Genomic DNA, 242,514 nt, shown 5'->3' with positions numbered 1-242,514 from the left:
TCTATCCCACAGCAGTGAAACTCTTAATTAACTGAAGCCAATCAAATACAGACAGTGACATTGCACAAAATCATGCCTGTGCTTCTGCAGTTTTGTGTGTGTTGGCGCGCGTGTGTGTGTGTGTGTGTGTGCGTGTGTGCGTGTGTGTGTGTGTGTGTGTGTGTGTGTGTGTGTTATGAGGAAGAGCTGGCTCGAGGCGGAGATCGCTTAATAAGCATTAAGGAGCGGACAGTAGAGGGTTCTTTGCCTTAGCCTGCACAGCACATGAGTTAATCCCCCTTCTGCAGACGGAGCGCTGCTTTGGTTAATTTGATCTCAGGTTTTACGAGGGAAAAAGTATGATACACAGGATGAATTATGCTCCTAAAAACGCACACGTGCTTGTTGGAAATCTCATAAAATCACAAGATCTCATAAAAATAATAACGGATAAGAGGAGGTGCTGGACCGTCAGCCATCCTGGGACTTCCCTCTGTGTCCACTCGGGGGCTAGGGAATGCATTAGGTCGATGAGGGTCCTCATAAGTATAGAAGTGTGAGTATGTGTGTGTATATGTGCCTACGGATACATGTAGGTGTCTATGCGTGAGTGTCTGTGTGTAAACTTATATCTGCCTGTCCTCAGGGGGTAACACACACTGCCATGACACGTCTCTCTGAGGAGTTTCTGTATATTCAAATCTGAAATATGTGTCGCATCACGACCAAAACACAGAACAATGCCTTTATAATTCACATGTTAGTGATACTACAGGGAGACACAAAGGAACAAGAAGCTAAATAATAACATTATGGAAGGTGTAAGCTGGACACTGTTTCACAACAGAGACCTTTCTGTCCTCTCACATGATTGGAACAAAGACACAGACTGGATAAGAAGCATTGCACTGTAAAAAAAAGAACCATATTTCATATCAGCCGGCACACATCTTGAAATTTATCACGGCTCTTATCGGCTCTGGGAAGATGGAAACATATCTGTAACGGTTCATCTCTGTCGTTTAAAATCTCCTTAAATAACCAGATTTGTGGTGGGTATTCCATGACACTGATGATATTCAGAGGGCCCCCCGGGCAAAAATGACTCTGGTTGAGAAACAGTGTGGCGCTGCCCGAGTATCACCAGCGCAGAGCTAATAGATAGCAGGTGAAGGATGAGAAAGAGCAATGTCAACACTGCAATCGGAGCTCCCCTTTGGCAGGACTCCAGACCTGCTTAGCTCTTCAAATCAAGTGGTACTTCAGTGCGCTGCAATGCCAACATGTGCAAGTGGGGAGGGACCACTGAGAGATGTCCAAGCCCATCATCTGGCTTTCAGTCAGCCGTCTCATGTGGAACACATTTCTATGAGAGCAGAATACGTTCAGATATTTAGCATCTGGGTTCTGACTTTGTCACTCCCTGCAAGGATGCAGCGAACTTCAGCAAAGGCTCTGGTGTGACAGTGATAATTTAGACTACAGGTGGATGTTTGGGGGGATGTGGAGCATAAAGGGTGCTACAAAGGGTGCGCTGGGTATTTGCTACAGTGAGTAAAGCACTGCTGTTTGGGTGTAGCACCAAGTCGTCTACTTGAACCAACTTGCAGGCTTCATTTCATCTGTACGATGCCCAAAAATGTTTTACAAAGCATTCAAAAATGTAAGTATTTGTAAAAGGATTTTCTATGCCTCAAAGGTCACCAGGAGGCAACGCTGGGCCATCATATTCCAGGTATCCAAATATCTGAGTTTAAAAAGCTCAAGTTTCAAATGCGAACTCTTGACAGTGTCTCAAAGGCCTCCTACTTTGCAGAGTGAGCCAGCACCACCTGAAAGCAAGACAGAGGACCTGACTGGCCTGGAAATAAACAAGGAAACCCAGGGTATGATTTTCAGATAATAGAAGCTCATCTTGCAGTTGCATAACAGAAGAACTATCTTTGGTAACTTAAATGCAGGAACAAAAGGTTCTTGTGTACAAAGATGTGTCGCCTTTAACATCCAGCTTCAGTTATAATGTGTATACTTACATGACATCTCTGACAAAGTGTTTGTTATGGAGATGACAGCATCAGCAGGTATATCACATGCTGCTATTTATGGGAAAGTTCTGCATAATTCCAGCTTCTGCATGCAGAACAGTGTGTGTGTGTGTGTGTTAACAGGCTGAGAGTGTGAAGCACCGAACAAGCAACATATTGAGGATTTTGTGCGTTGGGACTGAAAGCTAAGCCAATTTTAGACATAACACAATTAAGTCAATGGAAGGACACGAGCAGACAGGAACAGCAGCAATTTTGCCCTAAGTGGTGAAGTGAGGTGAAGACGTATAACAGGTTGGGATTGGGACGCTGTGTGAAACATTAAAAGCAGAATGCAGTCATTTGCAAAGGAACTCACAAAAGTGGCTGCTTTCATGATACTTGGTTATTTTCTGGTTGATCATAGTCGAAGCAGTAAGTCTGTTTGGCTAACCAGGATGTCTGTTGACGCGTTTCTTTACCTGTTGCACCTTTTTTTAGTGACGTTCCAAGATCTGCCCCTATAATGACCAATGGAATCAATGCTACAGATAGCTACAGAAATAATAACCCAAGTATTAAATCATAGTTTTCCTGAGGGTTCTCATAGAGGAAAGGCCTTCAGGATAGTAAATTTCCTAGAAGCAAAGGTACCAAAAGGTGTTCTGGAGGTCACCGAAATGAGAAACAAATAAAATACCTTCTTCTGGTCCAAAGTGACTGACCAACACAATGACCTACAAACATCACAATGCTCCCACTGCCAGCAGGGCAAAACTGCAGTCTTACATCCACTTTCTAAACATCCTGGAGGCCTGAAATGGATTGAATCTGTCACATCATTTGAGCTCCTTTCTGAGGACGATGTCACTGTTTCACTTGTCCTACATTGGTGCCGATGCCCTCCATCTAAGGACAGCGGCATCATCGCCATTAGTGAAAACACAGAAGGACATGTGAACTCGCGTTCGTGGGGACAGTTTTAACTTCAGCTCGGCCGAGGAAATCCAGAACATTTTCATCTGCCTGTGCTCGAGTTACAATGTGTTCCTGTGCTCTCTAATCCACGTGTTTGTCTGGAACATATCCCTCCTCACAAAGCGGACTATTAAGCACAATCAGTCTACTTTGCAGAGAAACCAGAGGTCACACTGATAGGAGATGGAGGGTGAAAGTTGAAAAACAAAACAGAGTTGCTAAATGAGCGCAGAGCATGTGCTTACACAAATGTATAATGCAGCTTAGCGCGACAGATATTTTTAGAAAGATGGCAAATCCTCTATCCCCTCTGTCTGATATCATGCAGGGTTATGCCGCCATTTGATTTAGGTGGATTATTGGATGGGGGTTGACTGTGTGTGTGTGTGTGTGTGTGTGTGTGTGTGTGTGTGTGTGTGTGTGTGCGTGTGTGTGTGTGTGTGTGTGTGTGTGTGTGTGTGTGTGTGTGTGTGTTGTGGAGGCATCCTCTCAGCTCCTGTTTATATTTGCGGGAGAAATATAATGGTATAAAACTCAGCGAGTTTGGAGCACTGCAGAGATCACGCTGTCTAGACTCTGGTAGTGCTATAATGGGATTCAGCCAGATTACTGTGATTACACTTGTAGTTGTAATACGGGGGCTTTCTGGGTAGCCAGAAGGCTTTGGTTTCATTCACTGATGTGCCAGGTTGAATTCCTCAATGGCTCAGACCCGTAAAACATGCAGGAAGGATTTCACCTTTTGTTCTCCTTATAGAGAAATCAGAAAGATGGAGGCATGTGACTGAAGATCACTGCTTTCAATCAGCAGATCATCGGTTTTCCAAGCATGCAAAGTAAACAAATGATAATGTTACAACTACTGTTGATGGGCCTTTATTAAAATATATATTCAAAGTCATCGCGCTGTAGGTGAACAGAGCTGTAAATCCTAAATGTAACCTAACACTCACCAGGATAATGTTACGATCCCATAGATGTATTTTGTGACCACCATCAATTAAATATTTAAGCTTTGTCTTTGTCCGTCAAAGCGGTATGGTGGACGTCTCTAATTTCTGCAATACCCATGAGCCCCAGCTGCAGATGCTACGAAGAAGAAGCCAGTCAGAGGCGCAAATCAGGGCGACAGTGAATTCAGAGCTCTAGAATTCAAAAGTGATTCAAGCTGCAGATTTTGTTTTCAGGTTTCTCAAACGTACCATCTTTAGCCGTTAGCAGCGTACAGTACATAACGGAGCTTTTAAGCTTGGTGATTGGATGGTTTTACATACACCATCTTGAATGGTTGACTTTTTTTGTCGAAGTACAAGATATTTTCTAACACGCTTGTTTATTTTTTGTACTTTTTTTATGCTGATCCAGTCGCAGATTGGATGGTTCATGGGAAAAACTCACAGTGCTAATAGCAGCGACTCCCAGTGGGGAAGGTCATTGTACTCCGCAACTCCATTAAAGGCTCAGTTCACCCAAATTACAAAAACACACAATCTTTCAGAGTTTCAATTTCTTTGGCTGGATTTTGAGATACCTTTCTCTGAGATTTCTTCCATCTTGCCAGTATAATGGAGGTGAATGGAAATGATGTTCTCACTTTGAAGTTGTGTTCACACCATTAAATTTTACCTTTTTAAAACAAAAACTGGAAACTCCCTCGTACAAATGAATGCAGCCCTTCTCCATTCAGTTCATGTGGGAGTGTTGCCCCTGCGATGTTACCTCATCTGACGTGCCCATTGATGTATGGCCCTGCATGGTAGCTAACATTAGCAAACATCAGACAAACATCACTGTTGGTTTTTTTAATGTAGCTCCAAGAAACCATTCACCTCCATTGTATTGGGGTGGAGGGAGAAATCTCAGAAACAGATATCTCAAAACCTGGACAGAGAAATGTATCTGCATGCCTAAATATCGCTAAAGGGAGGTTAGAAATGACTGTGTTTTTGTAATTTAAGTGCGCTGACCCTTTGAGGCTGAAGGAAACACTGAGCCAAAGGTGGCATCAAGCCACTTCCACAGGCACACGTGACGCTCAGGTGAACGACTTCAAGTGGATCCAAAGGTCTTAAGGTTCTTAAATGAGGACATCCAGCTTCCCAAGTCCCTCCTGCATGCCTACTGCACTGTCTGCCGCTGCTGAGACAAGGTAAATGGGGTTAAGACAGTTGAGACGGTCACTTGGGGAATAACATGAAGTCCCAGACAGTGCCCCAGTCGGGCTGATTCACCGTAGAGATGTCTATGACCTACATGTCATGTTGTGGTGCGAGACCTTCTCAGTTTCCTCAGCTATGGCTTCATGCTTTAAGGGGAATAACATGTCTTTGCTTTCCAAAGCAACTGCTTCAGGACTATAAAAGATTTTTTGTTCTCAGGTTTTGTCCTTAAAATACCTTGTTACACACAACAAGGCATATGTGGGCTCAGGTAACGTGATCGGAGGCTTGTGTTTGTGCTTTGTGGATATGTATCAGATACCAATAGGGACGGCTTCGGTCGCTGGAGTCTGATCTCTTTCAACCATCAATCACAACGGGCCCTCAAGATGTTTTTTCCACCTACATTCTTCAAACGTAAAAGTTCTCCAAACAACACTCGTTAAGTAACGTGTCTATACAGGCGTGAAGGCTGGATACCTCAGACAGTGAGTGACATAAAGTGTGGTCATTTGGGACTTTGACTGAGAAGGTTTTGAGTGCGCTCTTGAAGCAAATCCCCTTTGTTACTTGTTCAGATACTGAAAGGTGTTTTTACAGTATGTCTGAGACTGTTGACAACACAATGGCTGTTGTCTTTCATCATCACTCACCTGTCTGAGACCATCACTCACCTGTATGAGAAAGATACTCGCACCCCCACCCCTGTCGCTTGCGAGCTTGTCTAATGGTACATCAAAGCACCTTAACTTAATCACCAAAGCTGCAGTGAAAGACCACAACAAAAGCAAGAAACGGTGGGGAAACTCCCCCACCTCTGACCTTTTCCCTTATGAGACTTCCCATGAGGAATCAAAGCACTCAGATGTGGCACACATGAACCCCTTATGTCAATCCCCAGCCCCCTCCTGCCCCATGAGCTTTGGTTGCATTTAGCTGTAACCACCCCTATGATGGGGCTGCAGCAGGAACCAAGGTGGGGTCAGTTCTGGCAACTGGATCATATCTGAGAGCGAGCAAGTGGATCCTCTGGAGACTGCAGCCTGCAGATTTCAGAGAGAAGTGGGAGGCAGAGACTCTAAGTCCAATTTCCTTGTCTGTCTCGGCGCTCAAGGCTCCCAGACGGTTTGGTCATATGGAAAAAAAACAGCCAGGTCTTTGAGCTGAGAGGAAGCATCAAGCAGCCAGTCATCTAGGTTACTATGTAATTCATCACAGACCGACTATAATAAAAACAGAGGGAGGAAGGCATGTCAGGAAAGAATGGCCTTGATCTCATACATCTGCATAGCGTTTAGGCAACACCATTTGGACAGGTGTCTGAAAGCTCTCAGATGAAGTTCAGACAGTAAAAGTAGTCACTGACAGCCATGCAATGCTCCAAGAATACACTTCAGTGTCACTGGTTTACTATTCTAGGTTTTACTGCTGTATGCAAGACTCCACATCATAAAAAGAAATTAGAGCAGGAAACAGTGGTGGAAAGTAACTGGATACATTAAAGTACTGCACTCGGGTAGTTTTGGGATTTTTTTCCATTTTCTGCTGCATTTACATTTCAGAGGTTAATCTTGTAGAACACAGCTTAAGACTTCATATATTAAATATATATAAATGGATAAAATATGATGCATTTTTATAGATTAAACTACCACAGTATATAAAGTTTTTTCCATTTCCATCTCAACCAGCTGTAACCAGCTACTGACAGGATATGAGTACCTTTACTTAAAGTTTTCTCTGTTTCTCAACCAAAAAAAAAAACTATTTTTACATTGTAGTATCTCTAGTTTTACAGAAGTAAACAATCAACACAGCCTGGATTGAGTCTCTGTTTTATGTCATCATAAATTGAGATACTTTTGGTTTTGGTTCTCGAGCCAAACAATTAATTTTAAGATGTCATTTTGAACAACAGAAACTTGCAGTATGGCTGCTTTTTTGTCTTTATTGAATAGACACCTGGGAAATCCCTAGTTGCACCCAAGCAAACTACATGGTTAGCATCTGGGTAAAGTCCTCGGCCATCAGGACTCTGTGATGCAGTGAAAACCAATCTATTGTTCAATAATGAACAGAATTATTGGTTGCAGGCCTGAAATAAATGCATTGCACCCTTTGGAGCCCATAATGGATGAAGAATCAAGTCAAAGAGGCCGAAGAGTCATACTGCAAAGAGAGAACCGAAAGAGTTACAAAAGGCAAGACTGAACGCAAGCAACGTGGGAGAGAGATTGAGAGATGAGGGACAGTTTATTCCTTTCCCCTCATCTGCTGTCCTTTTATTCTCCGAGGCTCACACCGGCGATGTGTATCTATCTGGCCTGCATGTTTTGGACTGATCCCTCCCCGGGGTTCCTCAAACTGCCCCTCTGTGTTTGGGCAATCTTGAAAGAGAGCTGATAGTATTCAAAGTACCATGACAAGAGAGTGACGCACACGGTCGCTGAGTTTTATCTCGACATCGGCAGCTGGGAGCGCAGCTTCAACACATGCCCGTCGTCTCACGTTTCTGCAGCAGCAATCCCCGATGCAAAACGGGCCATGAAAGCTGCTTCATAGGTCAATGGCTGTGTGATTTATGAGACAGTGAAGTACCACACAACAATACGCTGCACGGTGCACGCTGGAGTCGCCTGAAGAGATGCGTTGAAGGTCTTGAAATTTCATCAGCTGTGTCTTTGTTAAAACCCTCCGCCTTAAGCCACGGATAGACAGAAAGACTAACTATAAATCGCTAACTCTTGCAGAAAGCCTCAAGGACCAGTCAGCTGATAAGTTAATTATGTTAATGTGCCAAAGCGGTTGGTCTAATGTCAAACAGATTGTCCTAGTCAGAGAACAACAGGATGTATGTTGTAATTTAGATCAACCAAGATGCTTTCCTGCATCACTGTCAGGAAAGCTGGCGAATAAACAACCGCAAAAATCGAAATCTAAGGACTCAGCGGATGTCACCAAAATGGCCTTTGGTGAAGATGTATGTCTGTCTCTCCCTGGTTCATATCAGCACCGCAGATCACTGAAGATTGCTGGGAGGTCTTTCGCACACAAGGCAGGTCATTGCTCGACTTGCAGCCGTTTGATTGTTTGTTTGATATGCTCCTCTGCAGTTTAAGTACAGCAATAAAGAAGTTTATCTCTTTAGATATTTCAGTAATGCTGTTGAGGAGGATCAGTAAGACAACCTTTTCTGTGACCAAGAAGGTCGTTGTAGGCCTGTTCAGTAATCTATCCACGACTAAATCACCGTATAATCCACAACGATAAACTGCGTCAGCATACAGAACCAGTGTGTCGATGTGTTTGACCACATCCAAATCGTTTATAGCTGTTCCGACGGTCACACTCGAGGTGAGATACCATGATGGTTCACATATGGAGATGACAACCAAAGAGAGCTCCAGAGAGATGTTAAAAACCCTGCTGACCGTCTTAACGCAGTGGGCCAGTCGCTGTGTGGCCGTACTGGTCTGACTTTGGAAAGGTGTGGAGGGAGAGGGTTTCAGAAGCTTTTAGACCAGAACATCAAGCACTTTGGCCTCATGTTGGACTTCATAGCTCATTTCTGATTTTTATCCATGACCCCTGAGCAGGGTTATCGAGCCTTGGGGATTCGTACTCCAGTGCAGTGTGAGAAGAGTGCAGTGTTTGTGTCTCACTGTCCAGTTTGTGCAGTTAAAATCTGTTTTCTGGAGGACGTCACAGCAGCCCAGGGTTTAAGCAGCAGGGCTTTTTGTTGCACATCATCCCGCTCTTTCTCTCCAGCCACATTTCCTGTGTGGCTCTCAGCTGTATGCAGTACCATCAGTTAGATGCAAAAAAAGCCCAAACAATAATCTCACCACAAGGACATCTGGGGCCACTTGTACTGAAGATTGTTTTCAGTTCGCAGTGATGAAAATGTCGGGCGCCGTGTTTTTGAGAGTGTTTACAATAACTTTTACCTGAGCTTTGAAGTACTTGTGTGACTTTGACTTAATCTTTTTTCTGTTTCTCCCAAAACTGGCCCATAATTCAGCGACTCTGTGTCTTTACTTTCCATTTGAATGATTGAGGACCTCTGAAATAAGGTAGTGTGAGCTGAGGGTTACTGGTGTAAACTCTTGGTATTGATGCATATTAGATCAGGCTTCAGGTCTTTTGATCTCATCTGTCAGTCATCCAGTATTATTGTTATCATAAACTTAAATCGTAATGTTAAAGTATTATCAAAATTCTGTAGTTTCAACAGTTTTCTGCTCCTGGAACAGGATTTAAATTCCAGAACTTATCAGCATTTACTGGTGAAACTGGTGTGGAGTCACCCACACGATCATCTTCATTAGTCGACTCATTTTTTCATTAATGATCTTGTCAAATGAAGAAAGTTTGATCATTTAGCAGATAATTATCCATCATGGGGCCTTTTTGGAGAAAGTGAGGAGGTAATCCCAAGATAAGAGGATCCATTGATATGTTATTTCAAAATAAAGTACGTCTTTTTATTTCATTATTCTCAGATCAGCAGGTTTTTAATGATAATCTTGGTCTGTGGGGATCAAATGGACGGACGAGTCGCCACTCATTAGGAAGGAATATGTCTAATATCTGAGCTTCACACTGTCAATCAGGGATGTCCGACGGCCTGAATAATCACTTTCATGTCAGTGCAAAGAGCAGATAAAATTTTCAGTTCATGGTTAAAAGAGTGGTCATCAAACAGAACCACTAACAAGAACAGATCACTGGTTCCTCCTAGTGTTCATTAATGGTAATGCACCTGACACTTGCACACAACTCTGAGTGAGAATCTAAAGTCAGCACCAACAGTAAAAGCACATTTATTACTTCTTTGAAAAGAAAAAAACACACTGGCTCCAGCTGCAAACCTTTCTCTAATGTGTGATTTTCTTACTCCTCTTTACCGTAACAGCGGGGGAACTTTTTACTGGATCATTTGCAGACATCACAGAACTCCCTCACCGATTCCTCCCCTGAGACAGACTGTTAGTGTGTGATTAGTGGTCGGGGTGTGTGTTGACGTCTGATGCGCTTCCATAGGATCTGCGCCGCACGCTACCATGACTCGGAAAGCCAGACTGGGCCGTGAGTCAGAGAAGAAAGGGCACTTGCGGCCTGCTGTAGTGCCAGCTCACTCAGCCGGCTGTGACTGCTGCGGTGAGCCTTTGGCTGCAGATAGCCTGACAGCTACCGTATCTGCAGCAATCTGCGGCCAGGAGTCTGGACCTCAAGTGACCAGAGCGACGTTCTCATGGTCCTCAGAGGGGAGTTGAAGGAAAGTCCCAGACGAAGTCATATCCGAGAGAAGCGGCCTTGTAATACTTCCTGTAGACGAATGTAAAATTAGGGGTTGAGGCAGCTCAGTTGGCATCCGAAGTCTTAAAACTCGGCAATGACTTGTTCCCACCTGCTGGATTCTTAAAACCTCAAACAATGACAACCTCTTGACCACTTCTCCCAGTTAAACCAACAAAATGGCTGGACCGGATGTTATAGACTGGGCCCTTTGAGGTTGACCATGAGTCACTGAAAGGGGACAACACCCTCCTCCCCCCTCTTTTGGTCCCCTCCCACGGCTTTGAAGTGGTGGCAGATTGTGCACAAACAACATAAACCTCCCTGCGACAAACGCTGTGATTTACCACCCAAGGCAAGGAAATGGCCACTAAGACAGTTCTATTGAGTTTATAGGGCTGTTTTGTAGCTTTCGTACCTCCGGACGGACACTCTTTTGTGATGGCCGCTTTGAGAATGCTGGAAATGAGGATTCCCAAAGCCGAGCCAGAACAAATGCCCGGCCAGGCCCCTGACTGAGGCTTACAAGCTCAGGACAACTTTGTCACAACAAAACTCACACTCTGGCTGCTGTGGTCAGGAGATCCAAAGGCCAAATGTCACTGAATCCAGAGGGTAGATGCTCCGAATTTCAGCATCAGGACTCAAACGTCAGCGGTGGTCCAGCCTGAACAGTGACTGTAACACTGTGTAGCTTGTTGGTTATTGGACATATTTTGTGTTTTGGACATGTTCAGCACAGTTGGGACTGATTTGTGTGTAAATGCAGTGTATGCACAGTACAGAATATTTGCAGTTTGATTTGGGAGTGCGCTAATTATACTGACACTAACTTTGTGTAATACAGATTTGTCACAAACAATCTTTTTGGGATATTTGTAGTACAACAAAGTACATTTTCCTGCCCAGTGATGCAGCGTAACTAAGAACATTTACTCAGATATTATACTTCAGAACAACTTTTGCTTTCCACAAGTACTACATTCCAGAGGAAAATCTTGTGCTTCTTACTCCACTACATGTATTTGATGGCTGTAGCTGCAGCTCCCTGTCCACCAGCTACAAAATGACCTTCTGCTTATACATTAATTACATTATCATTAATTACATAATACTGATAAGAACGTTTTCCTGCATCATGAGTACTTTGATACCTCGAGTGTGTTTTGATAATGTTGTGAGTGTGAATGCAGGACTTTAATTTGCAATGGAGTATTTTTGAGTTGTAGTGGCTGTAGGATGTTTTTCTGCTGTTGTCCCGGCCTTCATGCATGATACTGATTGAAATGTTGGACAGTGAGGAGAGCAGTGAGTTCTTAGTTAAACTGCAATCTAACATGATGTTTAAGGGCTTCCTGATGAAGAACTGGAGGTGTTTCTAATACTTTGCTCACCACATTTACATAAATAAGGGAGGGAGAATATAAGAAACACATTTAAACATAATGTGGTCTCATCTGACACCACTGCAAACTACAGCGTCCGTGAGAAACGTAGTTAAATGACTGACAGAGTCAATGAAGACTGAACATAATTATCTTTGTAAAGGTGGAATTTATGGCCGAACTGTTGTTTTTGAGTGATAGTGACTACCAAACATACATATTTGTGCAGTATTAATAGAATAGCAGTATTTTTCTCTATGTACACAGGTTCACTATACAGTACATGTATATTATAGGTTCATATGTACAGTAAATACAGCCTGCTTGAGGTACAGCTGACAGTAAAAGATAATACGCACACAGTATTGCACAATCTTTACACTGTATCACACAGAAGTATGTGTGATACGCATGAACAGTGAGATGATTCAGTGTTTTCTCACGTCCAAACCAAAGAGTCACCTCAGCCCCAGAAGGTGTCACTCCCAAACTGCCTGACAGGTGATCAGGTCCATCACACCCACGCCGGTGTTTTCAGTTAATCTGGCAGATTAGACCTCCGCTCAGGATGGAGGCGGGTGGAGCTCTGCCGGGATCACATGAATCACCAATGAGAATGATAGAGGTGCGACTTTTCTCAATCGGGCAGAACTAATGGGACGATTAGAAGTTAATCAAACACTATGTTTGCACACAGATCCGTGTGGGTGGACCATGAGTGTTTCACACCTTTACACCAAAGTTTTAATGCTGCTAAAGGCTTCTAAACACAACAATAAACAGGCATGAAGATAAAAGAGTAACTTTTTTAATCCAAAAATCAAACACTTCAAATGTTTCCACTGTGAATATGAACTTGTAACGTAGATGGAGTGTGCCTTCAATGACAAACAAGCTGCAATACTACAAAAGGTCATTAGAGGGCAGCATTTTCTAAGAAATTCATGCCTCCACCAGCGACAGAGACTAAATGTTCTTTTCAGCTGAAGAAGATTTTTCAATCTAATCGAGGAATCAGCAGATTTTTCTCTAAATTTAGCTTTTCTGGGGGTGAAATGCTGAATACTTTCACATCTTCAGGCCTTTAAAAATCCTTCAAATGAAACAATCTGGAAAGAAAAAGTCACTCTTAGGTTGAACTGCTCACAACTAAATATCCAGACTAAAGCCATAACGTGTGCTGACCAATGGACACTCATGGACAGGTTTCACCACCCTGAACCCTCCGAGCGTACCTGGCGGACACAGGGCCGGGCTGCTGCCCTGAGAAAACACTGCACCTCTTTTAAGGCCACAGAGAGTCTGCCTGAATGGACTGTCAGGAGCTCATTGATGGACAGATAAGAGGACAAAGTCGGCACTGTGCTCCAGCAGAGGGCTGCCTCACTCACTTTCCTCATCTATGAGTGAAACTAACCCTGCCTCATCGACGCTAAAGGTAGAGGGTGGTGTGTGTTAAAGCCCACTGAGCTACATTTATGATTTATGACCTTTAGTGTAGATGATTTCACCCACCCAGAATCTGCAGATATTTATCATTTTTAGGCAGAAACGTGCATTAAAATCTCTTTTCACATCACAAATTGTTTAAAAGAAGCAACATTTCAGCCACAGATTTTTGCACTCTTTTGCGTTGAGGCTGGAAAACCTGAGAGGAAGCATCTGGATCAAATAGAAATTCAAAAACTGGCCCTTAAAATGAGGAAGCTTTGATTATAAATGTGTTTATACGTTCATCATATCAAGATGACTCAGCAGCATATAATTCACTGATCAGCAGAGGAACAAAACATCAGTCAGAGCAACATTCATGATAAAGACCCGAGCTGGTGCATCGTATCTGAATTTGTTTTAGATTATCCACTAACACGAGCCACGAGTTCATTTAAACAACATGTACCTCATAAACATGTGGGTAAATAATGAGTCACACCATCGCAGGCTGCAGATGTCATCACAAAGGAACGCATGAGGTAATGTGATCAAACCTATCAAACTTCAAATCATTGGCATCTCTCCTCCTCGCCTGCTCACCTTTCTTCTTCCTCCTCCTCCTCTTCCCTCTGTGATACTCCATCCAGCAGCTACACTGTCCGTGCTTTGCACTTACATTCTTCTCTTCCAATCATAAAAGCCCAACAAGCTCATTAAAATTCCTGCTTGTGAGACCAGACTAGCGGGAGAGAAGGCCAGCGCGCCTGACACTGGCATTCAGCCTCTTTTGAGGACGTGCACAGGGAGCTGCAGAGGTCGCTCATGTGCACAGGCCTGCTTTCAGAGTGGCCACTCAGGCATGATGCAGGCACAGAGGGAGACAATAGGTGGCAGCACCTCGAGCCTCGAACCCAACGAGGCCTGACAGTCCTCCTGTGAGTCAGCCTCTTTTCATCCTCTCCATCTATCCACCTCTTTCTGCCTTGTTTGTAGTTTGAACTGCTGTCATGAAGCAGCCTGTTCACATGTGATTCAGGTGTTTGGAGGAAACGTTCGCAGGCAGCTCGCTCACAGGTGCCAGATCAGACTCTTATTGTGCACGTGCGTGCAAAGAGGCTCGACGTGAGGGTGAGCAAGCAATGGTGAAAGGCTGAATGAACGAGCGTGGAGGCCATGTAGGGATGCAGCCTCATGCTGAGGACCAGTGGAGCTTCAGTTCAGCCCTGTTCACCACCGGCAGAAAGTAATTAAGTACATTCACTCACGCACTGTGCAGTGGTGAGGGTGCTTTTATTTTATTTAACTTTTCCAACTGACACGTGACCAAATTTTAGCTCCACTGCAGGTATCAAATAAAAGATCATATATATATAAAACATAATGAACAGGCCAACAGTGTAAAGTGGTTAAAACTGCAACATTAAAATACTGATTACCCTTGAATGCATCATAACTCATGACGATAATAATAATAATAATACTACAATATATATATATATTAATATCACAGGTGTGAAAGAGGCCGACTTAAACTTAAAGTACAACTTTTTTAAATACAATTATGTGAGTTAAATGACAGAGAAAAAGAAATAATGTTCTTCATATGATAAAATATGAGCTGAAATCTGAATTCATGGAAAGACGCCATGAACTGTCGTTTTACAGCAGGTAGTTGTAATATTGTGTGTTTGATTTCCTTTAGTAAAGACACAGCAGCCTGCAGTGTGTCTGACTTTATTCTGAACATCAGTGAACCAGAAGTCTTCACTTAAGTTCGGCCGTTTTGTCTGTCGTGTAATTCCACGTGGTATTAAAACATTTCAGTGCTATGACACAGACTTGAAAATAATCATATTTCAATGTTTAGTGTAATATTCACAGGCCTGGTCAGCAGGCAAAGAGGACAGCCGCCCTGAAAGCTTCAGTCTCACTGTGATTCAACTGTTTCGTCTTGATGAAGACGTTCAGCTGAGCTCTATTAACTAATCTTGAGGGCTGCACTGTGTCCAAATCTACTTCTCAGACCTTCATGGGTTCACTCATGGGCACATTGTGTGTTGAATACTTCTAAATTAATGTCCTAAATAATTAATTCTAGCATAGGAAACTTTACTTATTGCAGAGAGTGAGAGAAACAGGGTTCATTCTCTCTCTTCTCTTCACTTCCAGTGATTATTTAAGCGCACTGGCACGGACAGGGTTACTTTCGGTGAAATCTACATGAATCACATAATAAATGCTGTTTGTCCGCAGCATATCACTGCCTCCTCCACCGCTGCCCCCGCTGCACTGCTGAATAAAAGGTTCCAGCTAAGATGAAAAAGCCTGGATTGGGATAAACAAAGCATGAATTATGAAGACCGCTTGCTTTCTACTTTTTAAATCAACACGCTTTAACTATAGGGGCTGGATGTATTTGTTGGTAAATGTGAGTTTGATTATCCGTCCACCCACTCAAAGAAAAACTGCTCCTAAAGAAAAAAAAAAAACATTAGTAGCTTCAAAAGCTCTTTTTTTCCAACTGGCAGAAAGCTGCTGGGACGCGGTGAGCGAAGCTTCGCTTTGTGGAGCAGCGCCGCTGCAGCTGACAGAAATGTGAGCGTAAAGTCTGATAACTGCTGTGACTCCGGAGCACATTCTCAACTGTAAATCCCCTGAAAAATCGAACAATAAATGAAACTTTATCTAACTTTTCCCCCCGTCTGCAACTGCTGGATAAAGTTAGCCCGGCCCATCTGCTGCAGCAAATGGCCCAACTCACCAGGGAGCAAGGGGAGTGAGAGAGGAGGAGATGGCGAAGGGGGGAAGGAGAAAGAAGGGGGGTCGGATTGAAAACAGATCAGCAGCCTGAAGATCTCAACACCACCGCATGTCTCTGCTGCAACTGTCGAGTGAAACCGAACCGCCTTCAGTTTCAAACTTTTACGTGAACTCAAGAAAAAAAAAAAAAAGCTTTTACGCATCATGTTAGTTTGCTGAAATGCGCGCAAAGCACGCACACAAGAGCGCACCTCTGGGAGAAGATGGATTGTAAGAGAAAGTTAGAGTCGACTTGTGCTGCGCACTGAATCACTCTCCGGGACGCAGCGGCTGCTAATGCCGTGCAAACTTTGAGTGTCTCCAAACTTTTCTGAACTCGGTTCATGGAGTTTCGCGTCCGGTCCGGAGAGGCTTGTTTGCGCGTCGTGCGTTCAGCGGCGGTGCCAGCTCAGTCCTAGTTTACGGGAATCAGACTGCAGGCAAAGTTTTCCCCGGACAAAAAGAGTGAGTGGAAGGAAGAGCCTCGGTGTCGAAGTGAAAGAGACGGCAGCGAAGGTAAGGAAACTTTGCGGTGATGCTGACAGCGGCGGGTCGGGAGACGTCGCTTGAATTTTGCCTTTTGCTTCAACATGTTCGTCTTTTCCGCTCGTTTATTCGCACTTCAGGGTTGTTAAAAGTATTTTCCTGCTGCTTTGCTCCGCTTTCTCTGCGGCAGATGAGGCTCAGGGCAGCTTCACATCTCATTTGCACTTTGAACTTATCTGACACAGGAATCCAAAAAATTTTTGTCCTGCAACTTGATCCATATGGGAAGAGATGCGATCAGAACGCTCGGCGCCAATCCCTCCGCACAGCTTTCATTAGTTCAACACAAAGTGCTCTAACGGCTGTGTTTTCCACTGAAGCCTCCACACACTGAAGCTCTTTTATGCTTAAACCTATAAAATAATAATTAGAATAAAATAATTTAAATTTAAGTACATTTTCCAACACCAAGAAAACGGCTTTTCATTCTTCTTTTTTTGTAAATCTGGAATGAAAACTATCAAACAATGACACCAGTACAGGTTCCACTAATGCAGCCGCCCACACACTTTCTCACATTTAGAGCACTTCACTTTTTTAATCTCTTAATGCCACAAAGCAAAGAGACAAACATGAGGAGTGCAGTAGCAGCATGGACACATTAGCGCCTGTGACAGGACTGTGGGAGATGTGTACTTATTGTTGAAAGATTCAAAGTTTACTGTTTGCTCTCCAGCCTGAGCAGTCAACAAACACTTGACGCCTTTGTGGGGCCCTCAAGCAGCAATATTTGCTGTTGGCTTTTACCCCTATCTACCAGGCGCAGCTAATGATCTCCAAACTCATGTGTGGACTTATGAGTCCCAGTTTTTTGTTAGTTGTTTTGGCCTACATTTACTGTTTGGTTCTCTTATAATCCGCGTTTTAAAATCAAACGGTTGGATGACAGTTTCTGCACGCTGATGAGAAGCAGCCAGAAAAGCAGGAAAACTGCAGAAGTTTAAGACGAAGAAGAGGAGAAGTTTGAAATTAAAGCAGCACTGGCGATCTTTAATCAGTAAGATTAGTGCATGTGTGTTTTCCGCTTCACATGATGACAACCCCAGTCAGGGCTGAGGCGATTTGCATGAGAAAAAAAGGAAAAAAGTTTTAGTGCATTTGTCCATTGTGAGGAATGAAGAGTTCCAACAGTTAGGGCCTACGGAGAGTGAAAGGAGTAAAGAATGGATGAGCCTATTCAGCTCATTCAGCCTCAGTTCGGGGGCTCCGCTCTGCAGCGTTCAGAGACCCATAGTGGCCATGTCACTTTCATCTCCACAGCCCGGCCCCCGTGTGCTGTTGTATGAACGCTGCTGTAGCCCCCGTTTTCACACATCGCCTCCGTGCACAGGCCCCACTTTATTGATCTGCTTCCTTCTTTGCCTCTTTTCTGGAAGTCTGCAGAAAATTTAATGAACCAAATACTGGAAAAGGAGTGACTGTGGTGTGTGTGTGTGTGTGTGTGTGTGTTGGAGGGGTGTAGGCCAAGGAGGAGGAGGAGAGGGTGGGAGAGGAGGAGGAAAGAGGAGGGGGGTTCGCAGCTTTTTTTGAAAGCAAATACCGATGAAGTCTAGCGTACAGGGACTGAGAGGAGGGTTGGAGGAGAGGGTGAAGAGGGTGAAGTCTGACTGACTCTGAGGAGGGGGGAGGAGAACCCCACCACCCTCCTCCACCACAGCCACCCACTCCTGCTGAGTAAACTCAAAAGTTGAAAACAGAGAGAGAATGCCTTCAACCTCACGCCATCCCACCGCGACCCTCATTTCAGCGAGCTGAGGCGCTGCCCTGCACCGACGCGGCCGCCCTGCCGGCCGTCGCCGCGTCGTGGCCTGGGCCGCGTGAGGTGGGCTGCCCCCGAGGCCTCGCCGGGTCAGCTGAAAAATGTCCTGCTGCTAAACACACAGAAGTTAAGAGTCAGCACTAAATTTTCTACAACATACGACCAACAGAAAGTTTTAGCATTGGTCGTATCATCAGCTTCTTCTTTGGGAGTTATTCTGTTGTTTTGGTTTCATTCACTTCAACATTTCCCAAGTAACAAAACTGTATGTAAACCCCAGAGACTGGATGTCTGAATGGATGGAGGTGGTGGAGAAGCATATGTAGAAAGAGCTTTTTCAATCTGAAGCAAACACAAACTGGAGGTGTGCTGCAGCATCTCATGACATCAGCATCTCTGCCTGTTCTGCTCAGGCTTTACCTGATGAACCACTGCAGGTGCGCCATCGAAGACGCCAGTGTCAAAGTACAGAAACATCAATCTGTCCTGAAAGGCTGCCGCTCTCTTTTCCGCTAAGGAAAACACAATTACGAACAATTCTTCATGAAATCACCTGCAGTTTGAGTGAGATCACGCGTGTGTTGCAGAGCAGGATGTTTGCCATGACCGGACATTTTATTCTGCAGGCAGTCATTACTGCTCCCATCGATAATTTAGCCCATAATAGCGTGGCAGCTAATGATTATTCTATTATAAATTGACAACCACGATTTCCCAGATCTTAGTGTCTTATCAGATGTCAGAAAAAAAATGAAAAATGCTCATAAAAAGTTTCCTGATGTTTTCAGATTTGCTCGTTTGCTCAACCAACGGCCTGAAACGGCAAAATAATTAATCTGAAATGATAGAAAACACAGAAATGTAAGATGTGTTTACATCTGAGGGACGCAGAGAATCTTCTGCATTTTTGATTATGAATGATCAAAGTGTTGTCAATTAATTTTCTTTGTTATTGATCGACTGATTGTTTTAACCCATGATGTGATGTTTTTGTCTGACGGACAGTGAAGCACCCGGAATATTCTTAATATGAGAAAAACTGCATATTAGTCACAACTGAGAATCTCTAAGCAGCAAATGTTTGGTGCTTCTGCTCAATAATTTACAGTAACAAATAATAATTGATGGTAATGAATTTTATTCTGTCATCAGAGAGGCGAGTGGGACTGGCTGTCATGGCGTCCTGGGCTGCGAGGCCCACAGAGGCCTGAAACTCGCTCATGTGCAGGCATGAATTGATGAGACTTTAATGGCCATTTAGAGGCTGTAAAAGGCGGCTACGTGTCGAGCGATGCCACCGCGATCCCTCACAGTCAGCCCGCACTTCAGCTGGAGGGAAAAGTGGGAGAGCGAGCGAGAGATGGCCGCTCACTTTCATGTGTAGAGCTCTTCACTGAACCCTTTGCTGTCGGCGTGAGGACGGCGCAGGACAATCGCCGCTCGCTTTAACGCCGCTCGTTTCGCTCCCCTCCAGGCGTCCCGTTCATTCTCCCTCAAGTGTGTGAGGTTAAAGAGGCTCGCATCATATCTGGGTTAGAGGGAAGAGGAGTTTTGGGAGTGGGGGGGTTGCACATTTCACCCCTCCCGCCTCCCCGTCTTTACACTAGAGCGGCTATGAGTGGGCACTCGAAGGCCAGAACAGAAAGTGAGGTCAGGCTGGATTGTGGCGCTGCCTTCAAAAGAACGCCTCCAAACTGTCGGGCCTCGAAGAACACGTCGTTGAGAAAAGTCACAGAGCCTGATGTGCGTTTAACAAGCCGTTTTAAGGGCCGTATGGTCAAATACCTGACAAGCTCATTACAGCCAGATTGACCTCATCAATCACCGGAGGCGCTCACCTTCATCTGAAGCTGGAACTGCAGCGGAAATAGGTCGTCTCAGGAAAACGGTATTTCCAAGTCGCGCAGCGAGGGCTAACGACCGTCTTCCTATGACTGCGCATCCGTCATTCTGTAACTGCTGAAGAAGAAATAGAAGAGGCCTTAGCCAGCTCCTTTATCTCCGAAAGGGAGGAAAGCTTCAGCAGGCCGGGGTTTGTGTACAGAGCACTCTGTGTGATGCATGATGTGTCATCTCCAGCACAGTGCGGAGATCATCCCGTCACATCCTGGCCAAGCTCCTCACACACTCCTTCACTCGCACACTGACTCATCGGAAACCCAATTTCCCAAAAGCATCTTAGCAGTAACATCATCATTGTCTGCGGGCTTACAAAGGAACAATGGTGGTCGCAGCTCTGGGGTCTTCTGGGGAAACCCTGCCCAGGTCACGGGAGGTCAGTTCATTTGTAGGAGGGGGATGGTGGAGCTAATTTCATTATCTCCACACAAGATAAACTCTGTGGACAATGGAGAGTGATGGGGTGTTTTTTTTATCCCAGCAGCCTGAACCTTTGCTTTTCACGGGAGATGGTTAACCTGCTGTTTGCTTCCATGTTGGAAGGTGGATCTTTCCCATTTTCCTCCAAGCACTGAGTGTTTGTCCTGAAAACACAGTGAAATCACAAGATTAGAGCTTCAATGATTAGTCGATTGGTTGATCAGCCAATCAGCAGGAATTGTTGATCAATTCATCATTTTGAGTATTTAAAAAAATTTGTTCAATTCTCTTTTTGTAGCTTCTCAAATGTGTGTTGTTGCTGGTTTCTTTAGTCTTCACTGATAGCAAATGAAATATCTTTGAGTGTTAAATTGCTGGCCGTACAAAACAAAGATGAGATGAAGATGTCAACTAATTGATTAATCAAGAAAATAATCGATTAATCGATTGTGAAAATATCTGTTAGTTGCAGTTTTTTCTTTTGCTTTTGCTTATGACTAAACGAACATGAGGGTGGAGGAGAAACAGAAGGAGAGAGATGGCAGAAGAGATCGTATTAAAGCACCAACTAATTAATTAGTCAATTGATTAATCAGCAGAAAAAAAAACAGTTTTGACTTTTTTTATCAGGTGAAAACTGAAAACTTTCGTCTCAAATGTGATTATATGATTGATTTTCGTTCTTTTTACAGTTTAATGTCACTGCAGTTTGAACACATTTGCTTCAGTTTCTGTTCAAGTGATCGTCATATGTAGGATTATTATGGGATGGCCAGAAGAAGAGCATTTCAGCCATGCAGAGGGCAGTCAGGTGTGAAATAACATGAACATAACAGAGGTGTGTTCGAGTAATGCAACGCGAAGCTGAGACTGCGCGGGGCTTCTTCAGTGGAAAAGACCTTCAGATTGGCAGAGTTTGTGTTTTTGGTCACTTTCCACCTTAAATGTTGTTAAGTTCTTGTTCTAATGACAAATTGAATGACTCGTTCTGTGTCTGGTGTGGCCGTCCAGGATTGTGAAATGCAGGATTTCAGTCCTGAATCAACACTTCACGTTGATGAAATAGCTCATTTTTAAATTCTTAAAAGCTGATCAGCCGTTGGTGCGTATGACTGTAAGAAGGAGGAGGATCATGACTTCCCTTCACTGTATCATCATCGCTTCCTCCTCAAACACCCAGCAGGCTATCTGTGTGACTGGGAGCTGATAGACTGACGCAGACAATGGCGTATTGTCTGCGGTGTTTGCCACGGGCCCTAATCTGATGCAGAGGCAGAGATCGGGGTCTACGCAGCGTCCGCAGCCATCGTACAGAGAAAGAAAGTGGGATCCGTTTGTGTTTCTAACTCTGGGGTTTGTGCTGGGAGGGAAAGGGTGAGGGGTTTGTAAGTTGTGATTTACACTGCAGGCCCTCCCATAGCTATAAAGTCGACGCCGCCTCGAGGGCAGGGCGGTCGGGCTCCTTTTCTTACGTTTCCATATGACGGCAGATATTAGATCCCAAATCACGCTGACTCCACGCCAGGCCACTGTCTCCTCTCAGATAGAAGCCGGAGACGAGAGACAGAGTCAGAGTGGAGATGGGATATAGAGACATGTGGTTGTCTTTAGCAACAAGCTCAGCAACCTTCCCCTCCTCCCTCACATCATCTCCCCGCTCCTCTCTCGGGCTCTGGCTCTGGGCCAAGATGAGGTTTGCTCGTGTTTTGTAATCAGCTCATCAGAGGGAAAGTGGGATGAAGAGCGCGCTGGTTACGTGCGGGGCCATCTTTGCTCGGCTGCTTCACATGCGAGGCTTCGTGATGGCAGGCTGCTCTCGGAGTGAACTCGCTGGTGTCAACAGGTGGTCGTAGCGTAGCGAAGCATTCCGGAGGGAAAAAAAAAAAAAGGTGAAGACAGCGAAAAATCTACATACATGTCGTCCTTCCTCGCACTGCCGAGAGCTTTTTTAACAGCCAACTGCACAAAGTTCTGTTAAATCAAGTGAATTTTGAAATGGATGCAACACAGCAATTTTACAGTATCTGGTCCTCGTGGTTAGAAGTGGTTATACTGCAGCTCTGTTAGTCCGAACTACATCAGATCACACAGTTTAAGGAGGACTCGACTGACTCAACACATAAAAAATACTCTCAACTGAAGCTGTTTAAACCTACTTTTTGTCCCCTTTTGCCTTCCATGATTGAAGTGTTTTTATAACGGCCAAAGAACTGAAGCAGATACACTCAGCCTGTTAACCAGGTGAACATTTCCCACGCAGGTGTCGATCAAATCTCGATTTTATGGCCACGATGTGACGTTTATCACAAAAGAAACTGAAATGCAGGTCAGTGGTCACACCTGCGTCGTGCCTGGTCACAGAGTTAGCGTCTTGTAGCTAATTGTAGTGTTAGAGGAGACAGAAAGTTGCCTTCCTGACTTTACAGCTTTCAACCTGTCTGAGCAGGCTTATGTCATACTTTCCCAAAAGGTCAATCTTCGCCATCTCCGCTAAAACACAAGGCTTGTGCTTTAAAAGGCATCCACAGCGGAGGCCGAGAGGCTCTGCTGTGCCTCGGTTCAGCGAGGACAGATGGCTGAAATGGTGAGAAAAAGATGCATTTTCAGATTTAGCCGGCTTAGTGCGGTAGCTGCGATTACCACAAGCTCTCACCTGGTTACATGCTCCGACAGCTGCTACTGACAGGTCACGTTCCAGCACTAACACACACATACACACACTGACATCCCCCCGACTTCAAGGGAGGTGCCCCTGCTGTCACCAAAGGCCTGAGATCTGACTCGGACGTAGCGGCAGCTGGCCTGTAAGGGCCGGCGATGTCCAACCACAGACGCAGACTCAACTATCAGCAGCACTTGTACTGGAGAGGAAAATTCACCACAACAATGTGCAAGTTGCACCACAGTGAAACCTGAGCGCAGCAAATGCCAGCTTTGATTGGGCCAACTCTTTACTCACTGGCTTGTATGCATATCCGCTGTGGTTCTGCACACACACACACACACACACAAACAAACACAAAGCCAGTCTTGCTTAAGTAGTCGCTGAGGTTATTGACAGCTGACGCAGTCGAGAGTGAGTGCTAACAACACATTTAGGATGAACGACCGGGTCCAAATGCTTGAAAGAGGAAGCGGCGTGCAATGTGGCACCGGTGACAGCTGTGACTTTAACACACACACACACACATGCACACACACACACACACACACACACACACACACACACACACACACCTCCATGACGTGACTACGGGGTCACTTTAGTGCTAATTCAGCTGTGATGTGTCAGCAATAAAAACATTTCAGTTTTCAGCTCAAGATTGTTTTAATTATCGAGGAATCTGCAGTTTGGATAAGAAATGTTTGAAAATAGTGAAAAATGCAGTTTTCCTGAGAACATATTCAGATTGTTTTTTCAGCTCACATGAACGTGAGATGAGCAGCAGATGCTCACATTTAGCATTTTAGCCACATTAGCAGCATGGCTCCACTTCGGTCCAGACAAAGGTATCTCAATAACTGCTGGATGGATTGTGATTAAACCCAATGATTTTAGAGATCCTCTGAATTTTTATCTCCACGAGGATGACCTTTATGTTTTAGTGAGTCGTCTCCACAGTGTTTGGTTAGATTCGGCACACATTCATTGCCTCACATGACGGAGTGTAATAACTTACGTGATCCCTGACCTTTCCTATCTCACCATCATCTGGTCAATATTTCACTTTGTCCTTTACTTTGAGTTATGAACACACACCTGCAAAACCAATGGCATCCCCCCCAGTTTCTAATATGATTAATGGTCAGTGCTGATTAGCAAATATTAGCATGCTAACACATAAACTAAGATGTGACCACAGTAAACATACCTGGTCAAGTTAGCATTGTTATTGTGAGCGTTGTCCCGTACTAACATTACCATTTAGCTGTCCCTCAGCTGACTTCAAAGATTAACTGTTCGCACGTCTTCCTGTAACCTGCCTGTCTGTAAATCTGTTCATTCGTCAGTTTATTCTTTACCCATGCATCAGCGTCTGCTCAGTCGTTGTCGTTATTTGACTCTCTGAAGACTGAAAACCCAAATCGCATCCATGTAGATTCCTCCCTGCCCAGGACTGTGTGTAGGCCATGAGCTCCACATCTGTTTTCTGTTGGTCGAGGGAGACGAAGAGATCAACCACAGGATATTGCCTTTACTAGCAGGAAAGGTCAGGTTCAGGGGTGGGGTAAGAACTCATCCACGGGGCTTTTCTCTGCTGTTTTAGATGCCTTTTATATTACATCAGTTGTTAGATGCTCATTACTCCGAATCTTCTGCAATCCACTGGATGGTTGGGTTTTGGTAAGGGATTTGGTCCTCATGTGCAGTCTGCAGATTGTAAAGGTTTGGAACAGAGAGGAGATTAATGAAAACCTGGAATGTGGCCGGGAAAATCTTTGTTTAAAAGCCCTAATTTATATGACTGCATGATTAAAAACAGGCCTGACATACAGTATATGAACAATCTTGCTTTGGGTCAATAAGATAAATTATGTTGAATTGAAATTTGAATCACCTTCAGGTTAAATTTCCCTTTACTTTCTAACTTCCCTTAGTTTCCGAGCCAAGTGAAGCACTTAAAAGGCTTGCCCAGAGAAAACCTGAACCCTGGTTTGGAAAGTATATTGCGGCAATCCTCCCCTTACCGCTTGACTGACCTGAATCTATACATGTGTGACAGCCTGTAGTGATGTTGTTTCAACCTCTGAATCAGACTAATGGCTAATGTGTTGCTGTCAAAGCTCTCACGATCTGCCTCGTGACCTTTTAGACCTGCGCGTCAGATCCTTCCAGGGAGACGTTTCTCCAAATACAAGTGATTCACGCATGGAGAATGTGCCCTGTCCCAGTCCAAACTTGTCTACTCGCAGCGGCCTCTGAAGCTTGCCGTCCGTAATCTGTCAACAAAAACATTGTCAGTCTGATATGAAGTTCTTTGTGATGATACCTGCAAATTTTGCCGGATTTTGCCGGATTTTGAGACTTTTTTTTTTTTTTTTTTTTAAAGTAATTTACATCTGAAGGACATAAGTAAAGTTATTGTTCTTTGTTGTTGGCAGATGTTGTTGGTGTTTACACCAATCCCTACAATGAGGGGTCTCTGTTCTTAAGAGGTCTCTCTAAAAGTCTTTAAACCTGCAACAATGGCTTTTTTGGCCACTTGGGGGCAGTGGAAACAAGCTTTAAACACAACATTAGCATATGGCTAACTTTTTAGCATTTACACATCCAGCAGATGCAGAGCAACATTGGCGTTGATGTTGAGTCGTGTTTCCATCTGATTCATTCTTCTTTTAGCTCTTAAGCTGCTAAATGTTCGCTGCTTAAAGTTGCTAACTTGGTCTGCCATTTGGTTCTTGGCAGGTTGTGTTCTGTGGGTTTTGGGAGGCTTTTCACTAAAAACTACTGCTTGCTTTGGAAAATGATGTTATGAGAATAAAGGAAAGCTGCAGACCTCATAAAACCAAAACTATTAGCTGAAAGATGCTAAAACGCTCCTCAGATCTGAGGGGAACTGCACATAGTGACAAACTCGCTGCACTCTGTTTTATGCTAGACTATAAACTTGAATGTACCAGTGCACGAAGGATTACATGCTCTAACATAGGATCTTGGTTTGTAACCAGCTTTGTGTTCCATTGATTTCAGCATGATTAAAGCAGATTTCTTGCAAAATCTTCTGAGCTCTCTTTTGCCTCACCATGACCCAAGGGGTCCGTTAATATGTCCTCTCTTCATCCTGACCCAAAAAAAATCCAAAACTAAAAACGTCTAAATGACGGACATTGGCAGGAATACACTTTCAAATGTGGTAAACCGAAGGTGAAAGTTTCAAAATGTGGTTTAAAAACTAGAGGATGGAATTTGTGAAGCAGTTGCGGTGGGATCGCTGGCTGCTGAAACGCTGACTCGGAGCGGAGTAGCTGGACGGACGGCCAGGAGCTGAACTGAACTGCATGAAAAGCTGGAAAGCTGGGCTGGTTTGTTTCACGTGTAGCTGAGAGCTCAACAGCGTTACTTGATAAATGGCTGGGAGCTAAACTGCACTGCTGGCTTAACTTTACGTGAAGGAGCAGCTGAAGGAGTGTGAATAATAGGAAAGTGATGATAAAGTGTAAGCAGTGAAAGGTGTTGAAATGGGAGTTATAGTACAAGAACTTAGACCGTTAGAGCTCAAGTGAACAGAGAGAGGTGGCATTCAAGTGTCCTAGCTGGACCATCAGCGGATACATAAGACCTGTAAGCACTGCGGACAAGAAGGAGTCAAGTTTTCTGTGTGTGTGTGTGTGTTTGTGTGTGTGTGTGTGTGTGTGTGAGAGTGAGTGTGAGTGTGTCACGTCCACCAACTGCAGTCACTGTAATGGCCGAGTGACTCCTGGCTCAGACTGGTCACATAATAGAGATTAACATGAGAGGAAGGACTCGAACTGGAAGGAATAAATGATGAAACACTTTGTTTTGGCAGAACTGAAGGACTTGAAATGGCAGCTTCAGTTAAAAATGTTTGAACGTTTGCAGGTAACACCTGCGCTGTGCTACTGATGATGTGAGGCTTTGTAGGTGTCAGTCTGGTGGCTGGAAAGCATCGGGGTCAGCGGCGCAGTGGGTGTCACCCCTGTAGGCTCGTATTTTTCTCCATTTTGACATAAAAACAAATACTGTGGCGGCCTGGATTAAAATGAGCTGTGTTGTCCAAGGAAGTGCTTGGTTAGTGAAATGTAGAGAACGTTTGGTACGGTAAATTAAAGGTTCCTCCTGAAGCTGCCGTATAGCACCGGACAGAGCCTGGCCAAGGTGGTTAGCGCTGGCCGTGCGAGGGGAAAAACAGCTGTACTTTGTCTGAATTATGTGAGGAGCTCTCTGGATCCGGACACAGTGAAGGTACAACTGAAGAAGCCTGTGTGGACTCCCTCCCCACCTCCCCCCCCACACACACACACCTGTCCACCTGTAAATTAGATCTGACGGTTCTAACATTCCTCCTCAGTGGATCATCGTGTTTAGCCTTGTGCCAACTTTTGGTGCAGCTGGAGGAAGTTTAAGAGCTGCAGCAGCGCAAAGACTGGGTGACTTTCTACATGTAAGACAGCTTGAAGGACAAGTTTGGACTCTTCAAGTCCGTCTTTAAAACAGTCGTCACTGTGATCATCCTTCCTCTGTTGTGTGAAGGTGTGTCAGTCTGCTAATCCATGGATCTGACGGGAGCAACAGAGCTGAGCGATCACTCTCTGTTGGTTCGTCACAAGAAATCCACATTACACTTAGTTATTTGATCCATTGTCAATACAAGAATATTGATCAGAGCAGATAGAAAAAGTGCTTTTTTTAAATGAGCAAAGGCTGCAGATCTCCCACAGTGTAATCTGGTACAAGTCTGTCTATTTGTTTGGAAATGACGGTTGACCCTTTGTTCATGGTTTCTTGTGATCATCAGCGAGTATAAAAAGTGGTGTAGAAATATTTCCCTCTGAAATCAAGCAGGTAAGAATTAGAAATACTCCAGAAAGGTAAAAGTATCTCCATTGTAAATGCAGAAGCTGAGTTGCTTTCCAGTGACTCTGAAGCATGCTGGAGAAAAATCAGATCACAATACTTTAAGCACTAAAGTGTGGACAAAATCTGAAAAATAACACGTCGACATCTCAAAGATGAAGACATGAAAGTATGGAAAACAAGCAGGTTTTGCCTTTTGATGGTTGTTATGTTGACCTGCATGAGTGTCGCCATCAGAAACCTGAGCAGAGAGGTCTGCAGGTGGCATAGGGGCAGGAGACCTCACCTTTCCATCTCCACTCTGTTTGCCAAGTGAGCAGAGTGTGGGACAGCAGTTGGTGAGCCTTGTGTGCAAATTCACAGTGTGCACCCATGTAAGTGTGTGTGTTCGTGCATGAGTGTGTGTGTGCGCTGCCAGGAAAGAGAGCCTACCAGCATACGGATCGCATTGACTGAAAGATAGGAAGGAAGAAAGTAAGAAGAGCAAAGCCTGGAAATCTTCAGAATGAGAGGGCCTCTTTTGATGTGTGTTTGCATTCCTTTCAGTGTTGGTGAAAGGGGAGCTGTTGAACGGTAGTGGTGGAGAGGAACACTTGAAACTGATCGAGGCGCTAAGAAAAACACACACCAGGTCTCATAACAAAAGTCTGAGATGGAGGGGGCTGAAGGTAAATGAAGAGCCAGAGGAAGAGGAGTTCAAAGAGGAGAGCCGGCAGGGAGACTGTCTCCTTTAAGTCCCAGAAAATCTGCAAATGGAGCAAGATAATTACTGAGCTGGAACGTAGATTCGTTAGCAAAGTGTTTGTTCTGCCTTTTTGTTTCGAGATATGAGCGTTTTCTTAGAGAAAGAACTCCATAAACAAGTGATTCCGCCTTGGAAACAAGTGGAATTATCTGAACCTGTTATGATTTTAAGGCTGACTTTGGCAGAAGAAGAAATAACAGCGACTTTCCGCATTACCTCAGTCTTTTTCCTGTGCCTCGTGTGGTTAAGTGGCATGTCTGGATGGTCCATCAGAGCGAGGGCTGGTGGAGGAAAATCAAGATGTACAATCTCTGCTACAACCTCTGTTAAAATTCACCATCCTGTGCACTAACCCAGCTCAGAAAGCGGACTTATTCTGCTACGCATTTCAACCATGAATTAAATATAACAATTTGATATTCAGCCAGAGCATATGAGCCATCTTCCCTGTTGAATTTATGAAATACAAGACATATTTTCTTGGCATCTGTGTTCACTTCCAGAAGAGTCAACCCGGAAGTCTTGCACTTGGAAAGAAAACAAACACGGATTCTTCACCAAACCTCACTTTGAATGTTTGGGAGATAATTCACTAAAGGAAAAGACATTTCTCAATGGAAAAAAACATCCAGTTTTGTGGCTGTGTGGCAGGAAGCAACGAGAACAAAGCGGCCTCACTGTAAAACTGGTTTCGGATATGGTTAGTCTCGCCTTACCCACGAAAAAAAGCAGCTTTGCATCGACATGAACTAAATAAATCACGTAAAGCAGTAATCTGTAGGATCCTTGTTTTGGGACTCTGCCACCAGGCAGACATTGCTATGGTGTTTTTGCTCTGCGCTTCCCAGAAATCATTTGTAAATCAAACCGTGAAGCCGATCCCGGGGCGTCTTTTCCCTCCAGTTTAGAGGTGGTCTGTTCAACGTCGCTTCCCCGATGCATCCTGACAGAAATGGAAGATTTTTTTTTTTATCTAACTTTTATTTGCAAAATGGAAAATCATTTGATATGCTGGGGGTGTGCTGACTGTGTGTGTATTGGAGTAATCCTGCCCTGCTATCTGAAGTCCCCAGCCTGTGGTCACATGGCACAAGAGGGTGGGGTAAGGAGGGGGGGCTTATCCTGTTCGTGCCACAACGGGCTGCCCAGCCAACCAGAAGATGAGAAAAGAAGTGCACCCTTGTTGTTTGTTCGCCTTTGGCCCCTGCCATCTGTCCACTTGGTTCCTGACACCTGTACCAGCCTGTCAGAGCTGGGCTTCCCTGTCATCGGGGGCAACGCGGGTCTGGCCTGTAGGGAGACACCGGTTGGGGGGGAGTAACGTAGCAGCTCCACAGAATTAAGGAAGAGGTGGGTGAGTCGGGGGGGGGGGATCAGGGTGAAGTTGGGGCCACTTTCTGAGAAGCTCTCAGTTTTTCTTGGACAGTTTTTTGATCTAATAGTCGAGCAAACTGCACCGCTTCATAGATTTTTAGGTAAATGACCTTTACAGGTGCTTGTACCCCAAACCTCTCCTCATCAGAGCGTTGGCTCGAGGTTCAGAGGCAATTGAAAAGCAAATAGTTGGCATGCTGTGAAAGCATGGAAACAGCTATTAATGTGGTGCCAGATGTTCATCAGACAGTGATGTTAAGGGGAGGATCCTCAGTTATTTTTAAGGGGCCGGCTGCTTGGAAGGCACAGTCTGTTGCTGTGAGCGCTGGTGTGTTCATGGGCACATCTTATCTGGGCCAAGAGGGTTCACTACCTAAAAGAGCCTGTTTTCCAGCCAACTGCGAATAAGATAAAAGCCCATGAAAGAGCACATTAAATTCTATCACAAAGGTGATGTCAGAGTGACGGAGTTCTCCGAGACGAGACTCGAGGACGTTTTGGCACCAGAAAAAAAAAGAAACAGATGCAGCCTAAACCTGTTAGTCACCCACCTCTAATCGGCTTACATTGGCTCGGTGACAGGCGACTGGCACCTCCGAAGGGTCACAGACACGGCTGCTAACACACACACCTCACAATAAAGGATGACATGTTGGATATCCACATGGAACCGAAAACAGCACTTCACACGTTCAGCTCGCCGTAACCAGATCGCTGAACGGTTACTTTTTCACCATTTGCATGTTCTCATGCGATATTACACAGGGCGTGTTTTTAATGCGTCCCTTTCATCCTCACAGCCAGAAATCACATTTGTTTCCTTGACTTGAGTGGGATTTAATTTCCGGATTGCTCTTTTCAGGGTGTTGTTTGTGTCCTTTGGGCAACAGTCAAGTCATAAACACTTTTGTTTTATAAGACGAGAGGTTGCAAAATTGTTTCTTTGGTACGTTTGCATAAAGTTTTAATCAACTGACTTCCTGTAGCTGCCAACAGGTGCGAGCAGCGAACTGAAGTGCTTCATTTTGGATGCCCCAAAGCATTCATATGCACACGAAAATGTTTTTCGCTCTCTTTCCCCACACCTGTGAAACATGAAGTCACCCCCGCTGATTGCATCCAGTTGCTCGCTCTTGCCATAACGTCGTCTCAGCGTTCTGTCAAAGCGCACAGACACTTTCTCAGCAGTGTCTGAAAGCAGGTGGAAAAGCGATGACCGCAAGCTCGCTGGAGAGTGTGGAATGACGTCTGCCTCCCAGGCTGAGGCCGGGGCTTGTTTGCTCTCGCCAGAGGATGATCTTGTAGGTCCCACCAAGTCAAACAAGTGGCACGTTGCCAAGTCATCGAGCCATTCACACAGACATGAGGAGGTATTGACACAGTGTGTGCGGCTAAAACCTCAGCGCTAAGAGCCACTCACATTTACAATTGGAACAGAGGAGCACTGTGAACTCATTACATCAAACTGAGAAACCTGTGTGTGTGTTCAGGGCCTGACCTGACATTACTTACACTGACAGAATAAACACATACACACCTATGGAGAAATCACAGTGTAAACTTTGGACTGCACTTCAGGTTTTGGTACTTACTTAGAAAAAAATGGACCATTTCACTCGTGGTGGTCTGGTATTTGGCAAATCACATCTCTGGTTCTTAGAAAGTTTCTATAGTTACCCAGAATCCTGGCATCACCTCTGTTTCTGTCACCTGTGTTTGGGTTCGCTATCCATATTCAAAGATAAATGAGGACCACACTACTTATAATATATCAACAAGGTTCAGTAGTTGATTGGTGGCATACAGAAAACTGCAGCTCACGCAGCATGTCCGTGTGCACACTTGTGTCCATGATTTCCACCTGTTCTTCCTGCATCCTTCCTTCCTCTTTTGCCTTTTTTAACAGCCAATATGAGATGTTTGACCCAGCATTCGTGTCTGTCCTGCTTCTCCAGGTTGTGACAGAAAGTGGAGAGCAGCATGGAGACCTCAGCTCCAACAGCCACTGAGAAGAAGGAGTGTAAGGGTTCAGGTCTGGATGGAAGCAGCTTCTCGGAAATCCCAAAGAAGCCTTCGCCCACCACTTTGACCAGAGGTACAGCTACTTCCCAATGCTCTGTTCTCACTTACCCCCGCAGATATTTGGGACAGGGTGGACATGCAGAAGATATAACGCAAAATATCTGCAGAATAATAGCAAGGTCATTTTGTAAATTGGTGGCAGCACTTCAGCTCTGTTCATTTTAAACGCCTGTAGGATATAGTGCTCTTTTGTTTTTCTGTGGGATCGTGTACTCTGCAGTGCAGTGAGCTGAAACATTATGACTACTCACATAAGCAGCTGGGTGGCACATGAAAAGAGTCAGACCAAGAGATGGGGGTCGCGTGTTTCAGAGATGTCAGAGAATCGGTGATGAAAAAATGTTATAATGAGGTCGAAAGACCTTGTTCTCACCTCCCGAGTGTAAATTTCATGAATTACTAAAAAGGGCTGGCATAGCACTGGACAACATGGTGTATCAGAGGCCCTGGATAAAGGCTGGGAGGAGGGAAGCACCTTTGAAATGCTAAGAAGACGTCGTATGACATTGTGGCGTTAGCTGTATTTCTGCTTAATGATGGGCTTGGTGGCCTGCCACAAGAGGAGCCATGAGCATTAATTGTTTAGGGATGCGGGGTGAGAAAGTAGGACGTTCCAGTGCACCCTCCCTGGCACCTCCACAAAGAGGACACAAGTTTTTCAAACCAGCAAAGAAGAAAATATTGCACTTGCCATGACATGAATTATTCAGTCTTGTACACAGTTATGACCATTGTGTGCCGTGGGCTGTGGAGGTTGAATTTTCATTACCTTGCACCGCTGAAAAAGGTAGCGTGCACCAGTCAGGGGTTATCTGCACTCGTGAGGTAACGCAGGAGGTGCAGGGTGTGCAAGATTCCCACCATAAAGGGGTCATAATTAAAAGATGAGAGCTCATGTTTTCATTAGTGAATGTGTGATGAAAACTCCTCATAACGAGGTTTAAAGACCTTGTTCAGGCCTCTGAAGTACCCAGTGTTATAAATTACTAACGCCTGCTGGTTGAAGCGGCTGCTGGACACTGAAACCCCTCAGGAGGACACGCTGGCATCATTCGAGGGGCCACCGCACAAACTTATCATTCAAGTTGTTTTACTGTTTAATGAAGGGCCTGGTGGCCTGCCATCACAATGCTCACTTTGTCACACGGGAACAGTAAAAGTAGGACGTTAGTGTGTCATTAGATAGTTTCAATGCTCTGCTTTTGTTTTCAATTTGATTATTCCTTCTTTTTACTTGAACCGGTTCTCAGATTAGTATGCATGTGGAAACAAAAATATGGGGCAAATGTGAATAAATCAAGAAACATTCTTCACAAACTAGCTTACTTAAAGGTCCTCTGTCTTTTTTCTTCTATTTGAAATGGAATTGTAAAGTACTCCAAAGCGTGCAGACTGCATGATAATTTTTTAAGATTGCAAACACTACTTCACAGCACAACAGTGTAACTGAAGCAGAGACATCCTGAGAACATCTTGTTCGGCCTAATCCTGTGTGTCAGCTGGCGATGAATCTCATAACTTACTTGATGAGAGCTCACTTTGCTTGTGTTTCATGGAGACATGCCTTGCCCTGTTGAACTTGTCTGGGTCTCTGAGTGCGAAGACATAATGGAAGCATGTCTGGCCGCTAATGAAGAGTGTGATCCAGGGTCTGAGGGGAAGTGGAGGAAAGAGGATGAAGTGCAGGTTGGGTTCAGTCCGTATGATAAGAATCCGGCTTCTTTCTCAGGACCTTGTTAATGGTTTTAAATGGGCACCCACATTTTGTGTGACAGCCTGCATCTGTCTCGCAGCTACAGGACGTGCTTCCACAGGCTCGGCCCTTGCAACCTGACTCTCGGGCCCCTGGGATTTACGAGTCTGTGTCGGCCTGTGCTTTACCATGTCAAAGTAACATGTGTTCAGATTAGGTGCCCACTACCAGGACTGTAAAACATCTCACAGTTTCAAAGGAATACCTGCGATTGACGCCCCCCCACCCCCACCCCCACCCCCCCACTTCACACCAAAAACTAGCATATAGGCTCAGACGTGCTGTATTTCTCTGCTTTCCTTCGGCCTCGACTGAGGAAGAGCGACAGTTTCAAACACAGATCTGACAGCGTGTTGTTTTACGGACCTTGTTATATTCTGAGAAAGTTTGCCAAAGAGAATTTTTCCATCATTCCTCATTTTGGTGTTGACTGTACGAGGTCAGTGGAGCAGACAGGCTCGCTAACACTCTGATTATTTCTGCCTAACAGTGTGTTATATTCATCTTCCTTAAGGTTCAGCCGTAGCTTACGAACTCCCAACAGAGATTGATGTTCTTCAGGATAAGAAACACATTGTCCATAGATAATTATTCACAGCTTTGATATATTCCAATGGAGGTGCCACGAAAATGTGTCCTCGCCTTCGTCAACACTCGCCATCTCACTTGTACTCAAGGAAAAATAGAGCGTTAAATCACCCAACCACCAGTTTTTCCACATGATAATGGATCAGCCACAAGTCGGGCTGGTCACTGTAGCATAGATGGATGAAGAAGAGGAGTCTGGTATAATTAGTCTTGCAGGGAGGAGAGCGTGGCTCTGCGATAAGGAGCCGTGTGTTAATCATGGCCATCGTGGGTAAGTCTTAGATGGAGCTACAGTCTGGAGGGTCTCCGTCGGGGTCTCAGCACTGGCCACAGGGCCTTTCTCTGGAGGGTGCACTGGAGCGGGTCACGGCCCCCCTGGCAGAGAAAAATGTCCCAGAGAAAAATAGACCCCCGCCTCTCCCAGCTCCCTCCCCGTCCACAGGCCTACTCCAAAGGGACAGCCACTAATCTTCCTGAGAAAGAGATTTCTGCCTTTCTTTCTGTGCTCCTAAATGAGGCTCTTACGCTGTGGTTCCACGGGCTGGGTGAGAGGTGGATGAGGGGGGTTGGGGGCTCAGTGGCCAGGGTTATGCAGGGATGACTGCATTCATGCCAGACCCCTGTGCCCCCTTTTGGTTTAACTCCTTGGCCCTCCACCTTAGCTGAAAGAATCAAAGAATTCATCTCTTTATGCCTGAAGTATTCCACTTAGCAAAATAAAGAAAAATGAATTCTTACACTCCTTAACATCCAGACAAGTGAGTTCTTCTTAATTAACCTTGTGGGCTAATTGTGCAGCAGAGTGCAACTTTATGTATGTTTCCTATTTAAAGAAATGCTGTGGGTCGAGTTACGAGGCACGAAAGACACGCCTCCCCTGGCTCCAAACATGTCGCAGATTTCTTTTACCAGCCTGAAGTACATGTTCGTTTCCCCAGTGCCGAGACAGAATCCGCTCTATCAGGTGTCATCTACAGTAACGTTTTGTAACTGCATGTCAATAATGCCTGTTGTGATACTTGAGAAGACCTGAAAGCAACAAGCTTACAGGAAAGCCTATTGACCAAGTCCAGTGTTGTTGGTCTTCCTGTCAGGGTCTATAGCCACACGCTGTCAGGAACCACTGCTGTCCTCCAAGAGCGACTTCAACGGAGACCGATATCGCTTCTGTCCCGGAATGACTTCAAACTTAAAGCTTCATCATTGGCAGAGTCAGCTTACACCGAGATGTTGCGTCCTAACTTGGGACTGGACACGTTCACATATTCCCAATCAGCCTGCTTTTAAAGCTCAGACACTCAAACGGCTGTCGGCGGTACAGTGCTTGCATTAATTCATGTGGCTTTTATAAACAGTTAACTTGGTTGCTTTCCAAGTCGCCCCTCGACTCTCCTCCCAGCTCCCATCTCTGCGTCTCTTCCTCTGTGCATCTTTCTGTCTTATCTGGAGTTTCATTTTGTTCACTGGCTGGATTTAAAGATTAGATATGCTAAGTGAAAGCAGAAGGGGGACATCTTGTTTTTTCATGGGATTTTTGGCCTCGCTGATTGCTGTTTTGAAAGCCAACAACACGGGTTTTTGAGCCCACTAGCACTCGCTGAAGTTGCTGCCTTTATCATCACTCATTACAGGGCGTCCTCATCACCAGTGCTGGCCTACATACTGAGGGCACAGCACTGCAGCGGGAGGCTTGGTGGTTCGCCTCCAGTGATTGCTAGCTATTGTTCACAAGGTTTTTGAAGCTTAATATACTGTACATACATGTATTATCATTACTTTTATTTACATTTTTTTAAAGCTGAATTATACATAAGCTCACTGGATTCTTTTTTATGTTTACTTGAAATAAACAAGCAAAGAAACCCCAAGTTGAATCCAAGCAGTTCAGTTGAATTCTTAACAAGATGAAAGCGCCATGGAGGCTTGTCTTCCTAGTTTTGAAAAGGAATTTCTCAAGACAAATGTTTATTTTAGTGAATGCTTAGAAGACAGTCATAAAGGCAAATATTAAGCAGTCTTGTCTTCAAACTGTATTTTGAGCCAGTCTGCGTGTTGACTGAATGGACGACTTACAGCCTTTGGCAGGTCTCTAATGTGGTTATGAAACATAAATCAGGCTCAAATGAGAGGACATTTCTGATATTGGTTGTTTCTTTGGAACGCTCCGCCTTTGCTTCAAAGCCTCCAGAGTTAAAAAAGCAACGTGGTATGCTTTGGGCAATGTCTGCGAATATAAATCTCTCCGTACCAAAGGCGTCTACACACACAGGGCCTAAAGACAACATGTTACATTCCTCGCCGTTTACAAGCAGTGGGAGAGGAGGTGGAGGAAATATATGGATGCTTTAGGGGATTAACCAACACCCCGTCAACCAGCCTTCTCTCCCCGTCCTTCGAGTCTCTCCCTTCTCCCTGGCTTGTGCTTCCCTTTTTCTTTTTGTGCTTCATCCTCTCTTAAACAGAAAGCTCTTTCCCAGCATGCAGAGTGTAATCCATGCCCCTGCCTCTGAGACACTTCCTGCCTGTTTTGTTTGTTGGACTGATGGGATTCAGCCCAATAAGGTGCCGGGCTTTCTCGTCCTCTTTAAGGTGTCGCCTCAGGCAACCGCTTTCTTTTGACGGGGAGACACCGCATGTTATTAAAGAGCTTGTTGAAAGTCCACGCCGTGCATTTCTGTGCTGTGAACTCTCAATCTCTGACCCGGGGTAACCCTCAGAGTTTAGCCACCAGTCTGCCAGCCTCGGCTACTTTCATCTGCTAATGTAGCCCTAACACTCACAGTTCAAGTGAAGCAAAATAAACGTCCGAGGAGTTTAGACGTGGTAAAACAAAAATGTGTGCTAGCTGTAAACACGGACGGGAGGCGCTTATGTAAACAGGCCTGGTTCCTATGGGTGAGTTGGTCTAGAGGCGGACAGTTTGCGGTCAGGCTCTTCCGGTTCGTATCCCCTCACCCCCTCCCACAGCACCACAACACCCCCCCGCCTCGCCTGCAGACACAGCTGTGGTCTGCCCTCGTAGAAACGCTGCTGGAGGAAAAGAATTAATTACAGCGCTGCACGGAGCAAAAAAGCCCACTCACCCATGATGAGAAGTGCATGTCTGCAGTCGCTCAGGCGTCAGTCCAGAGGATATAAAACAACATACATTTTGAAAAGTTTGCATGTTCCCTGGAGAATGTTTGTGTGTCCTGGTAAAGCCTCAGTAGCACACAGACACAGTTCAGATGTGTCTCGGCCGGTGGACATCAGGTGTCTCTACAATTGATGCCTGCTGTGATTGTGTTGTAGCTGCCCCACAGAACAAGAGGAGGCGATTGATTTTTGCCATCAGTGAAATTCTTCCTGAGGGAGATGCTGCTTCTTGTAATGACAGATCTGAGGTTTCACTGCTGCTGCTTCTCTCAAGCCCCTGCTAGCATTTAGCAATTAGCCCAATCACTGAGAGCTGTGGCCTGCAGTCACATAGAGCCAGACCTGTTCATACGCATCACCTGCCAGCGGGTGAGCTCAGTGAAGTGAACTGGGTCCAAAGTTTTAAATAAAACCGTCGCGGCCAGAAACAATTCCAGACTATCCAGCCCAGTCAGCAGCGGAGGCGGAGGAATCCCATAAACATTTCTGACAAAATAAACTTTTACAATATATTTTCATGGTCACATCTCCAGGAGGGTGAATCTTTCTGCAGACAGAGCGTGCAGCGGTGACACCGGTCATCTTCAGTGGCCTTCCTCCAAGGACAGGATGCAGACGAGTCGCAGTAAACCGTGCAACCAGCAAAATAAGCAGAAGAGGATGCCTGAGTAAATAGAGTGGAAGCAGGTATAACAAACAAAAGCTGCCCACAAATCGTTGGCTCTTGTCCCAAAAACGGGATCAGAGCTGAAAAGCTGAAAGGCTTCCCAAACGAACGTCACGCATTGTTTATTATGGAATTTCTTATTTAGTACTCAGGCACAGGTTTGACCGCATTTCAAAGATTAGAAGCAGCATCTATGACAAAGCTCAGCAAGGAGATTTCGAGGAGCAGCCTCAGGTTTCATCATGTGACCTCTGTGAAAAGGTGTCACATGATAAGTCGACACCAAAGATCAAGCTTGAACGGCGACAGGTTAAAGGAATAGTTTGACATTTGGGTAAATAATGTCAATTTGGTTTCTGTGTGAGAGTCTGATGAGAAAAGCGACATCAGTCTCTGTGTGTGAAGTATGGAGCTAGTGCCAAGAAGCGATTAGCCTAGCTTAGCATAAAGAGTAGAAGCAGGGAGAAGCAGCCAGCCCGGCTCTGCCCAAAGTTTAAAAAATCCACCTACAGAAATGTAGAAATGTAAAAACAACAATTTGTGGTTTTAGGGGGAGTTTTGAGTATTTCTAAGCAAACGACAGCCAGACGCAGTGACTTACGGGAGTCTTTGTTGTCACTGTGAGATTGCCGGGCAGCCGGTGGAGGCAGTGCAGAGAAATGCAGGGCGGACAGGTAAACTGCTGTCAGCGGTCACGAGATGCATGTTTATTAGTGAGCTGTAGAGGTGCTGGTAGGTGTATTTTGAACTATGGAGAGAGTGGAGCTAGCTGCTGCCCCTGCTTCCAGTCTGTACTCAGGCTCTGTGCTTTACATGCAGACATGAGGCTGATGTCAGTCCTCAGAAAGAAAGCTGAAACGTCCAGTAAGATCTTCCCACTCAAACACAACCACTTGTTATCAAACATCCACACTAAGGGCGCCTTATGAAGTCTGTGAAAAGCAGCTGAAATAATAAAATATTGGGAACAAAGTGTGAAAAATTACTAGCTTACTAGATTTTCAAGACCTTTCAGCCTCATCCCACAGTCTTCTTCGGGGAGCTCGGGCGTCTTGCTCTTGTTATCACGTGACCAACACAACAGATTTGAGACTGAGATGTGGTTGCATGCTCTGAGAAGCAAGCGAGTGGACTTTGGGTGAATTTATGTTGACGCAGAATAGAGGAATTCCAACTGCAGGCCGGTTTTCCTGCACAGTTCCTCTTGTGCCAGTCTTTGCTGCAGGATAAAAAACAGATTTTCTGCCAGCCATAAGCATCCATTTGCTACAGTGTCATATTCTTTGTGAGAAAGTGCTTTGGGCCTGCGCTACTATTAGTTACACTGCTCTGTAATCAGAGCAAATCCTGTCATAAGGCCATTGCATGGTTGTCATGGCCCCTCGCAAAAAAAAAGCAAATAAAATGCTGCCATATGGAAAACTGATTTGTAATGTCATTCATCATACAGCTGCAGGAAGTATGCCGGGAGAAACAGGAATAAAGACAGTCGTTCTGTAACAGCTGGGTAGCAACAGATGATTGAATGCTACTCCTGGCAGGGGTTGGCAGGGTAGTTTTTTTTTGGTATGGAAGAACGTCCAAAGCCAGTACGTTTCTAGAAACAGGATGTCTGAGATTTGAATCTTCACTTACCCAAACATCACATTTGTCCTGAAGTGCTTTGGAGGGGAATTTTTAGCTCACATGGCCTCAGCACAATTCAGACCGTGAAGGTGGTGGCAAAAGCACTGCAGAGGAGATAGAAAAACACAGTTAAAGAACTGGTGAGGATGTGTAAAGATGTGTCATGAAAGCAAAGAGAACATGTGAACCGAGTGATAATAGAAACAAGAAGCCTCTTCAGCAGATATTTTGGTCCAGGTGCAGATGAACAAAGCGTTAGACAAGTTAGACTTTCACGCCTGTGGCGTTCAAAGCATCCATTCATTCGTAGATTCAAACAATGAAAACACCCTCAAACCCTTTACTGTCAAATAAACATCCGTAAGTGCTGAATTAAAGTTTTGTTCTATGAAGATATAATTACCCTCCAAGGTTCATCGCTTTGCTTTAGCTTCATTACGTAAGTGGAAGGAGGCGGCAGTCTAATAAACAGTCTAAGAATGAAAAGGGTTGGTTGAATGAAAGCCTGTGTGTGTGTTAGCATAGCGTGTAAGCCTGTTGTGTTTTGTTTGCCAGGTGATTTCCCCAACGGTGTTAGCTAAGCCTGAGAAATTTTGGCTCCGGCTTCAAAGAGCAGCAGGGTCGTCCCCCTTGCAGCAGCGAATACAGACATGTTCACAGCAGACGCGGATCTGCACAGTACTGCAAGCAGACCGTTTGTCAGCTTGACCACCATCATCCTGCGTTTTGAGCGTGTCCAACGATTTGCTGAATGGAGACCGTAGAAATTCCACTTTTCCGCACTTAATGTCCCAAGAAACATTCTCTGGTTTTAGCTGCTCAAATGTCAGAATTTCCTCCTTTTCCTGTTTTTTATCGTTTTAAATCAGTCAAAAACAAACAAGGCGGCGATATGAGGACACCTCGGCTCTGGGAAACGGTGTTGGTGATTTTCAGATTAGATTTCCAGATGGGCATTTTTCAGAACAGATTACTCAATAATGACAACTATAATTAGTTTCAGCCTCACACTGACATTCACACACCTTCACAGTGCACACAGTAACACCCTCGAAGCGTACATCGACACTAAATCTGTATTTATATTTGACACGAGGGGTTTACTGCGGCCTCAGATACCTGCCGCATAGGTTTTCATAGCGCCACCGCAACACTAAATGAATGTATTGTATGTGATCCAACGCTTTGTGATACACAGGCAACAGTAGGAAGATCCTCTGTGTTTCTTACTGAAGCCATAATTACATTGTCATCGTCTACGCCATAGATACACCACAACCCCTTAATGCACGACTGTAAGTCCATCTTAAGTGTAAAAACACATCTTTTTCTGCCGGTTTTGACCTTCCATGCACACTCAGCTCACATTTTTCTATTGCCACATGTTGGCTGTGATGCACAGTTCTGTTGTTTGCTGAAAAAAGGAAGGAAAAGAAAAGGAGATTTAGCAGTCTTCCTATTGGTCGGGCTTTTCAGTGTGGACAGAGAGCTTTATGATAGCAACCTGAAAATCCTAGTGCGGACAGCATCTTCAAATTTAGCTGGCTTACTGTGGATATATAGCCTCACAATCACCTCTTGACCCTGGTGGCTTAATGCAGCCTGTCTCCAGATCGTTGTCTTATCAGAGATTATAAGGTAGGCTTTAAATGTCAAGGTAAGAGATTTAGCTGTGTGGCGTGTTGTGGCATGGTGCTTCTTCAGTAAGCACACAGGCAATTTAATTCCTAGAAGCATATCATAACAGCCATATTTATTTGTCAGCAATGAGAAATGCAAAAAAAAAAAAAAAAAGTGTTGTAGCATGTGCAGCTCAGCTGAAGCTGGTGAGGTGTGTGTTTGTCTGTGCATGCTTTTTGCATGAGTGCAGAGCACATTCTCCGAGTGTTGGCTTTGGCAGAACAGGTCTGAGATGCTTCAGCAATAAAGGTACTGTAAATCCTCTTTATTCAGCAGAGTTGTAGTCTTAGAGAGAATCTGGCCCATCTGAAATTCCCACGGAACAAAGAGGGAGGCGGGGGGGAGGGAGGGGGTGAGTGAGAGGAAGAGAGAGAGAGAGCGGGAGAGGGTACTCAGCTGAAGAGGGGGTATTGTTTACATATCAAGACACTTCCTCTAACTCCCAGGAAAAGCAGTAATTTACCTTGCGAGGTTTTACAGTTTAATTTCTCCATTGTGCAGGGGGATAACCCCTTAATTATAGAGGAGGAAGTAGCCCTAAGCCCCGGACAGAGGGCGAGGGCTCACGGAGAGCCTCCGCGAGGTTTGGACCCCCTCTTCTCCAGCCTCGATCTGGATCTCTCACTCCCTCTTTGCTGTGGCTACTTTGCCTGTTCATTAGCACTTGTGGGGTGTCTGGGTGCTTGCCAATTAGCGCTCCGCTGCAGCTAATATTTCCTTCCGTGAGGCCAGACCGGCTCTACTGGTGGAGACTTATAGGCGTCTGGGCGCAAAGGACGACGGGGGTTGGCACAAGCTGCCAAAACCCTGTGGACCCTTCCCCTCTGCAAACTGAAAATCACTTCATAAAATCTTCCCCACCTTTGGAACGTTTAACGCAAAAGCCATCTCATAACAACTCACATCCCGTGCGGGTGCCTGCACAGTGAGCCGTAAAGACAGACATGAGCAAATATTGACCCAAGTTATAAATGTTCCAAGAGGTATGTTCAGTCAAATAAATGGATACGGCAAAAGTATCCATCAGCAAGTTATTAAGCTGTGTATTCAGTACGAATAAATGTGTTTGGGGTTCACTTCTTTTGAATGCACTTTAATTTGAAGTAACAAGAGCCGAAAACATTCATGGAAGTCCATTTTTTTTCTCCAGACGCTCATATTATTTAGGAAAAACTCTGGTACTAGTTGGGTTTCATGTGGCCATAAACTGAATCTACTCAGGTTTTGAACTCTTCATCACACAAAACAAACAATTTTGAGGATGTCACCTTGGTGAAACTGTGATGGCCATTTTTGGACTTTTTGTGGTCCAGACATTTCACCAAGAAAGCAATCTGTGGATTAGACAATGATGAAAATAAACGTTAGTTACAACCCTAAAACAAATATTGTTCCAGTGTCGAGCAAAGCGGTTCACATCATTGCTTCATGCTTCACACTTTTCCAGCTGTTCCTAATCCATTAAAGCATCTGCACAAATGGGACCATCCCAGGAGATCTGGCATTTTGTTGAATCAGGTCATTCAGAACATGAAGCCATCAAAGTTATTTTTTGTTCTTGTTGCCAAAAAGTGAGGAGAAAAGCTTTATTTAGTGTCTTGTGAGGCATTTTATGTCATTGTTGGAGTACTCAGCCATGCAGGGGAAGCTGTAATACTGCTGTTTTTGCAGGTGTGCATTAAGTTAAGTCAATATTAGGCAGCTTGTGATTTTGTGAAATGAGCCGTGTGTATTTATCTGTGTGTGTGCGTGTGTTTTCCTGACCGGCTAGTGTTTAGCTTCGGCAGCTTGTCATAGCTGTGGAGACAGTGTAATTGCCCCAGATCTCGGCTGTGTGGCAGATGGAGTAACAACAATAATAAAAGGTTTTGGTTTGGGGGACTCACCTCTCCACACACAGGGCAGGCACTCACAGCAGCTCGCAAAACGAGCCCAGTTATGAATATTTATTAATAGTGTCTTGTGGTGCTTTTTATGGTAAAGAGTTTGTGAAAGAGCTTCAGCTTAACTGTTGCCTTTGTTGCACGCTGGTAACTCGATATGTTTTACACACTGGCAGTTTGTGTTGCCCTCATCAGTGTCAGGAGTCTGCAGCGGGAGAAGGAACAGGGGGGTTCTGTGGGCTCGCGTTCAGCAAAGATTGGCTGAGGAATATTTTCCTTCATAAAATAACTCCTGAGCTGGATTTTACCATTCAGAGCTACAAGTTGTGTTCTGATTCAACTTTGGAGAGATTTAATTAAAACACTTTTAGGTCTAGAAGCCTGTGTTTTAACATTTTAAGATATTCTTGAGCCTCATTTTAGTTAAAGATTTCCAAGCATTTAATGCAAATAATTCACTGTTTCTTTCAAAGATGCTAATGTAGCACCATCTTTCTTTTACTCTGTCCTCCACCCATGCTTATATATGTAATATAGACATGGCTCCACCTCTGATCTTTGGGAAGGACCAGCATCTGTATGCTTATTAACCTCTGTCTTTCTCTTTCACTCTCTAACTTTCTCTACCCCTCCTCCTTCCTTCCCTCCTCACTCTACTGCCATACAGTTACTAGCACCATTAGGCTGTCATAACATGGCACATATAACCTGAGGTGATTCCAGGACTGAGTGAACCGAGCGTCCCTGGGGCCAAGGCGCTGCGGCAGCCAAACAGGATTGCTACCTCATGGTCTGGGGTGATGGGTACCACATGTAAGCAGAGGCAACCGCTGGCTCTAATAGGAGCTGACAAGTGGCGGTCTGACAGGGGGAGATCGGATGGCTTGGGCTGGCCTATCGCTTTCGAAACAGAGCTCCGTTTCTATAGGCCCTATGGCACAGTGGTTTGCTTTAAATAGAGTCTTTGTACAGAAGAAACACTTAATCATGGCTGCCCTCCTGCTCCGTCTCTCCGTCATTCTAGACCTACGCTGGCTTCCTAGATGCACATGCTGGAATTCATATGGTCCCTCGTCTCTAACTAATCCTTTTAATTAAAGGGTCCTCTGGAATTTTAGCCTTCTAGTAACTCTACGAGTGGGTCCTGTTATGTTTCTCTTGTGCATGTGTACAAGGACGTGTGTGCACACAGTCCTGCCGATGGTTTCACACTGTTCCACTGATCTACAGGTGGCAGCAACACACCGAGATGTGCAGCATTGCATCAACAAAGACAGGGAAGAAGAAGACTGCAAGCTAGTAAACAATGCAGGATTTAAAAGACTTAAAGAATCTGTGCTGCAAATGTTTTACAGTGTTTGTAAGACCGCAGTGATACACACGATGCGTTTTTGGTGAGTAGTACTGAACATAAAAGCTTGTTTACAAGAAACTCAATGGGGCTGTTTTGGTTAAATTTAGACAGAAATTCTTCTTGGTTAAGGCTCAGGAAAGGGTCAGGGTTAAAACAAACCAAATTTGACTTTTGGTAGGAAATGGGAATGGAACAGCGGTCTCCGGTGTCAAAATCATACACTTTGTTCTCCATCCATCCAGCCCAAACTCTTCCCTGTGAGGTTTTGTTCTGCTACATCAGTATCCTGCTACTTCCTCCTTTGTTCCAGAAAACTGTCATCATTCACATCACCTTAAGAAGTCCTTGTCGGTCACACAAGGCGTTTGAACAAATAACTAATGCTCATCATCATCATCAGTGTTAAAGTTTTCTTTATATCACTGGGGCTGTGGCACACAAACATCCACAGAACTACTCAAATAAATGTTTTTTCTCACCCACTGTGACACCTACAACACCACACAAGAAGGCATGCTATCACCAATCCAGGGGGAATGTGAGAGATTCACAGCTTTTATGGAGCGTCAGCTGGCATTGATGCAGGGAAGTAGGACAGTGTTGTTTCCTGACACGGTGCATCTCATGAAAATGCAGGTCAGTGCTGGTGTGTGGCCTCACATTGAAGACAGTAGAGCGTTATGTACCATGTGTGTCGTATGCATCTTGTGTGCTTCACCCTGAGAACCATAAACTGCTCTTCTTGCTTCTTCAGTCTTTGGGTGGATGATTGAAAACGTCTCACAGCTACCTGAGCCATGCAGGGTGAGCTGCAGTGTTGAGGTGGATTTTGAGAGACGGCTGGAAACCAGTGGTTGCACACTGTTAATACAACCCCTCTCTGAAAATCTACGCTGGAGATCGAAGCCACCAGAATCACAACTGTCTTTACAGCCTTTGCTGGAGTCATGAATCACCCCCCCTCTCCTAAACCACAGCATCCAGTGAACTTCACATGGTGTTTGTTGCAAGCTCTTAATGTGGTGCATTTAAGGAGAAGATTAAGAATAATACAGTGGCAGCATGTGGCACCCTTTCCCCACAGAAAGAACCAGAGTTGGTTGATGAAGATCACGACTGGGCCACATGTGGATCATTATCAAGAGCCAGGCAGGGACTGTTAAAGATTCAACATGCTCTTAGATTGGAGCTTTGAAGCAAAGCGAAGGGAAAATGCTTTCTAATCAAGACCTTACAAAAACAAAAGCCACAATGTCTAAACTCTAAGAAGACCATCTCCAAGCTTAAGGAGCCAGATGGTTTTTGTTTGCTCCTTTCTATTGCATGGAAAACCAAATAATGAAAAAAATTATATGATAAGTCTGTAGCCGTTTGTTTGTTTAGTACATAAAAGCTGAAAAATTCCCTTTGGGGATTCTTTAAGACACAACAACATTTTCTAGGTTTGATGAATGGAATCCAGCTCTGGAAACAGACTGTAAAGACAATTTACAGAGGGTAAATTCTTTTTTCCCCTTTTGAATTGAGTCAAGATAAGTGAACAAGACTTTACCCTGGATTTGCTCTGGAGCCTGGAGTTTGGCACCAGTCCACGCTGTAATTGCTTCACCATGTCGCCCCTCAATTGCGCCGTCACTAAGACTGAGATAGCGTATGGAACTCTCCCATTTTCCAGCGTCTTATTTTAGCCCTCAGAAACGTCAACGTTTGATGAAACCCCACCGCTATCATCATTGTTGTAGTCTGAGTAAGAAATGCTTAACTGACAGTGGCTTCAATTTATTCCCCAAATGTTTCATTTGCCGTGTTGATGGAAGCTCTCCGGCAGTAATTCAGTTTAGAAATGGGCTCAATGACAGAGCACACTTCTTAGTACAAAGGTCTATGGTCAGAATCCTTCAGTATGGGTCACCAAATATGGGTATGTTATAATAATACACTACAGATTTTGTAATTAGAACGTACATATGTTTTAGTTTTGATTGTCTACAGTTTGATGGCGCAGATTCACATTTTTCAACATCTCTGTCACGAATAACGACGGCTTGAAGGCGGACATCAAGGATGTAGTATTACAAATCCATGCAGTAGAAGCAAAGTTATCCAGACTTTCAATCCCTAATATGAGTGAAAACACTGGATCCTGCGTTCAGTACGGTGCAGCTCAGTGGCACATTTATGTCAGACTGTCCCAGTCCAAGTCTTTCAAACACTGTGCCCCCACTTTGTAACGCAGTCATAAATTTGCCATCTTCAAGCCCAAGTTCACATTCTCCACACCTGTCAAAGCTTCTCCAGAGCCACAGAAGAACAACAGTGCCCCTTCAGTGTTCTAGAGAATAAGAGCTGTCCACTCACTGACTCTAAGATCAATCAACCATGAAGCAAAACTTTGCCTGAACTTTCTTTTCACATGCACAAAAATTGTGCTTTCTACAAACGAGGCCCTCCTCCCTGTAATTACAGCTCCGTTGCCTTCTTCTCTTTTAGTTTCAGGTTGCATGGGGACCAGGGATGCAGGGAGTTCAGGCTTTAATCAAAACCTGCATGCTACGTTAGCTACGTTTCAACTACTTGATTGTATCACTGTCATCGCCCTTTCCATCCATCTTTCATTTGCTTTGACCCCCCCGAAGCAGCCTTTAACTTTTTGATCGTATGCCTCGACGTGGCGTTGGATTCTTCTATTTTGACGTTTGCGTGTTTTGACATATCCGCTGAAACATTGTAAGGGTATATCTGTGGAGTTGTAGAGCAAATGAACACAATGCAGTCCAGATGCAGAGGGATTGTGTGTTATGAGTCAGTGGGAATCCGGTGGATTAATGTAAGAGACAGTTTCTTTTTCCTTGTTCCATACGAGCAGTGGAAGCTGACAGGTTAGGTGACATAACCTTTAAGCTCGACATCTTCGGAGGAGTAATTTCACCTGTCACCTTTAATTGTTTAATCACCAAATTAAATCAAAGTCTCTTTGACAGGTAGATCGCCAGTAGCCTTGCTTAGCTTTGATGGAGTACAGTCCACATTCTGTGGGGGGGTTGACGTAGGCATGGTCTGTCGTCATTGTGTCAATGCCACCGTCTACTAATTATCGGAAATTATGACTGTTATTACGACGCCAATTTAATAGTTGAATTGCGGTTTTACAAATCTGTGCTGTCAGGAGAGACACGTCCTTCAAAGAGTCAAACATTTATAGCAAATGGTTGTACCGCTTTGAAGGAGATGGCAGCGTTCTCCACAGCCCCAATTCCAAAACCCGATGAAGGGATGTCACGTATGTCACGACACACATCAGCATCACAATGCAGTAATGCATGTTTATGTGTTCACACGGGTGCAAACGTGTTTATGGGCATAAACTTGACCCACTAAGGTGTTTGTCCAGGCCTGACTGCCCAGCCTCTCTTAAATAAACATTACCCCTTTGCCACCATGGCAGTGTATTTTAAAGGAAGAGAGACATGAAGGCCAGTCCCTCCGCCCTCTGACAATGTTAACTATGCTGTTGAGATCGCTCTGAGGATTGTGTGAACAAAACTTCTCAATGACTTCCGGGCTTTGCTCCAAACAGGGCAGGCATGGCACTCAGAGTGCAATCCTATTAGCAATTACAGTTGGCTTTGGATGCTGCCGCCTGCTTTAAACATCAGATACGCCTCATCATGTGCCAGTCAGGGTGCATTTTTCCATGTTTAGTTAATGAAAATGTGGTTTTGAGCAAGAAGCTCATTAAAGCCCAAATGCTGCAGTCGAGTTGCTCAGTGGTCACCAGTAGAACTCTGTGGTTAAACTGGGCAGATTGTCAGTGCGAATGTGTGTAAATGTCAAAGACAAAGAGCTGAGGGATGAAAAACAACTGGACAGCCAACAAAATGATATCAAAACAATGTTTTAATAGATGAAACTGAAATTCATAGTGCTAAAAGGCTTTCAGATCATATTAGATAAACATAATTAAACCAATTTTAATAAAATTTATAGAAGATAATTATTATGCAGCTCGTAAAGAGCCTTACGAATAAAAGTTACAACAGAAAACTGCAGAGCAGCTTCCGTGTGATTGAGCGCCCTTCCTGACCAGATCCATACCAGTGTTTGTCAGATGAAGGAGATTCCCCCACTGGCTTACCCCGAGGTGACTCAACTCTCTCTGTGTCACACAAGGGAAGCTAATTTTATCTCACAATGCGTGCTGTTTGTCAGCGCAGCTCCAGTGACAAATGATTCCTTATCTGGAGGGCTGTTGTTTGTTGTTGCTGAGTAATGTCCTGGCCACTCGCTCGCGTCTCTGGAGCCTTCAGAGGCTTCAGCTGCCCCGCTGTCAGCTGTCAGGAACCACGTTCGCAGTATATTCGTGTGTGCACGCCTGAGCACGTCGAAGATGCACATTTCCAGTGCGGCTTTGCAGAAGAAGAAACTTTGTTTGATGAGAACACAAACTCAGGTGTAGTTTACCCTGCAGGCTAACATTTCCGAGCTCTCCACCCTCAGCCTGATGGCCTTTTCCATTTGTCTGCATAGAAATCTAATGAAGACCGGCATGTGGACTAACACAGATCAAGCTTCTTTTGTCTTTCAATGTAGCAAATCCCTCTCCTTTCTAAACGGTTTGACCCGGCTGCCAGCGAGGCACTGATGAAAGCGACGTGTGTTACTCATAGGGCCCCTTGTTTATTTGACTTCCATACGTGCATCAAGGCCAAGTAAACACATCAGCTGCCCTCCAGGCTGCTTTCACAGCGCCACCCTTACTGCCTGAGGTAGCTGCAGGGAGGAGGAGAGATCTCGCTGCCAATGAAGGAACCACCGATTAGTCATTTAGCAGTGATACAGCAGAGGGCGAAGCATTTAGTGCAGTTTTATATTCAGAAGAGTAAGCCTTTGCATCATCTGGACAAACTACATATATATAAAATATAAGATTTTGTTCTGCCTGAGGGCCCGTTAGTAAGCAGTCCTAGCACCCCAAAGCAGAGAAAATCATGTTTTGTGACCTGGCAGATCCGTGAGGTCGTGGCCCTAATAATTCATGCCATTGTTGACTCCATGCCCTCTTCCTTTCTTCTGTTTCCTTTCCTTGCTTATCACTGTCTCTCTATTCAATTCTTCCTTCTTGTTAATTGTTTTCCTGTCTGAACCACAAGAGACAGGTAGGTAAACTGACCAATGAGCAGCATGTCCCTGTCCCTGTCCCTGTCCCTGTCCCTGTCCCTCACTCCAACAAAGACAAAGGCCCTGTATATAACAGGTTCATCTGTTCCTGAAGTGCTCAGCTGTCCTAATCCATTGTGAGTGGAAAAAAGCAGCTTTTCTGACCTGTCTTTGCCTATTTTTTATTTGTAGTGCTTTCAATCACTGATTCTGTCTAAAACTTGTAGGACATGTTTGTGCGTAGCTCTTCAACTTTGTGGCCATCAAAGGTTTGAAACCAGCCACAGACTGCACTGTTGAAGTGCTATAAAATGAAACGAGTTCATGAATCAGTCGTGTATCGTGGGTGTGGGGCTCCTGGCTGTGATTGGTAAAGTTGTTGTTTTTGTGTGGCTCTGATATCAGTTTTGACTCAGATGGAAAACCAGTCAGTAAGCAGGAATACATAGTTGGCCAATGCTGTTGGTCTGCACTGTGTTTGCTTTAATCTAGATTTAACGTGCTGAAGAGTTTGCTAAGTGACCGTCAGCCTGCTCGTTAAGTCGGAGGTTTTCAGTGTGTTTCGGTCAGATCCGGGGTGTATCAATGTGGCCGTGTGTCTCAGTATTGCATGGGTTTACTGATATGTGTCAGTTTAAGTCTGCCTTAATACTTTTCCTCAAACTAATCGATGAATTCTGGAGCCTTTCTGAATTCGTTAACCTTAAAGGTGCTTCTGCATCATTTCTGGCTTTGACAATTTCTCCAAAACTGACCGTAACCAAACACAGACATCTCTATAGCATCAAGAAACAGTAAATTCAAGACACCTTTTCAGAAGATATGGTGTTTGTGTTAGCTGATAATACTCTCCAGAGCAGCTTACAGTGGAAGGCCGAGCCGGCCAAGACACACGGCCTTTGTATGAATAGTGGCTCATTCTCACTGAGCGGCCTTTTGAAAATATGAAATATCACATAACAACTGCTATCAACTCCATCTTTTCCTTGTAAAACACAGACCCTAAAGTGAGGGTCACTTCACAAAAAAGAGAGCAGGGCAGCATTTTCAGACTGGGGGGGGGGGCAGTTGGTCGGAGGCCCTCTGACCTGCTTCACAGCTGTTTCTTGTTAGTGCTTTAAAACAAATTCCCAGAGTGAGATGGTTTCCACACTGAATCCTGCCCTGAAGAAAGAGGCCAGACAAGAAGGGGGTTTATAAGACTCCGCTGCAGTGTGTGTGTGTGTGTGTGTGTGTGTGTGTGTGTGTGTGTGTGTGTATAAACAGCTCAGTCTTAACATTTTATCTTATCGGGACAGATGACCTGAGAGCTGAGGGGCCTGCACTTACGGTGCTCTGCCCTGTGTTATGAACGCCACCAACAGTCAGCCGAGTTGGACTTGATTTCTTCAAAATCTGTCTCCAGCTTTAAAAGTATCAGCCCTTAACCGAGCTTCAGTAACACTCAGAGGATGTTTACAGTAATTTAGTGCGAGTCGACCTTTGATTCAACTGTTGCTGAATGTAAACACATGTAAGTACGCCTCATCCTAGATGGTGCGTACAGAGCATGAAACTCTGCTAGGTTCACGGCTTAATGCAGCAATATGGTGGACCAAATGTTTTTAATAGTTTATTCTCACCTGTCAGCAGACTTTTAAAATACCAAGAATTGCTCTGCTTTGTAATGCAAACACAGGTGAAGGGAGAGTGGAGGGATGTCCGCTGTGTCCTGCAGTTAAGTCTGAAACGGGCCACATGTTTTTGGAGCTGCTGTAAACTTTGCTGCTATTAATGTCACTATGAAACTAATGGATATCAGTTGTTTATTTAATAAAAGCTCCACGCTGATGGTTATAAACATTTTTTAGGAGCATTAATTATTTTAAAGGTTCCTCAAGAAGAATTTACCTCTGGCCTTTTTAAACCTTGGTCCATCTGCATCTTATTGGTGTCTTCAGCGTCGGAAAGGGAGAACATGTATCATGCTTTGAGACCACAGACACATCTAACGGATTCAGTGCAGCAGTTTGATGGAGACCAGACCAGGTCCGTACAGGAGATACTCCCCAGCCTCCTGGCCGAGTCTCCCCGGGGGGCGCCTCACCTCAGGGTGACCCCCAGCTGAGACGGCTTTAGATTGATGCACACTGCCTCCTTCTCCCACACATTGTGTGCTGTTTTGGGCATTTCCTCTGCCTTTCCCTTCTTTCCTTTAAAGAAAAAAGCCCTGTTTACAAGTCGGGGAGGGGGAGTGCTGAGCTTGCGCTGAGGATGCCGTCATAGGGCGCTGAGGACGCTCTTTGTGTGAACTGGCAGCTACTCCGTCAGCTGTGTCTGAGAGGTTAAAGGGCTCATGGAAGACAGAGGAAAGCACTGAGTTCCCGCCGTTTGAAGTAATTTGGCTCCATCGGTGCATTTACACTTGCCAGAAACTGTTCAGACCTGAGAGAATGAGTAACAGATTGATGAAGACGCATATAAACTGCATTTTTTTATGTATTTATGTATTAGTTGGAATAGCAGGAAACATGAAAGTGGCACCTCAATAGTCCAGCTATCATTCCACTCAGTGTTTATTTACAGCACAATGGCCACTGCTCAACGGGGACCAAAGTTTAGCCCATTTTTTTCTTTCCTCCTCCTGATTTGACCACCAGCTTATTCTTACCATCGCCGCAACACTAACAAACCCGGTGCATTAATTAGTTGATCAGGCCCACACCTGTGCTCTGAAGGGGCCAGACAATAAATCAAAAGTCTGCACGGGAAGCTGATTATCCTGACACCTCATCAGTCTTCACAGAGAGGCCTGCCACAAGGAGAGGCTCGCTAAGCCAAGCTACCTGTATGCTAACATCACACGCTCCCACATGAAGGATACACCCAGCACCGCTAAACGCCCAACTCTCAGCCAGGTGATGCATGGCGGTCATTAGGCAATGATCCCCAGGTGCTGCTGCTGGACACCAGTGATTATACCAACACTTCCAACTTGAAAACCCTGATTTTTGTCAGTTTAATTGAGCGTGGGTCTCAGTTGGCTGAGATCATAAAATTTAGCTGGTGAGTTTTTGGAAAAAGAACTACAAATGTAGTGGAATTTTTTTGGAGTTGCAAGCATCTGACAAAAGCAAGAGTCTCCTGATGCCTTACTGCTTCCCTTGACACCTATTTTACACTGAATGGACGTTAGTACCACCAGCTAATGGCAACCCAGGTGAGATAAGGTCTTGGTAGCACTCAGTCTTTAGAACAATTAGGAGAGGTGGTGCAGCACCTTGTAGCCCAGGTGATGGATCGTACTGGTGGTGGGTTCGTGGGGTTGACTCTGAGACTAAGGAGTGATTGGCCGAGGCAGGCTTACATTTGACAGAGACTGATCACAGCGGAAAGAGGCCAGCTGGGTCTGAGTAGGATCTGTAAACAGGCCGGGACAGGAACGGAGGCAGCAGAGGCCCGGGCAGCCACACAACAGCCCCTGTGAGACGATACAACACATCTGCAGGGGATGGGGTAGGATGGATCAGGGCACCATGGCAACAAGATGTAAACACAGGCACGAGGCCCTCATAGCAACCCGAGATTTTAATCTCACACTTGCTCATGTGCACACAGTTCATCACAAACCAACCCAAGAAGACCTGGGTATTATTTGAAAGTGTCCAAAGCTGCAGCAGTCAAACTCTCTTTCAGCGTCTTTCAGCTTATTGTTTTGGTTTTTCCCTTGACTTCAGTTTCTCTGCTGTCATTAACCTGGTTTCTGGTAGCAGGAAGCTCTGGTGTACACTACCTTTACAGCACCAAACAGCACAGACAAAGAGCGCAACAAGCTGGTGGACAGTGTGGAGCCAATAGCTAATTTCTCAGAACTTGGTGGAGACCAAAACAAAGCTAAAGTGGTTGTGGTTATTGGACTTAACTACCACCAAATGTCCAGCACACTACCTGAGCTTTGGTACCTCACTAAAAGCAAGACCTGCTGTAAAAGAACTTGTTCATGTACTCACCAGTGGACGTTGGTATATTTGAAATCTAAACACCTGATTTCATAATGTGCTATAAAGAAGTTACAAGCTTCCAGCACCATGTCCTCTTCACGGTGCTCACTCAAAACCTCTGGAAAACAACTGTGTTAGTCTTCCCAGGGAGTGAGTGTTTGATGTGTACATCATAACATACACAGACTTTGCAGGAGTTCACAGGGACTAATGAATTTCCGCTCAAACCATCTCGTGTCATTACGGAGACCATTGGTGTAATCCACTTACCTTCTGCCCAAAATCCCCCTATCAATAAAAAAGGTATCATTTTACCCTCCCTGAGGGCTGTTAAAAGTAAAGAGCCACTCTGTTAAGACTTCCTTTCATAGATGGCAGTGGTTCCGTGCTCTCCTGTAAGCCTCTAATCCCTCTGTCGCCATCACTCGCCCATGTACTGCCCTAGAGGAAGCGACGTCTTGCGAACTAAACCTGCAGGTCTCATGTTGTGTGTGTAGCGCAGGATTCCCGGATTAGGCTAAACATACACTTTTTATTAACCTTGGGCATAACACTTGCCGTAGTGTGTTTTGTGCGTGTGTGTGTTGAAGAAAGGCATTTCTGTCCGACCTCAAAGTTACACGTTTGTGTTTGTCTCAGTCGCTCTTGATGGTTGCTTACTGAGAGCGAACTGCAGAACAAATCAGTGTCTGTGTGTGTAATTGTGAGTGTGTGAGTGTGTATGCATGCACATGAGTATTTGTGCTTAGCCGTTGGCACAGCGTTGTGTAGTTAGGACGCAGGCCAACTTTTTCTGCTGGAATTTCCTGTCTGAATTGAGCACCCCCACCTCTCCTCCTCCTCTGCTCCTCACTGCTCTCTGTCTCTCCCTCTGCTCCTTTCTCTCAAAGCACGACAAAGGCTTTTTTTCCCGAAATTATTCCTGGCCTGGCTTGGCCTCTCAGGGCATTATTATTATCTTTGAGTACTTCCTCGAAGACATGAGCCCACTCCACTCTCCACTTCAGCGTGGTCCTGATCTTGGCCTTCATTTGGACCTAATGAAAGAGTTCTTTTCCTTCTTCTTTCTCTGAGTCATGAGACTCGAAGGGGCCTTTGTTAACACCAAACACCTGGCATTGTCTTTAGTGAGAGATCAAACCGGGTATTTAAGATGCAAAGTAAAAAGGAGGAGATGTGGGGTTCTAACCCTGCTGCTTGGCAGGATGTTTGGCACGTCTGGAGCCTTATTATGGGGGCTAGGGGGCAAAGATCTGTTCAGTCTTAAAACAAACACGTTATGAGAGATCGCAGCAGATATGGTGCCTGAAATTGACCACCAGTTAAAGGTTTCTGTGGGTTGGATTGATTCATGATGTTGGATTATGCCAACACAAAAGCCCCTCGACACACCGTGCACGGTGCACGTCGAGCCCTTGCCGTGTTTTACAAAATGGACCTTTGCTAATAGTTTATATAATTATCTTGACCTTTTCTAGATAACAAGATCTGTGTCCAGTTATTCTAATGATATCAAGCTTTTCCTCAGTTGCTCAGATCCAAAATAGCCCCGCATTGAAAATATGCAAAGGGCTCCGTCAGTGAGGGTGTGTTGTTTCAGGCCAGATGATGAAATACCTTTCAGGAAGTTCAGTTTGTGCAGTAAATCTGTGATTTAGGAGATTTATCAGACTCAAAAACACTGCAGAGCGGTTCATAGCGCTGTAAGACAGGATTTTACAACTCTGCAAAGTTATCACAGTGACCATTTACTCCTCGGTCTCTGAAAGTTGAGACAGTGTTGGTCCTAAAAGTCCTCCGCTCTGTTGTGGATAGACGGCATGAGGCCCGGGGTGGAATACCCTGCATGCAAACACACCCAAAGGAGACCAGAGGTAAATCAAGAAACTGCAGCGTGTGAATCGTCCCAGCCATGTACCTGTCTGTAGCTGTCCCTGCAGCCCAGGAAACAATGCAGCTGTCTGGGTGATGGAAGGGCCTGTTCAGCCCTTATCACCCCCACATCCAGCAGCCCCAAGCTGGGAGGGGGCAGGGGCATCAGCCTCTGGGGCTTCTGCTGGGTTCTATTTATTTTAGTGTGTTTGTGTTTTCACTATTGGACTGAACATTCATTAATGGCAATTTCAACAAAAATCATGGGTTTTTTTCAGATGAATTAACTGCCATGTTTTATAAATACATCACAGTGTGCTCATTACTGAGGAAAAACGTGCTCAAGAAACTACGAATAGAGCCCAGGTTTGACGGTTTAATTGATCAACTCTCTGATCCGCCGAAAAGAAGCTCCTGTGCCGCTCTGACTTCCAGCTCAAGCTGGCAGTCTTTGTCACAGTCCGGCCTCCCGTCCCGTGCCCTTCCCATCCTCTCCACCAGAGATGTGCCAGGCAGCACAAGCAGGGGGCACCTCTCAGACAAAGCCTGAACTTCTGGCTCCACTTGTGAAACAAAGCACAAACTCCTTTTCTCAGCTCTCACTCCCTCTCGCTCATTTACTGGGTGCCTCTTTTGGCTTTGTAGCACACAAGTTGACTCGGAATTGGCCGCCCGTCTCACGCACAAAAGCAAGGGAGGGTCTCTGGCTGAGATCCAGCGGCATAGATCTTGACAGAAACACAGAGCCCTTGGCTGTCTGAGCTCAGAGACGAGGAGACACCAGGCGGATTCATACAGCTCACTTTGGTTTCACTATTCTGTGTGTGCGGTGGAAGGTTTTCACTTTATTTTACCTGGAGGCATCCGGTGATTTGTAAAAATTCAGGGTGTTCATTAATTTTCCTGCTGTGAAAATCGTCCAAAGTACAAATTCCCCCAGAAATGATCCAAGCATGTTTTAAAGATACACTTTAAAATTTAACTGAGATAAACTTTAAAAATCGTGTGTTTTTATGGTTAATATGTTCTTCTTTTACTTTTCTAGACAGACTGAATCTTGTCAGGAAACTGTTTGCTAGTTTGGCAAAAACTTCATGGTCACGAAACAGGAATTAACGAATTGCCCGAAATTCTTCTCTTGATCGACTGATTTCAGTCCTGACGGAGGTGTGTCGGTAAAGCAAGCCGAGTTTTCAAAAGGAAAACAATCATTGTTTGCTAATGCTTGTTCTTTGACAAATTCCACACCAGTCAATGTTTCACAGTTCAGCGCTGCCTTCAGGGAACTCTCTTCTCCCCGTCATGTGTAATCCCATCAGAATTAACTAAGAACAAGACGGTACAACGTCACGATGATTACCTCAATCACAATAACAAAAGGCTCAATCAGGGTTAAGTAGCAGTAATGTCTGTCTTTGTAACCGGCATCACCTAAAAACAACATCCAGCATTCAGCCACAGCCCGCAGGCACAGAGTCCTGTTACGCCTTGTTTTCACAGCGTTTGCTCGAGCGAGTTCGGACCCCTAAGGCACATCTCAAACAGGAAGGTGTTTCAAAAATGCAAACATTGAAAAGAAAATCCTTTGGATGACAAACACAGGACTTTAAATGCAGATTCTACATATCAGAACATGACATATAAAACACCTTCTCCTCCAAAAATAACGTTTTCATGCAGTAAAGCAGAAAGCAAATAATTAATATCTGTTTGCCCTCGTCCGTATTCACCTGTTTTCTTGATAAATCCAGTATCATGTACACTCTCCTCACTCTGTTTCTCATATTCTTAATAATGTTTTTTTTTTATTTCCAAATTATTTCCAGTCACTTCTCCTTTTTTCATTTATTAGTTTCTTTCTCCTCAAAACTGTTAAAATGCCATCAGTGAAACACAACACTTCCTGCACAGATGCTTCACATTAAAAGCCGTCCAGGGGCTGAATGTGCGTAATCGATCCCGTTCTTGGCAGAATTTTAATGTGAAAAATTAGCAGGAAGTGTCAGGTTTCATTGATAGTAGCTTAACAGCGATTGGAAAAACTGCAAAGTGGAATTTATTGGGAATAATAATTTAATGAAGCTGTTGGGGAAGAAACTGAAACAGAGGGTGAACACTGAGCATGTACAGACTGAGTTAGTGCTGTGGAAACGCTCATTTTGCTGCATTATGCTGTCCGTTAAGTCCGGCATGTGCTCGGGACTTAAAGATCCTCAGTATGTTTGCTCATGGCATATTAGCATTAGACTGGTGTGAAAAGACGCACCCATTTCTCCCAGTCCCACTGGTCCTCTCAGATGGAGATAATGATCTGCTCTCACTGAGCTTTGACCTTTAACCTTGGTGGTCTCTGCTCTCAGGTCATGCCAGCTTTACTGGACCGTACAGCCAAAGAATCCTAATGGCGAGCCGGGCTCAACCCGAGGGATCTGCATTTGTCTCTGTCCTCTCCACAGTACAGCACACACACAGCGCACGCAAACACAACTGAGTGTGCTCATTTTAGGTTTCTGTTTTTGGTTTATTTCCCTGCATCAAACATGCAAAACAGGAGAGAATTGGTGGGCCTTCTGTCTGCGATTAGAGCTCTCCTCCTCCTCCAATCGAGACAATAATGTCTCCTTCTCAGCGCTTGTGATGACAGTAATTAATGAAGATCGGCTGTGTTGTCTTAATGAGACTTCCCTCAAGCCATCAGACCATTTATGGCAGGAAATTGTGGATTCGTGCATTCTTTGTTTGACACATAAAAACACATTCATTGTTGTGTAAACTCTGCTTTGGTCTCATCGGATAGAGAGAGCCATTAATGAACACACAGCTCTCAGGGCAAAAGCCACAGACAGTGTACAAGGTTTCAATTACTGCTGGATTACGGGAACTGTAAAATGGTACAGTTGCATCTCATGCTGTGTTGCAGGCTCGAGTCAGGAACCGTTTTCCTTCTTCTACGTTATTTCAGTCCTCCTCTTGTTCGGCCAGCTTTCAGACACGTCTCCTCACTCACTTGATTTGTTTCACTGTGTTCTGTTGCTTATTCGTGACCTCTCTCTGTTCTCTGTGCTCACAGGCGCCCACCACCTCTTCCCCACGTTTCACACGCCCATCCCGATCGACATGAGGCACCACGAGGGGCGATACCATTATGAGCCACACCCACTCCACACCATGCATGGGTGAGTGTCCTTAAACATCAGGAAATAATCATGGTGACATTCACAGATGAGCTGTCCTCAAACATTATCATGACCAAGTGCTGCTGTGCACAAAAGCATCACTGCAGTCAGCCAAGTTTAAAAGCTCTGAGTCAGAGCTCCAAAATCCTAAAATACTACTCATATTTTCACCCTTCAAACTGGTCTGGTTGCTTTTTACATAAGATCCTCTCATCAGCAGCAGACAGACCACTCGTCTGTTGGCGATTACGGCTAAAAAACAAGCAGATTTTATGTTAAACAGTCAGTTATTCCACTTTAAATTTGGTGATAAAGTTGTTATTTACAGGGGTGAACAAATAACATTGGTAAAGCAAAGGTGGCTCACTGTAACTCGTGAAGGTCAGCTGTCACGTTTCATTGCTTTCTATCTCAGAGAATTCAACAACAACTCCCTCCTATTGGTTTCCCTGAGCTTCAGTGACGGAGCCAAGTTCAAATACATCAAAGCCAGACAAGACACACCGAGCAAGACGGAGACAGAGATGAAGAGAGACAAGCCACATTAGCACAATACAACAGACTGTTAACATTTCCTCTCCTATCTCCTCTCCTAACACAGAAATGAGGAGCTCTGCCAAGAAACATGGTCTCTAGTAGAACAGCCTGGCTGAGAGGAAGCAAGGAGAAAGACAATGTTGGAGCATAGATGCTTCACTGAAGTCGAACTGGCAGAGCTAACGCTCACAGTGAAATCCATATGAAAATCATTAGAATTGGCTATCAAAGTAGAGTAATGTCAGAAAATATATCACACATCCACATCACGCAGCAGATTGGTCCAGACAAACAGTCCAGTTGTGTGCTTTGGGTTTCAAAGTATCCTGAGCTGACCTACAAAGAGACACTCGTTTCTTTTCAGACTTTATTAATGTGGCTTCAAAAGTCCGGCCCTCCTAACGTTGTCAGGCCTTCCTCTGCTTATCTAAAATATTCGAATCCAGGAAGGGAACCCAGGAGTAAGATCAATAGAGGTTTTGTGAGAACGGTGCTGTTACATTTAAATTCAGCAAGATCAGGTGATACACAGAGCAGGCAGAGCTATTCATCACCTGCAACGGCGGAGAAGGGGGGGGGGGGCTGCGCACCCAGTTTGTTTTGATTAATGTGACGTGACTCTGACGGAGTGCTCCCACTAATTCATCAAGACCTTGATATAGCTGTCTTTTCCCCAGCATGCGCCAAATTCACCTAATTACTGTGTGTCGTCCCGGCGAAATGGAGCATGGTGCTCGGCGGCAGCACTGTCAGGGCTGTGCTTCCTGTCTGAAGGATCGGGCTAAGTCCACATGGAGCGCCCGTCATCGCTGTTTGCGTGTAACATAATGAGGGCTGCGGGTCATTCTGTCACAGCTGTCATAATGCAGATCCTGCAGTCCTCACTGCTTTATCATTACCTTGCTCCCTGTCTGACAATGCAAGAGAACATTTCCTTTTATGTTTTTTATCAATATATGATGTTCAATTAAATAGAAGAAACTTCCAGCTGTTTGGCATTAGTGGTTTATTCCCTTGCATACAGTAGAAACTGTTGAAGGAGTACTCCAGTGATTTAACATTGCACTCCTGTAACACATTCAGTAGACTCGGTAGATTCGTCCTCGATAAAACCTTCAGCCTACATTACCCACAATGCACCTCGACTGCCCACAGGTCTCAGATTTGGTTGCTAGTAGTGGCTCATGTAGCATCTGGCCTCAGGTGAGGAGCCTAAGACTGAGGTCTCATAAGATCACTTCTTTCTAACTCCGCTGCCCAGATTCTCACTTTCACACTCAACTTAAAAAGTCTAAAAAGCTGACTCAAGTGACATCACATGAGGCAGCTTATGAAAATTTGTGCAGCTCCCTCTGGAGCCACAAAAGGCTTTTTACAACTTTTTCACATTTGCAGTTGTTCAGGCACTGAACAAGTTTACATCTATGCTATTCCAAATGATGGGCTGCGACCCATTTTCTGCCTGATTCCTATTGGTTATACTTGGTAGTAAACGTGAAAAGTGGGTACAATGGCTGCATGAAGTGGGCCCTGTCAGAAAGTGGGATTTAAACATTGATGCTATTTGACAAGCACTTCGCTTGAAATACAGTGGAGCCTTAAAGAAGCAGAAAATCTGCAGGAAAGCCAGAATAGAAATGGGTCCAATGTGCTGGAAATGAGCTAGTTTGTGATGTGTGGCAGCATGTCTAAAGGTAAAAGGGAGTTCAGATGCTGTTACCGTGCTTAAATTGAAACGTCCATTCAAAAGCTGTAACAAACACAGGTGGTTGGACAAAATAGTCTCCTGGGCAATGTGAATCAAAATTTATATACTTTACCCAGGGTTGCAGTGTGAGTACATCATGCATCTTTCAACACGCTTCTAAAGGCTCGATCCAGGGTATAAAAGTAGCAACCTTCTGGCTGTGGTCTCCCTGCCTTTCACGAACTTAGCATTCCAGAGAGGAGAAACGTGCCATATCCGAACTGTTTCTGGAACACATTAGGGAGAGCCTCTTGTGGGATGACAGTAGAACTTGGACTTACAGACAGCACTTATGTGCCGCTGCATATTGTGGAGTCGGGCATCTTCTGTGAGAACCCACAAGCCAGGAAAGCCAGCCACCGTGCCAGCATGTTTGACCGGGTAATTAGCATCCGAAATCCAGCCTTCCGTTCCCAGAACCTCAACGACAACGCAACGGATGAGAAAAACAGATCCCCCGCTCATTCCACAACCCGTATTTATGCTTTTTGGGAAGCAGTCGGGGGGCAAATTGCAGCACTGAAAAGTTGAAATATGCCCAAGGTTTTTGTGTGGCAGAGCTGTGGCCTACACCGCCCCTGTACACAAACAGATGTGGTCCAGCTCACCAGGCAATCAGCCTGTTCAAGGCCCGCAGCCCCACAGCACGGAATGTGTTGATTAAATACAGTTTACAAATCAGCCATTTGGGTTGATGTTGTTTTTTCCCTTCATTGTTTTGGTTTGGTTAACATGGAAAGGGGAAGGGTGGGGGGGATGAGTGGAGGGTGGGGGGTAAGGGGGGACATATTTTGACTGCAGCAGTATGCTCTGACGATTGGTTGTCAGTGGTTTTGACAGACATGTTGTTATCTCGTGTTGTTGTTCGTTGGCTCTGGCTCATCGTCATGGCTAATGTTTGAATGTGGATGCTCCCCTGAGTTACAGCCAGGAATGCGCTGCTGAAAAGACAAGGGACCCATCAGTCAAAAGACTGCCGAGCTGCAAATCAATAGCCTGAAATCTTCACGCTTTATCGCACGGTCTCAACGTAATTTTCTTGCGCTCAAAAAAGACTAAATGGTATGTGACAGCAGCGCAGCCAAATAAAGGATAATTACCCTCTGTATAATCCCATCTCATTTTAGTATATTATCCCATCGTCTGACATAGTTCTACTGGCCCCCTCCTTTGTACACAGCCCCCACTTCTCAGGGAGTACAGTATTAAGTTGTGTTCAAATCCTCAGCATCCTGATCAGGGCCCCAAAAACAACTAAGGCAGGATCTTAGCATGTCCCCTGTGGGGTAGTGTGGTGATTTATCTTGATCGCCGTGGCTGCCCAGAAGTACAGAAGGGAGTGTGTCACATCATAATTCATCCCACCCTGAGCCAGTAGGGAAAATGCCAGAGAGGCAAATTCTAACTTGTTGGTCAGCCAGGAGGGCAGGGAGGCAGCAGACAGACAGAAAGGGAACTTGAAGCTGGAGCGTGGCTTCAACGCCTCACCTCTAAAACAGGTTACATGGGCAGCGTGAAGGTGGATCATTTCAAAAGTCGTCACTTCCACAAACACCAGTTCAAACTTTGTGAGTTCACACTATAGTGAAGCCAGATTGGCTGAATTTATTTGATGCAAAAATACCTTTTATTCTACCGTTAAGGGTGGGATACGCTTGAAGTGAGCTAGTCTTAAGTCTCTTTGAATGGCCACACTTAGATGCAGGGGAAAGTTAAGGTATGATGAATCGAAACAGGGGTAACGCACACTTTGTCCGCAGTTCAAACTCTGCCTTCTGTCTCACCTCTGCACACATGTGGGCCTGATTGATGGATGGTTGATTTCTGAAAGTTGCAAAAATTGACAAATGCTGCCCAAAATCTGATGCGGGGAAGATGTGAAGGCAGGAAATGTCAGACGGTGATTCATGATCCAACAGACTCTTTGTTTGAAGCGTTCTGAGCCCGTTATTCTGTGTAAACCAAAACTTTGTTATTGGTACCATTTGGTTTTGTGGGATGTTGGATTGGTACTGCATTGGCAAGAAAGCGAAAAGAGACTTGAAGGATGAAATATCTACTGCTAATAATGCTGCAATCTGCCCCCGCCAGCAATCTAATGTACATGCAGTCTGGTATGCACTTACTCATAGGGTTACTCATATGCTCAACAAGCTGTACCATGTCCAAATCACTTTTCTCACAGCATAGTTTTAACAATGGAACAACAGATAGCATGTAATCATACAGTGCAGAACACAGAGACAAATAGCAATTACCTCGTTGAAAGCATGTCATCTACTGACTTCCCATCGCTCTATCTATCCCAGTTTCTCCTCGAGTATCATCCTTACCAGAACAAACTCCAGCATTTTTATTTGCTTGTGATGAAGAATTTTGGTTTGCACTGTTGTTACGGTTCCTTTCAGCAGGGTAGCCACCCATAGTGTTGAGGTATGATGGAAGTTTCTTTAAATGGCAGCCACTGATGAAGAGACAAGGCCCTCACAGGCTCAGAGGAGCTTCCCATTCAACCTGAAGCCGGTGGAAAACACACAGACTTCAAGTAACATCTTGTCAGAAAAAGGGTGGATCGACAAGGCTTCAATAATGGTACCTGCCAAACAGGACTATTATTTGTAGCCTCCCGACAGGCAACAGCAGTAAATTTCACCTTATTATGAAGGCCTCAAACACCCTGTTGGTCATGATTTACCGCAGCGAGAGTGATGTGCGTCGACACGCCGGTGTTGATGGGTATAGGTGTAAAGTAGAATGTTGCAAAATGGTTTTGGTCGATGGAGCGTGGAGACGGGCCATGTTGGTTCTAATGGAATTAATTTATTTTCGAAGCAAGTTCACACTTGAAGCTCCGGCTATATTTTTGTTTGTAACGCAATGTGAGATGACTCATATTGTCTTATCCACAAACGATCAGGAGACTAATTTGGAAGCTATTTCTTAATTTGCTTTAACAGATGAGGTTGGGAATGGTCTGTTTTTATTATTCAACAAATATCTTGAGACTATTGCCCATTTGTTCACGGCCTGATTCCTCTGAGCCGTCGAGCTGACATTTTCTCTCATTACTATTAACACACACACACTGGACATATTTTATAAATCTTAAATCTTACATGTGCCATCCTCCTGCAAGAAATGCACCAAATGTGCATTAATCTTATGCAAAGTGTAAAATAATGTCAGTCATATCCGTTAAAAAATTAGAATTATTTGCTATTTTTATGAACCTTCAATGAAAGCTGGCATCCATTATTAAATCAGCATCAATCCAGGGTGGAGGTAGAGATGAAACATGCTGACCAGGCTCCTGCATTACAGTCAGCAGGTGTTTCTAATATTCTGTCCATTCAGGAAACATACTACACTATATTGTGTTATAGCTTCAGGCTTTAGCTGAACACAGGGAATCCCAGTTTGCGATTTCTTTGAGGAGCTTTGAGTCACTCGCTCTGATAAGAAAGAGAGCCAGAACCAGTGCCAGCTTACCCAGGTATCCTTCAGCGACGCGCCCGAGCACTAATCTGAGGAGGCGCTGCCAAACTCTCTGTATGCTGCTTCGAGCGGACGGAGGGAAGCGTGTTTTTGTGTATGGAGCGTCTGTTTCTTCTCACTTCTCCCCTCCTGTCCAGAACAGAGGGCTCTTTATGGTTGTTTGTAGGGGAAGAGTGGGCCTGACGGCAGAAAGTTGGCCCTCAGACAAGGCCAGCAGTCTGCAGGCGCTTACTGGAAATGGAGCGAGGGCCGAGGCTCGGGGTTGGTTGGCTCGGCCTGAGCTGGGCAGGGCCGGCCCGGGAGCAGGTTGGCGTCCGGACAGAGACGGTGAATGAGAGACTGAGCAGGGAAACTCTGAGGGGAGGATGGGGGTTGACGGCGGGTTCTGCTGAGCGTTTTTTCTGGGTCTCAGGCCCACCTTTCACAGCCACAGCCAGTATCTACAGCCTGGACCAGTCACACTCGCTTTATCAAATGATTTGGCGTGCCTGAATTTTTCCTTTCTGGTGTATCAGCACATAAACACATCATTTCAATATTTGAGCTTCTTTGCTGTTCACATACCTGGAGGCATTTTAAATTGAACTTGAGTCTTATTTTGTAGTGTTTTAGTCTGAGAGATACAAAACTTTGGATCCATCACAAGTCCATCGACTATCGTTAAACTGAATAACATTAATGAGCCGTGTTGGCTGCTAGCGTGATCCTGGCATCCTCTTAGATCAACCATTCCTTACGCCCTTTTCTTACACATACACACACATGCTGTGTAGCCAGCATGCTGCCAAAAATCAAAACCACACATATAAACACTTATGTGCTCTCTGCAGCCATCGTGTCAGCTCTAAAGCATTTGCTCCCAGCCCCTCATAAAGCAGCTATTCTGCTCTTTTTACTGCATTGTCGTGGTGGACGCGAGTGTCACTGTGGTCACATTTCCTACAAAAGAAATCGCTCCCGATCATGAGGCGGATTTAAGTGAAGCGAGTAATCTTTGACAGATTCCCGCAGAGAGAGCGCGAAGTCCAGGCATTTAAGTAACGCTAAATATGAGGGCAAAAGGACTGAGCTGACAGTGAAGTGACCTCAAACCTGGGTTCCATTTTGAAAAGAGGCCGCGACGCCGAACATTTTACCCATTTGTTACTCACTGTGTAAGCCCCCCCCCCCCCACTGACAGCATTACAGTGAGTCATTCATCTGGTCATTTCTGCTGAAGGGAGGACATATTTGCCTTCATAGCTTCCCTTAAGGTTTATTAACCTCTTTGTCTTTAGAGACTCACCGAGGACTTACTTTATTTCCATGAGAATGAAATGTTTGCTTTACTTCTTCACAGGGGCTTATGGGGTCTTAGCGCTCTTATGTGCATTTAACTTGATGGAATTCATCATTCACTCGTTGGTTAGTTTTATGTACTCTTGAAATATGAATTATAACCATCGTGCAGTGTTACACATTTTTTTACTGTGCTTATGTATTATTTCTACTATGTTCCATGTTTTGTACTGTGCAATAGTACAAAAACACTGTATTTTATCATCCATATCTGACCAAATGTTCCATCTAAAGGAAACTTTACTTTTCTACACTTTTTGTATATAATGTACATAATATATAGTTGATTTTTATTTTGTTTTCTTTTTTATTGTCCATTTGTTCTTTTTCTACATCTCCTTTATTCTGTAATCTTGTTATTATTGCTGTTTGTAACAATATAATCAATAAAGTTTTATCTTATCTTATGGGTATGCCAGGTGCAGCACTGTAACCTACCTGTCTGTCCAATCAGAACACAGATTCAACTAAAAGTCCACTTAAATTTGAGCCCCCGATTGACAATTTATGGGTTCCCGTTAAAGCACTTCAGCCTTTTCTTTTAGCCGCTGTTCCTCCCACTTAAGTGTCTTTCTGGGGGCTGAATTTCAGGTGCTCTTACCGCACACTGAGGGAGCAACAGGCCGCTTATCGGAGCTGAAGCACACCAGCTCGACATAAGTACTAGTGCCCCTTCAAAGGGTTATACCTCTGCCAGCGGCCAGCAGACATTTTTATCTCGAGTTCAGCCCCGCAGGCTTATTGAGAATTACAACACCCACTCGTCTGTGTTTCTGCAAGAGGAGCCGCCAATTACCTGCCCGAGATGACAAATTTACTACGCAGCCTGATGTGACCGGCAGGCTGCTGCAGAATGCTTTTCTTGCCAAAGGTGGCTAAAAGCAGCTACTTAAGCTTCAGAGCATCCGGTTGCGCTCTCTTATCATACACCATGTGATACCTGATGTGAGAGACCCTGCAGTTTTGCCCACCCAAACAGACAGAAAATGTCTTCCTGGTAGCCGAGCAGTCGAAAGCCCTCGGTCTCGACTTGTCTGTAGCTCCGGGGCTTAATAGGAGAAGGTGAACAAAAGGGGATTATTATGTATTAGCTGTGGGACTCGGGAGGGGAAAGGGTGTAAGTGGATTGAGACTGCAGACACTTTTGTGGAATACCAGAAGTTAAGGCTTGTCTATGAACATACCGATGAAGATCACTCACGAAGATAAGTGAGCACAATGCAAGTAATCAAATTAACACAGGCTGACTCCACGCCCTCCATTTCCCACTGTTTTTGTCTTTCCATGTATTTATGACCCTCATCCCTCCCTCCTCACCACATCTTTCTCCTTCCTTCTCTGACTCTTATCTCCCTCTTTCTTGCATCATTTATTTGACTTTATCTTTTACTCGTCTTCACAGACCTCCAGGACTGACGGGCAGCCCGGTCATCTCAGATATTTCCCTCATCCGTCTATCACCCCACGCGGCGCCTGGGACGGGTGAATCACCGTTCAGCCCTCCACATCCCTACGTCAGCCCCCACATGGAGCATTACCTCCGCTCGGTACACGGCAGCCCCACCCTCTCTATGATCTCAGCGGCCCGAGGACTGAGCCCTGCCGAGGGTAAGAGTCACCCCACGTCCCCGCAGCACACTGATGTGTCTGATACCACAGCAGAGGAAGAAGATACAACACATTTATTAACAAACAAAGGATTGAAACGTCTTTGTTCTACTATGAGAAGCTAATCAAGCTAGCTTCCCTAGTCAGTATTTGTCTGAAGTACTGAACATTTGATCCAGCCTGTCAATGCACAATTGCAGAAGTTTGGCTATTTTAACAACACTGCAAGTCTGCAAACACGTTTTGGCTGTAGATTGTTCAAATACAAATACACACACACACTCAGGCATGTGCTTTCACAGTATTTACCTGTGGCAGGTGGTGGATCCAAATGTGAGAAACCTCTGAAACGCTCATGACTGTAGATGCTCGAACGCCCAGGCACATGTGTTCATCCATAAACACTCATACTTGTTAGGTAACCATCACCATCAGGCATTTGCAAGATGGAAACACTCGGCCTCAGTCCTCTTATGATGTATGCGACACAATATGAGGAATAAACGGTGGAAAATCTTTCAAATGGGGGCTATTCTGCAGCTGCTTGTACCAGTTAACATTAAGGAGGTGAGATTGGAGTTGAGCGAGTTTAGAATTTATGTATCCTGTTCACTATAAACCCGCTCTGTCTGCTTGGCTGCAGCTCTCTGCATACACAGTTTACACAGTTGGCTATTTAACCACGGTGATAATTAGTCTTGCACCTTATATATTCCCCTACATACGGCACTGAAGCACACCTTTCATCAAGCATGTTGAGGTGTTTTGCATGTGTGCGCATGCTGGTGATTTGCTGGTGTATCAGGCACACGCTTGGCGGCACGCGCCACTTTGCTGCTCGTTTGTATATATGTTTGGACAGGAAATACCGTGAAAATTAGCATAGACACAAACAACAGCTATTGAGTTCACTCAGTGACAGACCTGTCGCCGCTGCCCCTGTTCAAACAGCCACAGCCCTGCACCAATAAATCACCATGCATGCACTGCTGGCAAATAATGTCCCCCCACCACCCCCCACCCCCTCCACCTGTCAAGAGAAGCAATGCAGAAGAGATGCTGTCGCTGATAAAGTGGCAGGGAAGTATGGCACCGAATGGAGGGCACTGTGCAGCTCTGCAGAACGTACTGTAAATAAAGTCTGTGGAAGCATAGAGCTCAGTGAGGCATGTGTAAACCTCTGATAGGGATGCCTGGGTGCAAGGCATGTGTTGAAGGCTGTTTGTAAAACCTTAACTGCTCCAGGTATCCTATATAAATTATCATTATCCCCAGTGTTGATGCCATACTGATTTAATTCAGCCAGGATTGCACAGTCTGGCAGAAACTTTACCTGCAGGATTTCTGGAGCATCTCTTGAGCTCAAAGTGTTGTAAAAGGGAAGAACCTCAGAATGAACTGCGATCACTTTGGTGACCCCTGAACGTTACATCTGGCACCATCATCACGCGAAAATTTCAAAAACTACTCACATCCCCATCAGCCTCAGCTGCACTTTGTGCTCAGTGCTAAGTTAATGTTAGCATGCTAACAGGCTTAACTAAGATGCTTAATGTGAGTATACCTGCTAAATATCAGCATGTTAGCATTGCCACTGATAGCAAGTTAGTATATGGCTCAAAGCATCTTGTACATCAGAGCCACTAGCATGACTATAGACCCCTAAACTCCCAGTTTACTGAACACTGCACTGCATTCATTATTGCTATTCATGACTTGTGGAAAATGAGTTAAATGCTTTTGTGAAGTGAATGAGGGAGTGAATGCAGACACAGCCTGAGCTTTTGTCTCACTGCAGCTGAGAAAATTAGGTCTCATGTTCAGAAAACATTATTGCTTTTCACCAGCATAACCTTCTGTCTGGTTTTACTGGGACCACTGGAAGTGTCTTCACTGTCTCTCATCCCTCCATGTCCATAAGGGAGTTCACACACCAGCACTTAGACACAAAATGCAGCTCTGTGGAGGTGGTAACGTGATCTGGCAGCCATGGAGAAACCAAAGGAACATGCCGGAGCTGCTGCTGCCGGAGCACAAACCCGCTGCCTGTGGACTGTTTCTGCAGCCATGCCTAATGGGTTCTGATGGATCCAGATTTTTGTTTTATGTGCGTGCTTATGTGTGTGTGTCTGTGTGCGCAGAGGGTGGGGGAGGCCATGGTTTAGCTCGCCCAGTATCCCACTTGGCCCCCCGCCCAGCGATCCCAACCCCCACTTCTCCTCTGTTTCCACCAGCATGCATATTAATCCAGCACCGGCCCACACCCCTGTCCCCTCCACGCACCCCTGCCCACTGGAGGTGGGTTAGGGGGAGAGCAGGAAATGGAGGAAAGGGAGACGCAGGCGCAGTCAGATGGAGGAGAGAGGAGAGCCAATCCATCGCTCACTCTTATAGTTCCTGACACTTTTAAATGTGGCTTCACCAGGTGCAGGTGTTAACACATTTTACGTCAATATTACCTTTGCACATGCAGCGTTTAAGGCTTCCTCAGCGTTATGAGCGTGTGCGTCCGTGTGCACCTGCACTCTGTGTATGACTTCAGCCTGTCAGACCTAATGCATACACAACACCAGAGGAGTGTAGGAATGTGGTATTCCTCCTCTCTGTAGCCCCCCACCTCCCTCCACCCCCTCCTCTGCTTCCTTTACTCCCCAGAGATATTTTCCCATAACCCAGCAAGCCTCAAAGACATCAGACATCTTTTATCAAAAGCCTCGTGCCCCGGGGCATGCACGCAAGCACAAATCTTAAAATCTGTGGAGCGCGGCACTCGTCTCCTTTGTTTGAGTCCTTCCTGTGGCCTCTCTGTTCTTGCATGTGTTTTTGTCATCCTGTCAGGGGGAATGTCAAATACTGTCACTGAATACATTACTTCATTACAGGAAGATGAATCAAAATGTGTTTTGCTCAGCAGGAACTGCAGTAACCTTGACAGAACTTACCTCCTCATTTATTCATGAAACAGACAATTAGACAACAGAGCTATTTGTCTTTTGTTTTTACAGCAGGAAAAATAAAAACTTGTTCTCCTACATCTCTCATTTGTTCCTTTCATTGGTGCTGCAGTGACCCACGAACACCTGAAGGACCGTGCCCTGTTCAGTCTCCCCCCTCCACCGCCGGGGGCCAACCCCACAGAGTACTACCACCTGATGGCCAGCCAGAGGAGCCCCTACGGTGACCTGCTGATGCAGAGCGGTGCGGCGGCGGCGGCGGCGGCTGCAGCGGCGGCGGCTGCGGGTCATCTACCAGATTACATCAGCCCCGTGGATGGTGAGTGACCGTCTACTGATGTACAAGGGACGCTGTGGAAAACATAAATACAAAAGAATGTGATGAGCCACTGATCCTTTATGACATAAACTCACCTGAAAACAGCACAAAGACGATATATTTGATGTTTAAGCTCATCAACATGTTTCAAACATGTTGGGACAGGAGCGACCAAAGACTGGGAAAGATGTGGAACGCTCCAAAATCACCTGTTTGGAACATTCCACAGGTAAACAGGCTGATTGGTAACAGGTGAGAGGATCATGATTGGGTATGAAAGGGGCATCCTGGAAAGACTCAGTCGTTCACAAGCGAGGATGGACTGAGGTTCACCACTTTGTGAACACATGATTAGATGAAGGAGATTACACTTCGTCGGTTAACAGTTTATTTGCAAATGATCGATCCTGTTTTATTTACATTTTACACGGAGTTCTCCTTCTTCTAAAACATCTCTGGACAACAGGCGCTGGCTTGCAGAGAGTTTTAGCGTAACAGACATGAGCAACATTTATTTTGGCCTTTTCAATAACTTTAGGAGACTCCTGCTCTGCCTGAATGATTTGCATCACTCTTTGCTAATAACACAGAGGGAGAAGAGACAGAAGATTGAAGAGGTTCATTGACCTTGGAGGTTAGCAAATGCAGGTATTTTATCAACCTGGAAGCAGACCAAAAAGAGAACCTGTAATGGAAATCTGACAACCACCAACATGACACGTCAGTGATATTTTCCTGACAAAAATATGATCAAACTCCCGTCGCAGTAACACGAAAGCACATACATGTCTTTCATCCCCGGTAAAAGAGAAACAGCCAAACTTTACAGCCATCTTGCCCTTTGTTCTCAGCACCAGGCATGTTGATACCATCCTCTCATTCTTCCTCTTGAGGCTGTTTCATGGAAGAGCTCCCCACATCAAAGCCAGCGGAGCTTTTCAGACGTATACGTAGCATGGGGGCCACGGCTAGTTGAGGGTGCATTAACACTAAAAGCCCCAAGGCCAGGAGCTCATAAAAACACGTGTTACCTTCCAGTCTCTCATTCTGATGGTGTCTCAGGTGTGTTTGTACTGTTATTAAGAGTAACATCTTACAAAACAAATCCAGGGTAACCGTAAAAGGGCAGCGTGGAGTGAATTTGGCCATGTGAGGTGGAGGAGGAGCTTAACCCTCAGACCTTGTGTCAGGCAGCTCAGGCGGGGATTAACCTCGTGGGCTGCATGCACTGTCCACTTACTGGCATGGACGAGGCAGCTTCACACTGACCCACACGCACACGCACACACACACGCACACACACACACACACACACACACACACACACACAGAAAGTTTAACAGCCAGGCAAATAAGCAGGCAAATGCTCACAAACTCGTACACGTGTTTGCACACATACTCACAGAGAGCAGCCTGTTCTTTCATGCCAGTTAGAACCTCTATCACGATGACGGTCAGGCACCAGAACAGACGTTTGATTTCAGCAGCGAAACGCATCCAAGAAGCCGTCAGCCCTCATGAATGGGGGATAGAAAGCGCACAGAGTGGAAAGCTGTCCGTGAAAGTCCGCCTTTTCGATGCCTGATAATCAAACACTCCCCTTGGCCCCGCTCGGCTCCAGGAGCCCTCGCTCTGTCTTTCATCCCGTCCAGCCACCCACCCAGAAAAAACATCCACCGCTGCAGCGTCACGCTCTCCGGAGACACCGTGTGACACTTCTGCCGCCATCAATAGAAAGAAAACTGGACCAGATATCTGATCGTTTGGCAATTAATCTTTGAAATGACCTCAATCACTTAGCTAAACACAGCGCTGCTGAAAGGGAAGGGTGAGGAAGGTTAGGCCTCCTCCTCCTCCCCCATTTCTTCTCTACCTCCAACCACCTCAGTGACCGCCGCTGTGCTGCCTTGCCCACACTTGTTTGGCGAGGCTGTTTACTCAAATAGCCACAACCCCCACCTCCCTCACCCCCGCCGCCTGCCTCAACGCAGCGTCCACACTCGCTGCCACCATCCCAGCAGCTTTTATTTAGTGTTCTACCACGCTGGGAGTGATGTGGTCAGGTTTGGGCCACTCTTCCAGTCTGGAGGCTCTTCCACTGCGGCCTCCAGACACAGGGCCCATATTGACCAAGGCGGCCAGCTAATGGTCATCGCGGGCAGCCTCGGCCTGAATCAAAGGCCTCATTTACTGCCAGAGCGTGGGAGGAGGAGTAGTGGCAGAGGTGGCAAATATGTGCTTAATCCCTTGCCGTTAGTTTTGGAAGGCAGTGCAGATAAAACGCATATTAAAAATCAATTTATGCACTAATATTCAGCAGACCCACCGCAAAAACTGGGAGCCCTCAGTGAACCCGTAGCATGGCTCCTCACCCGTCTCCCCCTCCTCCCCCTCCTCCCCCGTTTTCCCTCCGGATGAGTGAATTGCGAGGCGTACGGTCGAACCTTGAAACACTGCTGCTGTGAAGATGTGCTCCACTGGAAAAGTCGTGGAAACATGCGTCAGTAAAGGTTTTTAGACGGGGCTGCAGGTCTGACCGTTGACACACACCTCAGCTCAGACAATGAAACACAAAAAAAAAAATGACGCCATGATGTTGTTTGAGCTACAACTACAGACCCGTCACCCACCAATCCAGCAGAATGGTTGTTGGGTTGCTCTTGTTTTACTTCTTGAGGATCCAGAAGCTGCTCGCCGGGTTTTCCTCCCACAGAAAGGCCACATGACAGTATGATGGACAGGGCCGCTACATAAACAGGCTGTAAAGGCTTCGCTGATACGCTTAGCTGCTCCTGTAAGTCCGTGCTGGTGTCTCTGGTTTGTTTTTCACACATTAATCACTGTCCTTATCTGACATGAGTGACGTGCAGACTGACAGCAACAGACTGGGCTAAAACAACAAAAATACATTTTGCTCCAAAGACACACTGTCGAGCAAATATCAGTTTCAACAAGTCGTTAACTGTAGTTTTGTCTTACGGCTGTTTAAAAACTGGCCAGTGGTTTAGTTCTTTCAGTTCTTCTTGAATGCACGAGCTTTGTTTGTATGTAAAAACAAGCTGGACTTCCTTCAGACTTGAAGAATTCTGCATGCACAGAATGACTAATTCCAGGAGGAAACAACTCCATATTTAGGTTTTTGAGATGGTTGGTGTGTCACTTTAGAGTCGTACATGGCTGCAGTGGTTTGGTGGGGGCCAACATCACTGTTTAGGCAGCCAGCACCAATAGCATCATTAGCATTATGGAACACATGGTTGAGCTTGTGAAGCTCAGCTTTTTGTTGAGAGGCCTCACAGTGAGCAGCCTCCTCTGCAGGTGTGTGCACACTGCTCTTCAACCTAAGTAACCTAAGTCTTCAACCTTAATTCTTACATGACTGAAAAGACATTTTTAGCGTTAGCATTGGTACACCACCACCACAGTGAATATAACTAAAGTCGCATTATGGTGCTTCACATTGGGAGGCATTCAGAAGGCTGTTTGTGTGTGAGTGAGCAGGTATGTGACGGCTGGGTGGGCAGAGGAATATCAGAGCGGCTTGTGGGAAAACGCTGAAGCTCCCACGACAAAAGCAGCGGCCAAAGTAAATGTCTGCCGTCCCGAAGAAAAAGATTTCAGTGTTGATGCAGCGGAGGGAGTGAGGGAGATAGATTTGTGTACTGATGTGGTGGTGAGGAGAGAGGGGGTCGGGGGGTGGGGGGCGTTCCCCTCAGACTGCATACACAAACACTTAACTATATGTTGGTTCATGAGCACATGGGTGGAAGTGTGTGCATAAACACACACTGGCAAACACAACGGCGGCTTTGGGCTGGACACTGGGGGCTCATAGAGGATTCAGCACGAGCCCCCTCGCTAATAAAATTCACAGTGTTAGTATTAGTGAGATTTAACAGGGAAAATAAACATTTTCTCACTCTGGCGGGTCCGGGGGGGGCGGAGAGGCTGGCTCATACTGTGGAGGCCCGGGGCCCTGCTGGCACGAACTCAAGCTGAGGTGTGGGGGGGGGGGGGGGGGGGTTGCCCAGCATAGAGCAGATCCCGTTCATCATGGAGGGGGACTCTGCTGAGGCCTGCTTCACCTCAGACAAGGTCAAGGATGGCAAACCAAACATTAATCAGGGGGGGCAACTGCTCAGGACTGCGTTTGTCCCTTCAGTACAAAATGACTTCAAGTTTCTTGAGGCTGTTTTTTGAAAGAAATGTGAAAACCTAAAACCCAGATTCACACCAAAGCCAGTAAACATATATGAGGCATGTGATGCTGTAATTTCCACTGAAGCTGATGATCACCTGTAAAACCGCTCTGATCTCACTCTGCACATTAGCAGTGTCGCTAATTTGACCTTCAAAGACCTCTTGGGTGTTTCCTGCGCTGTAGTCTGCACCACACCTGTAGAGGTTCTAACACCACAAAAGCCCCAGCAGTGCCCCCAACTTCACCTAAATGAGCCATGCATTTAATTCTTTACACACATCAGACCGACCAGCTGCTTGTCAAGAGAGCTTGAAACAGTGGTAACACTGGTCTGACCTGTGCTGATCAACAGCTGTTGTGAATGCATGTTACAGACTGACAGAGGGGTGAAGGAGAAAGTGCTTGTTTGACTGCCGGGAGGAAGTACCTTACAGGCTAAAATCAGGGAAGAAAAGCACACGGATGACATGAAAGACCGTAACACAAGTGGCTGCAGCTTTGCTCTGCAAGATGGAAACTGATAACGTACCTGCGGCTCAGCTTGAACATTAAATATCTCGTCTTTGTGCTGTATTCAAGGAATATAGGTCAAAAAAGGATTTGCACATCATTCCATTCTTTTTTAATAAACGTCTTACACGGTGTGCCAACTGTTTGGAGTCAGGGTTGTCCAGTACATCCCCCCGGCCCAGGTTAGGTATACATGACGTACTTGTGTGCATGCAAAACTAAACTACTTAAACTTAAACAACATGGTTAAAGGAGACATTTCCTGTACAGTAAACCTTTCCAACGCTAAGAATAAAACACCATAAACCCATAAGATCTCACTCACGCTCTGCTTTTACTGCCTCTGCTCAGTCAGAGCAGATGCTAGCGTTGTTTTCCTGTTAACTCGAGCCGTTTGTTCACGTATACGAGGATGTTTTGAGGTTTGCACGTCTCACTACATGTTGAGCTGAGGACTGTTTCCGTATCCAACTCAGACAGCTCATCGCTCAATTGATGGCGTAATCCATTGTCTGTAAACTGTGGAAAAGACCAAAGAAGTGGAAACTGGAAGTGCTTCCACTCATAAATATGCCATGAATACAAATCTGAAGTTGAAAGTTTCTGATTTTATTTAGCTTACCTCTAAAAACGCTCATTAATTTTAGATTATTTTAACTTCTTAAATCCCTTGCAGGGCCTCATATCGACCCTCCATGTGCGCTGGGCCGGGACGACACTGAGAGCTAGCTGCGTCTGAGAATTAGCACAACCCTCCAATTACAGTGTTTTCATTTTCCACAAAACCTTCTCAGATAAAACAGCACAGGCAGATGCTTAAAATAATCACACACACACTCTTGACTCCCATCCTTTTTAATATCCTTTTTTTTTCTTGCCTGTATCGATGCGTACTGCAGCGCCTGTAATTATGACTCTCTATATAAATCCAGATCCCACAATTACAACCAGCCCACGATGCAGTCCCACAGAGCGATGGCACACACATAGACACGCACTCACATACAGCATGTACACATTCACACACATGGCATATTACCACATGCTGCCGCGCCGCCCGGCCTGCGCAACATCTGTTTTCTCACTCCCTGCCGGAACCTGCTCGCCCTTTCAATTATAACTGCCACCTATAAAACACTCCTTTACCAAGTGGTGAGAGTTCTGTGTGTGTGTGTGTGTGTGTGTGTGTGTGTTTGTGACATTTGTTCCAGGTAAAATTAGGTTTGACCAATGACATCCACTGGAACAACACTGAGCTAAACAAAACTAGCCTGTCTGCAGCTCAGCTTTAGTGGGCCGAACATTACAGACGTTCAAGCGTCGTTGCTGCAGGCGTTACGAATTCTTCCGAGCTGAGGTCGATGTGTGGATTGAGGGGGCGGTTTGACGATGGAGGTAGAGGGCGGCGTTTTGGGCACGGTGCCCAGAAGGGTGAAGCAGGCGCCAGGCTACCAGGCCACCAGGCTGCGAGGCCCGTTTCCTGCTTCATGAAGGGGAATATTAATGCACTTATCTCACATTAAATCTGTGGGCAGGGCGACAAGCGCGCCTCAGCGGCACGACCCGTTCGGAGCAACACTGATCAGAATGAGCTCTTCATTCATGACGATCCATGTTCCCTCCACCTCCTTAACGCCATCCTTACTCCTCTCTGCAGTTAAGCAAACATGACACATTTATTTATTAGCCCTAAAGAGGCACATTCCTGACGACCGTTTGTTGTGTTTGCCAGCTCTTTCATACACATCTCTGTCATCTCCACCAGCATTTTTTTTTTCAGGCCCCCAACTACTGTCGTCCGCCGTCTGAAGTTCCCGGGGGCCTTTTAACTAAGTGCATATTCCTCTGCTTTACGACTCGCCACCTCCAAACATAATAGTTTTGTGAGTAAGATCCTGGTTTATGGCTGCAGGTCTGGCGCGGTGATTATGGCGGTGCCTGGATTCATTTGGCTTGAGGCGTTGTGAGTTCTGCCAGCACAGAGTCAGGGATTGGTTTCACATTGACAGCAGTGGAGTTGACAAGCAGCAAATGTGTGCTTAGGTGAGTTGTGATGGGCCTATTATGAGTTTCCTGCCTCTCGCGCCTGTGGTGACGTCTGCTTTAAGACCTAATTACACATGTGCACAGAGTCTCGCAGGCCGGTGCTGCTCTCTGTCCCGTCACACCGCCAGGCAGCACCTGTTGGTCCAAGGTGATCCGTCTCTGTCTGCGTGGGAGCTCCATGCCTCAGCAATCTAAAGGAAAGTCACATGAATGATGGCCACCGGTACGTTTGGAAAAATAAATAGCCTTCTCTTCATGGGAAAAGAGTCTCCCCATCATTTTCCTCTGCTCTTTTACAAGAATAAGAAAATAGTGCAGCGACCAGGTCTAGCGGGAGGCCATGAACCCTACCTTTGTGAGTCAGCCTTGTTCTTTTTTAATGGTATTCTGAGATCAATTTGTTTAAATTGCCTCCATTTAACTTGCCCAAGTACGGCAGTCTGAAAGAGATTGCTATCGCGGTAATTACGGAGAATGATTGGGGGCGATTCATTATGCATAAGAGGATGCGAATTTTAAATAGGGGAGCTGTGTGTGTGTGTGTGTGTGTGTGTGTGTGTGTGTGAGAGAGAGAGAGAGAGAGAGAGAGGGAGATTCAGGAGATAGGGTGTAGCTTAGCATGGCGGTGACCTCCACCAGAACGCTCAGGGCTGAATGTTTCTCCTCACATGGTCCAGGGAAACTGCTGCTTTCTGTTGAGGCCAGGTGGAGATTTAATGGAAGGAATTTACACATAAGTATTCCAACGCGAGCCATGACGGTAGCATCCCGATTCTGCACGTCAGAAGTCGTACACACAAGTAGTTGACTTCTTTTGGCATCGTCCATTGAAGTGGCGACGCGGAGGTGGCTAACATCTACTGTGTCTGTGTCCAGTTTCACGATTCTCCAGCCCACGACTGACACCCCGACTGAGCAGGAAGAGGGCGCTGTCCATCTCCCCGCTGTCAGATGCCAGCATCGACCTGCAGACCATGATCCGCACCTCGCCCAACTCCCTGGTGGCCTACATCAACAACTCCCGCTCCAGCTCGGCGGCCAGCAGCTCCTACGGGCACCTTTCAGTTGGCGGGATCAGGTACTTCATCAGTGCACGTGCACACACACACTTTTGCAGGCATATACACACTTCAACATACACGTTAGTTGAGATAATGTCTGTAACAGGACATTTTGCTTTTTCATGATTCAGTGGTTGAATATTAGCCACTAGAGAAAAGTCTCCATTCATATTTTCCATGAAATAACGTCTTTCCTTCACCCTCCTGCTCAGCCCCTCGTTCAGCTTCCCCCATCACATCAACCCCGTGGCGTACCAGCAGCTGTTGTCCCAGCAGAGGGGTCTCAACGCCTTCGGCCACACGCCTCCTCTCATTCAACCGTCGCCGTCCTCCTTCTCTGCTCGCCAACACCCGCTCACCGCGTCAGCTATGTCCGCCTCCCACAACAGCTCCAGCTCTGAGGCCAACCAGGTAGGAATGGGAGCGTTTGTGAATGTTCCAGGGAATATACGCTCTCAACCCTTCTAACCTTAAATACCCTTTACATGGAAGTGTAGTGCTGTAGTGCTAGTGTTCTTGATTGTTTGAGGGCTAAAATTCAGTGGCACAATATGGAGCTGAAAATGGTGAATTTGGCTGTCGATGCTCTAAATACTGTCAGCTTAGATTTTACCCACAAGTTTGCATAATATGTAAACATGTCATGAGCATGGTGGGAACTAGTGATGGTTCACATCAGCTGATTGTCCATCACAGAGCCAAAATGCGACTTTTGTCCAATATAAAGGATATACTGAATGCACGTTTTGCTTCATGTAGGACTTATTGGCAGTTTCGTACGGGTTGTCAATGAATGAAGTATTTTCTGTAAACTGTCTCAGGGTGGAAATATGCAGGAGGCTCCTTCGCAGTTCCATCTGTCGCCCTTCCTCCTGCCTCCTCGCCCTCTTTATCAGCCCACTGTATACACCGCAGCCACTCGTAATGTAAACTTCCCACTCGGTGAATCACTCCTCGCGCTGCTGTCAGAGCCTCCAGCTCTGTTTCGGCGCAGCGTCTGCTCACACACATCAAGAGTATCCAAGTATCCTGGAGTATATATCTGCGTACGCACACACAAACAAGACACACCCCCATTCACCCGCATACACTAACACACATTCAGCTTCTTTTCAACAGTGATCAGAACCATACTTCCCTCTTGGTTCGCAGCCAACTGAATGAATCATCGAGGCCCCCAGAAATGCTGAACTGCACTGTAACGTCTGGGTGGGATTAGGAGACCCCCCTCCAATACTGGACCGCCTCCAATGAGCCCCAATTTACACACACACACACACACACACACACACACACACACACACACAATAATTTATCAGCTGCTTTGCGTTTTATATCTCCCCTTTCTTTTCAGCTCCATTACAGCTTTAACAGGCCTTGTGCGTCCGTGTCTTTCTGTCGTCTTCAGAATCTGTTGGCAGATCAAAGCCCCCGCCCCCCACAACCCCCGACCCTGCCGCCTTCCCCCTCGGTACCGAGGGTAATAACTCCTCTTCTTTCATATTTCCTTGCGGCTTTGGCGATCATAAAGCAGTCTAAACTGTTTAGTCTCGGCAGCGGGTCCTGGTCTGACTTATGGGCCGCGGTGCCTGGCCCAAACGGGACTCCACACGTCTCTTTGCAGCGGACTATCGAGCCAAAAACAATTGCGTGCTATCTCTGTGACTCCATTATCTGATTCCCCTCCGCCGCTCCCTGTGGTGACTGTGTGGAATCTGGTGGTTTAATAAACTGGACTGACGGGTTGGCTGGTATGTGTTTGGATTAATGGGATGATTCACTGAGATGGATTACGAGCGAGTGGGTTGATGGATCGGTGGATGGCAAAGGGAGGTTAAATGGTTAAAAAACACATCGTTCTGCTTCCTTCATTCGGAAAATCAGACCAGCTGCAGTTAAAAACCCAGTGTCTGTTCTTGTCTGTCCTTCAGAACGCCAGTGGAGACCCAGCAGTGAGCAGCACAGTCAACCCGCTGACCAACAAGAGGTCAAAGGTTAAGACGGAAGCAGAGGGTCCAGTGCCCATCTCTCCGTCCTCTCAGGTAAGAGAATTAAGAAAAACTCTGGATATAAGAGTCTTCTTAGTCTTCTTGGCTGCACTGCCCGTTTCAGACCGTCGCTGCTCTCTTTAAGATCTGCAGTGACCTTCAGAAAACCCTCATCAACTGTATAGATTTTTTTTGGTTTTGCAATTTATCTCTCTCTGCAACAGCTTCAGCTACTTACAGCAGGAAAACAGTGCCCACTTTATCCACAGTTGCTAATTTGGCTCTAACTGATTACTGGTAGTGAATAAACAGCAGCTTTAATTAATGACAAGACACGTGGTCACGCATCGAGATCAAGCAACATTTGGATTAAGAGGCAGATAAGAGGATGCAAAACAGAACAGAATGCTTCTTTAACATATTGACCACAGATTCGGCTAAAAGACGCATTATTCCAGTCATTTATACGCTTCAGTGGATGCACACATCTGTGCTGTTTGTTGGCCCCTTCTGACTAAGTGCTGTCCCCCTTCTCCAGGACCACGGTGGGGGGATCTTGGACCTGAGTGAGGATCTGGATAAAGACGAGTGCAAACAGGAGCCCGAGGCCATTTATGAGACCAACTGCCACTGGGAGGGCTGCAGCAAGGAGTATGACACCCAGGACCAACTCGTTCATGTGAGTGTTACTGAGAACGACCGACCGACAGACTGGTTGCTCTTTTTTTTTTACGCCATTGTCAGCGTTATTCGTCTCTTTGCTTTAGTGAAAGTCAATTCCAAACGGCTGCGTTTTGTTGTGGAACAAGTGAAAAGTTCAAGCTACTCTTCTGCTGCTCATTAAACCCACGCTGATTGAGTCTGCTCAGAAAGCCGTCCAGTAACTGATGCTTTCCTGTTGGGCCGACACGCGCGACGTTAATGAGCCTGCTGGCTCTCGCCAAATTCAAGCCCGAGCCCTGCAGCTGTGCCCCCCCCCCAGTCCCCTCAGCCCAATGACCCCTAACCCCTAACCTCTCACTCCCAGCAACACCCCCAACCCCCGAAGCCCTGAGGGCCGACCATAAATCCATCGTCATGCCAGAACCTCTGGCGTTATGGAACCTCATGCTCCCCGCCTTTTCCAGACCCGCTCTCCTCTTGTTTTCCACTTTCTGACTGTCAGTCATAGTAGAGCGGTGGTAGGAGGGGCATATGTCAGGTCCACATACCCAGAGACCGATGGCAGGCGGTGGTGAACGGGTTGCTGTGGGTTGCTGCATGTCAGGACCAGAGTTACCTAAAGAACTTTTGCCCAACTCCAGCTCCCAAGCCACAGACTCTGTGAGAGCTTGCCAGGATTAGTGAGTAGACTCGCAGAGGATCGGTGGTTTGATCTCGGGTGTGGAGAGACAATGTGAGGCCAACACATTCTAAAATCCTCGCAGGAACAAGGGTTTTTTTTAAAAGGTCTCTGCTTTCTATCAACTTTATAAAAACAATACAGGCGTGTAAAAGTCATTTTCTCTGTAAAAACTCCAGACAGCACATCCAGGCTTCTCTTAATATCAGCAAAAAAAACATGCACACCTGTGGCTTTTTCTGGCCTCTGCTTAACCAGAGTAATCCTGTTTCAAGTTCTGGATTCACAGCAGTGTGTGACCTGAAAATAGAGGCCTCCACTTGTTTCCATCCCTCCACTTTCACCCGAAATAGATCTCAGCAGAATCGTCGACCGCTGAGCTTTTTGCTGGTGGAGAAGTGGCCACATAAGTGGAGCGTTGTGGGCCTGGATGTCCTCAGGAAATGAAGTGGTTCCTCTGGGTGTGTGGATATTTGCATGTGGTGCACGAGAGTTTGTAAGTGTGTCTGTCCAGAGACAGTGTGTGTGCGCGCTATGTCTTTGTCTGCAATGTAAGTCATTTGAGTTCGATTAAACTTGTTGTGTCTGCATCCAGAAGTGCAAATTATTAATCTTAACATAAAAAAGAAATCTTTCAACATGATGACAAGGTGGAATTCATGCTGAAATTACTCTAAGATGTTTAATTTTGCAGCGTAGAAGCATCGTTTCAAAGAGAATTCTCTCTGAGATTCTTCATTAAGGTTTGCAGTTTAATTGATCTGAAATCACTAAACTAGCTAATACAAAATTTAAGCTGAAGTTTAAGCATTACACAGGAAACGCCGTGTCCCCCGCTGACTCCCTGATCCATCAAAAGTAAGAAGAACAGAAGATAAATACTCTTCCTGATCACTTTTACTGGGATCTGAGGAAGTTCCTCTTCCTTGAGAAACACATGGAGACACAAACACACACACGGCCTGAAAAAACAGACAATGCTTTTATAGTTTTTGTCTCCTGTTGACAGATGCATAATAACTGTCAGCCATAATGGATGGCACCGTCATTCACAATGTGTGTGCGCGTGAGAGTGGATGGACGTATGCATGGGCACGTGACAGGGGGAGAATCTTCTGGTGGGAAAAAGACAAGAATTTGCTGACTCGTTTTTAGTAACACACACACACACACACGTTAGGTTTTGTGGGGACATTACATAGACTTACATTCATTTCCTGGAGACTTACCATAACTTTAACCTCAGTCTTCGCCCTAAAATTTACTGATTTACTTTGTGGGGACCTGCATTTTGTCCCCACAACTAAGGCAAGTTCCCACAATGTGACTAGGTACACAGATTTATGTCCCCACAATGTGTAATACACAGACACACACATGCTCACTTGGTTTCCACTCTCCATTCTAGCATTTATCTGGTCGTCTGCGTCACACACGTGTTAGGATACATCGTGGTGATTGACTTGAATTGTCTCCTCAGCACATCAACAACGACCACATCCACGGTGAGAAGAAGGAGTTTGTGTGTCGCTGGGAGGAGTGTTCACGGGAGCAGAAGCCCTTCAAGGCTCAGTACATGCTGGTGGTCCACATGAGGCGTCACACCGGGGAGAAGCCGCATAAATGCACAGTAAGAACCTCGCATCCCTGTGAAGCGCTAACCGTTGACTGTTAGTTACTGACTGAGCAGAGGGTCATGTGACTCACTGACTGACTGACAGTCGTCTGTAGGTAAAGGCGTATTTAGTTTTGCTTTTCAACGAAGGTGGGGGACTTAAGAGAGACTTCTAGTCCAAAACATCCGATCCTACATTTCCCATAATGCAATTAATAGAGTATTTTTCCCAGAACCTCCCTGCTTGTGTGTCCATGTCTTTCAAACACCACCAGTTTGTAAGACATAAGATATAACACAGCTTCACACGGGCTCCTTCAGCTTCATTGATTTTTGTAAATATCTGCTAATTCTGAATGTTGATGCAGTTTCAAACAAGTTGGGACAGAAGCAACAAAAGACTGAGAGCCGTGTTTGAAAAACACCGGTGCATTAAGGGTTAATGGTTAACCGACTACTGGAACCAGAACTTGGATGTTCCTCAGCCACATTAGCAGCCAATCAGTCTGTATCCTCCAACTCTTCCCTTTGCCTCAGATTAAAAACAGGTTCATGTGATTTTCTTTGTGCTGAGCATCAGTGATATTCTCCATGTTGATAAATCATGCGGGTTTTTATTGAAGCCTTCATTTACTGTGTGAAGATCAAATTGAAGGCCTGTTTGCTCGGCTTCAAAGCTTGCTCACAGGCTCTTGTGAATGCATTAAAACAGATGACTTGTGAAAGAGAGAGTTAAGAAAGCTGATTGACAGCGTGGGTGTGTAATTAAAATCTGCAGACAAGCAGAGGGCCATGGGTCCTTATTAACGCTGTATATTCTCTGCACAAATCCCACGTGCATCTGCTCATAACACTCCCCTTCAGTCTCGTCTTTTAAGGGAGAATCTTCTGACTTCTATATCCAATTCCTGAGCAAGTCTAATTTGATTCTCTTTTCATTTCAAAGCCAATTACATTCACAATGACTGCTCAGAAGGAATACCAAATTATAGCTTGTACAGTACAAGTGAATACAAAGGCTAAACACAGACTTTTCTTTGTCTCAACAAAGCACACCAGACAAAGAGCTCCACCGCACCTCACACTTAGTTTAGATATTTCACATAATAGCCCTTTTTACCAAAGTGTAGCACTGCTTTGCTTTTGTGTGGCACGCCACAGTTGGTGGGCACCGGTCCAAGCGTGGATTACATTTAAAAACTGAAACACACAGAGCTTTTTTTTGTCGCCCAGCTGCCGACAAAACAACAGAGCACTCAGGCAGTCGGTCTCACTGTCTGTCTGTCTGTCTCTCTCTACAGTTTGAGGGCTGTTCGAAAGCCTACTCTCGCCTGGAGAACCTCAAGACCCACCTCAGGTCCCACACCGGGGAGAAGCCGTATGTGTGTGAACATGAAGGCTGCAACAAGGCCTTCTCCAACGCCTCAGACCGGGCCAAGCACCAGAACCGCACACACTCTAATGAGGTATTTTCTCTCACACACACACACACACACACACACACACACACACACACACACACACATTGATCAACCGACTCGCTCAGTGGGGTTTCATGCATCTGCGCCTCCGTCAGCCAAATGTTTAGTTTACCCTGAAATGTAATCATTACAATAGGCCTCATGCAAGAACCACGCAAATTACCAGATTTGTACTTGAGTGGCACGTACATGTGATTCTGTGACATAGTAAGCAAACTCGCTCTGTAGCCTTCATGACGTGTAGACCGTGTTAGCGGTGCTGAAGAGTAAGGACCACACCAGCATCTACCTGGACTTCAGTGAACATTTGCAAGTATGTTTACATGCTGTTTAATGGGCTGCAGCTGAGCAGCTAATTAGCTATCTAGCCTGTAAACTGATATTAGCGGTGCACTTTTCCCCAGTGAATGTTTGTTTGTCCAACAAGCTAAGACGTGTTCATGTTTGGAAGTTAGAAAAGGAGACTTCCTTAGCAGAGAGGCTAATGTGGCTTGTTGTTCAGCCTCTGTGACCGTCTGCTCTGTTTCATGCAAGATTTGAGTCAAATTAAATAAAGCTAGGAGCATGAAACCAAAAGCTATTAAAATTTAAATTTCTCCTTTTGTATTAAGACTGGGTTCAGGAGAATGCAGGTAAATGATTTTGTATGCTGGAGCAGACAAAAAAAAAAAAATGCAACTTAATTTCAGTTGGACTTAAACTCTCTCTTTGCAGAAACCATATGTGTGTAAGATCCCGGGCTGTACCAAGCGCTACACGGACCCCAGCTCTCTCAGGAAGCATGTTAAGACGGTCCACGGACCCGAAGCCCACGTCACCAAGAAACAACGAAGCGACGCACCTCCGAGACTGCAGCCACCCAAAGGCAACGAGAACGAGGCGAATTCCAAGCTAAGTGCTAAAGGCGTGGACGGCAAGATCGAGGCCAACAGCACCTCTCGAGGAGTGGAGGACTGCCTACAAGTCAAATCTATCAAGACTGAGAACTCTATGGTTGGTCCTGATGACGCAAATCAAAAATTCTACACACACACCTTTTTATATTTCATAAAAGATTTGTGTTCAGGAGATTTTGGGGTTTGATTAAGTGCATCTTGAAGGAAATTAACCATTTTCAGCACTTCAGATTACCAGTGCCACTTGTTAATATATAAGGTTAATATAATTGCATGGCTTTACATGTTTAGGACACAACAAAGACAAAAACACACTAATTTTCTTGCTGTTTTCCACTTTACTAACATTGCTCTGAGGTTAAATGTTTACTCCTGGTACTGCCTGCATCCTCCCTAACTCACCTCTCTGGTTGTTGCTTGAACTTGCTTCTCTCAAGTTAACCTTCCTAATGGACAGACTTCACTGAGGTGAGCACTCAAACTGTCTCTGTGCCTTCTTGCAACTCAGCATGGGAGATGTGCGAACGTGTCCTCGTGTTTCATGCAGCATCGTTGCATTTTTGCATGATGTAAAATGTGCTTCTTGCATGGTTATCCATTTTTACAACTTTAGGACACGCTCCTTTCTAGACTGGATGCACACAAATACATGTATGGAGACACACACACACTAACGTTTAACAGGATATTTCTGTCCACAAGATCACTGGCAGTAGCCTGTGCTGTCGGCCGACGATAAAAGTGATAGTCGCATTAATATTCAAAGGCTGGGGCTGTTTTAGCATGTGTGCTGAACAAATAGTGCCAGCATCAAGCTGTGATCAAGACTTTAGTTCATTTTTGGCGAGTTTAAATTACTGTCGCCGCTGTGCTGGATTGTTGCTCACAGAACTCATCTATTATCTACTTGTTTTCTTGTTGTAAATAAATCAAACTCATCTATAATTAATAATTATGGAACTATAGGCCTGCATCAGTTTTTACAAAACACCATCACAATCAGAATTATTTAACTGTGGTAATTATTTAATATTGAAGAATACATAATGTAGTTTCTCTGAACTGAGACGACAGCTTTTATCATTTTATTATATTCATTTCTGTTGATAAATTTCACTTATTCTTTCCACCATTTTTGCAATTTTCGCAGAATATGTATTAATTAGTGGAAAACTGTACCACTGTCATTTACAATAAAGCTTTTATGCTTTGATTCATTACACTTACATTAAGTTCCTCCCTGCTCTCCTCCTCCAGACGTATCAGTCCAGTCCTGGTGGCCACTCGTCATGTAGCAGTGAGCCGTCGCCTCTCAGCAGCGCCAACAACAACGACAGTGGGGTAGAGATGGCCATGCACAGCGGGGGCAGCTTCGGGGACCTCAGTGCACAGGATGAGTGCCCCATGGTTGACTCCACTGTTCCTGCAGGGGGACAGCAGGCTGGGGTGGGGCTCCAGTTGAGGAAAGCCGTGAGTCATGGTGGCGCCGTCACCATCAAGCTGGAGAACATCAAAAAAGAAAGGCTGAAAACAGTGAGGGACTCCTGCCCCTGGGTCAACTCTGCACCACAGCCACTGCAGGGCCAACGCAACAACATGAAGCTGCCTCCCATACCTGCAGTTGGTAAGTGTGACAGGTTGAAGAAGTGCTGAATGGCATTATGTATTTGTAGATTGAATCCAACAGTTAAAACAAGCAGAGGCAGTAATGCTCATTCTCTAACTGTAAATATTGTAAACTTCTTGGTATCATTATGTAATAATGTCCCATGCATCTGCCAGGTTCCCTGCTGGAGAGCTCAAACGTGATGAACAACTTGAGCAGTTTGTATCCTGGCCAACGAATGGGTGACCCGTCTTCATGTGAAGTCACACTGCTGAACCAGTTGAATGAGCGCCGTGACAGCACCACCAGCACCATCAGCTCAGCTTACACCATGAGTCGGCGCTCCTCTGGTATTTCACCCTGCTATTCCAGCCGCCGCTCGAGTGAGACGTCCCAGTTTGGTGCTAACCGGCACAACAATATCAGTTCTGCTGACTCCTATGACCCAATCTCCACTGATCTGTCTCGTCGCTCCAGCGAGGCCAGCCAGTGTGGAGGTGGTGGTGTCAGTGGAGGAGGGGGAGGAGGTCTCCCAAGCCTCCTTAGTCTGACGCCAGCTCAGCATTATCGACTCAAGGCAAAATACGCCGCTGCCATCGGTGGAGCTCCACCTACTCCTCTCCCCAATATGGATCGAATGAGTCTGAGGACCCGTATGGCACTCTACAGTGACTCCCAGGAAGGCTCGTCCCACCCATTCCACCAGCCACCTTCTGGTGCTGTGCCTCGGCGATGCAGTGATATTGGATACGGCACGCAGAGCATGATGCCCCATGAGGTACCAGCCAACCTTCCCCGTCGTGCCAGTGATCCAGTGCGTCGTCCCTCACTGGACCCTCTCTCCTTTCCAAGGGTTCAACGCTATAACAGCATGAACAGCATGAATCCCATGAATGGCCCAGCAGCTGAACGCCACCAGGCACTGGCTATGCAGGGATACACTCGCTCTGATGGCAGCCTGCAACGCTACCCATTTGCCCCCAGACCACCTAGCATTTCTGAGAATGTAGCTATGGAGAACATGGCAGTGGATGGGATGATGATTGGGGGGGAACAGAGTGGGGAGGATGATATGGTGCTTCCTGATGATGTGGTACAGTACCTCAGGTCCCAGAATTCTGGCCCCTCAAGTCACAACTTAGGGCAAGTGGACTACCATTCCAACAATCAGACTCAGGGCTACCAGACAGGCATGGGCCCACCAGCATCATTTTATGCACAGAGGAGGATGGCCATGGTGGATGGCACAATGACTCAATCTGGTCAGGACATGCAGACCTGCCAGATGGGTCCTGGTGGCTCCCAGCAACCCTTCTCACCACCATCGGACAACATGTGCAAGAACAACATGCCAGTGCAGTGGAACGAGGTGAGCTCAGGGACTGTGGATACCACAACCAAGCTTTCCAAACAACAGCAGAACCCTTTCAGGGGGAATCTAGCTGTTGTTCAGCAGAGGCACAATTTTGGTTCCTTGCAGGGACAAGGTCAGGGCCTGGGCAGCAACCAGCAGGTAGTGCCTATGAGTCAGAATATGTCTATGCAGGGGTATGTGAACCACAACAGCCAGAGGCTGATGAACATCTCCCACCAGCAGCATCAGCAACAGAAGCAGTGCAACAATGTGAACTTTAGTGAGCAAATGAGTCCTCAGCAAGGGTTTGGTCAAGAGGCGATCCCAAATTCTATATCCGGGAGCACGAGTGTGAGACCTACCCGGAACATTATGGCAGATCCAGAACTGCAAAGTCACAGGGTAAGGACACAGGCTGATGGGTATTCTCATGTGAACCAAGTGGACCCGCCACAAAATTACAGCGTTCTTTCCCAGCAGCAGCAGCAGCAGCAGCACAATATTCATAATGGGCTCAGAGGAATGTTACAACCCAGGCCTCCCACAGAACCCAAGTCCATTGCCAGACAATACACAGGGTCTAGCATGATGCAACCTAGTCGAATACCCAAGTCTTCTGATATGAGCCCCAGTCGTGGTACTGACACCTCAGAGGCAAGCCCAAAGAGGCCCAGTGGGTCAGCAGCCCACAATAGCAACTCTGAAAATCCAAACTCTGCTGTGTTCTACACAGGTCAGGTTCAAATGTTTGAACCAACATCTGTCACCTTTGATGCCCCTATGTCCCCCTGTGCCAGCCAGGCTCCTGCCAGCAACACCACTGCTGCAGCCAACATGGCCTCACCAGGAGTCAACCTGGTCTCCAGCAGTACAGTGGATTCTTCCACTGGTGGATCTGGTGGCCCAGAGCATGCCCAGATCGACTTTGACACAATGTTAGATGATGGGGACCACTCCAGCCTAATGTCGGGCACCCTGAGTCCTGGCCTTCTGCAGAGCCTCTCCCAGAATTCCTCACGTCTCACCACCCCCCGCAACTCTGTCACCCTTGCATCTGTACCGGCAGGGATTGGCAACATGGCCATCGGTGACATGAACTCTATGCTCACAGCCTTGGCTGAAGAAAGCAAGTTCCTCAACATGATAAGCTGAGAGCAATCAAACATCGTATCATCCATCCAGTCTTGATCATTTCTACATCAGGAATATATGGACTACACAAGAAAGCACTGATTGAACAATGCAAAACTGGCTATTTCATACATTTCTTTCTTCATTGCCCATAGGAATATGCTTATCTTGTAATATTTGCTTCAGATTATAATATGCTACATTAAAATTTTAATAGTAAGTATATCTAGGGTCAAGGACAATTTTCATTATTTGTTAAAAAGCCATACATTTTACCTACAAATATATGATAACCCAGGGTATATAAATGCATCTACAAACAATTGCCATTCAGTATTTGCTGGTGTAACAGCCCTTTACAAAGTGGTGCACTGAAAACAGTTCACATAGTACCTTGCGGAGGACATCCAAGGTTGAGCATCTGAGTACAACATGAAAACAGTTACCAGGAAATGGAAAAGATATGTAGATAACAGATAATATTTTTTCATGAAGACCTTTATGTGTATAGATTATACTGTATGGTACTTGCTTTAAGTTATGCTATAGAGTTTTGATGTTTAAACTGGGGCTGTCAGAGGTACAGTAACATACCAACACCTACTATTAATTAGATGTCTAAAAATCTATCATGTGGCTCAGGACAGACACAGCAATGTATGTCATTTTTGCAGGCAAATTACTTACATGGACTTTAGCTTTTCACTTCACTATGTTCACTCAACATAGTCCGAGGCCAACAACACACTGTGCATGTCGAAACTGATACATGCCTATGGTGAAAAAAGAAAACATTAACTGCTGTTGCAGTTCAGACAGTATATGCACTCAATTCAACTATGTGGCAGCATAAAGAAAGAAGTGCTACTGTAGCAGCATGTCTTGTGCACATCTTGTTTTTAACTGCTTTCACCTGGATTTTGGAATGAAGGTTATTTGTGAATCTGAGAAAAACCTCCTTACATTAAACAGTGAAAGTGAATTTTTAGACGAACTTTCATGAATTTCCATATGCATTTAATACATTCAACCAGAAATGTATGACTAATTAATTGTAATTTACAGAATTAAGAATTTGACAGCCCTAGTTTAAACACGTGGTTGTACAACATTATGATCCACAGATATTAAGTGCTTTTTGATCATGGTCTGAGCTCTTGGGGATGGCACTGTAAAATCTGATTTCCTTCTTTGCCCTCTGGATCAGAAGCATTAACTCTCCATGGTCCCATCTCACAAGGGTAAATGATTGAAAAGGACAAGGATATGCCTCTGTGTTATCTATCAGGGCACATGAACCCCTGTGTCTGATGAGGAGCATTCTCTAAAAGAATATACAAGTACCTCTGTGTGTTCTCAGTAGAGATCCAGTCCTAATTAACACATTCACACCACCCCCTTTGCTGCACCCCTGGGCTCTGGATGAACGGCAGAGAGTCCAGGAAGGGACACAGACTTTGATAATGAAATCCTGTTTCGGACAGGACTGGTGAACTGGCCCTGCAAATTCCTCAGTTTTATTATGTTTGCTGAATTTCTAGTAGCCTTTGAAATGTTTGCGTGTATGCTACTATCCACTTTTACTATGCTCAGTGTGTGTGCGTTTGTGTGAGTGTGTGTATATAGCTTTTGTACATTTCAAATAAACTATCTCCTTTTTTTTTTTCTGTTAAAATCCCTGCGTTGTGTCGTCTTTGATAACATGGTCTGTGGTCCCAGGAGGTCACATGAAAGTACAGCTAGTACGCTACAAGTGAGATCATATTTGGCATGTTCTCAGACTGCCGTTGAGTACAGCTCTGAGAGCAAACACCAGCACACAAAAAAGAATTCTGAGCACCAGATATGAATGAAAACTACTTCTACTGCGTCGCATAGGTAGAACTTTTTATAATTGGCAAAAATAACATGTTCAAAAATTTGCGTTTTCCAAACCAATTGTAAGAATAGATGTCTTAAACCTGCATTCTTTCTCATGGCCAGCAGGGGGCAACTGCAAAAAGAAGTCTTTCTCGCTTGATATCTTAGCACAGTAAACATTTTCATGACAGCATAATGTTCAGTTTGTAAATTATGGTCCCATTTAGAGTAAAACAGATGAAGCAGGGCGTGCTTTAGAGCGTGGCAAAGCGCAAAAATCCAGAATTGTAGTCCACAAATTATTGGATCATGTGGGTTTACCTTTGCTTTAAACCTACAATAACTGATTTTTAATTTCTAAATTTTTTCTAAATTTCTAATATCTGTCTTGATTGTCTGCAAATGAAAAGATAATGTGTTACTTCCAGCGGCTGTGCTTTTCACCCACTCTGCATATTGGAGCAAAAGAAGAAGAAACAAACCTGCGTCTGAAAACCCAGGTGAAAAAGGATACTCCATTCACACAAAATGCATACAGAGCACTTTCTAAAGTTAGATGGCATGATGTCCAAAATTAACAGTAGCAGGCCGGCCCTGAAGAAATGGGTCTGAGAGCAACATAAAACAGGCGAGAAGAGAGAGGAGAAAAGGTGGTGCGAGAAGAGAAGGAGGGCAAAATCGGGAGAGAAGAAGAAAACCAATGTGGAGTTGATCAGAGCGAAGCTAGTAAGAGATAGGAAGCAGGAGAGAGACTAGAAAAAAGGGAAGTGGGTATAAGAAAATATGCAACAGAGTGCTGAAAGAAGGAGAACAAATCACTTTTAATTTGACAGCAAATTCAGCTGGGGACTGGTTGAAGTGGAGCTCACTGATTGCTTTTGCCACTGGAATTCCTTATTCTCTTAGAGAGAGGATGGGAGAAAAATAGCCCCAGGGTAAGGAGTCTCATCAGAGAGGAGAACAAGAGGTTAGTGAGGCAGAAATGGATGATTAGACAAAGCACACAGATGAGGAGAGATGGTGAGCTCTGAAGCACACGGCTTCATACTGTAAACAGGCCCACGAATACAGTACAGTGCATCTATATGAGAGAGAGTGAGGAAATCTGCCTGCTTCCTTCATAACGTTAAAACAAAATCTAGACTTTAAAGTTAAGACAAAGTGCACTTTTAGCTGTGCAAGACACCTCATCTTAGAGCTGCACTGATTCTTATTCCCACCTCTCATTCCCAGCCATATGAAAATAATGTCATATTTTATATGGCTAACATGTTAGCCAACAATTGCCTGTTTACACAGCTAGCAGCTCAGTTTTTGGTCTCCACCAACTCCTGACAAACATTATCTGACTCTTTAGCTGCTAAACGCTCCACTATGTTTACTTACGAGTCACTAGCTTTGTCTCTGCTGACGCTGCTTGAGTGGATGATGGTGGTTGCAAAATCAAAACAAACGTATTAGCTGGAAAACACAATGCGACCACAGCGTGAAGCTTTAGCCCAGTTCAACAAAAGCTGATATCCCTGTTTGCAGTGAGTTCCTTGATCTGGCTGTAAATTACCCACTGAAGCAGCAAACCCTCGTCTACTCCTCGAAGTGCTGGTGATCTGAAAAACCAGTTGCAACTGGCTCGATCTTTACACAAAAGACGATAACGAGGCACATGGACTTCAACGTGGACTCTTGTTGGCTATTGGCTAACTTACAAAGTCAGGTGTCAATCTAAAAGTCAGAATGCAGCAGACATTTCGTACATAGAAGATTAGCACGTCGCCGGCTAATCTGAAATGATAAACACCTTTTTGTGGATTGTTACAGTGATTTGGACTAAACGTTTACTGGATTGGATCATCTGAACCTTTGGTGATGTAAGAAGACCATTTTTGTCAGGGTGTTATCCATCAGGGGATTACAATGAGACTTGAGAGTTTTCTACATTTAGAATAGTTTGTCTGTTGTTGTATCTTGAAATTGTTCGCACCAATTGAATCGCAAGAGTCTTTGCTTTCCAGCGATGTGCGGAAACATAGTAGTTGTGTACATGGATTGGTGGAAATATTCAGCTATCTGACGCGCCTACACTCCACAACTCTAAGAGTTATTAATAAAAATCACTTATACTTGTCATACAAGTCTCATTGTTAGCCAAGATCTAAGGGGTCTATGGAGGAGGGGCAGCGTCGGACCTCTGTCTGTGGAATCCACTTCCTATCAGTTCAGCTGTCCCTAAGTTGGCCAACATCTCACTGTGGGCAAAGTGCTGCTGCCCGTTAAGACGGAGGCATCCAGAGGAAGTCAGCTGTTGGTTGATGACATTCTCACCCCGCACCATGGCGGCTACCAGACAAAACAACACGCGTCAGAGAGCCAGAAGGTCAAGTGGATGAAAGACTGCCATCCTCAGCTGACACACAATGGAACGAATGCAAACTGCAAAGCTGGAAAATCGATTCTCACATTGAGTAAAACACTCATATCTTTAAAGTGCAGGATTTCCATCCGTAGTGGTCTAAAAAGGTTATTACAGCTACTCATGGTTCCCAGATGATTAATCCTAAAGGCTTTAGTGATGCCCTGTGTTCAAATAGCGCCACCAGGTGGTTGACATTTTTAGTAGAGTTAAATTTTTCCACAACTTTTGGTGCTTCATTTTCCATAAAATGAAGCACAGACATCCATGTTCACCAAACGTTTAGAGGAACTTTGTTGAAGTAAATTTAGGACAAAGCATTCTTTGCAGACTATTGTACTAAAATGGTGAAAATGGTAAATATTTATTCCATAACATGATTTTAACATTGTTACTGTGAGCATGTTAGCCGACTGATGTTAGCATTTCGCTCAAAGCACTTTACACAGCGTATTAGCAGAGGCGCTAGCATGACTGTGGACTTGAATCTTGTCTGAAAATCATCTGAATAAATGCATTTCATCCCACATACGGCAGTCGAGCAGTCGCCTAAAGAGGCTAATGAACTTATGTGATTAACTGCAAACTGTATTAGCCTTGACACAGCCTTGCTTTACTTCTTCTATTTACATTGATTTTGTAGCTCTATATACAGAAAGCTTTTCTTTCTCTTTTTTGTATCTTCACTCATTCATCCATTTCTTTAATCACACAGATCTATCAGGTCCCCTAAGTCTGCTTTCCCACTTGAGGGAGAATTTAGTTACTTAGCATTTCAGCAGGTCCCAGTGGTGCGTGAACAGTAGTTCATTGTTTGATAAAACAAGCTGCTACAGGCGCTCCTCAAATCCTTCCTCTAGTGGAAATGAACCACACAAGTTTTATCATCAATGCATCTACGGCTATATATACATATATATATGATAATAGGTTGATTATCATGGTGGTTTTATGTTGCTGCTATGAATAATGAATATGGGCCAAAATGCTGTCTGAAACGTATTTGCTGATATTTGAAGAAGTATCGGAGTGTGTCACATTTTGCTCTTTGGCCTTTGAGGTCAGGTCATCATAATAAAGCGATTCACTAGCTGGGGCTGTTGTGCCTTTCTCCCCAGGCTTGGCTCAGTTTCCCATCAAAGGCTTCCTGCACTGAGCTCTGAGATCAGAGGGACGTGACCCGTGTCTGAGTCAGGGTTACCTACTGCTCCAACAGAGCTTTGGCCCATCCTGCTGCTGCTGGCCCAAGGGCAGAACGTGCCCCGCTAAACTCTGCAAGTGCAAGAATTATGATCAACTCGCACAGAGCCTACGGGATGTCTGTGATGAAGGCCAGCATTGTGGCCTTCGTCGGGGGTGTAGGAGTCCAGGGTCAGTCCCTAACCCAGATCGTGACCTCTCATAGGTTATCCTCTATTGCCGGCCAGACTGGAGGTCAGATGCTCTGAGAGGCTCGTCATGAGTAGGCCGTTGAGAAATGCCATCGTTTGATTGAAGTCAGGGGGATCTTCTGATTAAAGGCTTATGTGAGCCAGAGTGAGTGCAGGGAGTGGATGACCTCCTCTCAGCTCTTGGTCAGCAATGTTTCCAGCTCCTCTTTTATGCTTTTTCAACTTTTCCTTTTCCTGTTGTAACTGGCACAAAGACCGCACACCCACTCGTCTCCCTCACCCGCTGCACTTTCCCTTTCAAACGAATGGTCACTGATTCCGACTATTGAAGCACAATCGTGAATTCACTTCTCGCGGCTGGATAGCATGCCGTTGGAATAAAACGAGAAAAACTCTTTAGTGTTCATGTATATATTTAAAAAGTTAAGCTACATCTGTTATTGTGGTGGAGAAGACCACGGGGAGTTTGGGCAGTTCCATTTTCACTAATGTTCCTTTGGTTTGGCTCGCTCACATTCCCTCCAGGCCACGCTGACCCGAGCACCTCCCCATCACTGTGAAAACCCTCTCGTCTTAGCATTTCTGCTTCTTCTGGGGCAAACGCGCTAATAAGCCAAAGGAGGTTTCCCACCCTAAACCTGAACCCTTGACCTTGTTTAGGGGTTGGGAGACCTGGGCTGTGGCTGATGTTGCTACATAAAAGCTGTTGTGGATGGACTAGTATTTTCACATCCACAACACTGTAATTATGGAGTGGAAATGCCAACTAGAACTACAGTTTGAATAAGTGAGCACAGCTGAGAGACAGTGGAATGACTGGGCTTAAAAATAAAAGCCCTCCACTGTAGAATTTACCTGCACAACCTTGCAAACAGCTATTTTAGTGTGTTTGTTGTCCTTAATCGCAAAGGCCTGGAATCCCTCAAAAGAGCTCAGCACTGAGATAACCTTCATACCATCATAAATCATCGCAACAAAGAGGATGTTGGTGCCATAACGTATTTCAGAGAGGCCAACCACAGCACGTAGGGCTCTGGGGTCAGTTACCTTTAACTGCTGCGAGAGTCCCAGCTGGTGACTTGAGTTTAATACGAGTCCTGACCATCTCACAAGTATCATATATTCACCCCTCTTTTCCCCAGGGCCTGGGGCAGGAAAGGGGGTCTGATGCAGCGAAAAAATCAGCCCAGACAAAACACAGATTGTCTCCTTCCATACAATGCACAATGGTACGCTTGACAAACTAAGTTCCTCTTTTTAGCACACACAGCAGGTCTGTGTAGGATGGTAAACCACTGCAGCGCTCTTACAAGGACGGACCATGTGTTGCATATATCCTCGACATAATGCCAGCGTGTGGGATGTTGATGTCTATTTTAAGGAACTGCTGCTTCCCTAATTCTCTGTCATCTTCTCGTACTGTTTTAAACCGCTGGAATTTGGTTGAACTACATCTAAACATGCACAGAAAGTTGCTCATCGCTGTCTACACAAAGGGCTTTAGCTGCTGCCTGATGAGCGGCGATAAACAGTCGAAGGCAGCAAGCGAGACTGAACCAACACAGAAAAACTAAAACTGAACAAAAACAGCCACTACGAGAGACCCCTTTCACTTTACACATCATCCATTGTTAAAATAAGAAAGTGCAGTTTCCTTCTTTTGTTTGTTTGTTTACTTTTAGTCTACAGTGGAAACCAGAGGATTTGGGGCTGAATGCCACAGACAGGACAGGAAGTTGGAAAGTATTGCAACACATTTTTGGTTTTGCTCTTTTTGCTGGATTTGTTGACGACGAGGAAAATATTAAAAGAAAAGTCAGACTTTGCACTCTGGAGGTTCACCTCATTCACCTTTGACAGTGATCCAGTATAATAATGACATTAATACAGTTGGACATATGGGACAGTTTGACAGCTCAGTCCATTTGCCTCCTGTTGCAGTGGAGACCTCACAGTTTTGAAAAGCTTCGCCTTCTGTCGTTCTACACTGAAAACGAAAACGTTCTTCTCTGTGAAAATCTGACTTTCTGTCAAAGACGCAGCTCAACATCAGTGTCACTGCAATTTGCTCTTCCAGCATTTTAAATGTCCATCGCCTCATGCGCCTTGAACATGTCTCAGCTGATAACCACCTTAACAAGACCACATAATCATACACTGATTTACAATCCTTTAGTCATAAAACTGTGAAACACACACACACACACACACACACACACACACACACACACATTATGAAAGCTTTACCAAGAATCCAAAAATCAGTGTGGACTCACCTGAAATGCACTCAAGCTGTAGCGTGATGCCCTCTGTCCCTCCCTTCACAGTCACCACTGTAGAAATTAAGAAAGTAAAGATGAAGTAAAGTATTTGACACAAGAGCCACAAAATAAAACTGACAGAGGAGTAACATGTTTGATCAGACTGTGAGTTCATTTAGTTCAGACTTCTCAGATGAATCTTCACTCGAGGCATCAATAATTCAAACACTGACAAATACGTAATGCACACCTGATGGTCACTATGATGGATCACAGTCAAGTACATTTCAAGAACCTGCTAATTGACTTTCATGTTGTTTGAAAATGAATGGAAACCAGTGGCCATCTGGAACTGCAGGACAAGGGCTGTATGGCGTGCACTGGGACAAAGAAATAAAACCTGCAGTCACACTGGTACGGTCCTATGGGTATGGGACTACACACGCCAAACAATACTTAGAATTATTCTCATTTATTTTAGCTTGTTTGTGTGAGGAGCAGCATGTAGAGCAACACTTAATCATAAAATTAATTTTTATTTGACTTTAAACAACACATGTAATCCCAACAGTGAGGAATTCCTTCATAATATATAATAATTAAACTCCTCTCTGATGCAAATTTTCATATTTTCCAACATTCAGCTAAGATATAACATGACATCATTTGTCCACCACATGTACAACCATGCTATCCTGATACTAAGAATGTACGTGTGGTTACACAGCTAATACATAACTAAATGTGATTGTCCTTTAGTCTCTTTGCACATCAAAATATTCACTCATTGAAACAAGAAAACCTAATGTCTAACCCTCCATAGATGAGTGCCACACATGTATTCTGTCCTTAGTTGCATCTTTCCCAAATGACTGAAGCAAAGCCCCTCACTGCTTGGCTTTTAGTGTAACTCAGGTGCAGTGCTAACGTCCTCACTGATATCCTGCTTTTAGCACTCCAAAGTGTCAAAACGTCCCATTTTAGGTGACAATGCATTATCACACATCTAATCTCCGGCTACATGGGTGGGGGTGACTAAGAGCATCATTTCGACTGACAACAGGATACTCCTGCTAAACGCTCCAATATCCAACATAGAGCATTCAGAGCCGTGATAGACTAGAATGTGGATCAGAGCATCGTGGTCTAAGTGCGACTCACTGATGCAAAAGCATTCAGTTTTCTAGTTATGGTAAATCCATCATGGCCCTGCATCTATACACAACCACTGCACATCCAGGAAACCAGTCATTACAGTATACTCTATATGACAGTTTGGGTCCTGATAATTCTGGTCCTGAAGCAGGCTCCCCCTGGCTGTCCAAATTTTGATAACTAAGTGCCAGTTACAGAGCTAGCAGATGATTCTCCTGTTTGCAGGTGACGCAGATGACTTTATCCATCCCCAAAGGCCCAACAAAGTTTTTCCTGAAACCTTTTCTCCAGAACTACAGCATTTTTTTCATGGTGGCTCTTCCCACAGGCAGATCCAGACGCACTGGCCGCTGCTGAAATCTCACTGGCCCCTGAAGTGGCCCTGTCATTTCACTCCTCGCTTGACTCTTTACTAGGCTTGTTCGGTATACCGGTACTAAATTGGTACCGGGGTACTGAGGCATTTAAAACGGTACTATACTGCGCTTGGATGGGACCGGTACCTTTTTTTTTTTTTTTTTTTTACGTCGCCGCGTGACGTCACCGCATTGTAATTTCAGCCAAGGCGAGCGATCCGGCGAGTGAGCGAGCGACCGAGTGAGCAGCGTGAAGCTGCAAACGGAGCAGGAGTCTGAAGACAGACAGAGATTGAGACCCCGTTTATACGAAGACGATTGCGAATGAAAACGACAAAATATTTTATCGGAAGTGCCTTTCGTTTACACGGCGACGGCGCCGTCGAGGTCTGAAACTGCAAAAATCTGAAGACGCCTTCCAGAGTGCAGAGTTTTGAAGACGACTCGGGTTGCGTCTCCGTCTAAACGGCAAGAAGCGCAAAACCACGTCGCGTCACGTCACGTCGCATAGCAACTACACCTTACGTCACACTCAACGCGCCAAGCCGGTAAAACAACAACAAACAATATGTCTGACTACGTGGATCCCACCGATGTTCAAGCTGTGCTAGCAGCTGTAGTCAACATACAAGAGTCATTTCAACAATTGTATAGAATGTATACGGATACTACAGGCGAACAGAGACGTGTATACAATTACATGTGTCAAATTTTGGATGCCCCAACGCGTCGTAGGCGCTCTATCACAGTACCATCTAGCGGCCTGGCATGCATATCCAATCGAATTCGCCCACTTTTGCGTCTTCGTATAAACAAACAATTCCTGCTGAGAACGCTCGTCTAAAAGCGGATAAAAAATTGCATTGCATTAGAAAAGCATGTCTTTGTGGTATTTTATTTTATTTACTGATGCATAGTTAGATTTTCCAATAAAATAAAGTCAATAATGACGTTTATTGTGTTTTCTTTTTATTTGGAAAAGTATCGAAAGTATCGAAAGTATCGAAAAGTATCGAAATACATTTTGGTACCGGTATCGATACCAAAATGTTGGTATCGTGACAACACTACTCTTTACAGATGAGTAAACATCACAAATTATGGCAAAATAATTTCTTGTAACTGAAGAGATGCTGCGTTTAAGTAAGACTGACATGTTTATGATTTAGATGCAGCTTGGGTGTTAATCCGGGATTCGGTAATTCTAATGTGACTGAACGCAGCATGAGACTGACTTGAACGCTGCATGAGACCGCACTGACATTGATAGTGGTAATTCCGATGTGACTTGAACGTGGCATGAGACTGTACCGTCAGCTGAACTGCCACTGCGTTTCATAGAAAGTCACGATTCCCACGTTAGCTCGCGTTAAAAGAGTGTGTACTTGCTGCTGTCACACAATTTATGTTTGGTGAACTTTAGGTAGCAACAAGCTACGACATGACGCGTTAGCTAAAAGCGTTCCGATGGTCCATGCGTGGGCCGGAAGATATGTTGTTGTCTATTATTCTTCCCTACGCTACGTTCACGTGTATGCTCATATTAACCAGCGTTCAAAAGCTCAGAGTCTTGTCAATCGATCAATGCAAACCATTTAAGATACAATCACAATGGGAGTATCAATAAATGCCAACAGCAAACAAACAAACAATTTTAAAATTGAAGCTACATTGAGCTAACTCACCGCTGCCGTCTCTGTGATCCACGGTCGACAACAGTCCGACAAAAACGGTCTGGAAACATCCACAAAGGCCCAGAAGATCCACTGTGGTAAAAATATTTAGTCCAAAATGTGAAAATAATCCACAGAAACATGTTTTCTTCTTTCAAATTAGCCGGAGATGAGCTGTCTTCTGCTTGGCAACTTCCGGAAATGTATACAAAAACTAGGTCATACCTCATCTGACCAATCAGGATCTGCCATATGAAGGCGGGCACCCAGACAAGCCAATTACAGTCTGAGTTCAACAGAAGTTCCTCTTTTGTTTTGTTTTGTTTTTTCATTTAAATATTGAGCCAATCACTGCTGATTTTGCAGATGAGTGACGCTGCAAATAGCCGATGAAATTCTGAATGCAGCGATTAGGCATTTGAGTGGATTATGTCTCCAGACACATTCAACACAATTTGAAGGATAAATACAGTAAAAGTTCTCAGGGAAGTTGTAGGTAAAGATAACTTAAATATGAATAGAGATAATTACTGGACTGGTAAGAGATTAAAATGCAGACTTTATTTTCTATGCTTTTTTGAAGTACACAGTGGGCTTGAAAAGGTCTCAGTTTGTAAAATATATTCAATAATGTCAAAATATTTGTGAGCGACACAACTGGCCTTCAGACCACATTTTGAAAACTCTCGCTCTAAGTTCAGCCATGTCAGACCGGAGACAAACAGGTGACACATATTAATGGAAACACTTTCCCACCCTGGCCTCGCTCCCTTCATTTTGTTATTTTGTCAACACGTATGTGACTTTTCACATCTTGACAGACGGAGAGAAGCTTTTACTTTTGTTAAAAATGTCAGAAATGAGTCAGACTTACCTGCAGGAGGCGGCTGCAGACATATCATATTTTTATATCAGTTTTCATTTTTAAACTGAGTGAGTGCTTTATCTGTTTCAGCCATGTTAAAAGTCTGGCTCTATGGATGGCAATGTTTGTCTGTTCAGACCATCACTTTGGTCCAGACTGAAATATCTCAACTATTCGATGAATTATCATGAAACTTTGTACAGACCTTCATCCTAGAGGATGAATTACTTTGCTGATCCTCTGGCTTTTCTGCCATTATAGTTTTGGTTTTGAGTGAACAATAGTGAACAACTATTGGTTGGATTGCCACAACACAGATTTTCATGTCATCCTCAGGATGAATTGTAATAACGCTGCTGATTTAGTAACTTTTATGTGTCCCATAATTTGGTTTATAAACCAAATTATGGGACACATAAAAGTTAATAAACCATCAGTCAGATTTGGTCATAAATTCTGACCAAATCTTCACAAAACTAAGAAAAAAGCCCTCCCATCATCCCTAGCTGTGCTTTACATTTTGTGACAATTAGCAAATGCTAGCATGCTAACATGCCAGTACGAGGATGGTAAACATGCTAAACATGCTAAACATCAGCATTGTACAGCCTCACAGAGTCGCTCACATGGCTGTAGATTCTTCTGCACTAAATGTGGCCTCATCTTGTTCTACAGCCACAAAGCAGCAGAATGACAGGAAGATCTTGGTCTGACCTCTCTCCAAGTCCGCTGTTTGAACAAAGTCTCAAAGGAGGGAAAGCTTTTTGGTCCTACGCCAGTTATCCAGGGTAAAAAATGGACGGGGGCTTAATGAGGATGATAAATGCATAAGAATGTCATGAGGGTTATATAAACACAGCACACAATATCTTTGTAAGGACGTGGTTTTCTAGAAATCTTATGTAATTTCAGCAGCTATTCAACTGATTATGCACGGTGAGCCAGACTTTAGCTCCCCGCAGTAACAACATAAAAACAAAAAAACTCTTGGAGCTTGCATTCTTCTTATTCATCTTATTCTTTCCCAAAAGTAAAGTACACTTAACCAGTAATCATGATAATAAGTGCGTTTCCCTCCATCAGATTGGCCTTGCTTGTAAACCAATGCTGCCAGCAGGGAATGAAAGCCGCTGACTGACAGTCTTGATGGAGACGTCATGTGAGCTGGCAGCAGTACAGGCCCTCTGATTGTAAAAGCTGTTCCCTGTGTTCACGGTGAAAAACCTGCTTTGTGCTAAATCAAAAAGCCCTCGCTGGTTTTCTATTCTCCTCTGGCTGCGTATCTCTGCGACAGCGGTTCCAGAAGCCAGACCCTCGCTAACCACCACACTTCCCAACCCCAAAACCCCCCACTTCCCCCTCTCAGTTCTGTCCATTAGCAATCCAGAGGGGGAGGATTTGCTGAAAACAAACAACAACAAACAAAAGACCAAAGTGGGGCGAGGAGTGCGGACGGGGGTGTAGAGGGAGAACTTCTGTGTGAAATAATTGCGAGGAACAATTTCAAACAGATGTCTGTTTGGACTTGGCCCTGGGCTCGTGTCCCCGTTAAATATAGTGATTTGATTGGAAAACAAGCAGTGTGAGATGGGCTGGCAGCCAACCGGACCATTCGGGGGCTCTCTAATGACCCCCCAGGGTCGAGGGGTCGTCGGAGTAAAAGCAGATCAGAGAGGATGTGGGGCCGGCGGCCAGGACAGGGCCCATAAATCTAGCCCATTCTCAGAGGAAGCTATCTTTTTTCACTTGCCATCAGAATTAAAATACAATCACAATCGTCACATTGTGCTCCCGCCAGTGTGCAAAGGTTATAATTCAAAGCCAGCAGACAGAGCTGGAAGGTTGGGTTGGGTGGTAGTGCACTTTTGGGAGGAGGGTCAGCAGGGTCGTGTATTTTAGGCGCAATGAGAACCGCTGCTCAGGGGGTTGTGGGAAACTTTCCTACAGGTCCAAATATTAAAAACCTTTGATTAGCTGAAAACATTAGCCATAAACACAAGTCCGACCGTGCAGTCTGTGTTGTATAAATGCTTATTCCAATCCTGTAAAAGTTCCCAGCATCATGATGCAGCCATTCATGCATCATGAATGGATGCATTATTGCAGTGGGAACAACATTTGTGAAGGCAAAATCTCTGATGGCATAGCTGACCAGGAGTTTTTCTTCCAATTTTCAGCCGGCTCAGCTTTTCACAGATGTGTTAATGTGGGGTGGACAGCTGCACTTTACGGCAGAATGGCGCAAGATGATCAGGATCATTTTCATCCCGGCTGACCACTGAAGGAACACACATGCCTCTCAGTTCGTCAAAAATGAAAACTTCATCAAGCTGCCAAAGACAGAGAATCAGAGAGTCAAGAGAATTTTTATTTCTGTCCTGCAACAAAGGGCTTAGTCAGGCTGACTGTGAGCTGAGATCAGTGTTTCACAGCTCTGATACGCTCTCTACAGGGGAGGAAGTAATGTGTCAAAACCACTCTGACACACACACACAGGACACATTTTGTGCAGAGTACATGCAAAGCTTTCAAGTACAACAACTGAAAATATCTCGACTGAATATTCTCCCAAGCTTAAACATAAACTCGCACCAAATCAGCATCTAGCAGACGCTAGTGTGGTTTGCCATTATTCTACAGATGGCCACAGACTGTCATAGTTTTAAACAATAAGCTCAGTACGAATCTCATTAAATAACCAAAACCAGCAATATATCTCTCAGTATTTTCCCGCTTCCCTGACCTGTCTCTGGCACTCAGCTCCATTTGTTCCTAAAGCTGACAAAAATCTTTAAAAGCCAACAAGTAAACTACTTCAACAAAACTCCATATTAACTCTGATGTTGCTCCATGTCTGATGGATGTATAAATAGGCTAAGTGTTTGCTCATATGTTCACCGATATGGTGATAATATGTCACCGTTGTGTTTACAGCGGGTTACTGTGCCCCCGAGTGGTCAAAAGTATTATTGCAGCTTAAAAATCAGCTTAGAAATTCCTGTTTCATCTTAGAAGAGGCTCAGATCATGTATTTGCTGGGGACTATTTTCAGTGGTGTATTAATACACAGGTGGTCTGCTAGTGAGTATTTTTGGAAACAAGACCATGAATGTGTAATAGGAATATCACAAAGATTATAAGATCTTTCCACACCTGTGCAGCCCGCTGCTTGACCGTTATGACCGCTGAGATGATATCTCTTCTTCTGCTGTATGGATTTTGATCATTTTTTAAAAACTGTCCATCGTGGGTCCGTCGAAGTTATCGTAATTTGCAAACTGACTGGATTTTAGGTTCACTCACATGCAGTTCAGGTGGTCGTCCATGTGTCCCTGTCTTCTCCTGAATCTACACCTGTGTTTGGTATCCTCAGCTCCCTTTCACTACAATATGTTATAGGTGAGACTTAAAGTGGTCACTTGTATGACCTTTGGCCCCCAAAAGCATGAGCCTCAGCCATGTGTCGCAGTGCATCTGACTCTGTCCATCTTAAGTGATACTGGAGGAGAACGCACGCACTAATGACCAAATTAACTGTTGGCACAAACCCACTACACGAGGCTCATCTAGGCCTTCACACATGAAACCACATGGGGATATTTGGACAACTTTGTGAGATAATTCTGCTTGCAGATGTTCTAAACATGTCTGTATATCATGACATCCATGTGATTTTGATTCACTTAAAGACAAAGGTGATAAAACTGAACAGATGTTTACGACTTTCTGTGTTCGTCTATATGCTGCCTCTCCTCACATTTACACATAGAATCTCTTACAGATGTTTGTCACTTGTTGAGCCATCTGCTGCTTTGACATCTGCCTGACACAGACTAGGCCCGTCTCCTGAGGCTGAGAACCCGAGCTCAGACAGGCCAGCAAGCAGCATACATATTCAGTAACAGGATCCACACCTCCCTGACCATCATGACCCACATGGTAGCACAGCATCTGCAGCACCTCCACAGGAGCGTGTGTGTGCAAGTCTATGTACAATAGAAATGGCAAAGTGAGAAGCAGGAAAAGGGGGGCAGCATTGCCTTGTTGACTAGACAAACCTCAGATGACACAAATCAGCCTGCCCATCAACCAGGGAGGTGGGAGTTCTTCTGTTTGGTGACCCTGCAACTGCCTATCAACGGCCAGGAGGACGCACCATCCTCCTAAAGTTCACTTGCAATCATCTGTATATTGTTTTCATGCACAGTAAATGTGTGGATTCTAAACTTTATTCACACCCTCTGAACTGCTTTTTGCATCACCTCATATTTTGGCTATGAGCCATATATTTAAGTATGCTGCATCGAAATACTTTGTTCACTTTTAATGCAGCGATTCATTCAAGATTTGTGTCCGGTGGCATGAAATCCAAAGTGAATTTAGGTTGAACAAGATTTCTCTGAGATGTACTGAGCTATAATCAGCTTGTTTTTGGTCTCGGACACTGGAGCACAAAGGAACTTAATACTCTACCTCTAAAGTTTTATTGTGTGCAATAACAGACTCAATTGCACAACCTAAGGGTTCTATAACTTCTGAGTTTGTGGCGCCCTCCAGTGTGTGATACAGGTAAGGGCATCCTTAAATGGACAATGCCACTTCATGTTGAAGCAATGTGTGTTTAATGTGTATATCTTTAAGTTCTTTTTTTTTATAACTGCTTAAGTGTTGGACTGGACAGTAACAGCTTGTGCACATAGTGCAGTAAATGTTCAATATATTCTCACATGGTGTCCTTACATCTTTATTTGAAAGGTATTACAAAGCTCACTGTTTTTCATGGAATGCAAAAAACCTGTTTAAACAAAATCATTTCAGTAATGTAACGACAAAAAGTAAAAATAAAAATCAACAACTCAATATTCAGTATCAAAAAATAAGTGACTGTGAAATACAGAAGACATTTCAGTAAACGTAGAGTCAGTACAACATCATCATTCAAAGGTCATTTAAAAACAAACTGGCTGCATCAGTAATGTAACATGCATGATCAAAGATGCTAAATATAAAATATTGCAAAATCTTACACAGTTGTTACAGTACACCATTTCTTTCAAAAGTAAAAAAAAAAGTGAAAATAAAAGTATGATGCAGATTATTTCATTTCATGGAATATTATTAAATCGCTTTCACATTTCAGTTAATGCAGAACATGATCAAAGGTAATAGCTGAAGTCCACTTCAAATGTCAGATAATACTGGAAAAAAACAGATGCTTACAGATACTTAAATGTTTTCCTTTACGAAGAAATAGTCTCAGTGATGTAATGTACAGAGCCCAGGATGCAGGCAAAAATGTAACATACTGCAGTATCATAATTCATTCAAAGCAACTCAATCCCTTTTTTAAAGTACAGGAGTGTATAAAACAGGTGGTTCCACACGGATAAGCTGAAAAGACAGTGAGCTGGAAGCGGCTGCTTTCATAGCTTACTTAACGTCAAGAGCAACAGGGCCTTTCATTGAGAAACCGATGAAGAACGACACTTTTGACCCGTAGGCACGGCCACTAAGCTCGCTTCGAAACACTGGACTGACGTCGAACTTCAGATTTGGGATACAAGTATCTGCCAGTATGAAGTTGTCCTTCACCTCACCAGTGACCCTGCAAAGGAGCTCCTCCACCTTCTTTTCTTTCCATATTTTGCCATTTTCCCACAGAGAGGAAAACTGTTCCTGGTTGGACATGATGCACCTTTTGATTGCCCGAAGGGGCACCAGTCGATCGTAGCCCTGCTTCTTCCCCAGGAAGAAATGGATCATGGGCCTCTTGCCATTGTACACTTCCTTCATCTCTGAGTGATAAGAGGTCCTCATCTGTGAGATGTACCTCCCCAGATTTCTATATTCTGGATTGGGCAGGTATGGCTGCGGCCACAACAGCAAAACTGCAATGAAGTGTAGTGGCAGACTATCACTTAATCGGTATTGCTCATGCAGAACTTGGCAAAGGAAATGAATTAGTTTCTGGTATGGCTGAATGTGTGGCGATGCCAGTTTGACACGACTCAACACAACGTTGAGATAGAGGAAGTTGATTCTCTCCTTCACGGTCATGTGACCAGATTCCCAAACACATCCATACTGTCTTGCAATCTTCTCCATTTTTTCAGTTGCGATGTCATTTGATAGAAAACTCAGAATCCCAAAATAGGTATCAGCTTTTTGCATCTCCAGGTACTGTCTTGCCTGGTGAAGCTTCAGCATCGCTTGCATGGTTCTATTCTTCAAAAGAGCTGCAGAATCTGTCTTGCAGAAAAGCTTTGCATACACTCCAAAACATTTGAAAAGCTCATTTTGGGCTACTTGCTCACGGCTGTCTTTCATTCCGAATCTGGAGCCCAAGTTGACAAAAAAATTGTCAAGGAAGTCAATGTTCATCTTCATCTCACATTTGAGGTTGTAGAGTAGATCCTCAAACTGTCTGAGAATGATGTAGTACGGTCTGTGTTTGCCTCTCCGTTGATCACGTTTCTCTACATCCTCAAGTTTAACTTTTCCAGAGAGAACCTCACTCATTATGTCATGGCGGACATGGTCTGAAGAAAAGATGGGGGTCTTTGCCAGCATGTCAATGACCAGTACTCCCACCTGAACTTCTCCCAGGCACCCTGATGTGTTGAAAGGGCAGTTGTCTGTCTTGATTTGTAACCGCTGAAGTGACTCCTTCTTTGCAAGGCTCTGTGTTTCCTTGAATGCATCCATTGCTGACTGAGCCATTTTGAGAAACATCTTCAAATCATCACAACCAATGAGGTCTTCCTTGTAGTTTGCAATGGCATTCTTCAGTTCATGCTTGATTACTTGCGCTGATGTGTCTGCAATATACGAGTTGTCTTTGGAAAGATCTCTTGCTCTCTTTGCCCAAAATTTTGCCTCTGAGAAATCCCTCTTTTTCAGGTAATAGTACCTGGCTAGTACCTGAAAGACAACAGCATCTTTCTCAAATCTTTTTGATGCATTTTTTAGCACCATCTCTTCCAGGCCTGGGGTTTCAGCTGTAATGTGTTGAATGAGTGGAGAGAACTGAGAATCTTCCTCCACTGAATGATATCTCTTCACCAGAATGTGGTGAACATCCTGCAGGAGTTTGTCTTTGCCTTGTGTGCTCTCATAAAGGTTGTTTGTGGTCAGCAGAAGATCAGCGAGATCAGCTTTGCTAACATTGTGTGTTGTTGTAAGTTCCTGCAGACAGTGCCTTGCAATACTTGAATGGATAATTTTCACAGCTTTGAATACGACCTTACCCTCAACTGAGCAGCTGGCAATTAAAGTGGAAAATTTCCCAAATCCTTCTTCGACTTTGATGGTTCCACAAAATGGTTTTGGTTGAAGACCAAGAAACTCCTCACACAGAGAGACAGAGAGAGAGGCACCCTTGCAGTATACATGCAACAGAACTAAAACTGCCAGGAGTTGTCCCTCTTTCTGATGGATGTTGAAGCTCTTCAGGGTCTTGCAGGCCACACCCTGAACGTATTCTGGCAAAAAGTTCTTCTTCATGATCATGAATCCGTAGAACGTTTTTTGAGCATTCTCGTGTGTTTTCTCAATTTCTACAAGTTTTTCCTCAAACAGCTTCTGCTCCTTGTCCGAGAGATTATTTCCAATGAATACTGTGTCTTCAGCCTCAGTGTGTTCAGGGGACTCTGACATCATACAGTTCAGGAGAACTACCTGTGCAGAGTTCGACTGAATGTTTTTCTTCTCACATTCTTTTTCAATGAACTGCTGCAAGTCAAACACTTTTTCCTTGTCATCGAAGTCATCTATCATCAGCAAAACAGGCACCCGTGGTACTGTCTCCTCATATTTATACATTAGCAGTTTGACCACTTGATCAGCTACTTCACTGAAGTCAGCGCTGCTGTCTCTGAGGACAGCACAACGAAATCTGTCCCGGAGAGCCCATAAAATATGCATGGCCAAGGTTGTCCCACCGCATCCAGCTACATGCATGAGGTTGAACAGCACGCAGGCTTTTCTCAGAGTGCACAAATCTGGTATGACTGTGTTCATGATGAAGTCAAACTTGTCTCGCTTGATAAATGGTGTGGATCCAGGCTGCTCTGAGAAATAGAAATTCCACCACGACACTTTTCCTCCTTTGTAGAAGTTCTCTTCTATGCTGATTTTGTCCTCATTTCCTCCTTCACACTGGTTCACACACAAGACCTCTAAGGTGTTCAGGCTGCGCTCCACTTTCTTTTCAAAAAGGACTTGGCCTCTTCCATGACAGGGTAGGAAACGACTGGATCTACGGTTTTTCGAAAAAAGACTAAGAATAGTGCCACTGACTTCAGCAAAATTGAGCTCATATATGCATCTGTGGGAGATGTCCTTTCCACACCGAGCATTGATTAGGTCTCTCCAGGAGTTGAATGCATTTTCATTGTCAAATATGCAAAGGATTTGCTCGGTGCCTTTGAGCTCCTGCAAGAATGTACTGAAAGTCTCAACAAGAGGGTCCATCCTCTCACTCACTGTTGACAAAAACAAGAAAATGACAAGGAATCTCTTGTTTGGAAGCACATCTTTCCGGCACAAGAAGGAAATCACATCTCGAACGGAGGCTCCCTTTTCCATCAACCACTGGTCTACGTCTGAAGGGACTTCATCCTCAATACCTCCATTGCAGAATATCCAGCTGGTGTTTCGAGTTAATTTCAACTTGTTTGCAATGTCCTCAACTGCTTCTGTGATTTTATACTTTGCTGGTAAATGGACACTTACTGCACTCTGCTGTTCAAAGTGATACTGCAATCCACGTTTAGCCGATTCTGGATCAAAGTCTAAAACAGCTGTTGGGTTGAGTTCTACAAGAAATCCTAGTGAATCAAACTGGAATGCATCAGATCTGTTGGTTACTATCACATACCGCTCAAAGTGTGACTTATCTAAACACAGTGTACCTCCAGTTATCATCTGACTTAATCTAGAGCCTTGAGTACTGCTTTTTATCACACTGAGATGCTTCTCTTCTGCCTGTTTGCGGCGTTGTGCCAACTGTGCCACACTGTCGACAAACTGGCTGTACTCCACCATTGGTTTAGCAAACGTGGTTGGCGCGAGGAGATCCCTGCTGCTGCCGCCATCTCGGACAAAGAATTGTTTCAGTGGTTGTGTTTCAGTTTGGGCGGTTTCTTTACCTTTTGCTTTTTTCTTGGCTTTTTTCATGTCCACACTGAAAGTGTGGTAGATGTTTTCTTGACAGATCGTAGAGTCGGGAACTATGTCCACTTCTATCACACATTTGTCAGATGATGTTGTGTTCTTGTTGAGAACCCCAACAAATCGAGGGGGTCTGATGCACTTTTGAGCAGCCTGTTTGTGTTTATGCTCAAAATAACCATCAATGGCTGATTTTAGGTCATTTGCATAAGACTCTTTGTCCTTAACAACCACTCCCAACACTTCACCGTGGACGAAGTTTGGCTTGTCCCCAATTCCAAAATGTATGGTGCCATTGGTGCGGCTATTCATGCAGGCAGCTGCGAAGCGAATGACCTCAGCAGTGAACTTGCTCATTCTTGTTTCATCGGTTGTATTGGTGAAACCTTTATACTCGTGGCACGGTTCAATGAAGTCTGAGGCACCAGATTCTATAACATCAAGAATGCTGCCCTCCACGTATCTGTATGTATCATGGTACCTACAAAACGGATACGGCTTGCGTGGATTTGTAGAGCTTGTTGGTTCCTCTTTTTTTAATTTAACTGCCTCGTCTCTGGCATGAATGACAAGTTTTGCAGGTCCAAAAGTCACACCCATATGGTTTAAGTCTGTTGTCTCTAAAAGCAAAAGACTACGCCCATTAATGTCCTGCTGAAACAGTATTTCTGCAACTCTGTCCTCCACGTCATTCAGCTTGAGAACCCATTCTCTCACTTGATGTTTACTCCAGTCCTTGATGTCAGGTGACAGATCCTCCTCCTGACTCTAAAATAAAAAGTGCTGTTATTTTTCCTCATTTGCAACTCAGATTTTTGCACATGTAATATTTGTTGATGATATTGTAATGCAAAACAATTTCAGGTAGTTTAATACATATGAAGTGAACAAACTTTGTAAAGTTGTGTTTGCTTTATAACTGTCTTTATCTTTAAATATATTTAGGTGTATTTCTCATGTAAATGCTTTCATTGTAAAGTAGCTGGCAGTTTAATGGATTGAATAGGAGCATCTTCCCCAAAAATGTTGAGAATTTCAACAGTTATTTACCTTCACTTCCCCTTGAGCTGCCATTACAGCACTGGTTCCTTCTTCGCAAACGTAAAGATCACTATTATTACAAACAGGATTTAAAAAGAGCGAGTCAGAATAAAGCACTGAACACTGCGCTGCAAGCACATAAAACACAAAATGCCACAGATTTCAGCTTTACCTTCCTTTTTCCTGGTCATCCATCATGGCTCGCTCACTTTTCACACATCCTGATGACTAATGCTGCAAGACAAAGTATAAATATGAATAAATCAATGTAGAAACAAATGCTTGCTCTTATTTATGACCACTTACTGAACCTCAATACTTTGTCTAGTCAAATAAATGAGAACTTTTTTTTATCCCCAGAGGCGCAATTGGTTGTGCAATTATAACGCACAGTATCACACGATGGTCATGGTTGTCATTTTGATTGGCTGTCAATGTCAGGAGGGCGTGTCTCACATTAAAAGCTGCCTGAGGGCAGACGCCAGGCGAGTCAAAGGGAGTGGCATCCTGTTTGCTTAGACCTTCATGGACAATGACTGATAACCATCGCCCTGAAGTAGTTCGCTTTACTTTCTGTTTGTGTCTGTTTCATTAATCTAAATGAAGCAGCGTGGCTGTTGGCACAAACAGAACGAGGTGATGTCTCTCAGCGTGCATCATGGCAGATACAATGCCGAGCTCACCTGGGTGTCAGGTGAGGCCACACATCCTCTTCCTGGATTAGCAACTAAAGTTGTTCAGCGTATGTGTTGGCCTGACAGAAGCCAGCAACACTAAACCTCAAAAGAAAACATTCTCCCAGCTCTACCTGTGCCATGACGCCTGGAACACTTCCGTGAAACAAAACCTTCGCTGTTAGTAGTTACACCTGTGGTAGTTACACCTGTGCTATCACAAGTCTACTGTCAGCCACGAGAGAGGTCTGTTATAGCACAATAGTATTAATGTTTCACCAAAATTCACCAGTACTAGATTAACAAATGAAGTACAACAGATAAAAGTCAACCCCAAAACTCCTGAGACATCTCCATAACCTGCAGTGTTAGTGGTATCGGTCTGTCTGGTGTCTGATGGTGCGCTGAAATGGATTATTGGCTGGATGAGAAATTTGATGAGTTCAGCAGTGTGCTCTCTGCTGCCCACTGTGGTTTTCATAAAACCAGGAAGAAGCTTTTATTTCCAAACTGTTTGCTCGACACACAAATCACAGCAAACATTGTTTTATAAGTGATAAAATGCTTTTTTTTTTTTTTTTTTTTTTTTTTTTACGGTTATGACAGGAGTTAAACTATCAGACGACCTGAAATCAAGCGCAAAGCACACAGACAGACTGACAGACCGACAGACCGAGCTGGAGGATATGAAGTTTACCATCCACACTGATGTCGACTGTTCTCTGGTCAGACTCTTTTCATCACCCTGCTCACAGAGAAAGAAACGCAGCTCTTACCCATCCTCACGATCCGCCGTTTGACGCCGTTTGACCGGGCTGATGTGACTCTTGCCGGCTTGTTCTCGGAGAGAAGCGACGCTATCTGCGCCGAGCAGCCGCGGAAAGTGATTCTTAAGTGGGGAAAACAGTTCAGAGGAAACGAAACTTAACGTTTTCTGTGAGCTGATTGGTTCCAGCGGTACCTGCGCCCTGAGGGGGACCGCAGACTTCGGGTGAAGTCACAAGCGAATCACGGGGCACGATGATTCTGCGTCATCACGTCCCTCCGAAGGCTGCTTTGCTCGTTCAACCTCCAAACTCAGTGGCAGCTTCCTGCCGCCCCCTGATGTCTGCACACCTGCACGCTGACCCGCGCGCGCTGTGCGCACATCTCCATCACCTCGTGCAGGACGGTGATGAACTGAGCAGCTGATGGTGTGAACGTGCTCTTTCTGTGCAGAGATGCTAAAACTACGATGAGGATTAAACCTTCAAAGTTATCCAAATCATAAAGTCCCTGCATTCTGTACATTAGAGGGACACTAATATTATGTTTTGTCAGCAGCGGGGTTGAAGACTACAGAGATGCATGTTTGAACAAAATCACCTTTCCTGGTGGATTTTAAGGTGTGCTCCAGCTAACAGGCTAATTAGGCGATGCAAAGACAGAGGGCCTAATCATGAAACTGTACTGAAGCAATATTTACAAATGACATGATACATGTGAAGACAGTAGTTCTCCTCCATATTAGACTGACACATGAAACAGCACCTTCCTGTAGCTGTAGTACACTCACGCGATCACTTGATGGCGCCATAAACAGGATGACGTGAGAGAAACATGTCTGCAGAACAGTAGACTGATTTATATCGTCAGCTTTTGCACAGAACAGCTGATCAGACATTTTCATCCACCAGAATAAAAGCTGTGGGCCTCTGGAAAACAGTGCAAAGTCCTTTATTTTGAGTGGAACACACTCGTCATAGAGTCAAAATCATCTTCCAACCTGCAACACAGTGTCTTCTTCAAACACACAGTGGGCCTTTGTGCGCAAATATCTCGCTTTCACCTAATTTAACACCTCATCGAGAAAAAGGCCGCACAGCATGAGCAGCAGACGGTCAATGAACTACATCACAGCATTTCATATTCGCTACAAGCAGGAAACGGACACGTCACATTCAAACAGCATAATACAGCTTTGTTCATTTGTCTTCTCTATTTGTCTGTATGATGATGTGTGACATTCACTTCGCTTTATTATCACCATTAACTTGCATTCACAGGTGTTAAAGCCGAAAATGTGCGCACATGTGAAGGAGTAATACAGCACTGATTACAAAGCATATCAAACAGGAATCAGTAACTTTACAAAAATACAAATAAAACAGGAAAATTAACGAAGCAGAACTACAAAATCAGTGGTAAACTAAAGCCTAACAGCATTCTGCTCTGAGTACATTTATTTACAATCTGTACAATTCCACTGATGAAAGTTCGGCCCTCACGAGTGCCTGCAGGTCATTTCAACACAACGTGGTAGCCGTCGGTGTTTTCATCTGGATGACAGAAAACATTCATTCAAAAACACCCAAAAATCAGACACAGTATGACGGATGCTGAATGGCTAAATGTGAAATTAAGATTAATCCCCACATGGTGGATATGGATAATTAAGTACAGTGTTTTGTAATATTGCACAGTAGAAAAAAATATACGTGTATATAAACAGACTCGGTTTGAAAGAAAAATAATATTGTACCATGTATTACATGGAGGTAATAGCAAGACGTTAAACGTGAATCACACAGCAGCGCAAACAGCAGGTGTGCGGAGGTTTGACATAGTTACCCCGTATGGTGCTGATGATGAAGCTCGTTTCCTCCCTGAAGTTCTGCACCATCTGAAACAAACAGGTCGACCCACGTAAACGTTTCAGCGCCGCAGATCAAACTGTCCGCCTGCAGCTCATCCTCAGTTATAAAGCCCAGTCCTAAAAAACGTCCTCTTACAGGCGGCACAATTAGCTTAGCCTGGAAACAACAGTGCTGTAAAGCTTTCTCACTCCTTTCCTGTAAAAATGCCCCAATAACTCTTAAATTTGCTCATTTGTAGAAGGCTCAAAGGTAGGAGGAGCCGCTGGTGACGGAGGAGGTGAAAGGATACCTCGTCGGAGACTAAGACGTGGATCCCGTTGGGGTTTTGTCTGTAGATGTGTGTGATCTGCTGTGGAGTGATGGTGTACAGCATGGCGATCTTTTCAGACAGGTCCAGCAGCGTCAGCTCCTCCAGGTACAGAGCCTGGTAGACTGCAGGGAGGACGGAGACAGTCCACATTTACACTCAGCGCCAACAGGCCCCGCCCACTCCGCCCTGCCGTAAAGTCGCCTTTTATGACGCCATAATGTTCAGGTTTAGTTAACGCTGTCATAGAGGTGTTAAGTAAACATTAAAATTACACATTTCCAACACAATGAGCTCAGTAAAGACAGCAGGGCTGTTGTATCGGATTCCCTAAGATTATACAGGTGTCCCTAATAAAGTGGCCACTGAGTCACGTGAGACACTTACTCTCTCCACCGCCCGGCTTGACGGGAGGCTGATGTCTGGCCTGCTGCTGACACACGTAGATGGTGAGACGGGGCTGAACACACCTGGAAAAGGTGAGCAGAGACTGGCTGACGCGCTGTTTGTTGTCTGACACAAATCTGTGTTCTTTGACCGACATTTAATTCTACTGTCATTCAGGTGACTTTTAACTAGATTTAAAAAATGCTTAATTTCCATGACCGTCAAGTGAATTTTAAGTAAAATGTTGAAACGTCTCTAAAAAGAAAAAGCAAACGAGGTCTGTTTCCATAAACTGGATGAATTAACTGAGCTGTGCAAAGCGTCGTTCTGTCAGAAGGTGGCGGTATAAGCTACGTTACACATGGCTGGATTAAAGAGGGCAGAAGCAGAGGAATGATGAAGTTCAGAGCGAGTGGCCTCAGCCAGCTGAGAGAGAAAGGAGAGTCTGACTGGTTCAGGTGTGGTGTGACTGTTGTTTCATGGCCATATTGTGGAAGTTTTTCAATTTTGCAGTTTCCGTGAAGCTTTTCAGCCCTGAGCAGAGTCTGCCTTCACACACAGACCTTCATCATTAAGGCAGGACAGCCTGTCTGCGGCCTGAGAGGCAAGATTCAAGTGTGCAGAGGACTCGGTGCAACAGTCTCTGCTGCTCGTTCACGCTTTGAGCTCAAAGAAGAAGAAAACAGAACAGAAAAGTTCAGAAGAAAAGACAATTTGTGCGTTTCCTCTCGCTGTTTAGCATAAACCAAGCAGCCTCTGCGTCGCCCAGCTTCTAGCGCCACCTACAGCATTTGTCTGTCCGGTTAGTGGTGTATTTTAACGCCTCACCTTCCTTTCATGGTGTTAAAGAGGCGGATGCCATCTGCTGGGCCGCAGATCTGGATCAGGTCCTCCCTGCTCATCCTCAGCAGATCAGCACCTGCAACAACAGCAGAGGATCTATTCTGCTTCCTTCCCGCTCAGGAATATTCAGGGAAATATTCCCCCGTGAGTCGCTCAGCTGTGCGCCTGCTCTTTTCTACTCATCAAAGTGCGTTGTGGTTTTTACCGCCGTTACCTGAGAAGCTGGAGAAGAGCCTTGAGAAAGGTGAGAACCTGTGACGGTGCAGCCACTGCAGAGTGTCCTGCGGCGAGGACGATGGCAGAAGGTGCTACATGTCAAAAAGAAGAAGAGCCCTTGAAATAAGTATAGCAGCACAGCATCCACTGTCTCCAAATAATGGCCTAAAAGGAATGAGAGAGCAACATTAACACTTTCACTCTGCACGTCCTCCGTTACTCACATCAGAGCAGCCGGGCATGAGCAGATCCTCCGGCTGGTTCGGAGAACAGTTGCTACGGAGAGAACAGATCGGGAGGATTGGTTGAGCGTGAAGTTTGTTCTACTCTGAAACACATCTGTGTGTCCAGTCGTGATAAAAAGGGTGTTTTTAACTGTGTGTTTGTAGCCCAGGTTTGTATTCCAGCACCGGTACAGTGGTCAGGCGACATGATGGATTTACACACTTCTTACAACTTTTCTGTATTTTCACATCGTGATCTTCAGTAATCACATCAAAAATCAGCTCGACTTAAAGTCCACCTTGACATTAATCTACAGTTTTCCTACAAAGCTCGACTAAACCAGATTAATCATGTTGCTGCTCAGTGAACATCGAAATGCTGACGTTGGCTGTGAACGCTGACTCACCCATCTGTGAAGCTACAGGAAGTCGGCGAGCTGTGGTAAACTGGTGATGGAGTGCTGCTGCTGCTGCTGTGGATGGTGAGATTCAGGGCATCAGGCCAAGGAGAGCACTTGAGAGGGAAACAGGAAGAAGGTGTTTCCTGATTATTCAGCCCGCCAAAGTAAATTCATCTGAGCACAAAGGCTACAGGAGCACAAATTCAGGGTTAAAATATCAAATTAAAGCTGCACTAAACGTGTATTTTTAAACCAACAATGGATCAAATGACCATGTGTAACGTAGGTGCTGTTTGGCTGAATGACCCTAAACCCTCTTAGCGGTCGATGAAGCCTTTCGCCTCTCTTAGCTCATGGTTTTGGTTTTCCCACCTACAAACTGCAGCACCAAACAACATGCAGACAAAGTTATCAACCAGCTGATGAACGAGCAAATACTTTCCTCAGAGTTTGGTGGAGACCAAAGCAGAGGCTCCTAATGAATGCTAATGTCGCTCAAAGTTATCTTGACGTGTGAACAGGCAGCGGTTTGCTAACAAAACATCCGCAAGATAAAATACTTTGAGCGTGGCACTTTAAAATCTCTTTAAAATCATCCTGTGAGTTCAGTTTTTCCATTTCTAATCTTGATTTTTAGACCAGCAACGAACATTTTGCCAATCGGCATTGTGGTGTCTTTACATGTGTAAAGGATCTAATGACAAACCAGATTAAACAGAAAGTGCTGGGTCACTCGGCGTTCACGGTCCCAATCATTGACAGAGACTTTAAAAAGACTGACTCAAAACAAGCAAAGCGACATATTAACACTGATGGAGAGCTGGTTTAAAACACGTCTAAAACATGGCGGCGAAGCGACTGAGCGGCAGACGAGGCCCAAGACAATAAACCACAGGGACTGAGCGGCTTCAGCGCCCATGAGATTAGATAAATATCCAGATGACATAAGAATTTACTACCGCGGGGTCAATAAACGGCGAGCTGAAAGCAAAGGCTCCTCTCAGGTGTGCTCCGTTACGTAACGGCGGCACGCCTCACCTCTTTCAGCAGGGTGGTCTCGTGGGACGGTTGGTACTTTTCTCTGTCCTGAAGGGTCTTTTTGTCGATCTTTTCCCTGTCTGTCTTCAGTTTGCGGTCCGCTCCTTTGGGCTTCAAACAATGACACATTCATTTAGAGGTGAAACACATCAGCGGACATTTCTGATGATTATTAGAGTGCAGGAAGCATGTGCAGAGTTTCATACCTTGAAGACTTTGACCTGGCAGCTGGACGAGTGGACATGCTCCATGTACTCTCCGTGTTCATTGGTGGTGAAAGAGTCCACCTGGATACGAAAGGGGACGCCCTTCTCCCCGCCGTGCTTCCTGGGGGTGAACTCAGTGCTGATGCAGTTGACCTGAGAAGACAAAAGAGGGTCTGACCACCTTCAGTCTGCCACGCGCAGCATGGACGAACACCTGCAGACGTTTAGACCTGAATCTAACTGTACCTGGATGAACACGGAGGCGTTCTTGACAGGATCCCAGAGGAACTCAATGGTGTTGAGGTGCAGAGGGTGTGAACGGGGCTCCTGTATCCCCACTGACAACGGGATATCTGCAAGAAATGAGCCTGTGAGCGATGGGGCGGAACACTGACTGAAAGCTCTCAGCAGCTATTGGCTGAATTGCCCTGAAGACATTCATGGTCCCCAGAGGAGCACCATCGGCATGTTGATGTGAGCAGTTAGCTCAAAGCATAGCCTCACAGAGCTGCTAGCATGGCGGCAGACTGCTCATCTTGTTGAGAGACAAACTCATATAAAACATTTCAGGATGTTTTTAACAGTGACAACATGCAGATAAATACTTTCCTTATGAGCCTTTTGATGCTGATGATTTTTCTTTAAAACACACATCATCAAACCTGGGGATGCAGACACCTTTGATTCTTGAACTCACCTATGTCCAGGATTCGGTCTCCGGGTCTGTTCCACCTCCATCCCTCCAGGTGCTGGTGCTCCATGTACTGCAGTCGGCGGTCATGAAACACCACGCGCACGATGCTCTGTGAACAGGCAGGATCAGGCGTTTAGGCCGGAGAGCAGCCGGGCGGGGCAGCTCGCACGGGGCCGAACAGCCGGACTGTTGGGCGCAGTGCGAAAAGGCTCCTCTCATTTTTACATGAAGACATACTGAGACAGTTTCATGAGGGTCAGGAGGTGGAAATTCACAGTGAGTGTCATCTCCATTCCTACCCGTCACACATGCTTAAAAAGAGCATCTGCATACTGTGTATCCAAAGGGGCAATGACCCACTGCCAATGAGCTACATGCATGTGATCTGTGAGATGCAGCTCCCACATTCACTTGGACAACAAGTTTAAAGATCCCATGAAATGCACATTTGTACGGTGGCCCTGAAGTGCAAAACGCAAACGCAAAAGAGAAAACACGAACGCAAAAAAGAAAACACAAACGCAAAAGAGAAAACACAAACACAAATGAGAAAACACGAACGCAAATGAGAAAACACGAACGCAAATGAGAAAACACGAACGCAAATGAGAAAACACGAACGCAAATGAGAAAACACGAACGCAAAAAAGAAAACACGAACGCAAATGAGAAAACACGAACGCAAATGAGAAAACACAAACGCAAAAAAGAAAACACGAACGCAAATGAGAAAACACGAACGCAGATGAGAAAACACAACAACGTTAACTCTAACGGAAGAGGTAGGTACCTTCGGGTGGCATGACTTGACGCTGATTGGACGACGTCACTGCCCGTCTCTTTACCAGGAAGTAAACCTACCTCAACGCATCGGTTTCAAAACATGAGCGCGATTGGTGATTCAGACTTAGTTGGTATTATCAAAGAGTACTTTGATGCCGGGCATACATATGACGTCATACTAGATATGCTGTCAACTTTTCACAACATTAAAATAAGTTTGCGTACACTGAAGAGTCGTTTAAAGGAAGCTGGATTGTTCAGGAGACGTCGTCCAATCAGCGTCAAGTCATGCCACCCGAAGGTACCTACCTCTTCCGTTAGAGTTAATGTTGTTGTGTTTTCTCTTTTGCGTTCGTGTTTTCTCTTTTGTGTTCGTGTTTCCTCTTTTGCGTTCGTGTTTTCTCTTTTGCGTTCGTGTTTTCTCTTTTGCGTTCGTGTTTTCTCATTTGCGTTCGTGTTTCCTCTTTTGTGTTCGTGTTTCCTCTTTTGTGTTCGTGTTTTCTCATTTGCGTTCGTGTTTTCTCTTTTGTGTTCGTGTTTCCTCTTTTGTGTTCGTGTTTTCTCATTTGCGTTCGTGTTTTTTCTTTTGCGTTCGTGTTTTCTCATTTGTGTTCGTGTTTTCTCTTTTGCGTTTGTGTTTTCTTTTTTGCGTTCGTGTTTCCTCTTTTGCGTTCGTGTTTTCTCATTTGTGTTCGTGTTTTCTCTTTTGCGTTTGTGTTTTCTTTTTTGCGTTCGTGTTTTCTCTTTTGCGTTTGCGTTTTGCACTTCAGGGCCACCGTACATTTGAGCTTCCTGGAAAACAGCGTCTCTTCAGGCGCTTTAAAAAAATCCATTTTTCATTTTTCATCAAGCACAGCTTTCCACCTTTACCTGCATGCAGCTGTGCGCCCATTGGCTGACCAGTTTCAGCAGGAAATGCAGCACATTGAAGCACTGATGCCATTTTATGGGACCTTTAAAGACATTTTGGTGATATTCAAGCATACAAAATTTGGGGGTGTGACACAGTCAGAAACTACTGAGACCTTATGATCATGTCAGGCTGAAGAAAAAAGCTAAAACCAAAAGGTGCTTTTGCTTCCATTCACTAATGAATTCATAAGAATTATTCTTTGTTATCACCACGTTGGCAAACTTGAGGTAATCTGGGGTTCGTTTGACCGTCAAAGTGCAGAGCTTGTTGAGCTTATTGATGCACTTTGAGTCGGCAGATAATACCCTGCTCAGAGGCTTTCATTAGCACTGCAGCAGTTTTACAAAAAATGACCCTGATGATGTCATGAAAATAACCCCGATGACGTCATCAGGGCTCTGCCTTTTCTAGCAGGCAGCCTTCTTTACAAACTGAGGATGTGTGGTCGGGGTCTGATGAAGGACTCAGATTTGAACAAACTGAACTGAGGACCTGTAGAAACATGCACCACTGGGATATTTATGGATGGAGGCTCGTGCATGACTGAGCAGCAGAACTCAAAGAGCCGTGAACCCGGCGCGTCGTGTGTTTGCATAGATGCCACCTGTCCCATTCTCGCGTTTCTAGGATGCAGCGTTGCGGTCTCAAGCGACGGCAGCCTGACGATGCAGACATGCCGAGTGGATGCATTCACGCAGAAACGAAATAAAATGAGCTCTCTTTGCTCTGAAGTGAGCGTGTCGACGAGCGTCTCTGCGATAAATGGAGTCACTTTCAGCTTAAATTTAGTCGGCTTGTGTGCTGAAAACGAAACGACGGGCCGCTGACGGGTTTGTTCAGAAAGTCGTGGCATCAGAAATATATCAGCTGGTTTTTTAAATTTCAGTTAAAGAAACATGATGTCGTAATCACGCAAAGATGCACAAGTCTTTCTGAAAAAACCCCCAATAATGCAGGAAATGGAGCGGATTGGCTCGTTCAGTTAATCAAACAGAGTGTGTGCGTGTTGAACACGTGAAGGTAAGATGAGTACTGTGTTTGTGAGGCCTTTTGTGACAATTTAGGAAAGAGGAAAGGTAAGTTTGGGTGATAGTACCAAGCTCTCCAAGGTCGACACCCCACCCCTGAAGTGGAAGGGAGGGTCGAGGGACCTGTGACGAACCACGAAATGCATACATAAAAACAGATGAGAGAAGAAAGAGGAAGAGGTCAACAAACAGACAACAAAAACAACAGAAAACACAATACCTTACACCTACCTTTACATATTTGCTGCTTATATCTGTATACTCCACTAGTTTTCTGTTAAGCATACGGATTTCGTAGGACTGACCTACATTTTAAAACATTAAAAAAAACCTGATTAAAATTGAAAAATGTGAAATCAGTCAATCAGAAAAGAGGGGCAGTGGAGATAGAAATTGAATTAAATTAGAGACCGTTGAAGCCAGATATGAAGACCAGCCGCCAGAAAACGCTTACGTATCTCCATCCTGATCAAATACGATGCATTTACTTTAATATCACAAGGAAATAGAATTAAAATAGCCACTGAGGGACACTGCAAGGCTAACTATCAGTAATGAAACTAAACTATGGACCCTGATGGCAATTAACGTCTAATCAATACATGCCATCGTTACATGGCGGCGTAGTTGTTGGCCAGAAGCTGCATGCTACAGCAAGCTTACGTTCATTGTGTTTTTACTCCAACCAAATTACTGTAGAGCAGATAAGCAGGGCAAACTGGTAGATAAATGAAGCACGAATAAAAAATGTCACTGTTCAACAAGAGAGACAGAAACAATCAGAAGGCTCCAGTGGAGAGAATGATGAGAGGAGGAGGAGGAGGAGGAGGAGGAGGAGGAGGAGAACAGACAAAGAAACAGAGAGAGGGTGAATTAGATTAGAAGATAAAAGTCAGACATATTTACACATGTAGGAGCTCATGTTGCACAGATCAATAATTAATGCGTCGTAAATCCTTTCAAATCGTTCCGCTGTGACTTTCATGAAGTCATCGTTTAAAAGACAGACAGCTATGGAAGCAACAAAGGCCACAGTCATTTTCATTTTTTGTCTTATTTCGGTATCAGACGGCACATCCAAGGCTGAAAAATGCCAAAAACTGCAGTTCCTCCACCAGCCACTGGAGGCTGCCTCCAAAAAAACCCATAGACCCCCATATTAAAAGGGCCAAGAAGTAAAGACATTTCCAACCCGGTGCAAAAAAACCGTTTTGGTCTCTGCCGCTAATTTCACACAGAGGAGGCGAATCTGAAAATAATCTGAACGAGTGAGTTAAATAAAGTTTTAAAGTACAAACTCACAGGCACGGACGCTTTGAGCGACAGCGAGCTGCGAGGTTCCAGCGGGAAAAAGATGGCGACCGTTGGATCGGTGGGAGGACTAACCAGGACAGCGTCGAGTCTGAATGAAGGTTGTTCTCCGATGATCTGCGAGCTAAAACGACTGTTTCTGTGAGTGGAGTTTGGTGGCTTTGAGCAGAGCGATCTGGGTCTTACTCTTTAAAAAAAGGTCCGTCTCTGTCTGAGTCCTTTCCATAATCTTATCTTCAGCTTCCAGCTTCTCAAATGTGATGATTTTCTTACAACTGAATACTGTTGTTTAGGCTAGACGTTACTGTGGCCTGTGAGAAAATCTGAATGCCATTTTTTCTTTTAGCATTTCACTAACTAGAGGATAAGCAGCTTAATTGATACTAATTGAGTATATTGCTTGTAAAAATGAGAATAATTATGGCTTTTCTTTGCCTCCATAGTCAGTTTAGACTGTCTGAAGTTACAAAAATCTGGCTCGTTCATTGATCTGCTGACGCTCATCTGGCTGGTAAACTGTCTCTTTAGCAGCTCCAGATTGGTCATCTTGATGCAGTCTAACCTGCCGTGTGACAAAATGAGCTCCGGTCCATTGAGTCAACGTGGACAGTGGACTGACGGGACAGATAGCTACCTTGGTTGAGATAAGTGAGACTCTCCTCCTGCTGTTTCACAGCCGGCGAGGTGGCTGCGCACAGAATATACTGGAATGGGGTCCTCCTGGCACCATTTTCAGCCATAAGCCTCGCTTCTTCGTTTTTCAAGAAAGGTGCCAAGGCGTCTCTGAAAGGGACCAGAAGGAGAGAAGAGGGGCTGAGCGTGGGGACCATAGAGGTGAGCGTCCTGTTTTATCTAATCATTTAATCACAGGAACAAAGGTGCAAGAGGCTGACGTTTCAAAACACAAAGTCACTCATCAGCTCGCTTTAAGTGGCCTGAAAAAATAGCCTGTGCTCAACATTCGTGCTCTAAATGTGGACTTTGAATGCAACGCTCCTTTAAAGTCAAAATCAGAACTTCACACGGCAGTTTGACGTGAATAACAGAATACAGAAATGTGCTCCTGGAGGCAGAATTACTGCAAGTCTGCACGTTTTACAAGTACATTTCAAGTCATGCAAGCACTTCTACATCTCTCCATATATCACTGCTTTGCACTTTGATTTAACCTGCAGGAGATCGAACGTTTCCCAGATGCAATCCACACGTTTCTCAAGCTTCTCAGCAGCTTGTGCTTTACCTAATGTAACTAGCAGAGTGCTGGTGGTAGGACTCAGGCTGGGAATGGCAGAACAGCATATTTTCCAGTGTGGCGCCTTCTCGTATCCCAGGACCACAGGGAAGACGTGGAGACAGACGGAGCTGCTTCTGCCTGCTGGTTTCCTCAGATTTCGACTCAGAGAGGTTTGCAGCCAAACCTCCTCGCCTGCCTCTTATATGGCCCCGGTGATGTCATCAGACTCCCATTAGCATACCTTGGACGACCTTTGAGAGGCGGAGTGTGCAGGCACCCCTCCCACCACCAATGTCTAGCTGGGTTGATGCATTAATAGCAGCTTCACTTGACCAGTTGTTGACACTGCCAACAGTATGGCCCTAAAGCTAGACTTTAAACTCACTTAGTGTAATGATGTTTGGAGGCAAAAATTAGAAAACAAACATGAGAACGGCCACACGTTTTGGGGGACACGGAGAAGGGCTATGTGTGCCTGCAGGTCTGAGATCAGCTGTGGAAGGACTTCAGGATCACTGTGATATTTCAAGTGGTTTTAACTTCACGGCAGCTCAAACTGACAAAACCTAGTAATGACAGTGATGGAGGAGCTGCTGTGGACGCCCCATGAAACACTCCTGATCTCCAGTTTAAGTCCAGCATGCACATTTAATTTTAGGTTCCCAAACTAATGAAGGAAAGCGGGATGAGTTCAGACCCTCGCAGCTGTCTCCTCAACAGGACCTGAGATTAGGAGCAGGCCATCTGACAGTCTGCTCAGGTTAATGTTTATACCGAGCAGCTAAGCACACCTCAGCGCTCGGATGCACGTGCTCGTAAATGGATGAACCGGACGGTAACGCTGCCAGTACCCCTGTGGAAGTCACAGAACAAGGTTCAACCAAAAGACGAAGACGTGCGAGCTTCGACCGAGCCAGCGCGACATCAGACACCTTGTGAAATCTGACATCCAGATCAGGTCTTATTCTGTTTATTTCTAGAGCAAACAATTTCTTTACATCGTTGCAAATCTATCACAGGTGGAAGTTAACAAAAGAAAAACCTTCTGTACAGTTTATCATGAGAGAACAAAATAAAATAAAATAAAATATATAAATACAGGTGTGAATATTACATGACAAAAGAAAGACAGCGTACTGTAGAACATGCATAGTGAACAGATTGCAAGGAATACCATCTTGTTTGTTTCTAGGACCAGTAACGTGACAGCGACCAGCAGTTTGATTGGTGAACTTAACTTTATGTCATGTGCAGAATGCAGATTTGCTTTAATTGAGAGAAGGTAAAACCCAATAAACCCCAAACTGGGCTCATCTGAGTCTGAAAGCAGTTCAGGAGAAAAGTAAGGTAGAGTGCAGTCAGGCATGTTACAGAGTGTACAGGGCTGCTGAAGTCATGTTCAGTACCAATACTTAAAAAGCTAAGTATAACACATGGAAAGACTGTACATTCATTTACTTAAATAACCACAATTGGCCCATTCTCATTCAGGAAAACACCACTCCGATGAAACGGCTTCCGTCCGAGGACTCAGGCTGTCCTCGGTGAAATCAGGAACACTCTTATTATCATGATTAATTTGCTAGAAGTTAGCAAACGAGATAACAGAATTTAAAAGGCAAGATGAGTCGGATCCCTTCCTACAGTGGATGAACTGAACCACGATGAACCAAAGCACACCCACCAGTATCTGACTCGGATCTCTTTGGGGCGAGTCAATGAGCGTAAAGAGGGATCAAACATTTCAAAGCGTCTCGATTCCTCAAACTGAACACTGAAAGAGAAAAAAACACGCCGCCGTGCACAGAGGTAGGACTTCTCTCTACCCCGCCTGGATGCTTAAATACACCAAACGCGTGGTGTTGGTCACTTTGAACCTTTTCCTTATCAGCCTGGCTAACGAGACGAATCAGAGATGAGTAATCTGGTGATGGTACAAGTGCACTTTAACAGCCAAGAACCCCCCGGGCCTGTCGAAACAGCACGAAGTTGACGTGTGCTGCAGGTTGCATGCAAGCTAATTCGCTAACGTGCAAAAAAGTGAGATATTAAACCTGTTCACTTCTCTTTTTTTTCCCCATTGACTTTACGTCAAATCTTGCGAAGCAGTGGTCAAAAAGTGTGTATGTACAAAAAACCTTTACTGGTGGGTTTAGGGTTATTGCAGGAGCTGCGGTTACGAGAGGGGGAACCGAAGGAGGCGAGAGGAAACGGCTAATACTGCGTTTGCATCGTCACAGGTGGAGAACGCTGCCAGGGTCCGTTCTCCTGCAGATTCACATTTTTTGAGAGCCAAGAGTTACAGTGCTGTACATCCCACTCACTCTCCACAGTCCCAGTCAACAAACGTGTGTGTGTGTGTGACGTGAATAAGGCCTGGAAACGTCTTTCCGCCGCCTCGCAGCGCTGATCTCTCCCAGCTCCGAGCGGGGAGAACATCTGCAGTATTTACAAAGGACTTCCTCTTCACACGGAGTCGCTCGCCTCAGGTTTACAGGTGAGACGCCACAAACCGGCGACCCACAGGCGAGCGTTTGATAAAGCACGCTGAACAAAAAGCTTCAACTTCTTCAACTTCTGCTCTCTGATTGCGAATTTAAGACAGATTTAATTGTGCAGTTTAACAGCGATTTCATCTTCTGTGCCTTAATAAATAAAGATCTGCACAAAGTTTGAGGGATTGTCAATTCGTTTGGCAGCTTGTCATCAAATGTTTTTGTGGGAGGGGAGTTCAATCGATTAGACTTCAGTCGATGCACAGGCTTCCAATTAACTTAAAACTTCAACTAAAAATGCTCATTCAGTATTTTTTCTGTCAAATTGTTCCCTTAAACGCTTCTTTTTTCTGACAATATTTGGTTTCTATGCTCATTACCATCACTGGGCCAGCCAAATGACACTTCATCCTAAAACTGCAGTCGATTTGACAGCAAGAACATTTCCTCACAGCATCATCCATGAACTCCTTATTCAACAAATCAGGGGCAGAAGGAGAAACGGGCCTCCTTTGACTGAAGGCGGCGGAGGAGGAGGAGAAAGTGCATTTCCTACATCCAAAAACTCCAAATGTGTCGATTCCCTCCCGCACGTCTGAAACCGATCCGCAGTTACATTCAAAAGTTTCAGGAGCGAAGGTGGGAAGGAGGAGCTAAATGACGGGCCGCTGATGGGATCTCCTCCAAACAGGAGAGAAGCACAGAGAAATGAGGAGGAGGAGGAGGAGGAGGAGGAGGAGGAGGAGGAGGAGGAGGCGGTCTGAAAGAAGAGCGGCTTTGCTTTGGAAATCCTCCGCCGGCGTCCACCGCGGGGTCTCCGACTGAAACCCCCTCCATTAACTGTGAGACGAGACGTCCGAGGAGCTGCTGCTGTTGCTGTTGGTCGTCTGGGCTCGTTTGATGTACAAGTTCAGCAACTTCATCTGCAAACAGGAGAAGACAAGAGACAACCTTCAGCTCGGCAGCATCACGTCTGACAGCACCTCCTCAAGAAACTTTTATTTTGAAGAGGCGCCACTTCCTGATCGTCAAGCTAAGATCAATCCAGTGGTTCCTGGACATTTTAAAGCACCTTTCTGAATGTGTTCCATCAGCTTGTTTTAAAGTAAAGCATGAGAGAAGTTTGATGGAAAGGCCGAAAAGGTTTAAAGAGTTCATGCTCAGCTGAAGCTGGAAACACCTTTTCTAAATAAGTTCTGACGTCTGCACGCAGACGTAATGGAAGCTTCCTCACATTAACACGAGACAAACAGAAATGTCATATTTCCACCATGATTCTACATTTATTTTGCTCATATCAATGCACAAAACTCCTAATAATCACATAAAAGTAGTGAATGGAAACATTTTCTTTGGCAGATTTTCTGACAGTTTGCAAAACATCAGGACAGAAACCAAGCTGAGCTCTCCTCATTGGTTTCATGCATCTGCGCACTGTGAGCAGATTTAAAGGTTTTTTCTTCATATTTGCACCTTATACGCCGTCACGTAGCCCAGTGGTTCCCAACCTGGAGGTCGGGACCCACACAAGGGTCACAGGATAGATGTGAGGGGTCATGAGACGTTTCACGGGAGAGGAAAGAAGAAAGCTAATAATTTGCTGATTTTACGTTTGGCAGCTCAGCAGAAGCTCGTCGTGGATCATCCTACGTGAGCGAACGAAGGCATGTCATGAATCCTGGACAGACGAGAAAACACGGGACCATCTGCCATCCTCATGTGATCATAAGTGGAGGGTAGGGGTGGATAGGGGAGGGTCCCTGCATTCAGGTGAACCTGACCCTCAGACCTCAACCCTTACATAACCCAAGGACACACGTAGTGGAAGTAGGGCAAATATGACCCCGTGCTTTATAATTGGCCAACCGGTTGAAACCTGCTTCGAAATAACAACATGGGAAGATGATAAGGCTCTGCGTCTGTTGAAGAAGTGTGTGTGTGTGTGTGTGTGTGTGTGTGTGTGTGTGTGTGTGTGCGTGTGTGTGTATGTGAATGCAGTACCTTGCTGCCCGTGAGCTGTGCCAGGTGGGGTTTGAGATCCTCGCCAATCACGGAGTAGATAGCCACCAGACAGAACACGCTGGCCTTGCGAACGCTGCTCTCTGTGTTGTCATAGCCCTGCAGAGAGACGAGGCAGCATCAGGCACCGCGCGCACACCGCCGTGCACGCACACACACACACACCAGGGGTCAGCAGGAACGTGGGAGGAGTCGCAGAGAGTGCAGAGTACACGCAAACATTTCCAGGGACAAATAAGGCAAATAATTCCCAGTGTCCAAATATGAACATTGTCCAAATATGCCTTTTTGGAGCCGACGGGGATGTTTCTGCTCCGTCTGCCGTCTGACAGCCTGTTTCTGCCTCATTCAATCCAAACCAATTAGAACAAGACTTTAAAAGTGTCGTCTAACAAACAATGTTCACTCAAATTTCCTAAAAGTGTGTTTTATTCGCAGGCTTTATCAAATTTTGAGTGTCCAGTCAGAAGTAAAGAAAAGTCAAGTTCAGGCTTTTTGAGCATCAAACTGAACTTAATTCAATCTTAATCTAAAATGTCTAAACATACTAAACGCATACGTCTTTGAAAGCTCTTGCTGTGTCTGCACTGACAGCTGTTAGCCTCAGACCTGCAGGAGTCCGGGGATGATGTCGGGCAGCAGCTGCAGTAAGGAGTCCTTGACGATGCGTTCAATGACTTTGGTTTGCATCTTGATGGCAGCCAGGTTGATGGGGTAGTCGGCCGTCTGCACGATCGGGCACAGCACCTTGATGCACTGCTCGGGGTGGATGGAGCCGGCCAGGGTGGACGCCGCCTCCTCGGCTGCACGAACCACCTGAGAGCGCATGAACCAAGGAAATGTGCGTCTTAATGGACTTAAATATCTCATTTCTCTGCAGGAAAATGACTAAAACACAGAATACATCACATGTCATGCAGCCATAATAATCCATAGTTAAAGCTTAAAGGCATCACTCTGTAGATTAAAAGGTCCTTATTTGGGCGACGTGAACAGCCTAAAGGTTTTTCAAAATGACTCAAAATGTTGTTTTCTTTCATTTAGAACACGTTTGTCCCTGGATGTTGGATTTTTGATGGATCAGCTGAACCTGCTGTCCGCGTGAACACCTGAATCTTTGTCCCAAACGGTGGATAACTATTGATCTGGATGTGTCATCAAAGGGGAGTCTCACTGTTTATTTGGTGCATTTTCAATTTGTTATCAACGTCTGATCTGTGTTTACCCACTCTGTGTACCCGCGGCACACCTGACCGTGCTGGTGGAAGGATTTCTCTCTAAGTAACCCTCAGCGTGTTTTCCTGAGTGAGGGGTCAAAGGTAGGAGTTACTGCATCGGCTATTATTACTCATATTGATAACCACATTATCTTAATGATGAGCCAGCAGTTATTAACCTTTTGAACTGCAGGCCGCCTGAGGCACGCCATATATGGTATGATTATTAGTATTTATTATAAGTCAGCATGGGCGGTGCTACACATATTCTATAAAAAAGAATACATGTGTAAGTAAAGCTTTAAGAGTACTCTGAGCTGCACGAATCTTTCCTTTTATATCAATGACGGATCAAATGTCGCCAAGCTCCCGGCTCAGCCGTTTAGCCTCTTTTAGCTCATGGTTTTGGTTTTCTGGCCCACAAACTCATGAAACTAGCTGTTGACCACTGTGGAGCCTTTAGCGGCTGAAGAGGCAGATACCTCCCTCAGGAGACGGTGGAGACCAAAACAGAGCTAAAAGGAGTCCGGACTCCTCATTCATGCCAGTGTTGCTCTGTGCAGCGGTGTACCTCCTTGTGGGAGTCCTTGTGAGCCTCCAGGGTCTTCATGATGGTTAACTCGGCGTAGTTCTTGAAGCGGGCCGGCTGGTTCCTCAGAATCTCCTTCAGCACGCGCAGGGCCAGAGCTCGGATGGTGTGCTGGGGGAGCAGAGGCGTGAGTGTGTGTTAAGCTCAGCGGAAATCAATATTCACACAGTTTCATTGTATGGTAATGAGCAGCACACACACACACGCAGAGCCATCAGGTAACGTACATCTTTGTCCCCCAGCGTCTCCAGCAGGAGGAGGAGGATGGTTTTAAAGTGCTCGTCCCACACAGCCAGACTGTCCTCTCGTGTGATCTTCAGCAGCTCCACCAGGGCGCCTTTACGCTCCTCAGAGCGCTCGTTGTGATTGGACAGTTCCTTAAGCAGGTCTGCTACCAGGTCTGAGTGGTCCTGACCGACTGCTTGCCAAGAGGAGACGAGAGGAGGTTACACATCAAAACCACAGCTAGTCGCATCAGACTTCAGTCTTCAGGCATCAGAAAAGCTTCATCTATTTCCAATAAAAATAACTTTAATCCTCCACCTGTACTCTGTCTGCCATGACATGCCAAGAAGCCAAAACACACGCAAAGCTAACGGCTAGATATGCAAAGCGAGTCTGAAGTCAAAGCACCGAAAACAAAAATAAGAGTCAGTGATTCTGGAGAAAGACTGTAGATGTGCCAGGTTTACCTTTCCTCCAGCTCCCACTCTCTGAGTGTGCATTAGACAGACTAACAGAACCACCCAAAGGTGGCGCTAATTACAGAGACTGAACATTAAAGCGTTAGTAAAAGCATCAACCTGCCAGCAGTTAGCGAACACACAGGTTAGCATGAAAAAACGGCGATGGGAGTTGAGAGAGCGGAGTGAATAATGCAAACACACAAAGGGTGAGTGGAGTGAAGGTGGAGTCAGTAAATCAGTCAGTCGGCAAGTCAGTCGGGCAGGGGAGGCATCTTTACCAGGAGCAAAGACCTTGGGGAGCGTCATCTTGTTTTCACCACTTTCCTGACGTCGGCCTGGAGAGGAGGGAGGTTAAGGAGGGATGGAGGCGGAGGCGGGGAGGTGGGGACAGAGGGGAGACGGGAGGGTGCAGAGCAGAAGGATGTGATGACGACAAGGATAACTGACAGCAGAGGAGCTGCACGCTCTCAGCTTCACCTGCACAATTCGACCTCTGACCGAGCGACACTGAGGCTGATCGGTTCTGAGCCTCAGCATCAGTTTTCAGCAGCGGCGTCACAGGATGATGTTGTCTTGATGTTGTCACGTTACACAGCGAGGAACGGTGGACGACACATACTGCAGGTTGGCAGAATGATAATGGAAAAGGCTGCTGGCTGTTCTCCGTTTCAGCCTCTAAAAGCTGAAACACTGTGACCCTTAAATGAAGCAGAAGGTTCGCTTGTACGGAAGAAATTCTGCATAGTGCGGCTATAAGAGCTCTGAGCCTCTTCCTCTTGAGTTGAAACCACAGTTTCAGCACATCTTGTGTATCTGTGAGATGTGAAATGTGTGAAGTTTGAACTAAATCTCATTTTGCACGTCCAATATTGTGCAAGGGAAGACTTTAAAACCGAGCAGTGGATTCAAACTGTTTAGTTTCAGAACAAAAAAAGCTCCTGAAAGTCAAAATGCTCACTGGACCAGCTCTGTTCATCTGTTTCATTCACTTAGTTTAGCTCAAAATGCACATAAACAGACGGATGACTAACAGGACACACAGATTTAGGTTTCTACTTCGCTTCTATTAACATCACTCTTATCTACTTTTTACTGATATTTGTTTATACTGTTTATTGATATTAGTTTCATGAAGTTATTTAATTCTCATGACATTAATTCTGCTTCCTTTCAGTTCCTGCTGGTTGCTCCCGGAGTCGTCTGGTTGGCCGACGAGTTCCAGCAGCCTCAAACCTGTTTGAACAGTATTGACGACTGGACTGCACCATGTTCCCACTGCATCATGGGTAGGGGCAGTGTTCTCTAGTTTGATGTGATTTCTAGTCAGACATTACATTTCCTGACATTTCCCCCAGTTGCTGTCGTTTTGTGTAAGTGTCTCACTGCCGTCTGCCCCCCCGTGTGTCTGAATGTCCTCAGCAGACACTGTCTGCTGTCTGCTGCGATAATCCCGCCCCTACAAAAGCCCACCACCGCCTTTCACGTCACGACATGAACTCACAGTCTCGGAACTGCTCCACGTCGTCGTCGAACACGGCCTCCTTTAGGGCGCTCTTGTCGTATGTGCAGATGGTTTCTCCGTAGCCGTAAGGAGCGAACTCGCGGCTCCGCGGCCCAGAGAAGGAGCGAGGCGATGGCGTGTTGAGGAGGGAGGTCTTGTTGTCTAAGGCGGTGCGACCCCCTTCCACCATGTCTAAGCCCAGGCGGGCGTCAGAGCCGGGAGAGGACGCCACGCCCTCCCTTCCTGCCTGTGAGCCAGAAGTGAGGAGACAGGACATTTACTGAATATTACAGCTATGTGTCACAGTCAAGCTGTGCACTGGATGAGACTGTCAGGACTCACAGCGTCGTCCCTCTTGCCGTCCTGTCTGATCGGCTCGTTCAGGTCCTCCTGGCTCCGGTAGCTGAAGCTCTGGATGGCCTCGGTGACGCCGCGCAGCGAGCTGTAGATCTCGTCCGAGTTCATGTTCTCGGTGTCGTACTCCATCATGCTACCGGACACACAGACACAGACAGAAATACAGACTTGCATGAAGAGCGTTCCTGGACGAGACACACAGGCATGCATTTGTTCTGCCAGCATGCAAAAAGTGCTTTTCACACACAAACGCATTAGCTTTTAGAAAAGGAGAGCTCAGGTCTAAGTGACTCCTAACTGTGTTTTTTATCTATTTTCAATTGGACACACGGCACAGCATTAAGCACAGCTCTGAAGAAACAGGAAATTATTCCTTCATTTGATTAGAGACGATGAGTCGTAACATTCAGTGAGAACAGAGAGAAAGAGTGGCTCAGCTGGGCTTTAAGGGAGGAGGGAGTGGATAAGGATCGGGGTCTGGCTTCCTTCAGGGATTAATCTCCTTTGTGTCTCAGCCCGCCTCATTACCTGGGTGAATATGCTCTGCGCAGGACCCTTAGGGAGGGGGCGGCAGGGGTGGAGTGGGGCGGAGGAGGAGGAGGAGGGGCGGGGGGGTGCTTTGACAGTCCGTCGACACCCCAACCCCATAACCGACTGTTGCCACAGCGCAGCCGGGAGGGAAGGATGCACAGACAGGGGTGAGAGAGTGGGGGGGGGGGGTCACCAACGAGACGAGACAAGAGAAGGGGGGAGGAAGAGAAAAACAACAAGTGTGCAGAAAGAGAGAAAAGAGAAAAAGAAACCAGTCTGAGCTTTGAGGTTAAGGGAAAGTGTTAATTCAGAGGAGAGGAGCAGAATCCCACAAAGCCAGCGTGACGTCAGATCAAGTTCCCCCCGTCAAGACCGAGGAGGCCTCAAGTTTCAGCCGAACCATCTCGACATGAAGCGTCCTGAAGGCTTTAAGCAGCTCTGTGTTCTGTGTTTGTGGGTTTCTGCTCGCAGAGAAAAGGACTGTACAGTGCCTGGAGTGAATGAGCTGCTCAGAGTCCAACTGTCAATCTCAGCCTTAAACTGGCAGAAGAGCCACTAAAAAGTCACAAAAAGTGCAAAGCTCCTCCTGATTTTTACTTTCCAGAAACATCTTCATATACGACAACATCACAGAGCCTGTTATCAAACGTTTTACAGCACCAGCTGAGTCTGAGGCTGTAAATGCTTTATGAGCTGTGTGGGTTGTTCTTTAATCTGATCTGCAGCAGACAAAGCTTCTTTATTTCCATCTGAAAACGCTCAGAAAAGGGAGGCGTTCTCTGAGCAACTCACTCGCCGCCGTGCCGCTGCCGCCCCGCCGCTGCCGCCCCGCCCGTCGGGCTTGGCTCAGCTACAACGACGGTAACAGCAGCGGCTTCCACGAGGTTAAACCACAGCCAAGCATTTGCAGATGACAGTTTCGTAACAGATCGGCGATTAGCTACCTTGGCGATAATCCTCCGTGGGAACAGTTTGTTGGGGAGGTGAGGGGGCTGGTTCTGCTGGGGGTGTGACGCTGCGGCGTCCGACCGATGGTGTTGCTCGGGGACCCCTGTAAGGCATGGAAACAGTGATGGCATCTAAAGGTGGCGTCTGATCTACGACGGCCTGGGTTTACGACCGTTCGGTCACCATCTGAAGGTCGGCACGCGGTCTGTGATGTGAGCCAGGCTTCTGTTTGACTGATATCAAAGACCGCGGCGTGTCATGTGACTCACCACGCTGCTGCTGGTGTTGCTGGAGTTCTTCAGGTGGTTGTGCAGCAGCTTGGTGGCTCCGTCCTGGAAGGTCTTGGGCAGGGCTCCCAGCAGCATGGTGAACTCTGGGGTGTTGAGCTCGAACAAAGCGATCAGCACCACCTGGGCGGCCTGGAGGAGGCGCAGGGCAAGACGCAGGTCAGGATGGAGGACAAAACAGGTTAGAAGGAGAAGGTGGTTTCAGTGGTTTCAGAAGCACCTGAGTCACAAGTTTCAATGAGATGTTTCAGTCAGAGGAGCTGCGACTGAACCATCAACTGCTCTGTTATTAATTTATTTTCATGCTGTAACATTTGATCATTATCACAAGCTTAACGCTAATTAAGGTCCAAACTCTGCTGAAACCACTGAAACCAGCTTTCAGCTCCACAGTGCACGTCTGGGTAGAACAACATCTGCGTTAAGCCTGTCGAAAGAAACTGTTAAAGGTGAGCGTTCAAAGCTGCATTCAGTGGCAAAAACTCACGACGTCCACAACGATTCCAGAACATTAACACTATTTCAGTGCTGCAACATGCAGGCGTGTCGAGGTCAAAGTGGGAGGGGGCTGCAGAGGCGTGATGTTTAATGGTACCAAGGTGAAGATCTGGCTCTTCAGAGGGAATTATACTGGACTAAGACAGAAACTAAAACCAGAACTGGCCTGAGATGTTTCCCTTTCTGAGACATTTAAGGGACGACAATCACATTTTGTGACATCAGCTGCACATAAAGGTGTGTGTTTCATCTTTAGTTGTTAACATTTCGGTGAATCTGCACCAGGTCAGTCTCCTTTAGCTGCCAGCAGGGCCTGACTTCTGTAAGCGTGGATGACGCACAGGCAACAATCACTGAGGTTTACTTTCTAATCGAAACTTGATGATTATGAGGCAAAATCTGAGGTGATAAGAAGCATCTGTTTTTAGTGGTTTCAGAGTGGATCTATGGACCTTTAGTCTTCACAGACAGGATTGTACAGATGTGCCTAATAAAGTGGACACTGAGTGTGTATATTTTAGAAATATTTCATGGTGCATTTCTTATTTCTGAGGGTCAGTGAGATAGTTTTGATGACATCTCTCTTTGGTTTCTATAAAGTTTGAATATGTTTGCTGAAACTACTTTTCATACAAGTCTTATGAATCTTTGTTGTACAACCCTGATTCCAAAAAGTTCCAAAAAGTCTGAATAAAGCATAAATAAAACAGAATGTGATAATCCTTTTTGACATAAACTGAAAACAGCACAAGGTCAATATATTTAATGTTGTTCCTCATCAGCTTCATTGATTTCTGTAAATATCTCTTATTGTGTTTGGGTCATTCCACAGGTAAACAGGCTGATTGGTAACAGGTGAGAGGATCATGATTGGGTGTGATGGGCTCAGTTGCTCACAGAGGATGGAGCGAGGTTCACCACTTTGTGAACACATGACTGGATGAAGGATGTCACAGAGTTCAGACCTTTCTGGAATCGGGGTTGTACAATAATAAAATGTTAACAGCATGCAGGTATGCAGGTGGATGAGAGGCTGTTAAGGTGAGTCGGACAAACACAAAGTGTTAGGCACACAGTAGTAACAGAACAGCATTCTATCGATGTTGAGCAGTAAAACTGGCCTGAAGGTCATTTCATACCAGGCAACAAGCATTTCCTGCACTCTGGAAAACACCAGGGTCAAACCGAAGTCTCTCCTGGCTGCACAACAAGCTTCGTCTCTCTGGTGAGTGATCAGTTTGCAAGGCACAGACCGACTTTTAGGTTGTTACAGCAAAACAGCTAAAGCGTAAATGGTAGAGGTGAGTGAGACTCTGGAGGAGTTTTCTCTGTCTTGAAGGTGTTGGTTAGGCACCGGGCAGGCGGGGCATTGCGTGCTTATCGTGTCGTGTTGTGACTGGCTGTCGGGGCGGGCTCTACCTGCTTACACCTTTCTTCCTGGTTGCCCTCAGCGGACAGTAAGGCTGCGGTGCTGGACCTGCCAGCTAGCTCGTCGCTCACCCAGTTATGAAGGGTCTGAGGCACCGGGGGAAGGCAGAATGGGCGTTACATCATGACACAGGACCTCCACCATCACAGGTGGATGCAGTGCTGAAGCAGTCTTTCATAACAAACCATCCATCTCCCCACATCGGGGATATGTGCACGCGTGAAAACAAACTAAAGAGTCTAAGCTCACGGATTGATCATCACGCTGCCTGGAGGTCAGGCGCTGATTTAAGAGAGGATTTCATTTTGAAGAACAGCAGTGGAAAAACAAACAGAGGGGGACACAGAGGGAGAACATATGACGTGCATCAGACAAGGGGAAGATAATGGGCCGCTGACCCAAGGCCATCACACGGAGAGTGCCGATTATCAATGTTTACAACTGCTGCTCCGCAAACATCACAGGCTGAAGAATTCAGACGAGAAAAAAGAAGTGTGGAGGTATACAAGATGCCGCTGGCTGTCCGGTCTGTCCTCACAAATCGCTGAGCGATGACAGACCTGCTCTCCAAGCAAATAGCCTATGAAATAAATAAATATCCTAGCAGTTAGCTTTGCAATAAGCTTGCTCACCCACTCGTTATAATAGTTTAGTATGCCATTACTTCCTATGTATAAATAATAAATACGTCTTTTCATTAAGCTTGAAGCATAAGAATTCAGCTGTGGGACCTAAACTTCCTGGTTTTTACAGCTTAAGGATTAAAGCAACCATCATGTCATCATGTGTCACAGCTAAAAAAAAGCACATTAATGTTCTCATAAGAGGGTAAAAACATGAACTGAACATATTCAACCTACTTAAAATAAGAACAAATTCAACAACAGGGAGTAAAGAAAGACCCGTTTGTCTGAGGAGAGATTTCCATTGCCGGTGCGACCAATCAGGGCCTACCTTCCTCACATCAGAGCTTTTGGGCTCAGTGGTCCAGGTGATGATGCGAGACACGGCCAAGCGCGTCTCGCTGGAGTTGACGAAGTCCGTCGGGTCCATCTGCCGAGCCAGAGACTCGATGTACTTCAAAATGGCCACCTTAACCTGAAGAGACAACAGACGTTCAGCCGAGTCGTCTGACCAACCAACCAATCAAAAGCAGGCTTTTTCATTTTACCGCACCTTGAGGTTCGGTGTCTGAGTCTGATCGACGATAAACCTCATCAGAATGTTGAACTGCTGGTCAAATGGGAACGACTCCCTGACAAACATGAAGAAAGAAGTTAATATTTTCAGTCTCAGGAAGTCATTTTTTAAAACAGAGCTGCAGCTAACATTTATTTTCTTCACAGACTCATCACAAAACTGTGAAAAATGCTCAAAGCAGCATCTTCAAATTGCTTTTTTTGTCCAAAAAACAGCCCAAAACCCAAAGACTCTTCACTGACAACACAGATGACAAAGAAAAGCAGCAAATCTTTAAATCTAAGAGGCTGAAACTGGCAAATGTTTGACTTTTTTTACTCGAAAAATGACTGAAACAATTGACGAATTCTCAAAATGGCTGTCGAAACATGACTGAAGGATTTTCAGGGTGTCGCCTCTGATTGGTTAACTTTCATTGTTCACTGCAAACTGAGAGACAAAGAGGAGCAAAGGTTGCAAAGCTTTACATTGTACACAAACTCAATAGGTTAACGGAGAGACGTCCTCTTATCCGCTGGAAATGCACTCCGGCCTCTAATCTGAGCTGTCCCCTCCCTGTGACCTGACTGCCAGGCCTGGCTTGCGTTTCAGACCTTGTGACGTCCAGGGCCTTCTGGACTTTGGCCTGGACGGAGCCCAGCAGATCTGCCCCCATCTTCTTCAGCAGCTGAGTGAGCAGGACGAACAGCCAGTCCTGCAGGTCCTCCCTGTGCACCGTGATGAAGTCCACGAGCGTCTCCAGGAACATGCTGAACACCTGAGAGCGTGAGAACAGTTCAGACACGGCACCATCTGACCGACATGAGCTGAAACTGCTCCTGTTAATGCTTTTATTAACCCGGGTGAAAAACACACTTACTCTCTGTTGTTAAATCCACAGCAAGGCAGGCCATGCAACAAGAGACACTCCATTAGTTTCAAGTCACAGCTCCATCACTTATTGCTCATTTTGGATGCTTTGACACTGAGCTCGTCATTAGTTACGTGCTTCGGTTGGAACAGCTCATCTTTACCTTGCTGTGTGGGTCTGCAAACATCCTCGTGAAGATCTCGCAGAGTCTCTTCAGCTCCACTCGGCTGCAGCGAAGACAAACAGGAAGTCAGTAAAGCGCGGCAGGGTCCGCCATCAACACTTCATGTGCTTCTTATGTGAAAAGGTTCGCAACACAGGCGTCATGTCACCGACAGTTTGTTTTTCAGCAAAGACACGACACACACCTGAGGCAGGTAGTGTGTCCCACATCGGAAAGATACAGCACACAGTACACCTGATGAAAACAGCTTTCCTAATATCATTCAGGTATTCAGACGTGTCCCACAGTTCACCACCTGTCCTGGGCAGTAACACACCTCTAAACAGGTTTTAGGTTTTAGTTCTGACAGAACCTCATCGACTGTTATCAGGCAACATCAACGATCTGTTCTTCTTGATAAGACTGATGAGAATAATCACACATCTGAGTGAGACAGTCCATGATGTGCTTTAATATCACTGAGACTCCCATAAAGAGTAATTGGAAGCTGGACAAAATCCTGATTACGTTGCCACAGAGACGGCGGCCTGCTCTGTCTTAGTGTACGTCCTGCAGCTCAGAGCTATTACACAATAACACCTCCTTTAACTGTTTAACAGAAGCCTCTGCAGCCTTTGGTCACACTTGAGCAGGTTGGACAAAGAGGACCAAAGCTCACATTTCCCCTCATGTTTTGACACACCTCAGTATTCTTTGGCTCTTGAGCAGATTCTGCAGACCCAGCAGGCCCTCCTTCCTCTCTGACCAGTTGGAGCTGGCACAGTGGTTCAGGATCTCCGCCACATCCTCCGTCTGCCGCAGGTAATGGGGGATGCCTCCGTTCCTGGAGCCGTACGAGCGCTCTGAGCAGGCACTGGACGCGTCGCTGTTGGCGTCGTCATCGGAGTACATGCCCGGCGATTCGTACCTCCGCCTCAGTGGCTTCCTCTGCGGGAGGACGTGAAGAGACGTAAGACCCACCGTGTGAGACCTGAATGCTAACCAAGCTCTGCAGGACTCAGCCGTGAGGTATATCTGTGACAGCTGCAACAGGTAGCCATGCACTTTTCTGCTCTGTTTTGTTCTGTGGATGCCACTTTTAGGTTTAGGAGTAAATTTCAGACACATGAGCACAGCTGTGGTTTGCAGTTCCTTAGTTAAAAAATCAAAGTTTCTTTGTTTTATAAAAACATCAAAAGCCAGTCAAGCGGTGCCACGATAAGCAAAGGTCTGACTACAGATGCAGTGCAGTGGGGACACTTCAAACAGTGGAGCGTGTTTAAGCTCATGGACACGCGTGAATAATGTACCAGAACAATGAGGTTCACCACATTAAAATCACAATGTGGAAGTAGAAATCTTTGCTGGGGTACCACAGATGCAAACGACTGGGATGCGATGGACGTAAACATTCAAAGCAAAATTAAATGAAAGAATCCATAAACAGATCAAAAGGTTGGGGTGGAGGGGTGTCATGAGGCAAGCTGCATTTCTGTTGTCTCAACTTGATTAGTGCGTGATAAATGAACAGTGTGTAAAATGACCAACTACCTTATTCCTGGAGTCTCCTAAAAGCTGAAATGGTAACAAACAACCGAGAGGGAAAGAGGAGAGAGGGAAGGTTTAAACGGGGGGACAAAGACCAAACACAGCCCTCCTGCAAAGGAGGACAGAACTAGACATTTCACATTTTAACTGATGCGTGCGACTGCTTGAGATTATGACCTCTGAACATACAACTTCCATTAAGTCTGCAAAGCAGCCACTAAAAGTCACCTGACAGGTGCGTGTCAGAACAATAAGTAATTTGAGTTTTTGCTAAAATCAGCGCTCGCCCAATGAGACACAATGAGCATCCTCGTTAGTGCAGCTAACAGGAGTGTTTATGTCTGATGGTGCTGCCTTGAACGGCCTCCTGCAGCTCAGTCCAGAGCCTGAAGTCTGCTAGAAAAACACTTTACGACATGTAAAAGACTTGAACTAAACTTCACCCCGTGCTTGCTTTCATCACAATCCCCTCTCAACAACAAACTCATGAACGTCTCTCCTGGATGCAGGGATTCCACAGCAGCTTACCAGAGCATCAGCAACCGCCGCCTCCACCTCTGTGCCAGTGTTAAGGACCCTCATGGCGTTGACTGAAGCAGAGATTCGTGCTTGGTGAATCAAACCGTATCGGTCTAAACAGGCGGAGGGAAAAGAAGAAGGCAAAGGAAGACGGTCAGTGACGCTTGCTGATGGAGTCAAAGTGGCCACTGTGACTTACCTGAAGGGACAAAAGTTCCCACATAACGAAAAATACAATGTGCATATGAAGCAGCATACTGTGAATAAATGAGCTGAAAAGAGGGGAATTTTCTCAAGTGTCCAACCACCAAAAGCAAAATGAAAAGAGACATGTTCCAAAAGAAAAACCAATCAGATGATGAAGAAGCACAGGTATGATTTGCAGCGTTTCCCTGAAAGATGGCAGGTACAAAGCACCAATGACGCACCAAAGAGGAAAAACCACAAATACAAGCTAATACGTTCAAAATAAAAAAAAACAACAGAAGCACAATTCACAAAACACGAAAAGCTGAAAACAAGTAAAAGCAGGCTGAGTCAGCACATAAAAGGCTGTAAATCACCATGAAAATCAGAGCTAAAATAAAAAAGGTATGTATAAGGCACCGAAAACGCAAAGTGGTGACAAGCAGATGACGTGATGTTTCCCTTCACATGCTAACTTATCACAATTTCTCCACTCTTACCTTTCCTGCTGCTAAAACACTGAATAAAATGCTCAAAAACATTTGGAGGGAACATAAAGTAATGGAATGACGGATGCTGCCTGCAGTCACATCACTTAACACAACCACTGACGCATGCTGGCTCGACTGCCTGTAAGGCCGGGAGGGACTGGGAGGTCTGGGCATGCAGGTCACCTGACTGGCTGTGGGGGTCGGCTGTGGAGAGAGCGCTGGTTGAACGGGAGTGACGTCGGGAGGCTGCAAAGGTGGGCAACATCCGGACCGGGGGGTTAGTGACAGACACTACGGGGTTAACACCAAACTCTAAGAGCGAGGAGCTGTTTGCATGCTGCTGCACTCCTCAGACATCGCTCATATTCTTGTTTAAATGTTGAAAATGAATAATATCGATATTCACATCAACTCCTGACGTGCAGAAAATAAGTGTGGGCTTCAGATGTGTGACATAAAATTGAAAGAATATCAGTAGCAACCTTCACATCTCACAATCCCTGCTTATACATAAATTAAAGGGCAGTGTGGGGTTTAGTGACATCTAGTGGTGAGATTGCAGATTACAAGCAGCTGAATGCTCCTTGCTTCACCCATCCCTTTACAGGAGTGGAGGAGAAGCTAAGGCCCTCTCTAGACCCAGTGTCTGGTTTGTCCATTCTGGGCTACTGTAGAAACATGATGGTGAAAAAGACTCCATAGAAGACGACCTGCTGTTTCCACATCAATGAGAACATACTATGAATATTATACTCAATTTCTGGCCCTAAATCCTAAACACTGGACCCTTAAATTAAGTAAAATTATTATGATGTGGTTTGACTTCACTTGTCCCTGCAGCATGAAAAGGGTCACATCTAGATGAATTACATTTGGATATACGGTCCAGTACACGTCATCGTTATTCAAACCCAAACCAGCGTTACATTCCAACACTTTGTCCCTGTGATGAATAATAAGCCCACAGATAAGGAGAGCGCAGAGCAGTGTGTCACTCTGCAACAACAAAAGGAGGTTAACCTGTGCTATGCTAACAGCACTGACGCTCCTTATGCTTTGCTCTAAAGGGCAGACGTACTTCTCAGCTGCTGCTTTCCAGATTCATTGATGATAAAGTGGCTGCAGAGTTACGTCACAGCACAGGAACTACAGCTACAGCTCCTCGGCTGTGCTCTGTTTGCAGCTTTGAACACTGAATGCAATGACTGCTTGCTGCAACTTCTTCCTCTTTGTCATCCCCAGTCTTTGACATTTATACAGTCTTAAGAAACAAACAAAAAAATCAGGATCCAGAAGAGAAAAAATAAGCTCTATGCCCCAAACAGTAGATTTCCTTGAACCCAGAGTCAGTGCATGCAGAGTGAGAGACAGGCGGAGGTCGCATGGCCATAAGACACTACAAACAACACCACAACAACAGGAGGGAGGCTCGTGTTAGCGTCTGTAAAGCCTGTCCCGCTCTGGCAGAGGTAGTCCGGACAGCTAGCTCAGCGGTACTCACCCAGAGGAGCGAAGCCCCGAGCGGGGCTGGTGTCGCGGCTGCTCTCGCGACTCGTGTCGCGACTGCAACCCTGACTCATGCTGGGACGGGGAATGCGGCTCCGGGCTAGCGTGCGGTAGGGAAGAGCAGCAGGAAGAAGAGCTTTACCACACAGGCTGGCTGTCAGGACAACAAGTTAGGTGGAGGTGTCAGTGAGCATTCATGGAGGAGTGTGGGTCAGAGATGAGGAACAGAGGAGGGGGAGAGGTTATGAGACGAGGAGAGAGGGGGGAGGACAAAGCCTGCAGTCTGCCTCCAGGACGCCATGTTCATTACAGCCGTTAAGTTTTGGATGAAACAAACAACACACTGGTGACTTTGCTATTCTTAGGGCCTTGAAGTCAAAGGCTTCATTGGCTTGAACACATGAATGTGCTCGGAAAACTTCACGGCAATTTGTTAAAGCGCTGATGAGAGACCGTGTGTATCAATTTTATATTTCTGTCTTTGATCATGTTTGTGAACAAATTCACGAGTTACCAAGATGAACTCCAGGCAACCCTGCTAGTACTAGTTCAGATCTTAGTCTGGACCAAAATGTGAAGGGACGTGCAGACGATCGACTGACTGACAGAACGATCAACTGCCGTCGTCATCCAGGAGCCCTGCTACTAAATATAAAGAGAGATGAAGATGGACTGGAGAGATAAGAAGATGAAGATGAAGAAGAAGAGAACTCGGCAGTCAAACAGACAGAAGCAGTGCAGAATGCTGCGTGAGTGCGTTTGTCAAACAGCAGACTGCTGGTAAAGGTTAGACAGTCTGAACACTGCAAACTCCAGCTTCTGTTAACGTGTGATTAGATTCATGGAAAAGGATCAACAGGTGCACAACTCAGATATTAAGACACATCAAAGTATGTCAGAAACAGCAGCATGAACAGACCTGTAAACTGAACAAAAATGAAGAATCCGACATTACTGACACGACTTTTCACTGACGTGATAAACACATCGATCCAACCTGATGAACGAGGAGAAGGATGTTGAATCAGACAGTCGGGATGACTCCTGACGCCTGTCACGTGGTTCAAACCAGGCCATGTAACCCAAATGAAGACTAACAAGCAGGAGCAATTCAAGGCAGTTTCAACTTCAGCTTTCACTGTTACAACACCCAGAACCACTGCTCGCTCTCAACCAATCAGACGTCAGAACGGATCGCAGAAGAAGAGAAAACCATCACAAAAACAGACACTGTGGTCACCTGCAGCGTCTCAAAGCAGAAACACGAGTTTGTCTCCTTCTCAGGAAGTTAAGGTAGAAAAGTTCTGACTTTTCTGTGCAGGTGTTCCTGTGCTGCGTGGTGACAAGCACACCTGTGTGACGTGGAGCATGTGAGTGTTTCAGTGCTTCGCTGAGCTGCAGAGTCACAAGCTCGTGTAGCCAATGAGATCAACTAATTCAATGAATGTAGCCTTGCTTACTCAATTAGCATTCTTCATTTGGGGTGTTTGTTAAGAAAGAAGACAGACAGAAATCCTGCAGAACAGCTTGTTTCTAGAGAAAGAGATCCAGCAGGGTGCGCCGGAGTCCTGGCCTTACCGAGGCCCAGTCGGCTGGGGCTGGTCTCGCGGCTGCAGCCTTGGCTGCGAGGGATCCTGCTGCGCTTGTCTGCCGGCGTGGTGGAGGCCGACGCCGTGGCTCGAGGGATGCGGCCGTAGCTGCTGTGGCCGAGCAGCTTGCCTGGAGAGCTGGAGCGACTGCCGGCTGTCGGGAGAGAGAACAAACAAATGCGTGCCGTGGTTAGACAATACTCAGAGCGGCTGAGACGCTGGCTGGGATGAGGGGTAAGGGAGTGGCATCACCTACAAAAACATGCTTGGACTGAGCCAAAACTCGAGCCCAGCGCTGTGGGACAGGTAACACAACATAACGACTTTTACTTTCATTAATCTCAGTGTGGAGGATAAACCTACGTCGTGTATTTCATGGATTTAGTTCTATCTGAAGGAGAATGAATACTATTTTAGTGACAAAACAGAAGTTGAAGGCAAACACAACTTTATCTGGATGCACAAATACAGATGTTACAGCCTGGATACACACAGGGTGGGGGGGGGGTGGCTGGATACATATTCTACTTGTGCTGTGGGGAGACATTTACTGTGGCACCAGTCACCAATGGGAACACACAATGCTTCAACGGTGAAAACAAAGACTACAAAGACAAGAAGATGGCTGACGGCGAACATTTCCGACTCCGAGCGGCTTCTCAGACTGTGGGACAAAGTAATCTGAATGTGATGAGTGGAGCATGCTGCTACTTCATGTAGGAAACAAACGTGAAAGGCTAAAAGAACGGCGTGCAAAGCTGTATGTGCTAGGGGGGGCGGTGCTTTGGGATGAGGCGTCTGGCTCGTGATTGGATGAAGCTGAGGCCTTACCACTGATGGGATTGGCTGATCTGGATCCTGGGTGATGGAAGCAATAGGCAGGACAGGGTGGAGATCGAGAACGGTCAAAATGAGACAGAAGGGGTTATGTTTATTGATTTTACCCAGCATGCACTCTGGACGGCTGTGAACACGTTAGCAGATCTCGAGAATATATAGATACCGACACACACACACACACACACACACTTTATATTTAAAACACAAGCACACACACAGTGCATGCATGTGGGCACAGTTGCACAAATACCGAGGATTTGTGAGCGAGAGATTTTTCAGGGTGGTGCATGAGAAACATCACACACACACATACGAGAAACAGCATCAGTATGATCTCAAAGCCGGCGAGGCAAAGATCATACTGACATGTGTGATCGGCACGCACTACGCACACTCAGAGCTGTGCGATGCCGGATGTGAGGAACGTGACTGAAGAGTTTCAGCTTCACCGTATGTGAACACGTGTGGGGTGTGTGTGTACATACGCTGGGACTGGGAGACGACTTTGGCTCGGCTGCGTCCCCGGCTGTCCACCACCGAGGTGCTGGCCCCGCCGACGCTGCCCGAGCTTTGTCTCCTGGTACGAACTCGACCTGGACGATAAGGGAAGGAGAGGGCAGAGAGGCAGAAGTTCAATGCACGTGAATCACTTGAACGTGGTCACCCCAACCCTGGACAGAGATGCTGGAGAAGGAAAAGTCTGGGGAGACAGAATGAAGACCTGAACGAGGGGGTAGAGCCCCCCCGGAAACACACAGGAGGGAAACAGACAAACCTGGGTCCACTTGTGTTTGCCAATAATTCATGCTCGTGGTTTGTCGTGTGAGCACAGTTGTGCTAATGCTAGCTAAGACATGAACGGAGAAAAGCACAGGTTCAGTGGCTTTTAAGTGCTTGTGTCATGTCCCACTCGTGCGTCTAAAGGTGCTGAAACAAACCATAAGAAATATTGGCAAACTGTTTGGCCCAGGTCTGGAAAAAGATGGACAAACATTGAACATCCTTTGCAGCTGCCTATGACCTTTGCTTGAAAAACAACCTCCAGCAGTAAGGAATACTCTGATATCTTCATTACTCACTTCTTACAATGAGTACAAAAACACTCTGCGTTGAAACTTTAGCTATTAAAAAAGGTCAACTCTGTTAGCCTTCCTAGCTCAAACCAAAGGGTACTGCTAGCTGCAAGCTAAAGGGGTAGCTTTAGGCTAGAAGTGCCCATTGGGTAAGTGAGAAATGCTAACTAGCTTAAGGTAGCAACATGAAACTGACAGAAACCTTTTCCCCACACACACAGAGACAAGTTTCGAGCTAAAACTTAGCATGCCGGGTTTTTGCTACGTTAAACACGCGGTGGGTCTGAAGCTGTTGGTCACATTTAACAAGCAACTTCGTTATCGCTCCCAACGCACTCGACCTGAAACACACTCGATAACACGACCCAAAGTCTCCTGAGGATTTTTAAATGTGAGCAGCTTTCCCACATAAATAAAGGCAACTTGTACTTGGAGACATTTGATTTTGGTTTAACACAGTTCACACACACATGTGCTGCACACGAGGCAAAAATAAAACTTTCTTCCCACTCTCATGTCCAGAGCGTGTCCACTGAAGGGCTTTATGATAAGTTCGGGATAAAAGCCCTCTCACCACGGTGAGATCTGGGTCATAGGGCCTGGAAATGGTGAGTGCGATAACAAGCTAAAAATAAGGGTCTCCTTGAAATGGAGAGGAAGTGTTCTGGGATCAAACTACAGCAAGTGCAATCATCTCCAGTTTATCAGGATGAAGCAAATTGTGCCAAAGCAAACCTGATCGACCCGGTTTCATGTGCATTTCGACTGCCTCCACAGCTTTTAGTGAAGAAGTAAGGAAGCTTCTTTTGTTCCCATCAGAAAAACTGACAACTGGCTGATTTAACTTGCAGTTTAAAAAGGATCTGTCGTACAAAACTTTGGGTGATAACTCAAAACAGGTGGCATGATTCTCCTTAAACTTCACACAGCAGAGCAGTCCTGAGGATCCTCCACATGATGAAGGACGGTTAAAAGCTTTGGGAGGACGTCAGATCTGACGGCCGTTCGATTCACAACATGCTGACGTGCGCCGACTGTTAGGAGGAAAGGAGGAAGAAAACAACAGCGTTGTCTATCAACTTAAACACAGTGAGGAACATTAACAGGGGGCTGGATTGCTGTGTAAGTAACAGAGCTGATGGGTACGGTTGTTAGGTCACAGTCAGAGGAGGAAATCCATGCAGACAGTCCATGCAGAGTTCCACAGAAGTGACGACCACTTGGGGGGATAAAGAGAGGAAAAGAGGGCACAGATGAAGAGAGGAAGATGTAAACGTGTAGCCGTGACAGCTGACAAAAGACACACTCACGTCTTCACGTTCTGTTGTGCAATCTGCACAAACACACACACACACACACACACACACACACACACACACACACACACACACACACACACACACACACACACACACACACAGGGTCACAGACACACAAGTCTTACCATCGCTTTTACCGGGAGTGCCATCTTTTGGGCATTTAAGAAAGGCGGAGCAGCAGCGAGTGGGAGGAGAGGTATAGAGGAAGACATTAGTAGCAATTGAAGCAGGAACAGGAGTGAGTGGATAAGCAAGGGGCCTCATCATCATTAGTAAGGGCCCTTATCGAGCTACGGGGACTCATTGGAGAAGGAGAACAAGGGAGGGAGGAAAGTTTCTGCATGGCAAAATGATTACAGTAAATCTCCTGTCTACTGGCAGGAAAGGCCTAAACATCCCCCATAAGATGTCAGTGGAAACATCCTGACAACGTGTCACATCAGGGGGCTTCCCGGCCTCATCACATCGATGTGTTAAAGTGTCAGCCAAGGATTTGAACAGTTCCTGCTGGCAGAACAGGCTAATGACAAGCTGAGCAGTCATAAATAACTCCAGTCAGCCCATTAAAGCTGTGCTCAAACACTGCACATCAGTGCTGGGAAAGTCTCTTCAATCAGTGTTTATTCTGAGGGTTTCTGTCTCTGCACACTGTGACAGCGTGCATGTTTCTATAATTCACCGTTTTCCTGGATGACAGAGAGTGAAACTGGCCTACAGAGCGTTGTTTCTCTGCTTTTAGAGGATTAGAAGAAGAAGACTGATGGATTACCTAATGAGGCGTAGGACCCCGGGGGAAGAGCGGCCGCGGAGCTGAACGGCGAGGAGGCGGGAACGGTGGATAGACGTGACTTGGCGTTGGAGGCGGCGTTTACGTCGATGTCGCTACGGGAGCGCTGCAGGGAGCCCGGTGTAGTGTGCACCCTGGTGCTCACCAGCTTACCTTCAACAGAGATGAGAAGCAAACATGAGGCAGTTTGTTCCAAGTGCGTAATGCTTTACTAACATCTTAAATCTGAGTTTCTGTGCTAACTGTGCAAAAGAACTGCGACGATAACAAAGACCAGCTGCAAAGCCCTGAAACTAGACTGATGACCTCTGCAGTGCATAGGCAGTACCTGACATAGACAAGTAGAGATCATCTTATTCTGTCATGAGCATTTTAAAGTGTTCTTTCTGTGTTTTCTTGCTCATTGAACTCTTTCTTTTATCACTCTAACATGTGAAGTCTTCTCCGCTTGTCACCACTAAGCTGTAGATAAGTTAGAGTTAGAGGTTAGAGTGACTTACTCCTTGTTATGCTCCCTCCAATGACACTCTTCACAGACAACGGGCGGCTGCAAAAAAAGAGAGATTTTACGAGCAAGTACAAACATTGTTATTGCATCCAAGAATCAGCAGAGCTAATGTGTAATTATGCATGTAAAATACATGGATTCGCTGCATTAGATAATATGAATAACACAGTATGTTCCCATAGAGCTCAGCATGTAGCTCGAGCGCTGCTAACACGTTAGCCTCTGGTTAAGAAATCATTAGCGTCAGACTTTGCTTCCTGTGAGGCTGAAAAGAAGAAATGAGCTCACCCCCTAAAACACAGACCCCCCCTCCTACACACACTGATGACCACAACAGCTGCAGTCATGATGGATGGAGTATGAGGTCATTAGCCAACACGCCCCACAGGGAATCTGAAATCTGGCTAAACGATGGCGATCGATCCAGGAGCGCGTGCGTGAGCGCTCAGCTGTCTGCTGCCCGTCTGATTATAATTACCAGTGTTTTCATATTCAACAGGACAGATGCATTAGTGGTTTCCTCCAATCAATTACAGCAAAGAGATGTGCAAAGGATGGTAGAAAAAGGTGGAAGGTGGGAGAGAGGAGAGGAGAGAAGGGGTGGGGGAGGGGTCACGGTTCTTACTTCAGACTCTCCTGGGAAGACGACGAGGAGCGGTCAGACTGGGGCAGAGACACGATGCTGTCAGAGCTCTTCAGGTGAGACTGGAGGGCCTTCTGATAGGTGGACTCCAGCGCCTGGAACAGATGCTCCGCCTCCCGGCTGTAGTGACCGTGGAAGCCCCAGTAGCACCTACAGGTGAGGGTGAGGAGAAGCAGATGATGAAGATTTAACCTTAGCTCAGGTAACAATAAGTCTTTTGGGGTGGCACTTACTTCCTTGCGATGGATCTGGCCTCAGAGTCAGCATCGTGTATGCCTTTCTTGATGGTCTCAGTCAGAACAGCCACGTGTCTGGGGTAGTAAGGGAACATGGTGAGGAGGACTCAAGCAGCTAACCCACGATGAAGATCAGAACAGGAAGTAAAGGTGGACGGCTCCTGGAAGCTTAGACCTCAAACGCTGGGCTAAAAAACTCCTGCAGTGTATACGTCTTCCTTCTCTTTGCCTGCCTCACTTTCATTCCTCTGGTGGTCCACAGGGAATGTGACCACCCACAGGGGGCTTCACACGCTTTTTAAAGTCTCTGCCGGAGAGACGGAGAGTCGCCTGATCGCTGGGGGTCCTGACGACGGCTCTCTCAGGACTCATCAGATTAATGGGTCTCATCAGAGGCGCATCCAGCCAACAGTTAGCAAAATGTTTTAGATCTCAAATGCCATCATGTGAGAGGAGGAGGAGGAGGAAGCATGTCTGCATCACCTCCACTACACATAAACACCCACTCACTCACACACACACACATTACACCGCTTCATTTATTTGACGCACACAGCTTCAGCTTACCTTTCCAGTGTATTAGTGTGCCACTCCTGTAACATGAGGTCCAGGAACTCATAACAGCGTCTGGAAGGAGACAGACGTCCTTAAGTACACGATGGCATTGGATGCTTAGCATGGGAACAACAGGGAAGAGCGGCGTTCAGGTGGTCTTACCGTCTGACCGCCACGGACTTGGAGGTGCAGTTACTGGTGATGATGGGGATGAGACGCGGGTAGTGTGTGTGCTGGAGGACAAAGACAAAAACACAGAGCTTTCACTGATTCTTCATACGATTATGTTATCAGTCTGACATGATGACTGGAGGCTGATTGGAGTCGAGTTCACTAATCATCATGTGACGGGAGCAGGAGGGACGGGAATCATTAGAACAGGACTGGTTTTACACAAATATAAATATGCAGTTCTAATACAATAAGCACATTTTTCTCTATTCTGAGCATCGTTCTGCTCTGCTCTGGTGGCTGGCTGCTGGTTGCTTGCAGCCCCCCAACCAGCACATGACACTGGAAAGTGATGGAGTCAATCTTCTGCCTCTGGAGTGTTTTTGTGGGTGTAGGATGGACAGGAGCAGAAACCCACTCCTGCATCACCCTCTAATGATGCTGCTTTCATGATCAGGTGGTGCATATGACATGAATGAAAATATTAATGTTGTATATCGAAGACGCAGCAATGAAGTGAAGACGATGAAGAAGTTCTCCGCCGATACTGTCTTGTTCAAAAAAGTTTATTGAAGCAAGTACAGCATCACAGACAGCATGCGATGTCTGGGTGGTTTCAGCCAATAGAAGCAACACACACATACAGCATCTCGAACATGCATTATATAGGGGAGTTGTGTTGACACAACTAAATACAGAAAGTTAAAAAGACCTAATATGGTCGTGACAGAACATATGTCGCACAACAGGTGAGGGCCTAATATAATCATGGCCTCTCCATCTTTAGGTTAAAGGTATTTACGAGCAACAAAAATCTCCAAGCTCAGGGGAGGGGATGCCCAAAAAGATGAGCAGATACTACATTAACGCATCCCCTCTCCCCCTCTTACCCTGAGGATGAGGCGGATGGCGGCCATTCCAGACGTGGCCATGACTTTGGCACTGTTGGGCACGAGGTTCAGCAGCGTGGGCATGACGCTCTCCGCTCCGTGGTCAAACTTGTTTCCCAGAATCGATGACAAATGTCTGACAGAGGGAAGGATGCCGTGTTAAAGAACAAGTGATGTGTTAATGTAAAGAGGACTCTGACAAGTGTGTAAGAAGCACTGCTCCTTCATTTCACGTGTTGACTGAGGAGTAAGACGCAAAGAGTCTAACTTTCCTCCACGTAATGATCGCGAGGGGAGCTAAAAAAACATGTGTGACATTACGAGGGATGGCGGGAACCATGAAGCTCCCGTCGATTCATCAACCTTCTGCTCTTTCCAGCTCTGTTCCACCTCATCAGGGTTGTATTAAAAGTCGGATGACGGATGTTTTTGGGTGAAGAGCACGCTGCTCGTTTCACACCCGAGCGGGGCTCGTGTTCATTAGCTTAAGTATGTGGAAAGAAAACATTTTAGCGTAGCGTAACCTAATCAGTTAGAGGTTTGAGTTAATGTCACAGCTGTCAATCAAGGCCATTAAGTCCATCCTGCCAAGGCGACTCATCCGTTAATGAAGCTGAATGACTTTTCAATTAAAACACAAATGACTACCAGTTTATTCAGTTTTTCACTGTATTGAACTTTTTATTTAGGGTTGTGTCGTTCTTTCACCTGGCAGATAGTTCGCTCTATGAACTCCCCTGGAAGTTAAAATTACTGAAAGTGACACTCACACGGCGTAGGATCTTACCCCAGAGTGATGCAGGCCTCGCGGACCACCTGTGAGCGCAGGTCTTTAGCCGACAGCTTTAAAGGAGCCTCCAGAAGACGCAGCTGCTGAGCGAAGCCCTCATACTCAGTGGCACCGGCCAGCATGAGAGAGCGGACCTTCTTCAGCTGGAGAGGAAACACAAGACACATATGAGAGTATTTCCTCACGGGATTCATGCATTCCTCTGTGTGTGTGTGTGTGTGTGTGTGTGTGTGTGTGTGTGTGTGTGTGTGTGTGTGTGTGTGTGTGTGTGAGTCTTACCGCCACCACTCGGTGCTCCCAGTCATGTTTGTCATCAGACAGCACTTCTCTGATCTTGGTCAGCTGGTCCTCGAACTCTCTGTTAGAGTAGATCTGGACAGACAGACAGACAGACAGACAGACAGACAGACAGACAGACAGACAGACAGACAGGCAGACAGACAGACAGACAGGAGAGATAACGACATCAGGGTCATTACAAACAGGAATTTGAAAATACTGCAAATACCTTCAATGTTGAGATGTGACAGCTGGAAACAGTCACCATACGAGTGTTTCAAGTCTGTAAACCCTCTTAACTGCACAGATCTGTCCTAAAGCTCATGTCAACTTGATAAATGCCACCTGTGCCTGAGTAAGTGCACGTTTGTGAAATTCATTAGAAGCTGACACAGAATAATTGCTGGATAAGTGTGGCTGTCACAGCCTGAAGTCCTGCTGCTGGAAATCAACCCAACAGACGATAAGGAGAGTCAGTGACGTTATAGGGAGAGCCAAAAAAGAAAGTCAAACATATGACTGTGCTGTCAATGCTGTGTTCTGAAAGAGCTTTAATGTAAAAGAAACAAGGAATTAATGCTTTGACAGGGAGTGAGAAAATGGGAAGATGTTGCAGTTATGAAGAGGTTTCTATTCTTTAATAACAGCTGGAGTCAGACGAGACCAAGTGAGGCTTTATGCCACCAGTGTCTCCCACCTGACAGACCAGCAGGACGTCACAACAGGGAACGACTGAACTATAGAGAAAAATACTACAAAACACGTTTTTCCATGTGCTCTTCCCTCTTGTGCTGCACTTCACACGGCAACACCTGGCTCGGCTTACCTGGACTGAGGGCACGTCATCAAAGGCTTTGATGAAATCCTCCTCATCAACAGCACCGGCGCCTGCTTCCTTACCTTTAGGAACAAAAAGCACAAGGTATCATGAGTGAGATTCACCAGCAGCTGCAGGAGATGCAGTGCAAGACATCATCAGGCAGCAGTGAAAGTCACAGCTGTAGTCTTGGCACATTTATTGCGACTGACGTTCAGCGTATAGTTTCTTAAAGCTGAGCCCCTCCTTCACCTGCGGCCTTCGCTGTGGTGGCTGAGCTGGGTCTCCTAACAGAGCTCACTACAGTCCTCCTGCCACTGGGGGGAGCTTTGGAGGATGACGAGGAGGAGGACCGGCCTCCGTCCACAGAGTCTTCATCCTCAAAGTTCTTATCTGCAGCAACAGAGGCAGAAAAAAGGGAGAACATATTGAGTATCAGCTGATTTAAATGTCAAACGTAACTGTTGGCTCGGCTCGATGACTGTGTGAGAGATTTCCCGTAAGGATCAATAAATCATTATTTGCTCATCATTCAGAGGCATGACTCCGCTCAGGGGTCGGTGTTTTCACGCAGTGTTCTTCCCGGTGAGTATCAGAGCCTATCGTGAAATGCATCATCACTCTCTTCCCAGCTATCTGCCGACTGTTGGCCCCGAGTCATCTCTGCATTGTATGACCTCTGCCTGCCTCAATGGAGAGAGCAGCGCCGTGTGTATGTATCCATTCAGCCTTTATCTATCCATCCATCTGACTTTAATCTGGTTTGGCAGCCGCGGACGGATACATGGCCCCCTGTCACCTGCCCAACGTGACCATTCACACGAGGGATTAGCCCCGAGCAGCTACGACGGCGCTGGGTGGCTGCAGTCAGCTGAGGCACGGCGGCGACGCAAATGTTTGCAGCTTAGCTCGTTGTCTATTTTTGAGGTCACACAGAGAAACGATATTGATTCAAAATCACTTCTCGATCCATTTATCAGAAAGAATGTGCTCCTGTGGCGTAAAATAAGCTGTTTAGAAATGAAGCTCACCTCTTTTATGCACATAAACACTGCCTCCATCAGTGGAGACAAGTGATATCAGCAGATATAACAGCAAACACCAGGCTCACACACAAAAACCCTGCTGCTATCACGAGCGTGACGCTGCATCCATCGCAAGCAGACGCAAAGAGGAGGACAAAAGGCAACAGGTTGACAGAGGAAAGAGACGCGCAAGGCAGAGGAAGCAGAGCGGCGACCGAAGGGTGAGGAAGACAAAAACATGGAGATCCACGTGAGAGCAAAGCCGAGCGGCAGCAGGAGAGATAAAAGGCGTCGTTCTTACGAGCACAGATTTTCTTGCACACCAGCTTCCTCAGCATGTCTCTGCTGCACCCTCGAACGCTCCCTCCTCTTCGTCAGGCATCTCTGTCGACAGGATGTGTGTGTGACTCTGTTGCACGCTGGGCTCTGACAAAGTGCCAGACTAGCCAGCCCTTAAGCCTTGTGTGTGTGTGTGTGTGTGTGTGTGTGTGTGTGTGTGTGTGTGTGTGTCACTCTATGACCACTGGTGATGCTGTAGACTCTCATGGTGAGAGGAGGGAGGGGTCTATTGTTGTGAGATCACCTTTTTAGTGCTTAGAGATCAGATTATTATATTGTATTATTGGAATTCATGTATTTAACAGCCCAGTCGATGCTGACGATGATCATGCAGAATAAGGACTAATAAAGAGCTAATATGCTAATAATATGCATGCTAATAAGCAACTAGTGAACGTGAACATGTGCACCTCATGATAAACTGTTGCCTGGCTCAGTTATGGTTTTCAGTACAAAAGTGCACAATTATATCTGCAATTATTTAGTATTCTAGTTTTTTTCGGAGCGTCTGAATGACTGAATAATGACCAACTGACCCACACTTTAATTTTTACAGCCCTGTGCTCGTGCTGGCAGGGCTGAAAGAAGAAAACAACAAGAACTGAAGCTGAGAAGAAAAATAAACCCAGGCTGAAGCTGCGAGGCTTGGAGCCTCTGTGCACTGACACAGGTGTTTTCAGAGCCTCGGGGGGGTCAGACCTCCATGTCAGGCAGAGCTGTGCCGGGAATCACATGATGTCACCGGACTTGATGCACTATTAATGATGGGCGCTCTCCCAAAACCCGGCACGGCGCTGGCTGGGCGTGGTTTCTGCTCCATTTCAACACAGAGCACTGAACGGCTCACGTAGACCTGAATCAATGGCCGCGTGCGGCACATCACAAAAACACCACATGTATTAAAAGCCCTGTATGGACGAGTACACACATTTCATGAGGCTTAAAGTGGCTGAATCCATATGTAAAAAGGTAGCGCACCGTGTCTATCGGCACTTAAAAGCTGTCATTAAAGTCTCCCGTTTCCCCTTCCTGCAGCTGATACAGACCAACACCAGGTCTGCAACACCAGGGTCCTGAAGCTGAAGAAGCTAAATGGAATTCAGCCATCACTCACTTTACTATCTTCACCTTTTTCTGCTCTGACACATAAAAGTATACCGGCCACAAAAACCCAGCATCTGTCAGGCTAAAGGTGCAAATTTAGTGAGAAAGGTTTTGCTAGAACATCATAAAAAGAAGGATTAAAGCAAAGATTTCAAACTAGCTGGGTACAAAGTGTCGGCACAGTTAGCCACACAGCTTCCACCACTGGAACAACCCTTTGCTCTTCAAACTACTGAACTGGTCCCAGTGGTTCTGTGCAGCACACAAGTCAACATCAAAGCCAGCTGGACTCCAGTTACCACTTACACAACCCGGCGTCGCATTTAAAAAAAAGTATAATACAAGCCAACCGGAACAGGCTCAGCAGGAAACGATCCAAACTTAAACTCTACAAAAAGGACATATGAGCTCACGCTGCCTGATCGCCACCTCCATGTAATTATAATAGCTGAGCAGCTTCACAGAAAGCACATCACACACAGAGAAACGTATTGATTAGAGCTGTCAGACGGGCTGTTCTCACCGATACTGACACAAATGTCTGGGTGATTTAGCTGCGTGTCAGGGGAGCAATTACAGCTGCATGCAACACGCAACGAGCTAGTCGAACACATACAGACACACAGGAAACAGTGCGCACGCACGCACGCACACACACACACACACACACACACACACACACACAGGACTGCCTGCAGCCGGTCATTAGTGCTGTGTGAAGGTGACAGTAGCAGCGATCCCACAGGCCTCCTGACATCACCGCCGCCTTCCTGAAGCGTCTAATCGCTGATAATCGCTCAACATGCAGAGCTTGTGTGAAGTCAGCAGCTTGTGGTGTGAAGTCAGTGTCTTCCTTGGCAACTTTTTCATGAAAACATAAGAGCGCACTGAGGCCTGGAAGCAGGAGAGGAGAAAGGACAGCGGATGTTACAGCTCCCGACATCCTCTCAGGGGGAAAATCCCATGAACAGCATCGATATTCTACGATGCCGCCTCTGAACAATAACTGGCAGTCTGACCTCAGTCGGTGAAGGTTGACTGTGTTCATTTTTAGCCATGTTTCACGTTCAGTTACAGACTTTAAGAGAAGCACAGTCAGAGCAAAGTCTACAGCCGGCCTTTGGGCGGCTAGAAATACTTGATTTATGTGTTTAACCTTTATGCACAAAGAGGTCTCTTGAGATACGTTATCTCTTTATCTTTATCTTTATCTCTCCAGATTTGCCCAAAATACACAAGAACAAATTAATCATAAAACCTCAGAGAAACAGCGAAGGCTCCATCTTGCCTTTTTTGACCCTTTTGGCCATTTAATGGTTGTTTTTCTCATTCCAGTTGAAGACATGGATCATCCTATGGATCATCCTCTTCCACTGCATACGCCCTTTTATGACACAACACACTGTGCTACAGGATGTTTTCTAGGACTGAATTCAGAAACTGTTAATAGATAAATAATAATACCACACTTACTGACTCACAGCAATACCACACATGCTGAGGTCTGCTTCAGGGACCAAGGATGCGCTGCCGTGCATGTGCACTAGGTGTCAGGATACGCTGCAGCACGCTACGACACGCTGAAGTCGTCAAAGTCGCTGAAGCTGCACTGGCATCAGCAGAGTCTCCAGTAATCTGTCTCTGAACCACAGATTTATATAATAGGGAGGATTTTCTCTGCGCTCGCTGAGGAAGAATAAGGCCCAGAGGCACGAGGGGTTTAGAGAAAGTTCTGGAAAGTAAAGTTGTTTAAATGGAGGAGACGCTCGATGTTCTGTACAGAGGAAGAGGGTCTGTCTCATCCCTCCACCTCTGCCCCCTTTAACCTCTTCCACCCTGATCCCCTTATCTCTGTCTTTATCCGTCTCTCTGACTCTAATGACTCTTATTCTTTTCATCCCTCTGTCCCTCCCCGGTCGTCCCCGGTCCTCACAGGGCCGGCAGCCTCCGGGGTTACATAAGAGACAGATGACTGGTGATCAGCGTTATGTCATAACAAAGATGTCTTGTTTTGCTGACACACCAGAGAGGCTGCCGGCGGGGCGGAAAATTAACCTCCTGACCGCAAGTTCTGCTTTTCTGAAGTCAAATACTTCACCGTATGAGCTTTGTTTCCTCAGAAAACTCCACCTGTTTAATCCAGATGGGATTTAAGTCTGTCACGTATGTACCAGGGAGGTGAGCTCTTGCTCTCCGGGAGCTTCGCCTGCTCCATCGCCACAGGGAGCTCTGACCGTACACTGAGGCCGCCAACGAGGCTCATTCTCTCCTCAACTGGTGACTTATACAACCTGTGTCCTCTGTTCTTTGGCGTTCTCAGAGAGGTAATCGAGTTGTAACGTGACACTTCTCAGATCTCGGTCAGGAAGAGATTATTTTTGGTTGCCCTCGTTCCACATGACAGCGACAGGGTGAGTTTGACAACCCTGATTCCACAAAAAACGTGTCCACTCATGTTCACAAAGTCGTGAACGTCTGAGCCTTTCCAGGACGCCCCTTTCATACCCAATCATGATCCTCTCACCTGTTACCAATGAGCCTGTTTACCTGTGGAATGTTCAAACAGGTGTTTTTGTGTGGTGTCTGTGAAACGTGTTGCTGCATCAGATTCACAATAAGAGATATTTACAGAAATCAATGAAGCTGATGAGGAAGAACATGAAACATATTGTCTTTCTTCTGTCTTCATCTGAGTAGGATTAGCAAATGATCACTTCGCAGCTCTTTTGGACTTGGTTGTCCCTCACAGGTTCCTCTTGGACTTCCAGGACATCCAGGACAGATTATCAGAGAGCAGCCTGTGATTCTTTAGAAAACGCCGGCTGATCCCCTGAAGTTCGACCTGTTCTGACGAGCTCTGCTCTGACGCCTCAAAGCCCACGATCATTACTACCATCAGATTTTACAAGGAAGTGCTGAAGGACGAGGAACCATCAGTCTTTAAGTAACCACACCTGAATACTGCACAGCACTGTTCACCAAACAGTGAATCAGTTATCAAAACTGTGCTAATCAGCTAATTGTTTCAGCTCTAAATAAGAAAAACTCAACCCCAACATGCATCATTTCAGGCACACAAGTGAAAACAAAGGCCCTTCAGTGAAGCTTCCACAGCACGCAGACAGACACACACTCATTATCGCAGACGAGCCCTCTGTGAGGACAACGAGCTGGCTGTCCCACTCGCACTTTATCAACTCCAGAAACCAGGAACAGAAGCAGAGGAGCTGACGTCGGTTTCCCAGCGGTCGTGTAAGACCAGCAGCTCTTCTTCAGGACGACTAGCTGCTGATTTTCTCCCTGACAAAGTTTCCTGAGTGACACCAGGCTGAATCCACCAGGCTGCTTTTTACCAGGCCGATTTCAAGTTATGAGCCTTCAGCCCGACTGCTGCATCCACTGCCAACATTCAGGATTTTCTCTTCAGCTCGTCCTAAATATTTCAATATCACTGTGTTCTTTATTTTGGGAGTGTTGTGTTTTATAAATGAGAGGAATCGCTGAGGGAACACAGCGATATCTGCCTCTAAAACAATATATATGCTCACTTCAAGACAGGGTAGCGTCTCATGGGGTTTATTTTCTGCAGCACTGCCACAAATGAGGATGAGGAGACAATCCTGACAAACAAGACGGCCTGAAGGTGTTACAGGGCGTCTGATTCAGCTAAAGAAGGCTGCATTTGTGTTGCACTGAGAGTCAGATGCTCCATAACAACATCTTCATCCATGTGTTTTGTGCATGTAAATGTTGATTCGTCTCATATCTTTTATAGCTTTCACATATTTTCTGCTTTAAACGCTCTCTGTAATGTGTTTTATGACGACCCAGATGAAAGCCACAAGCCGAAACGTGTCGGTCTAACAGTAAAGTCGCTCTTTACACCTCAAGCGTTGCTGGAGTTTTGACCTCGGCAGTAAAAATCCATCAGCCGTGAGTCTCTCAGTCCTCTCTCCCGCGCTCAGTGATGCTGAAAGGCGAGCTGAGGCAGACGAGACGGCCAGGTGGAGATCAGATGAGAAACATCCAAAGACGTAAAAAATGCAGAGAGACAGGAGGAGAAGATAAGAGACTGGAGCTGAAGATCCACCCAGAACAGCTGATATGAGGTCTGTATGGTTACACCTCACAGCTCCACGTCGTAAAAATATCCATCCACAACAACATCCCACAAACCGCCCACTGAGCATATTTCACTGTTTTAATACTAAAAATGCACCTGCCACTAAAATAAAGAGAATTTTCACCACGTCAATCAGATCTATTTCCATTTTTTAGAAGTCTATTTATAGACTGCAACCTGAGTCACACCATGGGATGATGCTCGTGTTGTTGTCTGACAGCTGCATAAAAAACAGCCCGCTGAGGCCGACTCCGTCTCTGAGGCCGGTGGTTTCAGTCAGTTTAGATGACCCTCGGCTGTGTCCTTACAGAGCGGGTGGGGGGGTGGGGGTGGGGGGGCACTGCTACAGCGGCCTCTCATTGTGTCCCTCAAAGCTCCCTTTAATCCTCAGAGTCACTTCGACAGAGGGGCCGTTTGCCCGTTTCACTTGGCAGCGAACAGAAGGAAGACAATCACATCATTCAGCGGGCCGCCCACAGTGTCTACTCCAGTCTCTCCGTCACACACACACACACAGAATATGTCCATCAGTTTGTCTTTCTGTTGACACACTTGTCTCTGCTTAACTCACTGGTGGTGTTAAAGGATAAGATTTGACAGTCTATATTTTTGTTGCCCCTGAATCCCATAAAACCATCAATGATTTGATCCTGATCACAGCCTGACACATCGTCTTCCTCAGAGCCATTCAGCTCCATTATTGTCCAGAAAAACACAGACAATACCAACTAACTCAAGTGTCTTTAAGGGTCAAATGAAGACATTACTAGTTAAGGATATACGTGCATGTGTGTGAGGGAACAGTGAAAAGTACTTCAGTGAATCTTCTATTTCTCTTGTGTTCACTCTTCAAAGTAAAATCCGAATGCATCACAAACGAAACACACATTTAAAAAACACCAGATATAGAAAAGGTCTTTCTTCAGGGCTTTAAAGGCAGAGCCTCCTCCACAGTGTGCAGCAGCCTCACGGGCTCGAACACACACCCACACACACACACACACACACACACACACACACACAAGAAACACATTCATCTCTTTGCAGAGCAGTGTGTGATGATCAAAGGGCGCCCTCAGAATAAGAAATCCTTCATGGTGCGACACATAAGCACGCACACACCTGCTCAAACACACACGCAGACACGCTGTCATCCCAAATCCATGAGTCCAGCAGGCCCAGCTGACACGTGCATTGACCTTTCACCTTTCACCTTTCAGCTCTGACAATCACGTTATTTCTCCTTTTACAGATCCCAGTGTGGCATCAGAGAGCTGCAAAGTTCAGCTAATGCCAGAAAGTTAAAATTTTGTCAATTCAGCGGGTTTTTCACAGCAGTGTCTGCACATAAACGACCGCTGACGTGTCGGGACTGAAGGCGAGCGGCTCTCAGTCTGCAGCTCATCACGGCCCAACACTCGGGAAAAGACAGACTTGCAGTGTCCGCAGTGTTACAGCAAAACACTGGAAGTGAGGGCGCTGAAGGCAGCTCACACACACACACACACACACGCGCACACACACACACACACACACACACGCGCACACACACACACACACACACACACACGCACACACACACACACGCACACACACACACACACACACACACAAAGCCTCTGGGATTAAGCCAGCTACAAAGGCGTTCTGTGATTGTGTTGAGGAAACTGAGGACGTATTGGCTGATGCACCACAGTTGCGACAATCCGCCCACATTCAGTGTTCCCTGTTTGGAGGCGTCACTGCCGGCTAACAGTCTCTGTGGTTATAAATACTGCCTCTATCTGAAGCTTCACTTCACATTCTGCATTGATCTGCTGTAAATGGTCCCGATACAGATCCAGACAGGCCCACAGAAAATCTGACAGCGACCGTCTCTCTGTTATTGACGGTCGAGCTGCCGACAGCTCCAAAGCAAGACCTCCAAAATTTAACTTCACGACTGCGATTCGGTGAAAACATGTGAGACTGTTTGCATCTCACAAAGAAGCCACACAGAGCTACGACCGTCCACTGCTGCAGGACGAAACCGAAAATGTGTTACAGCATCATGACCAGATGCTATTTTTAGCTAAACTTCAGCTGCAACAATTAAAAACTTTGACAGTTTTTGTCATTTTTTTAAGCAAGAAGGACAAAAATTAATTCGTTCCAGCCTGTAAAAAGTGATAATTTCTCATTTCTATAATAATGAACTGGATATTTTGGGACTCGTGATATTCGCTGATTTTTACAGACTAAACAATAACCAGAAAATGAACTGATAATGAAGATACTCATTAGCTGCTGGGGAGCAGCACTGCGCTCTACATGCTGACCAACAGATGGAACAGCTTCTTATTCCCCACATATTAATTCATCTGTCTCATATTCCACACATGATTCTGAGTAATTACTTATAGTTAATTAAAATCATAACACTGCAGAAAGCATGTCCTCCCAGATTCCCATTCATTTGTTTCATTTCATTCATTCCCCTCTACTGACACGGGCATTAATAAGTAATCTAATAAATACTCCCATCAGTGCTCTGCATCAGCCAATCAACCTAATGAAGCACTCGTCACTGAGATCCACAGATTGAGATCTGTGCACGTTTAATTTGAGGCTTTCAGCTGTACTGCATTATTCTATAAGAGGCTTAAAATGAGAGCAATTCATTGCAAGAATAATCTTAAAGTGCTGTTGATTGCAGTAAATTCAGCTGTAAAGACGACAAAATCCAAACTCTGCACAACGCTTTCCCAGTGTTCAATTTCAATGAGTCCAGAAAGGACATCAGAGCTGTAGAGACAGGTAGAAAGTGTATTTCTCTGTCATTTTCTGCTGTGTCATAAACCTGCACCACAGGTTCAAAAACATACACATCCATAGATAATGCTTGTGTACTTAAGAAGCAGGTATTTCAGCAGTAAAAAATGGCATTAAAGCAGATTAAAGCAGTGAAGTGAATACTTCTTCACGCCGTCTATGACCATTTTAGAGGCAGAAGAAGGCAAAAGTATTGAACAGCAAGCAAGGACAGATTAGATGAGAAGAGGAGGGGGTCGTTTGAATGGGTTGCATAACAAATGATGCCAAACGCAGCCAGGCCTTTTCTTACAGTTTACATGCTGAACGAACTCTCTCAGCTCTCCTCATCTTGGCCGGCGCTGGGCCGAGATTAAACAAGTGTTGGGACGCTTTAGGCAAGCTGTCGCTCAAGGCGCCGAGGGGAGATAAACAAGGGCATGAGACGCAACATTACAGCCCTGTCCTGAACGACTGCTGCTGCAACACAGCATGAAAAACAAACATGAAAACACAGCGACGTCCTCTGGATTCAGCCTGAGACACCAGCCGGAGCACGCTGTGCATCAGCAATACAGAAACAAAGATTACATAAGAGAGTTCAACTGTGATCTTCTGCTCGTCCAGCGGACACAAACACACACGCAGCCGCTGGAGAGACGGATAACAATTAAATCTGTACCAGGCGTGTGCGTGATGTGACCCCAGCAGAGAGAAAACCCAGATTTCCAGTCTTACCTTCTCCAGCTGTCATGGTGCAAAGACGCCCTCAGCGCTGAAGCCAGGGAGGAATGCTGCTGCACAACTGGGAGCTCGGCTCTCTCTCTCTCCTGCCTCTGCCCTATATCTCTCGCCCACTGTTTACCTCTGAGTGTTGCTACAGAAATGGCTGCTTTGTTTTACTCTCCCTCTCCTCCCCCCTCCCTTCCCCTTTCCTCCTTCCCTGTGTGACAGCGCCACAGCGAAGCCGCCCCCTCCGCCTCCACGGCTCTCAGCAGCTGATCATCCTTCGTCAGTAAAGTCACTCAGAGAAGAAGAAGTTGAGTGCAGGTGTTTTCTGATGGTGAGTGCGCGTGCAGTAAAGCTACCTTTGTTAGCACTCCTCTCTCCTCTGTGCTCTGAGTTTACTCTGGTTAGCGCCACTGTCAAACTAAGCTGGAGGTTTGTTTAACAGCGCCGCTCATCCTCCGTCCACACGAGCACCAGACGTTCCTCTCAGCTCTGAGGCAAATGGATTTAAATTAAAATGAGTCATCCTCCGCGGTCACAAAGCCAATTTCAGAGCAGCCGTGAAAGAGAGGAGTGGAGCCTGCGAGGAGCCAGGCTGCTGATCATCATGAATATGATGCTGGACTATCTAATAACTGCTAAAATGAGTCATCTGCATGTTCCTCTTAGCTTTCCGAGTGAACTTTCAGCAACGCTGCTGAAGGCTGACCGGGAGAAAGTGCATCTTTATGCACTGATAAGATCATTTTACTCGTCAATATCGTGAGTTAAAGCACATGATGAAGCGACGGACTCCTCCAAGCAGCAGATTTAAGACAAAGAAAGAATAATTAATTTGCTTGTTACATAATTTATTAGATCTGTGCTTTGAGGCTATGTGCTTTACTGATGAAGTGATAAATGAATGGCTGCCTTAAAGGGCCACTCCAGCTATTTACTTGTGGCCTTAAATAAAGTTTTAAGTCTTCCCAGAGACAAAAAAAAGGTCAAAATCAATCAGCGGAGGCTGAGATTTTCTGATTTTTAGTCACTAATATGGATCAAGCTGCAAAAATACAATTCCTATAATGCAGTTCTTGTGTCAGACCCTCCATGCCTGGTGAATGCTTGTGTCTTTAAAACTCCACAAGCCCAGTTTGTAACGTCATCACTGGGATGATTTTGGCTTTCTGACGAAAACATCACACAGCTGTTTTCAGTCTTCACGACAAGCAAAGCGACCTTCTGGAGCCGATATGAATAGAAGCCTGTTACACAATTTATTGTCAGTTGCTAAAATAAGCTGCGGATAAAAGCAGCCTTATAATAACAACACACAATCAGTTTGTCTGCTGTTATCCTCTGCTGGGCAGCGGCGAGTCTCCACAGAAAGACCGAAAACTTCACTTCACAGCGAACACCAGACGGCCAGCGAGCGCTCCTCAAAGGCAAAATTAATGAAGCTGTCGGGACAGTTGGAGTCCACGTGTGAAATGTTGTGAAGCGTTAGCTGGAGGGAGACGCTGCAGACGAGAATGCTGAGCCCTGTCTAACTCTGTTCTCCTTGGCTCAGCTGTTGTCCCTGCAAATGCAAAGTGGACGGACAGAGTCAGCAGGAAAGGTGTCAGAGCGAGTCCACCTGCGCAGAGGTCGCAACTCTTCCAACACACAAAACGCTCACCAGTGAGCCACTACGGGGTCAAGCATTTCCCTTTTATTGTGTCTCTTTTCTGTTTTGTCCTGTCTGCTTTGATATATTCATTCAGTTCAGAAGGAAGCCTGCTTTGGTCTCTGGCTCCACAGAGGGACATCTGAAAGCTCCTGTGGAGGAATCTCATCCCCTCGAGCCGCAGGCTGTCCGTCTGGCCTGCAACCCCGCCTCTTCCTCCACACATACACACACACACACACACACACACACACACACACACACACACACACGCACGACACGGTCACGCTCTAAAGGGAGCTGACACACCCAGACGCAGTGTGACGGAAAGACGACTGAAAGACAATGAGAATGAAAATGCAAGCCTGGATGAGGAAGATATGTCTCCCTGCGACACATAACAAAGGAGCACCGATCTGCTGCAGAGCCACAGACCGTCTTCACTTCCACTTTGAAAAACAGCCCACATTATGGCAAACTAAAGCCTGTTTCAGCAGCAAGGCTTGATATGTCCTGTTGATGGAGGCGCATCAGAAGGCCTAAGAGCCACCTGGACGCCACATGAAGGACAACAGCTGAAGTCAATAAAAAATACAGAAGCTAGAACAGCAAGGAGGAGGAAACTCACCTGAGCCAGAGGATGAGATCATGTTCCCGGATCTTTGGACTTCATCAAATTTGCTGAAGATTACATTCAACCTGTAAAAGAAGACAGAGAGAAATAAAAAAAATCTGCAAACAGGTGATGACAAATGTGTAGCGAGGGAAAGAAAATGAAGTGTCTGAAAAGTGGAGCGGAGAGAATAACGGCAGCCAGGAGCTGCTGACGGCACCATCCATCACTTCAGAGGTGAGAAGCTCTCCCTCTGCTCCGCGCAGCACAGACCGCCAGGACCAAAATAGACGGCGTCCAAAACTGCCACACAGGTGACAAACTGGCATTATGGCCAGAGAGAGAGAGGCGAGACGTGAGGACGAGGACAAACACAGAGGACAGAAACAGTCTGCACGTTTGTGACATCAAGCAACAACAGCCACAGTTCATCCAAACCTGAGCTTTGACGCTCTGGCAGCCCGTTGGAGGAGCTTGTTCAGGGGCTGATTACAAGCGAGACGGCCGTAAATCAGATTTAGTGGCTGGAAAAATCATCCGAGCTCATGTCGAATACAGCAAACGTCTGCAGTCTGCATGAAGTGAAACCCGAGGAAGCTCCAGCTCACAGAAAACAGAGCACACCCCGAGTGCACAGCCGAGCTCAGCTCACTCCCGCGTGATGTGATGAGCGAGGCATGAAAACACGTGTAAACACACACACACAGATGACAATGTGTGTGTCTGACGCCACGCGTGACGACAGTGTGTGTCTCTTCTAGACGCCCCGCAGAACGATCGAGTGCGTTTTGTGAAACATTGAGAAAAAGTTAAAGTTTTAAGAGACACCACAACAACAATGAAAAGAAATGGACCCGTGTTACATCACATGAACGTGAACTCTGAACCTTCTCGGCGCTGCCGCCTCAGAAACCACACAGGAGCTTCGTCATGAACGCAGCTCGACTGCGGCTCCTGCAGCTGCAGGCGGAGTGAGAAGATGAGGGAGTACACAGAGTTTTACAGCGTCTGTTTTCAGAGAAGCTGAAACTCCCAACATGTGATGAAAATAAGTATCAGTCCTGTGGGCATGCAGGGCTCTGGGCTGTGTGTGTGTGTGTGTGTGTGTGTGTGTGTGTGTGTGTGTGTGTGTGTGTGTGTGTGAGTGTGTGTGTGTGTTAGCTATCACACACGTCAGACGTTACTGCTAAACCCAAATATTATACTTCAGTTATACTGTTTCAACATTGTACTCAGTACACTTTGTGCTCTTTTTGTCACCTTCAAACACACTTAAGTGTACTCAAGGAGTACCACGTGAGTAGTACATGAGTATACTTGAAGTGTAAATAGTTGCACCAGTGGAAATCAGGATTCACGAGTATTCAAAACACACTCGCAGTACAATTGTATTATATCACCGGTGTGTTGGAAATATACTTAAAGATACTTTAAAATGAAGTGAGACTAAAGTACACTTTAATTAAGTGTGCTGATAGTGGATTACAAAGTACTTCATAAGTACACTTTATTACCAATAAAAGTATTCGTACTTTAGTACTTTTTAAAAGCATACTAAAGTGCAATTTATAATACACTTATTGTAGAGTACACTTTTTATAAGTACTTTGAAATACCACTTTAAGTATTACAGAATTAGTACAGTAATTTTCAGTACATTAAAGCAGAACTTATCTATTTAGGAGTACACTTTTTAAAAGTATACGTCAAGCATACTTTAAATAGAAAGTGTAGTACTTTTCTATACTTCGATTATATATCTAATACACTAAAGTATACTCCTGTTTGACCTGGACCAAAGCAGACAAACACATGCCTCTCATGGCCTTTTCACTGAGACGACTCTCAGCTTTGACAGCATCAACACAAACCCAGTTGCCAGTTTATTAGGTACACCGAGCGACACCTAATGCAGTCGTGAAGTAAATCCTCCATCATGAAGGTTAGAGTGTGAGAGGTGCTGATGGTCATGAGGGAGGATGCAGTTTATGGTGCTGTTACAATGGACATAATATTAGAAACGCCTCTTCATGTGATCCACACGCTGTAACAGCAGCGCAAACCTCATCCTCCACAGTGATCCCACAGCTGAACCAACGGCTCTCTGAAACAGGCCCAAACAAAAACTGATCACTCTAACCTTCATGGAGGGAGGAGTCACTGCAGGACTGCTGGATCAGACTGCATTAGTTAAAGAGAGGTGTGCACACTGAACAGTGTGTAAACCTCCCCGAGTCCATCAATGTCTGCAGCTGCAGTGTGTTGACTCGGCCACCAGGGGGCGAACCATAGCGCTGTCTCCTGCCACCTCTTTGTGTCTAGTGAGAAAATCCTCCTCTGACGAATAAAAACAGCATCCGACCTTCACACACTGTGTGTGTTTATGTGTGTGAGTGAGTGAGAAATGATGCAAAAACAGAAAAGAACAAACAGAAGGCACAAATGAGACGGCTTCCTGTTGGCGTACCGTGACTGTGGAAGGCCCTTTTTGCTGAGATCCATCCTCACCCTCTCGCCCACGTGTCTGTAGATCTCCACCAAGCTGCTCATGGCCCCGTCACGGACCTGATGGCCACAGGAATTCATTGACAGAGCCAGAAACCATGAGAACATATTCATTAGCATGTCAAATGTCCCGTGAATGTGACTGCACAACATTTCCACAAACTTCCACAAAGAATAAAACACAGGAGATGGAGGAAAAGCATGATGGGACACACCTGGCTGGTGGGGTCCCCCAAGAGGTTACATATGTGGGGGACTATTTTACTGAGGGTCAGGCCTTGAGCTCCGTACCTGGAAGACGAGAATTCAAGTAAATCAGTGCAGGAACTGGAGAGATGAAATCGTACGAAGGAGTCTGAACGTGAGCCCGCTCCGCCATCGTCACCGCGATGGACGGGAGGCATGTGACTCACGTGCTCAGCGTGGCGATGAGACAAAGGCACACTCCTTCTCTGGTCCTGTTGTTCTTGTGTTTGAAGCCCCCCAGCATCCTGTCCCACACATACTGCAACACAGCAGAAGAGGCAATAACATACATTACAGGCCAGGAAATAGACCCTACCGACTGTAACTTGATAGCATGCCATACATTGTTGATCATGCCTGCCACCAATTACAGGAAGAAAGAACTGGAAAAGTTTAAAAACCAGTCAATGTGTGTGCTGTCATTATTGTTAAGCCCAATTGTTTTGTTCCCATGGATTCATCAGAAGTGAGGTATCAGCTAACAGGGCTGGGTGTGTGTGCATGTGTGTGTGTGCGTGTGTGTGTGTGCGTGCGTGTGTGTGTGTGTGTGCTGTACCTGCGGGGTGGCAGCTTGCTCCATGATCTTTAGCAGCAGCGTTTGGTCTTGGTCTCGCACTTGATCTTTAGCGTCTCCCAATCGATCAATAAGGCTGGGCAGAACTGAGGGAAAGAGAACAGAAGGAAGCGGTGCTATTAATTAAGAATTAAGGGCAGAACAGGAGCAGGAGGAGGAGGAAGAGGAGGAGGAGGAGGCCCTTTGGTGTGTGTTATTCTCCATTATACACTATGAAGGTCATGACATTACACACCTGACACAAAAATCTTACCTGTTCCCACATGGGCCCTGAAGCGCTCCTGTAACCTTGTCACTAAGGCAGATAAGAGGTCCAAACCCAGCAGCGCCACCTGGTGGAGACACAAAAAGCAGCTATAAATTAATTCAACAGCAATTTTAAAACGTTTCATCCATGTAAACCACATGAATCTTCTCTCATTTCATCGATATCACTCATAATCACAAACGATTTGAATAATCACTGCTACAGCCCTGGACGAGCAAAGGCTGAAGGCTGTGATCAAAACGTCCTGCTGCAAAGGATTATGGGTACAGACATTTTTAGGTTTCCAGCCTCTGCTGTGTTAATGAGCGACACCGGCCTCCTGCAGCCTGCGCAGCATCAAATTACAGCACATCTGGGACTCACATTTCAGGCCAGAAGCTCCAGTTTAACTCCTGCACCATGACAGTACCTCCTCTGGATAAACCTTGATAGATATTCACACACAGTTTTCAGCCATCTTTCCTTGTCTTGGGGTGAGTGAGCTGCTCAATGAACGCATAGTGAGAGCAGCCCTGCTGACACCAGAACAACACATAAGCATCACCTGGACGTCTGTCCAGAACATGGTGCAATTTTTGGAAACTACAGCCCTGTTAATGTTAAATGAAACAGTTAACAATACAGTGCACTGACATCAACATACTGCCATCTAGTGGCATCATAGTGAGCAGACAGAGGAGCTGTGTCGCCATCATCGGTGAGCATTTCTTTATGCTGCAATGATCAATTCATTTTCCATCTCTGTTGAAAGATGAAACACGTTTCCATCATGGCAGATATTCTGTTTGAAGCAGCTTTATCCTCCTCTGTGCTCGACCTTTCAACAGACTCTACTCATTTTATGCTCTCACATACTCTATTTTCTTGCTTTTCCAGATTTCTTTCTCCCACTGGCAGAACAGGTAGTGAGCACTCAGGCAGGCAGAGGGCCTGGTGTCTGCAGGCCTAATCCTCAGATCAGGTCCCTTTGTTCTCCAACTGGAGGGAATTACAGTAATTAGACTGATGACAGGGCCCAAACAAAGACTCGATGAGAGCTCTGAGAGGGATCAGCAGAGTTTAACAATGGTTTCAACCTCCACAAACTCCACTTCTGCGTTTGAGGAGGTCATCTCAGAGCTAGGTTCAGCTCCTCCCGGGCAGGGTCGATGCAGGAGGTCTTTCCAGCCTTTCTCAGCTGGAGCTAAACGCTCTTTTCCTCTGTCCTTTTCTGAACTCGCCCTGTGTCTGAGTGCACGTTCAGCAGAGGAGATATGCAGAATTATAGCGCAGTCCAGAACAGATGAGGACAGACAGGCTCCTCCTCTTTGCAGACAGATGGCTAACTCCCTTTTACATCCACATCCGGACCCCCAAAACACAAATACAAGCACATGACCCCCCCTCAAGGCTCTAAACCCAAATCTCACAGACATCATCCCTTCCCAAATCCTCCTACTCGCCATGCTATGTTCTCAGTTCCTCTCTTATTGTTCGCTGCAGCATGAGTCCGTATCAGCAAAAACATGAAATGACACCAAACCTGATCTGGATATCGCGAAATTTAACCTTTGAAATAAATAATGTGCACAGTGAACAGGAGCTGCACACTGTGTGCAGAGAACACAGCTATCAGCACACTGGATGAAAAACACGACACAGCTGACACAAAGCAGTGAGGCTGAATATAAACTCTTCATCATCAAGCTTCTTCCTCCATTAGCGGACTCTTCACGCCGCCTTTGTTGTGGAATACAAGCACAGGGTTCGTCTCTGTACTTTCATTGCTTTCTACAAACCAGGACAGTTTGGACAAACGTCAATAAAAAGCAAGTTTGTCGTTTTAATGTGTGTTTAGTTCAATAAGCTGTAAGAGGACAATGAGCGGAGAAAGCACAGCTGACAGTGTCACTGATTATCTTTGATGCTTTGGTGAACTAAACTGACGGATCGACTCGTACAGGCCCGAGTAGCTTAGCATGCTAACAGTGCTCAGGGTGCCAAAGAGGCAGAGAGAGCAGCATCTAAAAGCTGATCAGCAAGAGTTTCTGCATCTTTCTGCAAACCGACAATCTGACACCCAGTGCACTGTGTGGAGGTGAGGAAAATGACTGAGGCCTCTTCAATGATCCCCTCTCTCGGCTTTTCACCTCTTCCTTCTCACAGGTGAGGATCCTGCGCGATCTCTCATCCAATCACAGTCACAACAACACAACAGGTTTCAGTCTTGAAACTTCGTCCTGTGTTCAGACAGACTCATACACAGAGGCAGGTCGTCTCTTGCCTTTGACTCTGTAGCTGTCAGGTATGTATGCGCAGAGCACTTTCACAGATCCAGCTCTGATTGGACAACTGGGCAGTTTTTTACGAGGTGTACCTGCGTTACATAAGAATCTGTTTAATCTTAGTTGGACATAAAACAACATTTCTCCACTCCCTGTTTCCACTTTCCACCTTCAGTCCTCAGACACTAGAGGAGCAGCTTTCCTCTGAACATGGCTGACATCCTGCTGCTTCTTGTGTCTTTGTAGCTGCATGTCTGAACAAACCATCAGCCACAGAAATAAGACGGCATAAGCACGATGCTAGCATGGGTGTCGACTAATCATTATATGGCTCACAGTAAGCTCTATTACCTGTGGAGGCTCTGTTTATGATTCGGATGGTAAAATATCTGCAGGTGATTTAAAATATGAAAAGATAGGTAAGATGAAACTTTATTGATCCCATGCCGGGGAAATGAAGTCGTTACAGGCAGCAAAGTGCTAAAAAAGGCATGATAGGGTCAAGAAAAATAGGAAGAGGAATACATGCACATTATGTACAGATTAGAAAAATACTACTGCCCATAAAAACACTATTGCCAGTATTCTTGTGAAAGAACTACCAACGCCATATGCTGCACTTGAAAAACACTGTTGCATACAAAAGAAGAGCTGAATTGGGTCTGTGTATATGTACAATATGCACAGATCATAAAAAAAATTAAACCCATTTTCCAACAACTACATAAATCACACGGCAGAAAAAAGCCAATCACCCACCAGATTTAAGATTAAAGAACTTGCAAAGTGTAGGAAAGCATTGCTGCGTCTCAGGGACCAACCTCTGATCAAACTAACCCACTGACATAAATCCCACTTCACTAAAACACATGTGCCTGTTCATGCTGAAAACTGCTGTAAAACCAGCAGACCACGGCCTGCTCCTCCATCTGTCTCTGATGTGGAGGAGCCTTGAAATTAAATCAAGGATCTCTCCTGCCTGTCATCTCATTACCAGTGGAAACACCGCACACATACGCACACACATGAAGGCGTACAAAGGGAAAGGCAGACACACGTGCAGAAGCACGTCGCCATCTTTGCAGCGATTTCCTTGATATCATGAGAACAGCTGGGTATGCTGTCTGTTTCCACAGGGAGGGGATCCACACACACATTTTACCATCTCGATGCACGATACTGAAGGGCCTGTTTCCCAAATGAAGCTGGCAAAAAGACAACTGAAACTCTTCAGATGTTTAAAAGAAGAGAATCTCAGAGCACAGAACGATTGAAAATGTGTAAGAAAACGCTCCTTCTTCCAAAAATAGTTCATGATAGACAAACACAGGAGGCGGTAGTTCATTGCAGAGTGCCTTATGATTACGCAGCATACCTGCCCCCCCCCCCCCCGCTACATAATACTAACTGGGTTCTGATGTCTTGGGCATTTCCATAAAGCCAGGACTTTGTCTGGACCAGGTCTAGTTTCAACTGACATCACACAGCAGCTGTAACTAGAGCCGCTTTTTGTGTGCAGTAGTTCTGCAGATATTGGACCAAATCCACCTAAACCGACAGATGCTGACATTGGCAGGTTCATCTTTCTGCAGCATTAAGTGCTTCTGTTAATCACCACCAGCTCTTCGCTCACCTTCTCCTGGTTTGTTGGTAGCTTCTGCACTAAACCACCACACAAGACGAGACATGTGCTACGCAGATAAAGAGAGGAGCTAGAAAGCTAATGCGTGCTGCAGATTACAGTCTGTTTGGTGTCTGTATCGCAGGCTGCAGGCGCACCTTGTTACTGTGATGGTTACTGCTTCACGCAAATAAAAAAGGAAGCGTTTTGATTTCCTGAATGCAAATCAATTCTCTGTCGAGGTAGGCAGAGTTACAGCATGAGGACACGGGCCATACTCTAAATCTCCCATTTTTCTGTTCTGGACGTTCAATATGAAGTATGTAATCTTCATCTGGAGGTTTAAAAAGTTATCATGCAAACTTCTTGCTCCTCACAGCTGGTGATGGAGCAGCTGCTTGGTTATTTGGAGTTCGTACTTTGCTCAAGGATAAGCTGAAAATGCACAGATTGCTGCAAAGCCTGGCGAGCTTCGACACAAGCCGACATACTGTGGATGTTTGGTGACTTGATCACTTCCCATAGGAACGGGGTGGGGGCTTCTGATGGTGTGCAGCAGTGGTGTTATCATAGTATTCCTGAGGTGTGATTAGCCGGCAGTGACCGCGCAGTGACTCAGCGTCGTTCAGCCCGGGCACGGTGGCAGCTAGACTGGAATGTACAGTAAACACTCATTACGGAAAAAACCCGACAGCGAACCACGCAGAGCACACACAAAGACGCAGACCTGAACATGGCACACACAGACGACAGAATCACACACAAATACACACACAAACACATCAGTCTTTTCCAGTTCACCTCCTCCAGAGACGACACTTCATGCTTGATTTCCTGCAGTGAAAACACTGAAACGAGAGCATCCTCCTCCAGACATAGTGCTACTGATACTAACACAGCTCCCTCTCTCTCTCTTAAGCTCAAATATATTTCATTTTTAATTTTCAAAGCTTTATTAGCATAGGCTATTATGCTAACATTAGAAATATTAGCTCGACTGAAGGGACGGACCCCATTCGTCCAAAAACACGTCCCTACATTTGGTGTTTTGATGGTCCGAAATCTCCTTTAGGTGTTCACCTGACGTGATATTGGACAGAAATGTCAACTTGTTACGCTCTGTTGAATCACTGAGCTCGGTGGAGCGTTCAGATTCAAAAGTCTGGACCCAGGCAACGACGAGCTGCTGAACAAGTGAGTAAATATTAATATTCACACAGCCCAAAATGTCAAAATTGCCTTAAAGGGCTTTGCGATCCGTACAGCACATGACACCCTCTGTCCTCAGACACTCAACCTCTCTTGATGCATGCATTGTCCAATCACAGCTTGGCAACGGTAACGAGGAACAACAGGTCTGCCAAGTGTTGGATTTCCGCAGGCTGAAACGACGTTCACGCGGCTGTAGAACGAGTGATGCTCCACATGCAAAGACTTTGGAGCGCTGAGTCTTTTTCTGCCTCCTTCCAGCAGAAATACCACAGTGAGAGCGTTGGGAATGGATTTAAGTGGCTGCGTTTGCATGTGGCATCACAGGTTACATTAGAAAAGCCTTGTTCAAGTCTTGAGGTTCTAGAAGGTCCTACATCACATTTAGGGTAGCATTAGGGGCGCTGTTCTGCTCCTTACTGTGTTTTACTATAGTGAACATGAACAGGTTTATGCCACACAGACAAAACAGTCTGATATTTGCCTGTTAGCCATTAGCCTTTTGTCTTTTTGCATTACACGGTGTAGCGTTAGCATTTAGCATTACATCATGAATGCAGCAATCAAATGAATATTTAGCACCTTTTTGCAGGAGTCATTGGGTGACGTTTCAAAGCCAGCAAACGTTTTGAAATAACAAGTTGTTTGTTTCAAAATTGTTTTTGGGACCGACGGCAGAGAGATGAGAGGAAATGCTAACCAGCTGCAGCTAATGAATCAGCAGTCATTCAACTGATGGTCGACAACTAAAAACGAGAAGCTGCTTTTCTCTGTGTTTTTCTGGTAAAGGATCCGTGTTTTCAGAGAAATATCCACATGATTTTGGGTTTTCAACCTGCCATGAATTACCATGTTAAATACATACATGACGCATGAAACTGGATCGCTCGACATGTGCGGTCACAGGGACTACAGCGGGGTTGGGCTTGGTCAGATGCGGTGACAGTGAAGGCCACAGCACATGATTCCCATCATCTGCATTTCATGCATTCAGGGTCCTCCTTTAATTTGTCATCTGTAAAAATCAACCATAAACACACAGAAACTAGCACAGCATCTGTCAGAGAGGGGGGAACAAGTACACATATGGGAATAAATTCTCAATATACTGATCTCATTGTGTTGTTATGGAAGCTCCAACAAAAGGCTGTGCGAGTAAATAACACCCACATACAAAGCCCAAACCCTGACAAGTAGAGACCCAACAGCCTCCCATGACGCCTGAACACAACACAGCTGTGGGAACGTCGCTCACACTGCATAATGGTTTTAAAGAGAAGACACGCCTCATTCGTGTCGGACAATCAGAGTACAATCACAGCCATATCATTAGCTCCATCTGAAGACAGTAGTAAACAAAGACAACAGCTTCAGCACGAGACGCGCCGGAGGACGGACAGGAGAGACCCTAGGAGACAGGAGAGGAGTGTATGAGAGGGAAGGAGGGAGGACGGATGGAGACGAGGAGGATTTATGGTAATCTGAAAACAGACAGCAGGACGAAGGCTGGCGTATATGTATACGGAAAGAATGACAATAAATACGACCTCAAACATTAAAGAACTCCAAAGGGGCTGGGAGACGACTGGACGGGCTTCCTAGAAGGGCTTTGGCTGGCAGTGTTATATTGGCAACCTCTGCGTAGTAACACTTTTCCTGCCAGACCGGAGTCTTTGCCGAGAAACAGGCAGAGTCATTACCAGAAAATTTAGAGGGAGACGCTCAGAGATGCTTCGCGTTCAATCACCGCTGTAAATCTGACTAATGGGACACTTCATAGAGGTACGAGGCAGCACATCTGTGCTCGCCTTACATGCCACTGCCAAAAGAAAACGTTCTGTCAGCGACTTTCTGGCAGAAAGCTCACAATAGTGTGCACACGCTCGTAACGTGCCATGTTATTGCTTCATTTTTAAATGCTGTGTGTTGGCTCTGGCTAGGTGCAGGCCTTAATGATGGCACTTGATCTTAATTCACTAACGAACGCCCACCTGTTAACCCTGAGCACTCACCCGCTCCCATTAACAAATCTATCCATGCAGCATGTGCTCATGCTGCTTCATTAGCAGCAGCTACAAGTCATCAGATCTTGTGTATCTGCATCCAGTCAGAGGTGCAAAACTCTTCTATTTACACCAAAACCACAAAATGGAAAATAGGTTGAAAACATGTAAACAAAAAGCAGAACTTAGACACATGTTTTTTTAATCTCAATGCAACTAAAAGTCTGATTTAAAGGAGCAGTCTGTAGGATTTAGCGGCATCCAGCAGTGAGACTGCAGATAGCAAGCATCTGAAAGGCACTCTCTAGAGTTTGGTTTGTCCTTTCTGGGCCACTGTAGAAACATTTCAACGGGACGAGCTCAGTGGAAGAGGACCTGCTGCTTCTGTAGATATAAAGAGTTCACTCTTAGCTTCAGGCGATTATCCACTAATGAAAACATAATTATGATCATTATGTTTCTTTTCTGCCAACAGATGCTCCTAAATCCTAAACACTGGTCCTTTCTGTTTATTTTGAAAAAGTCTCGGTGCAGCCAGCTCCAATTTTATCCCAGAGGCCTGTCAGACGGCAACCACGGGACGGCCAGTGACGCGAGCTGAGGTGCTCATGAGTCCCGTTGGCCTCGGGCAGACGACTAAAAACAGCAGCAGCAAATCAGGCAGCGGACTGACGGCACTCAGAGGAAACAGGCCGACAAAGACGAGACACTGTCCCAGCAAACACAGGTGGAAAAACCACATTCTGAAGCCACCTGACTTACAAGATGACAAATACCACACACACACACACACACACACACACACACACACACACACACACACACACACACACAAACTAACAGCGGACACAGCTGGTCCACCAAGGACACTGTGACCGCTACTCAAAACATGCATTTCCTTGTCATTTTCTCTTATTGCCATAAACACACGCACACACACACACACACACACAGTAAAAGCTTTGCCTGAATCCATTTAATTCATATTTGCATAATATTCAAATGTACCAGCAGCACTGAAAGGACAAGCAACACTCAAGCACACTGAAATAAACGCTCTGCAGCAGGTTTCGGCTTCCTGAGCTGAGCTGAGCCGAATGCTGGAAGTCGTCCGAGCTTTTCGGGACTGAATTGCAATATTTAAGCCCCCGACACCAAGTTAGTGTCTGAGGTTGCCACACATGCACTGTTATGGCACCTGCCAGACCGGATAGAGGAGGACGTCAGTCTGCAGGCAGACAGCGGTCTTAATGAAAGCGGCAGCCAAAAACAACTGGACATGGAGGCAGAGAAACAGCTGATTCAGGATGTCGCAGGCTGATAAAGGTCACAGAGAAGCAAGATGCAGGTTATATCAGAGCAGGCCAACACCAACACGCTGAACCATCTCAGACCATCAGCTCTGAGGTTACAGTTTGGAGAACGCCTTCCGCCTCCTTTGCTCTCCGTGCACACAGCTTACCTGCTGGAACGTGATTGGTCAATGCTACCTGAACCACAAATGGACAGCAGAAAGATTCTGATACCAGCTGGTCCTGCTTTCATGTGCAGACACAGTATCTGTTTATAGAGATCAGGTGAGCCGAAATCAAACGGTTACTTTAAATCTGGTCTTCAATTTTGTTTAATGTTTGATGTATTCAGATGTTTCAGAAGGAAAAAATAAGTGTTGGGAAAGTGAATAGTCACATTTTCATGACTGGCCTCAGGTACAAAAAGAATTCAGTAACAAAATAAGCAGATAACTACGGTATTATTGCCAAATCAAGTGTAACGTCAGCAGTTAGTCAGCGAAAGCTGCAGAATAAAGGCCTCGTTCAGCAGAGCTGCTGTTACTGCACCCCTGCAGTGTTTCTTGTGTTGTCCAGGAATAAAAAGCCAAGGAGCGGAGCAGGAAGTCAAACCAGAGGTCTCAAACAGAAGGACGTCACAACTGTGCCTCTGTATTTCCCCAAATAACCACACTCGGCCTTTTCCACCACTTCTCCTGGTGTTTGCAGGCGCGTTAACTCGACTCCTCTCTTATTATCCACTCCACAACTCAAAGGGGTGCAAGTGCTAATAACCCATAGATCTGTGTTAATGCAATGAAAGAAAAGAAGAATAATGAAGCTGCCTTTGTTTAGGTCACATGTAATCCTGCAGGGCTGCACTAAAACACATTTAACAGCTTCATAACAAAGAAGAAGGGCTCGAGAGTGACATAAGAACACAACTGATGGAGCTTCATGCTGCTTTCACATGTACAGCAACCCCTCTGGAATACTAGCTGCCATGCTAGCTGCAGTAACTGTTGTTTGTGACACAGAGCATCTCTGTGCTGTATCGCTCTCACTGCTCTCCTCAACACAGCGCTGAGTATAAAAAAGCAGTCTTTGTCCACCTCACAGCACAGTTCCCTGAAATACGACGGCGACCACGATTCCTGAATTGTACATGCAACACACTCTTTTGTGCGTGACACAGCGCTCTCGCACGGTGCTCGCTTTGGAGCATGACAGAGCACATTAGATGTACAATCCACTCAGTGGCTTCCTTCCTGGGCTCTGCTGACTCGGCAGAACAAATGGCCGAGCTGATAACATGATACGGCTGTTGGAGCTCCAGCTGGCCGGCGTGGATGATGACACGGGCCGGACCTGATCAAAGGAAAACTGACTGGAGGGAAATACAGCTCAGAATTTCAAGAGTATAATCCCTGGATTATTCCCAGAGTTGGCGGGTTATTGTCTCATTATGTTCCTCTGAGGGTGGCGTCCCAGGAGGAGTCAGATCACAGCAGGAAGCAGCATCCTGGAGCACACTTTATGGACTGATGCACAAATATTTGACTTTGGCTTCATGGCGAGAACAACAGAGATTATCTTAATATAAAGTCTACACACACCTGGACTGTTCCACCTGCGTGAGTCACAGAGGAGCAGGGAGAGCGGCAACACCAGAGCCACGTTCAGAGCAGCAACCACGCCGCGTTCAAGACGCAGCCTCGTTCACTTCAACAGGACCACTGTGAACTGTGTCCTGAATTAAACGGATTTTCTTTTATAATTCTATGAAGAATATAAACATGATTTTCCTTTTCCTTCACACACACAACCACATACACAGACAGTTACAGTACGAACGCACACACACTGCACGCTGTTTACAACCACATGCTATCACTGCTGCTGCTGTCTTATCGTGTAGAAATGTCCTCCTTGTCCTGTCGCAATGTTTTTTTTTTTGTCTTAGTCATCTTTTAATTGCACTAATAAAAAAAAGATGAAGCGCCATAATTCATTTCACTGAGACCACAGGTCATTCAAATAAGATAATAACAATAATAATAATAATAATTCAGCCCAGCTCAACATTTTTCATCTGGCCAATCAGATATGTGCAGGCATGCATTCCTGGATTAAAGTCTAATTTTACTCTTCATCTTATGATCGTCTAGATAAAATGAAAGCTGGTGTGACAGCTGTAAAATCCTGTCTCACAGCAGTATGAAGTACGACTTGTTAAGCCTTGAAACTGAATTTCAAGTCTATCTCGTGGTGCAGCCACAACATGCCGACAAACTGAGGTCAGCCCCGAGAATTAAAAGGAGTCCGGACACTTTTACGACCCCCCAGTCAGAGGACAGCATAGTTTTCTCTGCTGTGTTTCTGGAGCCTGTTGATCCAGTGAGGTTAGAAGGACGAAGTTTAAGGCAGCAGGAGATTCACCAGCACTCAAATCTGCTTTTGGCTGTTGTTGATAATGTGCATCCATGAAGTGTTTGTTCAGGTGAAACTGCACAAAATGTGCACAGTCGCACACTTCAGTCGAGTTTTGCAGATCAGAGGTGGACTCGTCATTGTTGACTGTAAACCGTCGCTCACGGGCGACACGAATGATGTAACCCGGTTGCTTAACAGAGGCTGCGGCGTTATCTGTCATAAGGACGACGCCACGTGCCTGGTTGCGACACGGGGGAGTTGTTTGTTGAACTGCACAGCTTCAGAAGAAGAAGAGCTGCAGAGACATCAAAGTCCAGGCGGAACGACGGCTGCTGAGACAAGGCATGAAGCCTGGGAGGAGCTCTGGAGACGGAGGGGACAGATGGGAAGAAAAGGCGACTTCACACACTTTCTACACGTAGAATAACTTACAGCAGTCATATTCAATCTATTTCACATATTTCTATTTTACTTTACTGGCCAGATTCTTTCAGATTTTATTGTTAGATTCGTCTTCGTTACTCAATCGTTGTCATCTTTTATCTACTTTACTCCAGTTTCATAATGAGCCCAGAAGATTTCTACACTTCTTATAATAACATAAAAGATCTCTGACGTTGTGTTTTGTGCTGTCAGCAAAGCATCTCTCACTCCCAGTCAGTCAGCCCAATCTGAATCAGCCAATTCAAATGTTTGAACACAGATTGGCTTTAGATTTTAATCCAGTGCAATCTGAAGAAGCAGCGAGTGCAGAAACCATTAAAAGCAACAGTTTTTTAAGCGAATAATTGGCCAAAAGATGAGCTGTGTGTTGTCTGAGTTGTGTAACTCACATTCACACAAAGAGAAGCATTTAGATTCTAGACAGAATGACGCAGCACTGCTCAGGCAGCGAAGCCGCTGAGGGGACAGAGAGTTCAACACAGCGACGGACAGAAGGCAGGAGATGGAGATGGATGCTGATGTGCTTCAGAGGAGCAGGGTTTCCCTCAGGGTCTGCAGGGACACGCCGATCGATCACCGGAGAACACAGAACAACAGGAACTATGAAACATGCCTGAACGTCGCCTTTGTGCATTAAATTATCAGATGTTTGGGACGTTCGGCTGATGATTAGGACCAGCGTTGTGAAGAACAGCTGGTCAGAGCCTGCAGGTTCTTGTTCCAGCGTGAAGCCTCTGCTCTCACAGCTGTAACCAGCTGTGACTTCGTCCAGAAGGGACGGGGAGTGGTCCAACGAAGGCGCGACCACTTGGATACGACGTATGAGTTGTGCTCAGGTGTGATCCCGCCCTCCCTGTGACCTCACCTGGTGATCTTTGGTAGAGGGTTCCCTGCTTGTGAGTGGGTGGTATGAGGACATAAAGCCTGGCTCCGACGCATGTCAATCACACACAATCAGCTCCTGGATTGGACAGTCGAAGTATCATATTAGAAATTTCATCAGCTGGGAGAAAGATGTGACGTTTCTGCCAATAAGAACCATTGCACATGAATCTGAGCATCAGTCTAGACTGCGGCTTTCCTTCAGTTCATTAGAATTTGCTAGGACGGAAAACATAGTGACTAGCAGCTATCAGATGTCCACATCCATCTACTTATACCCACAATGCTTTGCTTTTCTTGGCGCGGCCAGGCCTGCACAAACAAACTAACCTCTGAGCCGTTCAGTCTCTGCTCCTCTTCCCTTCATGGAGGTTTTATTGCTTCAATTCCCATGAATGTAACAACACAACCGAAGCGAGATGAGCTGTGCAAGTTCGGTCCAGATTGTTATTATTCTTTTATTTTGAAGTTTTCACCCCTAAAATACGAGTTTCAAGCAACCCTATCCAGGCTGCACTGGCTTTCAATGCATCACCTCCTTCATCCAAATCATTTCTCCTTTTGATTACAACGATGCACCACCTGCAGTGTACAGTGTCCATCTTTGATGTTTGTTCATGACTCAGCAGGAGCTCACACATTCATCACCTTCACGCAGTTTAGGAATTTAACAAAATTCCATTTTAGTGCAGACCTGATGGTGTTTTTTGATCTTTCCAGCAGATCAAGAGGAGATTCCTGTGACCGATTAACACTTTAAAAATCTGATGCAATAAGCCACCGCAAACATATTTTCTGACCTTGAATCACAGCGATAAGACCGTAATACACACATGTCCATAAATGCTGTGTGTGCATGAAAAAACGAGCACGACCACATAGACACACCATCGTGCATCCACCAGAACAACTGCATCAGTGGGTTTAGGCATCCATCGGTCTGCAAAGACATGCGTCAGTCACCTCAGGGTGTGCTGCCTGCTGTGGCCCCTGTGCAGCGCTGAGAGGATTTATTAGCCCCTCGTTGGTCTCTCAGTCAGGCCTCAGGCGGAGGCAGACTAACCTAGCCTAAACAGAGCCACTGGTCTGCCTCCTCCCTCCATCTGCCAGACAGTTGTGCTCATTAATTACCAGCCGGCTGTTGCTGAATGGAGACCAAAAGGGAAATTTTGTGAACAAATGTAAGAAAAAATAAATAAATAATTGTGAAACTGGGAAATAAAATCATCTCACATGCATTAAAAGGCATCTGAGGAAACCTGAGTTGCACACATGCAACTGCTAGCTTAACTCGGAAAAAAGGAAAAAATCCTTGAGTTGAGCAGATTAAATAAAAGAGCAGATTATGACTACGAGGTTGGCGCCGAGGGTCCCACCACTGGAGGATTTTTACTGGCAGTGATGGAGGGGTGGAGGGGCGGCTGCAGCTGCTGCTGGTGACAATGATGGAGGCAGCGGTGGTGACATACAAAGGGATCATCTTCACACAGTGCAAATCTCTGCACAGGCCGGGAAAGCAGAGGCTGAATTCAGCCTGTTAAAGCAGTCAGGAGGTTCACAGGTTAAACATGTCCAAGACCGATGCAGAGAGGAGAGGAAGTAACGAAGGGTAAGGAAAGCAACAGATAATACGCTGTACACAGATAAACAGAGAGAAAGGAGCAGAGATAGAGGAGGAGGAGGAGGAGGAGGAGGAGAGAGCGACGCAGAGCAGAAAACAGAAAGAGGGCCAGCTGGTTCAGATCCAGGTGCTTTAACGGTGGCTCTCTAAGCATCAGCAGGAGGTGCATCACTACACTCTGCCCTCCTCCTCTGTGCTCCTCCCTCTCGATCCACTGCTGCGTCACTCACATCATGGCGCAGCCCTGTTGCTGAGCTGGCTGCACTGTTGCTGGACACACACACACACACACACACACGAGTGTGTGTAGTCATACTCTAAACTGACCTATTGATAAGGTTCAGCCCTGATCTGCAGGAGACACGTGAATCCCACTTCTCACCCAAAGCATGCTGGGAAGGGCTCAACAGCCAAAACATTTCTAAGAATGCTGATCCTTTGGTAACGACATGAATGAAACATTATCAATCAATAAGATTTCTATCAAACCAAATCTTCTTTTATAGATCGACCTGAAAATTGATTCAGCATTGATACGTCTGTGTCGTTAACAGAAGCTCTAAAACTGGTGCTGACACGATGTCGTGCCGACCTATCTTGAATTTTGCGGATTAACCCATTAACGGCAATACTGCGAGTGCAGCAAATATCACATTAAGGACTAATTCCACCATTAATCCCAGACTTAAACCACGTGCTGCCTGAGAGATACAGTATTTTCATCAAGTATCATCATGTTAATACAGTCACAGTGTTTTGAACACAGTCAGTAGAAACACGGACATAAAGAGCAAACACGATGATTCATTTGACTCCAGTAAATCCAGAAAATCATCATTTTATTTTGGAAGAGTCAACCTTTACGTCATTACAACGAGGGTTTCACTTCAATCGTGTTTTACCAAATCTGAACCCAGCATCAAATCCACTTAAGCCTGGGCTAAACCTGAAGACTAGCTGACGCCCACAAAGACCAGACAAACCACAAGAAAAGATTGTTTTCAACAGCTTAAACAGATTTTTCAGCCCTTGACAGTCAGAGGGGAACATAAACTTTACGACTGAGTGAATACACCAGACAACGCGCTGAAGATGACCCGAAATCCCACGAGGACACCAACTTCTACGTGTTCTGGTACCAAAACAAACATGGACGACAACCTGCAAACGACGTGATGTCAGCTGTCAATGTCAAAGATGTTTTAAAAAATCCTCATGAGTACGACAGACAGCAGCTTTAGATTCAAAAATTGACATTCAAGAGCCAACGCTCAAGTTCTGACAGACATACATGTTGAGATAAATGAGGTTTTGCACAGAGCTCTTTGATTTGATGGCAGATCAGTTAGACAACAAGTCTAACAACGACTATTTAATAACTTAGACGCAGATCTAAGTCAGAGTCCAACCCCAGCAACAGAAATCACAGATGACTTGTTTTATTTCACAAATATTTTCAATATTACATCAATCAAATCCCTCACAGCACATGTGCTGCTTCATTCATAACACACTGCACACACACTGCACACACACACACACACACACACACACACACACAAACCTCCTGACTTTACCCATAAATCCTCACGCAAGCACCCCAGCCCACCATATCTCTGTCACACACACACACACGCACACACACCTTGTGTGTTGTAAACCAGGCGAGCAGCAGGCCGACCACGCAGGCTCTGCGTCACCTTGAAGGCCTCCCTTCATCCTTTCCCCTCTGAGCTCTGCACACAGCTCCGCTCTCCCAGGGTTCATGAAGTTAACGTGGTTTAGGATTAACATTTAAGGTGGGCCATGCTAAGGCTTCAGTCCCCCTTCAGGCTGAAATGACGGGCCTGGTGGACCTGCTGTAAACACACGCAGATAATGTGTGAAACACGTCACTTTGAAAGATTTCCACTGACTGTTTGTTTGTGTGTGCACGCTCAGCTGCTGAACTTTAATTCATCCAAATCCAGAGCTTTGGACAAAGGTTACAGAGGCTCCTACAGGGGGTTGCTGCTGTCACTCAAACTGACTTCATACACACACACACTCTATTCCCACTGCCACAACGCGCTGACTCAGTAAATCAAAGAGAAAAGCTATTGATCAAGTAATCCCAAAGAGCCAAACTGGAGTCTGGAACATTCTGCCGAGTGAACCCTCCTCAAACCTGGCAGCGAGTGAACCGTGAGACGGAGAGTGTGAACTGTGCAGAGCAGGAAAAATCACACGTGTTGCTGCTCTTTCTTCATCACGGCTGCTCAGTATTTGCGGTGCATCACGCTGCCGCCGGCGTCACCGGCCTCCCTCTATCTGAGCCCGCTCAGGTCGCATTTAGGGTCAATCTGATGTGTCATATCTGTAATTTAAGCCCCTAAACTTCATATTTGTTCACCAGGACCTCCAGCGGGGTGTTTGGATCAAGTAGCCTGTAAAAAATAAGATGTGTCAGATCAAGTAGATGACAGCTGTTATTTCGGTGCGTCAGGTATATATTAATTAACATTTAAGTCAATAAAAGTACTGGATTGAACTTGGTATCAGTCCATCTGCATATTTGTGCTTATATCTTTGCACAGACGAGCTACAGAGTGAGATGGTGAGGGGAGGTAATGACAAAGTTTTCAGTGTTCAGCAGTCTGATATTAATGTCTGAGCATAGCCATTACACTCGTGCTTGTCTCAGGTATCCGAGCACCATTTAGCAGTGAAGCCAACTGAGGTAAACGCTTAAAATGTCGCCAGAGGGAAATGGGTCTCTTGCCTTAATAGGCCACAGTATTTGCTGCACAATATCCTGTTGAGACATCATATCCCCCCGCAGGGCAACAGGAGCAGCGTTTTACGAGCACAACTTCAAAGTGATGTCACTCAGCTGCACCCCGGAGCTTTTCGCCGCCCGAGCGTTTGAGCGTACAAGTAAATCATCCGTCCGGGCTTTGATGATGTCAGCCGGTCGCTCCTTCTTGCGGCCACAGGCGAACAAAAGGCCACGACTTCACCGTCCATCCTCATTCTGGTGCCACCGTGCAAAGCTGCACTGTGCAACCATGACTCAGCAACAAAAGCCCAAAGCAAGAACATCACATGAAACTCACTCCAGCCGTTTGACAACTGAGATGTGTTCATGTTGAGGACAGACAAAGCTCTGGTCCCGCGTTAGAGCCGCTCAGTCTGCAGCACCACACGTCTTATATAACACATGAAAGGTGAGGTCATTGTTGTGATAGACGAGGCGAAAACTGTCCCAAACTTTTCGGCCTCGCAGACCACACGGCAGCTATTTCTGTTGAGGGAAATGAGAAGAAACGGCTTCACCCTCCTGTATAAAACCAAGCTGTAAACTGTAATGAGCAGTAGCGGAAAAAGCCTTTCAAAAGCCGCTCAATGGCTCCCCGAAGACAGCACCGTCCTCCAGCCCGAATGTGAGAAACATGAGCTTGGACACATCTCACAAACACTTATATCTGAGCTGACTGAAACCCCAGGAGAGGCCCGGGTGGCCATGCCGGGCTCCTGAGGCATCTGCGAACCCCAAATTAAGACAGGAACTGAACACAATGAGCCCAGACTAAACACTAGATTCAGCTTGTTTTGAGCTCTGTATCACTTGACAGATAGCACATAATACACAGCCGCAGCTGATAAATTGTCCCTAATGGTGGAAGTACGATAACAGTGGAAATGCTGTCTCCCAAATGACCTCTTGTAGGCAGTGTAACAGAATCAGAAGACAAAATCCACATCAGAAATGATCCTGCAAATGCCTCCGCTCCAGCCACACGGAGCAGACATGGCTGGCAGCAACATTACAGGTGGCACCAGGTTGTCTGAGCCATCACTTCAAGGCCCGTCACCCGGAAACCAGTCGTGCCAGCCTTCATTTAGTCAGTAAACCGGCTCAGCTCGCAGGCTCAGCTCCACGCAGGCAGAATCAGGGATGAAAATGACGGCAGGGAGCGGTGACGTGATGGATGGCTACTGACAAACAGCCTAACTGGTCTCCTGGAGGCGGGAGAGGTGTGAAAAAACAGGGCTGAGAAGGGGGGTGACGCACCAATCCCGTCCTTGTTTACTGTTTGCTTTCAGTGGTTTTGTGAGTCCTGCAAGAATGCTCCCTCGCGCACTCTTGCTTCCTTCGCGGCATCCCACCTCTGCATTCAGCCGGTCTTTAGGTGTGCTCGGTCAGAGCCGACTTAGCAGCTGAGGCCACAGCTGGGATGCGGCCGCTGACGAGACACACCCCGAGACGGACGGGACACGCAGGAGGACATCGCTCTGGAAAACGACAACTGCACGGAGAGGTGTCTGCCCATCGGCAGCACACATGACCCTTCGTTTGAGATTGCATGTGCATGAATCATTAATTGCTCTATTTAGAAAGGGTCAGAATAGCCTGGCACCAGCAGCCAGCGACGGCCATGCTTTGAGCCGATCACAACACACACAAACACAACCCCGCTCCCTGTCAGTGTCTCATCGCAGTCCTTGTGTTTATCTGGGGCCTTTGGAGAAGGGATGGCATTTCAGAAGTGTTTTGTCGGACCTAAATATTGTCATTTCTGTGAGATATTAACCCGGCTGCTCAGGGAATTAAGAAATACCTGAACAATCTGACTCCAGGCTGACAAATCTACTGTGGTATACATTAACTTATTCTGTCTGCTGCCAATCTTACACAGCAGGCTTTTCTGAGGTTCCTGAGATGGATGGCAGCAGGTTCAAGTCTGCCACACACACACTGAAATCCTACATTATTATCTTTTATTCTAGATTGCATCATAACAGCTTTGTTGGAACAGCTACCGTGGCAGATACCTCACTAACCAAACAGAAGGTGTTTAAAGTGTACTCTTGGTTAAGATATGCAAACATACTGTAATACTTCAGAAACCACTGGAACCTGCTGAACCTCAAAGGAAAGTGTGGATCCAAAAGGCAGAGTTTGTGTCTGTCAGTCATTTCGGTGGAGGCGAATGAAGGAAAAATAAAATACTGTTTAATCTATCTTTCATCGTGGACTCGCATTCAGCTGCGCTGCTAGCTCGACGTGATGTTAGACTCCTTCCAGTCTGAGATGAAGCTCGTCTACACTTCACTTGTCGGCTCACCAGTGTGAACAATCTGCTGTTTGTCATCTAAACACAACAGCGACGTGCAGCAAAGACAAGACGCTGGCTGACCTGACGGCACGCTCAAGTTTAGGTTGGGAGAGTGTAAAACACGATAAAGCTCTTCCTTTAAACAGTTGCTTGGTATTACAGGCATCTGCCCAAAGCTCCATTTATGGTGAATGAGTCTATCACCCTCTCTCTCTTTCTCTCAAACTAAATAGTTTCCACATTAGTTGCCAAGTGATCAGTTCGGCCTGTGCTGAGGATACTGCCTCTGTCGGGCTAACAGCACGAGAAGTGCCCCTGGAAAGGCAGAAATGTCTTTTCTATGAGCGCTATCAGACCTGAAAAGAAGGAATATCATCACCTGCTTTTGACAGACTGACTCCCATCAGCCTTCACAGGCTTCACAGCACCCAGAAAACACAAAGAGAAAACTGCTATGCTCTCTAATCTTACGTCTTTTATGCAGCATTCAGACCAAAACAAGGCCAAATTTTATTTTTGGCACAATGGAGGGAGGTTTGTCTGTTACCAGAACTATTGACTCCTCTGTGTGAAGCCTCATATCTGCCAGCTCGGCCCCTCCAACACCATCAGCTGTATCCAGGCCAGATGCAATTAAGCCTCTCGCTTTATGCAGAAAAACACAAACCCTCTCTGGCTTGGCATGTGCCAGTCTCCTCCCAGCAAAAACGCAGCAGTGAAACACACATGGTCATTTGCAGCACACACAAACTATCGTCCCGGCACAACACAGGATCACGCGCTGAGACTGCAGAGACGCCGGGAGGAAAAAAACGGGCGAAAGCTTCCCCCGTCCTCGCTCACGTACAGTATGTAGGGCATTAGGGGCAGGCTTGGCTTTGTTCAGGCAGATATCTCTGACATTTTCAGGCCCACATTGAGCAAAAGCAGCATATCCCAACATGAAATCAGAGCTTTAGTAAACAATGTGTTCTACAGTCATGGCAGAGAAAGCAACCTGTGGTTGGGCACTGAGAGAACTGCTGATGTAGTCACAATTCAGGGTCAGATAAAACCGTGCCCCAGATTGAACTCCAAAATAAAGCACAATCAATCACAGAAGAAGAATGTAAGCCAGCTCTATGGCGAGGGGAAACAATAATGTCATGAGCTGTTGCCTGCCTGAGAGAGCTTTACTGCACAGCAACAGTAAGAAAAACTGGAAACTCCACTTAAACAAACTGGAAAAAGGCCTTTATATGACAGCACAATGAAGAAACAAAACTCTGTTTACAGCATAGCTTTTTTTCACTTGCTGCATTTGACTCAAAAGCTGAGAGTATCTATTATATGTGTGGGAATGTTCTGCCGTGTTTGTGCATTTGAAAACAGATCATATCTAAATGATAGCCTTTTAAATCAGAGACAACCACGACGCTGCTCACGGTTCAATGAGCCGGAGCAGACGTTCCCTAATAAACTGAAGGCACAACAAGGCTTCAAGCATGCTGAGACAACACACCTCCTCTTCCACTGATGAGAGGAGTCAGTCCACAATCTCCAGAAAATTGCAGTGGGTAGAAAATGAGCTGCTAATTAGGGATAAAGAGCGCGCACACCTGAGTGCAGTAATGTCATTTTGTCTAAACCAGAATGCAAATGTGGAACCACGCAGCTATTTGGTTATTGTAACAGCTTAAAGCAGCGTGCGTGCAGGCGTGGAAACCTGACCGCAGCCCCATACCGTCCCACGATCCCTGTTGTTTAATGCCTCGTCAGCGGAGTTTACCTTGAAGTTGCTGGAGTTGACCCAGGAGCTGGCGATGCCGTCCACCATCTTGTCCAGCGCGGTCTGATCCTGCTCCAGGTCGTGGGACTTCTCCTTGTCCAAAATGTAATCGATGATCTCTTGCCCCACCTGCAGCCGTCGGCCCACGTCCTTCTGCAGGACCTGGGCCAGGCAGTTCTCCATGCTGGGCTCCGTCATCCTGGCCTCTGATCACCGACCGCTCCGGCTTCCTCAGTCTGCCTGGCTGAATGACTGGCTGGCTGGCTACTAGCGATCCTCTGCTGCTCAAAGCAGCGGGAATGACAGCTAAACAAAAGGAGCCCCAGTTAATGAGCGAGTGGCTGGGTGACCCGGAAAGGGAGAGGAAAAAGAGAGGCAAGTGTACACAGTCTGCTTGTATTTTTATCCCAGAGGACAGCCCTCGTCTTTGTGTGAACGCTAGCTCGCTAGCAAGCTAGTGGCCGTGCCCTAGGGATGGATGGAGCAGGGCTTGGGGAATGGCAGCAATGCAGCATGTGTGTGTCTGGACAGCAGCTGGGGAAAGTTTACTACTCCCTCCCACTTGGGTTTTTTCCCCCTCTTCTTCCCTTCGAGGAGTCTGAGCCAAACCGCTATAGCAGGGGTAGAAGAGGTGGTTTTGGCGAGCAGAGCACAAGGCAGCAAATGGAGAGGGATGGAGAGGGCTAGCTTAAAGCTCCATGTCTTGTCCCGGGATCTGCCCTGGAGAGCCCTAGAGGAGCAGAAAGGACAAGAGAACGGTCAACTCAGTGTCAAATGGCTTCATTTTCATTAGAATAAACTGTAGATTCGTCCTGGTACAGTTCAGATTTCTGAGCTTAGAGTGGTTATCTTATAACTAAGCTAACCCAGTGTCATACAATATGTGGCCAAACTATGTGGACACCTGCACATACTGCTACAGCACACAATGACATTTTAGACTGAAGTCAGACAACATCTGACAAGTTTTCATTACTGGTTAATCTGCCATTACTTTTGCCTGGTGCCTGTGCTGATTCAAATCAGTTTTGTCCATCAGACATTTGCAGAAACTAAATATATTCAGTTTATTGTCATAGAAAGAAAATTAAATCAGCAAATCCTCATTTTTGGGATCATGTTTGGCAATTCTGCTTGAAAAATGGCTTAAATTATACACAGATTGATATTTGAAATTCACTGTTTGTTCTTTTATTGTTTCAATTCAACAATGTTCCTGTGCACAAAGCCAGCGTCGTTAAAGAAATGGTTCAGCGCCTGAGCTCGACCCCATCCAACACCTTTCGGACGAGCTGGAACACCAACTGTGAACCAGACCTTACCCCCGAAATCAGTGGGCGACCTCAGCGAATCTTCACTAAATGAGAGCAAATCGCTGCAGCCAAGAGCCAAAATCTCATTGAACGTCTTATCAGAAGAGCTGAGGCTGTCAGCAGCAGATTAATGCGCACGGTTTTGGAATCAGATCTAATGTCTGGGTGTCTGAATACTTTTGGCCACGGTGTCAAAAAGTCCCCAGTACTTCAGGGTACTTCCCAGTCGAGCAATGAATGAGCTGCTGAGCCACACGAGCAGCCAGTGAAACTGAAGAGAAACCAGCGTTCAAAAACAAGATGGCAAGACAGCTCGATCGAGACTGAGTGAATCCCCCCACCCAAACACAAAGCCCCCCAGCTCTGCCAGCTTCAAACGCTCAGCCCGACTGCGGCGGGGAAAGGCCAGGGCTCAGGGCTGAGCCTCTGAAGCAGCTCCCAGTGAATGAGACACGAGGACGTCACTGCAGTGTTTATCTGCTCCTGTTCCGAGCCGCTCCATCATACGCTGTCCTCCCTTTAAACCACTCCAGGCTGTTTGTGCGACAGGATCATCTGGCAGACAGGAATGATTAACCGGCCTCTGACAGATGAGGGCCTTTGTTGTGGGAAGTGAAATTCCAACCTGCGAGCTCTGAAGCAGATAGATGTGGGCCACATTCACCGGACTATGACCTCCCCGCTGCTATAACGCTTGAATTACTTTCTCATTGATAGTGAAATCAAGATAAAAGTTCCCTTTGTACGTGTTGACGATGATAATAGTTGCTAAATGTATTTATTTGCTAGTTTATCTGCAGGGAAACACATATAAACATTCAGATGAAGCAGCACCGGCCCCCTGCTAAAACAGCTAAACAACTATAAAACAGACCGTGTGTGTATGTGTGTGTGTGTGTGTGTGTGTGTGTGTGTGTGTATTGTGCAGGACTGTGTATGTATACTGACATTTAAGTGTGAGTGTGTGTTTAGTTTAAGTAAATGCTGAAGAAGCTGCACAGGTATGAGTGGAAGACATTTTAGTAATAACACATCAGGTCTATTGTTATCAGCTTCAATTTACGCCATGAAAATCCAACGCTTGTCAATAACATTTCAGTTTTTATTGATTTAGGATTTCAACACCTCAACCTGCTTGTAATCAAACCACCATCGTTCAGCCTTCACCAGACCTGCTCTCCCCTGACAAGCCACTCATCCGTGTCACACAGATTTGCTTGGTGTCTGTTTACACACACACACACACACACACACACACACACACACACGTAGCTCTATGCTAGCTGGGCTCCAGCTAGCCCACAGCCTGACCATCACTGCTAGCAAAGCCCGGCGGCGGAGCGCCTTGACAGCTTCTACCGTGAAACATAACGTCAACCCTCCCCTGGATTTCTCCCCCGTGGCCGTAAGACCCCCATTTTCTTTGTTTCTCCCTGAAAGCAGCCGGCTAACCCGTCCACTGTGCCAGACACAGTAGGTGTGTGGGGAATAAAAGCTAAAGCTAGCCCCTAGCGAAGCCCTTCCTTTCAATGAAACGTCAGTTCACAGCCAGGCGGCACAAAGAGGAGAAAATGTGACAAGGAGGCGCGGAGGTGCTCCCACATCCTCCGGGTTTCCACTCACCATATCCTGCTGAGACTCCGCTCCGGGGTCGGACATACAGCTCGTCTTTTCTGCCTGTAAATGTTCAGTCTACGGCCTCAAATCTCCTCAGTCTTTCTCTTTCTCTCACACTCTCCACCCGGAATTCTGCCTGCAGGACAAGAATGGGATCGTCGTGCGCATGCGCAGTCGAGCCTGGGATGATGTTGGCACTTGGAAAACTGTCGCATGGCAATGCAAAAAAAAAAAAAAAAAAAAACTGCCCGTGTGCATCGATGAGGCGTAAACTCGACGTCTGGCGACACCTACTGGACGCACGCGGCGGTACCGTTTTCACACGGAACGATTAAAGCGAGGGTTTAACGGTTGTTTGGCTCAAAATGGAGCTGTTTTTTTTTTTTTTTATTGACAAAGCATAATAAACAAGACAAGCCAGGTGAACAAAAAACATCAACAAACATAAAACAAATACAGGTGAAGCAAAAACACACAGAGAGCAAAAGTGTTAAAAGACAGAAATATGTATAAAAAATACAAAATAAGCAGAGCTATCAGAGGGAGGAAAAATGAATTATTTCATATTTAATCAAGCGTTTTATTGGATTTAAGCGGCGACCTCAGTTCCATCAGAAAATGTGAACATTTTGGAGGTGATGTATAAAATTTCTGTTTGTGAATAAAGAACTTTACATATAAAACAATGAAGTTAATCACAGATTTGAGGGCGCCATCACCTGGATTATCGTAGTAACGCACCGGTGGTTCAGGAAATGGATTGCCCAGTTCAAAGCTTCCAGCGATAATATTCTTATTCTGTATTAATGTGAAGCATTGAGCATTGTTGTGGAAACATGACAAATCTCATTACTGTAATTGTAGATTTACATTAGGTTCTAGTAAGACAGTGAGCCAGTGGGCACATTAAGACCCGAAACTGAGGCAACTAAAAGGAATTCAGCCGTCATTTATTCTGCTTACACCTGTGCTTTTCCTCCTGTCATGCTCCTTCAAGAGGAAGCTGCACTGGCAGTGTGTGTATGTTTGTATTAAAAGGACGACTCGAGGACACATTCTCACATTTATTTTTATGGATTACATAGATTTACATAGTACAAAATCAGTCACACCTTCAGACAAGTGTGATTACAAACAAACACAAAAATAATTAAAAGTTGGTCTGTTTAGTATCAACATTAGAGCCTTTATTGCAAAAGAAACAGTCTGCTTCGAGACTGAAATGCACATTTGCCATCTGTCAAAGCAGTCCGAGCCCATAATTCAGGCTCATTGTGGTGAAGCTGCAAGCGCCATCCACGACACTCGCTAATGTACAATTCAACTAATGTACCACAGTCATGGCGCAGTCTGTCATAAAAGCCTCTTCTTTTAATGTGGTTTGCACATACTGACAGACGCACTGTGATTTCTGAACACAGCTCAAAACTGTCCTGTGACTCCTGACGCAAATCAGACCGAACGCCATCCTGATGTACTCTGCTGCCAGAGCACCAAGTCCACAATAACACAGAGGGCTTTCACTCCGCCTCTGCGCCCTCCTCAGAGGGTTCCTCGCTCTCTGAGTCATCCTCCTCATCCTCCTTATCGTCGTCACCTTCTTCCTCTTCCTCCTCCTCAGAGGAGCACTCTTCATCTTCCTCTGCAGCCGGCATCTTAATAACAATTTCATCGTCTGCATCATCATCGTTGACGACCATGGACTTCCTCCTCTCCAGCACAGAGGGGGTGCAGACTGGCGTGGCGTCCTGAAGTGGAAGAGAGGAGCTCATTAGCGGATGTCGATTTGTCTGTTTTATTTCCTCCAGACTTGATGCAGAATGTTGGTACATGGGTTTTATCACGGAGCCACTGACAGACACACGCGATAAGCTTAATGCACCACAGTACTGTCAGCACAGTTATCTGACCCCAGATCAGCGAATACACCTGCAGCCATTTTCAGTCTGTGCTAAAGTGAAACGTACAACAAAAGACGCTGCGTAAACATAAAAACAGGACATAATCACTGCAATATCCACTGGTGTTGGCCTTACATCACTGCACGTAGACGCATTCATGGAATCAGAGGACGTTTTCTTCGGAGGCACCTGGGCGGCCTGGAAAAACAGAAAGCAGCAAAGATTAACATGATGCTACCAAAAGGAAGAAGATGCTAACTGCTGTGAAGCTCTTGTTTGATGTTAAATGAGTTTAGATTTAAGGTGGACTGTTTTTACTATTCCAATTTCAAATCTCATATCTAAGGATTGAGGGGTCGTACGCCATGAAGTCCCTTGAGGCAATAAAACTGACTTGACTTACAAATCCAGGGAAGTCATAGTCGATGCCGTTGGCCGCAAGTCTCTTGCGGAGCTTCGCTTCTTTCCGCAGGAGTTTGCCTTTCATTTTGGTGATCTCCTCCTCTGTGTGCGTCTTGTTGTAGCGTGCGACGGCAGGATGCGAGGGCTTTTTAAATTCCCTCTGGGAGCCAACAAACAGCCTCTGGTGCACCTTCTCTGGTGGCATCACATGACCTGGGAAACAGGAAGAGGAAACATCGGGCTGATGAAGTTAAAGCTCTTTTTTTTTGAACTGAGCAAATGGATACGAACATTTTAGAAAAGTCAGACTTTTATGTGACCATTACTCACATTTGATGAGTCTCTCTCCCATCAGGTAATTATTCATGGTCTCTGCAACTATTTTGGCTACTTCATCACAGTCAAACTCCACAAACGCATAGCCTTTGCTTCCACCTGTCTGCAGGTAAACGAGAGAATGAAAGATGAATCACACATCAGTTGTTTCATATCACACATCTGCATTTGATTAGCTGGACTTTCATTTAATGCTTTTACACTGTAGATATTTTAGTTTTCCTGGTGCTTTTGTCGGAGCATGGGTTTTATCGCTCTGCCAACAGGTGAGCAGGTGATAAGCTTAACGCACCACAATACTTTAGGCTCAGTTATCTGACCTCAGACCACCGTTACACCTGAGATCATTTTCAGTCTGAGCCAAAATTGAATTGAATTGTTGATTCTTACTAAACTACAGACTTATTCTGTGAGGAAGCATTATTCTCATGTTTGTGTGTTGGTCATCATCTGAGCTACCTTTTTACTCCTGGACAGCCGCAGCCGCAGGACTTTCCCAAACTGCTCAAAGTAGGATTTGAGCTGAGGCTCAAACAGGCCAAGCGGCAGGTGGCCGACATAAATCACTCCAGGTGTCAAGCGGTTCACCTGTGAACACAATCAACAAGAAGACAAACTGACTTAGATGAGGAAATGACATTTGTGCATTAGCAAAGGAAGAATGAGGTAAACTATACACAGATATAAATCTAAACGTATGTGGATGTAACAATAGATGGACTTTCATGGGTTAATTTCATCCATAAACACACATTTCATAAGAGGTTTTGAGATGTCACAGGAGGAGAAACACGTGAAAAATGAAGGCTCAGTTCCATTAAGCTTCTACAGGTGCTGGTATGCTGCATGCTGACTCACTGGGACACTTTTTAACCACTGACTCCACATACATCATACAGTTCGTATATATACACATATATTTCTTGGTGTATAATTTAAAAAGATCTTTAAATGCCCAATAACACACCCTGTCACAACACAGAGGAAGCTGCGGAGCCACCATTTACATAGTGACCTCAGTGAAACACGAGCAGCTGCATTCACGCTAGCCAAAACTTAACTAGGTCACAAAACGCGACCGGGTGACAGAATAAAGTCTAAAACCTGCTAACTTCAGTGAAAAGATGTTGATAATGAAGCAACAGCAGCCTCGTGTGAAGTGAACTCAGGTTTCTTTCAGGGCCACACTCTCATCTCGACCCACCTTGCGGGATTTGTTCTTCTTCGCCTCCTGCACCTTCCTCTTGAACTCTGACTCTTGTTTGGGGTCCAAAGCCAGCAGTTGTTTGGCGGGCTTAGTAGCCGTTTCCGCTTTATTTTCAGTCATTTTGATTAATTAAAGATAGGAGACATTAACTGTCACATGAAAACAACCTCGTCGAGTGGCTGCGAACCACGCTGGTCTCTTCATCCGGCTGCCCACGTGGTCACAGCCAAAGAAGAGCGGAGGGGAGGGCTGCTGTTGTCGACAGTGCGCCCTGCACAGCGCCACCCACAGGCCTGGAGGGATTACTCTCATTTTACAGCATTAAACAGTACAATTACAGCAGCGGTGGAAGAAGTACTTAGATCTTTTACTTTGGTAAAAGTAGCGATATTATAATGTTGAAATACACTATTACAAGTGAAAGTTATCCATTCAAAATTCTCCTGAAGTATAAGTACAGAAGTATTCAAAATAGACATAAAGTACGAATACACAAATCATGAATATCACCCAGGCTACTGTAATTCATAACATAATCTTGGAATTTAATTTCTTATTGAATTTAAATAGTTCTTTGTTATTATTCTATATGACTCAGTATCTTAAGTTTAAGAGATATCCCATTATTAAATAATAAGAATTATTAATTCGTAGTTATGAGATTCCATCTCATAACTACGAATTAATGATATAATAACATAATATTATGTAAAAATTATGAGCTAATAGTTCTGATTCTGATAATTATAATTAAAAAACACATATTAAAACTTGTGTGGTAGATTTAATTTTGATAAGCAGCAGAACAAAAAACAATCTATGCAATGATTCAAATAATAAATACAAGAATGCACTTAGACGAAGAAAAAAAAAACAGGGGATCAACTAATTACTCCTACTGTCACCTGGAAAAAAAACTGAAGGAGGAGCAGAAGAGAGGGAGGAGAGAATAAAAACAAGGGGGTGGAGTGTTCACCAAGACAGATATTAGATACAGACAGCAGCTCACACAGCAACAACAGTGGCTCTGAATTCATGACATGGAAACAAAAATCATCTTCTTCACAGTGAATGGGAGACCAGAGCAGGCCGAGTTCCCGGTGGATTGTCCTGCACAGGATCTCAAAGGTAGGAGCAGAAAATGATGTTACTATTTACAGTTCACTTATTTCTATTAGAAAAGTATTTTGTGGATATTAGATTAGAGATTAGAGAGTTTAGAAATGAACGATTCACCACCATTGTTCTGAAGGTAAATGTAATGTAAATATGGACAGCTCAATGACAGACAGACAGATATTCTAACTGCTTTTTTGTAAAGTACCTGGATGAAATTCACACATCAGACACCACAGAAGAAGATGGAGGACCTGTGTGAGTGTCGTGGAGGTTGTCTGAGCTCCAGGCAGCGATACAGCTGCCACTGACAGCTGCTCGCTCGTCACTCGTGTTCTGCATGAACGCTTTGTGTCGAGTGGTGAGGAAGGCAAAAGAAAGCACCTTAGTGAAGATCTCATATACAAAACATTCTCCAGCAACAGCAGACTGTGGAGTCAGCTTTTTTTTGGGTTGTATTAATTAAGCAACTAGTTACAGCTTTTATGAAAGGTGCCTCACCTAAAAGAAAAAAATCATACCAATCTCCAGCTTCATCCAGGGCTTTCAGCTGCTCCCCAGGGTCTTCCTCATAGTTTAGGTTTGCTCTATAAAAACTGTGAAATGAACAGTGAGCCGTTCTTTCCAGACCTGTTCCGCTCTGCAGCCGAGGCGGGACCCCACGACATCCTGAAGCTGTACAACCCCAAAGGCAACATCATCAACATCTCCCCGAGTCTGGAGCCCAACAGCCCGAGCTCCTGCTACAAGCTGGAGGTGGTGGCCGCCGACTGCAACAGTGAGCCGTTAGGTATCTTTAACTTGGCAGCATGGGAGTCAGAGTGCTCTGGTTTATTTAAAATATGCTGACAATCTCTCTCTTCTCTTTTCTTACAATTTCAGGTGTGGAGCTTGCTGGTGCACTAGGATTTGACCTCTCATCCATGGAGAAAAGGTACGCATGGTGGGATTTAAGAGAAGCAGGATATTCTTAAGGACTTTCTTGAGGAAAACTGTGGTTTATATCCAATGTGACAGTCTTAAGCTTTCGTCATGTTCAATAAACTTTGCACAGTAACATCTAAACATGCAGATGAATGTCCAATGACTTGACACCTCACTGGTGATGTGTGATCTCAGACTGCAGAGCCTGGAGAAGAAAATCTTGATGGAGGCCGGTGAGACTCCTGCAGTTGTGTATGAGATGAAGAAACAGGTAGATTCATTCCGGGAGAAACTAGAGGTACGAACAAACCCCTCAGAGGCTTTAAAGCTGCCTGCGAAGTCTGGGGAAAAGAACATGGATAGCATTTAGCAGCTAACGTTCCAGAGATCGACCACAGGAGTTCACAGAGACCAAAACAGACTTTGGGAGAATGCTAATGTGGCTCCAAGTCGACTGCATGTCATAAATAGGCAACACATGCATGTTAGCATCGTAGCTCTGTTGGTCTGCCACTTGGCCAGTTCATCCATCCACCACTTTAATCCAGACTGAAGTATCTCAGAAGCTACTGGATGGATTGGACAGACATTAATGGTCCCCAAATGAAAGGTTTCTATGAACGCTGCTTCTTTTGTACAGACACTCATGATCCACAGTGCCACCATCAGTTGTAAAGCTGCACTTGTGTTAAGCCACCCAGATCTGCTAGCATGGCTGATCTGGGGATGTGACGTGAAGAGCGATGCTTTTCTCTCACCTCCAGCCTCAGTTGACTGGATTTATCGTCCTTCTTTTTCAGAGCGTGGAGCATCTGAGCTGGCTTGGATTATTCAAAGACCTGTCAGAGGGAACACACAAGCCCTCCCCATTCTACCACAAGAGAACGCTGCATAAGACCAGGAAGGAGTGCGAGCACGTACGGGAAAAGTTTCTTCAAATGAGGCACGTTCACGTTCAAAACTGACTGAGAGAAAAATCAACTGCCCTCCTTTGTTGTGCTTTAGTAATCATTAGTGTTTGTGTTGTCATGTTTGCAGCTCCCTGGAGGTGTCAGATGAAGTGAGGCAGTACTTAAAGACCCCAACCTTTGACAACTGGTAAGCATCGACTGGGCCACTGTGACTCTGGAGATGTTTTCATGTCTCCTGCAGCAAGCTGTGTGATTGCAAATAAACGCTCAGTGCACCTGTTTCCTCAGCCTACAGCCTCAGAGGCAGGCGGTCAGCTCATGGCAGTCGTGGCCAACAAGAACCTCTGATGTGTTTCTGAAGAGGACGGCAGGCGTCACCCTTTCTTCTGATAGACACGCTCATTTCAATATAAATAGGCCTGCAGAGGGCTCACAAATCAAAAGAAGGTCTCCATAAAAGGCTTAATCAACACACCATGTTTGAAGTGGGCTTCACTGGGAGGAAGCGCCTGCTGCATTCAGCAAGGCTTGGTTATCGTTTCATTTGTTCAAAAGCTTTTAAAGCAAATCCACAATGACGGCGGTGGACTGATATGTGGTTATGCCCAGGCTGCAGGACGATAAACCCAAGCTCGGAGCGTCACATAATGACTAAAATTACAGGACTCCTTTGAAACCCTGATAAAATGTGCTTTCCTTTGCTTCCCGTTGTGTGCAGCTCGTCGTATTATAACAGATAAAGCTGCTATTATTCTATATTTTTGCTATTGTCAACAAATCCCATGAAAAGACCAAACCCAACTAAGTGCTTCAACACTTTCTCACTTCCTTTCTCTGTCTGTCATGCCAAGCTGTTCCTGCTGAAGACAAACATCTCTGAAAAGTATCTCACAAATAAACTGTTTACTGTTATTATTATTGAAAGGCTCAATCAGGCATGACTCTGCTTTACTGCAAATTTAAGGACCAGCTCATGTGTAAGGCAAGAGGTTTGAAATGAAATGATTCCTATATGTTGAGCGGTCTGTGTGTGTCGTGCAGGCAGTGGGAGGACACAGAGATCATGGTGCTTCTGCAGGTCATGTACACAGATTTAGATTTCATAGCGACCTTCAACATCGAGCCTGAAGTTCTTCAGCAGTTCCTGTTTGAAGTCTACCGAAGATACAACAACATCCCTTTCCACAACTTCAAGCACTGCTTCTGTGTTACCCAGATGGTGAGTGTGTGCGTGTGCATGTGTGTTTCATCAGGGCAAATCAGGGAGAGCTCAACTGTAATCATGAAATCGTGCAATTATGCCATCACCTTGATGGTTAATTGGTGAAGGACATCTGGTCCTCAGGGTTGAAAGGTGACTTGAATCACAGCTCAGCTCTACAGTATCTCAGCACAGCCATGAAAGACGACATCAGATGCTTTGAGTTCATGCCTTTAACATCTCTTAAAGAACAGCTGATGCACAAAGGATTCATTGTTTAAACCTGCATTAATCAGCGTGTTTGATATCATCAAATCAGACGTCTGTGTCATGTAAAAGGGTTGGCTCTAATGCTCAAAATCACAGAGGAATACCGCCCAACTCTGTGTCTTTGACGCTTTTAGCTCATTGTTTTGGTTTAACATGTAGAGGACGGTTTGATCGGAGCAACTCACACACTTTCTCTCACATTATGGGAAATGGAACGTCTGCAGATCTCGGCCTGAACTTCAGTTTCTTATCTGTGAGCAGATGTACGGTTTGATCTGGCTGACTGACCTCAGGAGTAAGATGGACAGCGTTGACCTGCTGATCATGCTGACCTCTGCAGTCTGCCATGACCTCGACCACATGGGATACAACAATGCCTATCAGGTAGATGGAATTTCCTGTTTGTCTTCTGCAGACAGCGTGTCCTCCTGTGCTGAGCCACAACACAAAGTGGGGCTTTATGATAAACAGCTATTTTCAGTGCTTTCTGGTAGCTTTGGGTGTTTTTTTCTGCAGTTTCTTGTTACTTTACATTAAGATATGCTCCAGTACTCAATATATTTGTTTCAGCATCAAGTCTGTTTCATGCTAATCAGAAGCTCTCACCATCTTTCAGATAAATGCTCGGACTGAACTCGCTCTCCGTTACAATGACATCTCTCCACTGGAGAACCACCACTGCGCTGTGGCTTTTGAGATACTGGAGAAGGTAGAGACCACGCACTGTTCAGATCTTTCTGTCCATGCTGCCATGAAATTTTAGGGGTTTGAACTAAACCTGGACAGGAACAGAGGCAAAGCTATAACATGGAGTCTGTCAATGATGCCATTAGCAACAATGAACTGGCAATTTTCTGTTTTGTAGACCGAGAGCAACATCTTCAGAAATCTGTCCATGGATCAATACAAACGGATAAGAGAAGGCATCATCAAGTGAGATCATCATTCTGATTCAGGTTTTCTGGTGTTATTTAGTCATGACAGCACCATAGCGTGACTTTCATTCTGACATAACTGCAGATGCATTCTGGCCACTGACATGACAAGACACAACGAGATCCTCAACAAGTTCAAGTCCATCCTGCCGACCTTTGACTTCACCAACAAGGACCACAGAGATGTGGTAAGAGGAGAGCTGCAGAGTTCTGAAGCAGCTACAACTGATTCATTTTTTTGGGTAGTAAAGTTCGATATGAAAGTGTCCGATGGGGACATCATGATTGGAGAGGTCATGTTAATGTGTAACCGTCCTGCTGTGTGTGCAGCTGATGATGATTCTGATCAAAGTAAGCGACATATCCAATGAGGCGCGGCCCATGGAGGTGGCGGAGCCCTGGCTGGACTGTCTTCTGCAGGAATTCTACAACCAGGTGACTCAGTCCTGATGTATATGAAGACATTTAATGCAGCTGAGTATTAGTTTTCCTCACCTGATCTGACCTTCTTGCAATTTTAATTACAAATCATTTGTGTTGTCCTGCTGATTCAAACCATTGTAAGGCGCGGAGTGAACCATTAATTCCAGCTGTGTCTGCCCTCAGAGTGATGTGGAGAAGTTAGAGGGTCTTCCAGTCACCCCCTTCATGGACCGGGACAAAGTGACCAAGCCTTCATCTCAAACAGGCTTCATCAGATTTGTCCTTTTGCCCCTCTTCATCGAGCTGGCCAACCTCTTCCCCTGCTTAGAGGTGATTTATTCCCAAACAAATATCCAACAAATGTACTTACCCTGAACAAAATGGTCTGTGGTTCTGACGAGTTACTTTAGTTCGTTCTTCATTGATTCTGCAGCAACACATTATCGACCCGGTACGAAAGGCTCTGGATTACTACACAGAGATGGAGAAAGCACTGGAGAGGGAGAAACAGACCCGGGCTCAGAGTGACAGCGCAGCCAAGAGTAAAGAGAGCGCCGTGGGCTCACAGAGCACAGCTGACAGCCACTCAGACGGCGGGCCTGGAGCCTCCAAACCAGACGCACAGTGACCAGTGGAGGGCGGCACATTTAAGAACGGAACAGCGCCTGTCGCACCTCATCTAAAGACTGTATGAATTTGTATTGACTTAAATATATTCGAAAATCTAAATCTGTATTTTTGCTTGTTCATTTATGAGGCTATAAAGCACGCATTGTGACGTGTTGATTTTAAAGGTGTAAAACAGACTGCAGGTGTCACTACAGTTCCTCTGACAGCAGGTAGACGTCACTCACCTGAACGACAAAGTTCAGTCTCAGTGAATGACAACCACAGCTGATCAGTACTATGCTGGTTGTACACGGCCAAACCCATAACCTGATTCTTTGCATTATCAGAGATAATTGAATAAATAAGAGCAGAATTCAGTATATCAACAATTTATTCAACTTGCTGAACCAATTAGAAAATCTAAATTTATCAAATATTGTCAGAAAATAGTTGAATATCTCCATAATATCCTGACAGGAGATGTAGCTTCAAGTCCATGTTATCTCGCTGTGAGAGAGAGAGAGCGGTGTCAAACCAGTGGGGTCAGATTCAGTCTGAAGCTCCTCATGACCCTCCTTTGAGGCCTTTGTTAAGTTTAGAAATCTGTAATCTGATACCATTAACAGTTGTAGCGTGAGCCGTCCATCAAACAGCAAGTACATCATCAGTCTGCCTCCACAGCTGCACCTCACAAAGCCAAATAAAGATTTGGATTATTTTTAGGGTCAGACCTTTATTATAACCAGAGGAGGAGGCCCATCTGACTTAAAGAGAGGCGGCTTGTCTTGATTTTTACATCTCTGTTACCTATTTTATACTTTACTGGCCGTAACTATTTCATTTCCGTGGCTGTGAGATTAATAAAGTTATTTTATATAACACATTTTAGGCTTGCTATCAGTGGAGAAAATGGCGTGCCTTACACACTAGAAAATGAGTTTCCCTCCACATGCCTTTAAATGATCCCTGTGTTTTATTAGAGGTGTGTTAGCTCTAATTTAATTCTCAGTCACACATGAAAACAACTGTAATCTTAACGACAGTTTGGGAGTTTTTCCACCATATTTCTGTAAAATATATCTTCAGTAAAAACTCTGTGACGTTACAGGGACAGAAACGTCTCTCTGTTGGTGAACCAGTGAAAGAATGTGACCTGTTAACGTCGTAAACCCAAGTTTCCGTGCCGTAACCTTCATTTTTAATGAGCGCTGCCTCTGCATTCTTCTCAGTACCCGCTACCTCCAGACCGTCTCTTATGACAACGTGCCCCCGAATCTGATTGGACAGCGCGTGGCCGACGCCTACTGACGTGCAGCCAATCGTTGCGTCAGTCCTGGCCGGTTCCGGTACATCCTCCGACTGGCTGTGCCCGCCCAGTCGACCTACCCCTCACGCGGAGCGGTTGCCGGTATTTAAAAAAAAAAGGGAAAAGCAAAAGATAACAGTGTCGCCGGGCAGGTAGCTTCAGAGGCCGACAGCAGGTCGCGTTTAACGTCTTTTTGAGTGTTTTGACGGCAACGACGAAAGAAGCATAACAATGGATCCGCTGGTCGCTGCGATTGATCAAGGCACGAGCTCAACGAGGTTTCTGGTGAGTGACGTGGAAGAGTCGGTCAAAAGTTTAGGGTATAAAACTTTTGCCGTTTGCTCTCTTTCGGCATTTCTTTGCTGGTTTGTGAACAAAACCGACAGCAAATAACAAAACACTCGACTGAAAGCCTTTTTGTAAGTGGGAGTGATAACTTTGGATGAGAATTAACGCCACAATTAGCCTGTAAGCTACACACGGCGCGGGTGACCCCCGTCGACATCTACCGTTAAGCTAATACATTGTGGGTTAGCTAGCAGCGCCTGTATTTATTCTCTTAAAGTGCAAAGAAGAGACTTTAGCTGAGGACTTTACGTCTAAACGCAGAAACTCCACGTCCACGTGCGCCCCTGCTGGTGAAAGAGCACACTGCCACTGTATTACAGTACGTTACAACAGATCAACTTTGATTACTGAGCACAACTGTTAGCACAAAAGGCTAACTTCAGAAAATCTCATAGCATGCTAATAAATGATCTCCTTCACATCAGGTAATGGCCTGGTTCATATATCAGGTTTGCTAGGAGCCTGGCCGTATTATACATGCTCCTATATTCAGATTTATTGAATAAAATGTCCATTATCAGCTGATAACAGTCACTTCCTCAAAGATTATTTGTGCATCACAGGAAAAGTATTGAAGGATATGTCATGTAAGAAGACCTTCAGTTTATATAATGAATATACGTTTCATATAGCTGTATGGTAAGGACAGCAGTGTGTGTGTTTAAAGATAATAACTTAGTCAGTTTGGCTCTTTATGTGTGGAGTTTTTTACATTTTAATTCTATTAATAATTCTGTTAAGTACAAGGATTACCTTACTGCGGTTGATGAATAATCTCTGAAATTATAATTGAAATGCCTCTCAGCTCTTTCCATGCACACAGAGAAACGGTGGATGTCAGCCAGGTATTTGTTGAATGAAATGTTGAGGGTTGCTAAAGTTCATGACCCCTTTTAAACTAAACTAAGTCGCTCGTCCTGTCTTGTGAAATTCTGTGTTGTTTAGTTTCCTTCTGGTTTCTTTACTTCATACCAGCAAACACACTCCTCTCATACCAGATTATACCAGATTTTCATTTGTTTTCACCGCTGAGCAAAGTGAATCCTGTTTTGTGATCCTTTTGTCAATAAAATTGGGCTTCCTCAAGTAGGTCAGCTGGAAGACTCAGACTTGGCACAAACTAGAGCAGTTTGGTGTTTTGTAGAGGTTTCCAAAGAACAGACAGACATGATTTGATTCCTGAGTAGATGTGACAAACCTCTTTCGGGAAATCTTTGTACTGATTCTAAACATCAGGCTGGTATTTTTTGGGGTGTGTTACATCTCTATCCCAACCTCCCTGATGATGCTTTGGAGTATATTTCAGGTTTATGTGGTCAGAAATGATGGATGTCAGCAGAAAACAGCTGTGACAGTATTGATATTGATGTTAACTCAGTTCTTTCCAAACCTTTGACCTTTGACCCTTTGGGTGCTAATCTGATGACATTGTGGGTCAAGTACAGAAATGGTCATTTTAACCAGAAGTTAAACTTTAACCTAAAGGTTGAGGTTCATTGCAAGATCCAGGTGGTTAAGCGAATGTGTCTTAGCCAGAGTTTACGGTAGTCGAGCAAATCTGAGCCTTGACTTCTGAAGCCTCCAAGAGGGTTTTTTTGTTAAAGCAAATCATCAGCTTCTTACAGTCATCACAATAATTACAATCATCAGCTTATTACAGACATGTACAGCAATGTAAATACAATGACAACACAAACTGTGATGATAAAGTTACCACAGAGGTGAATGCAGGATAGGCATCTGTCACAGTCACAAGGAGTGTGTGTGTGTGTGTGTGTGTGTGTGTGTGTGTGTGTGTACACACACACTTTAAAGAGACTTTAAGGAGACAGGTGGCCTAAAATCAGTCATTTGCTGAGGCTTGTCCCAAAATAGGGTTAGGGACCGGTGGATTGTCAGTGATTACATGGAAGCTTTCTTGATGTATTGATAACTCCGTGGCTACGAGGATACACGACATGACTCTGGTGTCATGTGGAACTTGTTGGTATAAATATTCTGTGGCCACATCCTCCAGGTGTAGTTTTGGTCTTGGTGTGACGTCAGGGGTCTTAAGTCAGTCCTGCTGTGACGGGGACGATGTTCCTGTTTGCTATGCGACTGCGTGACTTCACCTGAATGTCACCTCTTTAGTGTCTGAGGGGTGAGCTTGTACCCTGCTTGTATCTGTGTCTCTGTCACTGTGAGGGATCATAAAGTTTAAAGAGCTCCAGGTTGGCTGGAAGCTGCTTGTGGGCCCCATGTCTCTCAAGGTTAATGTTTTTCCCAGCGTGGCACGTTACTGTGCTGAACTCAAACACCCTGGCAGCATTGAGTGCTGTCTCCAGCTAAATGTAGCCCCCTACTACTATTCACATGAGGGCAATGCTACACAGAGCTCGATCCTATTACCTTATTAGAAGAAATGCTGACTTCTGCTGGAGGTTATAGCTCATAATGCTGCCTCCCCCCTCTGTAACTAATGAAGACTTCAGCCTGTTTTTGGCTTTTTTACAAGCGCCTCCCTGCATCCTTTGTTTTATTTCTGTTCTTGATCTCTTATGAATTCAATTTCTCCACAGGTGTTCAACGCAAAAACAGCAGAACTGTTGAGCCACCACCAGGTAGAGATCAACCAGAGCTTCCCCAAGGAGGGGTGAGTTCACTGACCTCCAAAAGACTGCGACTAACAACTTATTTTCATTAGAAGTTAACGTGCCAGTTACTTTCCAGTCAATCGTCTTGTCTATAAAATGGCCTCTTCAGGTGTCTTGTTTTGTCCGACCAACCAGATTCAGAGACTCGTAAAACCAACAGAACCACATTCCTCTGGAACAGCTGTTTTTGCAGAATGTGGAGGGATGTTTACTTGTTGATATTTTAGCTTCTTGCTAAACATCCAGTGTGCAGAAATCTTTGAAAATGGCATGAAATTGCTTTTGTATGCAATATGATATGAGAAGAAAGAAATATGATAAGATATAGTTTTAAATCCATAAATGTTTACAGGGTTACTGAGGTTACAATTTAACTGCATTTGAGATTAATCAGTTACTTTATTTGACGTGTGTCTCATAACTGAGTCGAAGGTCCAGCTCTCTGTTGTACACTCAAAAGACATCTTGTTTCAGATATGACTGTCTGCTCCATTTAAAACAGTTGATGAGACCATATATCTAATTTCAAGGCTGTGTCAGAAGATGTTGCCTGTAAATTTCTTATCATTGCACAAAAACAAAGGCTAAGTCTAAATCCTGGACATTCCTCCCTAAATGCACATATCCTGAAGCTTCCAGCGTTCAGCTGAGGTCATGTTGCAAGCTTACATCAGCTGGAGGGCTGCTGTTTACTTCTTACCCACTCAGACGTACTTTGAACCATCATGGCTCTTCCCTCTGTTTGTTATATGTGAAATATGACTCTTCACCCTGTAACCTCAAACCTGCTAACACAGTGAAGCCTTGTGACAGGTAACAGGTAAAAACTGCCGATGCATGCTGGTGATTTTCTTTAGATCTCTCTGGACATGTTTGCGTCTGCGCACACACGTGTGGGATTTTGTGTGTTTATGTGCTCATATTTCTGTTTCAATCAGCTGGGTGGAGGAGGACCCAAAGGAGATCATGCAGTCAGTGTACGAGTGCATGGAGAGGACTTGTGAGAAACTCTGCCAGCTCAACGTCGACATCTCCAACATAAAAGGTGGGTGGAGATATGCTAAGCACACCTCCACCTACAGCTGGAGAACAAAACCTGGCTGTTAACCACACCTAACAGAGAGGACCGGCTGGAGGATGAGAGTTTATTGACATTTATGTTGTTGCTCCTCTCCCAGCGGTGGGCGTGACCAATCAGAGAGAGACGACCCTCGTCTGGGACAAAGAGACCGGAGAGCCGCTCTACAACGCCATCGGTATCAGCCCCAGATATTCTTGTTTACATACATATCATTTCATATTTAATCAGTACAGTTAACATTCTGCAAAACAAAGTGCTTGGCAAGGTTAAAGGAAACCAACAGGCAGGTAAAGACAGACATGCACCAAATTAAGACGTCCTCCCTCGGTTCAACCAGCGCTACAAAGACCCCTCTGCTACAAGTGTGAGACGTGACTGCTTCTTAGCTGCAACATCATGAATTGAGCAAATAAGAATATTGTGTCATCTGGGAAACAGCACAGTGCATGACTGGGCTGCCGTGTCCTATGTGACGCCTGTCCCCACCCCTCCACCCACCGCCCCATGTGGTAATGACTCAGCATGGGAGCTGAGCACATGCAGTCACCACCACTGGAGCTGGAGGCCTGCGTGCTCATATTACCAGCAAAGAGAAGCTTTCATTCTCAACGCCAAAGGCCTTTAGGTTCAGCTGGAGAGGCGATCTGCCTCTTGGTTGCTCTGTAGATGGAATCTAAGTCATGCGTTGGGGGGGCGGGGTGTTAAGTTTGTGTTTGTAGAAAGTGTGTCCACCTCAGTGTCCACACAGCTGAAGCACACGCACATTCTGTGGTTGCCATTAGACAAAAATGTCACATTTCTCGGTTTTGTATTAGCTGCTGTTCCTGGTTCTTTAGGTTAATGATGGGTTACTTTCATTTACTTCAGAAATGAATAAAATACCTTGACGAAGCAGAATTTTAACCTCATTCTGAAAATTTATTTTTGTGTCAAATTTCCATTTCTTTACACTTCTAAAAGTTCATGAATGAATGACTTTCTTGCAGCTCATAGACATGCAGCCTGTGTCAAGAGGCTGCAGGTAGAAGTTGCTTTAATTTACTAAAGAAAGTTCAGGAAACGGTGCTGAAATGGTGACGAGGGCTTAAAAGAAAGCTGTAAATGCCAGCATTCATTGTTTTGTGGATGGACTGAAGTGGTTTAGACGTTTCTGTCTCATTTAAGTATTTTAGGTTCTTATGTTGAAGCTGAGCTGGGATAGGCTCCAGCCCCCCGCAACCCCGAAATGGGATGCGCGGGTAAAGAAGATGAATGAATGAATGAATGAATGAATGAATGTTGAAGCTGTGCTCTGTCTGTAGTTTGGCTGGATCTGCGCACACAGTCGACAGTGGAGAGGCTCATTAACAAAACTCCCGGCCAGAACAAGAACCACCTCAAGGTGAGCGAGCTGCACCAGAAGACCTTCATTAGTTTTTAGATTTTAGACTGAGGCTGCAGTGTAAGTAAGAAGATTACAGAAAACGTCTTTACGGATGAACGATGTCCTTTAATTCTCTTTGATTTCTGTTTTTTCTTTTATCCCACTGGTCTATGTCCTCTCTCCAGCACAAGACAGGCCTCCCCATCAGCACCTACTTCAGTGCAGTGAAGCTACGCTGGCTGCTGGACAACGTGGATGAAGTGCGAGAGGCGGTGCTGAGCGAGCGCGCCATGTTTGGCACGGTGGACTCCTGGATCATCTGGGTAAGAGCTGCTCAGAGGCGGTGCACCAGCCATTGGTCCTTGCTTAGCTGCACTGAACGAAGTCTATTGACAACCTGGGAAAATCTGTTTCCTGTGAATCAAAGTGCACAAGAGTAGACGCTGTTTTAAAATCAAGCTATAGAGGACAAACTGGTACGTTTCTATTTGTGAAACTGTGGCCGGGGGCCCACAGAGTCCAGCTCAACGCCCTCTTTTTATTTGATGCACACCCGTTTGACACTGTGCTGTTTTTCCTCAGTGCCTGACGGGGGGCAGGAACGGAGGGGTCCACTGCACAGACGTCTCCAACGCCAGTCGCACCATGCTCTTCAACATTCACACCATGGACTGGGATCCTGAGCTCTGCAGGTAAACTGACCCTTCAGCTCAGACGGTACATCTGTTTGGTTAAAACACACCACAGCTGCTCCATCTTCACTTCTGGTCCCTGTTTGCAGATACTTCGACGTCCCGATGGAGATCCTCCCCAAAGTCCGAAGCTCCTCTGAGATATACGGCCGGATGGTGAGCTCGGTTAACCTTCGCTGTCTGTTCTGTGCTTCAGTGATCCTGTTTGTGTTTTGAGATTGACCCGATAGGACCTGACCTACTTAAATGTTCCAGAGCTGTGAATTCACCTGAATTAAGGCTGAGCTATGATCATAAAATACTGCTGTGCACGGTGTCATGAAACCCTTGAATCACTGTAGTGATCGCAGAACTGATTAAAAACAGTAATGATGGTCTGTCATTTACAGAGCAGTAACGCTGCCTCTCCTGCGTGTGTTTGTGTGTGTGGGTGTGTGCACACGCGCCCCGGTTCGATTATCCTGTGTCTTTGTTTGCCTGTTCTTGTATCTTATCTCTCGACAACAACATGGTCTTAAATGTTAAACCTGTTTTGTGCAATGTGCACCTTGCCCTGCAGTGTGGCAGCTTGTTAGCTTGGCCGCCATGTTTGATTCCTCGCAGTAAAGACGCGTCCTGTGGAGGCCTGTCGTTACCAAAGTGTGACAGCGAGCAGCTTCCTGATTGATCCAGAGGTTTACAGTGAAGACAGACTGACTAAGATCGGTATCATCCTGCAGTGATTTATCCAAACTGAACATGTGTTTCTGTCTTTTACCAGAAATCCAGCTGTCTTGCAGGAGTTCCCATCTCTGGGGTAAGAGCTCTTGTTATGTAACCCCGTTGTCACATTTGCTTCTTCTCATTGCTGATGTCGTCAGCGTGCTGCGGTGTGTGTTACACATGGCTTTCCTCCACACCTTTCATCGACGGACTTTCCATTAGTGCCCCATGATTCTTTGCCAGGCCAATATTAGCCCATCTCAGATATATCATGTCAGCCCTCCTGACAGCCTGAAAGTCACATGAAACTGATCTTAAGGCGTTTTTCCACTTCAAAGGTCAAATGAATCCAGTGCTCACCGCACTGCTGCCTAGCTTAGCATAGCCTATCGTAATTAAAAGGTTTTAAACTGTTAAACATCAACATTCATCAGTATTTGTCATGTGTGAGACACTGATTGTCATGAATACATACACGGACTGTCTCAGCCCTCTAACTGCGACCTCGTCTCTCTCAGTGTCTTGGGGACCAGTCGGCTGCTCTGGTTGGTCAGATGTGCTTCAAGCAAGGCCAGGCCAAAAACACGTAAGTCACGCTCCGTTGTCTTTATTTTGCTTCTGTGTTAGCGCTGCTTCGGCGGTGGAACCGTTCTGTTTTTCATCATCTTCCTTCAGCGTTCTGCACATTAGCTAATTGTAATTGAGCACTAGCTGACATCTTGTTTTAACTGTTTGCACGCATGCAGAAGATTTTCAAAAGTGAAACTTGAAAGAGATGAATCAGACAGAACAAGCTCCTGGACACTTTGTGTTTTGACTAAAGATGAGACTTGAATGAACAATGGTTCAGTAGTCCTATCACTGGTCTCTGGTCTGTTGTAAAGGTATGGGACTGGGTGCTTCCTGCTCAGGAATACAGGGACCAAGGTGAGATATGCTACCCAAGAAAATCTGAGATGATGCTCATGTCTCCAGACGTGTCGTTCCCTCACACTCTGTTTTTCTGTCAGCCTGTGATGTCGGACCACGGCCTGCTGACCACAGTAGCCTACAAAATGGGAAAAGACGAGCCTGCCTGCTATGCGCTGGAGGTGTGTGAACGCTCTCAAACTGGCCTCCACATTGCAGTAACGTCCTCCACGCTGTGTCCTGGTGTCTCACTCCTCGTGTGGTTTGACGGTTTTCTCTCGTGCTCTCGTGCAGGGCTCGGTGGCCATCGCGGGGGCGGTGGTACGGTGGCTGAAGGACAACATGGGCATTGTGCAGTCTTCCTCGGAGATCGGTACGTAGCATCTCAGCTAATATTATGTGAAATCTGGGACTCACTCATTGACTAAATGCAGTCGCTTCAACTCTGTCTGCAGAAACTTTATTGCTTTTTGATCATATAAAGTAGAAAACAGACATGTTTGTGCTTGAATAACTCTTCTTCTGTTTTTCCGTCTTACCTCAGAGACGCTAGCAGCTGCAGCAGGCTCGTCGTACGGCTGTTACTTTGTGCCGGCTTTCTCTGGACTCTATGCCCCCTACTGGGAGCCCAGCGCCAGAGGGTGAGACGGCCAGCTGTTAAAACACGTCGTCACGACCGACTGTCTTTTCACCCTGAGATGAGGACAAACTAAGAATCATGTGACGACGTGTTTCCTCTGCTTGTTTTCCAGCATCATCTGTGGACTCACTCAGTTCACCAACAGGAACCACTTGGCTTTCGCCGCTCTTGAGGCCGTCTGCTTTCAGACCAGAGAGGTGAGCGGCGTCTCCTCTCTGCTTCTTCGCCCTCGTTCATTACGTTAACAGAAATAACAGAAATGAAAGCAGCTACTTTATTCCAGCGTGTTGGGTGTGAAAGCTCTGGAGGTTGTGGTTTCGTGTGTCTGCTGTTGGCTGATTTTGGTTTGTGTATCACTCAGATCCTTGATGCCATGAACCAGGACAGCGGCATCCCTCTGACGCAGCTGCAGGTGGACGGAGGCATGACGTCCAACAGATTACTGATGCAGCTGCAGGCCGACATCCTCTGCATGTCCGTAGGTAAGAAGACTGAGAGTGTGTGTGTGTGTGTGTGTGTGTGCTCATACACCCAAACAGACACTTTAAGTATACGTGTAGATATCAGCTATTTTATATACACTACTGTCCATGCAAAGAAGAGTTTTCTGGAACCTCAGGACACAGTGATCGCTGTCTGTATAAGGAGTTCTGTAAACTTCATTCCTCACAGCTGCATTTATTAACGCTGTCAGTGTGTTGATGAAAGCTTTGAGTCAAGCAGAACAAACAGCTTCTCGTCTCTCTCCACCTTCAGACTTTACTCTGGTTAGTCAGTGAGAGAAACCATCCACACGAGCCTGAACCTGGACTTTGTACCTGCTCTGCCTTCATGACTTTTGCCCCATTTAAAAAAAAAAAAAAAAAAAAAAAAACACACACACACACACACACATGAAGCTTGACTTTGAGTCAGAGCACAGATTTCCTGCTGTGCACATGACCTTGTACCCATGAACGTCACATCATTCGTCAGATCGACATCACAGCATCCAGCGTCGTGACTGTTTGTGGATTCCAGTGTGTCTGAGTGGAGGATTCATTTGATTGTTCCTAACGTTTCAGTCTTTGTCTCTCTGCCTGTCTGTCCCATCCCGGTCCAGTGCGGCCCACCATGTCCGAGACCACGGCTCTGGGTGCAGCCATGGCGGCGGGGGCGGCAGAGGGGGTGGAGGTGTGGAGCCTGAGCGCCGGTCACCTCCCACAGGTCACCTCAGAGAAATACGAGCCTCAGATCAACTCCGACGGTGAGAGTCAGACCAGGAGGAAACGTACTTTTGAGCCACTTGAACAGGTCGTACTTGTCTTCTGTCGTGTCCTGACTCAAACGTCCGTCTGTCCTCACAAACAGAGAGCGAGTTCCGCTTCGCTCGCTGGAAGAAGGCCGTCCAGAGAGCCATGAACTGGGAGACCACGGAGCCCTGCTGCAACGCCAACGGTACACGTTTGTCTTATTCAGGAATAGTGTTAAATGAAGTTTCCTGACCCTCGAGCGACGGACGAGTGCAGGAGTCTGACCGCGGTCCTTCTGGGACGCTCTCTCTCTGTTTCGCCGACAACAGGTTTAGGGAAGAAGATGAACGGCACCCCCTGGGGGGTCCCTCCCACCCCTCCCCCATCCAGAGTGGACCCCTAAGGTCCGACTGCTGCTGCATGTGACACTTTGAAGTTACGACACTAACTTGTTGATGTAGTGACGGGGCTGACTGCGGCATGGTCACGTTTCTCAGCATCACTAACACAGTGTGTCCAAGGGTTGGACCAACGCAGGCTTTTCATCGCCAACCTCCAACAGAGAAGAAGAAAGGTTGAAACTCTGAGCCGCTCCCTTTTTTAATTGTTAAAATGCTTTTACTGACACGTTAGAGCTTTAAACAAACTGAACAGGGAGTCAAACACGTCTCGTGGACCATGTTTGTTCCATGAGACGAAGGCTTGATGCCCAAACGTGTCACTTTAACATGAAATTTAAAACATCGATTTTCATGTGTCAGAAGAGCTTCTGGACTCAGCCAGTCAGACCTAAAGAGGAGGTTCTGTCAGATCTGTTGAGGATGACGTTACTGTGACATGAATCAGCTGTGTTGGTCCAGCCCTGGTGTTTATGGTCTGCATGTTACTGCTCAGTACTTTTCCCACGTTTCTCCAGCTGACTGAAGGGGCCGTTGCTCCGTCAGGCCGCCGCAGTTTAAACCTGCATCACCTGGTCTCTTAAACACCTTTACTGCTGAGGTTTAAACTGCGTCTGAATCCAGTCGCTGCGTTCTGTATGAATCACTCGAGCATCGTGTCTGAGGTTTAACTTCCTGCAGACGTGGGTGAAGGTTTCAGGAGTGGTGTGTCTCACCCGAAATCAATCCAAACCAACCAACCGTGACAATCCGAAAACAACTGGAGAGACGGCCTAAATGATAAAAAACGCATGCCTGAGGGACTTGTCAAAGCTTTTCAGTGCAGACTGAGTCCTTCCTTCCTATAATCTGCTTCAGTTGGACTCCTCTGAGCCACAGATGCGTACAGACGGAGCAACAGCCCTGATGGGTTTAACTGCTTTGCTTGCTGTCAGTCTGTCAGAATGGTGGTTTCTCGTGATAATAACACATGAATAACGACCTTCTCCCGCCTCACAGGCCACCAGCAGTAATCATGGTACGAGTCCAACATGGAAGCTGACCGTGGATCCAGAGTGGATGGCTGCATGATGTGACGTGCAGTGGCTTTCGGGTGAAGCGTAGCGTAGTATCTGCTGACTGCAACACGACTGAGAAGCCATCATCACCCTCAAGCGCCACCTGGATGAACGCTGACATGACCTGTGAGCGTTCTGAAGGACGTATGGAAGCGTTTCTGATGGAACTTTGCTCGACTTCACTGAAGAAGTGAAGGTGTTAGGAATGTGCCGACTTCAACTTGTGCAATAAATCATGGGGGAATCCGGTGCTCCCAGTGTGCAGGAGAGCTGCACCGATGTACCTCATCACTGTAACCACACAGATCCTGTACTGTGTTTTTAACCGCCTGTTCTGTACATAGTGTTGATGTTTGTACTTTTTCTTCTGGGATGTGAGATCCAAACGGCTCCGAACATGTTGTGTCCTGTTGAAATGGAGTTTGTTTTCCATCATTCTGAGCTGGTGTCAAAGCGACGGTTGGCGGCCTCTCAGCAGCACTTCAGAATTTATCCTCCTGTGCCGGGACGGGAGGATCGTGGGAGCCGCGCAGGTTTTTTTAAGGGAGGTGTTTTTAAGAAGCGGATTTTATTTTTTTAAGTTCATCTTTGCTAAAGTCGGCGCTCTGTGAGGAAACCCCTCATCACTGCTGCCACACTGATTCTATTCATAGTTTTATATTTCAAACTTAAGCACAACCTCTTGACATCCGAGCCACCGTACACGTCCACGGATGCAGATCCTGAACCTGAATTTAATTCAGAATGAAGATGACTGCAGATGAACTTTAGTGAAAGTTGAACATTTTTATCCTGATTTGTCGTCATTCAAAGGGAACATTTGGGTACTGTGTTAATGTCTGGAGACTGATTTACTGACAGGTTTGTTCATCTTTGTCATGTGTACCTAATCATCCCTGATCCTGCCTGCATGTCACCTGTGGGTTTCTTTCTGTAATTTGTTTGACAAGATGTAGAGCAAGAGTGCTTCAGCTCTGCAGGAATGAACTGATGCTGTAACAACTGACAGAAATAAAAATGAGAACATCAGCTCGCACGCTTTTTATCCAAGTCTGCTTGATATGAACGAGGCAAACGTAACATCTTTAAAGTCAACAGAGATTTAATATTCCAGTCAGGTGACAGGAAGAGACGTTAGAAAGGTGTTTGCCCACAGCGGCTCACGCCAGGAATTCTTCAACATCCACAATGATGTTCTTCATACATTTACAAAATACTTTTACACATCTCAGAGAAGGAAAACAGGGCCTAAAATAACACGAGGCACGTGTGCACCACACACGACGTCACGCCTGTTCAAAGCAGGAAGTTCATGGAAGGAAAGAGCAGATACACAGCGGAGGAATCAGTCCAGGTGGAGTCCGCCTGGCGGACTCAGCGGGAAAACTGCCTCTTGTCGCCTTTTCCTTTGTTGACGTGTTTAAAGATTCTGGATTTTTTCATGTTGTTGGACTTCTGGTATCCGAACCCGCCTCCACCGCCTCGCTTCTGCATCTTCACGCCTTTACTGCTGTGGACGTCTGCGGAGGGGCTCAGTTAAGGAAGACATTTTTTAATAGAATAACGACAAAAACAGGATTAAATACATTTTATCCCTCAAACAAACAGCAGCGTGTGACGTCACAGTGTGCAGAGTCACAGCAAAGGATACTCAGATCGACATATGGAGGAACTTTGAAGCCGAACGACAGCGCCACCATGGGGAGGTTGAGGGTGTTGACGCTGTAGATCTGTTTGAGTGAGTGGGAGTCGTAAGCCCTCACGTAGGACTTGTAGGCCTCTTGGGCCGACTTGTGGAGATAGTAGTTCTTCTCAATCAGCTTCTCCATCTTAAGAATGAGAGGGAGTGTGAAGTGAGAGGTGAGCATTTGCACTTTTAACTACAGATAACCAAAAAGAAGCATTTAACAATAGATGTCTCACCTGAGACTGGATATCAGAGATTTTACTCCAAGAAAACTCAAACTCGCTCAGCGGGACCTGAACAACACAGAACCAAGATAAACTGAAAACCAATCCCCTTTAAAGGCACGTCAGGAGCAGAAATTTCCTGTAAAATGGAAAATACAGATGTGTGTGATGATGTGGAAAAGAGATGGTCACCTTGGCTTGTTTCAGGAAGCGGAGGAAGCCGAGCTCCTCTGGTCGGAGGATGAGGAGCGCGTGGCCTCTGCCGTTGATGCCTCTGGCTGTCCGGCCCACCCTGTGGATGTACTCCTGTGGACAGAAACTGAAGCTTGAACACGAGTCTTAATCTGTGACTTCACTGCAGCTCGAAAAGAGACCTTCACAAGGCATCGAGTGAGACCGATGTTTGAGTCCTCACGAACCAAGCTGCATCAGCTTCAATACCTTGGGGTCGTCTGGGGGGTCATACTGGACGATCCAGTCCACCTCGGGGATGTCCAGCCCTCGAGCTGCCACGTCAGTACACAGCAGGATGCCCGAGTCAGCGTTGCAGAACTGGAAGAAGGTGGTGGTACGTTTGGTCTGCTTCTGTTTGCCCTGTGAAACAGAAAGAGAAGAAGAAGCATTTGGCTTTGTAGATCAGATGAAAACCACCTACGACAATGACGCAGGAGGAGAAGAGCTCGTCTTACGTGGATGGCCATAACCGGCAGGTCGATGTAGTTGAGCAGTTCATAATGGAATTTCACAGACATGCAGGAGGAGAAGAAGACCATCAGCTTCTTCTTGCGGTTCTTCTTCAGGAAGGTGAAGAGCAGCAGGAAGCGCTTCTCTGACGGACACACCACGTAGCCCTGAGACAGGAGAGACGCCGCTTCACCTCACGTTCTATACATAACGTAACACGAGGCACATTCAGCAGAAATGCAGCGACACTACCTGCTCCAGGCCGTCGACGGTGGCGTTGTCTTTGTTGTCATCTACGCCGACGTACAGGGGCTCTTTCTTCAGGGAGATGCGAGCCAAGTCCTCCACCTTCCGGGTCTGAGTGGCTGAAAACAGCATGGTCTGTCTCTTCTCTGGAGGGTGGAAGCGTGATGCAGGAAGGGTCAGAATACTGTGTTTCATTTAAAGTGACCATGAAGAGTGAAACACAGCCTGAACTCAAGTCTGAGAAAAACAACCGCTCACAAAACTACACAAAACCACAGAGGAAGAAGAGCTCAGAGCAGCAGAGACGTACTCGGCAGCAGCTTGATGATCTGCTTCAGCTCCTCCTCGAAGCCCACCTCCAGGATTCGGTCGGCCTCGTCAATAATCAGACACTGCAGGTTCTTGAACATGAATCCAGGAGTGTTCTGAAAGCACAAAAAAGTCTCGATTTAATCATCTCACACAAATGTTAAACACAAGCAGAACCCGGAAAAGCACAACGTGTTTACAGTAAGAACTCATCAATGGAACAATGATGTTTGATGTGTGTGTCAAAATCACTAACTCAAGTGTCACGACACCAATGACGAACTCTTTCACTTCCTGTGTCTGCATTCAGAATTTCATCGTGTTGACAGGGTGCTCAGTTCATATCCCCTCTGGACCCCCCCAGCTCACCTGGAGGTGGTCCAGCAGACGGCCAGGTGTGGCCACCAGGATGTTGACACCATTGGCCAGTTTCTGGGCCTCAGCTGAGCGGTTGCTTCCCCCCATGATCAGACCGTAGGTGTGGACGTGGTGGGTCATCAGCTCCTTCAGCACGCCATAGGTCTGCATCGCCAACTCCCGTGTGGGTGAAAGGATCACTACGCCAGTGCCTGGGGGGAGAAGGAAGAGGAGGAGGTCAGTTAAGGATATACAGTTTGATGCATCAGGTAAAATCAATGTTTCCAGGAAGAGAAATGAAGAGGAGGATTACCGTTCCTGGGCATGAACCTGAGCTTGTAGATGAGCTCTATAGACGGGATGAGGAAGGCCAACGTTTTACCACTTCCTGTCTTGGCAGCAGCCAGAACATCCCTGCAGAGGAGCAAAGCAAACAGAGACACAGTTTGATTTGATCTTCGCTGCAGAGCTACAAGCAAAGCAGGGGGTGTGGGTCTTACCTCCCCTCCAGCAGGGGCCGAATGCTTTTGTGCTGGATCTCAGTCATGTGTTCAAAGCCCATCTCCTTCACTCCCTTCAGCGTGTTCTCGCTCACAAGCCCAGCAAGGGAGGCAAAGGATGTGTCCTCAAACGCTCCTGGAACATCAGGTAAAGGTTAGTAAGTGCAAAGCAGATCAGAGGAAAGGCCACGACCGAGTGTGAGAAAACAGACAGATAATCGTGTCCTTGCAGTCACTCCCGTCAGGAGAATCACTGGTGACTCCTCCCACAGACAACCACAAGAGTCTCTGTATGCCTTCGCTGACACCCGCGTCACGATGGAAACGCTGAGCGGGCAACACATGAAGGCAACACAGCAGCCCTTTTCAGACACCTCCAAGTTGATATTCCAGAACAGCTCGATTCAAGCCGACGGGATCGCTCCTGACAGATGTGACAAACACAGCTGGAGAACGGAGCCGAGCGGGGAAGAAATTAAGTGGACAAGGGACAAACCAGGACTGTGTCCACTGAAGCCGAGCTCAGACTTCAGGAGTTCTGGACCCATTTACTCCACTTCCCTTATCTCCTGAACACAGCTCACATGTAACAAAGCTGCTGAAGTTCCCACCTGGTCTACAGCGAGAGGACATTCATGTCTTCAGTACCTGTTAAGCCAGAAGGTAATTCAGGTTGATCTTCCTCTTCATCATCTCCCTCTTCATCATCTGAAGCTTGCTCTGGTTTGTCAGTATCCTGTTCTCCATCTTCATCTGCTAGCGCTGCTCCCCCCTGCTCCTCCTCCTCCTCTTCTTCTTCTTCATCTGCTTCTTTCACTGTTTTGGTCTTCTTCTCAGCTGGAATGAGGATTAGAACATGTTAGCTCACCATCACATTCAGACATTAACATGTCAGGGTGCGAAACTCCATCTGTCTACCTGGTGATTCAGCTGTGTCAGGAAGTTTTCTTTTCTTCTTCGTCTTCTTCTTCTTCACAGGAGTTTCCTCTGTTGTTGTGCAGTCCAAAGGTACCTCAGTCTGCTTTTTCTGTTTCTTCTTGGGCTTGATGTCTGTCTCACAGCGCTGCTCCTCCAGCCCGTTTGAGGTTTCTGTCAAAACACATTGCAAAAAGAGACAAATAATGAGAAAGAACTGTTACAGATTACGATGTGCTTCATGATTATACTTCCTGGGGATTCGATCGCGTTTCTGATCTTCGGTATAAAGTTAATACTTGTGGATTTTCTGCTGCTAATAGAGATATTTGACAGTGTTTCAATGCTAGCTAGCTACATGTAAATTCAGAATAATCTGACAAATAACGGTGACATAAACAAATATCTAATGTTAAATCGAGATCAGCTAACATTGTGTCCGTTAGTGAAAAACCAAGTCTAACATGTTAGAGCTCAAATCATGCCGTGAAGAGCTAACGCGGTTAGCTTAGCAGGTGAGCTTCGTCGCCGCGTCAGAAACACGGAAAACAAACAAGAACCTCGGAGGACTTTTCTCTGACAGACGTACCCCCCTGGTCCTGCTCCGGTGCTTTACTGAGCAGCTGGCGCTCTTTGTTCTTTTCATTTCTTTTCTGGATTTTCTTCCGGAGAAGCTTCATCTGTAGGTCCGCCATGGTAACGGAGCACGGCACACGTGTGTGTACTTCCCAGGACCCTTCCGGGCAGCAGTCTACGCTGCCTGAGTGAAAATGCGAAGGACCTCACAGAGGCGACTAAAATTCCTGAAAGTCATTGGAAAATAAATAATAATAATAAAAAAAACCCCGATAGCGTCAAGTTAAAAAAAAATTGCAACTAAAAGGAAGGACTTTTGGCCGGACGTTGGATTTGGAACATAACGATTTGGAATATAGCTGCAGCGTGAAAAGCATCAGATAGCCCTAAAATGTTTGAAATTAACATAATAAAGCTCTAATGTGTGTACATATTTCTGTGTACATATTTCTGAGAAATACACGACATTTTTAGGCTTCTTTCTAATCTCATAAATGGAGTGCTGTAATTTGCGTCAGTTACCTAAAAAAAAATGTCAATTTTGAGAAATTAGTAATTAATTATTCTTAATAGTTTTACTTTTGTTTGATATCATATATCGCAGATAGTTTCAGTAATTGATAGTAAAATAAGTTCTAACTGCAGTCATTTATGTACTGTGTGCCTTCATGATCACCCTGAACTCAGCAGGGGTTGTATGTTTAAACCTACAACAGCCTGCATACTGAACCAAAGCACATCCAATGCATCATCTTTAAAACAGCTAAACTTTAAGTATTCACATAAACGTCAATGACATTTTTTCAGTCTTAATTTGAGAGATTCATTTGAAGATATTGAGAAGTGCTGCTGCAGGTCTGGTTTCGTACCTTAATATGCTGTTGGTCTTGCTTAAATCAAACTTGGAATATAAACAGTAATCCAGTCAAGATGAGCGCGACACCCTGAGGTAACACTCACACCGCCATCTGCTGGTCAATTGATGGAACTGTCAAGATGTGTGTCGACTTGTGGGCGCAGTTCAGCACATATTAGACACGACATTAAGAAAACAGTAGAGTAAATACTCAACCTGGATGAACACTGTGCGCGCGCACACACACGCACGCACACACACACACACACACACACACACACACACACACAAAGAACACAGACTGAGAGTGAAAACAGGTGTTTTCTCTTTAATAGGAGCAGAGCGTCAAAACATCCACGAGGCCTCGATGTGAGTCGGTCACACAGCGTCCACCGCCTCGTGCTTAGAGCTCAGAATCACCTGTGACTGTTTTACCTGTAAGGCTGTGAGGTTTTCGTTTGCTTAAAGTTGCTCCCACGACTCGTTTCCGAAAGGCAAGACCAAGTTAGAGACTAGACATCTGTGTTTGAAACGGCAGAGGAGCTTCTGCTTTCATTTGTGATGTTAGATGCACTCCTTGGTTTTTACTTTAAGGTCCATGAGTCCTCCGGGATGCCGTGTAAAACATCAATAAAACAGAATGTGATCATTTGCTGTTGGACATAAACTCACCTGAAAAACAACACAAAGACAAAATACTTAATGTTTGATCTCATCAGTTTCACTGTTTTTTTTGAGATTCACAAAGTGCTACTGAGTGCTAAGACGGTACAAACGTCAGGACTTCTGTACGCCAAAGTTATCACTTTAAACTGTCAAGCCAGTGGAAGCGTGTCCTCCTCAACCTTGACCATGTGTGGCTCTGTCTCTCTTTTGATCTCAGACGCCTGAATAATAACCTGAGAGCTGCTGTCACTCATCCCCTCCTGTGCTTGGCCTTGCTGGTTGGGCAGCGATAACCGACTCCTGGACCTCCTCCTCATGTGCTTCATCTCCTCCCATCTCTGCATCCTCCTTCCAATCTCGCAGCCTTTGCTCTTCCTCATCATAAACCTCTGCCTCCAAGAGTAGTTTGTCTGTGAACTCGCCTGCTGGGGCCTGGAGCAGCTCCGTAACTGCGCACTCTCCCCCGCTTTGGGCACGGACGGGACTTGAACGCATCGTCTCTGCACGTCCTCCTCCACCGCTTTGAACACCAGGTCGGTGATATCTCGGCGAAGTCTCATGAGCACCACGGGGTTTTTAATTTGACGCATATCTGCCAACATGACCTCTGCAAAGTGGTTTAGTACGTCGAGCTGGGGTGTGCTTGCTGTTTGCTCAGGCTGATTGGTGGAACCCTCGTCTTTGTGATGGTGTGGACAGCTCAAAGACATGACGTCTGTAACCTGAAGCTGAGGGTTTGGACAGTGCAGCGGAGCAGGGTTTGGGGTGGACGCAGACTGGGGTTCATCATCTAGATCTTGCCCCGTCACATCAGCATCCAGTGGGCTACCAAAGGAGCTTCCCATCTCCTGGTCAAGGCTTCCTTCAGTCTCCAACTCCTCGTCGTCCTCTTCCTGATCATCAAACTTCTCCTCCTGCAAAAAGTAAATGAAAATAAGACATCTGCAGGGAAGCACCAGCAGGCTCTTCTGCATTAGTTTCAAACTCACCAGATACGAATCACCTCGCCTGCGAACGATGTAAGGCCTCAAGAAATCCAGTTTCTCCCTGAGCATCTTCTGCTGGACTGTGCTGACCCTCTCTGGATGCCACAGCACCCTCCCGTACTGAGTCCGGAGCGACCTCGACCGTCTCTCGACATCAGACACTGCAAGGAAACGATGAAAATATGACGAAGAAGCACCAAGAAGCCTCTCTTCACTGGTCATAACTGATGTCTAGATTCTTTATTCTATTGCATCTTCTTGTGTTTTTAATTGTAATCCCAAATTAAATCTCTATAAATAAACTCACAGGACTTCTTCTACTCTGCACTCTCTGGATGTAATTCAGCATCATGTCAGTCAAACTCTCCACCATAAACACACTTCAGACGGTTCATATCTCAGGTTTTCCATATGAGACATGAATAAATAAAGTCCTCTCTGTGTCTCACCGTTCATGGTCCAGGCTTACCAGGCTTCCCGATGGACAAAGCGAACTCGCTCCACAGCTTTGTCTTCAAATCCTTGTCGTAGTAAGAATCAACCGAGGAATTAAAAAGACACTCGTGTTTGCGCCAGAAATCTATCAGCATGTTGTCCATCGTCGGCCCCCAGTGTGGCCCCCGTATCTGGCCCCGAAAGTGAGTCATAGTCTGCGGAGTAAACTCAGGTTATCTACCATAATACGTTCGCTTCTCGCCAGTCAGTCTAGTGGTCGCAGCTCCCTGTAACAGACGGTTTATGTTCTTCTTCGTGGGTTTAGCTGCACCCGCCCCAGACGGAGTGAAACTGTAGGCTACAGGAGCATTACTGCCACCTACCGACCTGGAGTGAAGACAGATTTTACTGTACATACTGTTATTTTGATTATTGTAATATTTTTTGTTTTACTTTTCAAATTAGGATAAATTCGGTCTGACTTTTATTTCTTTATGGTAATATAAATATAATGAATATTTAATTTTGTTTTATTTATATTTATTAGTATTTATTAGTATTACACTCCTTTTGGTATACAGTGGCAGCACAGCCACCATATTCTCTCTCTCTCTCTCTCTCTCTCTCTATATATATATATATATATATATATATATATATATATATATATATAACTTTATATATGTATTATAAAAATATTGTAATATAGTAATGCAAGATGAATCATTGGCATTATCATAATCACTGCACTTCGTTGTCTCTGTTGCACTCTGACGATGACAATAAAGTTGAATCTAATCTAATCTAATGCTAATGCTAATGCTAATGCAAATAATCATAATAATTGAAACAACTGGTTTTCAGTGCCCATTTAAATTACGCTTATTAATCAGAAGTTAATGTAAATATATAGCCATAAATAAATATTTTACATTATATCATTAATTCATATATTCATTTGTTCTTTAACTCCCAACAGATAATGATATATTTTTCATGTTAGAAAAGGAGAACATCCTATCTAAATAGTAAAATAAAACATATGATTTGTATTAGAGGATTTTAACAGTAGTTTCTTCTTCATGGAGTTCATGGTTGACTTTATGTAGGGTTAGCGCCGCCCTCTCACGGTGATTGACAGCTGCTCTGCCCTGCCTGCGTCGCTCTACCCGGCCTCCGCCATCTTGCCTCTCCCTAGCTGCCAGAAGCCGAGTGCGGAAGTGGAAACGGCACTGTGCGGGCTCAGGGTTCCGCCTGTGGACGGCTTGCCAGTTCCTCCAGCCGACACAGTCTGCTGTCCGTCAAGTTTAACCGTTTCTAAACCGCAGAGACCCGGGGAGCGATGGCTGGACGGTTACCGGCGTGTGTTGTCGACTGCGGCACAGGGTAAGCTGTTCAAACGGGAGCGCCGTGCAGACAGGGGGCTCGGGTGTCACCGAGACGCGGAGAACGGTTAGGGACTGTCAGTGTCAGTAGCAGCGGCAACTGGGTGTGTGTGTGTCTGTGTAAGCTATATGCAGACAGCTAGCCAGCGAGCTAACATGCTAACGAACAGCTAACTGTGACACATTCATCTCTCCCGGCTGCGCTCCGAGATAAACCCGGTCAGGACATTTGAGCTGCTCTGGAGTGCGCGGTCACCGTGTATTTTTCACGTTCGTTTTCCTGCTCGTTAGCTAGTTTCGTCATTATCAGGGTTTCATACCAGACTGTGTTTTCTTCCTGTCGAATGTCTATCGCTGCAAGGAGCAGGCTAGCTGTTGCAAGACCGAAACCTGAGTGAGGAAGGCTTCCGTCAGAGCTGCTTTCATTCATTTGGAGCGGGCAGGCCGTCATGGCCGATATAATCAAACGCTCTTAATTTACCAGATTGTCCACATTATTAAGTGTCCCGTGAAGACAGCCGTGACTTTAGCTTGTGCTATTCATAAATCTTTTCGCCCGTTAGTCTGGATTTGAGCAGGCGCAATACTACTTCCTATTCAGCCTACACTTCCTTATTCACGCTTTTTAGTCCATATATGGTCGTTTCTCGGCATCCGAACATGCTTTTTTGATTAACTTCTCTAATTTCTTTTCTTTGCCGGGCTACCGATTATTTCCCAAACCAGACTGTCTCCACTGTACTGACCTAATAAGAATCTGCGTTATCAGCATTTTTAGAAAGGACGGACCAAATCGCACAGGGCCAGATGATGCCTGAGCTCCTGCAGCAGTGTTTGTATTGATCATTGAACGCCTCCTCTCCTGCTGCTGGTATTCGGTAGATTTCACCTCTGTTTCCTCTTTGTAAATGAATGATTTAAACCACTTCTTGAGTTATTTAACTGTATTGTTTTGCAACCCACGCAGTCTTTGTATGCACCTCTCTCTGCATGCTCCTCACTTTGAGGAAAAAGTCTTTTAACCAGTGCAGATTCGTCCAAATAACACTTCTCAGCACGTTAGGTATGCTCAGTTATTTTCGGGGGCAAAAAGTGCTTTGCATTGCTTGCATGCAGAGGCTTGAACTCGTCACTCCTCGCCTTGCATACCTCCCCGCTCGTCCCCCCTCCCTTCAGGCTGTTAACCAGTCTGCTGCTTCTGATCTTTGCTGGGACAGCGAAGGAAAGTGCAGCTGAGAAGGAGGTTAGCCTGTTTCTCCTCGTCAAGCAGATGGCTTCTGCATTCTGGCCAAGCCTTATAGTCATAACACATATGCTCCAGTATCAATGACCACAGGCCTTTTTGTTCATCTGCAGAAATAACGCTTGGTCACAAAGTCGCAGTTTAGGTTGAGGTTTGGCTCATGATTAGTTGAATTAAGTGGAAACTTTGACAAGCTAAGAGCAGAGAGTACCAGCTGTCGGCAGATGTGTTGAGGGAGTTCAGCAGCTGTCTCTGAGTCATGCTCATGATGTCCAAACAATGACAACTCCGCTTCCTTTAACCACCGACCCTCTTAATGGCCTGGCCGCTATTATTAGAAAAGACGACTTGACCATGCAATGAAGGAACCACAGTCACGTCCAGATGTGGGTGTAGTCCCGGTTCAGTCGTCTTTTGAGCTTCAGTAGCAGAACAGTTCCAGGTGTTGCAGCTTGGTGCAGTGGATGGCTTGGGTGGAGTCATTCTTCATGCGTTCAAAACAAACAGTTGGAATTTCGCAACACGAGGCAGCATTCATTAACGAGCCTCGGCCAGCGTGGGTATTTATTATGTATGTGGGTGTATATTAAATCACAAGGGGAGTTAAAACTACATTATAGACAACAGACATTTGCCAGAAAGTAGATGCTTCATTGAGCTGAAGTAATGACGTGTAAGATTCCTAAAAAAAAGATGCCAACATATAATCATTTGGCAGAAGTGGTTCCCTCCAGTTGTCCAGTCGGTTGTTGTTCAGCTGTCCAGTGCGATGATGTCCACAGTCAGACATGTGTTGTTGTTCGTGGTGCTTGTCGAGGCAGGCTGAGGTAGACAAGCTGGGACTGTTCTGTGGTATGAAGGTGTTCTCAGCTCCGCTGCTACATTTGGCTGCTGTGAACCATGAAAATAAAAGCAAACAGATGCATTTTACGTTGAAACAAATCAATGAGTTGCAAAGGCAGACAGCTTCAATAGGCTGATTTCTGATGTTTTCAAAGTTAAATGACAGTATTGGACCCATAAATATGCAAAAAATCTATGATTATTCGCCCACTATATATCTATGCTTTTTCTTTTTAAGTTTGATAATATCAAACAAAGCCTTAGTATTTATTTAAAGTTGTATTAAATGATGTAAGTCCGACATTGGCTCTCGTTTTAGTCCCTCAACAGCCTGCAGAATGATCTGGCTTTATATGTTCCACCATGTTGACCAGCTGGTCCCTGAACGCATCTGTGTGCTGTTTGTTGCAGGGCAGGTTCAGGGTTTATCAGGCTTTTCACTGAACATACTGTGGCTTGATCAAGATAAAAGCACACTGACGCGTTGCTTTACGGGTTTAAAGGATCATAAGAGTTCGTTTATTTGTCCAGTTTGTTGAAGTGGTTCTGGTGTTTACTGGCAGCAGTGACCAAACTCCTGCAGACAGGCCTCTATGAAGCCCAGAGACATGACATAAGAGGACACTGTAAGTCACCAGAGGGAGAATTTCTCTTTTTTTACAAGGCAGTGTAAACTTAGACCTTAGAAATCGACAGTTTGAAAGAAGTTGTGCTGCTGTTTCTCAGTAATGCCGCACACTGTGGTCCTGCCAGCTCTTTCCTCCAGTTTTCTCCTGATTTGAACACGACCTATTGTGTGATCCCACCGTGTTTGTTCTCCTGGTTCTACCTTGAAAAATCAACATTGTCGGCTCTGTAGGTACTGTGTCTGACAGCCAGGTGAAGCTGCCAGATTACATTATATAACTTTTTTTCACACATCCACACTGTTTTCAGCTCGCCTGAGGCAGAAGAAGCAGGCAGTGGCGGTTGTGCGCCCGCTGTCGCCGACAGGAAGTGTCAGGTCACATAACAGTAGCGTGACGTTATTTAACACAGGACATAAATGTACACAGGTTGTGAGTATCTGCTCAGCTGGGAAGCAGACTTTGGTTTTTGTCTTTGAGCTGAACACACACACATGCAGCACTCATGCTCTGTCGAACACACTGAGGAGCAAAGGGTTTATCTTTTATTCTTAGATAGAAATCAAGGCACCTGTTTTTATGGTTCACAGTAACTTTTTTTGCATTATGTTTTTTAAATTTAGCTCCACTCGTCTGCTCAGGGGTGGGGCATAATCTGCAGGGATGATAAAGATTAGCCTTTAATCAGTATGATTAAGCATTAAACTCTGAGAGAAGCCATAGAAAGTGGAATTTGCCTGTGTTGTGTGGTCATAAAAATGACATCTGGTGAAAAGAAATGACTGCTTAAGTGTTTTGCACTTGAGGAGTGTTGTTTCTTAATCTTATATTTATGCTTCCTTTCTGTGTTTATTCTACACAAACGTCTGTAGAAACTAAATCCATCGTTGGTGTTCAGGACAGGAAATGTAAAAGCCTTCGTAAACATGTCGCAGGTGGAGTCTGAGAAGTTAATACTTAAGCAGATGAACAAACCAAACACTCAGACTGTCGCTCTAACTCACATTTTAGACCATTCCAGACCAAGTTTGCTCGTTCCTACTCTGCTGATGTGGCCCTTCCTGCTTCTTTTTTGTAAAGTGAGATTCAAAGGAGCCACTGTTATGACCAGGATGTGGCCTATTATGCCCACAGTGCTTTGGCAGCCGTCAGCAGTGTCCTCTATCAGTCCCTTGGGCCCTGTGTGCAGGAAGTACGGGAGTCCTGTCTGGGCCTACCCCAGTCAGGACTACATCTGGTTAGCATGTGCCCCGCGAAGCAGCCTTGATGCAGAGAGGAGGCACAGAGGAGGCTGGAAAGTCTTTGAGGCTCAGGCTGAAGGAGTCTAAACCAAATGTTATATGAGCATGTAGGTGGAAATGTTGCTGATGTGTCCTCGTCATAATGACTTTTGGAAACCTCTTACATCATTTTTTATTCATACAACTTCCCTGTTTGGTTCAGTTTTTCAGAAGCAGGCAGTAAGAAAGCAGCAGTGTTGAGGTCAGAGCTAGTTTATATTAAGGATGGTCAGTTTATGCAGAAGTGATCTTTTTTTTCCCCCGGGACAAATATGAATAGTCTTCAGTTTCCCAATGTGACATGAATGGTCTCTTTTAACGGCCTCCCATTAGCAAACTCCAGAGCTGCCGCTGCTTTTGGCTCCCGACCAGCCGCCGAAGGACAGTGACGGCATTGATCAAAACGATAGCATCTTAGATAGAAGCCCAAAATAATCTCAGCTGAAGTGAACTTTCACGCATACAAATGCAGCGTCGCAGGTGGTTGGTGTTATCTTGAACTTTCAGTGACTCTTTAATGACATGTGACGCTTTTCTCTTGCAGTTACACCAAACTGGGGTATGCAGGGAACACAGAGCCACAGTTCATCGTTCCATCATGTGAGTATTTCGCTGTGTGTTGACTTTCCCTCACACCAGCAGGCAGCTATTGTAGAACAGTTCAGAAATAATGATCATTTTAACTTCTTTCTCAATAAAATGTGCACGGCTTTTCAAGCCAGTTGATCCTCCCCGTTGTTCTTGTCAGGTATCGCCATCAAAGAGTCAGCCAAGGTCGGAGACCAGGCCCAGCGGAGGATGATGAAGGGGGTGGATGACTTGGATTTCTACATCGGAGACGAAGCAGTAGACAAGCCCACATATTCCACTAAGGTACGCGACCCTGACGGCTCAACACGCCCATGGGAGCGGCTGGCGAAGCGATCACCATGTTTGATGCGTTTCAGCTCCTTTAGAGAACTGAAACAGTCATCATACATGTGAAGCGTTTAGAGACGTTCCCACCCTGTTTGCTGCAGTGGTGAGCATCTGTTTTTCTTCTCCCCAAACAAGGATGGAGATACCTCACCAGAGTCAAACACAGTGTGGGAATCACCTCTGCACAGCAGCTCTCGCTGGTCTCTGATAGCCCATATTTTCATCCAAACCTAGCTGAGGGGAGGCTGTGCGGTCATCTCACAGAAACCATATAGACAGGAAGCCAAGCTGAACACAGTGGAAGGAAGTGATGTTGTCAGTGTGTCTCACATGCTGTGTTCTGATTAGCTGAACTCTTGTACCCACAGTGGCCAATCCGTCATGGGATTGTGGAGGACTGGGACCTAATGGAGCGCTTCATGGAGCAAATCATCTTTAAGTACCTGAGGGCTGAGCCTGAGGACCACTACTTCCTCCTGGTAAGAGCCTTAAAACGTGGTCAGTCCAGAGCGGATTCAGGTCTTGATGGACATTTTTAGGCAGTACAGTCTAACTGTGCTGTGCCTCTGTGCTGTGTATCGTCTGTTTGCAGACAGAGCCTCCTCTGAACACACCAGAAAACCGAGAGTACACAGCCGAGATCATGTTCGAGTCCTTCAATGTGCCGGGGCTGTACATCGCTGTGCAGGTGAGATATGCCAGATCTCCAGATACCATCAGATAATTCTCTCGTCTGATTCCTAATTCTGTTATCAGCTATCAGTATGACACTTCTGTGTGTGTGTGTGTTAGGCTGTGCTGGCTCTAGCCGCCTCCTGGACGTCCAGACAGGTGGGGGAGAGGACGCTGACGGGCACCGTCATCGACAGCGGGGACGGCGTCACCCACGTCATCCCTGTGGTGAGTTTCCGGATCGACGGGTGCTGCCTCACACACGGTCAAAGAAGCTTGATATTTATTCTCTGGTGGAGTCACCAGGTTGGACTTTTTGTTAACATCAGACAACATCAGAGTTTTAATTGAGTTTTGTGTTCTTTCTGTTCATTTTTGACTGTTAATAAACAGTGAAGGAGTCACTTTTACTCATGATTAGAGCAGCAGTGTGTACAAAAGTGTTTCACTACACGTGAACAGGCATTTCCCTCTTCCCACCTGTCTGCTTGCACTGTAACAGGATGGCGTTGATGTTTAAAAGTAGGCCAGAGGCTGGAAGGAATTACTCAGATTTAGGAAATGTGCTTGCAGAATATATTTAGCGGCTGGATGACTGAATCAGCATGTCTGCAGCGACTGCTGAACATGCGCAAAAAGCAAGCCAAACACAACACCACGGGGACGCGGTGAAGGCCTCGCAGTCCAGCCTTCTGATGGAAAAACATCAAGCTCCAACAACTGCACACTCTGTCTCTGGGCTCTCTGCACACTTCTCTGTTTGACACGACCTCTGCGTCTGTATTCCCCCGTCTCTCCCAGGCTGAAGGTTACGTTATCGGCAGCTGTATAAAGCACATTCCCATCGCAGGACGAGACATCACCTACTTCACCCAGCAGCTCCTCAGGGAGAGGGAGGTGGGCATCCCATCGGAGCAGTCGCTGGAGACGGCCAAGGCGGTCAAGGTAGGTCCTCAGCTGCAGGTCCCATCAGCCACTTCCTCTGCCGGGAGGGCGATGATGACCCCCGCTGGTGCTGACCAGAGTTACTCCATGTATCATCAGTGGGATACAACACACGGGCGTCTGGCTTCACAGCTGTGCTGCGTGTTCGCTGTCTTTCTTTATATTCTGCTCACACGAGGAAAATGAATCTCCTCGCTGTTATCTGGAGAGCCTGTGGACACGATGCGCCGCCCCGAAAATATTCCACTGATAAAGCACACTGCGTTGTTGAGCAGCTGCAAGTTAGCATAAGCTATGATAAATTATAATAAAGTTAATATGGGAACATGTTAAGAATATTATGTTGAAAGAAGTATGTTTAGCTCACATCACTAACTCACATTTTAGGGTTCTGATGTGGATATTATAAGAATATTATAACTAGTTATTTGTTATGTATGCAGCTGCTGTGAAGGACCGTTTGTGGAACTTCAGCATAACATAACTTAAATTACACGGAGAGCAAAGAGCTTTGTCTTCTGTTCAAGACTCTACAAGTAAAATCTGCCATGACAAAGGTTACCTCTGTGAGACACATCATCATCAGAGATGAGGGGCGTTTGTACTGAACAGTGTCGCCTTTAAACCGTCGTGTAACGAACAATAAAACCAGGAGCAGACTTCCTGTTCAGTCTCACCTAAATCACATGACAAACAGTCTTTTCTCCTCAGGGACACTGTTAAACCTGCCTGCTCCTACAGCTGACAGCACTGCACCAGAACAGAGCTGCACACAGACGACAATATGTTCATAACTCACAGCAGCACACCGTCTTTCTTTGTACATCAGGAACAGTTTGCTTTGTCCTGGGACCATGTTGAAATGATGTGAAGTCTGTCAGTGCTTCATCTTTATGCTGAATATTAGAAGACATCTCCTGCTGTCTAATGAAATACATTTGGCATAATCATTGCCAAACACACAGACCTGGAGTTAATTAGATAAGGCACTTAATAAAAATACCAAGTGGAGGCAACAAAGACACATTTACTCGTATTTTAAGACAATGGAGTGAAGGTGTGTGTTCATATTTGCTCGTCCAGCCGACGTGCACCAGCAGAGCTCATTGTTCTCAATGAGCCAGTTACATTTTCAGTCCTTCACCACCAGCTTTGCATATCCAGCTGCAGGACTTTCCATCGGCACGTGAAACTAAAGGCTGTGCGGTGAAACCTGAATCTGTAGAAAGTCTTTCTGGACTTCTTTCATTCGATGGAAAGTTGCTCGTTGTTTTTCTTCATGCGGACACCAGGGGGCACTGTTGCTCTGCCTGCTACATGCAGCTGCTTCAAACACCCACTGCTTTTGTTTAGCTTGTGATTAATTACCACTGTTCTCCAAGCTGAGATCGACCAGAGCTATAGATACGCTTTGTGCCTCCAAATAAACATATATATCCATTTTTTCATATTATTGTTGTTCTTTCTATCAGTGACCACAATTTATTCATTCACCTCAGTTCTCCATTATTCCCTCATGTTTATTAAATAGCTTGTTATCCAAGACTTTGTTCTCCATGTCAAGGACCGTTCTTCATTACCCCGAGACAAACAAGAAAATAATGTGAATTCAAATAATTAGCTTCAGAGTTGAGGGGATGCGCGTGGTGCATGTTACCCGTCATGTCTGCAAATGTTAATTCCACTGCTGCTTGGTTCACAGTGTGAACCGCCTTCCCTGCAAATCACACTAATGACATCGCTAACACAGTCCACTGTAATGTTCTGCTCATTCACATTCACTGTTACCGAAGCAAAAGCAATTACGCTTCAGACTGGTGTCATTTTTTGAACGTGTTTGTGCAGCTCCCCACATCGCGGCAGACCGCACCAGCAGAATAAACAAAAACAGCCCGTGCTCTCATTACCGCGCTCGCATTACAGCACCGTGATCAAACATGCTGACACAAATAGAAGAGGACATTTGTAGGTTAATTTTGCTGGTTGATTTTGATTGAAATTGGCTGCTGATGTAGATGAGTTTCTGCTTTTCAGACAATGAAGGATGTGCGCGCAGCAGGAAGGCAGAAGACATCAACACAACAGCACGAGAGCTTAGAAATGGACGGTTTCACTGTTCAGACAGAAAGAAAATCACTGTTTAGAGATGAATTCGTACGTGTCAGCTCTGGTTAGTGAATATGACACATGTTCCAATGAGAAATAGCAGCTGTTAGCGGTGATAATGCTAACTCAGACGGATTAGTGGCATCTAGTGGTGAGGTTGCAGATTGCAACCAACTGAATACGCCTCGCCTCCTACGGTGGCGGTGAAACAGCATTAAAAATAGCTTAAACACAAGTGAAAGTCCTGTGATCAAACAGTGACTCATAACGACAATGAGTCAGTAGATTTCTACCATGAGCATGTAAGAAAATCTGCTGCGTCGTCCAGATGCAGCTCTCGATCTGTGCCGGATGTGATTAAAACGACTGCAGTGTAAACAGCCGAAGCTTTGCTCGCTGTGATCTGTGCAGTTTAAGACACAAAAACAACGTCACATATTGATCTCCTCATAAGCTCTCAGTCACTCCTGCTTCTCTCCACGGGCTCAGGAGCGTCTTTACACAAAGATGAAAACAAGGATTACAGTGCAGGAGACACCTTGTTCTCTTCATATGAGCACTACTAACACACCGTCAGCTGCACTTAAAGGGAATTAAAAGCTCCATTGTGAGGCTTTTCGTGCTGTGCTGGAGCTGATCATACAACTTTGTTTGTGCTCTTCCCATCAGGAGCGGTTCAGCTACGTGTGCCCAGATCTAGTCAAAGAGTTCAGCAAGTACGACACGGACGGCTCCAAGTGGATCAAGCAGTACACCGGCATCAACGCCATCAGCAAGAAGGAGTTCACCATCGACGTGGGCTACGAGCGCTTCCTGGGGCCTGAGATCTTCTTCCACCCAGAGGTTGGTCAGAGCGGCGTGAATCATTGACGCCTGCAAAGAGTAGAGAGGCCTTACATCATGACCGCAGCCTGTAAGGTCTGAAAGGAGCAGGAGGGAGTAAATGTAGAGATGAGTCAGTGCTGTGGCCGGTTTGTGTTTCATTAAACTAACTGCAGTCATCTTGGGTGCGCTAAGCCCTGAATGCAGCGACAGTGGCCTTGCAAAATAGCGGGCGTTAAATCCCCCCAGAAGAACCAAGCAGGCCAGATCCAAGTCTTCATCAGAACTACTGCAGCGTAAAGCTCTGAGGTTCTTGTTTCACGCAGCAGCAGGGACATTGAACGCAGCACACAGATAGAGGAATGGGAGTGAAGTAGTTTATAGCAGCAGCCTCCTTCCTGTGAGTCACACTAGTTTGATGCTGACAGTTTTTAAAATCAAACATGTTTAAAGTGCCTCCTGCACACGTCATTGCTCGTCACTCGGTGTGTGTCTGCAGCTGTGGTACACACACACCGCACAGTGTAACGCGTCTTCTTCGTCTGCTGTTCATCCCAGTTTGCCAACCCTGACTTCACCCAGCCCATCTCTGAAGTCGTGGACGAAGTCATTCAGAACTGCCCGATCGACGTCAGGCGTCCTCTCTATAAGGTGAGCCGACCGGAGGGCTGTTTGTGATCATTGTTTTGTTCTGACTGCACCTGAACTTATTCACAGTCCAGCCTGTCAATGAAGGTCTGTCACTTACAGTGAAGAACTGCACTGTTATTCATTCTCAAACAGGAGGAAGGTCACATCCAACAGTCGTTCTGCTTTATTTCAGTGGATTTTTTTAGGTTTGAGCTTGTGTTGGAACGTATTTGTTTAAAGTGATGAGTTTCTTTGCCGTTGTGTCAGAGCCTTGACTCAGTCTGATTAAACTCTTCCTGTGATGATGTCCAGCTCTCTGTACATTTTTCTTGACTGAGTAGAGACTGAAGTGATGAAAAGGAAGTGAGTGAGACTGATGCATCGCCGTGTTCATCTGTAGCGTTTCCCATCATAGACTTATAAGATCGCACTTCCAGCTCAAGCAGTTTTCCCGGACTGGCTGGCCAGCAGCCAGCTGCAGGTCGGCGGTGTTAAGTGCTTCTAATTCTACAGCTCTGTAATCCCCATCACCTCTTCCTCCACAGAACATCGTTCTGTCAGGAGGCTCCACCATGTTCAGGGACTTTGGGCGTCGTCTGCAGAGAGACTTAAAGAGGACGGTTGACGCCCGGCTGAAGATGAGTGAGGAGCTGAGCGGAGGCAAGCTCAAGGTGAGAGCGCGCATCAATTCACACGCAGCAGCGATCGATGCCGCTCGGCAAAACACAATCACCGTGCGAGGAGTGAAACTGAGAAAAAACGTCCTCTCCACTGCAGTTATTGTTTGTACGGCGTGTGTTGAATGTAGATGAGATGATTTCAGTGGCAGACTTTATCAAGTATGAACCCAGCGGGATCTTCAAATCTACTGCAGAAGTCTTTCACCTTGAGGGAAGAAGTGTGTAGTCAGTCTGCTGCCTCCGAGCTGCGATGAGATGTTAAATGTCATCCACCCTGAGGCTGAGCGGGCCGCATCCGCCTCAGGACGGAGCTAATCCGAGCCCAGAAAACAAATAGAAACCGGCTGAATTTTAGGAGTAATTCCAGCAGCTTTCTTCTGCAGCAAATGTTTTCTGTCCCGCATCTCCTGCACATGGATGAGCACCATTCCAGGGCTTCAGCATGTGTGTAAACCACACACCCACATTTACACCACAGCAAATATCAAAGTGGTTCCAGCAGAGATTATTTCTGTTAAAGGGTTCCAGCTCCACATCGTCTACGAGTGTGAATGAAGTGTCGCTCAGTATCTGTGAAACACGGACGGTCTTCAGATCCCACATCCATCATTATTCCGTCCCACGCTGTAACTGATCCCCAGGTTTTCTCTCTGTCCTCCCTCCTCAGCCCAAACCAATCGATGTCCAAGTCATCACTCATCATATGCAGAGATATGCAGTGTGGTTCGGTGGATCAATGTTAGCGTCAACTGTAAGTATTTCAAACAGCGTTACTGTGCTGCTTCTTCGCCGTGTACGAGCTCTGTGTTCTGACAGGACGCTCAGATCTGATTGGCCCCGTGTGACCTTGAAGGACACGCAGTGCTTCTGCTCCATCCTCATTTGTTGTCTAATGCATTTTAGTCTGGCATGGACGTGAACGCTGTGGGCGGCCGTGATCATTTTACCAGCAGGAAATGTGACTGTGAGCAAAGATCTCTGACGGTTGACCCACAAAAGGCTAATTGATGTTAAACTGATAGTGATAATTGGTCTTTTTTTTGTATGTATCAGGTTTCTCAGTTAAAGATAATGTTGTATATTAACAGCTTCCAGTTCATCGTCGTCATCTGAGCGGCCCCATTTGAGAAAAAACAGCCAAACTCTGCAGTGATCACTCGTGACATTTTCACACAAATGAACATACTTATTATTTTTTAACAGCTGATGTGATTGTTATTATCTAAAGTCAGTGATATTGAAGGAAGACAGAAAAGCTCCAGAAATGCTTCAGCTTACAAGGCAAGGACAGGCATGGTGTTGTCAGCAGCGTTATTAAGAAGAAAGAAATTTAATTGAACAGGGTTGACATTTGCAGGTTATTTTCTTAAACTGCTTCAGCAAAAGAGCCAATTAGCCCCCCGCCCTGTAGACCGACTGGAGCACTCACCTTTTCCCTGCTGGATAGCTGTTCGGTGGCTCAGTTCAACTTTGCTGCCGTGCCGACGCAGCGGCCTCATTGAGATGAATACAAGTCTGTGTTTTTCGTGCAGTGCTCTGTGCTTTATGTAAACTTAACAGTAAAAATAAGTCAATCACGGAGCCTTGAAGTGGCCACGGAGAGAAAAAGTATGTGCTGAGGCCACATTTTACCACATGGAGTGGTGAAAATGCAATAATGTGCACAGGAGATACAATTTGTTCCCATGTTTTGGTTAATTTGTGCTCACCTGATGCACGAACACACAGGTAGGCTGTCAGCACGCAGCTACGGTATGTCTTCATCCCAGTGTTCCCACCATGGACAAAAACACACACCACTCGTCCAACAGCAGCGCTAGCTACCTGCTAACGGCTAATAAAGAGAGCTGTGTGCCAGCTGTTTCATGATGAGCCGAGCGTGTTGAACACACAGGCTGTCGTCACACAGATCCTCACACACCTCGGCCCCTTTTCTGAGCTTATCGTGGTTAGCTCTCTTTGTGCTGAGCTAACAATGAGTTGTGTGTCTTTATACACAGTTAGTGCCCTTGGATTAAAACGTACTGTAGTTACATTGATGGACAAACCAGTCTGCAGAATAAATGTTGGCTTTGTACTGCAAACCACAGATATGTTGAAGCTTTGAGTCTCTTTACATTTCATCTTATTTTATGCTGTGAAAACACACCCTGAGGGCGAGGAAGAGATCACGTTTTGGCTTAAAATTCCCTGATGAACGCGATTTCTGAGAATCCAGACTGAAATAATGAAAACTGCTGGTCAAACATAAAGCAGCAGGATCACCTCGTCATCCAGAGTCCTGTGTTTCCCTCTAAAGCAACACTTTGAATACAGGACAGGGGAAAACCTACAATTTTCTCACTTCTGGGTACTTTTTCAAGAGCTCACGGGACACAAACAGAGCGGACCTGCACGCTGCAGGAGACAAAAACAAACAATTAAAGTTTCATTTGGACTTTAAAGCGTTTCCATTTGCTTTCCAGAAACATGTGCCTTCAGGTGGAGCTGAGAGCTGCAGCAGCAGTTTGTTTAAAATGAGTAAAATCAGCGTCCTGCCTGAACAGCCAAAACTCACCACCTGCACAAAATAGATATGCAAATATGTGCAAGTTTTTAATGTTGATGAGCTCTGTGTGTTTTTGTTTTTTGTTCTGCTTCACCTTCGTGTTCATTTGTGCCTCCACAGCCTGAGTTCTACCAGGTCTGCCACACCAAAAAGGACTACGAGGAGATCGGCCCGAGCATCTGTCGCCACAACCCCGTGTTCGGAGTCATGTCTTAACTCTGGGCCTCCAGAGTCTAACAGCGGAGGGTGGGGGCTGCAGTGGGGGGGTGGGGGGGAGTTAGGTGGTGTAAAGGACAGGCTCAGGAGGTGGAGGACGGTGGCGCTTCTGTGCTTTTTGATTACTTGTTCAACTATGGATGTGTGCGACGAGAAGGCGATCCAGAATATTAAAAAAAAAAAGAGACCAGACCAAACTCAGACCGGCTGGAAAATTTATTGTGAATGTTCCTTTTTTTCTTTCTTTCTTTCTTTCTTTCCATTTTTTTCCCCGTCTTTCCTTTCAAAATGAGGGAAAATGGTTTGTAAGCCAAAATGATTTCAAGAGCGTTTCTGGATCTGTTGAGCAACATGCAGTGAAAGATGATGATGATGATGATGATGATGAAGATGATAAAGATGGTGCAGGTGGAGGCCTAAGAGGATGACAAAAGCATTGATAGTAATTTCCTGACGCCAGAACATATTATTTATGTTTATGAAACACAAGAGATCATCGACAGGTTTAGAACATTTTATTGTCTCCTTTGATTTTCTGCATTTCTTTCCACCTTCAAATGCACATGTCTGTGTATCACGGTAAGAGCTTGTTTATATTTCATACAAAAGTTTTTTATATGTAAAACTTGGGAAATCAGGGGTTAAAAAAAAAAAATAGAAAAAACATGGAGACCAGTATGAGCAAGACTGTTTTAACCCACGCCGCAGCTTTGATACGCAGTATTTCCTGAGTTTGAGTAGGCGCTCTCCTGTTGTTCCCCACATGTGTCATCGCTGTCTGCCCTTTAATTCTTCATACAGTACTTTTAATTCACGTCTGCTTTCACTTCAGACGACATCAGGATTCCACCTCTGTGATGCAGTGAAAGAAAATAGAGAGGACTTACTGAGGCTAGGACCATGAAACTGAATAAGAACGACTGTCAGACCAGTATTGTTAGACTAGAAGTTTTTTTATTATTAAATACCAAATTATTAAAAGAATGGGATTTGTGTATTTAATGCCTTGCAACATTCCAATAAAGGCTCAAATTTGTTTCTAAGTGCTGAAGTCTTGGTCTTTACTTCTGATGTAATTCCTGCTCAACTTGCAGTTCCTGCTGTGAACACTGGGTGTCAGTATCACTGTGGGAGCAGCAGTCACAGGAAGCCCGCTGCCTGAGCCCCCCTGCCAGGTGGCTGCTGTGGTGAAAACTATTAATCTCATCCGATCATGAGCGCTTAATCACGGCGAGTTCCAGGCCTCCCTGTCAGAAATTGATGCCCGTTCGAGGACGTAATCTCCCCCTCAGAGGAGCGCTGGCTCGGTCGTGGGACAGTTGTTGGACAGTTCTGTTGGCTGAGATCTTACATTGAGTGTTTTTTTACTCATTGAAAGGTCGCAGCCTTGTTGAACCCTGAATGTTTTACCGTCTGAACACAAGGAACAAAAGCTTCCACAGAAAAGATGAGCTTGTGCTGCAAACGTTTGTACATGTGGCGTTATTGTGAAGCTTTGATGTTTTGAGAGACGATGATGCTGCACACGTTCAGAGACCCCTGATCCAGATGCTGTCTTAAGACTAATTTCATATTTTAATATTGTGCAGCACTGAAAAACACAAAATGTACCCTCAGACAAGCAGTCAGAGATGATGGTACTGGCCAGGCTCGGGCCCTCCTGAGTCTTCTTTCCTGGTGGTCTGGAGAGAATAAGCTCACGGTGAAGGCTAAACTCCCCCACACTCCCTCTGCGTCCCTGAGCGTCTGTCCACTGGGCAGCAGTGCTCTCTAGCATTGCAGAGGAGTGGAAGTAGGCTGAGTGCTTCCAGAGAATGAGCTGCCGCCACCACAGCTGTCTGCACATGAGATAGCGAGGGTGATGAAGAAAAGGCTTGTTGAAGAGTTCTTACTGCTGGAGTCCTCTGGGGGATTTTCACCCCAGCTGCCTCCTTTCT

The 242,514-nt window shown here is 45.6% G+C and overlaps 10 protein-coding genes and 3 non-coding genes across 16 annotated transcripts; 5 read left to right on the top strand and 8 right to left on the bottom strand.

Moving 5' to 3' along the window:
- The first annotated feature begins 16,118 nt into the window (after nt 1–16,118).
- gli2a (GLI family zinc finger 2a) lies at nt 16,119–92,160 on the top strand. The gene is made up of 14 exons (XM_076747712.1): nt 16,119–16,572; nt 32,292–32,431; nt 59,184–59,289; nt 67,809–68,014; nt 71,081–71,287; nt 78,921–79,122; nt 79,318–79,516; nt 81,037–81,147; nt 81,632–81,772; nt 83,916–84,065; nt 85,352–85,516; nt 86,246–86,524; nt 87,685–88,051; nt 88,210–92,160. The coding sequence occupies exons 2-14, from the start codon at nt 32,317–32,319 to the stop codon at nt 90,537–90,539; spliced, it is 4,578 nt and encodes a 1,525-aa protein (XP_076603827.1). The 5' UTR covers nt 16,119–16,572; nt 32,292–32,316; the 3' UTR covers nt 90,540–92,160.
- Nucleotides 92,161–107,323: 15,163 nt separating this feature from the next.
- On the bottom strand, nt 107,324–114,274 carry LOC143330668 (sterile alpha motif domain-containing protein 9-like). The gene is made up of 4 exons (XM_076747387.1): nt 114,152–114,274; nt 112,874–112,935; nt 112,711–112,771; nt 107,324–112,428 (listed from the first exon to the last, which is right to left on the bottom strand). Exons 2-4 carry the CDS (start codon nt 112,897–112,899, stop codon nt 107,920–107,922), a joined length of 4,596 nt encoding a protein of 1,531 aa, XP_076603502.1. The 5' UTR covers nt 112,900–112,935; nt 114,152–114,274; the 3' UTR covers nt 107,324–107,919.
- Nucleotides 114,275–114,983: 709 nt separating this feature from the next.
- Nucleotides 114,984–125,661, bottom strand: tfcp2l1 (transcription factor CP2-like 1). Its single transcript, XM_076747388.1, has 15 exons — nt 125,603–125,661; nt 124,997–125,145; nt 123,283–123,356; nt 120,331–120,436; nt 119,880–119,986; nt 119,634–119,786; nt 119,428–119,538; nt 118,396–118,502; nt 117,989–118,040; nt 117,763–117,856; nt 117,534–117,624; nt 116,706–116,788; nt 116,301–116,443; nt 115,986–116,037; nt 114,984–115,693 (listed from the first exon to the last, which is right to left on the bottom strand). The coding sequence occupies exons 1-15, from the start codon at nt 125,659–125,661 to the stop codon at nt 115,656–115,658; spliced, it is 1,419 nt and encodes a 472-aa protein (XP_076603503.1). The 3' UTR covers nt 114,984–115,655.
- An 889-nt stretch (nt 125,662–126,550) lies between these two features.
- On the bottom strand, nt 126,551–194,767 carry clasp1a (cytoplasmic linker associated protein 1a). The gene is made up of 43 exons (XM_076747625.1): nt 194,629–194,767; nt 191,693–192,422; nt 171,063–171,141; nt 170,792–170,895; nt 170,403–170,494; nt 170,205–170,280; nt 169,952–170,049; nt 167,500–167,570; nt 155,366–155,506; nt 155,123–155,196; nt 154,297–154,389; nt 154,015–154,160; nt 153,228–153,363; nt 152,329–152,399; nt 152,179–152,238; nt 151,609–151,686; nt 151,358–151,525; nt 150,725–150,771; nt 150,207–150,377; nt 149,563–149,586; nt 147,531–147,638; nt 147,037–147,063; nt 146,195–146,359; nt 144,612–144,770; nt 143,294–143,356; nt 142,443–142,546; nt 141,918–141,941; nt 141,070–141,314; nt 140,367–140,430; nt 139,947–140,110; nt 139,330–139,408; nt 139,108–139,251; nt 136,209–136,358; nt 135,936–136,042; nt 134,989–135,114; nt 134,446–134,593; nt 134,104–134,350; nt 132,881–132,937; nt 132,144–132,334; nt 131,899–132,027; nt 130,720–130,926; nt 130,093–130,209; nt 126,551–129,014 (listed from the first exon to the last, which is right to left on the bottom strand). Exons 2-43 carry the CDS (start codon nt 191,888–191,890, stop codon nt 128,928–128,930), a joined length of 4,839 nt encoding a protein of 1,612 aa, XP_076603740.1. The 5' UTR covers nt 191,891–192,422; nt 194,629–194,767; the 3' UTR covers nt 126,551–128,927.
- LOC143331128 (U4atac minor spliceosomal RNA) lies at nt 171,534–171,660 on the top strand. The gene has a single exon (XR_013078083.1). It is a non-coding gene; the product is annotated as a U4atac minor spliceosomal RNA (small nuclear RNA).
- Nucleotides 194,768–195,673: 906 nt separating the features above from the next.
- On the bottom strand, nt 195,674–198,701 carry nifk (nucleolar protein interacting with the FHA domain of MKI67). Its single transcript, XM_076747001.1, has 6 exons — nt 198,466–198,701; nt 197,721–197,849; nt 197,256–197,364; nt 196,927–197,138; nt 196,659–196,721; nt 195,674–196,370 (listed from the first exon to the last, which is right to left on the bottom strand). The coding sequence occupies exons 1-6, from the start codon at nt 198,586–198,588 to the stop codon at nt 196,143–196,145; spliced, it is 864 nt and encodes a 287-aa protein (XP_076603116.1). The 5' UTR covers nt 198,589–198,701; the 3' UTR covers nt 195,674–196,142.
- Nucleotides 196,441–196,572, bottom strand: LOC143331131 (small nucleolar RNA ACA64). Its single transcript, XR_013078085.1, has one exon. It is a non-coding gene; the product is annotated as a small nucleolar RNA ACA64 (small nucleolar RNA).
- Nucleotides 197,491–197,620, bottom strand: LOC143331130 (small nucleolar RNA ACA64). Its single transcript, XR_013078084.1, has one exon. It is a non-coding gene; the product is annotated as a small nucleolar RNA ACA64 (small nucleolar RNA).
- A 744-nt stretch (nt 198,702–199,445) lies between the features above and the next one.
- Nucleotides 199,446–205,045, top strand: LOC143330569 (high affinity cGMP-specific 3',5'-cyclic phosphodiesterase 9A). 2 transcript variants are annotated; one of them, XM_076747243.1, is made up of 14 exons: nt 199,446–199,596; nt 200,213–200,369; nt 200,467–200,518; nt 200,704–200,806; nt 201,309–201,451; nt 201,547–201,606; nt 202,461–202,638; nt 203,152–203,274; nt 203,507–203,599; nt 203,756–203,823; nt 203,911–204,013; nt 204,156–204,260; nt 204,432–204,578; nt 204,682–205,045. In XM_076747243.1, the coding sequence occupies exons 3-14, from the start codon at nt 200,508–200,510 to the stop codon at nt 204,874–204,876; spliced, it is 1,329 nt and encodes a 442-aa protein (XP_076603358.1). In that variant the 5' UTR covers nt 199,446–199,596; nt 200,213–200,369; nt 200,467–200,507; the 3' UTR covers nt 204,877–205,045. The 2 variants fall into 2 exon arrangements, with proteins under 2 accessions (XP_076603358.1, XP_076603357.1); XM_076747242.1 differs by having other exon boundaries at nt 199,451–199,596; nt 200,213–200,374.
- Nucleotides 205,046–206,230: 1,185 nt separating this feature from the next.
- On the top strand, nt 206,231–218,257 carry LOC143330984 (glycerol kinase-like). Of its 2 annotated transcripts, XM_076747791.1 has the most exons (20): nt 206,299–206,448; nt 209,073–209,146; nt 210,086–210,192; nt 210,326–210,403; nt 211,530–211,609; nt 211,777–211,914; nt 212,174–212,283; nt 212,373–212,439; nt 213,044–213,079; nt 213,504–213,571; nt 213,870–213,912; nt 213,996–214,076; nt 214,189–214,267; nt 214,439–214,535; nt 214,647–214,731; nt 214,896–215,016; nt 215,637–215,780; nt 215,885–215,971; nt 216,096–216,170; nt 217,164–217,300. In XM_076747791.1, exons 1-19 carry the CDS (start codon nt 206,395–206,397, stop codon nt 216,167–216,169), a joined length of 1,623 nt encoding a protein of 540 aa, XP_076603906.1. In that variant the 5' UTR covers nt 206,299–206,394; the 3' UTR covers nt 216,170; nt 217,164–217,300. The 2 variants fall into 2 exon arrangements, with proteins under 2 accessions (XP_076603907.1, XP_076603906.1); XM_076747792.1 differs by lacking the exon at nt 216,096–216,170 and having other exon boundaries at nt 206,231–206,448; nt 217,164–218,257.
- A 43-nt stretch (nt 218,258–218,300) lies between these two features.
- On the bottom strand, nt 218,301–222,876 carry ddx18 (DEAD (Asp-Glu-Ala-Asp) box polypeptide 18). Its single transcript, XM_076747793.1, has 14 exons — nt 222,734–222,876; nt 222,148–222,318; nt 221,878–222,066; nt 221,230–221,365; nt 221,043–221,143; nt 220,742–220,941; nt 220,374–220,488; nt 220,070–220,209; nt 219,823–219,984; nt 219,575–219,727; nt 219,326–219,439; nt 219,146–219,202; nt 218,874–219,051; nt 218,301–218,742 (listed from the first exon to the last, which is right to left on the bottom strand). Exons 1-14 carry the CDS (start codon nt 222,837–222,839, stop codon nt 218,597–218,599), a joined length of 1,968 nt encoding a protein of 655 aa, XP_076603908.1. The 5' UTR covers nt 222,840–222,876; the 3' UTR covers nt 218,301–218,596.
- Nucleotides 222,877–223,877: 1,001 nt separating this feature from the next.
- On the bottom strand, nt 223,878–225,968 carry LOC143330478 (uncharacterized). Of its 2 annotated transcripts, none has more exons than XM_076747107.1 (3): nt 225,678–225,968; nt 225,232–225,389; nt 223,878–225,156 (listed from the first exon to the last, which is right to left on the bottom strand). In XM_076747107.1, the coding sequence occupies exons 1-3, from the start codon at nt 225,682–225,684 to the stop codon at nt 224,392–224,394; spliced, it is 930 nt and encodes a 309-aa protein (XP_076603222.1). In that variant the 5' UTR covers nt 225,685–225,968; the 3' UTR covers nt 223,878–224,391. The 2 variants fall into 2 exon arrangements, with proteins under 2 accessions (XP_076603222.1, XP_076603221.1); XM_076747106.1 differs by having other exon boundaries at nt 223,880–225,156; nt 225,698–225,966.
- Nucleotides 225,969–226,825: 857 nt separating this feature from the next.
- LOC143330446 (actin-related protein 3-like) lies at nt 226,826–241,620 on the top strand. Its single transcript, XM_076747057.1, has 12 exons — nt 226,826–227,049; nt 231,585–231,640; nt 231,789–231,913; nt 232,327–232,437; nt 232,551–232,646; nt 232,751–232,858; nt 233,432–233,575; nt 236,351–236,524; nt 237,062–237,154; nt 237,679–237,804; nt 238,481–238,564; nt 240,482–241,620. Exons 1-12 carry the CDS (start codon nt 227,006–227,008, stop codon nt 240,575–240,577), a joined length of 1,257 nt encoding a protein of 418 aa, XP_076603172.1. The 5' UTR covers nt 226,826–227,005; the 3' UTR covers nt 240,578–241,620.
- The last annotated feature ends 894 nt before the right edge of the window (nt 241,621–242,514 follow it).

Source organism: Chaetodon auriga, chromosome 13 (assembly GCF_051107435.1).
Source record: "Chaetodon auriga isolate fChaAug3 chromosome 13, fChaAug3.hap1, whole genome shotgun sequence".
Lineage (NCBI taxonomy): Eukaryota > Metazoa > Chordata > Actinopteri > Chaetodontiformes > Chaetodontidae > Chaetodon > Chaetodon auriga.
The sequence above is the reverse complement of the archived record's forward strand: the minus strand, read 5'-3'. Positions and strand labels throughout refer to the sequence as shown.

Excerpts from the sequence above, each read along its gene's own strand:
- gli2a (XM_076747712.1), top strand. The coding sequence starts at position 32,317 with ATGGAGACCTCAGCTCCAACAGCCACTGAGAAGAAGGAGTGTAAGGGT. Across the intron at positions 79,517-81,036 it reads CCAGCTCTGAGGCCAACCAG|AACGCCAGTGGAGACCCAGC; the intron begins GTAGGAATGGGA and ends TCTGTCCTTCAG. Across the intron at positions 81,773-83,915 it reads CCCAGGACCAACTCGTTCAT|CACATCAACAACGACCACAT; the intron begins GTGAGTGTTACT and ends TTGTCTCCTCAG.
- LOC143330668 (XM_076747387.1), bottom strand. The coding sequence starts at position 112,899 with ATGATGGATGACCAGGAAAAAGGAAG. Across the intron at positions 112,772-112,873 it reads GATGACCAGGAAAAAGGAAG|TGATCTTTACGTTTGCGAAG; the intron begins GTAAAGCTGAAA and ends TTGTAATAATAG. Across the intron at positions 112,429-112,710 it reads CAGCTCAAGGGGAAGTGAAG|AGTCAGGAGGAGGATCTGTC; the intron begins GTAAATAACTGT and ends TTTTTATTTTAG.
- tfcp2l1 (XM_076747388.1), bottom strand. The coding sequence starts at position 125,661 with ATGCTGTTCTGCCATTCCCAGCCTGAGTCCTACCACCAGCACTCTGCT. Across the intron at positions 120,437-123,282 it reads TAAGCAGCAAATATGTAAAG|AGCATCGTGCGCGTGGTGTT; the intron begins GTAGGTGTAAGG and ends GCCTGTTCACAG. Across the intron at positions 119,987-120,330 it reads AGACCGAATCCTGGACATAG|ATATCCCGTTGTCAGTGGGG; the intron begins GTGAGTTCAAGA and ends CATTTCTTGCAG.
- clasp1a (XM_076747625.1), bottom strand. The coding sequence starts at position 191,890 with ATGACGGAGCCCAGCATGGAGAACTGCCTGGCCCAGGTCCTGCAGAAG. Across the intron at positions 149,587-150,206 it reads GGGGTCCTACGCCTCATTAG|ATGGCACTCCCGGTAAAAGC; the intron begins GTAATCCATCAG and ends AATGCCCAAAAG. Across the intron at positions 143,357-144,611 it reads TCGGGGCTTCGCTCCTCTGG|CCTCCCGACGTCACTCCCGT; the intron begins GTGAGTACCGCT and ends CCACCTTTGCAG.
- nifk (XM_076747001.1), bottom strand. The coding sequence starts at position 198,588 with ATGACTGAAAATAAAGCGGAAACGGCTACTAAGCCCGCCAAACAACTG. Across the intron at positions 197,365-197,720 it reads GGCTGTCCAGGAGTAAAAAG|ACAGGTGGAAGCAAAGGCTA; the intron begins GTAGCTCAGATG and ends GTTTACCTGCAG. Across the intron at positions 196,722-196,926 it reads ACTATGACTTCCCTGGATTT|GCCGCCCAGGTGCCTCCGAA; the intron begins GTAAGTCAAGTC and ends CTGTTTTTCCAG.
- LOC143330569 (XM_076747242.1), top strand. The coding sequence starts at position 199,509 with ATGGAAACAAAAATCATCTTCTTCACAGTGAATGGGAGACCAGAGCAG. Across the intron at positions 203,275-203,506 it reads GATACAACAATGCCTATCAG|ATAAATGCTCGGACTGAACT; the intron begins GTAGATGGAATT and ends ACCATCTTTCAG. Across the intron at positions 203,824-203,910 it reads ATAAGAGAAGGCATCATCAA|ATGCATTCTGGCCACTGACA; the intron begins GTGAGATCATCA and ends ACATAACTGCAG.
- LOC143330984 (XM_076747791.1), top strand. The coding sequence starts at position 206,395 with ATGGATCCGCTGGTCGCTGCGATTGATCAAGGCACGAGCTCAACGAGG. Across the intron at positions 211,610-211,776 it reads AGAACAAGAACCACCTCAAG|CACAAGACAGGCCTCCCCAT; the intron begins GTGAGCGAGCTG and ends TCCTCTCTCCAG. Across the intron at positions 214,732-214,895 it reads TCTGCTTTCAGACCAGAGAG|ATCCTTGATGCCATGAACCA; the intron begins GTGAGCGGCGTC and ends TGTATCACTCAG.
- ddx18 (XM_076747793.1), bottom strand. The coding sequence starts at position 222,839 with ATGGCGGACCTACAGATGAAGCTTCTCCGGAAGAAAATCCAGAAAAGA. Across the intron at positions 219,985-220,069 it reads CCGTCGACGGCCTGGAGCAG|GGCTACGTGGTGTGTCCGTC; the intron begins GTAGTGTCGCTG and ends CTCCTGTCTCAG. Across the intron at positions 219,440-219,574 it reads ACCCCCCAGACGACCCCAAG|GAGTACATCCACAGGGTGGG; the intron begins GTATTGAAGCTG and ends TTCTGTCCACAG.
- LOC143330478 (XM_076747106.1), bottom strand. The coding sequence starts at position 225,875 with ATGACTCACTTTCGGGGCCAGATACGGGGGCCACACTGGGGGCCGACG. Across the intron at positions 225,390-225,697 it reads TTTGTCCATCGGGAAGCCTG|TGTCTGATGTCGAGAGACGG; the intron begins GTAAGCCTGGAC and ends GTTTCCTTGCAG. Across the intron at positions 225,157-225,231 it reads GGCGAGGTGATTCGTATCTG|GAGGAGAAGTTTGATGATCA; the intron begins GTGAGTTTGAAA and ends TACTTTTTGCAG.
- LOC143330446 (XM_076747057.1), top strand. The coding sequence starts at position 227,006 with ATGGCTGGACGGTTACCGGCGTGTGTTGTCGACTGCGGCACAGG. Across the intron at positions 231,641-231,788 it reads ACAGTTCATCGTTCCATCAT|GTATCGCCATCAAAGAGTCA; the intron begins GTGAGTATTTCG and ends TGTTCTTGTCAG. Across the intron at positions 232,647-232,750 it reads GGCTGTACATCGCTGTGCAG|GCTGTGCTGGCTCTAGCCGC; the intron begins GTGAGATATGCC and ends TGTGTGTGTTAG.